This window comes from Megascapheus bottae, chromosome 8 (genome assembly GCF_031878675.1).
Source record: "Megascapheus bottae isolate mThoBot1 chromosome 8, mThoBot2.hap1, whole genome shotgun sequence".
Lineage (NCBI taxonomy): Eukaryota > Metazoa > Chordata > Mammalia > Rodentia > Geomyidae > Megascapheus > Megascapheus bottae.
This window is the reverse complement of record NC_143516.1, coordinates 10,206,916-10,482,012: the sequence shown is the minus strand read 5'-3', so window position 1 is coordinate 10,482,012 and position 275,097 is coordinate 10,206,916. Positions and strand designations below refer to the sequence as shown.

The 275,097-nt window shown below is 44.0% G+C and overlaps 5 protein-coding genes and 1 long non-coding RNA gene across 16 annotated transcripts; 3 read left to right on the top strand and 3 right to left on the bottom strand.

The window, feature by feature from the left end:
* Window positions 1-43,843: 43,843 nt before the first annotated feature.
* On the top strand, window positions 43,844-106,610 carry Akap12 (A-kinase anchoring protein 12). Of its 4 annotated transcripts, none has more exons than XM_090337960.1 (4): window positions 43,844-44,100; window positions 77,006-77,123; window positions 98,966-103,787; window positions 105,472-106,610. In XM_090337960.1, the coding sequence occupies exons 1-3, from the start codon at window positions 43,945-43,947 to the stop codon at window positions 103,777-103,779; spliced, it is 5,088 nt and encodes a 1,695-aa protein (XP_090194086.1). In that variant the 5' UTR covers window positions 43,844-43,944; the 3' UTR covers window positions 103,780-103,787; window positions 105,472-106,610. The 4 variants fall into 4 exon arrangements, with proteins under 4 accessions (XP_090194086.1, XP_090194088.1, XP_090194087.1 ...); XM_090337963.1 differs by lacking the exons at window positions 43,844-44,100; window positions 77,006-77,123 and adding exons at window positions 94,931-95,032; window positions 95,603-95,652; XM_090337962.1 differs by lacking the exons at window positions 43,844-44,100; window positions 77,006-77,123 and adding an exon at window positions 88,922-89,067.
* Window positions 106,611-110,934: 4,324 nt separating this feature from the next.
* Window positions 110,935-133,811, bottom strand: Zbtb2 (zinc finger and BTB domain containing 2). Of its 3 annotated transcripts, none has more exons than XM_090337957.1 (3): window positions 133,727-133,811; window positions 120,021-120,205; window positions 110,935-113,683 (listed from the first exon to the last, which is right to left on the bottom strand). In XM_090337957.1, exons 2-3 carry the CDS (start codon window positions 120,191-120,193, stop codon window positions 112,309-112,311), a joined length of 1,548 nt encoding a protein of 515 aa, XP_090194083.1. In that variant the 5' UTR covers window positions 120,194-120,205; window positions 133,727-133,811; the 3' UTR covers window positions 110,935-112,308. The 3 variants fall into 3 exon arrangements, with proteins under 3 accessions (XP_090194083.1, XP_090194084.1, XP_090194085.1); XM_090337958.1 differs by lacking the exon at window positions 133,727-133,811 and adding an exon at window positions 133,191-133,327; XM_090337959.1 differs by lacking the exon at window positions 133,727-133,811 and adding an exon at window positions 132,034-132,306.
* An 11,844-nt stretch (window positions 133,812-145,655) lies between these two features.
* Window positions 145,656-172,006, bottom strand: Rmnd1 (required for meiotic nuclear division 1 homolog). Of its 4 annotated transcripts, XM_090337949.1 has the most exons (12): window positions 171,939-172,006; window positions 169,119-169,636; window positions 164,082-164,190; window positions 161,522-161,597; window positions 159,106-159,145; window positions 156,441-156,541; window positions 155,235-155,341; window positions 154,186-154,250; window positions 152,491-152,567; window positions 149,883-150,003; window positions 146,173-146,289; window positions 145,656-145,832 (listed from the first exon to the last, which is right to left on the bottom strand). In XM_090337949.1, the coding sequence occupies exons 1-12, from the start codon at window positions 171,964-171,966 to the stop codon at window positions 145,800-145,802; spliced, it is 1,392 nt and encodes a 463-aa protein (XP_090194075.1). In that variant the 5' UTR covers window positions 171,967-172,006; the 3' UTR covers window positions 145,656-145,799. The 4 variants fall into 4 exon arrangements, with proteins under 4 accessions (XP_090194075.1, XP_090194076.1, XP_090194078.1 ...); XM_090337950.1 differs by lacking the exons at window positions 145,656-145,832; window positions 146,173-146,289; window positions 152,491-152,567 and having other exon boundaries at window positions 149,887-150,003; XM_090337952.1 differs by lacking the exons at window positions 145,656-145,832; window positions 146,173-146,289; window positions 149,883-150,003; ... (1 more) ...; window positions 154,186-154,250; window positions 155,235-155,341 and having other exon boundaries at window positions 156,437-156,541.
* A 61-nt stretch (window positions 172,007-172,067) lies between these two features.
* Window positions 172,068-184,382, top strand: Dcph1 (damage control phosphatase 1). Of its 3 annotated transcripts, XM_090337956.1 has the most exons (6): window positions 172,068-172,142; window positions 173,037-173,142; window positions 177,727-177,971; window positions 180,129-180,294; window positions 181,390-182,055; window positions 183,825-184,382. In XM_090337956.1, exons 1-6 carry the CDS (start codon window positions 172,102-172,104, stop codon window positions 183,828-183,830), a joined length of 1,230 nt encoding a protein of 409 aa, XP_090194082.1. In that variant the 5' UTR covers window positions 172,068-172,101; the 3' UTR covers window positions 183,831-184,382. The 3 variants fall into 3 exon arrangements, with proteins under 3 accessions (XP_090194082.1, XP_090194080.1, XP_090194081.1); XM_090337954.1 differs by lacking the exon at window positions 183,825-184,382 and having other exon boundaries at window positions 181,390-183,040; XM_090337955.1 differs by lacking the exons at window positions 172,068-172,142; window positions 183,825-184,382 and adding an exon at window positions 172,288-172,766 and having other exon boundaries at window positions 181,390-183,040.
* Window positions 184,383-188,059: 3,677 nt separating this feature from the next.
* On the top strand, window positions 188,060-254,830 carry Ccdc170 (coiled-coil domain containing 170). The gene is made up of 11 exons (XM_090337948.1): window positions 188,060-188,306; window positions 205,321-205,449; window positions 207,626-207,882; window positions 210,016-210,160; window positions 211,573-211,758; window positions 221,078-221,395; window positions 232,488-232,688; window positions 237,162-237,335; window positions 240,897-241,139; window positions 249,835-250,071; window positions 253,646-254,830. The coding sequence occupies exons 1-11, from the start codon at window positions 188,181-188,183 to the stop codon at window positions 253,844-253,846; spliced, it is 2,217 nt and encodes a 738-aa protein (XP_090194074.1). The 5' UTR covers window positions 188,060-188,180; the 3' UTR covers window positions 253,847-254,830.
* On the bottom strand, window positions 193,296-197,358 carry LOC150059526 (uncharacterized). Its single transcript, XR_016536385.1, has 3 exons — window positions 197,320-197,358; window positions 196,612-197,030; window positions 193,296-193,448 (listed from the first exon to the last, which is right to left on the bottom strand). It is a non-coding gene; the product is annotated as an uncharacterized LOC150059526 (long non-coding RNA).
* Window positions 254,831-275,097: the final 20,267 nt, after the last annotated feature.

The window sequence follows — 275,097 nt, the reverse complement described above, 5'->3', positions numbered from 1 at the left end:
CAGCAGACCTTGGCTTCTGGCTGCACCACTCCAATCTCAGCCTCTGTCTGCACATGGCTTCCTCTTCTCTCTTCGGAGGTTACTTATCCTCACTGGATTTAGGTCTCATCAGATAATCTAGAATGATTTTAGCTCAAGATCCTTAGCTAGATGTTAGTGGCTTAGTGCTATGAAGTTAGTTGGTTAGGAGGCTGAGATCTGAGGACTGAAGTTCAAAAGCCAACTCAGACAGAAAAGCCCATGAGACTCTTCAATTAACCACCAAGAAGCCAGAAGTAGTGATGAGAGTCAATGGTTAGAGCTCTAGCTTTGATTGGAAAGGGAAGGCATAAAGTCCTGAGTTCAAACCTCAGTTATAGCATAAAAAAACTAAAGATCTAACTCAATTACATTCTCAGGGCATGGGAGGTGAGATGAGAATGTAATTAAGAATGTTCCAGATTATAAGGAACAGTTTCCAAATAGGTACACACACACACACACACACACACACACACACACACACACACACACACACAGAGGCATTCAATTCTTACATCTTACAGCACTCTCCAAAGAAGCAGTTGAGACAAGGCATTTGGGTTTGTCTGGGTGCGAAAACACATCCTAGATCAAGGCCCCACATAGGAAATTCAGCACTCAGGCCTGGAGATAAAGAATGGATCTGAAGCTGGGCGTGGTGGCTCAGGTCTATAATCCTAACTCCTCAGGAGGCTGAGATCTGAGAATCACAGGCACCTGGGCACTAAGGATCTGAGACTCTTTTTTTTTTTGCCAGTCCTGGGCTTGAGCTCAGGGCCTGAGCACTGTCCTTGGACTTTCTCAAGGCTAGAGCTATATCACTTGAGCCACAGCACCACTTCTGGCTTTTTTTCTACGTATGTGGTACTGAGGAATCAAACCTGGGTCTTCGTGCATGCTGGGCAAGCACTTTATCCCCAGGTCAAACTCCTGGTCCCTCCAGTTATTCTCTAGAAAAGAGGAAGTAGGGCTGTGGCTCCAGAGGTGGGGAGCTCATGGACAATGCCCAGGCTCAGGGCTAGGGTGGTAATTGACCTGAAATCCTCAGGGATAGCTCCCAAGCCCAGAGTTCAAGCCCTATGGCCCACAAAAAAAAAGAAAAAAAAGAAGAGAGTGGATCTGTCTGTGGAAGCTAGTTTCAAGCCATTATTATCAGCTCTCAGCCTGCTGCGTAGCTGGGATTCTAGATCAGAGCCACCAATGCCTGGCTCCCTGAGGAGATCAGGGGGCCAAGAGGTATGTTGTGCTAGCTCTGAGCGCTGCATTCACTCACACAAGAACCACACTCACGTCATGATTTACATTCTCCTATCTCAGCTGAAGTCCTCACAAGACATTCCTGGGTTTCCATGGGAGGAAAAATGAGTTGCTTTATGAGCCCTTGCGGCCTGTGTCTGGCTGTTGAATGCCACAATCTGCTGAAATGTCACCAACTTATCTACAAACCTGGCCTGGGCAGCAAATCCAGGCCTATCCCCAAGTGCCCCGAAGATTCCACCGGCTCCACTGTGGCTCATCCATTTCTCTCAGACAGCCCTTCCTGTGTGTGCTGGGCAAGAGGGCCTGCCGAGCCGTGGGGTAAGGGAGAACCCACTCTCTCTGCTTCCTGGCTGGGGCCCCCAGGAGTCCTCCAACTCTGCACCCAGACAACTCAGGGCCTGAGGACTGGAAGAAAGAGGTGCCCCAGAGGACAGCCTTACTACTCAGGAGACTGGACACCGAGATAACAGGTCAGACTGGGTACAGGTCCTTGAGACGCTAATCTCCAATTAACTAGCACAAAACCTGAGCTACAGGTATGGCTCGAGGGGTACAGTGCCATGAATATAAATGCTGAGCAAAAGTATATCTTCAGCCAGGCATGGTGGCTCACGCCTGTAATCCTAGCAACTCAGGAGGCTGAGATCTGATGTTCAAGGTTCAAAGCCAACCTGGGCAAAAAAGGACCTGAGACTCTTGTCTCCAATTAACCTCTAGAAAATGGGATGTGGGGGCTGTGGCTCAGGGGTAGGGTGGTAGCCTTGAGCTAAAGAGCTCAGGAGCAGCTCCCAGGCCCAGAGTTCAAGCCCCACAACCGACTCCCCCCTAAAAAAGAAAAAAAAAAAAAAAAAAGAAAAAGTACATTTTCAGTTCAAGCACTTGACTGGCACACCACACACACACACACACACACACACACACACACACGGCCTCAGTCACACTGGCTTAATGTTATCTTAAGTTGATTGTATCTGCAAACCTATCTTACAAATCCAGCCAGATTTACAAGGTGCCAGGAGTTAGGACTTTAGCACATGTTTTGGGAGGCAATTCAACCCCAAATAGAGGGGGTTGTCGCTCCACACCCACACAACAGCATCTGCAGTGGTGCTCCTGTGGAACCTCAAAACTTTGGCCCTTTTGAGTTTTTCCTATTCCCTTTGGTCATTCTTGCCAAACTCTTCAAATAGGTGAAGCCTTTGTAGCCAGCCTTCAATATTTCCTCATGTGCAGTTTTCCAGATTTTACATGAAGATCTTAAGATCTGGCAATGATCAAATGGAGACCTATTCTCACAGGCAACCATAGCTGCAGATACCTAAGGTTGATGGGGTCAGACACAAGAATTAGACCACCGTGGAAACCTAACATTGAGTTGAAAGGTCAGTTTTGTATCAGAGTCTCTGTTGCTTGTTTGTCTTGCAAAGAGTCTGTGTGTGTGTGTGTGTGTGTGTGTGTGTGTGTGTGTGTGTGTGTGTGTGTGTATCCTGGGGCTTGGATTCAGGAATTGGGCTCTGTCCCTAAGTTTTCGCTCAAGGCTAGTCCACTGTCAGTGGAGCCACAGCTCGACTGCCAGGTTTTTAGTGATTAAGCAGAGATGAGAGTCTCGTGGACTCAGCCTCCTGAGTAGCTGGGATTACAGACATGAGCACCAGCGCCTGGCTGGGGTCACAGATTCGGAATAGTTCAGTTAGGTTGTTGATTCATTTGTTGCCAACTGAAATCTTAGAGCTGTTTCAAAATCATTCCTGCGAAAGTTCACCTCTCACATGACCTGCACCATTTCTCTCAGAATCCTTTCCATTTCTCTCAGAATCCTTTCCATTTCTCCCCGAATCCTTTCCATTTCTCCCCGAATCCTTTCCATTTCTCTCAGAATCCTTTCCATTTCTCCCCGAATCCTTTCCCACCGAGTCCTGTTATACTCCCCTTATTTCTCTCTGTACTTCTTGTCATACCTGCATCAGCCATACAACCCAATCCTGGTCATCTGACTTTCTAATAGAAAAAATGACAAGGCAGGGATCCAGTGCTATGGTATTATGAAGACCCCACTAAACTGGGCTAGACAATCATTTATCATCTTTATTAAATCAGCAACAACCCACAGAAAAGTGCACAAACAAGAAGAGATAGTTCAGTGAATTATCACAAGCACAAATGCCTGTGTATCCACCCATGTCGAGGAGAACTCTAGGCTGGGAGTGTTTTACCAAGCATATTTCTCTTGAAATCTTCAAGCCTGTTTAGTAATTATTATTAAACTTTGTCCACATATGATTGAGGCAAACTCAGAAAATAAAGTGATTTGTCTAGAGAAGGAAAAAAGAACAGAACACACCCAGAAGACAGTATGCAATTTCCCTCCCACTGTTTGGCTCTGGTCTTTAGAAAAGGAAGCTCAGTGACAGTGGCTTAAGTCTGTAATCCAAACTACACAGGAGGATGAGATCTGAGGACTGAAGTTCAAAGCCAGCTATGGCATGAAAGTCTACGAGATTCTTACCTTCAATTAACCACCACAAAACTAGCTCAAAGTGGTAGACCGCTAGCCTTGAGCTGAAGAGCTCAGGGACAGTGCCTATGCCAGAAATCAAGCCCCATGATGGGGGAAGAAGAAAAAGAAGGAGGAGGAGGAGGAGGAGGAAGAGAAAGAAGAATATTGCTTCTTGAGGAAATAAACTCATTTTTAATTTTTTTCCTTTACTGAGATTAACTAATTACATACATGACCATTTTTACATTTACACTGACAAAAATCATCAAAACAAACTCATTTTTTATTTTTTAACCAGTCCTGGGCTTGAACTCAGGGCCTGAGCACTGTCCATGGACTTTCTCAAGGCTAGAGCTCTACACTTGAGCCTCAGCACCACTTCCAGCTTTTTTCTATGTATGTGGTACCGAGGAATTGAACCCAGGTCTTTGTGCATGCTAGGCAAGCACTCTACCACTAGACCAAACTCCCGGCCCCTTGGCTTTTTTTAAATTTATTTATTTATTTATTAAAGGAAGTTGCTATTTTATTTATTTATTTTTGCCAGTCCTGGGCTTGAGCTCAGGGCCTGAGCACTGTCCTTGGACTTTCTCAAGGCTAGAGCTCTACCACTTGAGCCTCAGCACCACTTCTGGCTTTTTTCTATGTATGTGGTACCGAGGAATCGAACCCGGGTCTTCGTGCATGCTAGGCAAGCACTTTAACCACTGGGCCAAACTCCTGCCCCCCCCCCCCCCTTAGCTTTTTAAAATGCATGTGGTACTGACAAATCTAACCTGGGTCTTTGTTCTTGTTAGGCAAGCACTCTACCACTAGGCCAAACTAATTTTTACCTTATCCCTGGGCCTGGGTGTTGTCCCTGAGCTCTTCAGCTCAGGGCTACTGCCCTACCCTTGAGCCAAGCCCCACTTCCCATTTTCTAAGAGTTAACTGGAGATAAGAGTCTCAGGTTCATTTGTGCCCCAGCAGGCTTTGAACCTTGATCCTCAGGTCTCAGCCCCCTTAGTAGCTAGGATTACAGGCGTCAGCCACCATGGCTGGCAAATAAACTCATTTTTAAATAATAGAATCCTGAACCTTCCAGACCAGTCACATTGGCAGACTACTGGCTCATTGGAGTTTTCAGAAGTCTTAGAAAATTGAGATCTGGGAATCCAGAGGCCAAGATTTTTTATTTTTTGCCAGTCCTGGGGCTTGAACTCAAGGTCTGAGCACTGTCCTTGGGCTTTCTCAAGGCTAGAGCTCTACCCCTTGAGCCACAGCAGCACCACTCCCAGCTTTTTCTGTGTATGTGGTACGGAGGAATCAAATCTAGGACTTCCCGCATGCTAGGCAAGCACTCTACCTCTAGGCCAAACTCCCGGGCAAGGATAAGATTTTGTTTTTTGAACTCAGAGCCTGGGTGCTGTCTGTGAGCTCTTCAGCTCAAGGCTACTGCCCTCCGCTTGAGCCACAGTCCCACTTCCCATTTACTGGTAGTTAACTGGAGATAAGAGTCTCATGTTCTTCAGTACCAGGGCTGGCTTTGAACTGTGATCCTCAGATCTCAGCCTCCTGAGTAGCTAGAGTTACAGGTGTGAGCCACCATGCCCGGCAGGATAAGATTTTTGTAGGGTTAAAATGACAGTCAGGTGAGACCCAGGGAGGACTGCCACCTGCGGGAATGGTCTTGGAGAAGTGAGAATGTGGCTTTGGAGAAGAGCCAATAACTCACTATGGCCAGACTCAAGAGGAGAGGGTGCAGGGGATGGGGGTGGGGGTGGGGTCCACAGGTGACTGTGATGGAGAAAAGACTGCATCCCAAATGGCTGGATACCGAGGACACTGGAGAACACTAGCACTGGCTCTAAAGTGTGATTTAAAAACAAGTCTGAAACACTAATCTAGTCATATTCTTTCCCTGCTTAAATCTCTCTGGCATGTTCTCACTCTCTCTCTCTTATCTCCCTTTTTCCTGATAGAGTCCCTCCTCCATCTGATTTAGCATTCCCTCCTCTGGAAAGCTTCAGTAGACTTCCTAAGCTTGAGTTAGTTAGTTCCTCTTCGCAAACCTTAAGGGATTCCCTAACTCTTACAGTTAGTGCCTCTAGCGCCAGATTGGAATTCTGTTTCCTGGATGACCTCTGCCACGAAGGAATGATGTGGACAGAAAGAAGATGGTTTTTTCACTTCCTTGCATTTTCACTGCTCGGCGAAGTGCCTGGACAAACTGAGCACTGGTATGCTTATGTTCCAGGAGGGGTGAGGTAGACACACAGTGAGGGAGACTGCAGGGATGGAAGCTACTGGGAGCTTTTGGTCAGTGGTTCCTAAATCCTGGAGAGCCTCCAATCATTTTCAGGAGCCCTAAGGTATTTCACAATACAGATACACAGACAGCTTCCAAGAGCACTGACTCAGCATCTTTGGAAGAAGACTCTGAGTCTGAATTGATTTAAAAGTCCCTTGGGTGACTCTGATACTTGGCCTAGTTGGGCAACCACTGCCAAGAAGACACTTCTTAGAGAATTCCCAGAAGGCAGGGAGGAAGGGGAGGGAAAGAAACTCAGGCCCTAGACTTGATCCAGGTGATTAAAGGGAGGAAAGAGTGGAGAAGGCAGGGTCCCCTGGGGATCAGCTGGGGCTTGTGGAAGTCCTCCATCACTTATGACCTTGAGGTGACCTTGAGATGGCTGCCTGTAAAGGAAAAGGAGAGGCTCCTGTAATCACTCTGCTCACTGTAGTTCTGCAGAAGGAGGTAGAAATGGCTTTTGTTTTTGTTTTTTTGCCAGTCCTGGGGCTTGAACTCAGAGCCTGGGCACTGTCTCTGAGCTTCTTTTGCTCAAGGCTAACACTCTACCACTTGAGCCACAACACCACTTCCAGCTTTTTCTGTTTATGTAGTACTGAGGAATCAAACCCGGGCTTCACGCAGGCTAAGCAAGAGCTTTACCACTAAACCGCATTCCCAGCCCCAAGGAATTGATTTAGCCATCAGTAGCGATCATGTAGCCACAGGTATGTCTGTTTAGTGTGCTTCCTGCTGTCCTGGAGTTGAGGGAACGTGTGCAGAGCAGCCTGGACCTCAGATGAAGAGGCTCCAAAGAAAGGAAAGCTACCTCCCATAAGACCTACGCTTTACAAATGATCAGAATTTGACTCCAGAAAGTTTATTTTTACAACTTAATCCCAGGTTTATGAATTAACATTCGACACACTCCATTCCTAAAAGGCAAAACCATGTCAGCAAAATTACCAGTCTTCCAATTCATGTGAAGTTATCATCTGAATTCAGATTCAGAGAGTGTCAGAGGTCATGGCTGAGAGGCACAGGGAGGAGCCAGACCTACTAACTCAAAATAGAGAACAGAGAAATTTTTCCAATGAATATGCATAAGCATTAGAGCCTATCTGGATATTCTCTGTTAAAAATGGGTTTTTCTCCTAAAGTATTTAGAGTGAGCATCCTTAACATTGTTCAATCAGTTTTCTGCATGTCTTCATCCCGAGGCCACTGCAGGAATTCTCTCATTTCAACAAAGCTCTATCTGAGTTGTATAAAATGTATGTACATTTTTATAAGCCAGGTGCGGTGGCTCACGCCTGTAATCCTAGCTACTCATGAGGCTGAGATCTGAGGATCTCAGTTCAAAGACAGGCTTTGAGATGAAAGCCAGTGAGACTCTTTTTTTTGCATGTGTGGGCCTAGAGGCTGTCCCTGAGTTCTTCAGCTCAAGGCTACCACCTTACTCCTGGGCCTGGGCATTGTCCCTGAGCTCTTCAGCTCAAGGCTACTACCCTACCCTAGAGGCAAGCCCTTGAGCCAAGTCCCACTTCCCATTTTCTAGAGGTGAATTAGAGATAAGAGTCTCAGGTCCTTTTGTGCCCAGGCTGGCTTTGAACCTTGATCTTCAGATCTCAACCTCCTGAGTAGCTAGGATTACAGGCGTGAGCCACCTTGCTTGGCTTCAGTGAGATTCTTATCTCCACTTAACCACCAGAAAACCAGAAGTGGTGCTGTGGCTCAAGTGATAGAGCACTAGACTTGAGGAGAAAAGCTCAGTAGCAGTGCCCAAGACCAGAGTTCAAGCCCCATGACTGACAAAAAAAATGTATATGCATTTTTATAATGTATTTTTGTAAAAAAGTAGAGGGTTCAAAGACAATCCAAGACAGGAAAGTCTGTGAAAATTTTATCTCCAATTAACCACCACCACCCCCCCCCAAAAAAAGTAGAACTGCGGTTCAAGTGAGAGTACCAGTCTTGAGCACAAAAAAAATAAAATAAGGGCCAGTGCCCAGGCCCTGAGATTAAGCCCTAGTCCCAGCACACACACACAAAAAGCAACCACTAATGAACAAAACAAAACAAGAACCACAAAAGGACCGGGCAGTGAAAGGGAGGCTGTCCCTAGAGGGTGCTGTGCAGACTTCTGGAATACAGATATGCCCCCTGTACACATGGAGGTGAAGAGACCCTGTGCAGTTTTAATTTCCTCTCCCTTTCTTCCTCTAGAACAACAAAAAAAATGAGTCATAAAGTTTCTACGCACCTTGATATATATGTTTAAAACGGACCCTATAAAACGATAGGTGTAATGAATTCAAGATGCCCACCTCAGAGCAATTCTGCAGAGACACTTTTTTCATTTGGATCCAGCCTCTTTAGGATATTTTTCCCAATGAGAACAGACTTCAGACCCCCAGGAAATGAAAAGAAGGGAAATGTGCAGTTTCCCAACAGTAGGTCTCCAAAGGCTCTGATGGAGGTTGCCCCAGGGTAAAGGGCGGTAGGACAGAGGGATGAAACAACTAGAGTCTCCTGTGCTCTCCCCTGGCTGTAGACAGGCTCTGTGGACTGACGGGGCTTCTACACACCTCTGCATGGTGGGGGCAAAGCAGCTCCACAGGTGCCAGAGAAATACATACTTGCAGAGGCGATGGGGGCATTCTGGTATTAAAGATATCTGCAGAAGAGTCCTGCCTACAGGGCTGGGCTTCCAGCTTAGTGGGAGAGTGCTTGCCTAGCATACATGAAGCACTGGGTTATTTCTCAGTAACACACAGAAAAAGCCAGATGTGGCACTGTGGTTCAAGTGCTAGAGCCCTAGCTTTGAGCAATAGAAGCTCAGGGACAGTGCCAGCCACAGGACTGGCAAAAAAAAAAAAAAATCACAAGAGTTCAAGCCCCAAGTACCCCCGCCCCACGCACACACGTACATGCACACATTCACACACACACAAAGGATTGGGGGCAGGAAGCAGTATTAGCTGTGCAGACAATTGTACACCAACATGGCCAGGACCTGTGCCTCCCCCCGCCCCCACCCTAGAAATGCTCACATGAAAGCTGAGAAGCTCTTGTTCCTGTAACTCTGTAACTGAAGCCAAAGTTTTAAAACACAAAATCCACCCAGAAATGGCTGGCCAGCAGCGGCAGGAGGCAGGCTGGCCGCTGAGCAGATGGAACACAAGATTAGGTTCTGAGTTCCTACTGTAAGACGCAAGGGCAAATGTCAACCCGGGACCACCCAGAGAAAATTAAATACAGACCAGCTCTTGAAGGCTGTAGTTTGGGAGCATTGGGGTGGGGGGGATTCGGGAGTTTTGATCCTGGGCAAAAACAAATATCCCCTACTGTCCCCAGAATCCCTGCTCCTCACACCCTGCGCTAAGGGAGCTAGAACAGCCAAGTAGCCACAGAATCGAGCGCGTGGGACTGTGCTTCCGTGCCTCCTTCCTTCCCTCTCTCCTCCTGGCTTCAGACAGGGAGGCAAAGCCAAAAAGCCAAAATAAGAAAAGGAGCCTCAGGGCTTGCCAGTCATGAGCATGGAGAAACAGGTGCTGCAGGGGTCAGTGCCCCCTTCCCAACCCCAGATCTAAGATCAGAGGGCAGCTGGCTGGGCCATGATGAAGGGGCAGGGCCGCTGCCCACCCACCCAGCCACAGGGGCGGGAGAGAGCCCCAGGCTCTCACTCACCTGGCATTCACATAGAATCAAACTTCACTGTCAGCCAGATCTTTGATTCTTTTCGATCTGAAATGACACAGAGTTCCCAGGAACCAAGGTTCCCCCTTTCTTTGTCCATTCCACTTTTCCTCTTTCTTGGCAGGCATTTCTGGCCATGGTATCACTGTAGCTTTCTGCCCCTCCCCTGTCCCCGTAATTCAGGAAGAATCTCTAAAAACTACTGGCAGTCTGTGGGTGTGGGTGTGTATGTGGGTGTGCATGTGTGGGTTGCACACCTTATGTGCACTCCTAATTTTGTACTAAATCAAGGTCCTCTACACTCTTGTTTGGCCTCTCTTTGTTTTTTGGTTTTTTTTTTGTTGTTGGTGTTGTTTTTTCACTAGTCCTGGGGCTTGAACTCAAGGCCTGGGCATTATCCTTGAGCTTTCTCAAAACTAGCGCTCTACCACTTAAGCCACAGTACCACTTCCAGCTTTTTCTGTGTATGTGGTACCAAGGAATTGAACTTGGGGCTTTGTGTGTGCTAGGCAAGCACTCTACCACTCCACCAAATTCCCAGTCTTAACCTCTTTTCTTTTTTTTCTTTCTTTCTTTCTTTTTTTTTCTGAAGGCTGGTACTCTACTACCTAAGCCACAGCTCCACTACCACTTAATTGGAGGAAAGAATCTCAGGAACTTTCCTGTTCAGGCTGGCTTTGAACCATGATCCTCAGATGTCAATCTCCTGAGTATCTAGAATTACAGTTGGAAACCACCAGCACCCAGCTACGATGTTACTACATGCCTACAAACATACCACTAGTCTTTGATATCATCCAAACCACAGTTGATATCAGAATTTCCTTATTTCATAATATTGACTCTTTTCCCATTGGTTTCTTCCAGAAGCCAAAAATACAAAAGTTTCATTTTATTGCCATGCTTTTTTTTTTTTTTTTAATTTGCTTGTTTGTTTTGAGGTGGGGTCTCCCTATGTAGTCTGGAATACAGGATCCTTTTGCTTCAGCCTCCCAAATGCTGGGATTAACTTTTTTTTTTTAATCTTTTTTTTTTTTTTGAAACAGCGACTTTATTTTTATTTATTTTTTTATTTTTATTTTGCCAGTCCTGGGCTTGAGCTCAGGGCCTGAGCACTGTCCTTGGACTTTCTCAAGGCTAGAGCTCTACCACATGAGCCTCAGCACCACTTCTGGCTTTTTTCTATGTATGTGGTACTGAGGAATCGAACCTGGGTCTTCATACATGCTAGGCAAGCACTTTAACCACTAGGCCAAACTCCCGGCCCTGGGATTAACTTTAATGCCTGGTTTGTTATGCATATTGTTATACATGTTAAAGCCTTCTTATTTCACCACAGTCTCCTGACTTCCCTTCTTTTTTCAATGTCCTAAACCTGATGCAGAAGTTCAAAAAGTGGTCCTTAATCCATAACCCTTTAATCTATCCCTGTAAGGTGTGGATTGTAAATGTTTACTATATAGGTCTGTAGCCAATTTTTGGTTTATTCTGAATTGGAACAGAGCTCTTTCTCCTAATGTTGTACAGAAAATCCCGACTTTCAGGGATAACCAAGTAATCTGATGACAAGTCACAATAATGTGACCTTTGGACATTTTGAACATGCCATGCCTTTAAGTTATTATGTGCCTGTAATACCAGCATGAAGGAGGTAGAAACAGAAGAATCTTGAATTTGATGCTTCACTTAGCTACAGAGTGAAACCTTGTGTAAAAATAACAACAACAACAAAAACAGTAAGAGATCTTCACTAGCCATACAACAGACAAGGGCCTAATATGAAAAATAAACCTATAGCTCAAAAAAATTGAACCTCTCAAAAACAAGTCCTCAAAGAAACAATTACCCCATTAAAAGATGGGATAAAGACTTAAAGAGCGGGGACTGGGAGTATGGCCTAGTGGTAGAGTGCTTGCCTAGCATACATGAGGACTCAGGTTCAATTCCTCGGTATTAGATACACAGAAAAAGCCAGAAGTGGTGCTGTGGCTCAAGTGGTAGAACACTAGCACTGAGGAAAGCCCAAGGACAGTGCCCAGGCCCTGAGTCCAAGCCCCAAGACTGAACAACAACAACAAAAAAAGACTTGAAGAGAGACTTCTCTGAAGAGGAAATAAGGATGGGCAATAAACAGACACATGAAGAAATGCTCCACAACTCTGGCCATAAAAGAAACGCAAATCAAAATAACTCTGAGATTCTACCTCACTCCAGTTAGAATGGCCATTATCAAGAAATCTAATAACAACAGATGCTGGCAGTTAGAATGGCCATTATCAAGAAATTTAATAACAACAGATGCTGGTGGGGTTGTGGGCAAAAGGGAATGCTAATACACTGTTGGTGGGAGTGTTCAACAACTTTGGAAAGCAGTATGGCAGTTCCTCAAAAGCCTAAACATAGAACTCCCCTATGACCCAGCAATGTCATTCCTGGGCATTTATCCAAATATCCAGAAACAAGGACATACTAAACCTACCAGCACAACAATGTTCATTGCAGTATTATTTATCATAGCTAAGATATGGAACCAACCCAGATGCCCCTCAGTAGATGAGTGGATCAACAAGATGTGGTATATTTACCCCATGGGATTCTATGCTGCCATCAGAAAGAATGACATTGCTCCATTTATAAGGAAATGGACAGACTTGGAAAAAAAATCATATTAAGTGAAGTATGCTAAACCCAAAGAAACATAGGCTCTGTGGTTTCCTTCATTTGCAATAAGTAGTATGCATCCAGAATTCTCCTAGAAGAGGATCACAATAATTCAATAGCTATGTACATATAGCCATATAGGATGAGGATAAGCAAAATGAACTCCATGATAGGGAAACAGTAGTTTTATTTTTGTGTTTGTTGTTCTCAACCTACTGTGTGAGATTATTTCTTCTCTCTTTCTCTCTCTCTCCTTTTTTGTTTTGTTTTGTTTCTCTCCTTATGATTAATCTCATGTTATCACTATCTCAGACTTTGGTACCTGGTATATTGTATATACATTTGTTTATTTGAATTAGGGAAGGGAAGGGGAAAAATAAGATGACTGGAAGGAGGTAAGAGGAAAGTGGGAGAAAAGCATGGGAAGGGGTATCAATGTTCAAGATGTAATGTACCCACTACCTGATGAATGTAACTGTAATCCCTCTTTGCATCACTCCTACAATAAAATACAATTTTAAAAAAAAAGGTATCATGATAATAAAATGGGCTTGGAAAAAAATTTAAGTAAAAACTAGAATTCCAACAAAGTCTCAATAGCTACAATGTCTAGTTAACACTTTTAGTCACAGGATAGCCTCTTTTTTAAAGAAGATAATCTTGTGAGCTAAAAATAGCTGCACTCTGCATTGTTTCCCTAAACTTTTCCCTAAAATAGCATTGTAGTTTCCTTGTAAAATGTAGGGAGCTGCATAATTCTACAGAACTTAGTTCTATGTACAAAGCTCACCTCGGGAACAAAAAGCAATTTTAGTGACCCACGGGGCGGGGGATGAATATTAAGTTATCTGAGATTATTTCTGGCTCCTTCTGGGTTGTCACAAGCCAGGTGAGGGAGGGAAGAGACTAGAAACTGAAGTTCCCACTCTCTGGCATCCGGGCCTTCCAATACCAGTGAGCCATACCCCAGCTCTCCCGAAAGATAGTCAAATAGGCCTCTGTTTCTGGATGATGTTGATATCATATTTCCATCTTCAATTTTCTCTCCTCTAGAGGAACACTGGTGGGTATACACCCTTAGTAAATTTTATGTTTCATGCCTGGCTGCGTGCTTTTATGTGGATTGTCCTCCCTTGGTTTTATTTAGACTGCTTTTCTATAAATCAAAGTTATAGCAGCTTGTGTGGGGGATGGGGAGGGCTCAGGGCTGAGGGTTGAACCCGAGGCTCTGCCATGATAGGTCAGCACGCTACTGCTTGAGCCATCAACCCTGCGTTTTTACAAAAGCTCTTAGAATAATGTCTATCCAACTGTGAATAATTCTGTAAATATGTTCCTTTCCACTGAAATCTAAAATAAGATGAAAATAATCTTATCATATTGTTACCTAACCCTCTCCTGGAATACTGGCCAAAGACTCAGGAGCAGAGAAAGGACACCTAAGAACAGAAAGGAAGAGACAAAACAAGAGGATGGATGACCTTACAGATAATGGTATAGCTTGGGGGTAGAGCAGGTGCTTCAGAGACACAAGATCCTGGGTTTAACCTCCACTGTTATCCAATCCATCCGTGAGATACATTTGAGGGCCTAGATAATCGCACATTATCTTAATAAGTACGTTATCAATAAGGAGAGAGAGCCTAGCTACTCAGGAGGTTAAGATCTGAGGATCACAGTTCAAAGCCAGCCCAGATAGGAAAGTCTGTTGTGAGACGCTTATCTCCAATTAACCACAAGAAAACAGCCTTTGATCCAAAGTGGTAGAGCTCTAGCCTTGAACAGAAAAGCTCAGGGACAGAACCCAGGCCTTGAGTTCAAGCCCCCACAACAGACAAAAAAAGACAGACAGACAGACAAAGACAGAGACACACAGAGAGAGGACAGAGAGACAGAGCGAGATAAAAAGAGACAGAGAGGGGCCGGGAGTTTGGCCTAGTGGTAGAGTGCTTGCCTAGCATGCATGAAGACCCGGGTTCGATTCCTCAGTACCACATACATAGAAAAAGGCCAGAAGTGGTGCTGAGGCTCAAGTGGTAGAGCTCTAGCCTTGAGAAAGTCCAAGGACAGTGCTCAGGCCCTGAGCTCAAGCCCAGGACTGGCAAAAAAGAGACAGAGAGACAGAGAGGGAGACAGAGCGAGCTGGTGTGATGGAGCCTAGGCACTTGGGAGGCTAATTCAGGGGAACAGAAAGTTCTAGGCTACGTTGGGCTACAATAGCAATAAGTCTACCTCAATAAAACAAAAAGAAAGAAAGAAAGGAGGCAGAGTGAGGGAAGAAAGGGGAGGAAGGGAGGGAAGGAGGGAAGACAGAGCGACCTGGAAATGTTACTTAGTAGCACAAAATGAATCGGATCCCTAGCGTAACAGAGGAAAAAAGAAAACAAAGGAGGGGGGAAGGGAAGGGGGAAGGGGAGAAGGGAGGGGGGAGGGGGAGATATTTATAAAGGGAAGTTTCAAAACTGCAACTAAAACAAAGAAAAAAAATAAAAGAGGGGCGGGGAGTTTGGTTTAGTGGGAGAGCGCTTGCCTAGCATGTACAAAGACCCGGGTTCTATTCCTCGGTACCACACACATAGAAAAAGCCAGAAATGGTGTTGTGGCTCGAGTGACAGAGCTCTAGCCTTAAGAAAGCCCAAGAACAGTGCTCAGGCCCTGAACTCAAGCTCCGGGACTGGCAAAAGAAAAAACAAAGTAAAAAGAAAGGAAAGAAAAGAAAAGAACAAGAGTATCTGTACTCGAAGTAGAGAGATTCGTTTAAAATGAGTGTTCCTGCTATTATTTTGCACATGAGTGTGTCTGTGTCTGTGTGTGCACAGCATGCTTATTCCAAGTCTCCTGTGGCTTTCCTTTCATCTCACCTGTGGCCACTTAGGCAAAGGGCCCTCCTTAGGCATCTGTCCCTTTCCTCTTTGTCTTTTCTTTATTCTTTCCTTTTTTTCTCTTTCTTTCTTCCTTCCTTCTTTCTTCTTTCTCTCTTTCTTTCCTTCCTTTTTTTTTTTTTTTTTTTTTTTTTTTTTGCCAGTGCTGGGGCTTGAACTCAGGGCCTGGTCACTGTCCTCAAATGTCTGTTCTCAAGGCTAGCTCTTTACCACATAAGCCACAGTGCCATGTCTGGATTTTTCTGTTTATGTGGTATAGAGGAATTGAACCCAGGGCTTCATGTATGCTAGGCAAGTAGTCTACCACTAAGCCACATTCCCAGCCCTTTTCACTTCTCTTCTCTTTTCCTTTCTTTGCTTTCTTTCTTTCTTTCTTTTTTTCTTTTAATTCATCTTCCCCTTTGGCTTTGGAATTACCTTTCTGAACAGAGGTTTTGGAGAGAACAGAGGAAAGAGAACCTAAACACTGAATGTAAGTCTAAAGCCTAAATAAATCCACAACACACATTTTTTTTTTCTTGGTCCTGGGGCTTGAACTCAGGGCCTGGGCACTGTCCTTGAGCTTTCTCAAGGCTAGTGCTCTACTACTTGAGCCACAGCACCACCTCTAACCTTTGTGTGTATGTGGTACCGACGAATCAAACCTAGGGCTTTGTGCATGCTAGACAAGCACTCTACTACTAGGCCACACTCCAGGCCCCATACAAACATTCTTAAGACTCATTTGGTAGCAAACCCTGAGATAAAATAACTGGAGGCTCTTGCTCTCTACCCTGATTCAGATGAATATTCCTGTCCCAGGACAAGGCAGCAGGGGGTTGGAGAGGCCAGAGCTGAACCACATCCTCCCCCGGGGTGGGGGCTGCACTCTGTTAACTTCCTAAAGTCTCTCCAGGGCTGCATCCCCAGAGTTTGGGCTGAGGGCATGTATCTCTGCACTATCCCAAGTAGGTTCAAGGCTGACCACAAAGACCCATGTCCAGGACAGCTGAGTTCCCAGTACAACATTGCGATGGAAAGCCATTGCTCACAGGAAATAGTCTCAGAGAATATCCTCTCCCTGCTGGCTTGGCACTATGATCTTAGATCTCAGCCTCCTGAGTAGCTAAAATTACAGACTTGAGACATGGGTGACCAGATTTCAAATCATTTTTTAAAAATATCATTCCTTACAACAAGCATTGCATTGATTTGTATTGCAGTGGACTGACAGCCTTAATGAAGATGTAACAGGGAGGCAAGGGAAATGGTTCAGGATGGTGTGTGATGGATGAACCCTGGCCTGGTATACAGTAGAATCAATTATTTATCTTCGCCGTAGGCTTCCGGTTGTGAACATGGCCAATCTGATGAGACAGGAGACAAAAAGGACCAATTAGCTCCTGTTTACAGAAAGGCCAGGCTCAGATGAGCCACAACCCTTCCCAGTCCTGCTTTTTCTTCTCTGTTGGCTCCTTCCCAGGCCAGTGGGCCTTCAGGATTATTCAGTTTATGGTCCCTGGGGACTGGACTGCAGCGTCTCCCCTCCCCCGCCCCTGAAAGACAGAGATCACATTTCCTAGTCCATCCATCTCCACCTATAAAAGTGATGGCATTTGGCCCCGCTGGCATCTTACCGTAGCTCTGCTAATGGGTGGACCTCTGGAAGTGAGGAATGGTGCGCATGCTGTCTTGAGAGCAAAAGGATGCAGGGCAACAAGCCCCAAACCAAAGACGTTAGAGCAGATCCATTTTCAAATAATTTTTGCCAAGGGCTGAGTGGTTCATGCCTGCAATCCTAGCTACTCAGAAGACTAAGGTTTGAGGATCACAGTTTTAAGTCAGCAGGGTAGATAAATCTGAGCAATTCTGATTTTCTCCTGTTGATGACCAAAAAGCCAGAAGTAAAGGTGGATCTCACAAGGCAGAGCACCACCAGCCTTGAGCCAATGAGAACACAGGTCCTGAGTTCTAGCCCCAGTACTGGTACAAGATTATACATAAGGGGGAGGGAAATGGGGACCAAGACATGAGAAAGGGTATCAATGTATGTGAAGTAATGCACTTCTATCTGGCGAATATAATGTAACCCTTCTATTAATTACAATAAAAACATATGAAAAAATATTATACATAAATAAATATATTTTGATAAGTTTCATTGTTCTGTTTTCATAGATACAAATGAACTATGTAGACCATATCAATCCTCATTCACTCTTCCTGGCCACTCCCACTCGTATCCATCCCCGACAACCTGGAAGACACCACTCCTAATCCCTCTATATTAAACTACCCTGCTTGCCAGCATCAGAAACTTGACCTGACAAGACAACTATAGATATGTGTGTGTGTGTGTGTGTGTGTGTATATATATATTATATATATATATATATATATATTGCTTTCAGAGCAACTATGAAGGTGAAAAAATGTAGACTAAGGGTTAATTCTATTGGGACTCTAGTATATTGAAAGTACAATCACTCACATTCAAACTATAGTGACTTCCTAAATAACTTTGCCAAAAGTTTCTCAGAGAGTGATTTGTGATGTTCCATTAGAGGGAGGTACAAAGGCACAGGGATTGTTCTGGAATGTTCTTGAATAATTAAGTTATGCTTGTCCATTGCAAGTCACTACAAAGAAAAGCTTCTAATAACGCTGTGTGCTCAGTCAGGAGGGCAAAGCTGGGTACTCCTTACATTAACATTGCAATTGTGTTGGGGAATCAACCTTTGTTTTGCTCTTGAAGCACAAGGACTGAATCTCAATGCAATGTACAAGTCTAGGCAGGGGCAGGGCCATTTCTCATGCCCTAGAGTAACCCCATCTGCTGACTTGGCCACACCCCATGCCTGGAGCTCCTCAGTTACAGACCACTCCAATCTTGGTTCACACAAGATTCAAGAAAGGAATAAAGGACCTGGTGGCTCACACCTATATATAATCTCAGCTACTCCAGAGGCTGAGATCTGAGGTTCAAAGTTCAAAGCCAGCTAGGGGCAGATAAATCCAAGATATTCTGAACTCCAATTCACTGGCAAAGCTGGAAGTGGAGGAGATGTGGCTCAAGTAGTAGAATGATAGAATGGTGGGGGGGAGGGGCTGTATTCAAGTCCCAGTCCAGGCGCATGCGTGTGTGCGTGTGCGTGTGTGTGTGTGTGTGTGTGTGTGTGTGTGTGTGTGTGTACATAGAATAAATGAAACCTAAATAAAATGTGCTGGTCAAGTTTTATAGGAAGCATCTTTGGTGTTCTCACTATACTGCAAGACAGATATCATTATCTATGTAGATAAAGAAAACAAGGCCTAGAGAACTGTGACTCATTTCCACATGACTGTCAGCTTCCAAAAGGCAAAGCTAGGATTTTAGACCTCGCATTCTAATTTCAAAGCTTAAGCGAGCCCACTGGCCCTGTTTCCTGTGAGGATGCATAGAGGGGATCGGGTAGCTGCTTTATACCTATCTTTTGGCTTCCTTATCCTTCCTCTCCTTACCACTACAGATTATTATCATTATCATTATTATTATACAGTGAGCCAGCCAGGTGCTGCTAGCTCACACCCATAATTCTAGCATCTCAGGAGGCTGAGATCTGAGGATTGCAGGTCAAAGCCAGCCCAAGCAGGAAAAGTCCTTGAGACTCTTATAAACTACTCAGAAAAAGCGGAAAGTGGCAGTGTGGCTCAAGTGGTAGAGCAATAGCCTTGAACACAGCACCCAGGCCCTGAGTTCAAGCCCCAGGACTGGTCAGTGAGAGACAGAGAGAGAGAGAGAGAGAGAGAGAGAGAGAGAGAGAGAGAGAGAGAGAGAGAGAGAGAGAGAGAGAGAGAGTTTAAGCAGGGTGCAGTGGCTCACTACTGTAATCCTAGCTACTCAGGAGGCTGAGATCTGAGGATCACGGTTCAAAGCCATCCCAGGCACTAAAAGATATATAAGACTCATCTCCAATTAATCGCCAAAAAACAAGAAATGGCACTGTGGCTCAAGGGGTAGTGGTAGCCTTGAGCTGAAGCGCTCAGGGACAGTGCTCAGACCCAGAGTTCAAGTCTTATGACCGGGAAAAAAAAAAAGTTTATGCTTTTCTATAGTGAGACTTTGTCTCAATAGAATACATATAAAAAAGGAAAGGGGGGGCGGGAGTTTGGCCGAGCGGTAGAGTGCATGCCTAGCATGCACAAAGACCCAGGTTAGATTCCTCAGTCCCACATACATAGAAAAAAGCCAGAAGTGGTGCTGTGGCTCAAGTGGTAGAGGTCTGACTTTGAGAAAGTCCAAGGATAGTGCTCAGACCCTGAGCTGAAGCCCAGGACTGGCCAAAAAAAAAAAAAAAAAAAAAAAAAAAAAAGGAGAGGAGGGGGAGGAAAAGGGAAAGAAGAAGAGGTGAAGGAAGAGAAAGACAGGAGAGGAGAAGAAGGCAGAAAACAAAAGAAAAAGAAGGAAATAAAAGGAAAGGGAAGGGAAAGGAAGGAAAGGACACAAAGGAGAATGACATATAACAGCAGCTTGCCAAGAGCAGCCTGTCTGGGGAGACAGAAATCAAATAAGAAACAACTTAAGGGTTGGGCTGAGCTTAGCAACCAGTGCCAGCCACTCCTCTTGATTTCACAGTGCAGGACAAACATGAAGAGCATCTGCTAGATTCAGGTCATAGGTCTGGGGACCAAAGAAAGCTCATTTGTTAGAGGAAGAGTTGGAGGATTAACCTCAGGAAACTTAAGCAAGGAACAGGTTTATTAATGCAAAGCAATGCAAATGTAAAGCATCCAGACAGGGGACCAGGCAGGCACAAGGATTGCTGTGCTGGGGATGCCAAGACCTCAAGCTGTTATTGAGGTCCATAGACATGGGACTAGCCGTCTAGGAAAACTGGGTTAATGTGTCATTAGCTTCTGCAGAGCTGGTTGTGTGCAATCAACTCTTCCCACATATGAGGCAGGGGAGTTCTTGGCCTTGAATGCTTCACAAGTCCCACAAGAATAGTCAGCTTCATTCCAAAAGGCCTAGCAAATGTCTTTACATAATTACTGCATGTATCTGTCTTGGATCAAGAAAAATATTGTGCTGGGTTGCCGGTGGCGGCACATGCCCATAATTCTAGCAACTCGGGAGGCTGAGATCTGAGTATCAAGGTTTGAAGCCCAGGCAGAAAAATCTATGAGACTTTTATCTGCAATTAACCACCAGAAAACCAGAAGTGGTGCTAGGGCTCAAAGTGGTAAAGGGAAAAGGTTCAGTGACAGCTTCCAGGTCTGAGTTCAAGCCCCACGATTGAAAAAAAAAGAAAGAAAGAAAGAAAAGAAAAGAGAGAAGAAAGAAAGAAAACTATTGTGCTGGTAAATCTGGGCCTGGGACAAATAAGTTCTCTGGGATCACAGGAGCAGTCGACTTCTCAGGAAGTGTAAAGCTATAAGGAGAAAATATGGGCCCTGAGGATATATTGGTCGGTGAACAGGGGAAACACACAGCGAACACATAGTAATGTCCAATGTAGCAATATACGGCCATAGAAGTAGAAATGACAAAGGCTTAAAGGAATGGCTCAAGTTGTAGAATGACTGTTTAGCAAACAAGAGGCCAAGAGTTCAAATCACAGTAGCTCTGAAATAAAAGAAAAATGAAAAAGAAGTGTGAAAAACTAAAATAAATGAGGCCACGTGATTTTCTGTGTTAATATTGGCAGTGACTGAAGAAGAGAAGAAAAAAAAAAAAAACCTCAGAGTTGCTATAGATATCTTGTTTGCAAGTAAAATGTTCAGTCTCTGGTGACTTTTACTATAATTAGAGTCAGCTTCACCTGTTTGGAGACACCACTCTAATTTGGGGGTAGTTGTAGAAAGGAAAGGTCATTGTGCCAGGCGTTGGTAGCTTGGGTTTGTAATCTAAGCTACTTAGGAGACTAAGATCTGAGGATTGCAGTTCAAAGCCAGCCCAGGCACCAAGGTCTGTGAGACTTTTTTTTTTGTGAATCATGGGGCTTGAACTTGGTCTGGGCGCTGTCCCTGAGCTCTTCTGCCTTCTCCCTTGAGCCAAGCTTCACTTCCTATTTTCCAGAGGTTAATTGGAGATAAGAGTCTCAGGTTCTTTTGTGCCCGGGCTGGCTTTGAACCTTGATCCTCAGATCTCAGCCTCCTGAGTAGCTAGGGTTATAGGCATGAGCTACCGCACCAGCACCCGGCTAAATCTGTGAAACTCTCATCTCCAATTAACCAACAGAAAATCAGAAGTGGCACTGTGGCTCAAGTGGTAGAGCATTAACCTTGAGCTGAAAAGCTCAGGGACAGTGCCCATGCCCAGAGTTCAAGACCCTGACCAGCAAAATAAATAAATAAATAAATAAATAAATAAATGTCATTAAGTTTATAGTTTTCACTGGTATTTTACATTTGCCTGTTATTATCGTTGAAGGTTATAAACCTGATGGGAAAAGAGGTCATATACTTTTATAGCATACTAGTATTTAAAATGTCAAGAAGCAAATATATATGTGTATATATATATGGTATCATTTAGCCTGAGATTTTTTCTTTTTTAATATATTTTTATTGTAATTAATAGAAGGGTTACATTATATTCACCAGTACTTCACAAACATTGATACCCTTTCTCATGTTTTGGTCCCCATTTCCCTCCCCTTACCCCTGCCCCTGAGATTTTTTTTTAATACATAGTCATCACTCTTTTTCTTCAAGAATTGCTCTCCTTTCCCATGTATACATGGCTATTATTCCCTGGCCCCTAGATGGTTCATCCAGGACTCGTTATACCATCAGATGAGAAGCCTGGTTCTTAACTAAGACACCAGAGAAAGGAAGGGTAATTTAGCCGCTGTCTAGACTGGAAGGAAGGAAAACTATAGCCACATCTGTGATGTAGAAAGGTTATCTGTGATCTGCTTCTTGGAGGGGAAAAACAAAGTAAGCAAGCAAGCAAGAAAAAAAGAAAGAAAGGAAGGAAGAAAGGGAAGGAAGGAAGGCAGGGAAAGAAAGAAAGAAAGAAAAGAAAGAAAGAAAGAAAGAAAGAAAGAAAGAAAGAAAGAAAGAAAGAAAGAAAGAAGGAAAGAAAGGAACTCCTGCTTGATTCCTATCTTCTGTTTTCTACAACAATAGCGGTTTTACCTCCTCACCGCTCAGATGCATATGTAATCTCTGGGTTCTGGTAGATTTATGCTTTCTTCCTGATCCACAGAATGCCTTGCACTGCTCGTATCAAGAGATGGAGAGTTTATCAGATATTCTGCAGGCATGAATCATATTTATCACCCAATTCAAGATAACTGAGAGCACAGAAGAGAAATTAGCAAATTCACCAAGTACAATATGCTGATCAGTTTTAGCACCATTATTTGCAATGCATGTAGTTTGACTGGATTTTTGCATTTATTGGCGATAATAGATGCTACGGGAAAAGGGCTGGCAAGTAATATCTCATTTGTTCCTTTTAATAAAAGTTGAATGAGAAAATAGGTTGGAAAAGATGCTATAAATCCTACAACACTGTGGGTTATTCTTACTGATTTCCTTGTCTGGCAAATTTAAAGGAAGAAAAAAAAAAGGAGGCAAGGATATGAACTATATCAGTTAGCTCATTTTCTTTCTTTCAGCAGTATCCTAATGCATTAGCATTCTCTCTTTTTGTTTTCTGTGTGTTTTAACATGTTCACACAGAAAAAAAAATCTCACCCTGATGAATGTCTGCAGTCCAAAAACTATTCTGTTTTTAGTCACTTTTCAAAATTAGGCAAAAGACTTAAACAAGAAGATTACAAAAGGAAATTACACAATCAATAAGCACAAAAACTGCTCGTGATTAATTACCACTGTAATGCAAATTGAGCTTACATTTATTGAGTACTAAATGGCCAACATCTAGCTAACACTGAAAAAAAAATGCCAATATCGAGGACTGGCAAATTCACAAAGCTCCTAGATTCTCTTGTACTGTTTGTGGAAATAAACATTAGTGCATTGGTAGGGCTGTGCATACTTGAAATCTCAGCTACTCAAAACAAGGAAAGAAAGGAAGAAAAGAGGAAAGAAGGAAGAAAGAAAGAGAGAAAAAGACACATGAGGATTATGTGTTTGAGGGCAATCCTGCAAAAAAAATAGTGAGACCCTGTTTCAAAAACAAAATCAATAAACAGAAAAGCTAGAGGCATGGCTCAAGTGGTAGAGCACCTACCTGAAATGGGTGAGGCCCTGGGTTCATCCCTAGGACCTCAATAAAACAGCCCATGAGGTGGCTCACACCTGTAATCCTAGCTACCCAGGAGGCTGAGATCTGAGGATCAAGGTTCAAAACCAGTCCAGGGAACAAAAGACCCGAAACTCTTATTTCCAATTAACCTCTAGAAATGGGAAATGGGGCTTGGCTCAAGGGTAGGGCGGTAGCCTTGAGCTGAAGACTCAGGGACAGGGCCCAGACCTAGTTCAAACCCCATGACCCACAAAAAAAAAAAAAAAAAAAAAGCCAAGCCCAGTGCAGTGGCTCACATCTGTAATCATAGCTACTCAGGAGACTGAGATCTCAGGGTTGTGGTTCAAATGCAGCCCCAGCACTAAAGAACATGAAACTTGTATCTCCAATTAACTACTAGAAAATGGGAAGTGGGGTTGTGGCTCAAGGAGTAGGGTGGTAGCCTTGAGCTGAAGAGCTTGGGGACAGAGCCCAGGCTGAGTTCAAGCCCCATGACCACCATCACCACCAACCCCCCCCCCAAAAAAAAGAAAAACAGGCTGGGAGATGACAATACAGCTCAGTAGCAGAGCCCAGGCTTTGGCCCTGTATTGAATCTCCAGCATCACAACCCCAAAATAAGTAACAAATACATGCCAAGTGAGTTGTTCTGAGTCTTTTTTTTTTTTTGCCAGCCCTGGGGCTTGAACTCAGGGCCTGAGCTTGGGCTTTCCCAAGGCTAGCGCTCTACCACTTGGGCCACATCACTTCTGGCTTTTTCTATGTATGTGGATACCAAGGAATTGAACCCAGGTCTTCGTGTATGCTAGGCAAGCACTCTACCACTAGGCCAAACTCCCAGCCCCTTCTGAATCTGTTTTCTATGGTGCTTGTCTGTAGTGAAATATCTGGGGATGGATGTGTTATCCAGGGAGAAGTGGCTCAAGGACTGGCCCAGAACAAAGTGTTGTAATGGAGGCTGGGACAGGCTTGGGGTCTGTCACAGAGGGGATTAATCACACGTCATGCCACAAGAGCGCCATGCAAGCTGAACAGGGCCTGTGGACTGGGTAATTGGGAGGTTTCTGTTGACTCAGAGGGAGGAATGGGATGAGAGTAAGGTGATATTACCTGATGGAAAGAGCTCCATCTTCTGACTTAATAACACCTTAGAGGCTGGTGAGTCATGGTGCCAACCTCCTTTTCCTCACCCTTTTGTAGGAGTCTGGGTCTTCATTTAGCCTTTCCTTGTGGAAGGTATAACTTTCCAGATCTGTCTGATACACACAGGGCTAGGAGCTCTGCTACCAGAAGCCCTGTGGCCTCTGAGGTTCAGGTACAACTCATAGCTTAGCTTCCAGCTCAAATGTCACCTTGCCCCCAAATCTCCCATCCTCTCCCCTGGATTTCTACAAGAATTTCTCAGTTTCCACCTGTGCACACACATGTACTCTGATCCATTCATACCTTCTTCACTCTTCCTCATTCTAATTCCTTTTCCCCAACTTATTTTTTCCTTTGTTAGTTCTGGGGCTTGAACTCAAAGCCTGGGCACTGTCTCTGAGCATTTTTGCCCAGTGCTAGTGCTCTACTATTTTGATCCATAGCACTATTTCTGGTTTTCTGCTGGTTAACTGGACATAAGAGCCCCATGGCTGGGGATGTGGCTTAGTGGTAGAGTGCTTGCCTGGCATGCATGAAGCCCTGGGTTCAATTCCTCAGTACCATATAAACTGAAAAAGCTGGAAGTGGCACTGTGGCTCAAATGGTACTAGCCTTGAGCAACAGAAGCTAAGGAACAATGCCCAGATCCTGAGTTCAAGCCTCAGGACTCGTGAAAAAAAAGTCCCATGAAACTTTTCTGCCTAAGCTGGCAGTAAGCTGTAGTCTTCAATCTCTGCCTCCTGAGTACCTAGGATTATAGGCATGAGCTACTGGAGTCTGACTGAGTTGCTACACCTTAAATATGATATTCTTTGAACTGTGATTCTGAGTTCTCAGCGTCAAAAGTAAATGATATAATCATTCAGTTCAATTAGAAAAGGCACTTGAAAAAGGGTTCCCTAGGTAGAGACAGAATGTACTTGAACACAATAAACACAGGTGAGGCCATAACCAGTGGGAGAAAAAGGAAAACTTTTCCTTTAAGGTTTGATACAAAGTGAGAATGATGCCACTCTGTCACCACTTCTATTTAATGTACTGGAAGTCCTGGCCAGGGTTATTACACACACACACACACACACACACACACTCAAAGACCAAGGAGATTTCTGATATTTCTGGCTAGCTATCTGAAAAGGGAGAGAGAGAGAGAGAGAGACACACACAGAGACACAGAGAGACAACAGAGGGAGAGACAGAGCATCTTATCTCCATAGCAACAGCTCACCTTTGGCCAGCATCTCCCCACTACACTCCCTAATCCCTGCCATCCATTGTTCTACCTGCCTTCTATGAGTTCAACTACCCGACATACCAGTGAGGTCATCCGATATTTGGCTCCCTTGACACAATTTCTCCTGCATTTAAGCCAAAGGGGACAACCCCTCCACCCCTCCTCTGTGTGTGTGTGTGTGTGTGTGTGTGTGTGTGTGTGTGTGTGTGTACGTGCGCGCACACAGGATGGGTAAGTCCTGCAGCTCTGATGTCTAGCGTGATCATCGTAGCACCCGTGGCTGAAATCTGCTAAGAGCACATCTGCTCAGCACAGCACACACACAAAAGCCGCGATGAGAAATGATGGGTGTTACTGTGACTGTGATGATGACTTTACAGTGGATAGCAAGCATGAAGTTGAGCTCAGTGTGGTGCTTCATGCCTGTAATCCCCACTGTTCTGGAGGCAGAGGCCAGCCTCTACCTCAAAAATCAAACGAAACAAAAAGATGGACTCAGGTGATACAGGGCCCGCCTTGTATGCGCAGAGCAAATAAGCAAATTAAAAAGAAATAACTAGCCTAGCACCGGCCACTTGTGCCTGTCACATTAGCTACTCAGGAGGCTGAGATCTTCAAACTGATTTCAGATTGAAGCCAATCCTGGAAGAAAAGCCTGTGAGACTTTTAGTTCCAACTAACCATCAAAAAGTTGGGAGTCACTAGCTTTGGGCAAAACCCACTCAGGGCCACTCAAGACTGGCACAATAATAATTAATAATAATGATAGCATGAAGCTACACACTTTTACTACATTCGATGGGTATTTGTTCATTATGCCTCCATAAAGCTAGGGGAGGGGACAGAAGGAATGCAGTTGCTTAATGTTAAATCCATTAGGAGTCTTGTCCAAACATGGAATTTATTTGTTTGCAGACCCCAAGGAAGGGTTGAGCAATAAAGCCAGACAAGATCAAGAACCCAGCTGGCCCTGGAACTGGGACCAAGGGTTTCAACATCATGGAGCACTTTCCATTTCTAGATCTTTCTGTTGGTTTTTTTCCTATTCACTGCAGGCGGCTTCATCTGTAGGAAGGAAGCATGGGTTCCCAAACCACACTGCTCAGCCTTTTCCTCTGGAGAGGAAATTCATTGGGGGGTTTTGTTCATTTGTATGTATGTGTGTTTGTTTTGGTGCCAGTACTGGGGCTTGAATTCAAGCCCTTGTATTCTTACTTGGCATTTTCACACAACCTGGTACTCTACCACTTGAGCCACAACTCCACTTCCAGCTTGTTAGCTGTTTAATTAGGAAGAGTAACACAGACTTTTCTGCCCAGGCTGGCTCTGTATGGAGATCCTCAAACCTCAGCTTCCTGAGTAGCTAGGATTACAGATGTGAGCCAGCAGGGCTGGATATCGTCTATGTCACCTAATCACAGGAGATAATTTGATTGCCAAGATATCATCCATAGACGAGATGAGAAAAGAATAAAATGAAAAGGATGAACATGCTTTATTCCTTAAACTCTTAGGTTTCAACTGACTGCTAGATTTCTAGTTCCGCCTGAAGCAGCGACACCATTTAGACGTGATTGGTTTTCCTTCCTGAAACATTGCTGTCTTTTGTCCTTAGGTTTTCCTTCCTTTAGCAAATATTCCTTACACGTGGGGTTCAGTCCGGGTGCTATGGGGCCTGCAAACATACAGGTTCATGTCTCCTGCGATTGTGAGCTACTCTATCTCCCGCTCTGGTGTGGGTCGTGACCAGCAGCTGAAAGGACAGCCACCCCTGGCGAAGCCCAAATGGAGGTATTGGTTTTGAGCCACTGAGACTCTAAAGGGACTTGTTGCTTGAGTCATGCCTTCTAGAACTTTCCTGTGCCAGCATATGGTTGTCACACCTGAAGCCAGGTAAAGCCAGGGTGTTATCTAGGCACATAGAGGCCTGGAACCTTAGGGTCAACCCATACCTCCCTAGCTCATGGCTGGAGGGAGGAAGATAGAGCTGGGTGGGAGGATTACAGAGACATAGCAGCTCAGCCATGCAATAGGAAGGAAGGCTGGGAAGGCTTCCTGGGGGAGGCCACCCAAGGCAAGCGTGGAATAAGGAGTAGATAGTCCAGGATTGATTGACTCCCTACTCATTCCCTCCTGGCCTTCCTCTGCTGGCATCCTCTACTCTCCAGACAGGGGACAGCAGTCAGCAGTTAGAGGAGGAGAGGAAGGGAAGGGGGGAGGGGGTTCCTGCTCCTAGCATTATGCAGACTTTCACTCTGGCTCTAATAAAGGATATAATCCCCAGCTACTCTGGAGGCTGAGATCTGAGGAGGAAAGTTCAAGGGTAGCCCAAGCAGACCAAACCTAGAAACTCCTTATCTCTAGCTAAATGGCAGAAAGTTGGAAGTAGAGCTGTGGCTCAAGTAGTAGAATGCCAGACTTGAGAGAAAAAGCTAAGCAAGAATGTGAGGCCCTTAGTTCAAGTCCCAGTACCAGTACAAAAAGTACACAAACAACCATTTACACATTAAAGATACAAGAGCTGGGAGTCTGTGGCTCTCACCTGTAATCTCCAGGAGAAGGGCAGTGATGACAAGGATCATAATTCTGGGTCAGCTCTCTGGAATTTTTTTTGTGTGTGTGGGGGTCCTGGGGCTTGAACTCGGCCTGGGCACTGTCCCTGAGCTCTTCAGCTCAAGGCTACCGCCCTACCACTAGAGCCACAGCCCCACATCCATTTATCAGTGATTAATTAGAGATAACAATCTCTTGGTCTTTAGTTCCCTGGCTGGCTTTAAATTGATCCTCAGATCTCAGCCTCCTGAGTAGTTCAGATTATAGACATGAACCACCACGCCCAACCCAAAAAATTTTTAAATAAGATAATAAAATAATATATAGAAACTGAGTATTGTAAAAATATGCCCATGAATAACCACAAACACGAACCTTTCATACACAAAAACAAAAAAAACTATAAGTCAGAAAAATCCTGGCTAGAGTGCTTGCTTGCCTAGCATGCACGAAGACCCAGGTTCAAGTCCTCGGTACCACATACATAGAAAAAACCTGGAAGTGGTGCTGTGGCTCAAGTGGTAGAGTGCTAGCCTTGAGAAAGCCCAAGGACAGTGCACAGACCCTGAGTTCGAGCCCCAGAACTGGCAAAAAAGAAAATCCTGGGGCTGGGAATGTAGCTTACTGGTAGAATGCTTGCCTGGCATGTATGAAGCCCTGGGTTTGATTCCTCAGTACCACATACACAGAAAAAGCTGGAAGTAGCTCTGTGGCTCAAGTGACATTGCAAAAAAAGCTCAGGGACAATGGCCAGGCCCTAAGTCTAAGCCCCATGAATGGCAAAAAAGAAAAAGAAAATCCGGGGCCTCTTTAACTGTATTTTTACAAAATATTCCTGGAGAATTTTCAGTGTCTTTTGCTAAGATAGTTGTCCTTCATTCTATGCTTTCTTCCCTCTTTTATCTTTCTTTATCTTCTTTCCGTCCCCTGCCCAATTCATTGTGTATTTTATTCCATCCTTCTCTCTCTCACCACTCCCCAAGCTGTTGCTGGGCTAGCCACTCTTGTTTTTATTTCAGATTGTTCAAGGCCACTTGCTTGATATAATGGAAAGAAAGAAGTTCAGAATCTGACAGCTCAGCTCCAATCGCCTTGAGGAAATAACAATGGTCCACTTCACAATGGCTCCCAGCCCTGTCAGAACGAAGAGAAAGTTTTTTTATTATTATTATTGTTATTATCTCTCAAGTAGTGTACAAAGCGATTTCAAATCAACATTACCAGTGTATGAGTACAGTGTGTTTTGATCAGTGTCACTCCTTTCATTGTGTGTGTGTGTGTGTGTGTGTGTGTGTGTACTTGTAGAAAGGACTTTAAAAAAGTATAACTTTGCTTGTTTGTTTTTCTTTTAATAAAATTTGTACATTTAGGGCCAAGGATGGAGCTCAGTGTTAGAATATCCAACATGCAGAAGAGACCGCGTTCCGTCCCAGCACTGCAAAACAAACTAACAACAAACATATTTTGCTTTCTCATATTTGCTTTCTCAGTGATTGTAAGATACTTCAGCTATAAAAAACCAATTCTTTGCCGGGCACCAATGGCTCATGCCTATACTTCTAGCTACTCAAGAGACTGGGATCTGAAGATCCTCGTTCAAAGACTCTTAGATCCAATTAACCAACAAAAACCCAGCAGTGGAGCTGTGGTCAAGGGATAGAGAGCCAGTTTGAGTGAAAAAGCTCAGGGACAGTACTCAGGTCCCGAGTTCAAGCCCCAGTACCAACACCTCCCCCAATAAAAAGATGCGGGGGGGAGAGACCAAAAGACAAATGCAATTTGAATGAAATTTTGTCCTCCTCTACCCGTTGAATTTGAAGCCAAGCCTCTGGGACGTAATGGGCTTAGAGAAAGTCATCAAAGTGGGTCCCAGGAGACGTGTACCCTTAGAGGAAGAGCCACCAGAGTCTTCCTCTGTTCCATGTGAGCACAGGAGGACATGCCAGCAGACAGGGGACTCCACCAGGAGCTGATGGGCTGGCAATGCCCAACCTTAACAGCCTTACAGTTTTTGCTGATACAGGGTCTCACTTTATAACCCAGGCTGGCCTCAAATTCCTGCTCCTCCTGCCTCTGCCTCCCCAGGGCTTGGATTACAGGTATGCACCAAGATACCAGTCCTAACCTGAAGAACAGCAGGAATTAAATGCATGTCGTTCATGCAACCCAGTTATGTGTGGCCTGCACAATCGCTCTCCTTGACCTCTCTCCCCTGCTGTCTCTGCTTGTACATACTGCATTTCCCCCCGCCCAGCCCCTGGGTCCTCAAAGCAGCACGTGTCCCACCTCCTCTCCCACGGTCCTTACATCCTTCAGAGACTGGAAAACGAGGTGTGGCCCAAGTGCTAGAGAACCAACCTTGAATCAAAATGCCAAGCAAGAACACAAGACCTTGAGTTCAAGCCCCCGCACTGGTGCGTGCACACATGCATGTGCACAAACCACACACACACACACACACACACACACACACACAATCATTGCACCACCAGTGTTAATATGAGGCTCTAGAAACCATGGCTATTCCCAGAAGTGCAATCTGATGGGCCTTCTTCCTTCCTATACTGAGCCCATGAAGGGAGTAGGGACGTGAAGGAGCCACTGAGATTGACTGACAGCTGCCACGTCAAGCCCTGCACACATGACACACAACGTGGGGGCTGCTGACTTGCGCAGTCAGCAGCCCTCGGCTACAAACTTGACTCTGGTTCCCTTGCCCACCCCTCCTGAGGCTTGAGGAGGGGGCGACATGTCTCCCATCTGTGAGCAGCATGAAATCCGTTAACAATCCGGTGCAAATCAGTTTTGATGCTCTTCTTTTAGATGTGTGAAAACAGCAAATAAAACCTGGGAGGCGGGAAGCCCTTCACCCCAGGGAGCAGGGCAGGGCTGGCTTCCAGGATCACTGCCCACTCTCTGACAGGCATGCCATCGCTGAGGCTCAAGTGCCCCACCTGACCGTGGGGTTCCTTCCCCGCCCCCACGCCACCTGACGCAGGCCAGCCAGAAACACACTAAATCACACGGTGGCATTTTAACAACTTCACCCAGCCAGGATTGCTGATAAAGGGGAAAAAAATCCTTTCTACAAATGCAAACAGGCCCCTGAAAGTGGAGTCATTTTACAGAAGAATAAACGTTCGTGTGGCTCACAGAACATTTTTCCCTTAGAAAATTATTGTTATATACTTAAAGAGATGAACAACAAGGCAAGCCACTGCCTCAGTTGGAGAGCCAGGTATCAGCCGGAGGGGGAGAGCTTGCAGCTGGGTGGATGCGATCCAACCACTCCACGGGCATCTATGGGGACAGAACAATAGACAGAACATCTTCAAAACCTTTGAGAATGGTCCAGAAATAAGGAGGAAGGGGAATGAAGAACAATGGAGAGGGTAGGGTGGGTGAGGCACAGTGCACGCGTGTGTGGAAATTTCACGTTGGAACTCCTCTTAGACTGATAACACTATGCGAATAACACTCTTGTTGAAAAGCCGGGCACATGAGCCAGGTGGCTCATGCTTATAATCCTAGCTCCTCAGGAAGCTGGGATCTGAGGATTGTGGTTCAAAGCCAGCCCAGGCAGGAAAGCCTGTGAGACTCTTATCTCCAACTAACCACTAGAAGAACAGACGTGCCACAGTGGCTGAGTGCTAGGGTGTTAGAACGAAAGCTTTGGAGACACTGTCCAGGCTCTACATTCAAACCCAAGCACTGCTTGAAAAAGAGCTTTTTAAAAGATGTGTAGCCAAGAGAATTGGGTTTTGTTGCTGCTGCTGCTGCTGCTGCTCTATTTGGATTTTTTAAGAAAGGAGCTAGGATTTCCGACAACAAGGTGCACCTATTTCCATCCTGCTTTACCTTCCACTTGTCCTCTCTCTAATCACCATTATGCTTCTCGGAGATACAAGAGATTACTTAATTGGCCATCTGTTATTATGTGGAGAACACATAGTCACAGAAACCACAAAACAAAAGATAAAAATCCAGAAACAAAGGCAAAGCCACAAACCTATCAAGGCAGCACTAGAAAGGCAGATTTCTCCAGCCTTACAGGTGGATGAGATGGTTCTTCAAAAGTCCCCTGCAGAGCCTGAATCTGTCTGCATGATCCCTCAGGTCGAGACCACCTGGCACCCATCAGAAACGCCTTCAAGGAGGGCTGGGGATTTAACTCAGCGGAAGAGCACTTGCCTGGCAGGTACAAAGCCCTGAGTTGGTCCTCAGCTCTGGAAAACCAATAACAACAACAACAAAACTCCTTTAATGTCTTTTTATGCAGGGGCTGGGGAACAGCTCCCAAGTGATTGCCTAGCGCAGATGAGTTTGTAAGTTTGACACTTATACTAACCAATAAATCCTCTTCTATCACTTTACTCCATGGCTGAGTTGGAGAATTCAGAAGATCAGGGACAAGGAAAGGTAAGAGATTCTCTTTGGATTAAAAGGATCAGGATATGGCAAGTGGTTCTTTTCTAGGATTAAGAGTTCCCATGTGGGGAAATGCTACACACACACACACACTAAATGTGTTTGTTTAGGTTTGAATGTTTTCATGTCATATTTGTTTGTGTGTTTTTATATTTTCTCTTTTTTTGTCATTGTTCTTTGCTTTTTCCTGAGTCATGGGAGTTGAACTCTGGGCCTGGGCACTATCCCTGAGCTCTCCAGCTCAAGGGTACTGCCCTAACCCTGGGCCTGGGCATTGTCCCTGAGCTCTTCAGCTCAAGGCTACTGTCCTATCCCTTGAGCCACAGCCCCACTTCCCGTTTTCTAGTGATTAACTGGAGATGGGTCTCACTGTCTTTAGTGCCCGGGCTAGCTTTGAACCACAATCCTCAGATCTCAGCCTCCTGAATAGCTAGGATTATAGGAGTGAGCCAGGACACCCAGCTGGGCCGTCCCTTTTGGGGTTGGCATAGCTTTCCATGAGCGTCCTGGTGGAGAGGATGGGGAGGGAGAGACTGACCCTCTGTCATCCACAGCCTTAGCAGCAGGCCGGGCAGTGGACTCTGCAGCTTCTAGCAGGCCTTGCAGCTTCTAGCAGGCCTTGCAATAACAGCTTTCCTGCCCCACAGCTCATGTGCAATTCTAGGGAGAGCCTGGCCCAAGACCACACAGCGAAGCCAGTTCCAGATGCCTGATTCTCAGACACTGTGAAATACTACGTGTTTGTTATCTTAAAGTGTGTGTGTGTGTGTGTGTGTGTGTGTGTGTGTTTTAATATTATGCCTTTATGTTGGAAGGACAAATAATTAGATGAGAACTGGTCAGCCCAAGGATTCTCTGACATTTGCAAAGGAAGATGTCTGACCACTTCTTGCAATTCCACACCGCCGGGCATCACCGGGCTTTCTGGAATTTTGAGTGTCATGGTCTGGTAAAAGCACTCTCTGGGAGGATGCAGCACAACTTGATTTCTAAATCAAGCTTCCAGAGGAGGAAATGAGTTGCTCTGGGCCAGCTCCCCCTGAGCACTGTCACAAAGCCTGTGTCATAAAAAGAACCTTTGCCCCGGCCAGTGGCAGGATGGACTGGACTAAGATCATACTATGCACAAAGAGAAAGCACAGGGCTCCATTCCGGCCACCTATGCAGAATGCAGGTGCCACATCTTTAAAAATGACACCAAAATACTTCCTATTCGTTTTGTTGGTGGTGGTGGTGGTAGTGGTCGTGGGGTTTGAACTGTTGGCCTGGGAGCTGTTCCTGAGCTCTTCAGCTCAAGGCTACCTCCCTGTCTCTTGAGCCACAGCGCCATTTCCTGTTTTCTGGTGGTTTATTGGAGATAAGAGTCTCGTGGCCTTTAGTATCTGGGCTGGCTTTCAACCTCGATCCTCGGATCTTAGCCTCCTGAATAGCTAGGATTACAGGTGTAAGCCACCACGCCTGGCTAATACTTCCTATTCTGATACCTAATTGATGTTTTTTCTTTCCTGTGGGATAGAATTCAGTGTTGACAAACAGCCACAGCCCAGTCACATTCAGAATTTTTTTGTTTTGGCCTGTCCTGGGCCTTGAACTCAGGGCCTGGGCACAGTCCTTGGGCTTTCTGAAGGCTAAAGCTCTACCAGTTGAGCCACAGCATCATTTCTGGATTTTTTCTATGTATGTGGTACCAAGGAATCAAACCCAGGTCTTCATGCATGCTAGGTAAGCACTCTACCACTAGGCCAAACTTCCAGCCCTCAGAATTTAATTATTCTTTTTTTTTCTTAAATGTTTTCTTTTTTTTTGAAATATATTTTTATTGTAATTAATAGAAGGGTTACATTATATTCGCCAGATAAAAGGTGCATTACTTAACAAACATTGCTATGCCTTCTCATGTTTTTGTCCCCATTTCCCTCTCCCTACCCCCTCCCCTCATCTTGTTTTCCCCTCTTCCCTATCCTATTTCAAATAAACAAATTAACATATATATAATATATCAGATAACAAGGTAAAATACTGTAACAATATGAGATAACCAAGGGACAACAAAAGCGATGAGAGATAACATAGTACATTAAGGACAACAATCACTCATTATATGGCTTTTGTTTCTATATCCTGGAGCTCCTTTCATTTAGCCTCATCTTATATGGCCTATGTATCCAGGTTTTGTTCTATTGTAATCCTCTGCTAGCAGAGTCCAAGGTTTCTACTAATTATGACGAATGAGGGAAACCATTGAGCTGTGTTCCTTTGAGTCTGGCTTACTTCACTTAATTATGATTTTTTTTTCTGTCTTTCCATTTCCTTACAAATGAGGCGATGTCCAGAACTTAATTATTCTAAAAGAAAATTCTAAGTCTTCTCCAGGGAATGGCAAATATCTTTTTGGGGGGAAGGGGGTGGGTCATGGGGCTTGAACTTGGCCTGGGCACTATCCCTGAGCTCTTCATCTCAAGGCTACCACCCTACCCTTGAGCCAAGCCTCCCTTCGCATTTTCTAGAGGTTCATTGGAGATGAAGAGTCTCAGGTCCTTTTGTGCCCAGGCTGACTTTGAACCTTGATCCTCAGATCTCAGCCTCCTGAGCAGTTGGGATTACAGACATGAGCCAGCACGCCCAGTGCAAATATCATTTTCAATAGAGTTTTGATATGCGATTATCTCAGGGGTGCATGTGGCATTTGTTACAGAGGCAGGAACAAACAACCCGTTGCTGAAGGGTGATCTAGCCAGCAAGGCCAAGAAAGTCTATGCTTGATTCCACACAGATGGGCATAGTGTGCTATAGTGAAACCAGGCTAGTGGGCCACACCTGTGATCCCCGCAACTCAGGAGGCTGAGATCTGAGCAACACAGTGTGAAGCCAGCCCAGGCACGAAAGCCCATGAGACTCTTATCTCCAGTAAACTACTCAGAAAAGTGCCAGCAGTGGCACATGGTTCAAGTGGTAGAGCCACTAGCCTTGAGCAAAAGAAGCTCAGGGAAAGTGCCTAGGTCCTGAGTTCAGGCAAAAAAAAAAAAAGTGGAGGTGTGGCTCAAGTGGTGGGGCTCCAGGCTTGAGCAAATAAGTAGTAAGAGTATGAGGGCTGTAGTTCAAGGCCAGAAACACACACACACACACACACACACACAGCGACACAGGTCTTGAGGATATCAGTGTTGATGTTGAGAAATGTCCAGAGGTTACTGACGGGAAGCCTGAGGTTTGGCCTTTTCAAAGAAAGTGTTTTACCAACCCCCACCCACCGCCACCCCAGCCTTTCCTCCTATTTAGTTTTGCCTTGGGGTACTAGTTGGTGCTCTACCTTGCAGCCCAGGTCTGCTCCACCTCCAAGGTGACACTTCACAGCTCTCACTTAGCCAGGGTCTCTAGGCTGACTGGTGGGGAGGGCACACCCACTAGCGGCCTCGCCCACACCTGTGGGCCCCAGGGTCTGGGGTGGGCCCCACCCCGGCCCACGTCCACACTCCAGCTGTTTGTTGTCCTGCGATGTAAGTTGTCTCCCTTTGGTTTGCAGTTTAGGAGTTTTAATTTGCATTCCCCCCCCCCAGGTCTGTAGCTCTGTCCTGAAGGTCGAAGGTCACCTGCCTTACTTTGGGTGAGGGCTGGGCCTGTGACCCTCACCTCTCAAGCCCTCCCTCAGGGCACACTAGCCAGCTCTGCTCATTGTCCTCAGTAGTTCTGGATGCTGTGCCTCAGTTCTGATTTTGTGAAATGGCTCTTCTTCATTTTTTGGAAATGTTTTCATTTGTGGAGTCTGAGTTTCCTCTGCCATGTTGCTTTGCCCTCTTCCCCCAATTGAAAGATTAGAGCCTGGCACCACCACCAATGGCTCAGGCCTGTAATCCTTCTCAGGAGGCTGAGATCTGAGGATCATGGTTTGAAGCCAGCCCAGACAAATTTAAGAGGCTCTTACCTGAAATTAAACAGCAACAAGCAATAGAGGTGTGGCTCAACTGTTCCGAAGCCAGTTGTGAGTGAAAACTGAAGGAAAGTAAGAAGGAAGGAAGGAAGAGAGAGAGGGAGGGAAGGAGGGAAGGAAAGAAGTTTAGCCATGGTTTCCAAATATTCTTAGTGTCTTAGTGTCTTGTGTTCTTGAAAGAACATTCCCCACCACAGAACTATCTATAGCACTTTTGATGTCTCTCCAGCCTTTTAAAATTATGTCCCTTATTGTTTAAACATGTGAGCATTCAGATTTCATATTCATTTATTTGTGGAAACTATACCTATAAGACCGGGGGGGGGGTGTTTGAAAATATCAAGTGCAGGAAGATCTCAAGTTCAAAATTATCCTCAGCTATACATTTTAAAAAACCATGCCTATAATCCTAGCTACTCAGGAGTCTGAAATCTGAGGATCGTCTTTCAAAGCCAGCCCGGACACTAAAGTCAGTGAGATTCATATCTCCAAGTAACTACCAGAAAACCAGAAATGGTTCTGTGGCTCAAGGAGTAGGGCAATAAGCCTTGAACTGAAGAGCTCAGGGACAATGCCCAGGCCCCCCAGAGTTCAAGCCCCACAACTGATAAAAAAAACCAAACATACTTTAATTTCTGAAAAAGGAATAATGTATTTAAATTATATTGAATATAATAATATATTTCAAACTTTAGCAATTGAAATAGAATACGATGAGTTACCCATAGGTGGAAGTTACCTGGTTTGAACTAGAGTTGTCTACCAACCTGCTGATCCAGAGCATCCTTGTTCCAAGAACCTTTGAGAGTATTTAGAACTGTTCCCCATAGAAGCCCAGCACTGGGATACATTCCTGGAATCCCAACAGTCAGAAGGCTGAGGCAAGGGGATCTCAAGTTCAAGGCCCGCATAAGATACATGGTAGGGGGTCTGTGGCTCAAGTGGTAGAGTGCTAGTCTTGAGCAAAAGAAGCTCAGGGATAGTGCCCAGGTCCTGAGTTCAAGATCCAGGACTGGCAAAATAAATTTAGATGTATATGTTCATCATTATTATTATTATTATTATTATTATTTTCAATTATTTATTTAGCCAGTACTGCTAGTGAACTCAGGGCCTTGAACTTTCACTTGGCTTTTTTTGCTCGAGGATGGCCCTTTACCACTTGAGCCACAGCTCTGCTTCTGGCTTCTTGGTAGTTAATTGGAGATGAGAGTCTGGAGGATTTGTCTGCCCAAGCTGCCTTCCCTGTTGGCTGTGAACCCACTCACCCAGATATGAGGCCCAATCTACTCGATGACGGATTGCACCAAATGGCTCTGGAAAGCTATCTGCCAGTTATATGGCTGGTACAAGGCTTCAGTCTTCATTACCAATGAACCTTCCTTCCGGAGTAGTTCATTTTCTACAAGCTGATGTGTGGCAGAACTAACTTGGGCCTGAAGTCTGCAGCTGAGTTAACATGACTTTCTCTGCCCCACAGCTTCTTCAGAAGAATGGCCAGCTGTCTGCTGCCAATGGCTTATCTGACCAAGGAGACCCCAGCCTGCAAGAGGGAGTGTCAAATGGCCCAGAAGAGGACCAAGTGGTCATCACGGAAGGTAGGCTGTCCTTCCAGGCCTGAGGAAGGACACTGGGGTTGGGGCAGATTCAATATCAAATTTCTTCCGCACCCACTGTTGAAGCGGCTATCTTTTGTGTACTACTGAGTTGCTTTATGAGCTTGTCTAAAATCCTCTGGGAGCTTGGGTTTGGTGGGTTATGCTTGTAATCCCAGCCCAAGGCTAGAAAGTGAAAACCTATCTGAAAAATAAGCAAAGGTTTACCCAACAAATTTAAACCTTTACAAGAGTTTATTATTATTATGGTATTTTATATTTATTTTATAAGCATTTAGCAAGTCAACTTAAAGGAATCTGTAAGAAATGTTAGTTCAGTTTACTTGCTTTTCCTCAGTTTATTTCCAGTTAAAACTGTTTTAAGTTAGCTGGGCTAACTCTATCACTCGAGTCACAGCTCCACTTCTGGCTTTTTCTGTTTATGTGATACTGAGGAATTGAACCCCAGGACTTTATGCACGGCACGCTAGGCAAACACTCTACCATGAAGCCACATTCCCAGCACTACTTCCTCTTTGGTATACATGATATTAGCCATTTTCTAGAACATGTCTTGGGTCATTACACTGTTGTTGTTGTTGTTTGTTTGTTTTTTCAGTCATGGGCCTTGAACTCAGAGCTTACGCACTGTACCTCAAGGCTAGTACTCTACTACTTTGAGCCATACCTCTACTTCCATTTGTTTTTCGGTGGGTGGTTAATTGGAGATAAGTCTCATGGATTTTCCTTGGGCTGATTTTGAACTGTAATCTACAGATCTCAGCCTCCTAAGCTGTCAGGATTACAGGTAAGAGCCACCATTACCGGGCTCTGAAAACACTGAAGGTGTGTGCATGTGCGTGTGTGCGTGCATGCCCAGTGCCCACGGTTATTTGAACCCAGAGCCTAGCACCTTCTGGGCTCATTTTCTACCACTTGAGCCCTGCGCCCTGCTCTCTTCTATTCTGAGTTATATGAGGCATTGTTATTCCTCTCCTCTCCAGTGATTACCTGATCAACACCCCCTCCCCCCCACCCCACACTACAAATTCTTTCATTGTGTCTGAAAATGTCTGGTGCATGCAAGAGGTACTCAGTGATGATCAAATACTCTTGTATCTCCTGTGACCAGTTTTTCGGGAGCAGTAAGCTTCAGAAATACAAGTCCAGCCTGCTTCATGGGTAGTGTCTATTTGTTTTGGAGAAATCTCTTAACTGTTTTTATGAGAACATTAACCCTCAGAGGGAACCAAACAGGCCCTTGCCTGCCCCATGGGAGAGGATGGGCAAAGACACCTGCGCCTTGCAGTGTACAGGAACCGAAGTCAGGGTAACTGTCATCCAGGGCTGAGGAGCAGGAGACAAGCCAACAGCCTTCCCTCCACCCCTGAGGCCAGCCAGAGAAACTCTGTGGACGCGCAGGAAGGCCCAGAATAGAACAGCTTGGGGTCTTGAATTGCAGCCCTGAGCGGGAAGTGCTATGGTAACTCTGCTTGGCAAACAATGGGTACTCAATAAATATGTGTGGAAAAAATGAACTGGTTGGGTGCAGGTGGACCACGCATGTAATCCTAGCTACCAGGATCCTGAGATTTGAGAATCACATTTCGAAGTGGGCCTAGGCAGGTAAGTCTGTGAGACGCTTATCTCCAAATAACTCAAGTGATAGAGCACTAGCCTTGAGTGAAAAAGACTATTGAGTGCCAAGGCCTGGAGTTTAATCCCCAGGAGGCACGTGAAAGAAGGGAGGAAAGAAAGAAAGAGAGAGAGAAAGAGGGGAAGAGAAAAGGAGATAGGAAGGAAGGAAAAAGAAGGAAAGGAGGGAAAGAGGGAGGAAGTAAAGGAGGTAGGAAAGACAAATGGGCTTTAGAACACTGTTAGAGAGGCAGCAAATCCAAAAGGTTGGACTATCTTATTTCTATAGGAAATTAGCCTCTTTCCTTACCCCCTTTTTTTTTTTGGTGGGTCATGGGGCTTGAACTCTGAGCCTTGGTGCTATCCCTGAGCTCTTCAGCTCCAAGCTACTGCCCTACCCTTTGAGCCACAGCCCCTTCCTATTTTCTAGTGATTAATTGGTTCAGGTTCTTTAGGTTCTTTAGTGTTGGGGCTGGCTTTAACCACCATCTTCAGATCTCAGCTTCCTGAGTAGCTAGGATTACAGGTGTGAGCTACCACACCCAGCTCCTTTTTTTCCCCCCTCTTCTTCTCTTATTACAGGGGCTTAATCTCTGGGCCTGGGCTATGCTTTAGCTTTGTTTTTTGTTTTTTTTGTTTTTTTGCCAGTCATGGGGCTTGAACACAGGGCCTGAGCACTGTCCCTGGACTTTTCTCAAAGCTAGAGCTCTATCACTTGAGCCACAGCACCACTTCCAGATTTTTTCTATGTATGTGGTACTGAGGAATCCAACACTAGCCCTTGTGCATGCTAGGCAAGCACTCTACCACCAGGCCAAACTCCTGGCCCCATCCTTTAGCTTTTAATGCTTAAGACTGGTGCTCTACTACTTGACCCATATGTCTACTTCTGGCCTTCTGCTGGTTAACTGGAGATAAAAAGAGTCTTATGGACTTTTCTGCCCTGACTGGCTTTGACCCTCCACTCTCAGATCTCAGCCTCCTTAGTAGCTAAGATAACAGGTATGACCCACTGGCACCTGCCTTTAACCACTTTTCTCACCAATGCTGTCATAAGTGAGGCCCTTGGGTTGAATTCCAGCACTGAGAAACCAACACACAAAATGACACCCTCATCTGTAGATATTAATGGAAAGAATCCATTGGTTCTTTAGAATGCAATTTGTTTTTCCTGTAAATTTTTTTTCAAATAATCTGAACAAGAAGGAAAACCAAAACCAAGTAAGACCAAATAAGAATATGAGCTATGAGCGTTTTCCTAGCCTGGAAAATAGATCAATGCGAACAGGTGCAGCTGTGTGCAGACCCTGGGGAGCATGGGGGGGGCATGGTTGTGTACAGACGGGGGTGGAGGGAATGCACACAAGGTTGTGTACAGCCAGCTTGAAACCTTTGACCTTGGACTCCTTTCTTAACGTTGGGAGGCTGGTGGATGTGAAAGGCTTTGTTAAGAATTTCCCAAGAACCAAATAAATACAATCTCACAGAGAGAAACTTTTGTACTACTTAGTGATACATTTTCAAATGTGCTGACTTTAATCCTTATCACGTAGCACTTTTTTTTTTCTTTTGATGTGTGGGGATGGAACTGAAGGCGTCACACATCAGTGTGTGCTCTGCCACTGGGCTCTTTGGTGCCCAAGATCCAGATCAACTTTCAAGGCAATTCGAAGCTCTTACCATCCTAAAAGAGGCCCAGATACCTCTTGTCATTAATGCTATGGAAGAAAAAACCAGGAGACAGCATCTCTCAGAAGGAATGAGGCTTTTTTGTGCTGCAATTAAGCTTGGACTTTGATATGTCACGTGGTTCCTTCCTTCCTTCCTTCCTTCCTTCCTCCCTCCCTTCGTCCCTTTTTCCCTCCGTCCCCCCTTATTCTCTGCCCTGCCCCTCTATCTCTTTCTTTGGTACTAGGGCTTGAACTCAGGGCTGGGGCACTGTCCCTTATCTTTTTCATTCTATCCCTTGAGTCACAGCTCCACTTCCCAGCTTTTTTTTTTTTTTTTTGGCTCATTAATTGGAGATAAAAGGTTCATAGACTTTCTACCCAGGCTGGCTTTGAACTATAATCTTCAGATTTCAGCCTCTTGGGTAGCTGGGATTATAGACATGAGCTATGCTTACTTATTTATTTTTCTTGAGATAAGGTAGCATAGTGCAGGCTGGTTCCACACTCATGATCCTCCGAGTCGAGTTATCTGTTGCCTTGCCCAGCCCATATGATTTGATTTCTCTGGTCCTGCTCTCCTCCATATCTCTACTGATAAAAACAAAAGTGATCTTTTGCACACCACTGTCCCTGAACAGAACAGTACCTGGTATGGAATAAAATTCTAACGTTTCCTAAAAAGTACTTTAAAAAGTTGAAATGCGTGAAATGCTCATAGGTTAAGTTCCAACTGGGCATGGTGGCTCACGCCTGTAATCCTAGCTACTCAGAAGGTCTGAGATTCACAGATTGCTGTTCAAAGTCAGACTAACCCAAGAAACTCCTATCCCCAATCAACCAGCAAAAAACAAAACAAAACAAAAGCTCAGAGTAGGGATGAGCCTTTAGCTGTAGAGTGCTAGCCTCAAATGCAAAAGCTGAGAGAGATTGCAAGGTCCTAAATTCAAGCCCAATTAGCCAGCACAAACCAGAGGGTTACATTCCAGAGAAACTGCCTTTCCTGTACACCTCCAATTAAAAATGGCTAAGTTAAAAAAAAAAAAGATAAACTTTGTGCTGGATAACTAAGCTGTCCTTAAACTTCATGTGATGAATCCCGCAGAAAAATACACAACTGTGTATTAACTTGTACTCCATCTGGAGATGGGCTCTTGTCTCGAGTGTTAGCACCATGCTTTCTTCATTTTTCATGGCTCGGTGACCAGTTACAATTGGAATAATTTTATTTTATATTTTGCCTTTCAGCCGCAACACGATCACGCGCCTGGGTCCAACAATTCAGCTAGAAATTGAATTTAGTTCAAGTATGGGTTGACTGCGCGCTGCGTTCCTCTACGACATATTTTATTCAAGAGGATGAAGAACTGGATCCCTGTCAGCTGTTTGCATTCCACCTCGTTCTCTTTTGAGAATCCTGAGGATGAAGGTTCAATCCACACGGAGCTCTCCTGGCGCCATGTGAGCCGGTAACCTTGAAAGGCCAGGCCCGTTTCCAGTAAGAGCCTTTTTCCCCTGCTCTCCCTGGGGAAGCAGGGGGCCTCGCCGACGGCCTGGGCTGACTTCAGTGGCTCAGGATGAAGGGGAGCTTGGTCCCCCAAATGGTGGTGTGGGGGAGGCCACCTCGGTCCCCAGCTCCTGCCACGTGATCCCGCCTTTAGTGTGCTCTGGGCTGGAGCTCAGCCTTTCTCTTGGCTGGGAGGAGCAGGAACAAATGTTTGCAATCAAACCCAATCCAAAGGGAAGCAAATGGGGGGTCTGGGTTCCCTCCTGGGCCAGTGGCAAGTCAGCTGTGGCCAGAGCTCCAACCAGGGGTTATCAATCACGGAATGGACTCAGGTTTGGCTGGCCCCTACCCCACCCCCAGGCAGCTGTGGGCTCCAGGTCTCTCCGGTGGCGGCCTTCCTTCCTGCAGCCCGGGTTGGGGTCAGAGCCCTGGTCCCTGATGAAGAAGGGGAGGTGCCCGGGGGACCCCCCTCTCCCTTCCGCGGTCGCTTAGACCTGGGTGCTGCACCCCTGATCCACGCAGCCTGGGGGGGGGCGGTGCTGCGAGGCGTGTCCGCTGCGCCCATGTGATGAAGCTGGGAGAAACAGGGCGGGGGTGGCGGCTGGGAGGTGGTGGCTTTTTTTTTTTTTTTTTTTTTCTTTTAAGGAGTTTGCAGCGAGGGCCTGCGCTTCATTCTCAGGAGGAGCGCGGAGAGGCAGCCAGGCACCCGCCGGGCGCGCGTCGTCTTGTGGCTTCTGCCTGGGTCCCCGCGGTTGGATCGAGGTGTAGAACAAGAGCCGGGGAGCCATGGGCGCGGGGAGCTCCGCCGAGCAGCGCAGCCCGGAGCAGCCGCCGGCCGGGAACACCCCGCCGGCCGAGCTCGAGCCCTGCGCCCCTGCGGAGGAGGCGCCGGCCGCGGCCGGGGACCCCGCCATCGCCACCGCCGCCGACCCGGCCGCCAAGGTAGGGGCGCGCGGGGCCACCTGCCCGGGGAGGCTGTGGGAGGTGGGGGGGTCCCCCGTCCCCCGATGGCCACCGGCGAGAACTTCCTGAGCGGTCAGCCCATCTGCGAACTCGAGGGCGGGATCCCCTCTTTGCCGGCTTTTCGGGGTCCTTGGCGCCGGGGCGGGGCCGGAGCCGCTGCGAGCGCGCGCGGCGGGGACTGGCATCTTTGTCGGGGGTCTCTCGGGAGGGAGGCGACTGCGCCATCCGCAGCCATCAGATCCGCCCCCCCCCGCCCGCTCCTTCTCCTGCCGGGCTCCACGCTGTGCCGGCGGCGCCCTCCATCCGGGCAGAGGATGGGCTGTGCAGGGCATCCGTGCAGACCTGGCCGCCCGCCAGGCATCGGGACCACCCCCCCCCCCGCCCAATCCCTGGGGCTGAAAGGCAGCGGCGGACTCCGCGCCCTGTGCCTGGGTTCGGTACCCAGCGCCCGCGCCGCGCTGGCCGCATGGCTTCCCGGTGCAGAGCCGGGGCGCAGCCCGATTGCTGCCCCGGGAACGCTTTGCCCGAGCCTCGGGCAGCCAGCGCCCCGGCAGCCCAGCCCCTGTCTGGATCCACTGGATACACAAACAGAGGGGCCGTGGGAAGTTCTCCCGGGACGCGGCTGCGGGCGCACGGGCCGCACCTGGCCCGCTTCCTGCGGGAAGGCGGCGTGGAGACTCCGGCAACCCTGCATTTCAGCCTCTGGGCCATCTGCAGCCGCCACCACGGTGGCCCGTGCTCAGCTCTAGCAAGACTCTACCCTGCCAGGTTGGTGGCATCCTTCTAGAAAGGTGTGGATAGCCATGCTTCGTACTAGCCCGAGGTGGCGAGGGTCCGGAGAGATGACGACCTTTAGCAGGCTTTTCTACGTGAGACAAACACCGTGCGACCTGGTGGATTTCACAGAACTGTGACCTCATTCCTTTGACCTCTTTAGCTGCCCTAGTCTAATTTGGTCTGAGAAACAGCCCTTTTTAAGAAAAAAAAAAATATATATATATATGTACCATTTGGTTATTTATTTATTTCAGATAGGATCTCAGTGTATAGACCTCCCTGGCCTGGACTCAGGTCCTCTTGCCTCTAAATGCCACCATTACAGGGATTACAGGCATGCACCGCCACGCCCAGCTTGCCACTGCACCTGCAGCAGCTTTCTCCAGTTTTCCACTCATAACTACTCTTCAAAACCCATGGTCCCCTAGATCCTTACTACAGCTGCCTCCAACAGATACCTAAGCTTTTGGCTGATAGAATCTACATCCGTAATGAGGTCTAAGTCCAGAATATTTAATGGATTTAGATGCCAGTTACAGTTTAGTGACTCTGGTTTAGAGCTACTCTTTCAGGATATAGCTTTAAAGCATAATTGCTCAAAGTTTACCATTTGGGGCCATTTTTTCCTTTGCTTTTTTTATCCTTCAAGTTTTACTAATCATTTACCGTGAAATATGGAAGCCATGGCATGCCCTTCCCCCAAAAAACTCATTTGCTTACTGTAGAGTATTTCTTTCCCATCTCTCTCTTCTCTTTCCTTCCATCATGGCATCCCAGCCAGCCACCATCTTGGAGCAACGAACCAGATTTCCTTGAGAAGATTACTTAAATGCTAGGCACAATGCCGTTGAACTTGGCATACTTCCCAGTTATCAATTTGGAGATAAATCAATACACTTACATATCTCCTTAGATTATAGGTTGATTTTCACTTCAGCTAGCGGAACTTGGTAGTCAGGCTGGAAGATCTGTCTTTTCCCAAGGACTTCACTATGAATGACTCAGCAGCACACGTAAATTCTTGCCTCTTGCACTATTCCTGACTCTTAAGTGCTCCTGTTCACCATCCTGGTGGCTGATAGCATCTTGGACCCTTCCCAGCTGCTTGTGCATCTGGGGTTTTGTGGCATTGACTAATAGGTCTAAATAGATCGAAATGTTTCCAAGGCAAGGAATTTAACTGACTGTGCTCCAAAACTGTCCCCTAGGCACGACAACACCTGCCACATAGTAGGCTCTCTGTAAACATTTGTGCAAAGAAGTGCTGGCTGGTGGCTCTCTGCTTTTTGTTGGAGACTGTCAAGTTGGGAAATACTTTGGCATATCTCTACTTTTCTTTAACCTTGGAATGTCTTATTATTAGTTTGGGGTATCAGATCTTGACTACATGCAGTCTCATTGTCAGTAGAGGAAGGGAATGATTTGGAAACTTGATTGGGATGATTTGGGTGGCTATTTCTCTAAAATTGAGTGGCTTGCCGAAAGTCAAGCTGTGGCTCAAGTGGCTAGACTTGAATTTAAGCAGCTCAGGGACAGTACTTAGGCTGTAAGTTCAAGCTCCAGGGCAGGCACTCCGGGGTGAGGGTGGGTAGCTGTGGTTTGTGAGCATTGCAGTTTCCAAGTGCTTTTAGTCTCAGAGACAAATAAGATGGACAACAAAAGGAGCTGCTTCTGGTAGATGAGGACAGTGGGCGGAGATTTAGCCAACAAGATGTCTCTTTCCCCTCCTATGATAAACACCATCAGCTAAAGAGTGTTAGCAGACTCTTTGCTAATGTCTCAAACTGTGTGTGCTGCCTACCTAGCAAATCTAGTTTACTTTCTTTCTGTTTACTTTCAGTTGAGTTCCTAGGATCAAACCCAAGGCTGCACCTTCGAGCCCTAGTCCCTTTTCTGTTGATTGGTCTAACTCACCTCATTTCAATAGTTGACACAGGATTGGAATTCTCTGTCTCTGTCTCTCTGTCTCTGTCTCTCTGTCTCTGTCTCTCTCTGTCTCTCTCTGTCTCTCTCTCTCTGTTTCTCCTTTTCTCTTTGTGCAGGTCCTGGGGCTTGAACTCAGATCTTGGGTACTGCCTAAGTTTCTGGGCTTGAGGCTACCACCTGAGCAGCAGTTCCACTTTTAGCTTTTTGGTGGTTAATTGGAGGTAAGAGTCTTAGGGATTTTCCTTCCCGGGCTATCTTCAACCTGGGCTACCTTCTTGAGTAGGATTGATAACAGGCGTGAGTCACGGGCATGGAGTCTCCTTTTTAAGTCAATTAAACTTTTAATCACTCAAGTTTAACATTGAATTCATCGAGAAGAGATCTTTTTTTTTTTTTTTTTTTTTTTTTTTAATGGAGCTTGGGGCTTGAACTCAGCCTGGGCACTGTCCCTGAGCTCTTCAGCCCAAGGCTACCACCCCACTCTTGAGCCACCCCCCACTTCCCATTTTCTAGAGGTTAATAACCTTGATCTCAAATCTCAGCCTCCTAAATAGCTAGGATTACAGGCTTGAGCCACTGCACCCCACTGCGCCCTACTGCACCCGGCTAAATCCTGGTTTTATCTATGGTACATTTCAGTAAAATGTAATGAGTCAGGTCAGTAAATGCTATAAAATCTGATGATTGTGGTTTAGCCCAGCCAAGGTGGTGATGGCTGCAAAAATTTTTTTTCTTCTTCTTTTTGTGCCAGTCCTGGGTCTTGATTTTAGGGCCTGAGTGCTGTCTTCCGGCTTTCTCAAAGCTAGTGCTCTACCACTTGAGCCACAGCACCATTTCCAGCTTTTTCTGCGTATATGGTATCAAGAAATGGAACCCAGGTCTTCATGCATGCTAAGCAAACACTCTACCACTAGGGCAGACTCCTGGCCCATGGCTGTGAGATTCTTATCTCTCAGAAATCAGCAGCCAGAAATGGAAGTGTGGCTCAAGTGGTAGAGAGCTAGCTTTGAGCACAAGAAGCTCAGGGATAGTACCCAAACCCTGGGGTCAAGCCCCGGGACCGGCCAAAAAAGAAAAAAGAAAAAGAAAAGGGAAAGGAAAAAGAAATACGAAGAAACAAATGTATTATAGTCAATCTTTATATCTAAATGTACATTCTGTGGGTGAAGTAAAGGAGAATGACTTGATCTGTTTCATATTTTGGATTTAAGACCTCGTTTGGGGGAACAAAGATTAGCAGCACTTTTCTTCACTTGTCTGGTGTGTGTGTTGTTGTTGTTTGGCTGGTTTTTGAGGCAGGATTTCACTGTTCAACCCAGACTAAGCTTTCTTTCTTTCTTTCTTTTTTTTTTTTTTGCCAGTACTGGGCTTGAGTTCAGAGCCTGAGCCCTGTCCTTGGACTTTCTCAAGGCTAGAGCTCTACCACTTGAGACTCAGCACCACTTCTGGCTTTTTTTTTTTAATGCATGTGGTATCAAGGAATCGAACCCAGGTCTTTGTGCATGCTAGGCACGCACTCTACCACTAGGCCAAACTCCCGGCCCCCAGACTAAGCTTTCTATGTAGTCTAGACTGGCCTCAAACTCAATCCTCCTGCTCAGCCTCTTTCCCTCCTCCTCCTCCTAGGATTACAGTCACATGGTCACATAGCTATCTGTGTGTGTGTGCATATGCACGTGCACATGCACACACTCTAGCATTTGAACCCAGTCATCCACCTGGGAGTTGGAGTCAATGCATCTACCCAAGCTGGCTTTGAACCATAATCCTCAGATCTCAGCCTTCTTGGTTGCTAGGATTGAAAACATGAGTCAGCAGTACCTGGCCTGAATGATGCCTTCTTTATTTTCTGTGTGATCCAGATTTTCAAAGCTAAACCTGGAACACTGGTGTCAGTTGCTCCGATCGGGAGCAGGTAGAGAGACAGATTCTTGGTAGTTTTTTAAGCTGTGGTTAGAAGACATGATTGCCATGGACATGAATCACCAAAACATAAAGATGTCCACAAATAGAAGATGTGACATCAGCAGTCTTAGAGCAGACAATTGAGGGGGCCAGCTTTGGTTCACCGCCCTCTCCTCCAACCTGCTTACCAAAGGGACAGAGAGGGAGTCTGGCTTAGTGGCTGTCACCACATTACAGTAAAATTGGAGGTGCTAACAAATGATAAAGATAGGGTGTGTTTCCTTGTGTTCTATAGCTTTGTCCCATTTTTTATCTAACCAGATTGCTATTTGATTAGAAGAACAAAAGATGAGAGGACATTTAGGACTGTCAAAAGGCACCATTAGAAAGTTTCTGTATCCTTTCCTTTCCCTCTCCCTCCTCTCCTTTCTTCCTCTACTCTCCCCCTCCTTTCGTATGTGTGTCAGGATGAGGAGGGCTGGAGGTGAGAGCTCTTGCTCACTTGGCTTGTTCACTCAACACTGGTGCTCTACCCGTGAGCCACACTTTTACTTCTACTGTTTGTTGGTTAATTGGGGATAAGAGTCTGTCAGAGTTGTCTGCCCAGGCTGGCTTTGAACCACACTCCTCTGATCTCAGACTCCTTAGTAGCTAGGATACCAAGCATGAGCCACCAGATCATTTAAGATCTCAGTCAGCTGAAATGTTTTTTGGAGATGGGGGCATCTCAAAACTGGTCTCAACCTGGGAGCTCAAGTAACCCTTGTGTCTTGACTTTCCAGTAGAATGCATTCCAGGTAGGGAACTCAGCCTCAGTGAAAGCTTTCATTTGTGTTTCTAGAATTGAATGTCTCCCCCCTCCCTTTTTTTGAGTTTATTTTATTGTCAGAGTGATGCATAGAGGGGTTACATTCACAAGGTAGTGAGTGCATTACTTCTAGAACATTGTCGGCACCCCTTCCCATTTTCTGCCACCCTCCCACCCCAACCCTCTCCCAAGGACCAATGCCTCTTGTAAAATAGCATGGTGAGTGCTCGGAGAGCTGAAATGAGGGTGGTTTGATAGACAGGAAGAGATAGAAGGAACCAGAATAGAAGGTGCTAAATAACGGAGTAGAGGAGACAGAGAACAGAGAGGGAACTCAGCTACCACAGCAGGTTTATTGCTAACAGGCCCGAGAGGGACCCTGGGCTGTGAAGTAGCCAGGGGCCCCTTCCAGGCTGAGGGGTTTTGTAAAGATGTGTGGGGTGGGGGAGGGAATGAGGCTAAGTGCTACACAAATACAGGGATATGAGACTGAAATTTACTGCTTGGCTCTAAGGATCCGGATTCAGGCAGGAGGCATAATTGACCTAAAAGCCAAATACCATTTTTCTTTTAAGAAATGGCATTAGCCAAGTCCCGATTCCATCAGAACAAAAAGAATTTAGTTAGTTTAGTAAAGGTTAGTGAAAGAGGATTTCCTTTTCATGACAGCCAAAATTGTCCAATTTGAATTTTTTTTTCTGGTTGTGGGACTTGAACTCAGGATTTGGGCATTGTCCCCAGGCTTCTTTTGCTCAAGGGTAACACTCTACCTTTTGAACCACAGTGCCACTTCTGGCATTTTCTGTTTCTGTGGTACTGAGGAATCAAACTTAGGGCTTCATGTATGCTAGGCAAGCACTCTACCACTAAGCCACATTCTCTCAGCCCTGCTGTTATTCTTTCTAGAGCGTTGTGCATATGAAAGTTGGTAAAAATGACCTTATGTTTTCCTTTTTTATTTTCTTTTGGTGGTTGTGTTTTGATGGAGGATCTCCCAAACGTACAGATTACTGGTAATACCACCTGTCCAGCCCATCTTTTCCTTTTTACAAATAAGGTTTTGGATATCTTTTCAGAGTATAAAGATCTACCTTGTTCTTTGTGTGTGTGTGTGTGTGTGTGTGTGTGTGTGTGTGTGTGTGTGTGTGTGCGTGTGTGCGCGTGCACACATGTGCATGTATGCTTGGAATTGAACCCAGGACCTAGTGAGTAATAGGTAACAAGCTCTGACCACTAAGCCACATGGTCAGCCCCAACTAAATTTTGGTTATTTGGTAGTGACCTATTTCTTTATCTACAAATCTTTAATTTTTCCCCCTGAGAACAATCTGAAATCATCTAGTTTTCAGACATTTCTTCATGCTTCTGATCCATGAACTATTGGGAACAGAACTGGGGATGGTGGAATCCAGGTGTGGGTGGTGAGGGGGCTCCAGGCTGAGCCTCATCCCTGGGGGCCTCTGAGACAAGTGTCCTGGGCTTACACCCAGGAGGGAACATGTCCTCAGGTTCTGAGCCCCAAGCCCTGAGCTACTCTCGCTCCTCAGACACTCGTAGACTTCTCCCAATGCTGGCTTTTTTTTTAATCACAAGGTTTTGTCCTCCTTTCCTTTTTCCATTTATTTAGAGCTAAGACTAGGACTTGGATTGACATTTTTTGTCAATTGGCTGGTTCGCTACCAGCTGAGCACTGCCACCATTCCTGGTTTTGTCTTCCTTTAGGTCTCATTCTGCTGAACTTTTATCTCATTTATGTGTTTGTTTCTGTCCATTTGGCCTAGTGGTAGAGTGCTTGCCTAGCACGTATGAAGACCCGGGATCTGTTCCTTGGTACCACATACATAGAAAAAGCTGGAAATGGTGCTGTGGCTTAAGTGGTAAAGCACTAGCCCTGAGAAAGCCCAAGGACAGTGCTCAGACCCTGAGATCAAGCCCCAGGACTGACAAAAACAAAAACTACCTCTTGAGCCACAGCTCTACTTCTGGCTTTTTGTTGATTAATTGGAGATAGGACTCTTAGACTGTGACTGTCTTCAAACCGTGATCCTCAGATCTCAACCTCTGGACTAGCTAGGATTACAGGCATGAGCCATTGGCACCAGCTCTTGTGATCATTTTTATACTGAGTTATGAGAAACAATTTGAAGAATGTCTCCTTAGAAAGAAATGTGTGTTTGAAATTAATCTTTGCTTGGACACACACACACAAACCTCCCTTGCCACCTGCATGGCACAGATGGTTTAACCTTAGTCTACTATGACTTAAGAAAAACAACAAAAGGCCTGCATCACCAGCATTTATGTTTGACCTCTGACTCCTACATTACAACCCCAAGCATTTCCCTGGTGTTGTTTTGCTCTGTTTTATATGAAATACGCTCTTGAGAAGCAGTGGAGAATATTTTTTAAATTTTGTTAAGTTTGATTAACACTTTTTTTCCCTCTCTTTACACAAGCTAGTGTAGAAAATTTAAGCAAGCCATAATTGTGTTGAAAGAAAATTCCAACTACAATTGTGTGTGTGTGTGTGTGTGTGTGTGTGTGTGTGTGTATTCCTGGCAATTGAATTGGATTGAACTCAGGGATTGGAATAGTCTAAGTTTAGCCTTAACATGAGCCATGTGCCAACCACCAAATTGGCTCATTTGTAGTAGACTAATGTCTACTTTTTAAATTGAAAACTCTTTAGAATCCAAATTCTCCTCCCCCCCACTTTTTTTTCTTTTTCTTTTCAGTGACAGGATCTCACTCTGTATACCTGGCCAGTCTTGAACACGCTACCTTCCTGCTTTAGCCTCCAGAGTTCTGGGTTTACTTTGAAAGCAGGTTACCGTTGCCCAGTTTGGACAAGCCTTGTTTTGTTGATTAAGATGAAGATGGGTCAGGGTTTGGATACTGTTCTGGAAGGCCCCCTGTGGAAAGGCTGGTGACTGAAGACCCTGTGATTTTTATCTAGACTTGAAACAGCCACAGCTTGTAAAGTGACTTGTGTGGCTTGGGGCCTGGGAAAGCCTGCCTGACAGGCCGGAATGCCAAGAATGTGGAAATAGTGGGGAAGTGGGCCATGGTTTAAAGATCTATTCTGGACAGAGAAAGTTTCTCAAGCAGTCTTTCTGATTCTGGAACGTAGCCAGTTCCTTTCCCAGGGTGCTCTAGTTGTCTGAGAAATGAGAAGCGAGGGTCGGGCTCATCACAGACATGATTCATGGACATGCCTGTTCTTCCTTGCTCAAGAACTTGGAAGGGAGACTGAAGAACACTAGCCAGGACCTCCAGTAAACCGGGGTCCTGGCTGCTTCCGGTGCTCAGCTCTGCTAGGATCTCATTTGAGCCCTGTTACAATTACAGGTGACCGTAGGACCCATAGTTTGGTCGACTGAAGTTGGTAGAAACTGAATTTTGTTCTAAATTGTAGCTGACTGCTGGACTAAAAGGCCTCTCCATGTGACAGGGCCATGTATAAAAGTGGTCTGGGAAAAACGGGCTTTGTAATGGATTCTATAACTTGGTGGGATGGGAGGGAAAATAGAGTGAGGGAAGGGAGGGGGTGACATTGTTCAAAAAGAAATAAACTGTGAGCTTGGCTCTGGTGGCAAGAGGAGATCTGAGGATCATGGTTTGAAGCCAGCCAGGGCAAGAAAGTCTGTAAGAGTCTTATTTCCAAATTACCACCAGAAAATTGTAAATGATAGAGCACTAGCCTTGAGTAAAAAAGCTCAGAGACAGTGTTCAGACCCTGAGTTCAAGCCCTACAACGGACAAAAAGAAAAGGCAAAAAAAGTATTCTTTATCTGACTTATATAAGTCTAACCCTCTGGCATTATTTTTATAATAACAACAAATACATTTTGAACAGAAAAGAAAATAGATTTCATGGTAAGTGTGTGTGTGTGTGTGTGTGTGTGTGTTGGGGCTTGAACTCTGGTCACTGTCCCTGAGCTCTTCAGCTCAAGGCTACTGCCCTACTGTTGAGACAAGCCCCACTTCCCATTTTCTACAGGTTAATAGAAGATAAGAATCTCAGGTCCTTTAGTGCCCAGGCTGGCTTTGAACCTTGATCCTCAGATCTTGGCCTCCTGAGTAGCTAGGATTACAGGCGTGAGCCACTGCACCCACCTCTTCCCTTCTTTAGGATAAAGATATTAGGTAGCTAGGCTAACTAACCTCTGGGACATCCTCCTGGCTCAGCCTCCCAAGTGTGGATATTACACCCATGCAACCCCATGCCCAGCAATCTGTGAATGTGTGCCAATTCAGAAAGGTGAGATGAGAGAAGAAAGCACTGTTAGAGCATGAGGAGAGAAGCCTGGCGGGCTTGTCTTGATGGAGACCAGCAAGGTCATGCTAGTAATTACTGGTCACTAAGTACATGAGTATTAGGAATACAAACGCAGGTTTCAAACCTGAGTGTATATTTCTAACCTGTAGCTAAAAATAAATTTTCAAATGAAGCAGGGCCTGGTAGCTAATTCCTGTAATCCTAGCTACTCAGGAGGCTGAGATCTGAGGATCATGGATCAAAGCCAGCCCAGGCACTAAAATCCTAGAGACTCCAATTAACCATCAGAAAACTGGAAGTGGTACTGTGGCTCAAAGGGGTAGGGCAGTAGCCTTGAGCTGAAGAGCTCAAGGACAACACCCAGGCCCAGAGTTCAAGTACCATGACCAACAGGAAAAAAAAAAATTCAAATGATAGAGAAAATGTTTTCTTTTTCTCTGGGGCATAGATTTAAAAAAAATGATTTTTTTGGTGGGGGGTGCGGGTGGGGGGTGGGAGTTATGGTGGTGTTACAAAAGGTAATCTCATCACTGGGGAGGCTGAGACATATAGAGATACCTCCAAAAATAAGGAAGGCAGGAAGTGTGTGTGTGCATATGTGTGCGTGTGAGGGTTCGTGCATGTGTATGCCCACGCTGATAAGAGGGCTTGAGCCAGGGCTTGCTTGCTGTCCTGTAGCTTTTTCACTCAAGATTGGGGTTCCACCATTTGAACCACATTTTCACTTGTGGCTTTTTGCTGGTTAAAAAGTCTCACAAACTTTTCTGTCTGGACTGGCTTTGAACCACTATTCACAGGTCTCAGCTTCCTGAGTAGCTATTATTATTATAGGTGTGACACACTAACACCCAACGTACTAGATTTTTGTTTGTATGATGCTGGGGTTCAAACCCAGATCCTTGTGCATACCAGGCAAACACTCTCCTACTTATCTACACTTCTAGCCAGCCCCCCTATATCTAATTAAATGTTAATCAATTTTTTTTGGAGTGCTGATTTTAGGGCTTGAACTCAGGGCCTTGTACTATCATTTCGCTTTTTGGTACTCTACTACTTGAGCCATACTTCCAATTCCAGTTTTTGTTGGTTGCTTTGGAGATGGAATTTCTTGCACTTTTCTGCCCAGGCTGGCTTTGAACCACTGTCTTTCAGGTTTCAGCCTTCTGGGTAGGATTATAGGAATAAGCCACCAGCATCCTGCTGAAAGATTTTATTCTCTGGTTAAAAAGAATGTGAGATATATTTAACTTTAAATACACACTATTTGGAAAACCATTCAGGTTATCCTAAGTTGAAAATTATCATGCATTTTTTTTTTTTTTGGTGGGTCATTGGGCTTGAACTTGGCCTGGGCGCTGTCCCTGAGCTCTTCAGTCCACGGCTACCACTCTACCCTTGAGCCAAGCCCCACTTCCCTTTTCCAGAGGTTTTCCAAAGGTTAATTGGAGATAAGAGCCTCAGGTTCTTTTGTGCCCAGGTTAGCTTTGAACCTTGATCCTCGGATCTCAGCCTCCTTAGTAGCTAGGATTACAGGCGTGAGCCACCATGCCCAGCTTTCATACAACTTTTTTTTTTTTTGATGGTAATGATTTCTGGGGTTTGAATCCAGATACTCTTGGTTTTTAGGCAGGTATGATATTATCATTGCTTAGACTCTAATTTTTTTATTGTAATATATAGAGGGGTACAGTTACATTCACTGGCTAATAGATGCATTACTTCTCACACATTGATACCCTTTCTCATGTTTTTGTCCCCATTTCCCTCCCCACCCTCTCCCAATCATCTTGTTTTCCCCTTTCCCTTTCCTATTTCAAATAAACAAATAAAAATGTATATACAATATACCAGGTAACAAAGTCAGATACAGTAGCAATATGAGATTAACCAAAGGGCAGAAAAACAGAAGAGAAATAACATAGTACATTAAGAACAACAATCACACAAGATAAAGCTCTTGTTTCCGTATCTGGAGATCCTTTCATTTAGTCTCATCCTATATAACTTTGTGAGTCTAGGTTTTGCACTATTGTAATCCTCTGCTGGGAGAGTCCTAGATGTGTACTGATAACTACAAATGAGGGAAACCATTGAGCCTATGTTCCTTTGGGTCTGGCTTCTTCACTTACTATAATTTTTTCCAAGTCTTTCCATCTCCTTTCAAATGGGGTGGTATCATTCTTTCTGATGGTAGCATAGAATTTCATGGTGTAAATATACCACATCTTGATCCAATCATCTACTCAGGGGCATCTGGGTTGGTTCCAAATCTTTGCTATGGTAAATAGTGCTGCAATGAACATGGTTGTGCTAGTGGATTTAGTATGTTGGACTCTCATTTTTAAGATAGGATCTCACTTCTTCCTGGGTTCATGCCTGGGCCACTATCCTCCTAGTTTTTTCCATTTTCACAATAGTGGGCAGGTGCATGAACCACCACACCCATTCAACGTGTGTTGAATGGAGTCTTCAGGAGAAGATCTCTGCCTATGCTGGCCTGCAACTGCTGTCCTCTCAAATTCAGTCCGCTAAGTCGCTAGGGTTACAGGCATGAGTCACCGGCACCTGGCATTGTTTATTTGAAATAGTCTCACGCGGTGGCACAGGTGGGCTTGGAACTCTCAGTCCTCCTGACTGGGCCTCCTATGTGTTGTGGTTTCCACATGGCTTCCTAGCATATTATCTTTTGTAATTTCCTTATTAAATTACATGTAGATTTGGTAATGTTTAGCAGGTGGGTGGTGTTAGAGAAAAAAAAAAGTAGAAGACTGATTGAAATATAAGGAAAATAAAAAAAATTGTGGCTTAACTTCACACGTTCAATTAACTTCATTGTTGAAGTAATCCAAGTTAATTGCATCTGATTGCAGTAATAACTGTTTATAGATTCAACTTCTATGCACTTGATTTCGCTTTGTGCTTTTCCCTAACCACGTTTCCTAGGCCAGGAATATTGTGGAGTGAAAAGCTACAAATGATTGTGTTTCTGAAGCCTTGGGCTGTGCCTGCAGTGGATCCTGGAGACTTTGTGCCTGTGTGCCAGCTGGGGGAGGATCAGAGGCAGGTCAAGGAGCTTGAATGGAGTGGCAAATTCTTTCTCTGGCAAATTCAAGTTAAGGGAAATGTCATCCAGTTGTTGCTTTTTATGGTCATGGAGAAGGGGGGAAGAAAACCCTTTGCTGTGAGCTGACCAGCTGGTTTCTTTCAGCTTCAGATAAGAACTTGAGAAGGATTCTCTGTATTCTTTTCTTTGCCTCTGGTCGCTGAGAGCTTTGTGCTTTACTAGACAAGTGAATTCCAAAATTATAATAAAACTAAACTTTAAGAAAGTTGTTTCAGAATGGAACTTTTTTTTGGGGGGGGGCGGTCATGTTGAGTTTTGGTCCTCCTGACACTCCTGCTTCTCCTTAGCACTAAGACTTGTCTTAGAAATTGCTTTTGGAGCTGGGCGCTGATGGCTCACGCCTGTAATCCTAGCTACTTAGGAGGCTGAGATCTGAGGATCATGGTTCAAAGACAGCCCAGCCCAGGTTCAAAAGTCCTTAAGACTCTTATCTCCAATTAACCACCAGAAAACCAGAAGTGGCACTGTGTATTATGCTTAAGCTGAAGAGCTTAGGGACAATGCCCAGGCCCAGAGTTCAAGTCCTACAACCAACGAAAAGAAAATTACTTTTGGGTCATATATGTAGGAGTGCCTCATTCTACTAATTATACATCTTAATAAATATCTACTACATTGTGTTTATTTTTAGTAGAGTTGTGTGCATACATGTTTAATAAACCTACTTAGGGGTGCTTCAGTGTAGCTTTCTGTGCTGATTGTCCCATAATGCATTAGCTTGATGTAAGACATAAGGTAAAAGGAGTCTTCTGTGAATAAGGCATCCATGCAAATGAGGTGATGTGCCCACGCAAATGAGGTTTTCATGCAAATGAGACATGCATGCCAGTAAGGTACCCATAGAAATGAAGTGTCTGAATGATGGTGTTAGATCATTGTGCTTTTCAAAAGTCTCTTTGGGGCTGGGAGTGCAGCCTAGTGGTAGAATGTTTGACTAGCATGCACAAAGCCCTGTGTTCAATTCCTTGGTACCACATAAAAAGCCAGAAGTGGTGCTGTGCCTCAAATGGTAGAGCTCTAGCCTTGAGAAAGTCCAAGGGCAGTGTGCAAGCCCCAGGACTGGCAAAACAACAACAACAAAAAAGTAGAAAAAGAAAAAGAGAACAAGCCAATATTTTCCTCTTCAGCCAGGCGTGGTGGCTCACACTTGTAATCCTAGCTACTTAGAAGGCTGAGATCTGAAGATCAAGGTTCAAAGCCAGCCCTGGCACAAAAGGACCTGAGACTCATCTCCAATTAACCTCTAGAAAACAGGGAAGTGGGGCTTGGCTCAAGGGTAGGACGGTAGCCTTGGGCTGAAGAGCTCAAGAACAGCGCCCAGGCCAATTGCAAGCACCATGACTGACACACCAAAAAAAAAAAACCCAACCCCAAAACTTTTCTCTATGAAGCCAACATAGGGTGAAAGTGAAACTCTCCCAGATCTGAGAAGGAAGAGGCTGGGAGGCTTGACTCAGGCAGGGAGCAGAGGCCTCGCACAAACAAGGCCCGAAACTCAAACCCCTGTACTGCCCCGCCATCCTACAAAAGGTGGAATTAAATATTGAGTGCTTAGTTGATTTCATACTATAGAGCACATCACATGTATTCTTAAACTAAGTGCAAGCACCCCCTCAGCACCCCAGGATTACCCAGATCCTTTACGTCAAAGGCATTAGTAGTTGTTTAGGGCTGGGAGTGTGGCCTACTGGTAGCGTGCTTGCCTTGCACAAAGCCCTGGGATTGATTCCTTGGTACCACATTCACAGAAAAAAACAGAAGTGGTGCTGTGGCTCAAGTCATAGAGCGCTAACTTTGAGAAAGTTCAAGGACTGTGCCCAGGCCCTGAGTACAAGTCTCAGGACTGGCAAAAGAAAAAAAAGGTAGTAGTTTATTGCATTGCTTATGGAATAATGGCAAAGAATAGCAATTCATGCTTAGTACAGATGGCTTTAGTTTTCTTTTAAAATTCTTTGTGCCGGTGGTTCACACTGTAGACCCCAGTGGCTGGCAGCTTAGGGTTTGTTGGCTGACCAGCTTATTTATGCTCCCTAAAATTTTCTCATTTAGTGCAGTTTCTCTCAACACTATTTCAGAGTTGTTATCCTATTTGATCTTTGATGTTTAGTGAGAAGGAAGCTTCTAGAATAAAGCATGCCAAGCCAACTGAAAGGATATCATCATCATCACTGAGTATAGCTTTTATTATGTATGTGCCAGTACTGGGACTTGAACTCATAGCTTCCTGCTTTTTCTTAGCTTTTGCACTCAAGGTTTGAAGCTCTACATTTCTAGCCACGATTCCACTTTCAGATCTCCTCCTCCTCCTCCTCCTCTTCCTCTTCTTCCTCCTTCTTCTGAGGTGATAGTTTTAACCAATTTTTCTGCCCTGGCTAGCTTTGAACTGCAGACCTCAGATCTCAGGCTCCTGAGTAGCTAGGATAACAGGTGTGGGCCATCAGTGCCCACTTCTTTGGTTAACATTTTGAGGGACTCACAGATTGTTCTCCATAGAAGTGTGTTGATTTACAGTCTAACAGCTGTTTGTGAAGATTTCATTTTTCCTAGACCTTGATTTCACTTGTTATTCTGTCCTTGAGGTTTCCAACATCCTAGCCAGGTGATGTGCAGGTATCTCACTGCGGTGTTGATTTTAATTTCACTGATGCTAATCATGTCAGGGCATTCCCCCCCCCACACTACTTTTTAGTGTTGGGATTACAGTATGTATGTCCATATCTAGCTAAAACTAGAAGCCATATTAAATGTCATCCTGGCTGGAAAGAGGCACTGTTTTTTTTTTTTTTTTTTTTAGCATCCTTCCTGCCATCTGCTGTTAGTGAGACCACCTGCACACATCTATTTCTTTCCAGAAGACAATGTGACTCACCTTCCAAGTTGTACCTTTAAATTCTCCACTCCAGGGGAGGATGGCAGAAAGGCTGTTTTTATTCTTATTTTTTAAGTGACTTTGAATGGATTAATCAGTAGACTTTCTTGGTGATATGGAAAGTTATTTCTTATGACCTAGATGTCTGGACTAGTTTTAATTATTCATTGGTTTCTTGGCAGAATATTGACAGTAAATTTGCATGAAATTGAACATAACTATTAATCATTGACACCAGTATGCATTTGTTTCCATTTAAAAGTTTTTTGTTTTTACTGTAATAAACAAATAGTCAGACAGAAGTTCTGTCTATAAACATAATTTTGGTAGTGCTACCCCTAAGGAAACCCAGAGGTAAAAATTTCAGGGCAGAGCAACAAATGTTGTTTTGCAAAAATATTTCCATGTTCTTAGATACATATATATATATATACACATATACATACATATACATATGTGTATGTATATGGAAGTTAAAGATGTCAACTGAAACTGTAAAAGTAATTTTAATAGCACAATAGTCTAGTTATAGTCATTCTTGGTCATGTTTTACGAGAGCCAGGGCATTGCTTCCTGTCGGAAAGGAATTATGACACTTTCATAGGTGCCAGTGCACTACACGGCCTGCCTGTGTTCTTTGCTTTGGGTTTTGGTGGATATGAGCAAGGATGGCTGTTGCCCTGACTCCTGGGCCAGCTGGGCGCTGTGGAATGAGGCAGATGCAGGAGGATGGTGATGAAGATGTTAGTGTGGCAGGTTTCTGGGCATCTTCATCCCTGGCTGTGTGGTGTTCTAGTCACTGCAAGGGAAGTTCAGGTTGAACAAAGAGAATGGGTGTGGCTCCAGACAAACACAAGAAACTTCTTTTGGTTGGTTTGTTGAGGTTCCCCTTCCCTTTGTTTGCAGCTCTGATTGTGGAAATGCTCAACTGTATGCTTTCTACAAAAGAATTAGCCTATTTATGCCTTTGTATTTTTTTTTAAATTGAACTGTCTAGTAACATGACAACCTGTCTTTTCAAAAACATCCTGCGTGGAGTTTTTCCTGACTGGGTGGAATTCTTTGCCGTGCTTTCTGAGCAGCACACTTACAAAAGCAGTCTAAACCAAATCCTGTTCTACGTCATTAAAGAAAACAAACAAATCAAAAAAATGAGTGCAGCAACCTATATAATCTTGAAGACTTTGCCCTTAGGGACAATTACTTCTGTAGCTATTTAAAGGCAGCTGCTACAATGAGCTCACAGAGCAGAGTGGGTGGGGACAATTGATGGGGTGGCATCAAGGAAAGGTTTTCAGTTACAAATACAGCACCAGCTGAAATGCTTTAGTAAGCAATACACATACTGGACTTAAGACAAAGCCTGAATTTTATCTGGGGAGGGGGAGCATTCCCCTTAACAGACCCAGACAACCATACCCAGGTGGGTAATAAGGAAATGGCTCCTTTGATTTTGCTGTCTTTAGGAAGGATATTTTGGTTGGACATAGGTGGCTCACGCCTACAAGCCTACCCTGGAGCCAAGCCCCACTGCCCATTTTCTAGAGCTTAATTGGAGATAAGAGTCTCAGGTCCTTTTGTGCCCAGGCTTTCAACCTTGATCCTCAGATCTCAGCCTCCTAAGGATTACAGGTGTGAGCCACCCTGCTTGGAGGGGGGGGCACGGTGCGAGTAGTGGTGCTTTGCTAACTTTTTTCCCCCTGGACTGCCCTATTGATCTTCCCAGCTTGCTGCCTCCTAAGTAGCTGAGATGGTAGCTTGGGCTATCACCCAAGGCAAGATTTATTTTTCAGGTTTGTTAGGTGCTGATTGTGTGTGTGTGTGTGTGTGTGTGTGTGTGTGTGTGTGTGTGTATGTGTATTTGTAATCCAGGAGATCAGACCCAGGGCCTTGCAAGCACTGTGCCACTGATGAATTCCCTAATATTGAACATGGGACTTGTGAACCAGTCACTGAGGCATATCGGTGTATGGACTCCCCTTGCAGGTGCTCAGAGAAGAGCTAACAGGAGCATGCACATCTTTTCATCTAGCATGGAGGAGGCAGTTCTGTTTCATTGTTTTACTGCTGTGGAAGGCAACTACTTAGGATGTGCCCTCTTCCATTCTGGGTTTTATTTAGCAGACAGGAATGAGAATGTATCGCCTCATGGAGTTCTTGGTGCTTTAATGGATTAATTTTATAGCAATAAGGCTTTGTGGTGCTTAATCGGAGTAGCCAGGATTACAGGCGCCTGGTCTCCAGCCCTGTGTCTAGTCCTTGGACAGTAACACTTTCAGGGTGTGGGTTCCGGTTATGATTGGAAAGAGATTCCCATCAAATTCTCCTATGGTTCTTGGTGATTAATTATTTTGTGATTATAAAATGTAGATACAACTCTTCTTGATCGTAGGAAAAAATATAAGTATATATATGTGTGTGTGTGTGTGTGTGTGGAAATACATGCTAAAGGGGAAAAGGAAGGAAAGATCTGAGCTGGGGAAAGAAAAGTGTGGAATCCCCAAGTCAAAGTCAGTTGTTAAAACTTAACAGTTTAGTGCTGGTGGCTCACACCTGTAATCTTACTACTCAGGAGGCTGAGATCTGAGAATTAAGGTTCAAAGCCAGTCAGGCAAGTCCACGAGGTTCACGTCTAGTTAACCACCAAAATGCCACTCCAGTGGTAGACATAAACTTTGAGCAAAAAAGTTGTGACCACGCCCAAAGGAGGATCACAGTTCCAGGCCAGATGAGGCCACACAATGAGAGAATATCCCCAAAATCTAAAATTGAAAATTAAAAAATGCATATGGGATGGGCAGCTTGTTATGTCTGAACACTGCACAGGCCATCCCCCTCTGGTTTAGTAGCTTTAGAACTGCCGCAAAGCTTCACGGCTTTTGGACAGGTCATGTTTGCACGTCAGCGCTTTTGTTGATAGATGTTTAGTTTTTGTTGATAGATGTTTAGGCTGTGGCCACTCAAGGATGAACAAACTTTCATATATAATATAAATAGAGCTATTACATGCATATAATGTTCTATATCCTTATTAACTTGGATGTGTCTTTCAGTGGGCCTATTTCCTCCATGAAAGGAATACTGTATCCTTCTAGATTTTTCGACATACACAGCATGGATCAGACATTCTCTGGTTAGCGAAGGACTGATTTCAAGTCCCACAGATGTTGGGGTGGTAGTGGTAGAGGTAATTATATTTCATTAATGATTGGGAGCATACCCCATCAACCATTTCTAACAACAGATGATAAAAATGAGTGAAGTAATTGGTCGCTGTGCCTCACGCCTGTAAATCTATAGCTACTCAGGAGGCTGAGATCTGAGGATCACAGGTCAGAGCCATCCTGGGCACTAAAGACTGTGAGACTCTTCAATTACTACTAGAAAATGGGAAGTGGGGCTGTGGCTCAAGGGCAGAGAAGTAGCTGTGAGCTGAAGAGCTCAGGGATAGCACCCAAGCCCAGAGTTTAAGCCCATGACCTGCCCCCCTCCCTCCCCCTCAAAAGAGTGAACTATTGTTCTCAAGATGGTAGAATTAGAACTTAGAGACGCGCACCTGAAATGCTGGACTCATCTGTCGGACTCATATGTCTGGGGGACATCAGAGGGACCTCTCATTGGTCCCACCCCTAATGTATCCCCTAAAAACCTTATACACAGAGGGATGTCTTCTGCCTGGTAAATCCAGACATGAGTATTTGGATATGCTGTGGAGAGCAAAGCATAGTCTCTGCATTACTGAATTACTGAAGAAACTAAAAATTACAGTATTAATGACACCATTAGATTCTCTGTCATTGCAGGCAGCTTTAAAAGCTACTTTGACAGCTATAACTTATAATTTATAAATTAGATTAATGGACTCTTCTTTCTTTTTGCTGGAAAATGACTTGTATAAGATCAGTTCTATTTGAGCCATAATTAAATACCTGCTATGAATACTTGATTTCTTTTTTTTTCCTTTGTGGATCATGTGGCTTGAACTCGGCCTGGGTGCTGTCTCTGAGCATTTCAGCTCAAGGCTTCCATCCTACCACTGGACCTGGGCATTGTCCCTGAGCTCTTCAGCTCAAGGCTACTGCCCTACCCTTAAGCCAAGCCCCAAGTCCCATTTTCTAGAGGTTAATTGGAGATGAGTCTCAGGTCCTTTTGTGCCTGGGCTGGCTTTGGACCTTAATCCTCAGATCTCAGCCTCCTGAGTAGCCTGGACAAACTAAGAGACTCTTATCTCCAGTTAACCACAAGGCCAGAAAGGGAGCTGTGGCCCAAGTGGGAAAGCAGCAGCTTTGAGGGGGAGACGCTAAGGGACAATACTCAGGCTGAATAAAAGAAATGAAAACTTATGGTGAGACCCCCTCCAACTTCTGAGCCAGCAGCTGAAGCCAAGGCCTTCTTCCCCTCTGCCCAGAGGGACAAACCCAGTCCAAGCAGCTGCAGGCCGAGGCTGGGCTCAGGCCCTTTTTCCCTTGGAATGTTCCAGACCTTTGGACAGCACAAAGCTAAGCATGCATGTCAGAGAAACCCATCTCAATTCCTCATTTTAATTTTGCTATTAGCCATCCGCAAACCCTAAGTGGATTCTCCAAAAAAGCATCTTCGAGTCCATTATCAGAGCTAAATATTTCATGACTTGATTAAGTCATCTATGCCAGGGCGTATATGAAACTATTCCTTTTTATTTTAAAGGTTTTTGACATAAAAGGAGGCATTTCTGAAAGTCCCTGGGGATGTCATAACATAACTTGGCTGGCCAGCCGGGCTAGCCAGCTCCCACCCCCTCCCCTACTCCAGCTGTGTGGGATGGGTGGAGGCCTCAGTGGAGACCCTGTCTCCCAGGCTCCAGAAAGAGGAAGAATTGAGGTTCTCAGTGGGTTGTGCTAGAAATATTTGGAGGGAAACAGGAGAGGATGGTGAATGTTGATTCTTGGCTTAAATCACTTCACCTTAGATCAGCCACAATTGCAAACTACATGTAGTCACTGGACAATGAGACGAGATTGTGCTTGCTTCTTTGTTGATCCAAGCCAAGCAAGGACTTAGAAACTGAAAGGGCAAGCAGTAGATTCTACTGGAGGCTGGCATCTCATGCCTAGAATCCCAGCCAATGAAGGGGCAGGGAGCTGAGAATCTCAGTTTGAAGCTAGCAGAGGCAGACACAACCACAAGACTCTCATCTCCAGTGATCCAACAGAAAGCAATGAGTAGAGCTGTGGTTCAAGGGGTAGAGTATCAACCTTGAGTCAAAAAGCAAATGAGAGTACAAGGCCCTGAGTTCAAGTCCCACTACTGGCATGAATAAATGAATGCATTCTATTAAAAAAAATTCAGCACTCATTTTAAACAATGCAATTCAAAGGCATTTAGCACCATTACATTTGTGTACTAGCAGTGATTTCAACAAGGGCAGTTTGTGAGCACAGTGAATCTTGATCAGAAATTGTTTTCTTTTTCCCTCCCTCCTTCCTTCCGTCCCTTCCTTCCTTCTTTCCTTCCTTCCTTCCTTTCTTCTTTCCTTTCTTCCTCCTCCTCCTCTTCCTCCTCCTCCTCTTCCTCCTCCTCCTCTTCCTCCTCCTCCTCCTCCTCTTCTTCTCCTTCTCCTTCTTCTTCTTCCTTGTTATGAGACCAGGACCCAAACTCAAGACCTGAAACTTTGCTCATTGGGCTGGCTGAGTCACGCCTTCAATCCATCAGTCAGAATTTATTGAGCTGTATAGCATAAATCTCACTTGGATAATAGCAGTTTCCTTTGTTATTGGAGTTGTCAGACTATGGAGCTATTTAGACTTTCTGTGGCATGCCATGAATTCCAAAACTTATTGTATAATCACATTTCCTAAGCAAGGATGTGGTATAATTACCTTAGTAGGACTCGTAGGGTCCCTGGAGAGAAGCTAGCGGCTTGGTATGAGAGTAATTACTTGAATGTGCAGCGGTACAGGACTCATTGGAAATTGTGAGCCTGGCTTTGACGTCTGCTCTTATGTAAAACTTAGTGTGAATTTGCTGGTGTGAAGCTTCAGGTCCAGATTGTGTGATGTGTCTTAGAACACAAACTTGTGCTGTGCTTTGTAGCCACAGTATCAAACTCACCTTTGAAGTGCTGGGATTGCGCGTATGGAGTGTTATGCTCAGCCTCCTGTGTGCATGTTTTTGTTAAGTAGCTGGTCATAAATGAGAGGCTCTCGGGAGATCAGGGGTTCCCTGACCATGTCCTGTAGTTCCTGCACAGTGTCTGCACAGGGAGGAAAGCTGGGGGCACCAGCGTCGTGGCTATAGGCTTTCTCCCACTGGTGTTTGTAGGTTGTAGGTCTGCCCTAAGTGCAATGCAGATGTAAAGCTGGGGTTATGGCAGGAGGCCATGCAGTTCTTTTTATATCTCTGGTCTCAAGCAGCGATCTGATGAATTCCCTTTGTCTGAAATCACCAACCTTCATCTCCTACCTCACAGGATCCACCGCTTTCATGTTTTCTTTCCCATACTTTCCCAGAGACCCAGGAGTTGTAGTATTTGAAAACAGCTGTTCCATTTTCGGCAGGGACCCATGTCCCTGCCGGGTGTGCTTGAAAGGATTGTGTGGATCTGTGCTCTTAAAGCCCCAGCGGGCCCAAAAATGTGACTCAGGGTTCCTTGGACAAATCATTCTAGAAAATTCTGGAGAATTCCTCCATAGAGTGTGAGAAGGCTTACTCAAGAGCCTTTACGTTCTCAAGTAAATCAGAACTGGGACAAGAGCGGAGGGGCCCAAACTGATTTGAAAACTCAGAACAGGTCTGGACGAGTCTGTGTGTGGCGGCTGGGTGGTCAACTGGTGGCTGGGATGCCGCTGTCTGGACTGTGAGCCCGAGGAAGCATCCGCTGTGACTGGCCACTTTGGGGATTGCTATGAGCAAGATGAGGTGTGAGATTACCTTACATCATTATCATGAGTTTTGCTGAAAATAATAAAAACAGGAAAAGCAGAGATTTGTAAGATGGAGGGCTGAAGTCTCTCTCACTGGTTATACACCAAGTGGCACTTAACAGGTCAACAGGCTTGTTCCAGAACCTTCCCTAAAGGGTAAACAGCACAATTACTCTAAGTGTGTGTGTGGGGGGGGGTGGGGTTTGCACACACCCACACCAGGTTTTCAAGTCAGGACCCAGGTGCCATCAAGGCACCTACCACTTGAGCCATGCTTTCTCTCTGGCTTCTTTTTTTTTTGGTGGTTGAATTCTGGGCCTGGGCACTGTCCCTGAGCTCTTCAGCTCAAGGCTATCACTCTACCACTTGAGCAACCACACTACTTCTGGGTTTCTGGTGGTGAATTAGAGATAAGAGTCTCTCACAAACTTTCATGCCCCAGTTGGCTTTGAACCTTGATCCTCAGATCTCAGCCTCCTTAGTAGCTAGGATTACAGGCATGAGCTACCAGCACCTAGCAGATACATTTTTTTGAGGGGGTCAGTCGTGGGGCTTGATTCTGGTCCTAGGCACTGTCCCTGAGCTCTTCAGCTCAAGGCTAGCACTCTACCACTTGAGCCACAACACTTCCCCCTGTGGTTTCTTGCTAGTTAGTTGGAGATGAGAATCTTGTGGACTTTCTTCCTGCCTGAAGAATTCCACCTTGATCCTCAGATCCCAGCCTCCTTGGTAGCTATGATTTCAGGTGTGAACCACCTGCACCCAGCAAGATGAATCTTAACATTGTGAAAGTCCCGATTTTCACTCTAGAATTAACTTAAGTCACCTCAACTAATGAAAGCACAGCTCACTGCTGCAAGCCTTTCAGGTGTGAAAATTGGCACTTGTTTGTGTCTGAACCTAGTTGCACTCTGGCAATAGGCCCCGTGGCACTGAATGACCTCTGGGCTGCAGCACAAATCTCAGAAGTAAGGCAAGGGGGATGGGAGCCTGTGGCGGGAAGGGTCCAGGCCACCGGGCCACACTGCTCTCCTCCATGGGGTGCAGGGAGATGGATGGGCACAGCCATGGAGGGTACAGCCTGGTTTCTCAGTGGTCAAATGAACTCAGTCACGTTCAAGGGAATTTGTTTTCTCTTTTTACTGGTTTATTTTTGTGGAGTCTAAGACTGGATAGAACAGTAGGAAATGAAATCCAACAGAGGTTTATTGTTTTTGTTTTTTTCCTTTGCCAGTCCCAGGGCTTGAACTCAGGGCCCAAGCACTGCTCTTGGTCTTTTCCACAAGGAAAGAGCACTACCACTTGAGCCACAGCACCACTTCTAGCTTTTTCTATGTATGTGATACTGAACTTGGGTGGTAGAGGTAAGCACTCTACACTCTACCACCTGGCCACACTCCAGGCCCCAGCAGAGGTTTTATCTAAAGCCTGGAACTCTGGTATTGTATGGGGTGTGGTGGGATGGCCCTTGTTGGGAGGCTCTGAGGCCTTCTCATTGTGCGAGGTCACTGCCAGCCTCTCCTCCCTCACCCCATGGGTTCTTCTCTTTCCTGTGGTTGGGAAGAACTTTTGGCTCCAAGCTTCTGACAAGGCCTCTGAAACAGATAAGCAGTTCCTTTTCTCCCTGAAACCCCTTGCTTGTCAAAGACTTCTTTATATTTTTCTTTTAGGTTGCCTTAAATGCGGGTGGGTGGGTGCATGTGCCAATACTTGAACTTGAACTCAGAACCTGGGCACTGTTCCTTAGTTGTTTTTTTTTTTTGTTGTTGTTGTTTTTTAATATATTTTTATTGTAATGAATAGAAGGGTTACATTAGATTCACCAGATAGGAGGTGCATTACTTCACAAACATTGATACCGTTTCTCATATCTTGGTCCGCATTTCCCTCCCCCCACCCCCACCCATCATCTTGTTTTCCTCCCTTCCCTATCCGATTTCAAATAACCAAATATGCATATATACAATATATCAGATAACAAGATGAAATACTGTAACAATATAAGATAACCAAGGTACAGCAAAAGAGATGAGAGGTAACATAGTACATTAAGGACAACAATCACTCATTATATGGCTGGGTTTTTTTGTTTTTGGTTTTTTTTGTCGTGGGGCATAGACTCTGGGCCTGGTTGCTATCCCTGAGCTCTTCAGCTCAAGGCTACTGCTGTACTCCAGTGCCACTTCCTGTTTTCTAGTGGTTAATTGGAGATAAGAGTCTCTGCCTTTAGTGCCTGGCCTGGCTTTGAACTGCAGTCCTCAGATCTCAGCCTCCTGAATAGCTAGGATTACAGGCGTGAGCCACTGCACCTAACTATGTTCCTTGGATTTTTTTTTTTTTTTTTTGGTCATGGGGCTTGAACTCTTGGGCCTAGGCACTATCCCTGAGCTCTTCAGCTCAAGACTATTGCCCTACCCTGGGCCTGGGCATTGGTTCTGAGCTGCTCACTCAAGGCAACCACCCTACCCTTGAGCCACAGCCTCACTTCCCATTTTCTGCAGTTAATTGGAGATCAGAGTCTCTCAGTTTTTTGTGCCTGGGCTGGCTTTGAAGCATCCTGGGGTCTCAGCCTCCTGAGTAGATAGAATTACTGGCGAGAGCCACCATGCCTTGTTCCTTAGAGTTTTGTTTGAGATTCTGTCACTTGAGCCATAGCTCTACTTCCACATTTGTTGGTTAATTGGAGGTTAACATCTCACAGACTTTCCTGCCCAAGCTGGCTTTGAAATGTGAAAGATTAGTCTGTGGTCTTTAGCTCTCAGCCTCTTGGGTAGCTAAGATTGCAGGTATGAGCCACAAGCTCCTGGTTACTTGAAATTTATTTGTTTATTTTTTTGCCAATCCTGGGACTTGAACTCTGGTCTTGGGCACTGTTCCTGAGCTTCTTTTTTGCTCAAGGCTACCTATCTATCACTTGAGCCACTGTGCTAATTCTAGCCTTTTCTGTTTATATAGTACCGAGGAATCAAACCCAGAGCTTTGTGCATGCTAGGCAATACTCTACCACTAAGCCACATCCCTAGCCCCTGAGGTGTTTTTAAACCATGCAATAGAAATATATGCATTCTAGATTGTTTTAGCACTGCTTATGTGATAAACTTGAGCTAATTAGAAATTGTGACATCATCATAGTACTATTGGAAAAAAAATTCTGAAATTGTATGTATCAAGTATTGACTGAAAAACGATGTTTTCCCCCTCTGAGAAACCGGTGGTTGAACTGGTAATTTTCAGCTTCCCACGCCTAACAGTTACAAACAGTAAAGAAAACCTTTTTCCTTTTTTGTATTCCTGAAGTTTGAACTCAGGTAGGGTTTCAATCTCTTTTGTGCATGACTATTTGGGGACCACAATCCTTCTGCCTATGCCTTCCACATATTTGAAATTGAAGGCATCCAACCCCACTTCTAGCTCATTTGTTAAGTTGAGTGCGTTTTTGCCTAAATTGGCAAATTATGATTCTCCCAACTTCCGCTTCCTAAGTACCTGGTTATTATTATTTTTCTAAGCAGAAGAAAATAATTTAATGCGTATTCACATACTCATAACCTAGCTTCAAACTTAGTCAGCATTCTGCTGATGGTCTTTTTGTCTGATTTTTAAAATCTTGTTCTTTTTGTTTTTGGATGGTTATGGAGCTTGAACTCTGGGCCTAGAGGCTGTCCCTGAGCTCTTCAGCCCAAGGCTACCACCCTACCCCTGGGCCTTGGCATTGTCCCTGAGCTCTTCAGCTTAAGGCTACAACCCTACCCCTGGAGCCCCGTGCCACTTCCGTTTTCTAGAGGTTAATTAGAGATAACAGTCTCATGGACTTTAGTACCCCTGCTGGCTTTGAATGAGATCCTCAGATCTCATGCTCCTGAGTAGCTAGGATTATAGGCTTGAGCTACCTGGGTGGCCTAAAGCTTATGTTAAGTATCAATCCTAGCATCTCACATAAGGTAGACATTAGCTACATCCCCAGGGAGGTACACCACAGCCCACATCTAATTTAAATTTAAAAGTTTATTTTAAGACAGATAGGAGATATTTCATTTATAGATCTTTATGTCTTGAACATTTGAGGACCTTAAAAGTTATATAACTAAGCCAGTACCCAAGGCTCACACCTGTAATCTTAGAAGCTTAGGAGGCTGAGAGCTGGAGACCACAGTTCAAAGCCATCTGGAGCGGAAAAGTCTGGGAGACTCTCATCTCCAATAAACCACCAGAAAACTGGAAATGGTGCTATGGCTCCAAGTGGTAGAGTACTAACCTTGAGAAAAAGAGCTCAAGACTGGAGGGTGGGTTACACAACCACGTTGTTACTGAGCTGTTTTGAAAACTGCTATACATTTTTAGAATTTTTTTTCTTTTTTTTTTTTTTTTTTTGCCAGTCCTGGGCTTGAGCTCAGGGCCTGAGCACTGTCCTTGGACTTTCTCAAGGCTAGAGCTCTACCACTTGAGCCTCAGCACCACTTCCGGCTTTTTTCTATATATGTGGTACCGAGGAATCGAACCCGGGTCTTCATGCATGCTAGGCAAGCACTTTAACCACTAGGCCAAACTCCCGGCCCCTAGAATTTTTTTTCTTTTGGTGGTACTGAAGTTTGAACTCTGGGCTCGCTGGGCAGGCAGACAGGCACTAAAACCTTTTTCTTTTGGTGAAGCGCACCCCCCCCCCCACACACATACACACACATGCACACACACGCACGCACACACACACACACACACAGAAGAAAAAGAACAAAAATATTTGGCAGAATTCTCTTAAAGATTTTGTTACAGGTTTTAAAAAACTTCCCCTCAGGCTTGGCTTTTGCTGCAGTAGATGGAATGAATTAGAGTAGTTAGAACAACATCTGCCAGGTAACCAACCCAGATGCTGGTGCTTTCCCACCCAGCCCATCCATCCAATGAGGATGAGCCTGGACACTCAGTGAGGAAGTGGGCGGGGCATCCTGTGAGGAGGGGGTTGGGCATTGCTTCTGTAGCAGTGACAATTATTTTACATAGTCTCTCCTCTACTCTCAATGTCCTGATAGTTGTCTTTAGTGTTGCGAATTGTCCCAGAAATTCATTCAAGAGTTTGGTATTTTCACTGCTTACTGTGTGTGGAGGCACAGAGTGAGCTGTAGACAGTTCTGAGAGGAGGAAGAAGAGCAGGGAAATCTGGAACTTCTTCTCTGGGGTGTGGTGGCTACCATTTTGGATAGTCTGTTGATTTTCTCTTCCAGAAAGAAGAGACAAATACTGTTGGCGGAAGCATTAGAGATACTTCTTCATGCTTGCTTGGCTATAATATGGTAATACTTCATGGAATAAACTCTGGCTGACCTTTCAGAGGATATAAGCTTGAGAACATTTAGGGTTTTCATTTGTTCAAAGGAAGCGTTTAGTTTTTGAAGCACAAACCCAGTGGGAAGCTTGGCTTTCTGCTGTTCACCATCTTGAAGTGTGAGGTGTATGTTTTTCAAGTTTCATGCTTGTCCCAAAAGAAATCTACATGTCCATAAAACTAAGTCCAGGATAGGCAGATAAAGCTCTGGGAGGAAGCATCAGGGTGAAAAGGCACAAACAAATTTCCTTCTTTCTAGTTTGGAAATCATAAGTGACAACTGGATACCTCAAATCTTATCTGGCTCTGCCACACTGCCCTTCCTGTGAACGTTATGGCTCTCAGGCTCTGTAGAGGCCGAGTTGTGCATAAATTCTTTCTTTTCTGGTCACGTGACTCCTGATCCAAGAGGAGAGATGTGTTCATTAGTAAAAAAATGGAGGGACAAAAGACTGATGCAGCAGTAATACTCACTAGACACGCTTGAAAATGAGCTGCACAACTTGTGGGTGGGGATGAGGGGAAAACTGGGAGAAAGTGAGGGAAGGTTAAACACTGCCCCAAAAGAAATGGACTCTTTTTTCTGTAACTGTAACCCCTTTGTATATCACCTTTATAATAACAAACACAATTAAAAACAAAAAAAGTGTCCTCAAATCCTGGTATGGTCATGTGCCCCTGTAATCCCAGGACCCAGGAAGCTGACACAGGAGCATCATAAATCTTCCAGGTGGGACCCTATTTCAAAGCCAATAAAAACAAAAACAACAAAAAAGTATCCTTAACACCCAAAAAGGTGAGTTTATAAACTCACATGTGTTCCCCATTTTTGTGCTTTAAAAAAGGAGACTAGGGGCTGGGAGTTTGGCCTAGTGGTAGAGTGCTTGCCTAGCATACACGAGGGCCCGGGTTTGAGTCCTTGGTAAGACATACATAGAAAAAATAGACTGAGCTGGGCAAAGTCGCTCATGCCTGTAATCCTAACTACTCAGGAGGCTGAGATCTGAGGATCAAGGTTCAAAGCCAGCCCAGGCACAAAAGGACCTGAGACTCTTATCTCCAATTAACCTCTAGAAAATGGGAAGTGGGGCTTGGCTGAAGGGTAGGGTGGTAGCCTTGAGCTGAAGAGCTCAGGGACAGTGACCAGGCCGAGTTCAAACCCCATGACCCACCAAAAGAAGGAGGAGGAGGAGGAGGAGGAGAAAGAGGAGGAGGAGGAGGAGGAGGAGGAGGAAGAGGAAGAAGAAGAGAGGAGAAGGAGGAGAAGAGGAAGAGGACGACGACAAGGACTGGGCCAGGCACCAATGGCTCACACTTGTAATCCTTGCTACTCAGTAAACTGAGATCACGGTTCAAAGTCAGCGAGTGCTGGCCTTGAGCTGAAGAGCTCAAGGACAGAGCCCAAGCTCAGAGTTCAAGCCCAAGACTGACAGAGGGGATGGGGGGGGGGGGAAGAGAAGAACAACTAAAGAAGACTGAGAAGGGATACATTTATTTTACCTCTGAGGTGATTTTCACCTATTTATAAGACTCAGAAGTGCCCAAGTTAACAATAACAACAAAAATAACTGGGCACCAATGGCTCATGCCTTGAGCTGAAAAGCTCAGGGACAGCACCCAGGCTCAGAGTTCAAGCCCCATGACCACCACCACCAACAACAAGTATGAGCTGAGTGTTGATGGCTGCTAACTACTCAGAGTCTCGTGGTCCAAAGCCAGTTTGGACAGGAAAGTCCATAAGACTCTTATGTCCAATTAACCTCCCGAAAACCAGAAGTGGCACTGTGACTCAAAATGATAGGGTACTATTCTTGAGCAAAAGAGCTTAGGGACCATACCCAAGCTCTGAGTTCAAGCCCCACAACTGACCCCTCCCCCCAAAAAAATGTATGAACTATTTTGATGGTTGCAAATGGGAGAGAAGAAAATAAAATACTTTTTCATGGAATAAATAACCCATTCATTTACAAGAATACTTGAAACTTGGTGAAAGTGTCTCTAAGTAAAGACAGAATGGTGGAATGTCTGGATTTGACAGGAGGAATAGTTCCACTATTGCATGGAATGTGGGGACGTCATGGGTTCTGAATGTTGACCGAGATGTCACCCCTGGGGTCACAGTTTGGTACACTTGCTGGACTCAAGTTACGTACATGGTGAAGCTGTGACTCAAAATTCCTGCCAGTAGCATCAGTATCATAAATTGTCTGCTACTCAAGTTACCCATGCATTCTGAATGGGACACAGTTCCCTTCTGCTCACTGCCGTGAGCCAATCCATAACTTACTTCTCTATTGTCACAGACTCAAGGCAGTTCACCTCAAGGTGTATTTTTTGTTGTTGTTATTGGTAGTGGGACTTGAATTCTGGGTCTGAGCACTGTCCCTGAGCTCTTCAGCTTAAGGCTACCATCCTACCCCTGAGCCATAGAACCACTTCTGGTTTTCTAGTGGTTAATTGGAAATAAGAGGCTTAGTGTCTGGGCTGGCTTTGAACCATAATCCTCAGATCTCAGCCTCCTGAGTAGATAGGATTACAGGCATGAGCCATTGCCCGGCTTCAAGGTTTTTTGTTTGCTTTTTTTTGCTTGAACTGGGGCTTGAACCCAGAACCTTTGACTTTTACCTGGTTCTCTTCCACTTGAGCCATACCTCCACTTGGGCTTTTTGCTGGTTAAATGGAGTCCCTTGAATTTGTTCTCCTCATCCCCCTGTACTGGGCTGGCTTCTAGCTGTGATCCTCAGATCTCAGCCTCCTGAGTAGCTAAGATTACAGGCATGAGCTATTCATACATGGCTTCATCTTGGGTGGCTTTGTTGTTGTGCCAGTCCTGGGACTTGTCCCTGAGGGTGTTTTGTTTGTTTCAGTGTGTGTGTGCGCGCGAGCGTGTGCGTGCACACACACAAACACTCAAGGCTAATGCTCTACTACTAGAACTACTGAGTTTTTGGTGTTTAATTGGAGATGAGTGTGACCAACTTTCTTCCCCAGGCTGGCTTTGAACTATGAATCTCAGATGTCAGCCTCCTGAGTAGCTAAGATTACAGATGTGATCCGCTGCCTCCTCACCTTGATTTCATTTTTTTAAGGTTCCTTTCTACCATTGAATGTACTTTGTTATGCCTTTGTAACATTCTGTGTCCTACAGTTATAGAGACTCAGTTTAGTTCTGATTAAAGATGTCGTGGTTTTTTTTTTTTTTTTTTTTTTTTTTGTGGGCGATGGGGCTTGAACTTGGCCTGGGCACTGTCCCTGAGCTCTTCAGCTCAAGGCTACCACCCTAAACCCTGGGCCTGGGTGTTGTCCCTGAACTCTTCTTCTTCCCCTACCCTTGAGCTAAGCCCCACTTTTTTTTTTTCTAGTGATTAATTGGAGATAAACCATCTCAAGTCCTTTTGTGCCAGGCTGGCTTTGAACCTTGATCTTCAGATCTCAGCCTCTTGAGTAACTAGGATTGGATTACAGGCATGAGCCACCTCCCCTGGTAATGATGTCTTAATTAACAACTCTTATTAATGGACAGTGAGGTACCCCAAGTCTTCTCACAAAAATTATGTGATTCCTGTTTTTCCGCCTTAGCTCTTCACACAATGAATCAAATCTCTCTCCCGAGCCATCAGAAATGATATTTACTTAAAATATGCTGACATTTTTGCTGATGGTGCTTTGTAGAGATACCAGCCCCTTCTCCTTTGCTCTTTAGGTTTAATTTAAAATTCCCATCTTTCATATTTCTGGTAAGAGAAGACTTTAAGTGGAAATGTAATCTGAGTATTCCATTTAATAAATGAACTCAGCATGGGCATTTTGAAGTAAGCGTTCCAGTACGAGGGTGTGATTTCAGCAGGAAATGTGCGTGCGTGGGTGAAGGACAGTTTTGATGGGAGCTGGGGACAGCCAGGTGAAATCAATTTAGCACAACCCACAGCTTCTGTGTGGATTGTCTTGAGCTCACTGTGCCTTCCAGACTCTGACCTATGGTGTGGCCAGAGTTGTCTGTTGGCCTGTAAGAAGGATGAAAAGGACGAATGATGATAGATGTAGAGCAGAGCTTTGGTCCTTCCTTTCTTCCTCCCTTCTTTCCTCCTTTCCTCCCTTTCTTCCTCCCTCCCTCCCTCCCTTCCTTCCCCCCTCCTCCCCTCTTTCTCTTTCTGAACTAGAGATTGAACACAGACCTACTTTATGCTAAGCCCATGCTTCCATGCACGTCTTCTTTTGAGATTTTCTTTGTAGCTGGCATGTCTTGTGCTATGGAATATTCTTTAGATTATTTTACCATTGTATCGACTAATGATTCCTTTGAAATGTCTTTTATTTGTGTGTTCTTAAAAAATATCTTTTATGGACTGGGAATGTAGCTTAGTGGTTGCCTAGCATGCATGGAGCCCTGGGTTGGATTCTTCAGTACCATACAGAGAAAAAGCCAGAAGTGGTGTTGTGGCTCAAGTGGTAGAGTGTTAGCCTTGCACAAAAGAAGCTCAGGGACAATACCTAGGCCCTGAGTTCAAGATCCAGGACTGGCAAAATAAATTTAGATGTATATGTTTATTATTATTATTATTTTCAATTATTTATTTAGCCAGTACTGCTAGTGAACTCAGGGCCTTGAACTTTCACTTGGCTTTTTTTGCTCAAGGATGGCTGGCCCTTTACCACTTGAGCCACAGCTCTGCTTCTGGCTTCTTGGTAGTTAATTGGAGATGAGAGTCTGGAGGATTTGTCTGCCTAAGCTGCCTTCCCTGTTGGCTGTGAACCCACTCACCCAGATACAAGGCCCAATCTACTCGATGACGGATTGCACCAAATGGCTCTGGAAAGCTAGCTGCCCGTTATACGGCTGGTACAAGGCTTCAGTCTTCATTACCACTGAACTTTCCTTCCGGAGTAGTTCATTTTCTACAAGCTGATGTGTGGCAGAACTAACTTGGGCCTGAAGTCTGAAGCTGAGTTAACATGATTTTCTCTGCCCCACAGCTTCTTCAGAAGAATGGCCAGTTGTCTGCTGCCAATGGCTTAGCTGACCAAGGAGACCCCAGCCTGCAAGAAGGAGTGTCAAATGGCCCAGAAGAGGACCAAGTGGTCATCACGGAAGGTAGGCTGTCCTAGGGAAGGACACTGGGTTTGGGGCAGATCAAGTCTTGCCAGGAACCATGAGACCAACTGTCCAGAGATTATCTTCAGCAGAAAAGACAGGCACATGCTGTCAAGTTTAGTGTGATGTTGACAATAAAAACAATTGAGAGTTTCTGGAAGAAATGTGAAACTGGCCATCTGGACAGTACTTAGGTTTTGAGCAATGGCTCCTCTCTCTGAGACATCCTTACCTCTCAACTAAGTGTTTTAAAAACGATTGTTGTCTTTGTAAACAGCTTATCTGGTGTTGGATGTGAGATCTTTTGGGGAACATGGCTGAGAAAACCTAGAAGAGTCTAGGAGAACCTAGAAGAACCTAGAAAAGTCAAGCGAAGGGTGTGGCTCAGTGGTAGTGCTTAGCTCATGCTTGTGAAACGCTGGGTTCTGTTCCCCCCACTTTCCCAAGAACAACTGAGATCCTCTGAAAAGACACCTAGTAAACTTTTAGTTTTTTTCTGGAAGGAACATTGCAAGACATGTGTTTTCTTTATACTGTGATGTGCAGCTTTTCTACCTAAAGACCTTGGTGTGGCTATTGGACGGTGATATTTCTTTGTTTTTTAGCTCATGGGGTGAGCAGCCCTATCTTGGGGTCAGAGTCTTGTCTTGTGAAAAGCAAAAGCATCCACAATGGAGCTGACAGTAAGTTGATTCATACATGCGTCTAACACTGAAGAGCCAGACAGCCCTAAGGGGAGATGGCCTCTGCTGGTGACATTCTTCCCACACGTGGAACCCGTTTCTCTCCTCGAGGTCCCCCCATGGCGCTGCCTCCTGCTGGGGTCTGCTTTGATCTTGATGAGAAGACTGGTCTCCATACAGCACCACAGGCGCCGTATTAAAGTTAGAAATATACACAGCCTCACAGACAGACTATTTGCCTGACCTAGTGCAAGAGTTTCAAATAATATTCACTGGAATATTTGGAACAGACCCAACTCCAGTTGCCAAACCCACGCTTTCCTGCCCGCATTCACTTCCGAGTTCAACCATGCAATGAGCCCTTGTCCATTTTACCCCGGGCCATCAGTGTGCTGGGTGCTTCTAGAAAGCAGATGACAGAGGAGATGTGAAGATAGAAATGTGTGCCAGGTTCAGTGAGATAAAAGCGTAAGACAGATAAGGCTACTTGGTAATTCCCTAGTGAATTTTGCATGGTTGAGCAATCCCTTGAGATACATTGCTTGGCAATGTAAGTGCAGCTAATTATCATTTTTATTGTATTATTTTAAATTATTATTACTATTATTATTTATGGTACTGAGGCAGTGAACTGGAGATTGTAATCTCCTATGACAAACTTTCCTGTCCAGGCTAGATTTGAACCATAATCCTCGGATCTCAGTCTCTTCTGAGTCACTAGGATGATAGGCACAGCCACTAGCACTTTGGGATGTGGCGAGGCAGTCTGCCAGCTGGCCCAGCTTTCCCGGCATCACATCTCATTATCCTATAGAACATTGGTACTGGAGCTGAGGGTGATGTGTCCTCCTTTGTCTGAGTAGTGAGTGGGTCAGGTTAGAAGAAGAGCACCAAGAAGGAGTTGTTTTTCCTGCAAAATTCTGCTTTTTCTACTTAGAAGAACTGTTTGTGGGATTGGACTCTTTCTGCGTCTGTGTGACACAATTGGTATCTTGTGCATATTTCCAGGTGATCTACCTGTCACTTGTCCTTAGCCTCCATGGAGCCTTTACCTCTGCTGGCATTCAGTGTCTTTAAATCACCAGACAGTGACACTCAGGAGCTGAAGTCGTGCGGGGGTGTGGGGGGGTGCTTTTGCTTTGTCCTTTGACTGCTCTAGGATTGGAATAGTAGTATCTAGAACATACCACGTGGTCCACACATATTTGAAAAAATGAAAACAGTTTTGAGTTGGGTTCATATTATTAGGATCAGGAGCTAGACATTTTCCTTTAGCTTTCTGGCTTGAGGCTAGTGCTCTATCACTTGAGCCACAGCTTCACTTCCAGGTTTTTGCTAGTTAAATGGAAATCAGGGTTTCAGAGACTTTCCTGCCCAGTCTGGCTTCTAACCTTGATCCTCAGATCTCAGTCTCTTGAATAGCTGGGATTGCAGGTGTGAGCAACGGCATCCAGCAATATTCTCTATTTTCAATCTCTCTCTGTCTCGTCTGTCTCTCTCTGTGTCTCTGTGTCTCTGTCTCTGTGTCTCTGTCTCTGTGTCTCTGTCTCTGTCTCTTTCTCTCCCCCTCCCCTCTCTCTCTCTTCCTGGGGCTTGAACTTAGGGCCTGGGCACTGTCCTTGGATACTTTTGCTCAAGGTTAGTTTTCTGCCACTTGAGCCACAGCACTACTCTGGCTTTTTCTGAGTGATACCTAGGAATCAAACCTAGGGCTTCATGCAAGCTAGATGAGCACTCTACCGCTAGGCTATGCTCCCAACCCTAATCTCTTAACGTTCAGTTTCATGTCCAATCCATTTCTGGTAGTCACATACTATAGCCTGACAGGTCTTACTCAGAGCTCCATTTTCTGGTAAAGCCAGATCCTTTTATAGTGCCACAGCACAGTTGCTAACTGTTGGTATGGATGCCAGGGGTTGCCTGAAATCTCACCCTGACCTGTGGAGGTTAAATGAGAATTCTCAGTAATGCCATCAAGTAAGAGTGTACACATTGTTACAGCATGACTGCGTGCCATTTTCTTAGGCTGTCTCCTTTTGGCCATGTTTTGAAGTGTAGAGAAAACACGCACAGAGTAGACCTTGATCTTAGGTGACAGCTCTGTGGTGTGCAGTGTCTAGACCCAGGTTTTCATTCATTCCCTTGCTCCATGGCAAATAGTTCTCATGTTGGCGTTCTGATTTACTCACACCATTGGCAGAACTCGTAGTACCATGCTTTTGTGATTAAAAAAGTATGGATTCGGAGGGTGGGGGAAGGAAAGTGGGAGAAAAACATGGGAGTGGTAACAAGGTCCAACAAGAAATGTATTCACTACCTTGTGTATGTAACTGTAACCCCTGACAATAAAATGGATAATAAGAAGAAGTATGGATTTGACTGGGTGTCAGTGGCTCCCACCTGTAATCCTAGCTACTCAGAGGACTGAGATCTGAGGATCAAGGTTAGAAGTTAGCAAAGAGGAAAGTCCATGAGAGTCTACTCTCCCATTAGCTACCCAAAAGCTGGGAGTGGAACTGTGACTCGAACTGAGCTCAAGCCCTGGCACCCAACATTTTGGTTTTTCTTCTTCTTCTTCTTAATCTAGTCTTATAAGCCACTGAGAGACCTGAAGAATTATTTTATTTCAGCTTGCCAGTGTTTAACTAAACCCAGTGTTCAAGAAAGGAAAATGTATTCCACAACCTCTCCATACTAGATATGAAAGAATAAGACAAATGGCTTTGCAAAGAAAGTCGGTCATCGTAGTGTATTTGTAGCATGCTTGCGTTCTATGGAGCTCCTGAAAGCACAGGCCTGAAGAAGAGGGAGTGGGGGATTGACAGGTGTCAGTGAGTGCTGTACCCTGTCCTGAGGCTGTGTTGACCTTAGAGGCACTATGTGTGTATCACCACCATTGTGAGTGGTTCACCCACTGTCCAGGCAAGGTCGACGTTCTTGTGAGGACCAGGGTCCTTGAAGGGGAGCAGGGATAGGTACGGTACATTTCTTCTCTGTCATGAGAAGGTTGTTAACATAAAAAGAGGAAAGGTTGGCTTGGGATTGCTGTGTCAGAGCTTCCAGGCCAAGCTCAGGTGGATAACCTGTTGATGTGGGCTGATGATATGGCTGCAGAAAATGCCTTACTTCATGGCCAGGAAGCAATAGAGAGGCACGGGATGAAGCCGAAGGCCCACATTCGCCTGCAGGGCCATGCCAAGGTGATAACCTCACAATTTTCCTGCTGGGCTCTGACTACGGATGGCCCACAGCCTGGCCCAGTGGCACTGGCCTGAGGATCCAGGCCTTGGCCCCTGTGGGGGACAGTCAGCATGTACACAGTAGCTGTGAGTCAGCCTGTAGTCTCGTCAGTGTCTCACCAAGACTGAGGCCCCTGATGGATTTGTCTTCCCATTCCATTCTTCCACCACGGCCCTAGCTCCTTTGGGCTGAACAGCAAAACATCTTCTCCTGGGTAGTTGATAAACAATGGCCGAACTGTTTCTTCCACTTCTGGAGGGTGGAAGTGACCCTGTCTTATTCAGAAGGGCTCTGCCTTCATGATCCAGTCACCTCCAAATTCCCCACTTCCATGATGGGCGGGCTCCAACAGGAAACTGGAGAAGGCACCAACATTTAGATCATGGCAGTCATGTTGTTTGCTTAATAAATTTTGTTTTTCTTTGATGGCACTAGGGTTTGACTTCAGGGCTTTGTGCTTTCTAGGCAAGTGCTCTTACCACGTGAGCCATGCCCCTAGACCTTTTTGCTTTCATTATTTTTAGAATAGTGTCCTTTTTAATTTTTTTTTATAACTCAGATCACTTTGGACTATGATCCTATTTATGCTTCCCTGGTAACTGGGCTGACAGGGTATAATACCACGCTCAGTTTTTTATTGGTTAAAATGGGGTTTGTCAACTTTTTCCCAGGGCTGGCCTAGAACTCTGATCCTTCTGATCTCAGTCTCCCACATAGCTAGGATTTCAGGTGTTAGCCTCCATATCCAGCTGCTTAGTGAAAATCTTATGTGCTCTGTCAAGGACTGAGTTGTATTCAGAGTGAAACTGGTGGAATTTCACAAGAAATGTAACCTCCAAGTAGTTCTGATAATGTATATTCTAGAACATATCCTCCCTATGTTAGATAAGTAAATATTTGGAAAATCTAGATGTCAGTGGCTCATGCCTATAATTCTAGCTACATGGGAGTCGGAGGTTGTGAACTGAACCCAGGACTTTGTGCATGCTAGGCCAGCACTCTACCTTACTCCAGGCCAGTATGAAAAACAACCTGGAAAAAAATAGCATACTGTGATAAATTCTGACAGTATACTTTCTAGGGATAAAATTCAATTTTTCAGCCTACAAGTTAAGGCTTGTTCTTGAGTACTGTACATTGATTTTTTTTTTTTCAAATTGCTGAGTAACGTTCATTGATTTTTTTTTTTTTTTTTTTTTTTTTGCCAGTCCTGGGCTTGAGCTCAGGCACTGTTACTGAACTCCTTTTGCTAAAAGCTAGCAGTCTACCACTTAAGCCACACCGCTACTTCTGGCATTTCCTGTGATTTAATTAGAGATAAGAGTCTTAGATTTTCTTGCACAAGCCGTGATCCTCAGATCTCAGCCTTCTGAGTAGCTAGTGTGACGAGTGTGACCCACCAGCACTCAGCTCTCTCTGCATCCTGATGGCTTTGTGTTCTCAGAAGGACACCAGTCAGATTGCACTACAGGCTGCCCAAATTGGCCTCACTTTTTTTTTTTTTTGCCAGTCCTGGGCTTGAGCTCAGGGCCTGAGCACTATCCTTGGACTTTCTCAAGGCTAGAGCTCTACCACTTGAGCCTCAGCACCACTTCCAGCTTTTTTCTATGTATGTGGTACCGAGGAATCGAACCCAGGTCTTCGTGCATGCTAGGCAAGCACTCTACCATTAGGCCAAACTCCCGACCCCTGGCCTCACTTTTTTTTTTTCAAAGATTTTTATTAACACTGATTTTTACATCATATTTCAAATGTCATGTTTAACAAACAAGTATTCAGGAAGGGAATCACTATATATAATCACAGGCACATAGATTTTAGAACATAATTAAAATTAAGCTGAGAGTTTGTATGTCATAGATACATAGCAATCTATATAAAATAACATTGTAGAGTATATATACCATTATAGATTTTTATGTCTATGTAGTTATGTTTATATTTCTAAGACCATGTCCATAACCTTGGGTACCCAAATATTGAGTCATCGCTCTTATATTGTTTGGATGTAATATCCATATATCAAGGATACCATGTGCCTTTTGTTCCTTTGGTCTTGGCTTATCTCACTCAATATGATTTGCTCTAGTTTCATCCACTTCCCAGCAAATACCATTATTTTATCTTGTCTATTGGCTACGTAGAATTCCATTGTATATCTATCTATCTATCTATCTATCTATCTATCTATCTATCTATCTATCTATATCACATTTTTTGTATCAGTTCATCTGTATTGGGGCATCTGGGATGTTTTCATGGCTTGGCTAGTGTGAATAGTGCAGAGATGAACATGGCTGAGCAGGTGTCCTTATCAAATCCTGGGCTATGATGCTCAGGGTCGATGTGAATTGGCTTCATTTTAAACTTAATTTTTCTTTTGTTTTTGTGCCTGTATTTGGGCTTGAAATCAGGGTTTGGGTTCTGTTTCTTACCTTTTTTTGCTCAAGGATGGCACTCTACCACCTGCACAACTCCATTTTGTTTTATTGCTTCTTCAAAAGCCCAGCCTGTTGTGGTGCCAGTGGTCACATCTGTAATCCTAGCCACACAGGAGGCTGAGATCCAAGGATCATGATTCGAAACCAGCCTAGCCAGCAAAGTCTAAGTCTCTTATCTCCAGTGAACTACTGAAAAGCTGGAAGTAGAGCTGTGGCTCAAGTAGTAGCTAGCGTTGAGCAAAAAGCCCAGAGACAGCACCTAGCCTCTGAGTACACGCAGATGTATGCCAAGCCCTGTCTCTAACAGGGCATGCTGGCCACTGCCTATAATCCCACTGCCCAGGAAGCAGAGATAAGAGGGCTGCAATTGGAGGCTGGCCCTTAGCAAAAGCAAAAGACCTTTTGAAAAATAACTGAAGTAGGAATGGTGTGGGAGTATGGCTCAAGTGGTAGAGCACCTGCCTGGCAAACACAGATTCTGAGTTCACTCCCAGTACTAGTTCTTCCCCAAATAGCCCTCATCCCAGATGCAAGCAGGAGCTGAAGTACTGAAAGTCAGGATTTCACTTGGGAACCTGAAGGGGCCACACTGGAATCCATAATGCCACCTCCAGGATGGTTTCACTGAGAAACCACAAGCCTGGAGACTGACAAGCCTTGGAAGACAGTGGGAAAGGGGTGGCCTGGACCAGGCTTCTGCCCGTAGCTGACTCCTGTGCTGTCCTCCAAAACTTGGGGTGTTTTCTCCATAAAAGGAGGCCCACATTTCCACTGGAGAGCTAGTGTGCCCGTCCTCTGCTCATGCACTGCTTCTGTAACACAGAAACCTTGCACACTCACCTCCCGTCCACGTAGCCCTCTGTGCAGTTGAAAATGTCCATCACGTTTCCCCTTTTATCTCCTGTCCAGGCAGAACATTGCCAGAGAAAATGAACAGTCATACAGTAGAAGAAAAATGTCAGCATACACAAGCGCGCACACACGCATACACACACACACACACACACACACACACACACACACACACACTTCCAATTAAAATGTGCTGGGTAGAAGCTTGCCAAGCCCAGCTGGATTTCCTTCCTTCCTTCTTTCCTTTCTTCCTTTCTTCCTTTCTTCCTTCCTTCCTTCCTTCCTTCCTTCCTTCCTTCCTTCCTTCCTTGCTTGCTTGCTTGCTTGCTTGCTTTTGCCAGTCCTGGGGCTGTAATGCAGGGTCTGAGCACTGTCCTTGGGCTAGACAAGCATTCTACCACTAGGCCAAACCCCCAGCCCCAGTATTCCCCTATTTTTAAGAGGAATACCTTTCTCAATCTAGACACACAAGTGTTATTTTAGTTGGGTTTTATTTTCTGGTACTACTGGAGTGCTTGTTTGGCTGGTGCTGTACCATCTGGAAAAAAATTCTCAGGTTTGAGAGACAAAAAGCTCCATGTTTTCCTCGTGGTTGTATTGTGACCCTAAAAATGACCCTGGCTGAGAGAGCTTACATTGTTTGTGTGTGTTTTACATGCATTAGTGTTCTGTCAGGTCACCTGGACAGATGTGCTGCTATCCAACCTGCCGTGGGGAGACCCTGGGGACCTCTGTGTAGCTCCCCTAGTCCTCCAGGCTTCGAAAGCTTCTATAATCTTGAGTCTATCTCCAGGAGAAGTCACTCTCCTTGGCAGCTGCTTCTTGGATCTTGCAAGCTTGACTCCAATACTTTTCTTCCTTTTTTTCATTCTTTTCCTGAATCTGAAGGATTCAGAAGATTCAGATTCAGAATTTTTTTTTTTTTTTGCCAGTTGTGGCACTTGAACTCAGGGCCTGAGCACTGTCCTTGGACTTTTCTCAAGGCTAGAGCTCTACCACTTGAGCCACAGCACCACTTCCAGCTTTTTTTCTATGCATGTGGTACCAAGGAATCGAACCCAGGGCTTCATGCATGCTGGGAGAGTACTTTACCACCAGGCCACACTCCTGGTCCCCTTTTCCTTTTTTTTTTTTTTTTTGTTTGAGACAAAAATTCCTAATGTAGACAAGGCTAACTAGGAAGGTGTTTGTGAGCCTCCAGCCTTGGCCTCCTGAGTGCTGAGATTATAGGTCTGCACTACTGTGCTTGGCTTAAATTGAGCTTTTAATTTTTTTTTAATGCTCTTTGCTTTTTTTAAACTGTGCTTAAAGTTCTCCATTCTTCAGATTATTTATTTGAGGATTTAGAACGGAAATGACCATACCTATACAAACATGTTCAATGCATCTGGACCATAAAATTCAATTAGCTCTATTTGTGTTCATTGTACAGGGCAGAAAAGTGAAAATATGCAGAGCCCAGGGGAACCTGCTCTCCTGTGTCCAGCTTGCTAGAGGAGTTACTTGTGTGCAGTGCAGCCAGCCCCTGCATCCCAGACTCCACACCGGAGCATGGGAATTCACCTTTTTTTTTTTTTTTTGTCAGTTGTGGGCTTGAACTCTGGGCTTGGGCACTGTCCCTGAGCTCTTCAGCTCAAGACTAGTGCTCTACCACTTGAGCCATCACTTGGAGATAATAGTCTTATGGACTTTCATGCTCCGGCTGACTTTGAACTGTGATCCTCAGATCTCAGCCTCCTCAGTAGCTAGGATTACAGGCGTGAGCCAGGACATCTGGCTTCACCTTTTCTTTCTTGCCATTATTCCCTAAACAATGTAGCTCAACAGTTTGTATTTGCATAAGTATACTGGAAAAAGCCAAGACTTGGTGTTGGTGGTCCGTGCATGCAATCCCAGCACTCAGGAGGTAAGGCAGAAAGGTCAAGGGTTCAAAGTCAGTATGGGCTATGTAATAAAACCCCTATCTCAAAAAAGATGAGCTGAGAGCTAATGGTTTAGCCTGTAATCTTAGCTCCTCAGGAGACTGAAATCCAGTGGTTCACAGTTCAACACCAGTTGGGGCAGAAACTGAGAGACTCCCAAGTCCACGGCCGGGCTTGAGGTATGCTCTGACCTCGAACTCCTGAAAGCGCAGGATCACAGTCATGAGCACTGCTGCTCAGGCGATGTCTCCATTTCTTGGATATGAAGTGGTTTTCCATTTCCTGAAGGCTAGGCAGTGTTGAATCTTTCCATATCTTCGCTGACCATCTGTGTAGCTTCAGATAAATGCCTGTTGGACTCAGCTCTTGGCCCACTTTTAACTGAATTGTTTGTTTTTCAAGTGTCATTTGAATTCCCTTCAGTGTCATATTTCCAGTCTCATTTACAACTGCTGTGCCAGGCCCTGCCTCCCCTCTCTCGGCCTGGACATGGACTGGGCTTGTAGCTGTCTGGTGCGCTGTTCCTCTAGGGAGCTAACCTTTTCATGGTCTCCCACTCAGCCTGAATTCCCTGAGGCTGGGAGGTGACAGCCAAAGGTTAACCCAGGTTGTTTACCATAATCAATATGGGACAAGAACTTGGCAACTATTTGTTGAATATTTGCAAATTTGGGAAAACATTTTCCCTTCTCTCATTCCCCCACGAGTGATATGGTAAACATTTTGGTAAAAGTTTTGCTTTGGGTGATGATGTCTGCCTCTAAAACTTCTGTTTTAACCAAAATGAACAGAATGGAAGTCACAACAGGGAACCTGAGAGCATTGTGCACAGACTGTCTGGGCCCACCCTTCTTCCTGGCCTCTTCCCTGATGGATGGCTCGGCTTTGTAAGTCTTGACAGGAGCTTGCTGAGCTGAGCGGGCAGATTGCACACTGGCCTTGATTCCTCTCAGAGACAGACATCAAAGGAGGAGGGTGTTCTACATCCATCCTAAAGGAGTCCCCAGCGTGCTGGTAACCCATTGCTTGCCTGGGGTCTTTGGCACTCTTTTTGAAGATCTCAGGTCAGATGGGTTAGCATTGTCACCAGTGCCATAAAAAGCAGAAAAACAAGCCAATAGCTCAAACTGAACAGCAGTAGGTTTGCTGTGTGTGTGTGTGTGTGTGTGTGTGTGTGTGTGTGTGTGTGTGTGTGTGTGTGTGTGTGCGTGCTTGAACTCAGGGTCTAGGCATTATCCTGTAGCTTTTTCCACTCGAGGTTAGTGCTCTACCAGTTGAGCCACGGGTCCACAGGTAAGTATTGGTTAGCCACAGGTTAATTGGATATAGGAATCTTACAGACTTTCCTGCCCAGGCTGGCTTTGAACCAAGATCTTTAGATCTCCTGAGTAGCGAGGACCACTGGAACGAACCACTGGGTGGCAATACTTATTTAAGAGAAAAGAAAAATTTGCAGACTAAACTGTGTGACTAGGAAAGTTTTTATTCTTTATCCAACTCGGCAGCATGGCTCTTGCTTGTCTTTCCTAAGGCATTGAATCCTGGTGGTCACCGATGCCCACTTGGAAATGGCCTTGACTTTGGTCAGCCCAGGCTGAGCGTGGTAAGTCGCGCCCTCTGGTGGCCAAAAAGAGCAATGAGATGTTATTGTTACCCAACTCTGCCTGGCTTGGCTTCCGTGGTTCCTTCCCTTAACAGTTCTCATCTGGCTTGCTTTCTCTGCGCCCACTGTGGTCCCCACTTCAGAGCCTTCATAATAAACAAATCTTTAGGCCTGAAGAGAAGAGCAATAATTACCCCTCCCTCATCACCATTACACTTTTGTTGTTTGTTGGTTCAGGGGAAGAGCCAGGGCTGAGGGGATCGGATAGGCAAGGCTTGTGACATGATAAATAGGAGAAAGATGAGGAGACAGGAGGGACCAGGGGACAGGATGAATCCCTCTTTCCCCGCCCTGGAATCTTGGCTTTACAAAGCAGCAAGAGCACACTGGCTCATTTATCATTGTCTTTAAGGAGTCCCAAGCCCGGGCTCCAGGGAGGACCTGAATTCTGAAGCTGGCTGGATTTCTAAAATTTTAAGACAAGTTCTGATTGATTTCCATACTGCAGGCGTGATAGAGGCTATTAAAGAAAACAACCCAGACACAAAGCTTAAGTATTCCTGCTCTTGCAAAAAGGTAATCAAATGTCAAGAACCAAGTTTCTCCAAGAATTCAGGAAACAGGATTCCTGAGGTGTCAGACCCTCGTAGGAAACAGATGGTGTTAGACACAATACCATGGGTGTTAAGAAGGAAGCCACGGTCTGCACCCAGTCAGCCTGTAAGTCGAAAACAATCACCAAAGCGACTTGCTAATGTCTGTGTGATTATTTTCTTCGCCTAACTTTTTAAAATTGCATGCAGAAGTCTGGAAAGGGGAGTATTACAGAGGTGAAGTGGTGTGTGTGTGTGTGTGTGTGTGTGTGTGTGTGTTTCCTCTCTCAGTAACATTTCAGCCTCCCTGGAGAGGCTCAGGAGGGTTGTCGCCTGGAGTTGGAGCACGTGACCAGAAGAGGGAGGGAGGCGCAGGGGAGGGGTGGACGGGAAGGGGAGGGGGTCCTCTTATAATTAGCCGGGAAGTGGCCTCCCCACACTCTTTGCTGGACTTCCCAGGGCGGTGCACTGGCTCCCGGTCCTCCGATTCTTCACCCAGCTCCACCCATCTTTCCCATCGCCTGGGGCTGGCAGCAGGGTCAGCGGAGGGGAGGGCAGGGCGAGGACCCGAGCTGCTCAGAGACCATGCTGGGAAGCATCACCATCACTGGTAGGTGCCCGCTGGAGGCCTGGCTCTTCCACGGCCCTTTGATCTGTGCTGAAGCTGGACTCTTCTTGACAGCTTTCAGGGACAGCTTCGGGCGCAGTTGCTGGGGCAGGGTCCCCATATTTTGGGTATGGTGAGTGGGGTGGGGGAAGCCACCCCCCTGCCAGCTCAGGGGTTGGTGTGAATCCCTTCCCAACTTGCTTCTGAAAGCTTACTCTTTCTTCAATGCGATTTCCAGGCATTCTAAGTTCTTGACACTGTGGTTTGCTTTGGGGGAGGGGGGGCTTGAGGGATTCTTTGAGTATTTGGGCAGGTATTACCATCAGATAAAAGATTTAACCCTGGTAATTTAGGCTGTAATGGTGATGAGTTGCAGACAACACTATTTCAGGCATTAGTTGAAAAGAAGTTTAAAATGATTTTTCTGAAGCCGGCTTTCTAGGAATCTGGATGTGAGAATTGTATTGTTGAATGCTTGTTTCTAGAAAAGCGGTTACTTAAGTCAGACTTTAAAAAAATTATTTTTTAAAAATCAGGATGAGTTTATAGTCTCCCCAATTTGGGAAGTGACTATCTCAGCAGTTGTACCAAGAATTATAAGAACATCCTTTATTTAAATATTTAAGATCCTTGCTTCCAAATCTATGTTTTCTTAAAAGTGCAAAATGGAATTTCTAGGACCAAAACATTTTTCTCATCATGACTGCCTTAGAAAAGCCTTGTTTTCCTGGTAGAATTTTAAATGAATGCAAAAATTTGGCAACATCAAAACTATCCCTCACTTTATGGATTAGGTTGTATATTCTGAATTCTGTCAAGTTCTTTCCCCAAGCTGATTGGCCTGTCTGCAGCTTAAAATGAAATAAAGTGGAGGGGAGAGGGACCTCATAAAATTCTCCAGTTCTTCCAAGTCATTAGCTTGTTCTAAGAATGAAATATGCAAATCCAGGTCCCAGACCAGGGCCCCTGGCTCTGTAGATTTTCAGAGTCACTTCTAATTCTTGATTTTTTTTTCTTTTTCTTGAACCACAGCTCTACTTCTGGCTTTCTGCTGATTAATTGGAGGTAACAGTCTTGTGGGCATAGTTTCCCAGGGTCAGTTTTTAACTAAAATCCTCACATCTCAGTCTTCTGCGTAGCTATAATTTATAAGCATGAACCACTGGTTCCCAGGTAGAGTACTTGATTTCTTCTGGGCCTGTGTACAATTTGATGATTATATTCACCATTGATCATTTGCTATGTGCTAAATTTCTTGTGGGAAGGAAGGGGTCCTTGTTCAGTATGCTTCCATAACTATGGTTTGAATAATCACAGTGGAGTAAGGAGCAGAAGCATTTGAGGGACTACTTTTAAAGACAACCTCAAATGTTTGGACCTAAGCTGGGTGTGGTGGCTCACGCCTGTAATCCTATTTCAAGAGGTTGAGATCTGAGGATTGTGGTTCAAAGCCAGCCTGGGCATGAAAGTCCATGAGACCCTTTATCTCCAATTAACCACCAGAAAACCAGAAGTAGCACTGTGACTCAAGGGGTAGGGCTGTAGCCCTTGAGCTGAAGAGTTCAGAGATAGCACCCAGGCTCAGAGTTCAAGTCCCATAACTGACCTCCCCCCAAATAAAAAAAAGTCTGGCCCTGTGCTTTCTGCAGTTCACCTTTATTACAGTGTGAAAGTCAGATTTGGCATGCTTTCACTTTTTTTTTCTTTTGGCAAATCAGAAACTACACAAATGTTTAACAGCCAGAAAATATTTCCTACTGGAATACATAAATAGTTTTAGTGCTTCCCTCCCCTCTCTGTACATTATACTGATTGGGAAAACTTCAAAGTAGTAACAATTGCTCAGACTCTTATAGAGCAACAAGGGCTTTGGGAATGGGCCTCAAGTGTGAATCAAGTCTCCCGATGCATTTCTCGGGCCTTTGGGATGGGTCACTTATGTAAGAGGGAAGACAGTTTCAAGTCTGGAGTGGTGAAATTGCAGAGTGCTTCAGTGTCACAATCCACTACTGGGCCTGATAGCACAGACATCTAGAATGTAAGAAGCAGACCGGGCTGCTTCTGAGCTCCGCTCCTCTTAGCTTTCCCCTTAGCCATAATTGAGCCTAGAAACCAAGTGATGTGATGCATTGATTAAAGAGAACGGTGTAATGGCTCACGCCTGCAATCCTAGCTACTCAGTCTGAGGTGCGAGGATCACGGGTCAGGGCAGGAAAGTCCTTGAGACTCTTAGGTCCAATTAACGAATAAGCCAGAGGTGGAGCTGTGGCACAAAGTGGTAGAATGCCAGTCTTGAGCAAAAATAGCTAAGGGAGCTGGGCGTGGTGGCTCACGCCTGTAATCCTAGCTACTCAGGAGGCTGAGATCTGAGGATCATGGTTCAGAGCCAGCCTGGGCACTAAAGTCCTTGAGACTCTTATCTCCAATTAACCACTAGAAAACCAGAAGTAGGGCTGTGGCTCAAGGAGTAAGGTGGTGGCCTTAAGCTGAAGAGCTCAGGGACAGCACCCAGGCCCAGTGTTCAAGTCCCATGACTGACAAGAAACAAACAAAACAAAACAGCTAAGGGTCAGAGTTCAAGCAAGAGTCTAAAGAGAGTTCAGGACAGCATAATTCGATTCTTTATCTCTAAAGTAAACTGGGGTGAGGAAGAAGCCTCAATGCTCATTCTAGAAGATCTGTAATGTGCTTCTCTATGCAAATCATTTTACAAGAGGAAATAAAAAAACCACAGTACCCTGCATGAGACTGTTTACTATCTATGATGGAGGCATATCAGTTTTCTAGAAATTTCTGAGACATGAACTTGATACCTTGTCACTGCTCAATGGACAACTGTGACTCAGGGTCTATGCAGTGCTTTTCTCACATCCTAATTGCTTTTCCTCCATAATCCTGCAAAATGTGTCTAGTTAGACCTCTTTTTCTCATAGACGTGGTTTTCTCATGCCTGGAAATTTGCCCAAAATTTCATATCAAGTAAGAAACAAAACCATAGAAGACTGTGTTAAAGATCGCATTCTTCTAAGCTCAAAGTAGCTGGTGTTTGTTTAGTAATGTCTGCACCACCTCAGGGCCTGACTGCTGTCTCTTAGCTATTTTTGTTCAAGGCTCTACCACTTGAGCCACAGCTCCATGTTCAGCTTTTTGCTGGTTAAATAGACATGAATCTTAAGGACTTTTCTGCCTGGGCTAGCTTTGAACCACAATCCCCAGATTTTAGTCCTGAGTACTGAGGATTATAGGAGTGAGCAACTAGCACCCACATTTAATATATCCACCCAGATGTTTTCCCATATGCTTGTGAGAGCCCGGGCACTACGTACTGGCGCTTGCTTCTCTGAATTGGAATTCCAGTGGAACCACTCCGTCGGAGGCTTCCTACTTCTTGAGCTTCAAAACTTTGGGGAGTTGGGTGTGTTAGGATATAAAGGGTGGATTTAGAATGCGGAGAATTCCTGGAAAAATTCCAGGACAGTGCTGCAAATCGGGGTGGGGGTGGGGAGGGTTAACTGGCTCCAGATGTCTTCTCTGGGGATGGAGAGCTGTGATTGTTCTAAACCTGAAAAATATGAACTCTTGTAATGTTTGCCTGGTTGCACTTTTGTTTTTTTTTTACTGCTAAAAATTGATGTCACCAAAACTCAACAATAAAGTTTAGATGAAAATATTCATATTTTATAAAATATGGTGGGACACATTACTTCATTTCCTTCTTTTAAGCCCTTAAAGGGGAAAAAATCACATATTCTTCTTCTTTCTCTATCCTTTGTCTCTGTCTCCTCTTTCTTCTCTCCCCCCTCCCCCCACCTCCCTTTGGTGCATGTACTGAGGCTTGAACTCAGGGTCTTACGCTCTTGCTTGGCTTTTTTTTTACTCAAGGCTGGTACTCTACACTTAAGCCACACCTCCCCTTCCAACTGTTTGCTACTTAATTGGAGATAAGGGTCTCATGGACTTTCATGCACTGGCTGGCTTTGAACTGTGATCCTCAGACCTCATACTCCTCAGTAACTGAGATTATAGGTGGAGCCACCAGAGGTGTTTGTTAATGCAGTTTTCCACCTCCCAGAGTGCTTACTGAGCTAGGATTCTGTGTGTACCAGTATGTGAGAACCTTTTTCCTGCCACCAGCCAGATGTGAACAGTGGATGAGAATGGAGTGGAATGATTTGGGGGGGGGGGTACTTTGCACACTTTGATAGGTAGAAAGTAGAGGAAGTGTGGAAGACAGGATGAGCTCCATGGGGTCCACATGGGTTGAAAGCTGGCTGAAGAACCTTTGTGTTTATTATATGGTACAAATAAGGAGCAAGAAAGGGTAGAACTTGAGGCGTGGACTCCCCTTTTTTTCCCCTTGAAACGTTTCTGTTGGAAGCTGGAGGTAAAAGTAGACTCTCTGAGACAGCAGTTGAAGGGTGGTCAGTACTGCCCTCTGCTGCCTACATGCACCCAGGGAGTAGTCAAACAAGACTGAGTGTGGATGTGGCCATGGGGGTGAAATAATGTACACCAGGAAAGGAGGGGCATAAAAATAACTAATGCAGCCAATATGTCATTGCTTGGAAGACTATTGAGTAACTTGGAAAAGCCATTAAAGCCATCAAATACTGGTTATCTCTGGATATTATTTTTATAGAAATGTTCCTGTGTTTTAAAGTCTTGTGCGTGTCAGGTAGATGACTTTTGGAACTGATTTGAAAAACTTAACTGAAAGTAAGCTTTATCTTGAGAAAACACAGAAGCAGCCACACACTGGCAGCTCAGGCCTGTAATCCTACTACTCTGAAGTCTGAGACCTGAGGATCGAGGTTCAAACCAGCCAGGGCATGAAGTCCATGAGATTCTTACCTCCAGTGAACCACCAGAAAACTGGAAGTGGCACTGTGGCTTAAGTGGAGAGCACTAGTCTTGAGCTGAAGAGCACAGGGACAGCGCCCAGACCCAGAGTTCAAGCCCCACAACCAACCCTCTCCCCCACCCAAGAGAGAAAGAAAATAGAAAAAAAAAAAAAAAACCAAGAGAGAAAGAAAATAGAAAAAAAAAAAAAACCAAGAGAGAAAGAAAATAGAAAAAAAAACAAACCCTAACAAACCCTAAGACCATTTGCTTCTTTTCTTCTTGTAGGCAGGAGGTTAGCTTGCTGGGTGCCTGCAACAATAACCCCATGGCATGGCAAAAAAAAAAAATTCTGAGAGCTCAAGTTCTTGCCTAGCATCAGCCACACCCTAAGTTCACGGCTGAGCAGTCTCAGATTTTGGCAATTATGGAACAAGTATTGATCATAACCTTGTGCCTGTTTTCTTTTTCATTTGTTTGGATTTAAGTTTTCAACTCCCTTTGGATAAATAGGATTGTTGGAGTGTATGGTAAAAAAAATTGTATTATTAAAAACAAATAAAAAACAACTGGTAGGGGCGGGGTAGGAGGTCAGAGCGGGGCTTAACCTCCCCAGGTAGGGCTGAGATGGGATATTGGGGTGAAGGTGGGAGACTGGTGGGGAGGGAGCAAGGGAGAAGCAGGGCCTGGCCTCCCCAGGTGGGGGTGGGATGCGATATTGGGGTGAAGGTGGGGGACTGGTGGGGAGGAGGTTGGGGGGGAGAAGCCATGCCTGGCCTCCCCAGGTGGGGGTGGGATGGGATATTGGGGTGAAAGTGGGGACTGGTGGGGAGGAGGTGGGGGGGAGAAGCAGGGCCTGGCCTCTCCTGGTGGGGTGGGCTATTGGGGGTGGGGCCAGGGGTGGGGCTAGGGGCCCAGGTGGGGTGAGTGCCGTTTCCCTGGCAGGTTGCCCGGCGCAGATACCTGGCCTCTGTGACGTGGGCTGCGGCCCCCAGGGCTCCATCAAGCTGCCCTGCGGCCTCCTGTCCACAGCCAGTCCGCGCGTGGCGATGGGGCAGCGGGGAGAGGCGGGCGGCGCCGCCCCTCCGGGCCGGGACACATGCTATGCCCTGGTGGACTAACTTCTGCTGTGAGTCGGGCGCCTCCAGGCAGGCGCGCTCCACCCAGCGCCCTGGCCGCTGGCGCCCACTGCCTTGGCACCCGGGCTGGGGATGGGAGGGAGGGCGCAGGGGGGGCATGTAGGGGAGCGAGGGGGGGACATGTGGGTGCCCTGTCAGGCGGTGGTAGAGTACGATGAGGAAGGCCGGGAGTCGGGGACGAGGCCCCAGCCATGCACAAAGCGCCTGGGCACCTGTGTTTGGTTCAGGGCCTGCCAAGGCCGCCGCCCTTCGAGGTGCAGTGGGGTGCTCTGTGCCCTGGGCCAAGGCCGCCTCTCAAAGCCTCAATCCAACCTGGAGAGGGGAGGGAAACCAGCTTGGAACGGGAGTAGATGGCTGTGGGGAGGGGCAGAGCGGGACACAAACGAAACATCACCAAACCCTCCAGCAGGGAGGGAGGGCTCCCCAAGCCCTCGGAATGTGGGGCCCAGGCTTCACCCTGGCTGCCAGCCCAGTGCTTTACCACGTGTGGCACCGTTCTTTCTTTGCTGGGTTTGAACTGTAGGCCTTGTGCTCTCACCTGGCTTTTTGCTATTTTCTAGGCCCTACCTTTTGAGTCCTCCACATCCTGCGTTTTACTGGTTACCTGGAGGTAAGAGTCTCAGGGACTTGTCTGCCTAGACTGGCTTCCAATCACCATCCTCAGATCTCAGCGTCATGGGTAGTATGAATTAAGGGTATGACCCACTTATTTTCACCTGTTGGAATCCAATGGTGATGGCAAAGTCCACACCCCAGGCACATTAGAAGATTGCCCTCCAAGTCCTCACGCATTTGATAGCATGTGGTGTGTACAGTAGAAATTTTACGAAGCAGGGCTTACCTGCAAGTTCTGTTTTGATGAGACTGAGACTGGTGGATCTCTGGGTATGCCATCTGCAGAAATCACCAAGGCCCTGTTTGGGAGAGCTGAGCAAGGGTCCCTTCTGGAAGGTTCTGACAGCAGTAGTGTCTAGAATTCTATAGTCTAAGTCTTGTAGACTAATTGGTCAGGTATGATTTTTATATTCCCTAGGTCCCTTCTCTTGGGGCACAGTGGCTCACACCTGTAATTCTAGCTACTCAGGAGGCTCAGATTTGAGGATCGCAGTTCAAAGCCAGCCTGGGAACTAAAGTTCATGAGACTCTTATCTCCAATTAACCACTAAAAAATGGGAAGTGGGGCTGTGCCTCAAGGCATAGGGCAGTAGCCTTGAGTTGAAGAGCTCAGGGACAGTGCCCAGGCTGAGTTCAAGCCCCATGACCGACCCCCTCCCCCCCCCCCCCCCCCCCCGCAAAAAATTTTTTTTTTCTCTAGCCTGGGAGTTTTGGCCTAGTAGTAGAGTGCTTGCTTACCCTGCACGAATATCCAGGTTACATTCCTTAATACCACAAACATAGAAAAAGCTGGAATCTGTGCTGTGGCTCAAGTGGTAGAGCACTAGTCTTGAGAAAGCCCAAGGACAGTGCTCAGGCTCTTGAGTTCAAGCCTCATGACTGGCCAAAAAAACAAAAAAACAACAAAACAAAACTTTATACAGGATCAGGATGTTACTAACTGTACCAAACTGTCAGCAAACTGCCTTTTCTACTGTTTTGTTCCTCTCCTCCTGGCTACATTCTAATCCTCACAGAATAAAAAAGGCATTTCAAATGGAAATGCAGATTTTTGGGACAAGGAACAATGGAAAATGTGAACATCACTTGCTTTCTCTCATCTTGGGGCAAAATGCCTGCTTTCCTGGTTCCTGAGAGGGCTTGGGGCTCATTGATACTTGGATTCATTACTAGTAAAATTGTAGAGTTTGTTGATGGGAATTTGGCTTTCCCCTTAGTATATTCCCAAGACTTTCACCCTTCTTGTCAGGTCTCCTGTTGCATTAGAAGTGTTTGCAGATATTGTGTGTGTGTGCGTGTGTGTGTGAAAGAGAATGTCATAATTGTTTTTAGTAAGTACAAATGGAAGCTTAGCATTTGAAAATTGTATCTGAGTATATATTTCTCAGTGTTTCTTGAGGGTGGTAATATTTCTTTATTACATACAAAGTCTACAGTTGGTCACAGATGATGTTTGTCTGTTTGTGACAACATCTTACTATGTGGCCCAAGGTGGTTGTGCCATCCTCTTGCCTGAGGCTCCCAGGTGCTGAAATTTTAGGTCTGCACAATCAAGCCTGGAACAAATGTGGCAGGTGCTTTGGATTTTGTTTTCTTTTTTCTTTTTGCCAATCCTGGCTTGTACTCAGGGCCAGGGCACTGTCCTTGGGCTTTCTAGACACAGTCATTCACTTCCTGGATGATACACCAAATCCATTACCAGAAGGTTTAGGGCAGCTAAACAACCTTAGTCCTTGTATTTAGCAAGAGAATAATTGAGGCAAAATGTAAACATATGTTAAAGATGATAGAAATATTTGTTCAAAAAGAAACATGGCAGAGAAAGAGAGCATGTGGCAAAGATGCCACAGAAAGCCGTCTAATGAGCCAGCGGGGCCTTGGGTTAAATAGCGAAAACTGGACAGCTTTCTGATTGGTGGGTCTCCTTTCTGTTTCTGGTAAGACTTAGTGACACATCTGTATTTCCTCATGTAGATGTCCTCCTTCCTTGTTGTGTAGTTTCTTACCACCGGTATATAACAGTGTATTCTGCCCTCTGCCATCAGCAAACTGTACAGGCTGCAATTCTCGACCAACTTTTCTAAGAACCCTGCCTTTGCTACTAACCCTATAATCAACACTTGATTTAATGAGCATCTAATTTGGGATCCTGGCTTCTTTCTCTGTGTATGCTATGCTCTAAGTCTCCTAAATTAGCATAGTTAACCTCCCTCTTTCCGTGGCTTCATTTAAATCACATTTTCTTTTCTTTTTAATCCCACTCCCCCCACTGACAGGAAAGCGGAGCTTCCATCTATGTGCAGTGGACCTAATCCACCATATCCTCTCCTTCCTCTCCCTTTGAACTTTTGGAAGTTTCTTTAGATGATCCTCCTGTGGTTTTTTTGGGGGGGCCTGTGGTTTTTTTTGGGGGGGGCGGGGTCTTTCCTGATGACACAATCCTTCATTGTGGATTTGCTGATTGCCTCCTTAGGACTTAAGTGTGCCTCTCAAGAGGCATGATGACATGTGTCCTTGGATTGAGATGGTACATCAGACCTCTCCATTGTAAAGGTCCTTTTATTCTTTTGAAGTTAACTCACCTTAGTGGTGATATTCTGAAATTGTATGTGTTCTGACAATCTCTTACACTTGGAGATAGATAGATAGATAGATAGATAGATAGATAGATAGATAGATAGATAGATAGATATAGATTTGGGGGGTAGTCATGGGGCTTGAACTCTGAGTCTGGGCACTGTCCCTGAGCTCTTCAGCTCAAGGCTACCGCCCTACCACTTGAGCCACAGCACCACCTTCCATTTTCTAGTCAATTGGAGATAAGAATCTCACCACCTTTAGTTGCCCAGGTTGGCTTTGAACCTCAATCCTCAGATCTCAGCCTCCTGAGTAGCTAGGCATGAACCAGGCCATCAGTATTTTTTTTGCCAGTGTTGGGCTTGAACTCAGGGCACTGTCCTTGGACTTTCTCAAGGTTAGAGCTCTACCACTTGAGCCTCAGCACCACTTCCAGCTTTTTTCTTCTTATGTGGTACTGAAGAGTTGAACCTGGGTCTTTGTGCATGCTAGGCAAGCACTCTACCACTACGCCAAACTCCCGGCTCCCATCAGTATCTTTTATCTAAATTTCTAACTCATTTGAAAGAACTAGAAACTGCCCAACTTCCTAACGTTTACCAAGAGTCATGTATCCCCTACCTTATCCTATCATTGATACAAAGGAGCATGTCAATTGATCGCGTTTTAAAATATTTAATTTTCTTGAACTATAATCATGTTTTTCCTTTCTCCTTCTGCTCTTTTAATAGTTGGACAGAGAGATTCTGAAGATGTGAGAGAAAGAGACTCAGAAAAAGAAATGGCTACCAACTCTGAAGTTACAAACACCACCAAAGACGGGCAGGAGGAAATACCTGAAATAATCGAAGAGATCCCTTCCTCAGCTAGCAATTTAGATGAGATAGCACACTCCACCGAGTCCCAGACTAATGATGTTGGCTTTAAGAAGGTTTTTAAGTTTGTTGGCTTTAAATTCACTGTGAAAAAGGATAAGACCGAGAAACCTGATACTGTCCAGCTAGTCACTGTCCAAAAAGAGGAAGCGGAAGGAGCAGAAGAATCTCATGGGGCCGGTGACCACCAAGAGGCCAGCGTGGAGACAGAAGGGTCATCCTCCAAAGAGAGTGAGCTGAAACAATCCACTGAGAAGCTGAAGGACCCCCCGAAGCAGGAGCAAAACAACACTGAAATTTCCACACGCGCTGAATCTGACCGAGCAGTAGAGGAAGGCAATAAAGAAGAAGAAAAGCAAGAAAAAGAACCTACCAAGTCTCTAGAATCTCCCACCAGCCCCATCAACAATGAGACAGCATCGCCTTTGAAGAAATTCTTCACTCAAGGCTGGGCTGGCTGGCGTAAAAAGGCTAGTTTCAGAAAGCCAAAGGAAGACGAACTGGAAGCTTTTGAGAAGAAAAAGGAACAGGAACCAGGAAAGACGGACATAGAGGAAGGTGAAAATATGGAAGGAATCAATGAGCCACCCACAGCTCCTGAACAGTGTCCGGCCCAGGAGTCCACGGAAGGCGGTGACCAGACCAGATTATCCGCCGAATATGAGAAGGTAGAGCTTCCCTCTGAACATCAGGGACCTGCTGAAGAAAAACGCGCCCCACTGGCAACAGAAGTGTTTGCTGAGAATGTGGAAGGCCATCAAGAAGTCGTTGCAGAAATTCATACCAGCGACATGGAGAAGACAACAGAGGAGCAAGAAGCAGATGTGGAAGAAACCGTCCAGTCCTCGGCCCCTGAGAAACAGGGTGAAGTAAATGCTGAAGCTGCAGGAGCTGGCCCTACTGTGGATGTCCTGGAAGAAGGAGACCATCCCAGCCCGGGGGATCTAGCTCCCGAAGATAAAGTGCTATCTAAATATCCAGAAGGCATCGCAAGTGAGGCGGAGCTCCTGTCTTCCCAGGAGAGGATCAAGATGCAGGCAAGTCCCCTCAAGAAACTTTTCACCAGCTCTGGCTTAAAGAAGCTGTCTGGAAAGAAACAGAAAGGGAAACGAGGAGGAGGAGGAGACGAAGAGTTAGGGGACCATGCAATGCCCACCGAGTCCCCGGAGAGCGCCGACGAGCAGAAGGGGGACAGCTCTGCCTCCTCCCCAGAGGAGCACGAGGAGCCCATGGGTCTGGAGAAGGGGCTCGGGGACGGTCCCCAGGAAGGGGACGGGGAAGAAGGAGCCACCTCGGATGGAGAGAAGAAAAGAGAGGGCATTACTCCGTGGGCGTCTTTCAAAAAGATGGTGACGCCCAAGAAACGCGTCCGTAGGCCTTCAGAAAGCGATAAGGAGGACGAACTGGACAAGATCAAGAGCGCCACTCTGTCTTCCACCGAGAGCGCCGCCTCCGAAGTGCAAGAGGAGACCCGAGCGGCCGGGGAGGAGCCGAGGCGCAAGGTGGACACCTCGGTGTCCTGGGAGGCCTTGATTTGTGTGGGGTCGTCCAAGAAGAGGGCGCGGAAGGCGTCGTCCTCTGATGAGGAGGGGGACCCCAAGACCGCAGGGGACAAGGCCGAGGAGACGGCCAGCGACAAGGAGCCGGCCACCGACCCAGGCCTGGCCCACAGCCTGGAACAGGATCCGGGGCCAGGAAGTTCTTCCCCCGAGCCGGCCGGCAGCCCCTCGGAAGGAGAGGGGGTGTCCACCTGGGAGTCCTTCAAACGCCTGGTCACCCCGAGGAAGAAATCCAAGTGCAAGCTGGAGGAGAAGACTTCGGAAGAAGCGGGCGTGGAAGCGTCCACGTCCGACTTGGAACCCGGGAGGGAAGAGTCGTGGGTTTCCATCAAGAAGTTCATTCCTGGACGGCGCAAGAAAAGGCCAGATGGGAAACGCGAAGCGGGGCCGGGGGAGGCGGCGGGGCCGGCCGATGCCAACGAGGAGGACGGGGACGTCCCGGCCGTGGTGCCCCTGTCCGAGTACGAGGCGGTGGAGCGCGAGAAGCTGGAGGCGCAGCGGGCGCCGGAGCCGGGCGTGCAGGTGGCCCTGTACGTGTCGGAGGAGGTGAGCCGGAGCCTGGTCCACCCCGTGACGGCCGTCGTGGTGGACGGCGCCCGGGCCGTGGCCAGCCTGGAAGAGCGCGCTCCGTCCTGGATCTCCGCCTCGGTGGCTCAGCCCCCGGGGCACGTGGAGGACGAAGCCCGGCCGGTGCCGCCCAAGGAGGAGGAGGAGGAGGACAAGGAAGATGGGGAGGGGGTGGAGGAGGAGATGGAAGGCACTGTGGAGGCAGCCGAGACCCCCGGGGCCGCCCAGACCTGGCCCGAGAGCCGAGACCCCGGCCAGGACGCGGAATTCACTTCCCGAGACCCTGGCGAGGAAGACGTCGAATTCACCTCGGAAGCCGTGACCGCCGCCGAAACAACCGAGGCCCCGGAGCCGTCGGGCGCGGAGGAGACCGCCGACATGGTGTCGGCCGTGTCCCAGCTCACCGGCTCCCCGCACACCACCGAGGAAGCCACCCCGGTCCCCGAGGTGGAGGGCGCCGCGCCCGACCCGCGCGAGCAGGAGAAGCGCACGCAGGCCGTCCTCCAGGCCGTGGCTGAAAAGGTGCGCGAGGAATCGGAGCCCGCGGACACCCGAGGGCCCAAAGACCGGGCCCAGAGTGGGCAGGAAGCCGAGGAGGAGGAGGCGCACCGGGAGGGAAAGGTGTGCGCCCCGGCCGCTGTCCCCGCTGTCCCCACGCTGGCCTCCGAGGCCTCACCCCAAGAGGCTGAGAAGCCCCAGGAGGCCCCCGCTGGCTCAGCCGAGGCTGTGGCTCCAGCTGAGCTGGCCGAGGTCCTGGGGTCCCCTGCAGACACCGCCCCTGGCTCCTACACCCAGGCACAGGCCACCCAGGTCGAGACCATTCCTGCCCAGCAAGACGCCCCGCCAGCACCTGGCTGCCAAAGCCCGGAGGACCAGGAAAAACCAGCAGAGGCAGAGCTTGTTCCAGATCAGACCGAGCCAGAGCTGCTGGTGGGAGCGGGACCGGTTGTGTCGAAGACCCAGGTGGTTCCAGAGGTCGACCGGACTCCCGATGAAGAAGCCCAACAGGATGGACCTGGTGAAGGGCACGTAGTGTCCACACGCACGGAGGAGGGAGCGGAGAGCCCGGGAGAGGCGGCGGCAGAGGCGGGATGTCAGCTCCAGACGCCCAGCCTGGAGGAGAGAGAGGCCGCAGCGCAGAGGGGGGACGCGGAGAGCAGGGAGGCGCCGCCACCCCTGCAAGTGCCTGAAGAACTGGAGCCAGAAGCAGCTGCTCCCAAGAGCGAAGAACTGATTTCCACAGAGGACCTGCCCGAGACCAGCAGTCCTGATGGAAGCCCAGCTCCAAGCCAGACCCACAAGGAAGTGAGCCACGGAGAGGTTCAGGTTGAAGGCCCTGGGGCTTCCACAGCTCTAACGGCTGTAGCAGAGGAGGAGGAGGAAGAGGAGGAGGAGGAAAAGAAGGTGGAGGAGAACGAGGAAGAGAAGGTGGACGAAGAAGAGAAGGAGGAGGAAGAGAAGAAGGAGGAAGAGAAGAAGGAGGAAGAGAAGGAGGAGGAGGAAGTGGAGGTAGTGGAGGAGAAGGTGGAGCAGATGGAGGAAGAGAAGGTGGATGAGGAGGAGGTAGTAGAAGAAACTAAGATTTCAAAAGCAGGTGAAACTTCAGCGTCTTCAGATGCATCTTTAGTACCAGCAGAGAAGTCCTGTGAAAGAGACCAAGTCCAGGCCCCTCTGTTAGAAGGCAATGACATTTCTGCAGAGCCTGAGACACAGGCAGAGCCCACTCCAGTTCTATCCACCAGTCATGAGAAAGGCAGAGAGAGAGAGGGAAGCGTGTCCCAGACATTGCAGTTAGGTGCAGGTGATGAGCAGGAAGACAAAGCCAGTATGTCTCACCAGGAAGATCTTAAGGCCGCACTTGAGACTGAGAGCAGTAAGATCATCCGAAACGTAATTCAGACAGCGGTTGACCAGTTCACCCAGGAGGAGGAGGAGACATCTGTGGCTGATTCACAGACACAGGCCACGCCTGAGCAAGCCAACAACCAGGAAGCTGGAGAGAAACCTGGGGAAGCAGGAGGTAGAGAGCAGGCCCTGGTCCAGAATGAAACACAAACCCTTGCGGCCCATGACACACTTACAGTGGGACCAGCACTTTCCGAAGATGTGAGTGAAATGGCCCCAAAGATCTTGATCCCAGTGGAAAGTTCTGGTGTCGGTGGCCAGCCGCTTGAGGAAGGAATCCCTCCATCTGAGGCGGATGGAGATGGGAGCAGAGCAAAGGCCGGGCCTGACGAAGGTCTCCATGAGTTAAGAGAGAGAATAGAGAAACCACCATCGGAACCCAAAGAAAACAAGAAAGGAGATGCTCACCTAGAATCCCAGATCTCAGCTCCCGCAGGTGCTGAGCTGTCAGGAGGCTTAACCAAAGAGTCCCCTGATACCAATGGACCAAAAGTAACAGAGGAGGAGCCAGCCCAGGAAATAGGATTTCAGGAAGGAAAAGGGTGCAGTGAAGCCGATAAGGAGATCAGATCCCCCAAAGAAGAGGAGATGCAAAAACCAGAGAGAGAGTCAGCAAAATCTGAACTTACAGAATGCTAAGACAGTGGGTAAGTTCCTTTGTTTCCAAAGTCATGTTTTCCTCTTGCATGCCATTCCATGACATATTTGTTAGAAAACAATTGACTTAAATAATTAGGATTTTTCTTTTCAGTAATTATGATTTTTTCCAGGTGCTGGTGGCAAATGCCTATACTCATAGCTATTCAAGAGACTGAGATCTAAGGATTGAGGTTTGAAGCCAGCTCAGGCAGGAGACTATTATCTGTAATTAAGCACCAAAATGTTGGAAGTAGAGCTGTGGCTCAAGTGTTTGAGAGCTAGCCTTAGGCAAAAAAGCTTAGGGACAGGGCCCAGGTCCTGAGTTTAAGCCCCAGGAGACACATATACACACACACCATCCACCATCCTCCCCTCTTCCCCAAGAAGCTGCTTTCTCTCATGTCATAAAAATAATGGTTTCAGGGGTGGGAGTTTGGCCTAGTGATTAGAGTGCTTGCTTAGCATGCACAAGATCCAGGTTTGATTCCTCGGTACCACATACATAGAAAAAGCCAGAAGTGGTGCTGTGACTCAAGTGATAGAGTGTAGCCTTGAGCAAAAGAAGCTCAGAGAAGTGCCCAGGCTCTGAGTTCAAGCCCCTGGAATGGCAAAAAAAAGAAAAAAGAAAAAAAAAAAGGTTTCATTTTACCCCCTTGTATGACTGCTTTACAAAATAAAGGGTGGATGTGACTTAAGACTTAAGATTACTCATTAGTGGGCATGGTGGCTCATGCCTACAATCCTAGCTACTCAGGAGGCTGAGATCTGAGGATGTGGTTCAAAGCCAGCCCAGGCCAGGTATGGTAGCACATGCCTGTAATCCTAGATAACTCTGGAGGCTGAGATCTGAGGATCAAGGTTCAAAGCCAGTCCAGGCACAAAAGGACCTGAGACTCTTATCTCCAATTAACCACTAGAAAATGGGAAGTGGGTCTTGGCTCAAGGGTAGGGTGGTAGCCTTGAGCTGAAGAGCTCAGGGAACTTTCTTGTGCCCAGACTGGCTTTGAACCTTGATTTTCAGCCTCCTGAGTGGCTAGGATAACTGGCATGAAGTAGCTAAGATTACAGGCATGAGTAGCTAGGATTACAGATGTGAGCCAGCGGTTGGCCCTGAGCTTCTTTTAGGCTAGTGCTCTACTACTTGAGCCAACACTCCACTTCTTCTAGTTTGTCTTTGTTGTTATTATTTATTAGCTTACCGGAGATTGAGTCTCACAATTTTTCTGCTTGGGCTGGCTTCCATCCGTAGTCCTCAAATCTCAGCCTCCTGAGTAGCTAGGATTACAGATGAGAGCCACCAGTGCCTGGCTTGCTATGTTTTTTTGGCAAACTTGAACTATGGTTTCCTAAGGATACTTTCTCTCCCCTCCCCTATTTTTTCCCCCTGATCTTGGAGCTTGAAGTCAGGACCCTTGTGTTCTTGGTTGGTGTTTGTACTCAAGGATAGCTATTTACCACTTAAGCCATACTTCTACTTCCGGTTAATTGGAGATAAGAGACTTGACTGCCTGGGCTGGCTTTGAACTGAGGTCCTCAGCTCTCATCCTCCTGAGTTACTAGGATTGTAGGTATGAGCCACTGGCACCTGGCTACTCAGTGTTTCTGCCCTTCACTCACATGGCTGTTCTGCTATTAGTAAATGAGAAAGCAAGAGACAATTCTGCTCACTCTCTGTTGGACTTCCTTTTACAGTGAAACCCATTGTACATTTGCCAAGACCGGAATGTGAAGACAAGTTGTGGAAGAACATGCTGCTGAGACTCAAGACCGTTATTTCAGAACTTTGAGAACCAGAGAGCAGAGCCATCCTCCAGTGCCCCTGACAATCCTGAGGCTTCATCAGGAGCGTAGAGCCAGCGAACACCTTCTGCTTCCGAGACCATCTCTTCTTTCCCCTTGATAGCATTTCATAGTTCTCATGTAAGAGCCTCAATTCTTAACCTGGAACAAAACCTTGCTCTACTTCTCAAACTGGAGTATTGTGCTTTATGTATTTATGCGTATCTTTTAAGTCATCCTCTCATTATCTATTGTATAGTTTTTCATCCATGTTTCACACGTGACCTAGAGCACAGGCCTCTTGTATCGCATGCTATACAACAGGCGTGCAGCTATGGGGAAGCCTTGGGAAAGCTCCAGGCCTCCATTAACAGCCCACACAAACAGAGCTTCCAAGATTACATTCCTGACGACAAGGTACAGTTCTTATTTTTAAAATTCACTAATGCTTTGATCCACGCTAGTAAGCCTCTGAAATCGGTCACTTTCTTCTATGCAGTGAGCTGAAAAAATAAAATGCAATGGAAATGTTTAGTTACTTTGAATTTTTTTCCCCCTTTCTAGTCCAGTGAAAGCTGAGAAGTTTTATTTTCAATAGCAAGATAGATTTTTTCTCTAGATGGCGTTAGGGTGGCTTGAATAGATGAGTATGCGAATTCTTGCCTTAGCAGATGAGTGCAACACTTTTTTCATGTCATGCAGAAAGAACTGACTTTGTACATTTTTAATTCTGCTCTTGTAGGCTAGACTGAACTTACACGTGTCAGAATGAGTTCCTTCTTTATAGATGATATTTTAGTAGATGTGGCTGGTGTCTTGTGTACTTGTGTCCTTTCAGAATGATGTTGCACATTATGTTCCTTTGGATAAACTGTGATTCAACAATTGATTTAAATAAAATATTTGCTTCTCTTAGATTTTCTGGTTTTATTAGGCTATATATTCACCGGAAGAAGACTGGTACCAGGGAGATGGATAGATGAATTCTGAGTCAAATGTTTACATGGTAGAGATGTATTTGCTAAAATAAACAGTGGCTTTTCAGACTGACATTCTCTGCTGCAGTTCTGTCAACCCTCCCTAAAAAGGCCTTTCTGGAGACTTTTTAATATTTTTTATTTCAAACCATGACAAATGTTGTAAAAAGAAAATTTATAGAACTGCTGTGCCTAAAAGATGATGATGATGGAAACTTTCTTACAAAATGTTGACCTGATGAGCCATATTCATATAGAAAGGATTTTGTCTGACAAAAATCACACAAAGAACAAGTTTTTCACCTTACATTAACTTTTCCTTTTTTGCACATAGAAGTAGCCTGTAAGATGCACTTATATTTGACTCAATTGTAGTACTTCAGTTTGAGAAGTTATGTTTTAGCTGTCAGTTAATAATTCTTAGAAGCCCAACATTCCACATATCCCGCTTTTAGTATCAGGAAATTTTCTGTTAAAATTGAATGTAGTTTCTCTTAAGAATTTGACTATATAAATAATTGACCATGTTTAGCAAGGTACCTTGTAATGCTGTTTGGTCTTAAAGTTAGAAAATATATGCTTTCATGCAATTATTCTCAAATACACTCAGCCCACTATGCATAATTATCTTTTGAGGCTGGTGTTGGGGAGGAACCTTTGTATGTTGCCCAGGTTGGTCTTGAACTTCTGGATTCAAGTGAGCCTCCCACTTTAGCCTCCAAATGGCTGTGATCACAATACAGTTATATCTCCTTCTGCCCACCTGTGCATTACTATTAGACATGAACAGGTTTATGATCCTCTGTCCAAGAGCTGGTGCCATGCTTTTGGAAGATAATAAACGTTTTGGAGATGCCAAGTAGTTTGTAAGGAATTTCTGTGGGCCCACTTCCTGTCTGTGGCCGGAGAACACAGCTGTTCTGAATGGATCAGACACGTGCATGCCCTTTCCTTACCACATGGGGCCGAAGTGACTGGCTGTCACAATCAATTGTCCAGCAGTAACTGCTTGATGACACTTTATACTGCTACCTAATGTGCTCTGGACTGCTTGGCTACCTTCTATATCCAGGTCTGTGAGCAACATTTTTTTTTCCTTAATGAACAAGAGGGAGGCCAATGGTAGCCTGCAATACTGTTCTTTAATTCCAATGCTGCTGTTGAACATGATCACATGTAAAAGACAGAAGGTGGAGCAAGTGCCTCATTTTGCTATTTTTGGCAATGCAATTGGAGCCATGTACATTACAACCCAAACTTGTAAACTCTTGCCACTTGTAATTGCTTCAATGGTATCCATGAGTTGCCTCTGTGTATATAGATACTTTGTTCCAATATTTTCCTTTGATGTTTGGAACTACCAGATGAGGGCTGCCCATTTTTTTAGTCTTCAATGTAAGCTTCAAGTTTAGCAGTTACCTCTACTTCAAGATGATATTTGATTCTTAGTTGTTTGGGGGCCAATTTTCATGAAATAAAATACAATCTAATTAATTGTGATGGACCTTTTTCTTCCTGTGATTTCACCTTGATATGGGTTATGTCGCTTTTCACAGTTGCATTCCAAATTTAGCACACATTTTAGATGAACTTTCCTATGCCCGAGCATCATGGGAGTGTGGAATAAATGTGTGTGTGTATGTGTGTGTGTGTGTGCACGCGCACGCGTGTGCACACGCGCATGCAGGGAGGAAGGGTTGTGAACACACAAATGTTCCCAGCAGAGGTCTGTAACCTTTGACCTGGCTGTCTTAGAATTTCACCAGGCCTGGCTGGGAGCGGAGCCTAATGGTAGAGTGCTTGCCTAGCATGCATGAAGCCCGGGGTTCCATTTCCTCATTATCACATACATAGAAAAAGCCAGAAGTAGAGCTGTGGCTCAAGTGGTAAAGCTCTAGTCTTGAGAAAGCCCAAGGACAGTGCTCAGGCCCTGAGTTTGCCCCAGGACTGGCAAAGAAAGAAAGGAGGGGAGGAAGGAAGGGAAAATTTCACTAGGCCTTTTGCTTATATAAAGTTTTATATTTTTTTTTGGCTAGGCACTCAGTCTCCCCCTGAAATGGCACCATTAACTAGACCTGGCATTTAGAATGTCTTTTTAACTCTGCAAGAAATGACATGGTGTCCAAGTACGGTGGTGCACACCTCTAACCCAGCCCTTAGGCCACAGAGCTAGGGAGAGCTGAAGATCCTGGCCACTTTGGGCCACACAGATCAGTTAAAGGATACCATCCCCTCAGGAGGGTGAGTAGTGGATGGGTGGGGAATAAAAACCATGGCAGTACTCCGATTCCTGGATGGAAAGAGATGGAACACACAAAACCAATGTCCTTGGTGCTGAGAGTTTGTCCTAGTGGTAGAATTCTTGCCTAGCACGCACAAAGACCTAGGTTCGATTCCTCGGTACCACATACATAGAAAAAAGCTGGAAGTGGTGCTGTGGCTCAAGTGGTAGAGCTCTAGCCTTGAGGAAAGCCCAAGGACAGTGTTCAGGCCCTGAGTACAAAGCCCAGGACTGGCAAAAAACCCCAACGAGTGTCCTGTAAATCCTCATCCCTACTGGAATGTGGAGGAGACATACCTGGCACGGAACACACAGACGCAGCTGCCCTCTCCCTGCCAAATTCCTCACTGTGTCCAGCATGGGTCCTGGAATTAGGATAATCAACTTTCTGAGTCTGCTGAGACTTAGGTTTTGACTCAGGAAACAGCACTTGGGGGTTGACATCATGGGAGCGTGGGACAAATAGTCATGATTTGTTTAATGTTGTCAGAGTTGACCCTACCTCTCTGGCACCTAAACAAGATAATATTCCCTGGGACAGTCCACAGTGGTGGGTGAGGTGGTCTTGGCACATTAACTTCTCACGTTAAGGGCATGCACAGGACAGTGGGGACTGATGGCTTAATCCTGGCAGCTACTCAAAGGATCCAGACTCAAAGCCAGCCCAGGCAGACTAATCCCAGACTTTGAAGGCTGAAAGTGGAGGTGCGACTTAAGTAGTAGAATGCTAACCTAGAATAAAACAGCTAAGCAAGAATATGAGGCCTACTCATGGGTGGACAGGAGGGAGGGACTGGCAGAGTGGGAACAGAAGATGCTGTAGGAAGGGAAATGCACTTGTTACCTATGTAACTGTAACCCCTCGGTCTGTACATCACCTTTATAACAATGATTTTTTTAAAAAAAAGCACGAGGCCAAGTGCAAGCACCAGTATCAGCACACAAATACACCAACCCCAAAACATTATCCCCCCCCCCCCCAGAAAAAACAAAACAGTAGCAAAGTTGGGCTGGTGATGGGCTTAAGTTGGTAGAGTTCTAGCAAGGCCTAGGGTTCTGAGTTCAAACCCTGATACAATAACCACAAAAAAGAACAGCACAAGCTGGATTCACAAGATTGTTCTGCTTCTTGAGAGTCTCACTATACACTCAAGCTGGCCTTACGTTTGTGATCCTCCTACATCAGTCTCCAAAATGCTAGATTGCAAGCAGAAGCCAATGTACTCAGCTTGGATGCCCTACCCTTTTCCTCAAAAGCACCCATTGCTGAGTGGGGTAAGTTAGGCTCCATTCTGTTCATGCCCATCAGTTATCTTGAATAGCAATGGTTTCTTCCCGCAAAAGCATTACCTCCTGCAGTGAGACTCTCACAGTGCTCTGCAAATCCTATTTTATTTTTTTCAGTCATAGGGCTTGAACTCTGGGCCCAGGCATTGTCTCTGAACTCTTCACCTCAAGGCTACCACCCTACTGCTTGAGCCAAGGGGCCACTTCCGGTTTCCTCACAGTTGATTGGAGATAAGTCTCACGGACTTTAGTGCCCAGGCTGGCTTTGAACTGTGATCCTCAGATCTCAGCCTCCTCAGTAACTAGGATTATAGGCATGAGCCACCGCACCAGGCTCCATAACCTATTTTTTTAGCCCCTTCTTTTGAGAGTGAAGCCCCTTCTTTAACTGCTTTTCCTGTGAAGGAAAAGCAATCCTATTTGCAAAATTAGTAAGAGGTGGAACTAAGTTGACTGTTCTGATTGATTCTTCGGGCTTTATGGTCTTCAAGATGTCTTCTGGCTCCAACTGTCCTTCTCCCTCAGCACCCCACCGCCACCCCTTTAGGTACACAATCCCTTCCCAGACATCCAGAGATGCCATGCACCAGACTCTTGTACTTGGTGTCATCTTTAGAAAGTGCCTCCTTTTCCTCCTGGTAAGGTGCTGTTGACACTGTCCCCAGAACTCACTTCATTCCTACAACTTTGTGACCCAACATAGTCATCTTCAGTTTACAAGTGTGGAGAATGGCGCTCAGGTGAGGGGCCTCCCCACAAAGTCCAGCACATAGGAGATGGCCTAGCATCTCCCTTTGGGTAGGCAGGTCCACAGTAAAAAAGAATCACAAGCTCATTTAACGCAATGTTTATTTAATGAAAGTATGTATAAAAACTTACAAATCTGAGAACTCAACTATACAGATAGTGGGATGGCGGGCTATTCAGTTTTCAGCATACACATACAGTGTAAGTGTTTTTTCCCCTTTCCTCTTCCCCTGGGTCCTCACTTCTGGCTCCTGTTTTGTCCTACAACACCATTCTCTTTATTGGGCTAAGGGGAGATTAACGGACAACTTTTACTGCTTTTAGGTCAGTGGAGAAAACTTCAGGTGTTCAAAAAAAAAAAAAATGGGAGAGAAGAGAGCATGTTTGTTTTTCCCCCAAAACCGCGATTAAAATTTTTTGTTCTGATTTCCTTTTGTCATTTCTGATGCTTCAATGTACTTCGCTCGTGACCTGAAGTCACTGAAGTTGCATCTGCTCACAACTTCCCCTGGAAGACGCATGCTCTACATATACCCTTCTCCCTGTGGCGGGGGGCACGCGCGTGGATTTCAAAGCAGCTGCGTGTACTGACATGAACCCACCACAGGCATCTGCTAGAAAAATGGCATGTCACTTTCTGTTCAGAAAGACAATCTAGACTAGTCCTTTCAAGTATGATTTGTAAACCGAGCAATTTGTCAACAAACCAAAATACAGCATTTTGTTGTTCAGCTTGGAAAGAAGCCCGCAATTAGATAAGGCAAGTGTATTAATTCACCTGTTTATAGCAAGTATCCGCGTTCCCTCTTACAAACACACAGACTCACGGCTTGTCATGTTCCATCTAAAAATTTAAGATTGCCATCACATTATTACTTTTGTCTTGTTAACGTAGATTTTTTTTTTAAACTAGAGTTTTCTTAACTAGACATAATCTCAAAGGATACATTCTGAAGTAAGACAGCTAGAGGATAAATACTAAGAACATTTTCTTGGGTTTAAAGGTCCCCCATACGTTCTAAAATTTTGCATAGTACAGACAGAGCCCAGCTTTATCTCTAAGATGCATGCCGTATTTCCTGACACTTTTTCTGAGAAGGAAGACTTATTACCCAGGGAGTCATAATTTCAGCTTACCAAATATATTCTAGTTGGTTTGTGTTTGTTATATACCCTTAATTAGTTCCAAGTATGCTTTTAAATAATCGAAAACTTCTCAAAACCTATTACACTTATAAGTACTAAGGACCAGTATCTTCCCCACATCCCCTGGATTGAAGGAAATGAATTCCAGGCTTATAATGCACAGTCTTTTTCAAGAGTGGGGCTGAGGGGAAGAGAAGGGAACAGACCCTGCTGGAATCATGCCACGGACAACTATGGTTCTGAATTCTGGGAAGGGGAAAGAGAGTTTTTGTAAAAACGACATTTTGTTTTTCTTTAAAAGACCAGTAACATTCAGTCTAGTAACACAGTTTCCTGTTCCTTTTTGATGGAGGCTAACACTGGGTGGTCTGGTTCGGCCACTTCTGAGTCTCCGCCGCCCAGAAGGACAGACCGCCCCTCGTCTAGGGCAAAGACGTCTGAGCTCTGGTTTTGGCAGGCGTGTTTGACCACTTCGTTGGGAGTGGAGAAGGTTTTGTCACACAAGTTGCACTTGTAGGGTTTGTTGGTTTGCACCAGCATGTTGTCCATCTGACTCCCCTCCTCGAACGTGCAGAGCTCCAGAGTCTGCTTGTCCACCATGGTGTACGTGTCAATGCTCTGGTTGAGGCACACGTGGCGCGCCGCCTGGTTGGCCCTGCAGAAGCTCTTGTCGCACGTGCTGCACTTGAAGGGCTTCCCGGTGTGGATGTACATGTGCTCCCTCCAGTGGCTCTTCTGGATGAACTTGCGCCCGCAGATGGTGCACTCGTACTTGCGCCGCTTCACCTCCCTCTCCTGGTCGGCCTGCTCCAGGTTGTCAATGTCCGCGATGTCGGAGGGGGGCGGGGTCTCCGGCTGCTGCTGCCCGTCGATGATGGGGGAGTCGGAGATGTGCTGCAGCTCGCTGTCACTGATCATGCCCGCCTCGGGCACTTCCATGCTGTCTTTACCGAGGTCGGCCGCGTTGCTGCAGAGGGACAGGGGGACGCGGCTCTCCCCGGGCTGGCTGGAGGTGAAGGGGACCCCGGTGTGAATCTGCAGGTGCTCCCGCAGGCTGCTCCGCAGGGTGAAGCGCCGGCCACACAGGTGGCAGGCGTAGTACTTGGGGAAGCTTCCGTTCCTCTTCATGATGCTTGGCTTGACGTGGGTGATGGTCAGGGCTGCCGCAGGCTGCTCATCTGAGGAAGAGGCCTCCAGGTTGGTCTCTTCCCCGGGCGGAGGTGGGGGAACGGGAGTGGACACCAGCTCTGGAGAAAGCGAGGTCTGCAGGGGGTCAGCGGGGGTCATGTTTGTCCTAGTCACTTGGGCCAGATTGGAGGTCAGCTGGGACAGCTGGGAGGCCTCGGGCACCTGCTCCTGGCTCATCCTGGCTGGCGGAGGCCTGGTCTCCCGCCCAAGTTTTTCGGGTGCTGAGGCAATCTTGGTGGCCTGTCTCAACTGGTGATCGGCAATCTGAATGCCATATAATGAAGAAGCTAGTGGAAAGACTTGGTCAGGATGGGAGAAGGTGCCCTGGCTGGCGAGGCTGGCTTCCTGGATCAGCGGGTATGCGTGCAGAAATTTAATCCCCTGCTCCAAGCGGACAGGATCGATCAGCTGGGGCGCCATCTTGCCTGTGTACATCAGGTGCAGGAGATAGCTGAAAATGTCAGGCTGGATGTCGCTGGGCTTCAATCGGACACACTCACTGGAAGAGACGTGAAACAAAGCCTATAAGCAAATGTCATTCAGTGTCTGACATGATCGATCAGCGTCTGCAGAAGAAAAAAAAACAAACTACAAAACACTCTCACTTCTGACTGTTACATCCTCTGGCCTGGCTGAGCGTTCTAGGGCTCTGTATTATTTAATCCAGAGCTTGTCAGGAAAGTGGAACAGCTGATCTGGGAAGGAAGATGATGGGGAGGGGGGAGCTGGCGAGCATGAGCAGTGTAAAAGCATGGCATCAAAACTTGGAGCTGTTTGAGTCTCTAGCAAAGGCTGGAGCATGGTGAGGGATGAGAGCTGGCCAGGCCAGCCACATGCTAAGTGGCATGAAAAGTGGCTTAGGGACAACCTGTTCCTCATCCCCATCAGCATCAACCCTGCTGAGGGGCCATACAACCATGCTTCCATCTGACTGCCAACAATCCTTATTTTACAGGTACGGGAGAGGTCCAAGGAGGGATGCCTTGCTCAGTATCAGAGATGGTTAGTGGTAGGACTGAAAGTTAAATCTAGGCTAGTTTCCAAAAGCACACCTAGATCCATCAATAAACTCTCTCTATGGGTTGATGACAGACTGATAGATGGAAGCAAAGATCTAGTGTAGTGGATGGTACAGCTGTTTTTCTAACTTCTAAACTACTGCTTGCATCATTTTAGAAACAGCAGCATCCTGACTGTGAGCACCAACAGCACTGTTCTCAGACCATCAGTAAAGCGAGAAGTTCTAATACGACACTGAAAAACCACTGTGATGTGTTATCTCCATAAAGTGGATGTTATCATCCACTATGCAGCTGCAGACAGCTTCCTTGAATGACTTTACAGTCTATAACAATTTTTGATTGCACAACTTGTTACAACTTTTTTTTCTATGTATGTAGCACCAAAGAATTGAATCCAGGTCTTCATGCTACCACTAGGCCACACTCTAAGTCCCTGCTACAACTTTTTGATTGTTTTAACAGTCATGTTCATTTGTTAAACACTTTTTCATGATGCTATGCCCTACTCTTATAAGTTTAACATTTTAGTCTATTTTTAAAAAGTACCTGGGTACCAGTGGCTCACACCTGTAATCCTAGCTGCTCAGGAAACCAATATCTGAAGATCATGGTTCAAAGACAGCCCAGGCAGGCAAATCTGAGAGATTCTTATCTCTAATTAGCCAGGAAAAAGTCAGAAATGAAGGTATGGCTCAGTGGTAGAACAACAGCCTTGAGCAAAACTAAGGGAGAGTGTGAGGATCTGAGTTCAAGCCCTAGTACCATCACACACACAAAAAGACAAAGTGATTGTAATAGCAACCTGGCATAGGACAGATTTGAATAATTACTGTACAAATGTCAGCTGTATCTTAAGTGTACATACAAATAATCATGTGACATATGTTTGATCACAAAGTATGGAAACAAAAAACCTACCATAACCCTAATAGGACAAAGGGAGAGGGTATCAAAGTTCGTTTAAAAAAACACACACAGACTGTTCATATCTTTACTTGATATCTTATTTATTTATTTATTTATGTCAGTCCTGGGACTTGAACTCAGGGTCTGAGCACTGTCCTTGAGCTTTCTCAAGGCTAGAGCTCTACCACTTGAGCCATAGTACTACTTCCAGCTTTCCAGCTTTTTCTATACATGTGGTACTGAGGAATCAAACCTGGGTCTTTGTGCATGCTAGGCAAGCACTCTATTACTGGGCCAAACTTCCAGCCCCGGTGTCTTTTTTTTGCCAGTCCTGGGCTTGAGTTCAGGGTCTGAGCACTGTCTTTGGACTTTATTTTTGCTCAAGGCTAGAGCTCTACCACTTGAGCCTCAGCGCCACTTCTGGCTTTTCCTCTATGTATGTGGTACTGAGGAATGGAACCCAGGTCTTCGTGCATGCTAGGCAAGCACTCTACCACTAGGCCAAACTCCCAGCCCAAACCCTGGTGTCTTTTATTTTTATATTTATATTGCTTACACTCCTTGAAATAGGAAGGTAAATACAGGTGGTTTTTCAGCACAAGGTAAGTTCCAATAATAGCAGGTGTAGAGTCTAACATATGAAGCAGAGACCAAGGGCCTGGAAAGACTTTCAAGATTCCACAAATTACCCAGGATTAAAAGGCTCCATGTGGACCTGGTCCTCAAGGAATGAGAGCTACAAAGCCCACAGCCCACCCCTCCTCCTTGCTAGAGGGGAAGGGTGCCAAGGGGGAGCTGTGATTCTCAGCTTTCATGACAGGTACTAAGAGCAGAATCCCTGGCCAGACTGACTGGCTTTGCAATTTCTCACTCGAGGTTGGACAGGCTGTCTATTGCTTGTGAACAGCAACTGCAGTTCCCGATGGCAAAGACAGGAAGAGGTTGAGAAACCCACAGCCCACACTGCAGCCAGGCTGGAGGGAGAAGTCTTATTGGCCAGGTAGTTTTGGCTGCGCGCCAGGAAGAGCAATACAGAGAGGCTCTGAGGTCATAGCCAGGGCCTTAGGATCCAGGGAGATCCCCAGATACCAATTTATTCTATTGTACTTAAAAAAAATTTTTTTTGGGGGGGAGGCAGGTCGTGGGACTTGAACTCTGGGCCTGGGCACTGTCACTGAGCTCTTTAGCTCAAGGCTACCCTTCTACCCCTGGAGCACAGCACCACTTCTGGTTTTCCAGTGGTTAATTGTAGATAGGAATCTCATGGTCTTTGGTGCTTTGGCTGGCTTTGAACCACAATCCTCAGATCTCAGCCTCCTGAGTAGCTAGGATTACAGGCATGAGCCACTGTGCCAGGCAACATTTCTTTTCTTTTTCTTTTCTCTTCTCTTCCTTCCTTCCTTCTTCTCTTCTTCTTCTCCCTCCTCCTCCTCCTCCTCCTCCTCCTCCTCCTCCTCCTCCTTCTCCTCCTCCTTCTTCCTCTTCTTCTTCTTCTGCCAGTCCTAGGGCTTGAGCTTAGGATCTGAGCACTGTCCTTGGGCTTTCTCAAGGCTAGAGCTCTACCACTTTTAAGCCACAGCACCATTTCTGGCTTTTTTCTATGCATATGGTATTGAGGAATCAAACCCAGGTCTATGTGCATGCTAGGCAAGCACTCTCCCACTAGGCCAAAGTCCCGGCCCCTCTTTTTTTCTTTTTCTTTTTTTAAAGCATATACACACACATGCTTATAACAGAAGTGGAGCTTTGCAAACTTCCCTGTGTCATACTCCAGCCCCCACCACTCAACAACTTTCATCCCCCAACCTCAATCTTAGCCACTCAGCTCCACTGAGGGACAGACTTGAGTGGCTTCCGCTCCTCCAGTGTCTTCCCAGCAGAGAGCTGATCTGCAGATGTCTGCTTGAAGAATGTTTTATGCAGGCCAAAAGAAAAAAAAAAGTGAAGAGCATTTTCACACAGCTCTGAGTCCTCTGTCAAAACATCCATAGCAATTTCCTTGTTCAATTTTTCCTTCATTAAAAATTTAAAATAAAGATTTTTCAAATAATGCTGAGCGCTATATTTAACAGGGCTTTGCCCTCAGTACTTTTAATTTTGACAGCTCAAAGCCTGAAGACCAAAGGTAGAGACATCGAGTGATAACTACACGACATAAACACTGTCTAAAGACTGGAGGTGTGATTCAAATGGTACAGCTCCTACTGAGTTGAAATCTGGGTACCACTCTCCCCTACTCCCCTCCCCCTAAACTGACAAAACACTGCCTCAAGTAAACTCAAAGGTGCTAGTCCTGTCTTAGTCACTGGTCCCATCAAGCTAAGGGCATGTCCCCAAGGTCTCCCTATATTTGTTTTAGTGAACTTAAGTTCTGTACGGAGGTAAAAAGGCTGGCTACTGGGTGGCTCTCCAAATGCTTGTGTTACTTCTAGTGTAGTTACACAAACTACTGCTTAAACTGGGGTCTTCTAGGATGCAAAATCATGATCTTTCACTACTATGACATTTATTCACTGCCATTTACTTTAATAAAAGAATTGGGGAGGGGGGAGAGAGTGGCCTAGTGGTAGAGTGCTCACCTAATATACCCAAAGCCCTGGGTTCGATTCCTTGGTACCACATATATAGAAAAAGCAAGAAGTGGCACCATGGCTCAAGTGGCAGACTTGAGAAAAATTAAATAAATAAATCAAGTGTCCAAGGACAGTACCCAGGCCCTGAGTTCAAGCCCCAGGACTGGCAAAAAAGAAAAAAAAAAAAAAGAATCTTTTTGCCTTTAATAAAAGCCCAATACATTGTTTTCTTTTACTTCTAAAATTTAAAATCATTCCTTTTTGAGCAGGGCATGGTGACTCACGCCTGTAATCCTGGCTATTCAGGAGGCTGAGATCTGAGGATCAAGGTTCAAAGCCAGCCCGGGCACAAAAGAACCTGAGACTCTTATCCCCAATTAACCTCTAGAAAACGGGAAGTGGGGCTTGGCTCAATGGTAGGGCAGTAGCTTTGAGCTGAAGAACTCAGGGACTGCACCCAGGCCCAGGGGTAGGATGGTAGCCTTGAGCTGAAGAGCTCAAGGACAGAGTCCAGGCCAAGTTCAAGCCCCATGACCCACAAAAACAGCAACAACAACAACACAATTTTCTCTTTTAGAACCATTTATCTGTGTAGAATGTAAGTACAAAGGCCTCAGTTCTCTAACATATTGAGCTTAAAAGGTATAATTGTACTAGGTAGCCCAGATACTCTTTGAATTCCTTTCGTGGCTCTTCCTTATATACACAAGCTTAGTTACACTCTGTGGTGTCAGTCTCCACAAAGATGTGTAAACCCAGTCTCTGCCCTCAAAGCACTTACAAACAAGGTGTGTGCGCAGGGGGGAGGGCATGAGGGGGGCTATACCTATACGACTGAGACCAGTTTAGGGAAAATGAGGCACAAATGAAGTGCTATGACCGTGAGAGAAGAGGTCACTTTCGATTACTTGTCTACTTGGTGACAGAAGGGCAGGAAGAAGGATGTGTGGCATGGGAGCTGTGGAAGCTGGTCAGATAACCACCAGGATGGGTGGAGTGTTTCAGAGGCACCTGGCAGGGAGGCTGGAGGTTCCGGCTCTAGGCCTCCAGGGCTCCAAATGACAAGATAAGGAACCTGAACAGTAATTTGATGTATAATGGCATCTTCTTGGTTTCTGATCCAAGTAATCACACATTCAAGATGTTTCTTATCAAAGCAGACATTTACTTATTGTCCTATACTTAAAATGGTGTTTAGCAAAATTAATCTGACAGTAATGTATAGACAGAGTGGATGCCTAGAAAATGGAAGTGAGAAAGAGTGGAGAAAGGTGAAACGTGCTTTGAAGAAACCATGATCTGGGAATTGGTAAGATACCATCTGAAAGGGAATTTAAGCTAGAAGAAAAGAACATGAAGAGTCCTTAAGAGATATCATGCTGTTTTGCCATGCCCGATGAGATGGGTGGGGGGGACAGTCAGTTCTAAGTGATCAGAGGCAGCCCTGGAGACTCTGGAATAGGGTTCAGGAGACAGGAAGATGGAGGCTGGAGTGATAAGCTGCATGTTTCCAGTAGCAAGATAAGACCTATGGGAAAGACAGGCCCACACTAGAGTGTAAGGAGACTGGGGAAAGCCTGAGGCCAGAGCTCAGGAGGCCAGGGGCAGAGGGCAGAGCAAGGGCAGCTAGCACCACAGTACAAGTGACAGCAGCCACAGCTGTTGAGGGCAGACCAGGGCCTGGGCAGGGCAGTGGTTTTGGTGAGGTGACCTTGGAGACAGGACTGCAGTGGAGTGATGGGGAGGAAGCCATGGTGCAAATTGACAGGAAGAGTGTGGGATGAGCCAAGTGCAAAAAAGGACAGGGGACCCTTTTAAGGGCTTTTATAGTCCCCATCCCCCACGGGCTGATGGGATGCGGTGTGGAAAGGGATGAAAAATATAAAGAAAAGAAAAAACCCAGAGGGCTGTGAGGGAGAAGGATCAATCTTTCTTTTACCTCAAAAGATGCTTTTCTCTAAGAGTCTTAGGAAAGATGGACAGTAAGATAGAAAAAAGGGAAACTGGAGGAATTTATGATTGAATTTGGGGGGCTGGGGTGTGGTGGCTGGCTTTGGGGGAGAAGGCCTTGCAGATCATGCAGGTGAAACCCAGTGAGGTGATTGAGAGGGGAGGGGCTCACAAAGTGGGCAGGTTTGGTGAATCTCCAGAGCTACAGAAAGCACCGGTAACCAAGAGGGCAGAGGGCAGAGGTCACAAGGGAAGTGAATACCTAGGAACCTGGCACAGGCAGACAGACTTGCGGTCTGGACAAAGGCAAAGAGTGGGCTCAGTGGGAGGAGGGCACGGGAGTTTGAAGTCTACGCCATTAGATATTATCAACCACTTTAGTTACCTGGTCTGATGGACAAACAACATCTTAAAGTAATTGGAGAATGAAGCAAGAACTGATTTGTGTGCCTTGAAGTACACATCGCCGATTGCAACCGTGCAGTCACACAGGAAACCAAACTCTCGCTGAGCGTTTAACTGCTGCAGTAGAATAAGTCCATGGTTGGTCAAATCCATTTTTTAAAAAATCTGCAAAGTAAACAATTTTGTTTTTAAAAAAGGTGGTTCACAAACAAGAATGTGCCCTTTATAGTCACCAACAGTCATGATCAAGGCTAACATGGCAGCACAGCTCCTGTGTTGTCCGGCGTACAACTAACTAGTACACTGGTGAGCTCCGTCCTCAGATCACGCCTGTCAGAACTCCTATGGGGGTTATGCGCTCTGCCCAGGCCTACAGATGGTAAGTGGAAAGTCAGGCAAGAACCCAGGGCTCTCCCTTCAAGCATCAGTTCTTGACCCTGAACCCATTCAGGACCAGCTAGCCTTTAAAAAAGATCCGAAATGAAAATTTAAAGATATATCAGAGTTTGTCCAATCTTCTAGAGACAGACCAACTGAAGTGCTGGTTGGAATCACGGCGAGGCACGGGGAAATTCCACGCTCTCCACTCTTCCTGCTTGTACTTGCCATGGACAATGGCTCCTTAGGACTGGAGTCAGCGATTCCTTTAGGTTGAAGGAAGAACTAAGTTTTCTAATACACACATAATTTGCCCCAGGCTTTCCACCTGGAAAGTGGAGGAATCAATACATAAACATCACTGTACCAACTTCAAATTCTAAGGTTTTCATTCTCACACAATCCTTCAGCCAATTACTCAGGTCGGAATCTACTCATAGTAGGGAAGCTGCTAACAAGACTTGACTATCAAATTCTTTTTTTTTTTTTTTTTTTTGGGGTAGGTCATGGATGGGGCTTGAACTATGGGCCTGGGTGCTGTCCCTGAGTTCTTCAGCTCAAGGCTATTGCCTTACCCCTGGAGCCACAGACCTGCTTCCTTTTTCTAGTGATTAATTGGAGACAAGAGTCTCAGATCCTTTTGTGCCTGGGCTGGCTTTGAACTGCCATTCTCAGATCTCAGCCTCCTGCATAGCTAGGGGTCAAAAGGCTATCAAATTCTTAAACTGCTCCTTCTTACAGTCAGACAACATTTGTAAAAGCCCGCTATGCTATAGGACTCAGGGAACATTAGCCTAGCAAACTGAAGGTCTGAGTTCATGAAGGTCTGAGTTCAACTCTAGTACCATTGGCATACAGATAGCCCACCATATACAGATCAATGTTACATTTCATGGTAAGAATAAGGGAATGCTTTCTCTCCAAGATTAGGAACAAAGAAGTATATGCTCTCTCTTTCTTTAACATATAGCACTGGAAATATTTACTAGTAGAATAAAGGAAGACAGGAAATCAAGATCTCAAGGAATCTATCTGTCCATCTGTCTATTTAAAAAAATCTAGCTATCTATCTATCTATCTTAAAAAAAATCCCTCCTGGAACTAACATGGTCAGTAAGATAAACATACAAAAAAAAGTCACCTGGAATCAGCAGTGAATTTATGGACATTGAAATTAAAACTGCAATACCATTTATAATCACGCAGAAAAAGATACATAAGCATAAATCTAGCAAAGCATGTAGGACTTATACACGGATACTTAGAGGTTGCTGATGAATCAAAGAAGAGCTAAATTGATGGAGAGACACTATGTTTATGGATGGAGAGACTCGCCTTAGTTAAAAGATGTCAGTCTTTCAAGTTGAGAGTTTGACATAATATCTATCAAAATCCTAGTAAGATCTGTTATTTTAGATATAGGCAAGATTATTCTGAATGTACATGCTAAGGCAATGGAAAAAGAATACCAAATCAACATTTATAAAAGAATATAGCAGCTAGATGCTTCTTACATCTATAATCCTAGCTACTCAAGAGGCAGAGACAGAGCTTAAAGGCAGTCCATACAGAAAAATTCTCTAGACTTCATTAACTATTAAAAAGCCAGTACTGGAGGCACAGCTTACATGGTGAGAGTGTCAGCATTAGCAGGCAAGCCCAGTGAGCAGGAGGCCCTGAGTTTAGCCTTAGCACCAGAAAAATAAGCACATCGTCAAAGTAAAGAAAGAACAGTAAAGTAGGAAAAATCAGTTCACCCCTTTTAAGGTACATTATAGTGGTACAAAATTCAAAATTGCTATCCTAGCAGAGAGAAAGGCATGTAAATCAATGTAAGAGAATAGAAAACCCTGAGGTAAAGGCACACAAAGTCATACAATTGATGGTTGAAAAAGGCACCAAAGTAATAAAACGAAGGAAGCAGAATCTTCTTAACAAATGGTGCAAACAGAAAGGTACATAGGGAGGGAAGGAGGGAGGCAAAGAAGGAGACAAGAAGGGACTGAGATCTGTCACATACTTCATGTACAAATGAACTTAAAATGTATCATGAGCTTAAATGTAAAACAAAACACCACAAAAGGTTTGGAATGAGGGATCTAGGGCTAACCAGAGGTCCTACACTCGGCATCAAAAGCAGACTCCATAACCGTAAAGAGATAAACTAAACCAAATCAAACTTTAAAGTCTGTCCCAATGATGAAAAGACATGCTAAGAAGAGTAGGAGAAAATATCGTAGAACCTTTACAAGCTACCCGTCCAGAAATGGGCTAGTATCAAAACTAGCTCTCAAAACTAATAGTTAAAAACAAAACAAAAACACAACAATCAATTAGAAATATGCAATAGACTTGATAAGATATTTTATCAAAGCAGAGATATACATGGCAGAGAAACACAGGAAAGCATTCAACATCATTTACTTATAAACACAAATTAAAAATATCACCTGGGGCCAGGAGTTTTGGCCTAGTGGTAGAGTGCTTGCTTGGCATGCACAAAGACCCGGGTTGGATTCCTTGGTACCACATACATAGAAAAAGTCGGAAGTGGTGCTGTGGCTCAAGTGGTAGAACCCTAGTCTTGAGGAAAGCCCAGGGACAGTATTCAGGCCCTGAGTTCATGCCCCAGGACTGGAATGCGCGCGCAGGCATGCACGCGCACGCGTACACACACACACACACACACACACACACACACACACACACACACACCTGTTTAATATGCCTATTAGGATGGCTAAAATTAACAAAAATCACAACATTCAATGTTGGTGAGAACGTGGAGAAATTGGATCACTTACATATTGTTGATGGGAATGTATGGTAGATTCCTTCCTTTCTTCCCTCCCTTCTTTCTCTTTCTCCCTTTTTTCTCTCCCCACTCCTTCACTTCCTCACTTTCTCTCCCTTTCTTCCTCCTCCTCCACCTCCTCTTTTTTTTTTTTTTGCCAGTCCTGGAGCTTGAGCTCAGGGCCTGAACACTGTTCTTGGGCTTTCTCAAGGCTTGGGCTCTACCACTTGAGCCACAGCACCACTTCTGGCTTTTTCTATGTATGTGGTACTAAGGGATCGAACTCCAGTCTTTGTGCATGCTAGGCAAGCACTCTATCACTAGACCAAACTCCTAGCCTTCTTTCTTCTTTATATATCTGTCTTGCTAAGTATCCCAGGCTGGTCTTCAACCCTGACCCTCCTGCCCAGTGCTGGGAATCAGGTGATGCCATGCCCAGCTTAGTTTTAAATTAACCAAAAAAAATATTTTTGACTGTGCTTTTAAGTTTATGTACTTTCTATGAAGGATTCAAACATAAAGAGACATAAAGAGAGCTGTCTACCGTTAGTTTTTAAGAATGTTTATCAATATCACTTTTTTTCTTTCTAGGAACTTAATTATGTGGGTCATATTTTATATTAACTGACCACTTAAATTTCTTCTATCTATTCCTGAGCTTTGTCCATGTTTTCTTGGTTTGCTTTCCCATCTTCTACTCTGCTTATACTGAATGGTATCTTTGTATGATGGAGATGAAATTCTGAGTCTCACACATTTTAAGAGTTCGACCACTGATATATTTCCAGCACCAGGATTTTTGATATATGGTTGTTTTATTATCATCAAATTTATAAATACCTTACAAGAGGGCTGTGGTTTAAACATTGGAAGTTATATATAGTGCTGTCTTCTGTGACATAGCAACATACACGGCTGCCTCTCTTTCCATAAACAGACGAACAGTGTTCCGTTCAGATCATAAGAAGGAAGCATGATAAGAAATGCTGAACATTTCTTTTTTAAGGGGCTAATTTTAGGATCTCAATTTAGGCACATCTCATAGATCAGGAATGACACTGAACACAGGCATTCAAATATGGAGGGAAGAACACATGTGATGGCTCTCAGAGAGATGAAAAGGAGAGAAAGCACAGATGAGTTATGTTTAAAAATTAATGTGGGGGGACCATGACATGAGAAAGGGTACCAATGTATGTGAAGTAATGCACCTTCTATCTGGTGAATATAATGTAACCCTTCTATTAATTACAATAAAAATATATGAAAAAAATTAATGTGGGAGAAAATCATGGATCATTTTAGGAAAAATCTTTATATTAAAAATCTGTTTCTTAGAAATCAAAACGGAACTTCTAGTGAATTATTCTGAAAACATGGAAGTGAGAGGCAGAAGGCAGAAGGAACATACTAGGGCATAACTGTCTGAGACTTTTCTCTCCTTTTTCCTCTCCATGTTCCCCAAATCATTGCTCTGGGCTTAACCTGCATAAAGAGCATGCAGTTCAGGCCAACCAGGCTGACCTTTAGAGAAATGGCAGTTTAGATAAACCAGTTAGATAAACCTCCTGTGCCTGGTGTCCAGGTACTGGCACTCACTCTCGTGAGCATGGCTCTGCCTGCTCTCTTGCACACACAGTGCACAGAGCACTTCTTCCTTGGCAGCAGCCCCTTGGTGAGTACTCACGCAGTGATCCCACAGGAACCTGCAGCCTGGTCTAGGTGAATGAACTCAAACACAGGACCCGGGCATCACTTCTCCTGAGGACAGGGAGAAGCAGGTGTCCTCAAACTCAGTACAAGGCACCATCATCAGAGAAAACTCTCAATTCAAGTCCCAGTTCTCTGAAACCTCCACCTCACATCCACTGAAGCACTTCCCTGTCTGCCTTATCCTAGTGGTACCTCCCAATTCACCTCTCAATTTCTGATTCTCCACACTTCACCATCAGATCTTTCTGAAGGGCAAATCTGATGTTTCTTTGTCACCCTGCTATTGCCTTCACTGTGCTTCGGACTCCAGAGCTGATTCACGCTAATGCTTTTCAGACTTTCGGGTCCACTCTTACACAAAACAAACAAACTGCTACAGGGATGTGGGGGTGCTCCAACAGTGTTGTTCTCCATTCTGCAGGCAAAGACAAGCTGGTCGCAGACTCAGCCGAGATGGGGGCATTCCCCACAAGCGGGCAGAAAGGGTATAATTTAAGCACATCCTCCGAGAGCAAGAATAGTTGACACCATATTCAAATGTGAAGAATACTTTTTTTTCCAAATGTAAACAGACAACATGAAATCTTTTATGACATTAAATATCTATTCAATTATTCTTGGACTCAAGACCACCAGTTTGGGTCTCAAGTGTCCAGTTTACATAAGCATTATAAAAAAACAATTTGTTTTGTAATCTCTTCATTTCAGAGGAGGCTAAGGCAGACTGGGCTACATAACAAGACCGTGTCTCAAACAACAACAACAAATCATGTTGTTTCATGTTGATCAAGGGAAGACAAAATAACGTGTCATCTACTTTTCTCAGTGAGCTGAGCCAGGCAGTTTCTTTCCTAGAAGGCATTATTTGGCCTCTGAGATTCTGTAATATTCCCTGCTGTGGGCTTCTGTCTCCAAGCCTCACTCTCACTGCTTCATCTCCACTGGCCACAGTAGAAGGGGTCAAGGGACAGAGGTGTAGGACCTGATGGATCTCTACCATGAGACATTCAGGGTGTGGTGGCTCTAGTGGTAAAGAGCGTGTCTACCAAGTACAAAAGTTCAAGTCCAAGTAGAGCTGTATGTATATGGCTCACAGTGAAAAAAAAAATACTGACATTGTTCTCTGGACTCTAAGGCTGATCCAAACTATAGCTTTTCAGACTTTATATGTAATTATATATATATATATATTATATTTTTTGTGCTGATGTTAAGGCTTGAACTCAGGGCTTCCTGCTTTTTCTCAGCTTTTTCCACTTACAGCTTTTTGTTGGTTAACTGGAGATAAAAATCTATTTTCTTCCTCAAGATGTCTTTGAACTGTGACCCTCACATCTCAGCCTCCTGAATAGCCAGGATTATAGGAATGAGCTACCAGTGCCTGCCTTCAAATTTTTTTTGTTTTGATATACAACATGTTACTTTCCAAAGCCCAGAGTTGGCACACAGGGGCATACACTAACATAAGCATGTACATTCATGCACTTGCATATTTGCACACACACATGCACTCACACATTGGCCTTAGACTTTTGCGGCATCTGTGCATGTGCCAATTATGTAGTCCTCTAGATGCTTCTAAAAGCTCCTAACGGTTCTTTATTATTTACTACTTTACTTGTGTGCTTAGTAGGTCACCTAGTATAGTGAAACTAGTAACTAGATGTCCAGAGTTACAAGTTCCAGCTGTGGTTTGACACCTAAATAACTGGGTAATTAGGGATAAAAGCTCAGTTTCTTTTAATCCTAGATGGACCTAAAAAACTCTCATCAATTTAACATGCACAATTGATGGTGATGTGTAAGCCCAGGGATCTCCTCTCCAATAGCTTAGCTTGTAGCTTAGCATGCCCCTTTCCCAGGCCTGTCTGGGCTGCAAATAATCAGTGCTGGCCCAGGGCCCCTTCCCCCTCTCTCATAGTGCCCGGCACAAGCAACAGCAGACCCCTTGATTAAGGGTAGCTATCTCCCACCCCTCCAGCTGACCTTCAGGTCTGAGCCGCTGCAGACTCCCTTATCTACCATTTGGAGTATTCATACATCCTAGTCTGCCACGATGAAGCCCCTAGTCCTCACATCCACACCAAGGTCTCCACGTCCTCTCCACCCCCTCCACCTTGCAGGTTATATAGGTCACCCCGGACATAGCTGGGGCTTCTCAAGTGGGCCTATGTGAGAAGGGGTCTACCACCTCATTAAACTTCTTCCTTTGTTCCCTGTACCTGGACATTTGCGGGGTTCTTGGCAAAGTCTGCATCTTAGCTAACAACTATATTTTGGATGAATTCCTCAGTTTTTCATCTGGCATTTCTCCATGGTAATAATGAGTTTTGATTGGTGCTTTGGAGTTTGCCATGACCCGAAAGGGCAAAGAGCCTGAGAAGAATGAGACAAGCACTTGGACATCTGTTTAAAGGATCAGTTATTATCTTAAAACAATGACAGGCCTCTGAAGGGATTTCCCACCCACTACACAATGGGATGGCTCCCAAAGGAAGACTCCCTGATTTGTGCCATCACAGGGCTGTGTTCTGGGGGAGGGCAAAGTACACTGCAGCTAAAGGAAGGAGCAAGGCAGGTAAGATATTATATTTAGAAGACAACAGCACCAGTGACCTGGGACCGAAGCACCCTGGATGACTTCTAGACCTCTCACTTGTCAAGCTAGGTGGCGTTAGATTTGAGAGCCTGCTGAGGTCCCCGAGGCTCAGAAGTCCAGTGATTGATGCCAGAGTCTTCAGGGAAGCTAGGCCAGAACACCACAGCCCTGTCCTAAAATCTCTGCACAGTTGTGTGAAGGGGCTCTGCCTCAGAACGTGAGCTTCAGGTGTGGTGTCTGGCAGGACACGGTTCCCTGGAGCACTCTATAAATTCTTAGGGGTCCTAGTCACCAAGGGCCAGCAACGAGCTAAGGACACTGATGATCCATATAAGATCTCCAACCATGGCACAGTTCCATGGAAGTTAAAAGTTTCCTTGAGGTATACATGTAATTTTTTGCTTATGTAAACTCAAGAGAATAGAAGACATGCTCCTATCAAATAGGTAAAAAAAAAAAAAATCCCTTCCTAAGTCATGTAGAAATAATCATTTGGATCATGTAACACCACCTTTTAAAAAGTTTCAGCACTGTTTTCCACAGGTAACAGGGCACTGGCCCACTGGCTGTCATGAGCACGGAGCTTCCAGCTTCGTTCTCTGAGTGAGATGAGTGGGCATGCATGGTTTCTCATCTTGGGCGGTGCAGCTGAATGAGACACTTGTAATCACGCTGTATTCTCACAACCCAAGTTCTTCCTTCACTTTCCCAATAAAAACTAAAGACTACACAGCTTTTGGGAATTGGTGATTCACTTTCTAGAGATAATAGCTCTTTGAACACACTAAACACCACTTAGGCTACCCATTTCAAGGGCACTAAAAGGGTCCTCCGAAGCCCTTGATTTTATTTGAGTGAAGCATAAATGAACACTATGATGCACTGGGCACATCAGAGAGAGCATTACGTACAAGTAAGATGGATTCTTTCAAGAGGTTTAGATCACTTAGCAGGACAAGAACTGTCTTTTCAATTAGTATGATAAAAAATTAATGTTGAAAAAGAAGGAAAAAATAATGCTGGAAGGTCCATAAACTGAAGCTCAATGAGCCTGTTCATTTGAATTTTGATATATACTTAAAACAATTCAGAGTTAAGATATACATTGTATTTAGTTGTACTGACAGTTTGGAAAAAGCTTTTCCTAATATTTCCTACAATTCTTTCTTTTGTATAGGGGATTGGACTCTCTTCTTTCTCTTTCTCCCTTTCTCACACTCTTTCCCTCTATCCTCTTCTCCCCCAGGGTACTAGGGCTTGAACCCAGGGCCAAGGCATTCTTACTTAGGCTGGCACTCTACCACTTTTGATGATTAATGGGAGATTAGAATCTCACAGCCTAGGCTGGTTTCGAACTTAAATCTCAGCCTCCTGGGTAGCTAGGATTACAGGCTTGAGCCACCAGACCCCAGCTTCTACTGTTTCTTTAAGCAACAACTATCTTCTACTGTAATTAGAAAAAGGAGGGGCACTATTAGCAACAATTTTAATATTGGAAAATATTGCATTTATTGCATTTCTATAAAGATTTGCCTTTTCAATTGTATTTTGATTTAGTTTACAGTTACTTATTTTCCAGTCTGGGGTTTGAACTCCAGGCCTGGGCACTGTCTCTAAGCTTCTTTTGCACAAGGCTAGTGCTTTACCACTTCAGCCACCACACCACTTCTGGCTTTTTCTGTTTATGTGATACTGAAGGATCAAACCTAGGGCTTCATGCATGCTAGGCAAGCACTCTACCCCTAGGCCACATTCTCAGCTCTCTGATTACATTTAGTTTTTAATTCCCAATTAAGTTTTATTCACAATAATGCTGGGGCTGAATCAGGGGCATTTTAGATGTCAAGGTGAAGTAGGTCAGCGATTTATGGCTAATAAATACTAATTAAATGTAAAGAACAACCAACTTTAGGGCCTGGAGTTTGGCCTAGTGGTTAAAGTGCTTGCCTAGCATGCACGAAGACCCGGGTTCAATTCCTTGATACCACATATATAGAAAAAGCTGGAAGTGGTGCTGTGGCTCAAGTGGTAGAATTCTAGCCTTGAGAAAGTCCAAGGACAGTGCTCAGGCCCTGAGCTCAAGCCCAGGACTGGCAAAAAAAAAAAAAAAAAAGAACAACCAACTTTAAGAAAACCTACATTGGGTCATATCCAGCAAAATAAAAAGACCTAATATCCTGTCTTATTTTATATAACATGATTTGTAAAATTAATCTCAATATAATCACCTACAGATCTAGTTCTGATGGAGTTCCAAAGCTGTAAGGCAGTCTTAAATGAACCATATATTTTCTAAACCTTTTGGTGTTAACAGGGTGACAGTAAATACTAGCTACTCAGGAGGCTGAGATCTTAGGATCATGGTTTGAAGCTAGCAGAGGCAAAAAGCAAAAAATGGAGTGGCTCAAGGAGAAGAGCAAGTCCAAGTTCTGGCACAGGCATGCACACAGACTCACACATGTATCACATGGTCCTAAACAGGGGATTATAGTTTCAGCCTCAATACACAGCCTCTAACTTGGCCTTTCTACCATAAAATAATGGGTCTACATGTCCTAAATTCCTAACTCTTGGATAGGGTTCTGTAACTACTGATTCCCTATCTTTTTTTTTTTAATATAATTTTATTGCCGAGCATGGTGGCTCACACCTGTAATCCTAGCTACTCAGGGGGCTGAGATCTGAAGATCGTGGTTTAAAGTAACCGGGGGAACTAAAGACCTTGAGATCCTTATCTCCAATTAACTACTAGAAAACAGGAAGTGGGCCTGTGGCTCAAGGGGTATAGGGCAGTAGCCTGGAGCTGAAGAGCTCAGGGACAAGGCCCAGGCAGAGTTCAAGGCCCCCAACTGACAAAAATAAAATAATAATATATATATATATACACACACACACATATAATTTTATTGTTGTTATTAAGGCGCTGTACAGAGGGGTTAGAATTTCCTAAGTCAGGTAATGAAGACATTTCTTTTGGGACAGTCACCTTTCCTTTGCGTTTCCTCAATTGCCCCTCATCCCTTGCCCACAAATTTCATAGTTCATTTTCCACACTGTCTTTACTAGCAATTCAAAATAATTTTTTTTAAGTTTATGGCTTGCTAATAAAACTTATAACCTGAGCAGAGTCATGGTTTTAAAAGGTTCCCTGTCTAATGTTTACAATTGTAAAAAATTCCTAAGAGTTCCAGGGTCAAGTTCAGAGATTCAAAGAACAGATGGAACGAGGAAATGAGATAAAGGGACTTTTGCCTGGTGCATTTTGAAATTTATGGTTAAAATTTCCAGCAGAAGGGAGGTGGGTGGTGGCTAATATCTGTATTCCTAGCAGGGGGCTGAGATCTGAGGATGGTGGTTCAAAGCCAGCCTGGGCATGAAAGTCTGGGAGGCTCTTATCTCTAATTAACCACCAGAAAATCAGAAGTGGAGCTGTGGCTCAAGTGGTAGAGTGCACTAACCTTGACCTGAAGAGCTCAGGGACAGTGCTTAGGCCCAGAGTTCAAGTCCCATGACCAACCACCTCCCCCGCCCCCCCCCCCAAGAGTCCCAGCAGATTGGCAGTTCCCACGATCTTCCTTTCTTGTGACAGTCTGGTACCATACTACCTGCCCAGTGTTTCGAAGGTCTTACACAGAGAGGGGCATGGGTCTAGGAGAGACAGTTTAGATCTGGCAGGAACAGCCCTAGTTAGACAAAAACTGGTCCCAAACCGACATCACAGCAGTCTGGGAGTTTCCTTCTCTCAGTTTCAGTAATTCTCAAACACGGACAGAAAAAACTTGTCTTTCTCAGAGATACAGGAGGGACTTGAAATCACAGGGTAACAACAAGGTGCATCTCCTGAGATGGCAGCTGGGGTAAGTACATTTTTGTATTATTTTACCTTAAGTTGAAATTTCGGGCCTGGGGGTGTGGCTTAACTGGTACACTGCCTGCCTAACAGCCCTGAGTTCAAACCCAACTGTATAAAAAAACCAAAAACTGTAAAATGCAAAAGTCTGTTCAAAATTCATAGTAATCTCAATTTATTATTATTATTTTTTTTCCAGTCCTGGGCTTGAGCTCAGGGCCTGAGCACTGTCCTTGGGCTTTCCTCAAGGCTAGAGCTCTACCACTTGATCCTCAGCATCACTTCTGGTCTTCGTGCATGCTAGGCAAGCACTCTACCACTAGGCCAAACTCCCGGCCCTTCATTATTATTTTGTAAAGCTGTCGTTCGCTGCTTTGCTTCTTGATTTAAGTGGCCCAGTACGATTTCCTGTGGGGTACAACATTGTGGGAGAGTGTACACCAATGCCAGCGGGTGTGCAGTGGACGGGAAGGCCCTTTAAAGGCCACCTCGGCTCCACGGTTCAATGTGGTGACCCTTCTTCTATCTCTGGGTGGCAGGGTGGTTTCAGTAACATGCCGATTCTTTGCTCAGACTATAGACACGAACCTCCAAGTGGACTAAAGGAGAGAGGTCTCGTTTAAAAGTCATGCAATGGTGGCTTTCCTCCCACGGATTACCTTTCACTGCTCAGCGCGCGCGCCTCCCCCCATCTTCCCAGTACTTGGGTCTGTGGTAAGTGAGACATGAGGGCTGAAGAGCCCGCGTCCAACTGTCCCACTCTTCAGGCTTCTCGCACGCTAGCGTTGCTCGCCGCCCTCTGGGCTCACGTTAGCTGTTGGAGCGGCGGTCCCCGCGGGCCGCGGGGGGCCGGGGCGGCCGGGGGCCGGGGCCTCCCCGAGGCGGAGCTGGGTGGAAAACCTCGCCGTCCATGGTTCTCCCTCTCCGCCCCTCGGCCGAGAAGAGCCACCACCTCGCTCTCCAGGCGGCTTCTGGGCTGGGGGGGGAGGGACCCGTCCGGGCGAGACGGCCGCGAGGGCCGCGCGACGCCCGGCCGGGGCCCGCGGAGCGCAAGGCGGGGGCCGCCGGCGCCCCAGCACCGGAGCCAGGGCGGCGCCCAGACAGCGGTCTCGGTCGGCTTCGGAGCCGCCCAACGGCCGCCAGGCCACCCCGCCCCCGGGGAGGGGCCCGCGCGGGGCGGGGCGGCCGAGCCCCTCCGGTCCCTCCGGTCCCGCCTCCACCCCCCCCCAGGGCGCAGAGGGGCGAGGCGGGGCGGAGCGACGCACTCGGGGCCCCGCCGCCACGCTCCGTGCGGGGCCCCGGCCGGGCCAGCGTACGTGTGCGCGCGCGCTCCCGCCCGCCCAAGTCCCGCGGAGTTTCACACAAAGCCGACGCCCACGCCGTGCGCCACGCCCCGGCCGGCGCAAACACCCCGGCGGCGCCGGAGGGGTGTGGAGGGGGGGGGGAGGAGGGAGGGGGGCGGGGCGCGAGGGGGCGGGGCGGCCCAGCCAGCGAGCAGGGAGGAGCGCGCGCGAGAGCCGCAGACAGCGCGAGACCCGAGGAGGCCGGAAGCGCGCGTGCGCGCCCCCGCCCGCGAGCAGGGAGGCGGAGCCGCGGCAGTAGCGGCAGCAGCTGTAGGAGCCGCTGCCGCTGGGAGAAGCGCCAGAGAGGCCGGGCCTGCTCCGGTCGGACCGGATCCCTCCCCTCCCCCTTCCTCCCTCCCTCCCCTCCCCCCAACCCACTTCCGCAGCTCGCGGCCTGGCCGCCGAAGCAGCAGCAGCAGCGGCGGCGGCGGGAGGCGGCGGCGGCGGCGGCGCGTCCGGAGGAGTTAACGCACCTGAAGGGCCCGCCTCCCGGGGCTCCAGCGCGGGACGCTCACCGGTCGCCTCCGCCCGGGACGCGCTTTCGCCGAGGCGGCGGGAAGGGAGGGACCGGCGGCGGGGAACGGAACGCGAGCCGCCCCCCTCCCCTTCCTCCCTCCCTCCTCCGCTCCGCCGCCCGCCCTCTCGGCTTCCGTCCCCTCCCCCTCCCGCAAAGCCCCGGATGGAGCCGCCGCCGCCGACTCGTCGCCGCCTGGCTTTCGGGGATGGTTTTGTCAGGCGGCCAGAGCCCCGGCGCCAGGCGTCGCCGCCCCCGCCCCGCGGGGCGCCTCCGCCCGCGCTCCCCAGGGCCGGGTCCCGGGCGGCCCGGGGCCCTCCGCTTGCCTTCGCTCGGAGCCCCGGGACGCGGAGACCATTCGCCGCCTTTGTTGCCGCCGTCGCTTGCCAGAACCGTTTGCGAGCTCCGGGGCCCCCGCCCCCCTCCTCCGCCTTCCCGGAGCCCGGGCCGGGGGTGGCACGTGGGCACCGGCCCGGGGCGGCGGTGCGCGCTTACCTGTCGCCGGGGCGGCCGGACGGGGGGCGCGGAGGGGCGGCGCGGGGCGGCCTCGGCGGTGCGGGTCCTCCCCGCCGCCGCCTCTCCCTCGCGCTGCGCGCTGCTGCTGCTGCTGCTGCTGCCGCCGCGGCGGTCGGTCTCCGGCGCGGCGGCGGCGGCGGGGCTTTTCCTGTCCGGTTACGTTAAGGTCACATGACCGAGAGAGCGGAGCGACTAGTGCAAAGAGGCTGCGAGCGGCTCCCGCCGGGGGGGTGGGGGGAGAGGCGGCGAGAGCAGTGGCGGCAAGAGCCCCCTCCGCCCCCCGGCCGCTCCCCTCCCCCGCCCGCCTCCGCCTCCTGCTGCGCCGCCGCCGCCGCCGCCGCCGCCCGCAGCCTGGCCGCACCGTCGCTCCCGCCCCGCCTCGGCGCGCCGAGCCGTGCTCCAGCCGAACTTAGGCGGGCCATGTGCAGCCTGGCCCGGGCAAACTTCTGCCTCCCCGGCCGTCGGGGGCCCGAGGCGTGGGGCGCACACCGGCGGCGTTCAGGTGGGACTCCCCCGGGGTGCCGGTGGACCGAGGGCTGCTCGGACAGCGCCTGCCTGTCAGCGGATGCTTGACACCTCCTGCCCGACCCCGGTCCCCTCCTCGGTCGGTGAAAGGCTGCTGTTGTAAATTGCTGATAGCTCTCTGGCGGCCGGTAGGAACTGGCTGGGGGTACCCGTGTGACCCTGGTGTCGGGGAGAGAGTGCGGTGAAGGTGTCGGGGGAGCTGAGCGCGGTTGCCCTTTGGAGGACAGGATCTGAGTCTGCAGGGTCTGTTGGTTTGTCAGAGAGCTGTTGACTCTCCAGTGCAGCTTTTTCTTTTTTTGGCCTTGGAAGGGCGGGTACAGTGGACTCCAGAATTGCTGTTCTCTTACCTTGAGAGGTCCAGAAAATCTTTGAATTGGAAGATCGAGAAACACCGCTAACCTGGCAGTGTAGTTAGAATTCTTTGGTGGTGGTTCTTAATATTTTAAGGTTTACTTTGTTGTTGTTAACTTTGCTAGAATTCTCCCCATCTCCCTTCTCTTGAGGACTCGACCAGAGTTAATCATTTTCTTATTTTATATACTTAGAATTTTGAAGACAAAAGGTAAAGCTTATTCATAAGGGAATTGAAGTAGCAGTTTCCAGATTGCATGTATGCGTGCAGGTGTGTGCTGGTGTGTGCAGTGGGGGTGATGCTGGCTATTAGATTCAGGGCTTCTGGTCTGCTTGGCGGGCTCTGTACTGCTGAGCCACATCTCCAGCCTGAACTATAGTTTGAAAGCGTGTCTTCAGTTTGATTTACATAGCCAGACTCCAAGGCAGTGCCTGTTTATAATGTATTTTTTTGTTTATAATGTATTTAAGGTAAACTTTTAACTGTCTGAAGACATTGAATATACAGAGTACCCCTCCTGGATATCTTGAGTTTGATGTAGTAGTCCATTTGTGTTTATAGCTATGGATGACTTCTTGGGACATAAACAGTTTGGTTAACTGGGGGCCCCTAAGTGAATAATAGATTCAGCATACACCTTCCTTGAACTTTCTTGTTCTTTGATCTTGTAGATAAATGACTTGTCGAGTGTTTTAATGTCTGCTTCCAGAACGAAATTCCTGCCCTGATCTTAGTGTTCTCAGTGCACTATCACTAAAAACATCAAGGTTGGCCTTCAGTCTGGCATGCTAGGTTCCAAGTGGCTCCAAAGTTGATGTCTGTTTTCTCTTAGTAGGAAAGTAGGAAACTAAAGTGATTTTGAATTTTCTATAAAGAATCATAGAGGTCTTTGAATTCTTAATTTCTTTGGACTAGAGTCCAACTAGTGTTGACTATAGTCAAAACTTGTTTGGTTTTGTTTGCCAGTCCTGGGGCTTGAACTCAGGGCCTGAGCACTGTCCTTGGACTCCCCCCCCCCCCCCCCCCCAAGGCCAGTGATCTGCCACTTGAGCCACAGTACCACTTCCAGCTTTTTTCTGTGTATGTGGTACTGGGGAATCAAACCCAGGTCTTTGTACATACTAGGCAAGCACAGAGTCAAAACTCTTAACTGAAGCTTTAGATGAAAATGGTTGGACAGAGGCTTTACTGTGTCTGGAGTACTTGAATCTGAGTAACTGTTTAGGGAGATGTGATGTTTCCCAGTACTCTATAGAGGTTTGTAGGAAAGGAACCAAGGTAAAAGTTGTGAGGTTAGGAACGTACTACCAAGACCACCCATTCTCTTCCAGAGCTGCTGCCCTCAAATTTACAAGTGAGCTGCTTTGCTGCTAATTCTCAAGGCATAGATGGTTGTGCTTTTTCCAAGTATGTACATAAATTTTAGTCTCCATCACCAGGAAATAACAGTATAAAGAATTCTATAAGCTGTCTTGTTTCCCTCAACTGGTTGAAGTAGAAGCATTAGAAAGGTACATGTCTTTGCAAAGTCTGGGACAGAAACAGCAGCCTTGCAGAGAAGGACTGCTTAATAAGTCTGGCTTTGGAAGAGCCACCAATCCTTGAGTTGAGCAGTAAAAATTAGAAGTCACTTTTTAGTGTTTGGGTACTGATTTATTTGGCTGTTTTGGAAGTAAATCTGGCAGATCAGGAGTAGGAGTTCAAAATAGTTTAACACATTTATTTCAAAGAGTACCAGTCTTGAGCCACAAAAGCCAAGTGAGAGCAAATGGCCCTGAATTCAGCCCCAGTAACAAAACATAAAGTTGATTAGGGACTGCCTTCTGTTTATTTCATCAACCCCAGGTGGGTCAAGGCTCATAGTCTGAAGAATGATGGTGTATTAGTTCTTTTTTTTTTTTTTTTTGCCAGTCCTGGGCTTGGGCTTAGGGCCTGAGCACTATCCTTGGACTTTCTCAAGGCTAGAGCTCTACCACTTGAGCCTCTGCACCACTTCCAGCTTTTTTCTATGTATGTGGTACTGAGGAATCGAACCTGGGTCTTTGGGCATGCAAGGCAAGCACTCTACCACTAGGCCAAACTCTCAGTGCTGTATTAGTTCTTTTGTTAGAAATGAACCCTAAACACAGTGGCTTAAAAACAGTAATCTGTTTCTCTAACATAGTTTCTTACAGGAATCAGGAAGAACTGTAGTTGGGTAGTTGGGTCATAGTTTTGCCCAAAGTCACTGTCAAGATATTGACTGGGGCTCTATGATTTACTTTTGAATTGGTTAACTCAGTGAATCAGTTAACTGTTTGGTGGCAGGTTCAGTTTTTTCATGGGTTGCATGAGTGTTCTCACATGGTGACTGGCTTTCTCAAGGATTAGAGTGACCTAGGCAGAAGCATAGATGCACACATTATTTATACACTACATTCAGGATAGGCAAAGCACATTCTGAACCCAAGGATCATAACCTCCACTTCTTGAGAATGTCAGAGTCTACACACACACATACACACAAATACACATTCATGTACATTTTTGTGCTGGTCCTGGGGCTTGAACTCAGAGCCTGGGTGCAGTCCATGGGCTGTTTTTTGCTCAAGGCTAGCTCTTTACCACTTGAGCCACAGCTCAACTCCCAGCTTTTTTTCTCATTGACTTTCTAGCCTGGACTAGCTTCCAACTCATCCTCAGCTCTCAGCGGCTTCTCACTGGTGTGAGCCACTGGTACCCAGCTCAGTATAGACACATTTAAGTACTAATTCAGTTCTATGATTTTCCAGTTTATGGGTGGATTACAGTTGAACCAAAAACTGCTGTAGTCAGTCTGTAATTACCTTGTTTAAGCCATATTTTTTCTCTGAGGACATCTAGTCTCCCACAGCCTTTACAAACCCTAGATTTAAGGAAGCAGGCTCTAAGAAGTGAAGTAGTTAATTGGCCTGAGGCCATTCCGTCCGGGAGTACTTCTAACATTTTCTGTGACTTTTGTCATAACAATCTGTGTGCCTGATAATGAAGGGAAAATTGACATGTAAATAATACTTTTAAGCCTTCCTAAAGAAGAAATGTAGAACTGGTTTTTTTTTTTTTTTGGCCAGTCCTGGGCTTGAGCTCAGGGCCTGAGCACTGTCCTTGGACTTTCTCAAGGCTAGAGCTCTACCACTTGAGCCTCAGCACCATTTCTGGCTTTTTTCTATGTATATGGTACCGAGGAATTGAACCCGGGTCTTCGTGCATGCTAGGCAAGCACTCTACCACTAGGCCAAACTCCCGGCCCCAGAACTGTTGTTCTTTAGTCTCCTAATTTTCAGAGTTAACTTAGTAGTTAACACTTTAAATGAGCAATAATACTTGGTGTCTAGATTTTAAATTCTTCTCTCCCAGTTGAGTTTTAGAGAAACAGAAAATGTACTTAAGTGAATTCTAACTACTTTGAATAGTTAGCCCCAAGTATTGCCTCTGCTGACCACAGGAAGGTATGGTACACATTACGCCAGTTAGCAAGTCAAGGACCCAAGGGAGGATTTACATAGTCAAGATTTCAGGATAAAGAACAAACTACCACCTCATGCAGTGGAAGCTTTGGATTCTGGAAGGGTTTCTTTTCTTTTTTGGTTGTGGGGCTTCTACTCAGGACCTGGGCATTGTCCCTGAGCTTTACCTTTTTGAATCACAGTTCCACTTCCAGGTGTTTTTTTTTTTTTTTTTTTTTTTTTGTGCCAGTCTTGGGGTCTTGAATTCAGGGCCTGGGCTCTGTCTCTGAGCTTCTTTTGCTCAAGGTTAGCACTCTACCATTTGCCACAGCACCACTTCCAGCTTTTTCTGTTTATGTGGTACTGAGGAATTGAACCCAGGGCTTCATGCATGCTATGCAAGCACTCTACCACTAGGCCATATTCCCAGCCTATAAAACAAATTCTTTTGGTTACTGGGGATTGAACCAGGACCTTGTGCTTGCTAGTTAAGCACTTGGCCACTAAGTTATATCTCAGCCCTCCATTTTCAGTTTTTAGGTGGTTAATTGGTGTTAAGAGTTTCCTGGAAAAAAAAAAGTCTCCCAAACTTTCAGATCTGTCTCTTGAATAGCTAGTTTTACAGGTGTGAGCCACCAACTACTGGCTGCAATTTTTTTCTTAAAACACATTTCAGTTTTTTGTTGATGGCTCTCTTCGGACTCAAGCTCCCCATTCAAAGCTCCTGTGTCCTTCTAGTAATTAAATGTTTGGTTTAGTTGACTTTGTAGTTAGAAGACCTACATGATGGTATTTTTTTCTACTAGAAGTGAGAGAAAAAAAACCTATTATAGAAGGCCCTTGGGCATAGAGTAGGTACTGGTGGTGTGTATGCAAATAACAAGCATCTCTGCTTTTAAGGTGAGAGAGAAAACGATAATTAACATTCATGGTTCAGTTTTAGATGTAGAAAGTGCTCTGGCAGTGGGGTGGCAATATCAACTGAATCTTGAAGGCTGAACAGGTGTTCTAAAAGTATTCTTAGTTTGGTGACCTGTTTAGTTTAGAGATTATGCATTATGTTTAGTTTAGAGGCTACCATGTTGGACAGTACTGATGTTGTCAGAGCATTTCCATTGTTTCAGAAAGTTCTGTTGACAGTGCTGCTATAGAGTCATGTGCTTATCTGCGCATTCTCATGTTATAATGTATTGAGTTAGGAATAGAATAAAGGATCTGTCCCTTGAGAGATAGAATGATGGGTATTCATGATCAGAGGGAACCATGTAATATATTGTTCTAAGGCATGGCTCAAACGGTTAAGCACCTGTTGAGCACATTGGAGTATGCGCACACACTTGCTTTAGGTCTGATCTGGGCTGGGTTTGAATCATGCTGTCCTCCCTTAGCCTCTCTGACTCTCAGTTTTTCATTTTACTAAACTAGAGATAATAGTTACAGAGTTCTGTATAAAATAGAGCACTAGGAACCAGTGGTTCATGCTTGTATTCTTACCTGCTCATCAGGCTGAGAGTCTGTGAGGCTAATCTCCAGCTAACCAAAAAGATTGAAGGGAACTATGGGTTAAGTGGTAGACCACCAGCCTTGAGCACAAAAAGCTAAGGGACAGGGTTGGGAGTTTGGCCGAGTGGTAGAGTATTTGCCTAGACCTGGGTTCGATTCCTTGGTACCACAAACAGAAAAAAGCTGGAAGTGGTGCTGTGGCTCAAGTGGTAGAACACTAGCCTTGAGGAAAACCCAAGGGACAGTGCCAAATCCCTGAATTCTAGCTCCACTACTAGCAATGAAAAATATTATTTAAAAACGGAGCTTAGCACAGTTCCCCAGTAAATAATGGAATCATTAGTATAGTTTTGAAATAACACTGACTTAAAAGTAATTTATTTTTGTATGGTAATACTGTCCATTTGTTGTTCTGTTAATTTCAACATAGGGTATGTGCTTTTGTAGTCATTAACTATACGGGACTGTTTTGTACTTTAAAACTCCCTGGGGTTATGCTTTTAAATATTTGCTCTTCTATCCAGCACTGCCGTTTGTGGCTTTTTTTTTTTTTAATATTTTTTATTGTAATTAATAAAAGGGTTACATGATATTTGCCAGATAGAAGGTGCATTAATTCACATACATTGTGGCTTTTTTTTTTTTTTTAAACTAGTCCTGGGCTTGAACAGGGTTTGGGCACTGCCCTGAGCTGCTTTTGCTCAAGGCTAGTATTCTTTATCACTTGAACCACAGCATAGTGGTGCTTTTTCTGTTTATGTGGTACTTAGGAGTTGAACCTGGGGCTTCATGTGTACTGCGCAAGCAATCTACCACTAAGTCATATCCCAGCCATTGTGGCTCTTTTCACACTAGACTTTTTCATATCGTGTTCTACTACTGAACTACATCTCCACTACAGCACACTTTTTTTTTTTTTTGAGCTATTGGGATTTTTGCCTTATGTGGCTTTAAACAGTGCTCATCTTGATCCCTGCCTCCCTAGTAGCCAGTATTACATGTTTGAGCCACTAGCACCTGCCCCCCACAGTTGATTTTGAAACACCTAATTAATTTTGAAAAAATTTTCCTGATTATTTGAATGGTATTAAAGTTTGAACTTAGGACCTTATGCTTGCTAAGGATATATGAGATTGAGTGCCACATTATAAATCAAAGAGCATCCATTCTTCCCTAATTGTTTATGCCTATCAGCACAACCCCCTCCCCCCATATTAGGCATTGAACCTAGGGCCTTACGCACATGCTAGAATAAGTGCCCTACCACTTGATCGCATTTTCTTTTTCTTTTCTTGTTTTAAAGTTACAGATAGATCTTTATTTCAAAGTCTGATCTGCCAAACTAGCATTTTCTGCCAACTAGGGGAGCAGAAATCTTCACAGACTTTACAATTTTTTGCTTAGGTACAGCATTTGTGGGAGTCTTAGCAGCAGCCATTACTCTCTTCTTGGATACTTGCTTAGCCTTTTTTGCTTCCTTGGCAGTTTGGATAGCTTGGTCTTGCTGAGCCTTTCTAACTTCGGGTTTCTACTTCGGGTTTCTGATTCCTCTTGGCCATTAGATCATCAAACGATGCACCAGTGATAGCCCTTTGGAATCTGACTGCACGTTGGGTTTCTTCTGTAGAGGACAGTCCAGTTTTATTGGAAAGGAAGGCTGACTCACATTTTGTGTCGGTCCTGGCAGAGCAGCGCCTCCCATGCCCTGGGTAGATCTTGTACCCACTGAACCTGCAGAGCTAGACCTTCTTGGAGGGAGCGTGTGGCCCAGTGAGAGGGTTGAACACATTTTCTTTATGGAAATGGTTGTTTTTATGGGTGGAGGAGATTCCCTGTCCCTGTTTTTTGTTTTGTTGTGTTTTTTTGACAGTCCTGGGCCTGAGCACTGTCCTTGGATTTTCTCAAGGCTAGAGCTTTACCACTTGAACCTCAGCACCACTTCTGGCTTTTTTCTATGTATGTGGTACCGAGGAATGGAACCCAGGTTTTCATGCATGCTAGGCAAGCACTCTACCACTAGGCCAAAATCCTGGCCTGGTTTTGTTTTTTTAAGTAGTTGAACCATATTAAAGATCTAGCTTTCCAGCAAAATCCTGAGTTGAAAAAGGTGGCTGTTTAAGCATTGCTAGTGTTTATTTTTGCCAGTTCTGGGGCTTAAATTCAGGACCTGGGTACTGTCCCTAAGTTGTTTTTTTTCCCCCCTCAAAGCTAGTGTTCCGTTACTTGGAACCACAGCTTGGTGATTAATTGGAGATGAGTCTGTCTGGGACTTTCCCTATCTGGGCTGGCTTTGAATCCTGATCCTTAGATCTCAGCCTCCTAAGTGGCTAGGATTACTGGTGTAAGCCACAGGTACCTATCTAATTTACTGTTTAAAAAATACAGTGGTACTAGGCTTCGTTTACATAGGAATTAGCCAATTTTAGTATTGATAGTTTGACTGCTCCCTGGAAAGCTCAGGATGGTTTCAATACATAGCTGCGTGTGGTCGCTAACAGCTGTTATCCTAGTTACTCAGGAGGCTGAAATCTGAGGATAGCGGTTCAAAGCCAGCCCAGTCTGTGTGAGAGTCTTATCTCCAATTAACCGCCAGAAAACTGGAAGTGGCACTGTGGCTCAAGGGGTAGGGCAGTAGCCTTGAGCTGAAGAGCTCAGGGACAACGCCCAAGCCCAGAGTTGAAGTCCCATGACCTACCAAAAAATAAAGAACACGAGAGGTTGGGGCTGGGAATGTGGCTTAGTGGTAGAGTGCTTGCCTAGCACACATTAATCCTTGGGTTCAATGCCTCGGTACCATATACACAGAAAAAGCTAGAAGTGACACTGGCTCAAGTGGTAAAAATGCTAGCTTTGAGCAAAAGAAGCTCAGGGACAGTGCCAGGGCCTTGAGGTCAAGCCCCAGAACTGGCACAAGTAAAAGAGAAACTGCTCAAAATGGTAGAAAGTAAGGTGACTATGGTTGGTTTAATTTAAAAATATAACTGAAACTATATTGGTATTTTGTTTTATAAAAACTGGTTGTGACTACTGTAGTGATCTAAGAGGGTACTCAGATCTTTTGGCAGCTGTCTGGTATATGCAGAATGTGTAAAGTTCTAAAAGCCCTTTGGGATTTGTACTGAAGAGCCAGTTTTAATTTAAACAAACACTGGAAATAATGACCTAAATGATCCACTGTAATCCAATACAGGATTCACAGCATCTGTCCTTGAAGCCACAGTCTATAATACGTGCAAGGCCTTGGGGAGTGAGCCTGAGTACTATTAAATTACACATTTTTTTCCTTCAGTTTTCATTTTTTCTTCAGAATCATATATGAAGTTTTGCCCTAGTAGGTTACAATAATAGGTAATACTCTGAAAGCTTCACATAAATTCAACTAATCCTTACAGTAGCCCAGTGAGTGCTACTGAATCCATTCTATATATCCAGTGGAGGCCCAGGGTGGTCAGTGGCTCTCCCAAAGTGATGTGCAGCTGGTAAGGCACAAGTTCAAATCCAGGTTGGTTCTCATAACTCTCAAAACACTTCTTTTTTTTGTTTTTGTTTTTGCCAGTACTGGGCTTGAGCTCAGGGCCTGAGCACTGTCCTTGGACTTTTCTCAAGGCTAGAGCTCTACCACTTGAGCTTCAGCACCACTTCTGGCTTTTTTTTTTTTCTATGTATGTGGTACCGAGGAATCGAACCCAGGTCTTCATGCATGCTAGGCAAGCACTTTAACCACTAGGCCAAACTCCCGGCCCTCAAAACGCTTCTTAATGGGTGATAAATGTGTGATCCTTTGTGGTGAGGGCTTTCACACTTGACCGAAAACAATGTTGTGGTCATTTTCTTAGGAGAGGTGAAATGCATTTTCAACCAAATTTGATCTTTAAGCTCATAGGTAAGTTGAAGATTTTGTTAAACTTGAAATAAGTGTTCAGTGTGTCACACATATTGTGTCCTGTGGTAATGCTTTTTATGCTACTTTTCAGTTCTGTTTAGATCATAATATCAAAGGAATGTGTTTATCATGATCCATTTAAACATAGGTAAGCTGTTCATATTTAATGTTCTTGACACTGTAATATTTCCCCCAAAAGACTGTATCTCATTATAATAAATACTTATAAAAGCCTTTTGATTTGTTCTTTGTAATGTTTGTATTGAAGTGCTTGATGTTGGGAATTAAGCTCACTATAAGAGTGCTTGCCTAACAAGTGCAAGGCTCTGAATTAAATCCTCAGCACTGAAAAACAAAAACAGAACACCCTGAAATGTTGAGTTTTAATATGCAATAGCCGAAAGACATTAAATATTTCTTTTTTCCTTTGTCAGTCGTGGGCCTTTTGACTCTGGGTCTGGGCACTGTCTCTGAGCTCTTCAGCTCAAGGCTACTGCCCTACCCCTGGAGCCACAGCCCCACTTCCGTTTTTTTAGTAGTTAATTGGAGATAAGAATCTCATAGTCCTTAGTACCTGGGTTGGCTGTGAACTGCGATTCTCAGATCTCAGCCTCCTAAGTAGCTAGTATTATAGGCATGAGCCACCCTGCCCAACTTAAATGTTTCTTTTGGGTTATTAAAATTACTGTTACCTACATAGTATATTTCAATTACCCATTGGTATCTGGAGTTACCTTTGTTGAAAATGCATCTCTTGATAGATAGGGGATATAAATGGGCTTGATTAAAGAAGGCATCTACCTGCACTTACCATTCAAATTGTCCTCTGGTGTGGCTGACCCAAAGTAAAGGCTAGCACATGTACTGGACTATTCAGGAAGGCTGACAGGCCTCTAGTTCTAAAGTGTGAAAAAAGATGTCTAAAGTGTGAAAAAAGATGTAAAGAAGTCTTTGATATACTGATTGCAGATGTACTGTATCGTAGGTATGTGGATATTATGACAATTAGATGAAGCTTGATGTATTAGTACCCTTGGGGTGCAGGTACGTCAGATTGAAGATTGATATATGACACCTCTTGCGGGCACTGAAAATCATTTTCAGGTATTCCTTTTAGAACTGTTGGAGCAAATACAAGTCTAACCAGTTAAAAAATGTGTGTTCTCTTGGGTGGGATTCTGGGCAGCAGTAAGCAAGATGCAAACTGGGCATTATTTTAGAATGAAGTGTATGGATTCATGGGGGGGGTGGAGCTATGCATCCAAAAGACATGGTAGTGAAAGTAGGTGGGACTAGACACATGCACACTTTCATACCTTGCTTGACAAGCCTGTGTGTGCCCATGTGTCCTGCCACCTGAGAACCACACATCTGCTAAGGTTTTGCTCTTTAGAGATAAAGTCTCTGGATTTATCTATCATGTTGGCTTTGAGCTGAAATTCCCAGACCTCAGCCTCCTAAGTAGCTAGGGTTGTAGGCATGAGGCATTGGTGCCTGGCTTGTTAAGAAAAGCTAATTGCTGAGCCCAGGAATGGTACATGCCTATAACATCAGTATTGAAATGAAGCTGAGACAATAGGGTTGAGAGCGTGAAGAAGGCCTGAGTATGTAAAAACCATCCCCAAACAAATTTGCACACAAACCCCAAAAAACTAGTTCAGACATGATGGCACGTGCCATACTCTTGAGTAATTTAAGGCAGAGATGGTAAGGATTGTGTTTCAAGGCCACCCCAAGTAAAAAGACCTCTAAAGCCAGGCATGATGACGCAAAACGCCTGTTATTCTAGATACTGACTAGGTACTGCTACTGTAGGTAGCAGGATCACTGAGGCTGGCCCCTGGAAAAAAAGCAAGCTGCTAACCCCAAAAGGAACCAAAAGGTGGGTGAGGGGGCGTGCACAAGTGTCAGGTGATGGACAAAAGTATTGATGGATAAAAGCAGGTGGGGATAACATCATATTCACATTAAGCCACCTAAGATAGGTATAGAAAATCTATTTATGCCATCAAAAGCCTGTCTTGACATCTTGATTTCACTAGTAAGTCTTTAGCCAAGGGTATGACTGGTATTCTCAAGGAGAGGCTAAACAGTGGTACCCAAAATCTAAGCCTCTTGACTTTAATTCCTAAAATGTTACGAGCATTTTACTTAGAACTGTCAATGATGAAGACCAAGAACCAGTCTTTATAATTTTTATTCAAGCAGCAAAAGAAATGGCAATTCGATGTAAAAAAATTAAAACTTAAGAGGATCACCCAGTACTGAGCACTGATTTTTGATTGTAGACCTTGGATATCTCTTGCATGACACTGGTTCACATGATCAGGATAATACTCGTCCCAGCTCAAACATTACCTTAGGATGGAAAGAAGTAAGAATTACTAATCTTTGCACAGTACAAACTAAATGGACTTTTCTAATACGATGAATAAAGTGAACTGTTGCCCATTTTACATGGCATGCTGGAGATTTGAGGTAGAGGCACTTGATTTGATGTTTTACTACAAATTATAAACTTACAGTGAGAATGACTTCCAAATGCTGTCTTTACATTTAATGCCGTTAGAAGACAGTTGTGAAACTTCACTTCCAAATAGACTTCATCATCCTCCTATATTTTGCTTTTTGTTCTCAAATTGTCTTTACCCCAACCAACTCTGAGATGGGAGGTGACTGGTGCAGTGCTTCTACTCACCTCTATGGTGATAAGGATGACGATCATCCATTCTAGGCGGAGCGCTCTCTTCTCGGTCAGGTGATTCCGCATTAAATCTGTTAGTTGCGTGCAGTGCTGAAGTTTTTCATTCATGACCTGTATAAGAAAAACTACCATTACATACTAAAACAATTTTAAGAAGACAATAAGGCCGTATGCTTCAAAAATTCTACAGGTATTATACCGAGAAACCACTCAACTCTTGCTTCCCAGTCTTGTTTCTAGTAAGCCACCCACCCAGAAACACTTAACCAAAATGCTTAACATCTTATTTGTAAGTCCTGACTGAAGTCTAAAAGATTTCCTGGTTGGTAGACATCTTCGCTTTTTAAGCAGTTTAAAGGGAAATACGAACATTTAAAAAAAATGAAGTGCCAAATACTTGATCTGCTGCACAATTACCAGGAGATAGTACTGCAGACTTTATGGTCGTCACGTGGTCTTCCAATAAATTGCCAAGCCATGAATGATAATGTAGTGGGAAATGGAAAATAGTCTGACTCATTGGATATGAACAGAAGCAAAAAGACAACTTTCTGGTAGAATGGCAACTACATAAGTGAGGCTTAATTAAATCACCGAGTTCTATCAATTTTGAGTACATGTCCTATGTACTATGAGATATGTTAGTGTGGAGGACCTGTGAATGTAGCAAACATTTGGAAGGCAGGATTGGGGTCAGAAGCACACATCTGGAAATTAACAGGAAAAAGTAAGGAGAGAGGTCATGCAAGCAAGATTGCCAGTGTTAAGTGACAAAACCTTGAGGAACAACAATTTGAGGAGTGGTGCTGGGCACCTACTACAAACTTAGCTGTTCACAAGACTCTTGCTAATACCAGAATTTCTAATTACCAGATGAAATACCTGACCTGTCCCAACTCTTCTCATTGCTTCTCAGAATATTACGTCCCGTTAACCCAGAGTTCTCACAAGACTATCTTAGGAAAAAGTAGCACTATGACCACTCTACCATCATGAGACAAGAAGTTTACTAAGACATTGGGACTACTTCTTGCTCTTGAATTACCTGTGGTGTCAGCCCTATGTAGAACACAGTAGAGGAGGGAAGGATTCTTTCAGCTCTTACATAGCTTGGATATTGAATGATGTCCCCAGGCCCATGTATTAAAATGTGGGATCTCTAAAACTGAACCAAGATAAACCTTTTTTGTTTTATTTATTTATTTTTTGCCAGTCCTGGGAATGAGCTCAGGGCCTAAGCACTGTCCTTGGACTTGCTCAAGGCTAGAGCTCTACCACTTGAGCCTCAGTACCACTTCCAGCTTTTTTTCTATGAATGTGGTACTGAGGAATCGAACCCCCGTCTTTGTGCATGCTAGTCAAGCACTCTACCACTAGGCCGGCCCCGATAAACCTTTTTTTCTATAATTAATTATTTTGGACATTATGCTATAGTAATGGAAAGCTGATTAACAAAAGCTACTTCTAAATCTTTCATATATTTTGGGATGCTTATAAAGTACTCATTAGAGTATGTCTTTTTCCTGTAGCTTGAGGACTCTTAGGAATGTTCCATAACCTGTGGCAGACTCTATACTTCAATGAGATGGGGTAATGAACGTTAGCTGATTAGTGGTGAGGCATTCAAGACTGTCATAGCTCTGCTATGGAGGGTATCAGGTACTTCATGAACATCTAAATCATGGAATCCTTTATCTTCTTCCTTGGGTAAATGATTTTCAGATACTTTAATACAGAAAATTTGTTATGTACCCTAACATAATAGGGACCCAACACATGAAAGAATCAGGAAGTGATTCCTTCTCAGTCCTTAAGATCACTGCAACCTGACATATGAAGGTCCTGACATGTGAAACAATGTGGTAAATGTTGCTTTAAATCATTACATTTTGGGGAAACTTCTTATAGCAATAGCTAGCTAATGTAACTACTATATGTGTCTTACCTGTATGTCTCTAACATCTCTTCATTTACGTGATCTGGATCCTCAACTCGGGCACACATAGTCTATGCCATGATTTCCATGTCTGTCCTACAACTGTTATCAAGTCCACTTCTCATACATTTAATATCTAAAAACGTTGAAGGAGTCCCCTAAAATGTGATTTTTACAGCACCTGCAGTCAGACCGGACCATGGTGGCTACTTTCCTGTGTTATAAGACACCCACACGAGATAAATTACAGCAGATACCTTCTCTGTAGTTATATAAAGGTTTTGGCTTAGAGGAAATAATGTATGTACCAGAGCTATTGTAGCAATAGTCAGTGAACCATGGAGGGTTTTAGAAATTTAAGTCACTTTTGCTTGATACTGGAACTTATGGCCTGAACACTACCTTTAGCTTTTTCACTCAAGGGTGGCACTCTACCATTTGAGTCATAGCTCTACTTCTAGCTTTTTGTAGTTATTTGGAGACAAAAACATGTCAGGGACTTTCCTGCTGAGGCTGGCTTTGAACTGCAAACGTCAGATCTTAGTTTTCTGAGTAGCTAGGGTTACAGGTGTAAGCCACCAGCACCCAAGTTTTTGTGGGGGTTGTTTGTACTGGAAGTTGAACCCAAGGCTCAGCCTTTCCAATCATGGTTGGTGGCTCTATTACTTCAGCCACATTTCTTTTTTTCTTTTTTGCCAGTCCTGGGGCTTGGACTCAGTGCCTAGGCACTGTCCTTGGACTTTCTCAGGGTTAGCACTCTACCACTTGAGCCACAGCACCTCTTCTGGCTTTTTTTGTGTATGTGGTATCAAGGAATCAATCCCTGGTCTTGGTGCATGCTAGGCAAGCACTATTAGGCCATGCTCCTGGCCCCTTTAGCCACTTTTCTACTCTGGCAATTCTGCACTTTTTTTTTTTTTGGAGATGGATTCTTGAAGATTACTTTTTTGCCCTGATCCTCAGATCTCAGTCTCCTGAGTGGCTAAGTTCATAGGTGTGAACCACTGGTACCCAGCAAGTCATTTACTTCTGTCAGTGACTGTAAATGACACTGAAAAATGGCAAAGGACTGGGGAGCACCTTAAATATCAGACAAAAAGAACTGAATGTAACAGTTTACACAACAAAGGAAACGGATATTAAGACTGGAGAGAAACGAGGGATGATCAAAAACACTTACCTTTCAAGTGCTTATGGCTTAAAAACATAAGGAAAGGGACAGCTAACATTAAGATGGCATGCTGGCAGTTTTCTAATTTGAGCAAAAGAGAAAATACACTCACAAAAACACCTGGAACCTTCAAGCTCTGAGGGAGTGATAAAACATCTATCGGTCATGCTGTAGAGTAACTGCATTTCCTGTCAGAAACCATGGAATATACTACCACCTCTGTCTTGCTTTTGCTTCAATACTTCTAGATGTCTGTAAAATAACTCTTAATTTAATCTCAGCATATTTTAGGATTAGCTTATTACATCCCGCCCCCTGACTTCTTTGCTTTGCCAGCTTTTGTTCTTTCACCTGACTTTTTTCTAGAGTTTATTTCCATTTTCATTGTCACTACAAGGTTTAGGACCCCATGAACTTGTGTAAATTTGACAAGAACTTCCTACTAGAAAATATATCTCCAAACACACAACTTATCTGTAGAGATCCTTCAATAGAAGGATAGATTAGGATAGGAAAGGAAGAAATCTGAAGAGATTGGAATCAAAGTCATAGAAATTGAGGCAAATTGTGTCTTAAGCAAAAGTATAAAATGCATACCTTAACTCGGCGAGTAATGCTAAGAAACTGACAGGTTTTATCATAAAGTTCTTCTAGGTTTTCTCTGTCCCAGTAGAAATCAGGAGTGATCAAAAAGTCTGAACTTAAGTTTATACGGTGCCTTTAAAAAAATGGATATGATTACCCTTTAATTACATTGAATTAAAAAAAAAACATTGTTTCTGTGATATTTAACACATAGGGAGCATCTTTAAAGGCGGGCCTTTGCAAAACACGTAAATTAAAAATTTACAAAATAATTGGCTGGGTGTTTGGCTAAGTGGTAGAGTGCTTGCCCAGCATGCACGAAGACCAGGGTTTGATTCCAAGGCACCACATGCATAGAAAAATGTTGGAAGTGGTACAGCACTCTACCTTTTAATTTTTATTTATTTTTTCGCCAGTCCTGGGCCTTCAACTCAGGGCCTGGTCACTATCCTTGGGCTTTTCTCAAGGCTAGAGCTCTACAAATTGAGCCATACCACCATTTCTGGTTTTTTCTATGTATGTGGTACCGAGGACTCAAACCATGGTCTTTGTGCATGCTAGGAAAGCACTCTACCACTAGGCTAAACTCCCGGCCCCCTTCTACCTTTTTTTTTTTTTATTAAAGAATTTATTAACAGGCCGGGAGTTTGGCCTAGTGGTTAAAGTGCTTGCCTAGCATGCACGAAGACCCAGGTTCGATTCCTTGATACCACATACATAGAAAAAAGCCGGAAGTGGTGCTGAGGCTCAAGTGGTAGAGCTCTATCTAGCCTTGAGAAAGTCCAAGGATAGTGCTCAGATCTTGAGCTCAAGCCCAGGACTGGCAAAAAAAAAAAAAAAAAAAAAGAATTTATTAACATTGATTTTTACATCATATTTCAAATGACATGTTTAACAAACAAGTATTCAAGAAGGGAATCTTTATATACAATCACTGGCACTTAGATTTTAGAACATAATCAAAATTAGGCTAAAGGTTTGTATATCACAGATACATATTGATCTATGTAATAAAACATTATGTCTATAGAGTCATAGGTTTTTATGTCTATGTATTTGTGTTTATATTTCCAATACTATGTCCATAGCATTGGGTATGCAAATAGAGTCCTTGCTCCGCTCTACCTTTTTAGTAGAGATATGAGCTTTAGAATTGTTCATTAAATGAAAATTTAAGTTGTAAAGGTTAGTGTCTGTTCACTATAAAGACAACTTGTATAAGCATTCAGAAAAACAACAGTAGTAGACATTTTTTGTGTGTGTGTGTGTGTGGGGGGGTGGTCCATGGGTCTTGAACTCTAGGCCTGGGTGCTGTTCCTGAGCTCTTCAGCTCAAGGCTGCCACCTAACCCTTGAGCCACTGCCCCACTTTCCGTTTTCTAGTGATTAATTGGAGATAAGAGTCTCACGGTCTTTAGTGCTCAGGCTGGCTTTGAATGGTGATCCTCAGATCTCAGCCTCCTGGATCACAGGCGTGAGCCACTGCACCCACAGGACTCAAATCCTTTATTTTCCAATGACAGGCCTAGCACATACTTCGACATGGTCTTCAGTGTTTTTCACCATTCGTAAATACTTTTGAGTATGTGCATACACATATCAAATCAACAATTTTTTTTCGTCTGCTACACATCTGTATATATAAATTATCTCTTAATTTTCCTGTTTTTTTTCCACAGATCACTACATTTCCTTCAGTAACATATAAGTACTTACTGTAAATAAAGACAAATTAGAGGATAAGAGAAAGGCTTTATACGACTATTCACAAATCTTAAATATATGTAGTCCTAACTTCTGAGATTTTTTTTCCTGCTGATATTTCAAGTTTGAACTCAGAACCTCATGTTTGGTAGGGAAGTGTACTCTACTACTTAAGGAATGCTCCGAATCCCTTCTGCTTTAGTTTTTCAGACAGGGTCTCATTTTTTGTGTCAGGTCTGGCTTCAGACTGCAGTTCCCTCAACATTTGCCTATGAATAGCTGGGCTCATAGGTACATCTGACTCTTAATGCATGAATTCAAGCCCTCAGGATTGACACACACACAAATCTCTGAAGTTGGGAGGCATCTTACATGTGATAGATGTGACTTAGTTGTCATTATTTAATTTATGCTTTTCTTTTTATTTAACTTCAAGAAGAAAGACAAGATCAAAATAAAACTAAAAGGGTTGATTCAAAACAAAATTTAAGTTCTATGACAGCACACTGAAAGAGTGTCATAGTGTTTTTCCTTTGGATTGCATTTTGGTGTCTTAGATTTAATGAAGTTTGGTAAGTAACTTTTCTGTAGCAAGTAAGTCCACTGAGCATCTGTTTTGCTGTTAATTTGTATTAAACAAACCTTAGAACCTTCCTACTTGCAGAAAACATTTGTTTGCCTAAATATGGATTTAATATGGACTAGTTAGGACCTCTCCCGTACTTGCTGGATTTCCTCAGTTTGAGGTCTCATATACCCCTTTTCTTCTCACTGTAAGAGTCTTTCCTGCCTCTTATTAATGAAATGGAAGTAGCAAAACTCCTATAAAAGTATAAATGTTTCTTCTTTACCACAAAACTATAGGAATTTTTTTGAGATTATTAAATATATGACATACTTGGTTTACAAAACTTTACCTTAGGGCAAAGAGTTCACCCATTTTCTGCATAACTTCTTTATGAGATAGTTTCACTTTCTTCCCAGCTTTTAAAGCCTATTTAGAGGGAATAAAACCATATATACAGTTGGCTCTCTGTTTCTGTGGGTTCTATGTCTGTGTAATCAACTAACCAGACAGATGAAACTACAACACCCTGCAACTGTGTTGAACACACAGATAGATTTTCCTTGTTATTCTTTAAATGATGCAGCGCAAGAGCTATCTACATAACATTTGTATTGTATTCGTTAAAATTAGCAGTCTAGGATGATCTAAGTATACAAGAGGCTGTGCATGGGTTGTGTGCATACCATTTTGCATAAAGATCAGCACCCACAGACTTTAGCATCCTGTGGTGGTAGGAGGAGAGTCCTAGAACCATTGCACAGATACTGTGGGATGACTGTGAATCTTTTAGGTACTGGGTCCATCAAGCAAATTCTGCAGGGATGTAAGTTATGTACATAACTCTTAGATAAAACTCTTCCAGGTACATGTCCTAATTAACTTCAAGATTTTAAAATTTTGTTAGGCAGAAATTATATACATATATATACACACATGTGTGTGTATGTGTATCATTTCAGTTCTGTTTCCAGTTCTAGCTTTTTGCTGTTTAACTGCCACATAAGAGTTGATTTGTCTGCGCAGGCTGGCTTTGAACCATGATCCTCAGATTCTAAGTATCTAGGATTGTAAACACGAGCTATGGGTGCCTGGCCAATTTAGATCCTGAATGTTCCCCAAATGTTCATGTGGTGAGGTCTTGGCTCAGAGCCTGCAGCACTATGGGGATGTTGTAGAAATAGGACATAGTTTTCAGAAGTTGGGTAACCGGGAGCCTGCCCTTGAAGAAGACACTAAAATCCTAGTCTGTTTGTCTCTGTCTCTCCCCGTCTTCACTTCCTGCAGACAGGGGTAAGCAGCTTCCTCTGCCATGGGTTCCCATCATGATAAGCTGCCTTGTCACATACCCCCACACCCATAGGTCTACCAAACTAGGAACTGAAACTGAGCCAAAATAACCTTTCATCCTAATGGATCAATTAGATCAGGCATTTTATTATAGTAATGGAGAATTTCACTCTTTTTTTTCCCCTTTTCCAGTACAAGGCATCAAACCCAGAGCCTGGTTACATGCTATGTAAGTCCTTTAATACTAACTACATGTCCATAACACCCTTTTTCTTTAATTCAGTTACTATTAAACATGCTCTGCAGCGGGTTGCAGGTGGTTCGTGCCTATAATCCTAGCTACTCAGGAAGCTGAGATCTGAAGGTTGAGGTTCAAAGCCAGCCTGGCCAAGAAAGTTCGTGAGACTCTTATCTCCAATTAGCCACCGGAAAACTGGAAGTGGCACTGTGGCTCAAGTGGTAGAGTGACAGACTTGAGCTGAAGAGCTCAGAGACAGGGCCAGCCCAGAGTTCAGGCTCGACGACTGACAAAAAAAAAACTACTATGCAATCACAATAATTGGAAGTTTTAAAAAGTGAAAAACCAATATAATCATTTTACATATAATTGAAAGGTATTTTCATTATTTAAAAATCTATATGGCTTTCCTATTGTTTTTCTTTTTATATTATACTCATCTGTACATACTATTAAAAATTTAATTTTCCTGTAATATAAATGAATTCTTGAAAAAAAGTACAGAATTGATAAAATTACCTCTGGAATTGATTGAATAGATTCAATGAATTTATCCAGTGTTGCTTCCCAAATAGCCAGTTTCACTAGGGGAAAAAAAAGTAACAGGAAACTTTAATCATCATTATGTTTTTGTTTTGTTTTGTTTTTGTCCGTCATGGGGCTTGAACTTCGGGCCTGGGCACTGTCCCTGAACTTGTTAGATGAAGGCTAGGGCTCTACCCCCTTGAACCACAGTGCCACTTCCTCATTATGTTTATGCTGCTAGTTTGAAAACAGATTAAGAAACAAATGGTGGCCCACACCTATAATGCCACCATTCAAGAGGAATTATGAATTTGAGGCCAGCCTTGGGCCAACTTTTTTGAGGTTAGATGGAGATAAGAGGTTCATGGACTTTCCTGCCTAGACTGGCTTTGAACCATGATCTGCAAGTCTCAGCCTCTTGAGTAGCTAGGATTACAGGCATGAGGCCTTGGTAAAAAAGCCCAAACAAAACAAACACAATACATTCACAAGAATCAAGTAAAACCACAACCAAATACCTTCAAACACACAAAAAAGCAAATCTGAAACTGAAACTTAAGTGGTAAGTAGATCTGTAAGCATGGCAGGAACCCGAAAAGACAGAGGGAACTGAGACTCAGTATCCTGTGGGTAGCCTATAGCTCCACCTAGCAGAACTCCTGACTTTCTAGGAGCACATCTTAGAGAGCAGAGGGAAGAGACATCATGGCTTGAGCCATGAGACTCCTTCCTGTTCCTGTGACACACGACACATGGATGTGGCCTGGGCCATCAGACAGGACAGGGCTGTACTGTCTGTCTGGATTACAGGCTACCTAAATTGAATTATCAGATATCAGTGGACAGGAAAACAAAGGTAGTAACCTTAATACAGGACATGATGGGAAAGGGAAGCTTTAGAAGCTTTAGAACCAACAGCCCAGTTATTTCAGAGCGAAAAGCAGGAGTGAAATGTTCTGTGAAAAACAATAAAATCTCCACTAATTGCTTAAACTTCCTCCGAGGAAATAAAGACTAATGTCCCGAAAACAGAAGAAACTTACCTGAAAGGCAAAGAGCATTAGAGAAAGCAAATTTTTCTAGAATGGTGTCATCCATATCCAGCTCTGAATTTAACTTGATTTCCCCTCTATGAAGTTTGGACTGCCCCCTGTGAGAAAGAAAAATAATAATAAGGGGAGCAGAGGTGCCACTCACTGGTAGAATTCTAGGTCCTACGTATAAACCCCATCATTAAAAACAACCACAACAGGAAAAACTGGTGGACATTTAAGCTGGGTCATCAGTGACTCATTCCTATACTCCTAGTTACTCTGCAGGCTGAGATCAAATCCACAAGACATATCTCCAGTTACCAGCAAAAAATTAGAAACAGAGTTGTGGCTCAAGTGGGAGAGCATCAGCCTGGAGCAAAAAAGTTAGCAGTAGTACAAGATCCTGAGTTCAAAGCACGTTAGCACATTTGTCTCTTGGGTTCCCATGGTCACTTCACTGCAGCCTCTGCAGGCCTGGTCCTCCCTCACTGTGGGTCAGAGTGACACCACATGGCTCAGGGGAAGCACTTGGAAAATAGTGCTGGGCCAAGTTGGGCAATCGGTGATCCCCCACTGCTGCAATATCCTCCAAATTGTCCCAAAGCTCTGCCATCAGCTACTTTTCCTAAGAACCTTATTTCATATTCTAGTAGACAGGGACACCCTGCCTTCAATGGTGCCCTAACATCTCTCTTCTTTGCCCCTTGCTGAGGTAGAGGAATCCGCCAGGTTGCTCCCGTTTACCTGCTTTACCTGAGAGCCACGTCAGGCCCTACATCACATAGGCACATACGTTTCTTTCTTTTTAAACAATTTCTTAATAATAATGATGATGTGGTACTGAGGAATCAAATCCAGGGCATCATACATGCGAGGCAAGTATTCTACCAGTAAGCCACATCCCCACCCCCAGGCACCCACATTTCTACATCCGGTTCTCTGAGATCATTGCATCCCACACTCAAAACCAAATAAAAAATGGATTTACTTAATAAACAAGCTGTTTAATTGGGGGTTATACTCTCTTTGTTTTAATTTGTAGACAGTCTAAGAAGTCACACATACACACACATATCCCATGTCACGTTCCCTTCTATTTATTATTTGATTTAGGCTTTGTGTTTGTATTAAAAAATTAGTGTCCATTTTTGGAAATGGTTTCTCTCTACTGACTCATGTAGAGACCCTTTATGAAGTGGAAAGCAGGCTTCTTACTCTACTTTTATGTAATTGAGCTCCTCATTCTCCCAGTGTACTAGGGCAACTTCATACGGCTGGATCTCATGCTTCTCCAGAAGCTGCATCACATGCTTCATCTAAATGAAAAGGAAACATTAAAGTCAGTCAATCAGGGTACATAATTACGAGGCTGGCCTTTTACGACATCTTTCATTATGTTATACACAGGTTTCTGTTACTTAGTTTTTGTGCATGTATGGGTACGAGCTGGTTTGGGACCTGAACTCAGGGCTTGGGTATTGTCTCCGAGCATTTTTGCTGAAGGGTAGCACTCCCTCACTTGAGCCACAGCTCCACTTCCAGATTTTTGAGGATTAGCGAGCAATAAGCGGCTACTGAACTTTCCTGCATGGGCTGGCTTTCAATTGTGATCCTCAGATCTCAGTCTCCCGAGTCCCTAGTCCTGAGTACAGGCATGAGCCATGGATGCTGCTTCTGTTGCTTAGTTTTTAAGGAAAAGCTAGACACATTGTGATATTAATCTAACCAAAATGGCATATTCATAAACCTTTATGTTTAGAAAATACAGATAAGCATGAAAGAGAGAAAAATATAATTATCCCCCCAAATCACTAGTAATATTACAGTTTGTATTCACTAAATCTTAAAAAAAAAAAAGAAAGCAAGCAAGAAAGAAAAGGAACCTTAGCTATTCAAGAAGCTGAAATCTGAGGTTTGTGGCTCAAAGCCAGCCAGGGCAAAAAAGACCCCAAAAACTCTTATCTCCAATTAACCACTCAAAAATGAGAAGTGGCAATGTAGCTCAAGTGTTACAGCACTAGTCTTGAGCATAAAGAGGCTCAAGAACAACACCCAGGTCCTGAGTTGAAGCCTCAAAACTGCCAAAAAATAAAGAACTAAATGCTTGTATAGTTAGAACATGAGGTATAGGATTTGATTCTCTCACGTGCTTACCTAAAATCCTAATCTTAGAGATGCCTGTCCTATACATGCATCATATTTTTGTGAGCATTCATGTGGACATTCACTGTGTAAAATGGAAGTGTAGCATGCATGTGAATGTATTTTGTATTTTTCTCCTCAATGGAGAAGTACAGCCTATTTAACATCCATTAGGGCAGTGATTTCCACACTTGTATTACTGCATGTCAATGTATCATCCTTAAGCATGTTCTTTAAAGCCCTGTGGGCTATTTCTTTTTTTCTTTTTTTGCCAGTCCTGGGCTTGAGCTCAGGGCCTGAGTACTGTCCTTAGACTTTCTCCAGGCTAGAGCTCTACCACTTGAGCCTCAGCATCACTTATGACTTTTTTCTATGTATGTGGTACCGAGGAATCAAACCTGGGTCTACAGGCATGCTAGGCAAGTACTCTACCACTAGGCTAAACTTCCGGCCCATGGGACTATTTCTTTAGGAATGGCTATATCAAAAGACATGCAAAATCCAGGCACCAGTGGCTCACACCTGTAATATTAATTACTCAGAAGGTTGAGATCTGAGGATAACAGTTCCAAGTCAGCCTGGGCAGAAAGTCAATGAGACCCTTATTTCCAGCTAACCACTAAACAGCCATAAATGAGAGCTATGGCTCAAGTGGTAGAGCACCAGCCCTGAACTAACCAACTTTCACATTGTATTGGTTATATTTTGTAACTAGCTTTGCATGTTCATACTAGGGCTTGAGCTCTTGCACCTTTGCTCTCATTTGACTTTTCTGCTCACAGATGGTACTCTTAACACTAGAGCCACACCTCTAGTTGGTAACTAGAGGTAAGAATCTTCCAGTTTTGTCTACCTGGGCTGGTTCCAAATCAGGATCCTCAGATCTCAGCCTCCTGACTATCTAGAATTATAAGCATGTGCATTACTTGATACTTATTTATTATTTAATGTAACTATTTCATATACGTGGGCATTTTCTCGGGAATAATTGTTTTTACATGATTTATAAGAACTGTAGTTTTGATGGGTGTATTTAAGAATCTTTCTCTTATTTTGTATTTTATTTCTACTTTGCTGTTGTAGACAAATGAACATTTCTATACATAATTCATCATGCACGACTAGTTATTTCCTCTGCATCATTATCTAGATGTAAAATTGCTGTTGGCTCTAAAGAGGAGTGACCAAATTCAGCTTTGGCCACTAAAGAAATTATTTCAAATTACATCTTAGTTTAACCAGCTTTAACAAACTGTGTTTCTGTTATGCACTTAGAAGACATCACGTGCAGATCTGTCTCCATAGTGTTCTAGAATGGTTTGGACGCTTTAGATGAAGGTGTGCCCCAAGAATTTAAGAGAGGCCCGGGAGTTTGGCCTAGTGGTAGAGTGCTTGCCTAGCATGCACAAAGGCCTGGGTTTGATTCCTTGGTACCACATACATAGAAAAAAAGCTGGAAGGGGTGGCGCACTAGCCTTGAGAAAGTCCAAGGACAATGCTTGGGCCCTGAGTTCAAGCCCCACAACTGGCAAATAAATAAATACATAAATAAAATGAAACAGAGAGCTTAAAAGAAGATAGTTATCTGTACCTAATGTAGAACAAATAAGTTGCACATTACTGCTAATTACCTTCTAATACCTCAAATTATTGAGTGCCAATTAATCATTTATTCTCAGAAAACCAAATATATCTTTACACATATTTTCGTATTCATTATGTTTATACTTATACTTACTGTTTTGTCTTTGACATTCCAAAACACAGCAGCTCCTTCCCTGATTTAAAAGAATAAGAAAATTAACTAAGTTAAAGATATTCTATGTTCTTTAGGTTCACATATAAAGTCAATAAAGCCATGCCTGGGTAACATCTAGAATAAATCCAGGACATAATAGAAGGAAATATGACTTATTGATTCAAATATGGACTCCTATTATGACTCGTAGGACTGAAACTAAGTTTGATTGAAGCCTCTAACACCTGAGGTGTTCTGTGGCGTTCAGTTTGCCATTGCAGAGTGCTTAGAACAGCTGCAAGGAAGCCACAGGAGGCTTCCATAGCAGAACTGGAGGGCTAATTTTAGTTACTGCCTTACTATCATAGAGGGAGGAAAGATGGGAATGGCGGGAAGCTCAATGATTCTTTAGGCATCTCTGAAGTGCTTAGATGTGTATCTGTGTTTATTTTAGCACTTAGGACAAAGATGAGTACGATTTAGTTCCTATTTCCTAGAAATTTCTAATCTCAGAAAGACTGCTACCTAGACTGCTTATTGCCAGTGAATGACCAGTACCACTGAAGAGGTGGGCAGAGTGCACTCAAGGATAGCTAGTCAAGAGACACAACTTCTAAGGGACTCACAGAGCTAGTGAAAGCAAGAGGAGACAATTAAGCAGTGGGATCAGGGCATGCTCTGGGAAGAAAAGGGAGGAGCAGAGTGGTGTCCTGAAGTTGTATGGTCATCCAGATGTGTGGTCATGTGAACAATCAGGTTCATCAGGCCCAGTCAATCCCCAAAGTCCTGTGACAGAATTTGAAGCAGAAAAGTATCATTATGAGAGCTGTTTACTGAAGGGCTCACCTACTATAAACAAATAAATGGCTGTGGGTAAGTAGGCAGGCTTGGAGACCAGTTAGTATACTGGTACATCAGGGTTGAGTCTAAGGATGCATCTTTGACATCTGTTTAAAGCCACAGTCCCACATGAGTGCAGAGGATCATGTCTAGGCAGAAGGGAGTGCAGTGGACTATGCACCCCCAGCCACAGCCATGCTGTGGAATTGAATGGACATTCACAGGCATTCATGGAAATGCAGGATCTGGACCATGACTGGTGCCTGGTGAGACAAGGTGTCAGTGTCAAATATACAGCTTGTGTAAATGCAGGACCTCCACCATGCTTGGGGTCTGGCGAGTCAAGCTGTAGGTGTAAAATACAGCGGGGCGTTCAAAGCCAGCCCCAGGCACTAAAGTCTGTGAGACTCTTATCTCCAATTAATCACTAGAAAATTGGAAGTGGGGCTGTAACTCAAGAGGCAGAGCGGTAACCTAGAGCTGAAGACCTCAGGCCCAGAGTTCAAAACAGCATGCAAACAAGTATGGAAAGTCTGATCAGTTCTGGTTTTGAAATGACACTGTGGGGTGGGATAAAATATGCGACTAGTAGATTTAATTTCAGGTTATGTAGCATTACTTATGTTGTTCAAAATTCATCTTTTCCTTCCCTTTTAGAAATGTAATGATGAGAACGTGTGTGCTTGTCTGGCCTGCTGCCTCCACTGCGCAGCGGGCTCTTCACCACTGGGTGTCTCCCCACAGGGCTGGGGTGCTGCCTTTCTACGGGCATTCAGCAGAGAAATCTTGATTATCTCTAGTCAAAGGAATGTAGGCAAATAGGAACAAAGACAGATTTTCCTATTTTCATTATCTGGAAGGACAACATTTAAATTTGTTTTTGATTTTAAAAAACAACTCTTGGATGGGGCCGGGAATTTGGCCTAGTGGTAGAGTGCTTGCCTTGCATGCATGAAGACCCGGGTTCAATTCCTCAGTACCACATACATAGGAAAAAAAAACAAAAACAAAAACACAACTTTTGGGGGGCCAGGAGCACGGTTTAGTGGTAGAGTGCTTGCCTAGCACTCAGGTTCGATTCCTCGGTACCACATACATAGAAAAAAGCCGGAAGTGATGCTGAGGCTCAAGTGGTAGAGCTCTAGCCTTGAGAAAGTCCAAGGACAGTGCTCAGGCCCTGAGCTCAAGCCCAGAACTGGCAAAAAAAACAAAACAAAACAAAAACAAAAACAAAGAAAATTCTAGAAAGAAAAGTAAGAAAGGTCAGAACCATATAGATCTGGTGAGAAACATTGGATGAATAGGAAATAGGTGCTTTATGTCAGCACCTATGTAAATTCACACAGCCAAGCTAGGTAAGACATTTACTTGTTTTAAAATTTCATTCCCTAAAGATGATTTACCAAAAGATTTCTAGGCCTGAAATATCTCCTAGATTAAGTAAAAAAAAAAAATCAGCTGGTAAGTTCAGATCACAGATATACTTTGAACACAACTAATATCAGGAGAGGTACCTCTGCACACTCAAGACCACAGTTACTGATCAACTTCCCAATGCAATTTCTTTTCCCCTTACCTGAAGAAGAAAATTGTTCCTGGATCTCCTTCTTTTGCAGAATGTTCTACACCTATCACCAAAATATTTGCTGCATCTGAGATTTAAAATAATCAAAAAGCTGTATTATAGGGCAACATTAGGTGTCTGTCTTTATTTTGTGGGCCATAGGGCTTGAACTCTGGGCCTGGGCATTGTCCCTGAGCTCTTCAGCTCAGGTTCTTCAGGCTGAAGAGCTCAAGAGCTCTACCCCTTGAGCCACAGCCCCACTTCCCATTTTCTAGTGATTAATTGGAGATAAGAGTCTCACATTCTTTGGTGCCCGGGCTGGTTTTGAACCCCATCCTCAGATCTCAGTCTTCTGAGTAGCTAGGACTACAGGTGTGAGCCACTGCGCCCAGTTGTAGGTCATCTTTTAACAGAATCCTTTGATCAACTAATATACCACAAAAGGCTCTATATAGTCTCTTAATTTTCCTACTCAGACTTTGTAAGGATGTCATACTTGAAAATGGAAAGAAAAAAACGAACATATTGGCTTTCCTCATACATTTTTAGAACCAGTGGGATTATTTACAACTGCTCATTCACACCAATTTAGTCCAGTTAGTAAGAATTGAAGTGTTAGCTTCAATACAACTAATCTTCAAGAATTAAACCAGTGTCCACAAAAGCAAAATAAAATATGAAGAATCAATAATACAGCCTTTCCCTTTAAATATTACTTTATAATTTTAATATTCCCAAATTGCTCATTCCACTGAATTTTACTATGCAAAGACAAGTGAAAATACGTAGACAACTATGACTATCACAAAACCTCTGATTTAGGTTAATCATGATAAGCACCACTGCAATTACCTGCAATTATAAACTGTAATATTAGCCGTGTGCAACAGCTCATGTTTGTAATCCTAGCTACTCAGGAGGCTGAGATCTGAGAAGCGTGGTTCAAAAACAGCCCCGGCACTAAAAAGTCGATGAAACCCATCTCCAACTAACCACCATGGCAGTGGCACTGTGGCTCAGGGACAGCGCCCAGGCCAAGAGTTCAAGTCCCATGATTAGGGGGAAGGGGGAGAGGAAACCCAAACAAACAAACAAAAAAACTTTAATATTATATTCACTAAGAATTTACTTTATATACCATTATACTACTATTTCTTGCAAGTATAGGATTTCTTGCAAGTATATAGTATATACAATACAAATTACAAATAACGTTGATATGTCAATTAAGGTAACAATTTACAAAAATTTATTTCTCTTTTGCTCCCTCCTCCATATCCTTCCCTCCTTGCTATAGCCTAAGCTGGTGTCCAAACAGCAATCTTTCTGGAGTGCTGGGATTGGAAATATATAGCATTATTCATGGTTTGTAACATCATAACACTAGGATCTTTGAAAACCTCAGAATTTCTAGTAGAGATTGAAGGACAGATAATTTAGAACAAGATAAAATCCTAAACTTTTTTCCCCCCTAAGACTGTATCCGTGTCCTTCACAGGACTCAGTAACCCATGTAGCCAAAATTAACGTAAATGGGAAAGAGACAGGGAAACCCCCAAGTCTGCAATGTCAGGAACCCCATTTCTGGCAGCGCTCAGTGCCAGCCACAGCTGATCATGTTTTTGTCCTAGGGGCTCTGAACATAGGTTTTCCTATATCAACTTGTTTCGGTCATCACAGAAGTCTATGAATGACCAAGGATGAAAAAGTATAATGACTTTTTTTTTTTTTTGCTGGTCCTGGGGCTTGAACTCAAGAATGTTGGCACTTTCCCTGAACCTCTTTGTGCTCTAGGGCTAGCTCTCTGTTAGTTGAGCCACAAAACCACTTCCAGCTTATTCTGAGTAGTTTACTGGAGATAAGAATCTCATGGATTTTCCTGTCCAGGCTGTCTTTGAACCAAGATCCTCACATCTCAGCCTCCTTAATAACTAGGATTATAGGCATGACCTACTGGAACCTGGCTTAAATTAACTTCTTAATGTGCAGCACGGGACTATGATTTAGGTAAGGATCTCCTAACAACCCATGTCTTGAAGGTTTTATTTCCAGCTTGTGGAGCTTTGAGGAGGGCCTGCTGGGAGGGAGTTAGGTCATTGTAGGTGTGCTAGTCAAGTGCTTCCTGGTCATTATGATGGGATCAGTTGACCTCACTTATTATCAGCTCTCAATATGATGCACTGTCTTACTCACAGACCTAGAGCCAACAGGCAAATGGATGGAGTGATACTTCCAAAACTGTGAGCTAAAATAAACGTGTCCTCTTTAAATTGATTTCTCTCAGGTATTTGTTACAGCAGCAGGAAATTTAACACATGGAGTTTGATCTTCCTAAGTAATAGTAATGCTGCAAATAAAGATGAATAAATTGCTGATTTTAATCTAAGAACTAAGTTCTCTATAATTATACATAATTTTCATGTCATTTTTATAGACACTGGACACCACTTTTATGACACAATCTTTCAACAGAAAACGAAGTGCAAACAAAGGCAAACCTAAGACATTGTCATAGGAAAGATTTTCTCTAACACACTTTAACATACTTGGCCCCAGGTTCAAGCAGAAGTACCTCTAGGCAAACTTGTTACTTCGATATATCCATGGGAAGTCAGCTCCTGAGACAGGTTTCCCAGATGATACTCATCTGCTGTTGCAAAGGCTGTGCAGTGCATCAGGGTCTGTTTGGGGAAGGAGGACAGAACAGGTTACTTTGTCACAGGCTCAGAAGCACCTGGTGATGGCTGTTGGGTCTTGCCCTCTTAGGGACTCTGATGTCAAAACACAAATGAATTATGCGATATCCTGACAGGGTTGGAGAGTTCACCAATGCGGTGGCCTCCCAACACAGGGTCAAAGTACTGTGAATGCAAAGACTACTTGCTAAGAAAAAGACGTTTTTTTTTTTTTTTTTTTTTTTTTTTTTTGCTGCTGTTATTTGTTTTTCTGCCATGTGTTTAAGGAGATGGAAGTTATAAGCCAACTTTGGCACTCAAGTTTTCTTTAAGCATCCAAGGGATGTGATGAACAGGACAAGGGAATTATATGTTTCAGCTCAAGCTACAAAAGAGCTTGCTTCCACTAGTCAAAAAAAAAAAACAAAAAAAAAAACAAAGCGCTCGGTTATTCTGAAAGCAAAGCTATAGGCCAGAGTACAAGCAGAGTGAGTAAAGGCAGTATTTGGGGCCTAGACGAAACACTTATGGGGTCTCCAGTTGAGTTTCCTTGGTTCTTTCACAGTAATATATATGAGGTCATTTTATAATTTATCACTTGCCTGATATGGGCAGATTCTATAAAACCTCCAAATGAACTACAGTATTTTACTCTGAATAGTCATAAACAGAAGAGTCTGCAAATCTGACAATGTATCATTTAGTCAGTCGGCACTTTGCCAAATCTTGTCAGTATACACACATATCCTGTTGTGTCTATATAATAATATTTGTGTGGTAAGCAGTACCCCGTTTGCTCAAACTGTAGGTTCCAGGCCCTTAAGATCTAATACCAGTTTAGTTGGCCCAGACTATATTTTCTAGAAATAGATAATAGAATGAACAGATATAGCTCAGTGCTGAAGAGTAGAGCACATTGGAGGTCTAAGGTTTGATCCCCAGCACAGCAAAAGAAATATATTGTGAAGATCTATTTCAGAGTATTATTCATAGAAAAGTAAACGTGAAGTTTCTGTCATGTTCTGTCTATGTGTGCATACCAGTTTGCCAAGTATGTAAACTAAGTATATGTAAAGTAAGTATATTTTTCATTAGTGATGTGGTCAAAAGTTTGAAAGCTATTAGCATGTTAAGATTTCAGACACAAAAATCTGATTGAAGCCGGTGCAGTAGCTCACACCTGTAATCCTAGCAACTCAGGAGGCTGAGATCTGAGGATCAAGGTTCAAAGCCAGCCCAGGCACAAAAGGACCTGAGACGCTTATCTCCAATTAACCTCTAGAAAACAGGAAGTGGGGCTTGGCTCAAGGGTAGGGGGATATCCTTGAGCTGAAGAGCTCAGGGACAGCACCCAGGTCGAGTTTAAGCCCCATGACCCACAGGAAAAAAAAATCTGATGGAAAATTTTAGAGTATTAGAATAACAACAATGCCTACTTTATAGGGTTGCTGATAAATATAAGTATTCAGCACTTGTTTCCTCTGAGGAAGGGGCTGTGGAACTGCCCCAATTTACAGCTAGGTGATCAGAAGCCCAGGTGTCAACCTGGGTTCTGAAGAAGGTGGGGGTAGTTTGGTGGAGTTCAGCATACTGTGGGTTTGGCACTAACTCTGATGTCAAAACACAAATGAACTACGCAATACCCTGATAGTACCCAGAGGGTTGGAGAGTTCACCAATGGGGTGGCCTCCCAACAAGGGGTCAAAGTACTGTGAATGCAAGGACTGTACTTGCTAAGAAAAAGATATGTTTTTTTTTTCTTCCTGCCATGTGTTGAAGATGGAAGTCATAAATCAAGGACACATTTTACAGTACTAGTAAAATACTTTTGCTTATACCCTCTGCTACTCTGTTATAAGAAATCACTTTATCAACACAATACATGTAGATGGATACACCAATGTACATCAATAACTGTCACAAAGCTTTCCACAGACAATGTACTCTGGTATTTCCTCTTCTCTCATTTTAAAAAGTGATTAACAACCCATTAGGTGATTCTCAGCTGTAGCACCAGCCTTCCAGCATGCTCTCAAATGCCCATCCCCATGCAGCTCATACTAGTGGGTCCCACCCTTTGGCATTCTGCTCACAAATGACAGCACAGGCTCAAGACCACTGCTCTTCTCAAGGACAAGCAGTGGGACTGATGTGGGCAGAATATCTCAGCAGCCATGATCTCTGCAAATGAGATCAGGCAGAGTAAATTTAATTCTGTAATGGACGGTGACTGCAACTACACAGAGCCAACTCCATATGTCTGCTCAGGAGCAAGTATGGGGAGAGGACAAAGGGCACACGATTCCAGACACTGATCAGAGGCCTTCCCTCTTCATGAGTGAGTGGTGGAAAGGGCTGTCCTATTACAAAGGGGCCACCAGCTCTATGACTCTTCTATGAAAACCAATGGGTCTCAACCTGGGTCAGGTAAAAGTCACAATCAGTCAAGGGAAATGGTCTTAGGCACACTTACCACTGCTTTCTCTAAGTAAGGTACAATATCCAAGAGTTTTGTTCCACAATTGTACTATCTTAGATCACTTTAGAGATGTTATTTTCTATTGCTTACTGTGCATTTAGAGACAACAACAAACTACTTCTGTCTTTACCATACTCCAACAGATTTTACTTTATGTTACACAGTATTTTTTTATTGTTGTTATTGTTTTGTTTTTTGCCAGTCCTGGATCTGAACTCGGGGGTCTGGGCACTGTCTCTGAGCTTCCTTTTCCTCAAGGCAGTTTTCTACCACTTGAGGCACTTCTTTTTCTGTTTATGTGGTACTGAGGAATTGAATCCAGGGCTTTATGCATGCTAAGCAGTACTCTACTATGGCAAAGTTATTTTTCTTAAGAAATTTATATGGTCTCCTGCAATCTGACTTCATTTCCAGATTCCTTACTTTTTTTTCCCGTCAGTTGTGGGGCTTGAACTCTGGGCCTGGGTGCTGTCCCTGAGCTCTTCAGCTCAAGGTTAGCACTCTACCACTTGAGCCACAGCACCACTTTTTCCCTCTTTTCTTAATTGCTGGATTTCTAGGGTTAAATATTCAACTAGATTATTTACATTTAGCAATTATTTTTCCTTTTCTGCTAAAAGCTTACTCAGTCTTCACTGTGAACTTTATTATCTCACTTGAAACAGGTGAATTTGGAAAACCTATTTCAAATTCATTCCTGGAAGAAAATGGGGCAAAGATGATCTAAGGGGAAAACAACAACTTCCCTCGCCCCCCCCCCACAAAAAAAAAAAACCTCAGGAAAACTGTTTCCAAATCTATAAAGTCCAAAGAAATAAAGCCTCTTAGTTAATTCATGACCAACAACTACAAAAAAAAAGGTGACTTGTTTGATTCTATCAACTTCACAAGAGCTTGATATACTATGTGCTAGATGTAACAAGAGAAAAAAAAAGTTGATCCTCCTTTTGGATCTGCCATAATTTCCCTTTGTCCCTTCATGCCATCTCAAGGACTAGCATATGAATCATTTCCCAGAGCTCTTGGCTGCTCTTGGGAAGGCAGGCTACAGCAGTTTCCTTAGATACTTTCATCCTTTATATTCTGCAGAGAAACTTCACAGAAGTTAAACAAGGATGCAAAATAAACATCACTGGTTGGTCCTAATCTGAGGATGACTCAGGATTAGCTGGAAAGGAACTTGCCTTTTCAAAGGATGGCAGCAGCAGCAGCAGCACAGAAAGCAACATTAAGCACTCAGCAAGCTAAAGTTCAACACACTCTGGGCCCACCTGAGAATCAAGGGTTGAAGACAGACATTCTAACCTGTGCTGAGGTCTATTAAAAAAAAAAAAATAGTGACATTCCTAATTTATTTGTTTTAGTGCACTAAAAACAGGGTTTTGCTATGTTATTCAGGCTGTCGTCAAATTTTTTAGCTCAAGCGATCCTACCTCCTCAGGCAGAACTAAAAGTATGACATAGTGCCTAGATCAACATTTCAATTTTCAAAAATGATGAAATGCCAACATGAAAGAGCCCATTTCTTTTTCATCCTAATTTAGTACCCATAAAGTATAAGGTACAGTTCAGAGTACCATGCAAGATACAAAGGTTAACAAAGGGCTTGATCCTGACCTACCTCTCTCCTTTGCCAGTACTGGGGTTTAATTCAAAGCCTACCACTTTTACTAAGCTATCTTGTTCTATCTAGCAAGTGTTCTACCACTTGAGCCCCACCTTCAGTCCAGCATTTTGTTGGTTAATTGGAGTCTCAGAAACTTTTCTGTCTTGGCTTTAAACCATGATCCTCTGAGTCTTAGTCTCTCAAGTAGCCAGGATTAAAGGCATGAACTACTAGTACCCAGCTTGATCCTGAACTTATTACTCAGAAAGAGCACTGCAAAGTATAGCTAATAATTCCCCAAACCATCCTCTGAACGATCCAAGAGAAGAAGCTTTTTGTTTTTACCTTGACAGGTCATTTCATTATTCCATGCACAGTAACCACAGGATAGTGAGTACTTTGTTGTCAACTACATCTTTTTAAATTTGATGAGAAATTTCTGATTTGATCTTATTTTTTTGTTGTTGTTGGTTGTGGGACTTGAACTCTGAGCCTGGGTGTTGTCCCTGAGCTACTCAGCTCAAGGCTAGCGCTCTATCACTTCAATCACAGTGTCGCTTCCTTAATATTGGACTTAATACCCTTTCCTGAAGTTTTCCTAAATCAATAATTCATCTTTTTATAAACCATGTTTTTAAATTTCTTAATTGACTATATTTTGACTATGTGTACTTCATTTCTTAGAATGACAATTTTGAATCCCTTTTTGATATATTAGGTTTCAAAGGTCTTGAAAAGTATCCTGAGTTGGCAGCCACTTCTCTTATGTGGCAGCAAGACTGTGTAGAACATCCACTACTTTCAAGTAAGCAATGATGGAACACAAGGCCACAAGCACATGGACTTTACCTCATTCATAGACAGAAGGGGAAGGTTGGTTCGGGACGGTTGCCTGGTCCTAGATGCTTTCAATGGTCTCTTGATCTGTGGAAAGTCTTGTTTTGGAACAGTTTCGGTTGCAATCGATGAGTAAGTTCTCCTTAATGTTTTTATGAACCACTTAGAACCCAAGAGATTTGGTTTGTAGATCACTCTTCTGTGAGTACTACCTGATTTCATGGTTGAAGGGTGGTCTTTTTCATCCTGGCAATGTGCAGCATTTAGTGGAGAGAGTTTACTCATACCTGATATTATCCAGTTCATTTCCAGGACCCGAGGCTTATTCAAACCGTTAGCTGCTGTAACCGGAAAGAATAAATCCATGTTGTGATGTGTAGTCACGGTGTTGTGGCATGTTGTATTCTCAGATTTCTTAAGGAGTTTTAATGGTAGCTGAACAAGTCTTCCATGTTGATGTGCTTTTGATAATATACTGTGTGATCCAGCTAGGGCTCTGAGAAGTCTGGCTGTCATTACCACATAACAAGCTGCAAGAAAAAAAATTTCAAAATCCAAGTTATTTTTTAATGTTGCTAATACACGTATTTCTGTTAAATATGCAAAATACAAGCAACCTAATTCTAATAGAATAGGTTTAAAAAGTATTTTCAGAAGTTGGTACAGGATCCAAATGGTAGGGTGCCTGCCTAACAAAGATGAGAAGCACAAGTTCACAAGTTTCAACCCCAGTACAAGATAAGCAAAACAAGGAAATAGCTTGGGGATGTGGATCCGTGATAAGAGTATTTAGAAAGCACAGGGGCCAGATGTTATATGGCATAACATCAACCCTAATTAAATCTAGCACTCATAATTTGTGCCTGTGGCTGAATGTGACTTAAGTCAAGCAGCCAGTGAACCAAGATGCCCTGTCTCACTCTGTCATCAGGGCCACTCTCTTCAGGCGGGCATTTCATGCTGCTCAACAATCTTCCGTTCTCTCTACAAACCTTCAAGCTTCCTCCTTTCTCATCCTCAGTGACTTTGCTGCCTCCTTTACTGACAGCATAGCAACAGTCAGAAAAAAAGTTGCAGAAGATGAACCATCTACCATAATCAACCAGCTATCCATTACTTCGGTGCTCATGTATTTGGAGCAGTGAGGACAGAGGATCACCTTGGTCTCCAGAATACTTCACTAGTTCTTTTCCTCCTTAATGTAAACAGTATCACTTTTGCTGGTTTGCTCACGAACAGAATGTACCAGGGCCCAGCCTCTGTACCACATGGCTTCCCAACTAGCTCTCGGCTATCTTACCCAATTTTATGCATATACTGTTAAGGAACAAATACTTTAAAATCTTTCTGCAAAGCACCCAAAAGTAACATGCTCAGAATCTTCCTCCGGAACTATATTTCCCCCACAAGCTTTCCCATTCAAGTAGCAATTACAGACTTGTTTACTTCTGGTACTGGGGTTTGAACTCAAGGCTTTGCACTAGCTAGGCAGGCCATGCTGCCCGATGAGCCATGACCTCAGCCCTGCAAGTACAGCCTTAAAGCCTGGCCATCTACCTTGACTCTTGATTCACCAAACCCACCCATCAGTCCGTCCTACTGGATACATTCAGACCAGTTCTCACCATCCATACTGCTCACTCCCTGGTCCAAGTAGCTACCCAGATCATTCTAACAGCCACTTCTGTTCTAGGCCCTCTTAATAGTTTCCTCCCACCAATGAAAACGATCCTTCCTGAACTTAAGTAGAATCAAATTGTTTCTCTGCCGGGGCCTATCGGCAGCAAATTGGGGTTCCTGAAATAGGGGGCAGGGACTGGAAAAAACAGAATCGAGACAAACACATCGGGTCCGGGAGGTCTGCAGCCCAGGTAAAAACTGTAGCCTCGTTCATTCTCAACTCCAGGCTTATATTCCTTCTTGAAACCAGGGAACTTCCAGGTGTTACATTCGTATGGTAAATCTCAGGTCATTTAAACAGAGTAAGGCCAGAAAACAGTAAGACAATAAAGCCATTGTCTGATGCAAATCAAGGTACAGTTTGATTCCACTCTGGCTCCCAACATTTCTCAACAGCAAATCCTCCGCAGGGAGGATGACTCTCTAAATACTGCAGAGGACATTTGGGAGAAGGTGACCCTGGACAGGAAGGAAATATTCCTTAATTCCCAACGAACACAAAGACATCCATCAGGCTCTGATTCAAAGGGGAAGCCCCTTCCAAATCCTTACACTCAAGTATTGTATTCTTCTTTGCAGATACAAAGCGGGGAGGGAGGTGTTTGCTGACCGGGTGCCTCCGGCTCCCGCAGCGTCGACCAAAGATCTCCGCCATGGGCCGAGGGTCACGGCGGCGCTGACGACATCGGTGACCCGAGAAGGCCAGGGCGGCCCGGGGCCGGGAGGAGAACTCGGGGCCCGGCGGTGGGGAAAGGGAGTCACTGACCTCTCCGCGGGAGGAGAAGAAAGCGCCTGGATGGCAGGCTCCCGCCGCGGGGCCGAGCGGTGACGGTCTCGGCCGCAGACGCCCGCGTCCCGGACCAGAGCTCACCGTGAGGTACTCGGGGCCGGCGCCTGCGACTGCGCAAGCGCACGAACTCCGCGTGGGGCGGACCGTGAGCGCGGCCAGGGCCACGTGACCCGGGGATCACGTGACCGCATCTCCGTGACCTCTTCCGCTCTCCAGGTTCTGAGACCTCCGGTCCTCGACGACTTCCGCCTTCCGCCCCCCAGTCTTCTTCCGCTTCCCTGTTCGCCGCCCCGCGGCTTTCCTTCCTCCCGCCCCGCCCTCTGCGCCGCCCGCGTCGCCGGAAGGGGCTCCGCGCTCCTGACCTGGGCGTTGTGCGTCCGGACACCACATAAAGTTTCCTCATTCAAAAGCAGGTTTATTAAAGCCACACCGCTCCTTTTCTCGGCTCCTCCGCGGCGCGGCACCGCGGCGGCAGCGGCGGCGGCGTGTGCGGCCCGAGGGACCCAAACGTCCGCGCCCGACGCCATGGCGGAGCCTCCGGACTTCCTCTCGGCCCGGGACGTGGGGTTCGTCTCGCTTTTTTTTTTTTTTTCTCTCGGCCACTTTGGCGGGGGAGCCAGGCGCGGCTGGGAAGGTGGCGAGTTCAGGTCCCTCGGTGGGGCCCGGCGACGCCGGCCGCGGTCCCTCGGGGACATGCGCTCGGGGTGTGGAAGTCGGGGACGGCCGATCGGTGCGGGTCAGATGAGTTCATCATCTCCCGAGCGCTCGAGACCACGGCGAGTCGTTGTTGCGAGGCTCCCGGACGATGCCTGAAATTCGAACCCTGTAGGAACGTCGACTTCCCCCGTACAGGAGCAGAATTTACCCAGAGAGTAACCCAATAGGACAAGCGTCCGGTATTGCAATAAAAGTCATTTAAAACTCCATGCTGACCTGAGGAGTTTTCCATTGGACACCCCTGTGGACCGCCCCGCCTGCACCTTGGGGAAGAAGGGACCTGGATACAGGGGAAATGACTGGGATTCGTGGCTTTGAATGCCAAGTTCTGGCCACAGTAAATACTTATCTGTAACACCCATTTGCATAAAGTAAACAACCAGATTTATATTCGAATTCGGCCTTTAAAAAATATCGCAGAGGACATTTAAAATGACCCTCCCTGCAGAGGAAGGAAATTGAAGTCGAGAGAGGTGTGCATGTTTCCTAATTAAAGCTGATTCTGGGGAAGAATGGTAAGATTTACACAGGCTGGGGAGTTGTGACTGGGGGCACCCAACTACTTAGTTTGCAATGGCACATTAAGGAAGTTCTCACGTCTCAGGTCCTGTTGTAGTAGACGAAACTGACCTTTTCATTTCATGAAAGGAAATTTTAAGTTAGGCGTTCTGGAAACTGAAAACTGGCCAGCCTTCTTGTGTCAAAGCTACTAAGCAATATATTTTTGTGTGGTTCTTTTCTAGATCATTTGCATACATTACAATGAGAGACAGAACACCACAGATCTTAACCAAGGTTATTGATACATTGCACCGACATAAAAGTGAATTTTTTGAGAAACATGGAGAGGTAAGAGAGTTCACGTTTAATTTTGTTAATTCCCCAGAATAATAGGAAGATTTCGGCTTTCCTGTAAAATGTTAAAGTTGGTACACGAGCCAAATGTTTATGTGGCTTTAATGTAATATGTTCAATTATAGTCATCATTGCCAATGGCAGAACAGCCATCTCCAGTCCTGAAGAGAGTTGTGCTCTGATAATTTAATCTGTCAGGTACTTAGATCTCTAACAGACGAGGGACTAGACTTTCCTAGAAAAGCTTTTATGGTGTCAAATATAGTTGAATTACAAATTATTACTAATTTGGAGTCTGGTGGCCTGGCAGTTCAGACTGCTCTGCAGAGCTCAAAGTAAAGGGCAGCACGATTGACTGACGCTTTTGTGATTGGTGAAGTCAAGCATTCACTGGGGTTCAGAGCAGAGAAAGACTTGAAAAATCACTTCATTTAGGTACTGTTCTACTTGCCAATTTAATTAATGAAGGAAATTCAACATTACTATATGATTGAAGATAGAGGCCTTGAAATATGAAAGTCCAATAGTAATTTGCATGTCCGTAGAGGGGTATGCCAATGCACACGTGCGTGTGTGTACTGTGACAGTGCCAGTACTAGGGCTTGAACTCACAGCCTGGGTACTTTTGCATAGTTTCTTTCCTTCCTTCCTTCCTTCCTTCCTTCCTTCCTTCCTTCCTTCCTTCCTTCCTTCCTTTTCTTTCCTTCCTCCCTCCCTCCCTCCCTCCTCCTCCTCCTTCTTCTTCCCCTCTCTCTTCTCCCTCTCCCTCTCCCCCTCTCCCTCCCCCTCTCCCTCTCCCTCTCCCTCTCCCTCTCCCTCTCCCTCTCCCTCCCTCTCCCTCTCCCTCTCCCTCTCCCTCTCCCTCCCTCTCCCTCTCCCTCTCCCTCTCCCTCTCCCTCTCCCTCTCCCTCTCCCTCTCCCTCTCCCTCTCCCTCTCCCTCTCTCTCTCTCTCTCTCTCTCTCTCTCCCTCTCCCTCTCCCTCTCCCTCTCTCTCTTTCTTTCTTTGTCATGGAACTTGAATTCTGGGCCTGGGTGTTGTGTCTGAGCTCTTCAGCTCAAGACTAGTGCTCTACCACCTGAACCTCAGTGCCACTTCCAGTTTTCTGGTGATTAGTTGGAGATAAGAGTCTCATTGACTTTTTGTGCCTGGGCTGGCTTTGAACCATTATCCTCAGATCTCAGCCTCTTGATCAAGTAGCTAGGATTACAGGCCTGAGCCACCTGTACCTGGCTTCATTTAGCTTTGTTGCTCAACACTGGTGTTCTACTACTTGAGCAACGCCTTTTTTTTTTGCTAGTTAATTGAAGCCTCAAATTTGTATCCTCGTACCTCAGTCCTCCTCAGGTATCAGCCTTTTGAGTATCTAAGATTGCAGTCAGCTTCCCTTACCCTACTTTTTTGTTTGTTTGTTTTAGCAGTCCTGGGATTTGAACTTAGGGACTTGAACTGGGACAAGTTCTACCAGTTGACACTTAAGCCCTATTCTAAATTGCAATAGAAATCTTTGGATTGCCAGGTGCTGGTGGCTCATGCCTGTAATCAGGAGGCTAAGATTTGAGGTTCACGGTTCAAAGCCAGTCCAGGCAGGAAAGTCCATGAGATTCTTTTTTTTTGCCAGTCCTGGGCTTGAGCTCAGGGCTAAGCACTGTCCTTGGACTTTCTCAAGGCTAGCGCTCTACCACTTGAGCCTCAGCACCACTTCTGGCTTTTTTCTTTGTATGTGGTACCGAGGAATTGAACCTGGGTCTTCATGCATGCTAGGCAAGCACGTTAACCACTAGGCCAAACTCCTGCCCCTCCATGAGATTCTTATCTCCAATAAACTACTCAGAAAAAGTGGTTCAAGTGCTAGAGTGTGAGCCTTGGGCACAGAGAAGCTCAGAGACATAGACTAGGCCCTGAGTTTAAGCCCCAGGACTAGCACCAAAGGAAAAAACAAAAAAGCTTTGGTTATAAAATAGACTGAAAGATCATGTGTATATACCGTCTACTTGAAAAAATTCATAGTAAAGATTTAGAGAAATGTTTGGTGGTATTTTGTTGGCCAAATTGAAATGGAGCAAGGCAGGGCTCAGGCAATATAATGTTGCATTGCTTTCTCAGCTTATTCTGGCATAATATAGAGTCTCATTATTTTTATTATTATTGTTATTATTATTATTATTATTATTTTGCCAGTCCTGGGCCTTGAACTCAGGGCCTAACCACTGTCCTTAGGCTTTCTCAAGGCTGGAGCTCTACCACTTGAGCCACACAGCACTACTTCCAGCTTTTTTCTATATGTGATACGGAGGAATCAAACCTGGGTCTTCGTGCATGCTAGGCAAGCACTCTACCACTAGGCCAAACTCCTGGCTCCTCTTATTTTCTTTTTTTGACAGAGCATCTCACTCTGTAGCTCAGGCTGGCCTGGAACTTGAGATCTCCTGAGTCCTAGGATTACAGGTGTGCAGCACATACCTCTTCTGGCTTCTTTTATTCATTTATTCATTTTTGCCAGTCCTGGGTACTAAACTCAGGGCCTGAGCACTGTCCTTGGGCAAGGCTAGTTCTCTACCACTTGATCAACAGCACCACTTCTGGCTTTTCTATGTATGTGGTACTGAGGAATCGAACTTGTGCATGCTAGACAAGCATTCTACCACTTGGCCAAACTTCCAGACTTATTGTTCTCTATTGTTGAGATCTAGCTTGCCTTGGACACTGACCTTTCCATTGGTATGTGCTTCTGGTATAAAATATGGTTTTGTTTTGATAGATGCACATGTTAACACTCAAATATAATTCAGCCAAATGTGGGCTGGTTGTCTGAGGTTTTGGCTCAATATTACAATTGTTTGATAATTTTTTTTAACTGGAGTGACCTCAAATGGGTTAAGTCATTCTATTACTCAGTATATTACTACTTTGGCTATGTGCTCATAAATGTCAGATGACAGTGGTTACTTAGAGAAAGAAACCTATTGTCCCTTTAGCCCTATCTGTGTCACATTCTTCTGGGCATAGGACAGGTTCTAGAAAAACGGAAGCAAAGGTAAAGTGTGTTCTTAGTAGCCTGCTGTCTTCTTGTATAGACCTCTCTTTATCTGTAACCTCTTTCCTTAGGCCCATGTGCTTTTCAAGCTCCTTAAACCCCCAGCTATCTCAAGACCACTCTTGTTCTCAAACCTGCAGTGCCACAGTTTTCTTCCCTCTGATCTCAGTTGTCAAAGGCCCAGGTCCTTGTTTGGTCAGATATGAGACCTCTGGAGAAGGGCCTGGCTTCAGCCATCCAATTCGAGCCCTAGGCACAATGTCTGATGCACATGAGGTTCAGTTAATGTTTAAACTGAATTGAAGCAACAATAAACTGACATTGACACAAGTATTAGTTTTTAGGAACTCTGTAATTCAGGCTGGCCTTAAAGTTGCAATTCTTCTGCCTCAGCCTGCAAGTGATAGGATTGTATCCTCTTCATGAAAAGGGTGCTTACAACCCTATGAAAATCACAGTTGGAATTTATTGCTAAATGGAAGTTGAAGTTCAAGGATTTAGGGTAGAAATATGGAAGAGGGAAAATTCTTAAGTTTCTAAAACTTAATTTTTATAAATTCTTCTGTTTCTGAACTTCAGCCTTTCCTTCTAGTAGCAAAATAGATAATAGATTCTATTTGGGAAAACAAAACAGAATGGACTTTGAGGTGTGGCGATTGGAGAGAGGTTTCTATTGAAACATAGTAGGAGCTGAATTCCTTTACTATCAACATAGTTATGATGATTTTTATTAAAAAAATACCCAGGCTTGACCATTATTTTCTAGGTTTTGTTCGGTGTGTATCTTATTAGGCTTACGTATTGATTTTGTTTCTTAATACAGGGTCTTGCTGAAAAGCCCAGGCTAGCCTTGACCTCAGCTGGTAGCCCAGGTTGGCTTTGTCCCAGCCTCCTGAGTGCTGTGATTATAGGCTTGTATTTTGTGGAGTTTTGTGTGTGTGTGTGTGTGTGTGTGTGTGTGTGTGTGTGTGTGTGTGCGCGTGCGTGCACACAAGTGCTAGTACTGAGGCTTGAACTTGGAGCTTCTCACTCGATTTTATTTTTCTGCTCCTGGCTGATGATCATTTGAGTCAGAGCTTCAATTCCAGCTTACTGTTGGTTAATTGGAGAGAAAGTCTCACAGATTTGCCTACCTGGGCTAGCTCCAAACCATAATCCTCAAATATCAACCTCTGAGTAGCTAGGATTATAATGTGATCCATCTATGTTTTGCCTTGCCCTGACTGCCTCCCCTCCCTTCCTCTTCCCTTCCTTTTCTTTCCCCTCCCTCCTCCTGCCTCTTAATCCCTTCCCTCCCAAAATTATAAAGGCTAGCACCTAGTAAAAATGGAAGGCAGGGAAGATAGGGCACGAACATGTTAATAGGAGGTCTGTATGTTTTCATTGAAAGCAGTTATAAGAATTTATGGAAAACAAAAACATGTTTGTAATATGGTATTTTTAAAAATCTCTCCTAAATTTAGGTTAGGTCTATAAAAATGTGTTATCCTAGAGGAAATTGTATACAAACACAATCTTTTTCTTTATTTTTGACTTTCACAGGTTGGCATGAAAGCTGAAAAGAAAGCTATTTCTCTTCTTTCTAAGCTACGGAATGAATTGCAGACAGATAAGCCCATCATTCCCTTGGTTGACAAATGGGCCGATGCTGACATATGGAATCAGTACCTGGAATATCAGAAGGGCCTTTTGAATGAAAGTGATAGGAAACCAAGCTGGTTTCAGTCACCATGGCTGTTTGTAGAATGCTACATGTATCGCAGAATTCATGAAGCTGTTATCCAGAGGTAAGTGCTTTACCACCCGAGTGTGTGTGTGTGTGTGTGTGTGTGTGTGTGTGTGTGTGTGTGTATACGCGTGCATGCGCTCCTGCACCACTCCTGGGGCTTACACTCAGGGCCCAGATGCAGCTCCACTTCCAGCACTTGGATAGTGCATTGGAGGTAAGAGTTTCAGGGAATTTCCTGTCCAGGCTCAGTTTGAGCTGAGATCCTCAGATCTCGGCCTCCTGAGTAGTTAGGAGTAGGAGGTGTGTAGCCCTGTGCCCGGCTACTTACTACTGTTTTGAAGGTGTAAAAGGATAGGTTTGAATAGAAACAAGTGGAAGCTTGAAACCAGTTGAGTTCAGCAAATCCAACACTGTTGGGTATTTCCAGAAGTGCTGTCAATTTAATAGATTCTTGTTCATTGTGATCCACAGACCTACAGTACGTATGAGATGGCCTATCGAATGTGAATTTATCTAAGACTCTTAGAAAGGATTTATTTCAAGAGCACGACAAAGTCTATTGTTCTGAAATTATATGTTGACCCATCTGAGGCTGGAGTGAGGCCTATCATCAATCCTCAGGAATAGAGGACTATTCAAAAACCTCTCTCAGTGACATTCCATAAGCCTGATGCCTTGTTTTGCCTGGTATTTTACCTCTGCCTCAAAATCCACCACAGGATATGCAAATGGAAAAGTGTGGCTGTTTTTTTTCTGTAAAACTTCATTTATAGACAGAAAAGATTTGAATTTTATGTGTTACAAAACAATTTTTCTTTTGATTCTTTTGATTCATTCTTAGTCTGTGGTTCATAAAAACCAGTGGTGGGCCTGATTGAACCCAAGCTGTTTGCTGTACTTGACCCCTGGCTTCCAACTAGTTTTTGCCCTTTTTTTGTTTTTGAAGTACAAGACACTTCTTTTTTAGTTTTTGCCCTTTTAAGCCACCTTGAGAGACTGACTCATGTCAGCAATGCTGTCCTTGCTAAAAATACCTTGAGTCTCCTGGAATTTCTTTCAGAGCCAGTTTATAAGTATCTAAAAGAAACAAAATTAACAAAAATAAAAAACAACAACGGGTTTTGTTGTATTTGGGTCATTATTTGTTTTATACCCCCAAAACATTTCTATTCAACGTGATGACATATTTGATTGCATTGAAATTTCTCTGAGTGACTTTTGGCTGTTTTTGAAAGTAAACTATGAAGACATGTAGTGACAAGTCATTTTGATAATGTGCCACAGGTTCTGAAGAGAATTCCAAAAGGGAAATTGCAAAAGTGCTGTGGGCAATGGCAGCATCCTTGGAATAAAGGTGTAGCTTCCCCTGGTGACGTGCCCAGAGGAGGCACTGCCATGTGATGTGCATAGATGCTGGTATGTCGTGCTAAAAAAAAAAAAATCAGTCCTATCACATCAGCTACTGTTATTATCCAGACATATGTGGCTCATGAAAAAGGTAGCTAATTCAGAATGTCAGGTATCAGAATATCATAGTAATCAGTTTTACAAAGGCTGATTGAATAACATTTGCATCCTCTAAGGTATTTTTTCTCCTCGTGAAGATATGGTCGTAGCACAAACCTTATCTTCTTCTAAAAATTAGCCTGAGAATAGAATTTGACCAAAAAAAAATCAACACAAAGATGATGAAAAATTGTCATTCTGCTGAAGCTTACAAAGATATAAGTCTGATTTATATCACATATTCACTGTGTTTCTGTAATACTCTGGGTCTGTCTCCTTGGCAATTAATGTCTCGTTTTCAGATGTTCTGTGTACATCCACGTATTTGCTAGGAGCCCTGTCACATTGACTATTTGATGATATTTATTGAACTAAAGCAGTTATCTTAGTTTTTTTTTTTTTTTAAACTTGCCCCTTTTAGATTCTTCTGGAATCTCTGCTGGATAACTAAAGACATGGTCGTTAAAATTATTTACTACTTTTAATAGAATGTTTAACCTGGGAGCCTTTGACAATATATTAAAATGCATTTGGGGAGTTATTTTTGTGTAATTTAACTATTGAGACTAGATGGTGTTCTCTGTCCTCTTAAAGAGTTGTAGTAGTGCATGTGGCAGAAAGGGAAGGAGGAAGGGAGAGAAGGAGGGATGAAACAAATGACAGACAGGATTTTTATAAATGTTCCACCTATGCTTTTCTCTTACTGTAGCCCACCAATTGATGACTTTGATGTGTTTAAAGAATCCAAAGACCAAAATTTCCTGGAGTCCCAGCAGTCTGTCATGGTTTTATGTACTCACTTCCAACAGCTGACAAGCTGTATTGAAGACCTGGATGAAAATAAGCTGAAAAATGAATTTTTTAAACTCCTACAGGTAAAGATCAGATCATATAAATGTGTTTAAATGCTAGTAAATACTAGGGGTTTTTTTTTTTTGTTTGTTTTTTTGGTTCGTTGCAGGGTGCTATACTTGAGCTTTTCACCTCAAGGCTAGCACTCTACCACTTGAGCCACAGAGCCATTCCCGGTTTTCTGTTTTCTGGTGGTTAATTGAAGATAAGGGTCTCATTACTTTCATGTCCAGGCTGGCTTTGAACTGTGATCCTCAGATCTCAGCCTCCTGAGTAGGTAGGATTGCAGGTGTGAACCACCAGCACCCAGCCAAGCTTTTATTTCTTTCTACTGTTATTGTCTTTATTTTCCATTTTTAGTTGGCCTTTTCCTGACATCCTTTTTGCGACCTTTCTCACGAATTTGGGGTTTGTTCAGATACCTAGCTTTGAAAACAAACCTTCACTAATTATTTTACACAAAGAGGGTCAGTGTTGCTTTCCCTTGTTGCCCACTGAGAACTAAAGCTTCAGATCTCAAGAGAAGCGTGAAGGTGTATTTTGAAGGACTATCCTTTTCAAAACATACATTTGTAAACAAACTGTCAAACAGTTCTGTAGAGGCAAAAAAATTAGGTCAATCCCTGCTATTATGGAATTTTGAGGGAATACAGTCAAGTGATTGTATAATTGCAAACTAGGGGTGGTATGAAGGACATGAATGTGATGCTTCAGCAAACCTCAGGGAAGTGTGGCCTTGGACACTAGTTGTTATTAACACTGTGTGTGTGTGTGTGTGTGTGTGTGTGTGTGTGTGTGTGTGTGTGTGTGTGTGTGTGTGTGTGTGTGTGTGTGTGCGCGCACGCGCGTGCGCATGGTGGTCCTGGGGCTTGATCTGAAGGCCTGGGCATTGTCCCTGAGCTGTTTTTTGCTCACAGCCAGTGCTCTTCCACTCAGGCACAGCTTTACTTCTGGCTTTTTGGTGGTTACCTGGAGATAATATAGTGTCTCAAACTTTCCTGCTCAGGCTGGCAGATGTCAGCCTTCTGAGTAGCTAGGATATGGTGTGAGCCACCAGCACCCATCTAGTTTTTGTTGGATATAGAAAAGAAGAACAACTTTGTGTTTTTCTTTTTCAGATTTCGCTCTGGGGAAATAAATGTGACTTGTCTCTATCCGGGGGAGAAAGTAGCTCTCAGAAGACTGATATACTAAATTCCTTGGAAGACTTGAAACCTTTTATCTTAGTCAATGAGTTGGAGCATCTTTGGTCATTGCTTAGAAAATTTAGGGACACAAGAAAAAAAACAGCCATAGTTCGAGTAGATTTTGTTCTAGATAACTCTGGGTTTGAACTTATTACAGATTTAGTATTAGCCGACTTCTTACTGTCCTCTAGATTGGCTACTGAGATTCATTTTCATGGAAAAATGATTCCATGGTTTGTTTCCGATACTACCCTACGTGACTTTAACTGGGTGATAGAACACGTAAAACACGGTAACCATGAGCCCATGGCCAAGTGTGGGGCTGCCTGGGAAAAGTATGTGCAAGGGGGAAGATGGGTTTACCACGATCATGTGTTTTGGACTCTGCCTCATGCATTCTGTGCCATGCCCCAGATCGCCCCTGACTTATATGCTGAACTACAGAAGGCATGTTTGATTATATTCAAGGGTGATTTAAATTATAGGAAGCTGGCAGGTGACAGGAAATGGGAGTTTACTGTCCCATTTCACGAAGCTCTGAACGGCTTCCATCCCTCACCTCTGTGCAGCATAAGAACACTGAAGGCGGAGATTCAGGTAGGTCTACGGCCTGGGCTCGCTGAGCAGCTCACAGCTTCTGATCCTGGCTGGCTGACCACTGGGAAGTATGGCATATTCCAGTTTGATGGGCCAGTTTGACTGGGATCGGGAGCTCCGGCTGTGCAGGAAGGTGTTTGCCGCCTGGCAGGACAGTGGCTGTGGAAGCACACCTGCTGTCTGAGGTGGTGGAGGCTCACTGCACTGCTTTGGGAATGGAAGGTTTTAAGACAGTGCCTCATATTTACACTTGTAGTGGGATTTCAGAATGAATCTCAAGGTAAACATATCGTTTCCAGTGGCTTTAAGGAATTTATTTTTATTTGGGCAAAAAGCAATCGATAAGAAAATTTTCCTTTATAGGTTAGTTTACTTTGTTTTCGTAGCAGACTGCACAGTATTTAATATTCTAGGGATTATGGAATTTAATTTTGAGCTCCTAGAACAATGATTATTGAAAACATACATTTTAGTGGCTCTTTCTAAAAAGGGGCTTTTTTTTTGTTTGTTTTACAACTGTGATGCTTGAATACATATGACTGAAACTCACCTCATAAGTGAATCACAACACCTGTTATTCTTGAACCATCTCATTTCAATAGCTTGCTTTATTGCATGTGTTTGTATGTTGACTGGCCTGAAAAATGGATGCTAGGAAGCACAAAATTGAACAGTGTAACAAGTGGCATTTGAAGAATTGCTTCTTATCACCTGAAACAATCATTACCAGTAAGCATTTTAAATGAACAGACTTTTAGTTTTCAGCTTTAGAAAAATATTTTGGATAGACAAGACTCTTATACATTAAATTTATATGCTACCAACAAGGAATTCATTTTTGTATCATACATTTTATTGGTCATAACTACAGATATTAAAACTAAAGGTTCATGTCAGTTTGTTTTGAAGCTGAAATTGGAAATGTTTTCTTGCACTGGAATATTAAAATGAGTTGTATTGAAAAAAATCTCACTGGTTTCATTTTTCCCCACAGGGAAAATTCACTAGATCCCATTTTTAGTTTTTAGAAAAGGTCTCTCTCTCTCTCTCTCTCTCTCTCTCTCTCTCTCTCTCTCTCTCTCTCTCTCTCTCTCTCTCTCTCTCTCCCTCTCTCTCCCTCTCTCCCTCTCTCTCCCTCTCTCCCTCTCTCTCCCTCTCTCTCCCTCTCTCCCCCTCTCCCCCTCTCCCCCTCTCTCCCTCTCTCCCTCTCTCCCTCTCTCCCTCTCTCCCTCTCTCCCTCTCTCTCACACATACATACACAAAGCACATATTTAGAGGGAAAAAGCAAGATCACACATAATGGCAGGAATTTCTTTTTTTTTTTGGCAATCAGATTTTGAGGTCATAGATTAGTAGTTTTTGTGAATAGCAAATTAATCTCTTCCCACTTTGTGACTGGGTATGAAAACTGGAAAACATAAATCCGAGCCCTGTATTTGCTTTTCCCTTGAAGCTAGTCAGATGCTTTTGATGTGTATTTGTGATGGAGCCTCACATGGTTAAGCATCTATGTAGAGTGTTCTGTGCGGTGAGCACAAAATAGCTCCCAGAGGTTTTCCAGGCTAGGAGTAAGGAAATCTCTTTTCTTGTTCTTTCTTTCAGATGTTGTTAAAACTTGCTTCCCCAGTAAAATCTTTTCCAATTGGTCATCAAATACTTTTAAAATTCCAGCTATTACTGATAATACAAAAATGAAAATGGCAACAGTATGATAAAAAAGAGGCAAAAGTCCTTTTCTGAATCTTTGTGATTTTTTTTTTTTTAAATAGGGCTAAGTTGTCACACAGAAGTTTTGTTGGGAATTGAGTCCACAGAAGACAACCATTTTCTGGAACCTAACAATACCTTGAAAAGTTTGAAATATACCGGATTGGCCAGTTTGCCTCTTGACCTGTACATTCCAAAAGACTTACAAAATTTATGGCTGTCTTGTTTTGTGCCAAATGTGCCTCAATCTAATTTATCTCCCTTAAGGAATGTTAAGGCAGTACCTCCCCCATCTTTGGGCTGGGAAAACCCAAACTCCCCTTCTTTATAGGCTGTCTCTTTCTAGATGATCCTTGTGTCTGATTTGCATACAAATAAAACTGTCTGCTTCTATTTTAACCCATCTATGGTTCATTTGAAATATGTGGCAACTTCACAATATTGTTCTGTGACTTCATTTTGGGAGTTTTGTTTTTCTTCTGAAAGTCTAATTTTTTCATTCTTTTTTTGGGGGGAGTGGGGGCAGGCAATCCTGGGCCTTGAACTCAATGCCTGAGCGCTGTCTTTGGGCTTTCTCAAGGCTAGGGCTCTACCACTTGAGCCACAGCACCACTTCTGGCTTTTTGCTATGTATGTGGTACCGAGGAATCGAACCCAGGTCTTCGTACATGCTAGGCAGGCACTCTACCACTAGGCCAAATTCCCGGCCCCAGATGGCCTTAGTTTTATAAACAATGATTAAATCTTAGAAACGATTAAGAGACCACGGGAAGGCCATGACATTGACTTCTTTATAGAATGATTTGCTTGGGGAGAGAGTGAGGGAATGGGTGACATTGTACAAAAAGAATGGACTTTTTACCAGACTTCCATAACTATAACCCCTTGGTACATCACATTTGTAATAATAAAAAACAATTTGCTGAACTGGGTACTGGTGGTTTGTGCTTTCATACCCATAATCCTAGCTACTCGGGCTGAGATTTGAAGTCTCACTGATATCTGGCTTCAGGCTGAGATTTGAGGATTGGTGCAAAGTCATCCAGGGCAGCAGTCATTCAGGAAGACTCTATCTCCAGTAAAAAGCTGGATGTGGAGATGCAGCTCAAATGGTAGAGGGCCAGTCTTGAGCAAAAACAAAATATGTGAGAGCATCGGGCTTTTAGTTGGAGCCCCAGTGCCAACACAATACACATACAGAATGATTAACTGATTTGTGGCCAAGTTTCCATTTTCGTCTTTTGCTTTTACAAGAGAAAATTTTATAGGCTAAATTTACGGGCAGAAACATAAGCTTATAAATAGATTATAATTGAGATGAAATCTATGAATCAGTAAAAGATACAATCTCTTCCCCCAAACTGCATGAATGATTTGGATGTTTCTGAGGAGTAGGTGAGATCACTGTATGTATCTACAGGTTTGCCTAACACCTCAGTTGGTAATTAAATTGAGCCTGATCTGAATCAGAAAAATCATCAAAATTTTTTGGAGAACATTTGTGAAAACTTCAGTAGGAGCCTGAAATCAACATAGACAAACCAAAACAGTTCATATAAGGGGCAGTGTTCCCTCTCAATTTTCAAAAACAAGCCTTGCTTTCGGTTTTTGAAAGAAAGTTGGCACAATTTTAAAAGAAATCCAAACCATGTCTAAAATAAGGTCAGGAAAATCCCACACTTCCCTTGACCCCAAATTGTAAGCTTTCCCCAAATAAAACATTAGATTTTATTTTGCTAGTTCTGGGGCTTGAACTCAGGGCCTGGGCACTGTCCCTGAGCCTCTTTTACTCAAGGTTAGCACTCTACCACTTGAGCCACAATGCCACTTCAGGCTTTTTCTCCTTATGTGATACTGAGGAATGTAACCTGGTGCTTCATGCATGCTAGGCAAGCATTCTACCACTCAGCCACATGCCCGACCCCCAGCCAGAGTGCCAACTCTGTAATCAGTTCTGATTTTCCAGCAGCACATCTGTTGAGGATTTTTGTTCCTAGCTACCTTTCTCTCATCATTCTTGATAATATCAGCATCCAACTGTGTGACCTATTCAATATCTTGGCCATTCTTGTCTTGGATTACCTGATTTTGATCAATGAATGTTTTTACTTTCATTTTTTAATGAAGCTACCCATTCCCATGGTTACAGCCTAGCCTATCCTCCCCCCCACAATTCACTATCTGGTTTCCAGCATCCTTTCAAGCTTCCAAGGCCAACACCTATGGTCCTTCCAATCCCTTCTAGAGTAGCCCATCAAGATCCACCCTTTTATTGGTCCTATCCTTTTAAAATTTACATATTACTTTTCTCCATTTCCTTTTTCTAGCCAGCTTACATGCCACAGTACATCGTTAGGTCTAACTAGCCTGACATAATCCTGACATTGGTGGAAGTTAACCGTGTTCCATTTTCACAGTCAAAACCAAGCAATTCGGGCCGGGAGTTTGGCCTAGTGGTAGAGTACTTGCTTAGCATGCATAAAGACTGGGGTTCAATTCCTCGGTACACATACATAGAAAAAGCTGGAAGTGGTGCTATGGCTCAAGTGGCAGAGCTCTAGCCTTGAGAAAGCCCAAAGAAGAGCTGAGGCCCTGATTACAAGCCCCAAGACTGAGGGAAACCCCCTCCCCCCAAAATGAGATTCTGCTGATGCCCTATTCAGTGTTTTGCACACTTTACTCCTCCATGGTTCTGTTGTATATAGGGTTTCTTATATAATTTAGCTTATGTTGATTCTCATTGAATAAATCAAATGTACTCATTCAGGGCTTGGCTTCAGCAGGGGACATGCACACTGAGTGACATAAAATGGTGCTGCCAGTTTGCTGCATCATGCTTTCTTCTCTCCTTACTGTAGAAAACATTAACAATGTCCTTTTCATCATCCCTCAAAGTATTTCTGTGTGTGTGCGTGTGCGTGCGCTGGTACTGGAACTTGGGAAGCAAGATGATTAAAAATCACATAGACTGAAAGAACTGTGCTCAGCCTTTGGCATTTTATTGAGGCCATCATAGTCCATTTAGACTGCTGCGACAAAATACTGAGTAATAAGTATAAATATATTAAGTAATATATTTCTCACAGTTCTGTGGACTGGCGTGTCTGAGATGGATGTGTTCATCTTATGGGTGTCTGGTGGGGGCTGTCCTGGAATGTCTTTTATGACTTAGTCCCTTCCCAAAGTCCCTAACTCTTGACACTATCTTAGTAAGAATGAGGTTCCAACATAAATTTGAGGGGCACACCAACATGTTTTTTGTTTTTTGGGTTTTTTTTTATTTTTGCCAGTCCTGGGCTTGGGCTCAGGGTCTGACCACTTTCCTTAGACTTTCTCAAGGCTACAGCTCTACCACTTGAGCCTCAGCACCACTTCTGGCTTTTTTCTATGTATGTGGTACTGAGGAATCGAACCCGGGTCTTCATGCATGCTAGGCAAGCACTCTACCACTAGGCCAAAGTCCCGGCCCTACACCAACATTTTGATTGAGGCAAACTTGTTGAGGACATTTAAACCAATCACAGTCCTTTAAATGGTCTTTTTTGTTTATAATTTGTTATGTGCTTGTGGGTCAGAAGTGGGGCTTGAACTCAGGGCCTCACGCTCTCACTTAGCTTTTTTTTTTTTTCTCTCAAAACTGGTGCTGTACCACTTGAGCTAGGCTTTTACTTCCAGGTTTTTGCTGTTTGATTGAAGAGTATTTTGAATTAGACTTCCCACGCTAGCTTTAAACCTTGATCCTCAGATCTTAGCCTCCTAATTAGCTAGGCTTACAGGTGTGAGCCACTAGCACCCAGCTAAGGTTTATTATTATTATTATTATTATTATTATTATTATTAATTATGTGTTTTTGGTTGAGGTGATTATGGAGGAGTGCATAGCTGTTACTTAAGGAGCAAAATCATAGCCAGACTTGGCACTGGTGGCACATGTCTGTAACCCTAGCTACTCAAAAGATGCTGTGATCTGAAGACAGGGGTCAAAGCTAGCTTGGGCAAGAAAGTCTTCAATTAACCAGCAAAAAGCCGGAAGTAGAGTTGTGCCCCAAGTGGTAGAGTCCCAGCCTTGACAGCAAACCCCCCGAGGGACGGCTCAGGCCTGGAGTTCCAGCCCCAGTGTGCAGCACCACCTCTGCAAAGGCCCAGCCTGGGACGGGAGACCCTGGCGCGCGCGCAAGCGCGCATGCGTTCACGTACAGCAAGTGCAAAGCAAACGCTCCTGTTCACCCAGGCCCTCGAGGGCCAGGCCGGAGCCGCGTCCTCGCTATCCCCCGACCCCGTCCCGCCATGGGGGCACCGAGCTCCAGGCCCAGGCCGGCCCTGGAGGACCCGGGTACCAGCGGGGCGCCGGGAGCGGCTCCAGGCTCCGCCTTCGGCGCCGCCTCGCTGCCTCCGTTGTTTACCGGTTGCCCCGAGAGATGCAGCAGCCGGGCACAGGTCTCCAGGGTCCGCCAGGTCCCCACCCACCACGTCCTGGCCGGCTAGCTGCCAGCATGAGCTCCCCGAGCCAAGACTGCTCCTGCGACCCCGAGCCCGCGCCCGAGGTACGGTGCCAGACGGGTCTGGGGCTCGAGGCCCGGGCAGGACGACCCCCGGGGAGGGGAATCCCACGGGGGACTCAGCAGACCTCTACAGCGGGGCAGACAGCAGAAAGGACCGGCAGGGTGGGTTTTCCTGGCCTAGTTTCCCCTCCCACCGCCCACTGGACGGTGCAACAAGTCCCTCCCTCCCTCCCTCCCTCCCTCCCATCCCACTCCCCACTCATCACCAAGTACCCCTTGGGTCGCTGACCCCAGAAACAGAACCCGAGGCATCGCTGGATCTTTTTTTTTTTTTTTTTTTTTTGGTGGGTCCTGGGGCTTGGACTCTGCCTGGGCACTGTCCCTGAGCTCTTCAGCTCAAGGCTACCGCTCTACCCTTGGTCCAAGCCCCACTTCCCGTTTTCTGGAGGTTAATTGGAGATAAGAGTCTCAGGTCCTTTTGCGCCCAGCTGACTTTGAATCAGTCTCAGCCTTCTGAGTAGCTAGGATTACAGGCATGAGCCACCACGCCCGGCATTCGTTTGGACCCTTTTATTTGTGGGGTTACCTTGGCTTTGGGGACTTAACAGATGTCAGATGTGACACACACACACACACACACACACACAGATACACAATCAAAGACATACAGACACATGGAGACATAGACACAGACATACAGACTCACACAGACAAACAGAAACAGACATAGACACACAGAGACACACCTACAGAGACACACACACACACAGGAGCACACATAGCCGTACACACGTGCACACACACAGGAAATTATGGCTGTCTTCTGGGTTTCTTGGGTATGCAGCAGCTGGCAGGGAGGACAGGAGCCCTGAGAAGATGGGTGTCCTGGGGATTTAGCTTGTCCTTCTCCTCCAGCCCTTCAGGATTCCAGGGTTCAGCACCTTGGATGCTGTCTACACCCCCACTTGGAGATTTCTCTGAATCCTGTGAAAAGTTATGGTGGTGTTACAAATAAAACTAACTTTTCTACCTTCTGATGGTACAATATTTGATATTATTACATTTGATCCCATTACTGTGTGAATTCTGAGGTCTATCCATAAAGTGTGTAATTCTTCATGTCATTTCCACATTTTTTTTTCTGAGTGCTCAAGTAGATTATAGACATCCTAGATACCTTCTGGGGTGTGTCTTTTAAAGAATAATTCACTAACCAACAAAGTACACAGATCAAGTTCAGAATGTTTATCATAGTTATACTACTACTACTCAATATAAGCTACTCAAAATTTGACATATAACTCAATGATAAGATTTATTCCAGGTGTATGCATTGTATTTACTTATTCCATCTCTTTTAGTTTCTTTAAATCTGGGATAGTACCCCAGCTTTTTGGAGCTCATGATTCGATTTTTAGTAGGACACTATTTAAGAGATACGCACTTTAAAGCCAGGTGGCGCCAGTGGCTTAGATCTGTGATTCCAGATTCTCAGGAGGCTGAGATCTGAGGATCAAGATGAAAGCTTGTCCAAGCAGACATAATGTGTGTCTTCAGTTAAGCAGACAAAAGCTGGAGGTGGAGCTAAAATACTGACCTGGAGCCAAAAAGCTAAGGGACAATGCCCAGCTGGTAAGTTCAAGCCTCAGTACAAACACACACACACACACACACACACACACACACACACGATCAGTGGGAAAAAAATCAATCAGGATGAGCCATATTTAATGCTGAACTTGCTTCCAGCAGGATTTACCTGTAATCAGATCATCATCAGATCTTTCCTGTGCTGGAAAATTGATGAGGACTTTTTTTTTCTTGCCAGTCCTGGGCTTGAGCTCAGGATTGTCCTTGGACTTTCTCAAGGCTAGGGCTCTACCACTTGAGCCTCAGCACCACTTTGGCTTTTTTTTTTGTATCTATGTGGTACTGAGGATTCGAACCTGGGTCTTCATGCATGCTAGGCAAGCACTCTACCACTAGGCCAAACTCCCGGCCCAATTGATGAGGACTTTAAGCACTATTACAAAAATGGAAGTGGAAAGTGAAGAGGAAAGAGATGCTGTTTGGGGTGGGGAAATTTACAAACAGCAACCAGTGAACTTGTCTGGCATTTGGACAATGCTACTAAATGAGAAACGAGCCTGAAATACACAGGAGTATCATCAGTGGGCAAAAAGCCATTGGAGTAATTAAGTGAAAAGATTTGGTGTTAGGGCTACAGACAAATGATAGCTTACCCACTGATATGCTTACTGAATCAGAATCAAAATTTGGACTCCAGTATAAACTATAGTTGGGAAACAGCAAGTTTCTTTCCTCTCTGTAAAACAGGGACTGGGTCATTATGAGAAACTAAAGCAAATAGCAATGCGATCTCTTAAACATAACAACGAAGTCTCTTAACCAATCGTGTATCAATATAATGAAAGAAAAGTTTGTTTTCCCTTCCCTTTCTGCATTTCCATTTTCTAAAAGATATGATATGTAGGGGTGTGGGCATGGTGGTATGTCACCATGGCTGGTAGTCCCAGCTATGTGAGAGGCTGAGGAAGGAGGATCAGTCTCTGGAGCCCACAAGTCTGAGAGCTGGGAATTTGACCTAGTGGTAGAGTGCCTACTGAGCATGCATGAAGCCCGGGGTTTGATTCCTTGGTACACATCTACAGAAAAAAAATGAAAGCTGGAAATGGTGCTGTGGCTCAAGTGGCAGAGCACTTGCCTTGAGAAAGCCCAAGGACAGTGCCCAGGCCCTGAGTTCAAGCTCCAGGAGTGGCAAAAGGAAAGAAGAAAAAAGAAAAGAGTTAAGAACAGTTAACATAGAATGCCAGGCACTAGTGGCTCATGCCTGTAATCCTAGCTATTCAGGAGGCTGAGATCTACTCAGGAGGCGGAGATCTGAGGATCCCAGTCCAGAGTCAGCCTAGACAAGAATGTCCTTGAGATTTTTTTTTTTATCACCTATCAACTACCAAAAAAGCTGAAAGACTGTGGCTCAAGTGGTGGAATGCCAGCCTTTAGTGAAAAAAAATCTAAGGGACAGTACACAGGCCCTGATTTCAAGCCCCAGTACTGGCTCAAATAAAATGCATTTGTGAGTATGTAGTTCTGAGGCATCAAGTACACTTGTGTTATTGTGTATCCTCTTGTCATTATCCTCTATTTGTTCATCTTGCAAAACTGAAAGCCTGTGCTCCTCAAACAATGACTTCGCACTTCGCTTCTGTAGCCCTGGAGAATCAGTACTTCGCTCCCAGTTTCTATGGATGTGTCTCTAGGTACTTTTCACAAAGGGAATCAGATTGCACTTCTCCTGACTGGTTTGTTTCATCCGAAGTAATGTCTTCAAGGGTCATGTACATTGTGGCTATCTGTAAGGCAGTATGATAGTCACGCAAGTATGGGCATGAAAGTGATGCCTTTAATTCTTCTGTGTGTGTGTGTGTGTGTGTGTGTGTGTGTTTAATATATATATATATATACACATCCATATATCAATGGAATTGCTGTAGTTCTTTTTTTTTTGAGATTTTGCTATGTTGTTTTCTATGGTGTTTGTATGGTTTTATATTTCTACCAGCATTGTTATAACAAATGTTGAAATTAGAATAAGGTTTAGTTAATAATATGGTAAAAAATAGTACAGTAGTGTGGCTCCCTAGTTGGAATATGTTTTGGTAATGGCAGATGTCAGTGTTAGGGAGATGTTGGATAAGATAGAAATTTGTTCTAGTTTTTGCAATTTTTATATAACTAATTGTTTTCAGAGTAGAAAGTGTTAAAATGACTGGTTCACTCACGTACACATTTCACTTTTCACTATTACATTTAATTGGCATCTATTCCTTGACCACTTGGCTTTAGAAAGCAGACTAAGATAAACCTTCAAAGCGCAGGTAGGGAGAAGTTTTGGACAGCAACCAGAGAGTATTTTTTTTCTTTGCGTGTATTTAGTATTAATAGAATATGTAGAGCACTTTGAATAATAGTAAATACTTCTTACTTTGTACTTGACTTAAGTTGACTAATTATAATCTTACTTTTTTTCTAGGTTAATAACAGCCAGCATTTTTTTTTTAATTCAGAAAGGGAGTATCATGTGCTGCAGCAAGATTTATTCATGCTGTGTTCTTTAACTCAAGGTTTCTTTCTCTCTTTGTTTTGCTTCCAACTTTCTTCCTTTGAAACTGGTGCTTTGGTGGCTTTGATGTAAGGGCACAGAGGTTCAAATGCAGGGCTGAGGCAGACCACAGCCCCTCAGCTTTCCTCTTACTCACACACCAGCATCTGATAGAGCTTCTAATGATTACAGCTTCTAAGTCTACAGGTGCAAAGATTCCTTGGATAAATAAATATTGCTTCTCAAAATAAGAATACAAAATTGGAATAACTATTCAGATAAAGTCTCCTAAGTGTAGCTGAGAATGTGCCAGTCTTGTAAAAATAATTATCTGGATTAAATCTGCGTAATTGAGGTGAATTTTTTTTTCAGTCCTGGGCTTGAGCTCAGAGCCTGAGCACTGTCCTTGGACTTTCTTAAGGCTAGAGCTCTACCACTTGAGCTTCAGCACCACTTCTGGCCTTTTTCTATGTATATGGTACTGAGGAATCGAACTCAGGTCTTCATGCATGCTAGGCAAGCACTCAACTACTAGGCCAAACTCCTGGCCCATGAGGTGAATTCTTTAAAAATTGAATTTACCACTCTTTTTTAAAGAAAATATGTGGGAGATTTAATCCATATTAGAACTGAATTGTGACTTTATCATACATTTCAATTGAAACCGTTGTCTAAAATATACATTCCAATACATACATTGTCTGTCAGTGGAGGGTTATCTTAGAAACCTTTCATTTTTCTACCAGAAACCTGAAGTTATTTGCCCCATCTCCTTTCCTGCTTTTCTACAGACAGCACACACACACACACACACACACACACACACACACACACAGAGGCACATATATACACACAGGGACACACGTTTCTTCAGAATGTATTCACAAATATTTGCATATTAAGTTCAATATAGTCTAATCTCAATGTCCCTTCCGAAGAGAAGAGTTCTTGAGACTTGAGTATAAGGATGACATTTCCCTAAGTCTATCCTACTTGGGTAAAAGAAATGGGTAGTAGAATCTCCAAAAGGAAGTCTTGATGTTGATATCTTATGAAGATGCCTGAAATAAGAAAAAGATGAGAAGTTAGCATTGATCAAGATGTATTGCATTCCGAAACTGTTTTGTAAACTACTTAAAGATAATTTTTGAAAAGATAGGGGGAAAAAAGAGAAGTTAGGAGGAAATGTGAAGCACAACAATTCTGCCCAAGGAGTTGTCTGTTCTAGAACTGCCCTCCCCTGCACCTCCCCACCACCCCTTCCCAGCAAGTGGGCAGTGTATTAGGCACTCAGGGGATGGGGTTCTTCCTTTGGACTCCTTTCTTCCAGTGGTCATAGCCGAGTAAGATGAGGGGCTAAAGAACTTAGACAAGTAAAGTCATTTCAGGGAGTGATTCAGTGCTTTGACCAGAGAGTAAAGCAGGGCAGGGAGCTGGAGCTGGTGCAGGTGCAGGGCATTCGTCTGGGTGTGGAGAGCTGGCTCTTCCAGGTCATGGGTGGAGATTGTCTTGAGCCAGAAGAGTCGGAGATAGAGTGGTCTTACAAGCAGCAGGGACAAGTAGATACAAAATTGATGTATTTAAAAAGTGGTTTGTCAGCAAGGCAAGGGTATGAGGCTCAAAGTTCAAGTCCCAGTACTGGCACGAGGAAAAAAGAGAGCGGTTTGTCAAATGCTTCGACATTTATGAAAGTTCAGCACTGTCTCTTAATTAAGAGTCAGGCTCCTCGCTGTGACAATTCTATGTGGGTGCCATGTTCTTTCTTTCTTTTGGTGCTGGTACAGGGCTGGAACTCAGAGCTTGGGCACTGTCCTGAGGGTTTTTTTTCACTCTAGGCTAGTGTTCTACACAGCTCCATTGCTGGCTTTCTGGTGGTTAATTGGAGATAAAAGTCTTGTAGACTTTTTTTGCCTAGGCTGGTCTTGAACTGCAGTCTTCAGATCCCAGCCTTCTGAGTAGGTAGACTACAGGCACGAGCCACCAGCACCTGGGGCAAGGCCCTTTTTGTTGCCTGGAGGAGCACTATTTGGATAAATAGTAACGTGTATTGTGCAATCTCTTGAATTTGGTGATTGTGTGCAGGGAAAGGGCCTTGCTGTTGGAAGCATCATGCTGGAGTATTTAAGGGGAAAGGGCCATGGTGTGTGCAAATTGCTCACACATGACTCAGCAATCATAATTGCAATTTTTGCCCAGAAAAAGGAGGAAATCAAATGCAGTAAAATGTCCCCATAATTGTTGATGATAAGTGGAAAATATTCTTGAGTTCACGAGATTATCCTTGCAACTTTTCTACTGATGGGAGTAAAACTGTTTAAAAAGACTTTTATGCCAGACAACAAGTGGAGTTACAAAGCAGAAGATGCAGTTTTTTTTGTTTTTTTTTTGTTTTGTTTTGCTTTGTTTTTACCGTGGAGCCCACAGGCTCCTTCTGTTACTCGCCATTGGCAACCAGTGAAAGTTTACAAAAGGGAGGAAGCAAGTGTGGCCTTAGGAAATGGTAAAGTAGGGGGTGAAAGGAAGCCATCTTGAGCCTGCTGGGGCTCCAGTGCTGGTGGTTTGGGGGTGAGGTCAGCAGCACCTGCAGGTGAGCATGGACAGGTAGCTGGGAATGTAAATGGGTGGCTGGGGAAGCTTCAGGCAGTGGAAGCCATCAGAAGCCACACATCCCAGGCCCGAAGCCTCAGAGAAATCACGGAAGAGCTGTGAGTGGCCAGAGAGCCCAGCGGATTCCCAGTGGAGGAAGGTGGGCTGCAGGGGGATGGAAAAGGGAGAGCAGAGGTGCCCAGGGAGGTGAGAGTAAGCAGGGCTCTAAAGGAGTGCATGGTCTCCAGTGCCAAAGGAAGGCCACGGAGAGGCAGGGAGGACTGAGTATCCTTGGACTTGCTGGAGAGTGGAGGCCGCCTGGGCCAAGGACAGGGCTCTGGGCCTGGTGTCATGTGTGGAGACCACAGCTGGGCAGAAGCCCTACCCAGGGCAGCTGGAGGCCCTGGGAGGTGACAGGCCAGGGTCACCAGAGGCAGGGGTTCTCAGGAGCTTGGATTTCATCCTCGGGGCAAAGGAAATGACTGCAGAATGTCCTGCCAGGGCGTGCATGGCATAGCTGTGTGTTTAGGGGCCAGGTCGCTTTAACCACAGCCTGCACTGAGGCTCTGAGAGTGAGGGGGGGAGGAGACCCGACACTGGAGGCGACTGTGGGGTCTCTACTCCATGGAAGACAGGGAATTGGGGCGGCGAGAGCAAGGGACAAAGCGGGGGGCAGACATGGAGAGGCCCCGCGTTCTGCTCTGAGGCCCCACTCATGGAGATGGAGAAGGGGGTGGGGGAGCAGATGGAAATAGCTGGAATCCCCTGCAAGGTGACGGTGGGAGGGGGCCCATGCTGCATCTATCCAGGGATCCAGCAGGTGCTCAGATGGCCACGTCCCAGAACTGAGAACCGCTCTCTGAGTGAGGTCTCATCAAGGGCAAGCCGCTCACCTGAGGGGCTTTCCAGGGAGAGGTGAGAGGCTTTGTCTTATTCTTATTTATCTCCCAAGTGCTGGATCATAGGTGTGCATCACGCCTGCTCATAAGGGCGAATTTAAAAATGAGTATTGACTTTTACTATGTTAAGTGGGGTGAGAAGATAAGGTCATAGGAAGGATATGAGAAGTAAATTCTTCTGTTGTAAGTATCCAGTAAGAAAATCAACTATTAGTCTGGGAGTTTTTGCCCATTGGTAAGAATGCTTGCCTAGCATGCAGGAAGATCTGGGTTCGATTCCTTGGTACTACATACATACAAAAAGCCAGAAATGGTGCTGTGTCTCAAGTGGCAGAGCTCTAGACTTGAGAAAGCCCAAGGACAGTGCTCAGGCTCTGACCCTGAAACTGGCAAAAAAAAAAAAAAAAAAAAGGTGGGGTAGAATAAAAAATCAACCATTCATCAGTTTGCTGAGTACTTGTTGTCCTGACAATAAAGAGATTTAAATGGTGTTGATACTAAAATTGATTGATTTTGTTATCTAGATTATCTACATTAGTTATCTCCATTATATTTAGTTTCTCCTATGTCTGTTTTCTTTATGTTGAGTTCATTTTCATTTAAGTTTCTTAAGATTAAGAAACTAGTCATCACTTTGTAAAAAGATTTATAAGAGAAAGATATATTTAGCAGAGAGTGGGGGCATTTGGTGGAGAGTTAAATATGCCAGGAAAATTGCATAAATTGATGAAATTGTTACCCCAAATTGAATGTCGAGCTCTCTGACAGCTGTCAAGATGGAAGTTTCATAGGTTCATTTGGAGTGATAATTTTCCATTCTGGTTGAAGCTGTGACAGGACTTTCTGCCTCTGCATTTATGACATCTCAGTGAAAGCCCCAGGCTACAGAAGCAGGAGAAACTCCAGCCCCATCATGTGCTATATGGAAGAGAGAAGGCAGTTACTGAGCCTGTAGGCCTCAGTGGAAGCGTCAGCCTCTGATCTGGACTGTTGGCTTGAGTATAAATGTTCATGTTCTGTGCTTCTTTAAAGTGCATTAGAAGAGAGGAAAATCCAGGTATGGTGGCACACAACTGTAATCCCAGCACTAGGGAGATGGAGGATCACTGATGGAGCTCAGCCTGGGTTCCACCGTAACCTCCCTGCATCATCTTCTCTCTGTGAGAGAGAAAGAGAGAGGAGAGAAAGAGAGAGGAGAGAAAGCGAGAGAGAGGAGAGAGAGAGATAGAGAGAGAGAGCAGAGAGAGCGGAGAGAGAGGAGAGGAGAGGAGAGAAGAGAAGAGAGAGAGAGGAGAGAGAGAGAGAGAGAGGAGAGAGAGAGAGAGAGGAGAGAGAGAGAGAGAGAATATGGAGGACAGAATTAATTTATAAGACCAGATGTGGATACCATTCTAGAACACATATGAGGAATGGCTTTGTTATCCTAAATGGATGGGAGAAAGTCTACCTGTGTCAAGGTGGCAGTGGAGGTCAAGCTGTTCCTTGGTTCCAGAACACTGTGGAAGGTTCTATGTTTGGAATTTGCAGATAAGGAAGTAGGAAGAAATCAAGGTGATTTGTTGCCAAGTATTATGTGGGTCTCAATCCCCAGTGCCCCCAATTCCCCAAAGGGCTGTGGGATCCCTCCCCGCATAGCTCACCTGGCAGCCTGTTGTGGGTTCAGTGTTCAGATTCATATATTGAGGTTCTAATTCCCAGTGGGATGGTATTTGGATATTTTCAATCATCTCCCACCCCCATACTGGCTCTTGAACTCAGGGCCTCACACAATCACTGGGCTTTTTCAGTGATGAAAAAAAGAAGAGCTGCATCTTCACTTCCTCTCTTTTAATTTTTCTGATATTTGTTTCTTTTCCTTCTTCTTTCTTTCACTCTTCTTCCTACACTCCCTCCTCCTTCTCTTCTCCTTTTATTTGACATTGTATAAGGAACAGATTTGAATCTCTGACGGACGTTCAAATCATTCTCTAGAACTTGGGTCTTCTTTGCACAGTAAGATGACAGAACCTAGCGGGGCCTTTGGAGTAGGGTATGGGAAATGTGCCATTTTACTCAACTCAGAAAGAAGCCAGTCTTCCTCCTTCCAGAGCTTATGCTGGCATTATACTACCCTGCTTCTTGTTATTGGCTCTCAGAAGAGACAGGCCAGCACAGCGGTCAACAGGCTGTTCTTATCTTGGGAATCGGTGGGTCCTCTCCAACCTGCCCATCTCCGGGGTGGGGGGGCTTCCGTGGATATCAGCCACTCAGCCTGAGATTGTGGAGTGCATCAACTGTGGAGTAAGGCCTAGAATATCAACACCTATCCATCATCAGTCAGTCCATCAAGAAGAGTAGACCATTAGCTAAAGGAACATGCATCGATAGCCCATGTTGTACAGATAACTGATTTATATTTATATTTATATTGTAGGCACTAGCTATGACAGCAAGCATCATAGGCTTGTGTCTGTGTGTGTGTCTGTATGAGAGAGAGAGAGAGAGAGAGAGAGAGAGAGAGAGAGAGAGAGAGAGAGAGAGAGAGAGAGAAAGAGAGAGAGAGAGAGAGAGAGAGAGAGAGAGAGAGAGAGAGAGAGAGAGAGAGAGAGAGAGAGAGAGAGGGAGAGAGAGAGAGAGAGTGAGAGGCAAAGAATGTACTGGGGCAGATCCTAGTCCTGTTCCTTAGTGTTTTTTCTTTCAAAGCTAGTACTCTACCACTTGAGCCACACCCCCATTTCTGGCTGTTTGTTGGTTAGTTGGTGATAGGAGTTCACAGACTTTTCTGCCTTGTCCGGCTTTGAACCTTAATCCTTAGATCTCAGCCTCCTAAGCAGCTAGAATGACAGGTGTGAGGCGTCTGTGCCCAGCCACTCACGGTATTCTGAGGGAAGGGGACTGAGCACCTGCTCTCATAGATGGTTGAGTCACCCAAGCACGAGGAGGTCTCCAGAGAGGACAGCTGAGGTCTTGGGAGGTTTTGATCATTCAAGTTCTACAGAAAGCTGGGTAGAGGAAAATGGTTCAGAGAACCACTGTGAGAATAAGAATGATGTATCAGTGTGCACAGGCACTGGGCGTAGATTGACCGAGTGTTGCTTCCTCTGCAAGCCTCTATATCAGGGCATATGGGGAGGATAGGACACGGGCTCCAGGAAGAACTGTGATGATCAGGGAGACGATGGCCTCATCTTTTGAAACATTGGGGTCCCTAGATGGGTGCCTGCTCATCCGTTCCAGTGAGCACAGGGACACTTCTCCTTCTCCACTTCATGGAAAGTTTAAGATCTGCTTTCCATCCAACATGTCCCGGGATCACACTAGAGGAACGTTAATTCTAAATTCTCCCAGTTTGTGGATCTTTGTGTCTCTTTGTGTGACCTCTTACCGAGGGGTTCAAGAGCATTTGAATTCTTTCAAAAGTGAGTGAGCGACTTCCATTGTACCATGATTTTTTTTTCCATTGAAATGGTCTCTTGTGTTTTCCAAAACAGGAAGCTCTGGGCTTGGAGTTTGTATATAGTAGAGGCTATGGAATACTTCTGATGGAAAACATGGTGCCTAGACCTTGCAGCAGCGTTTTGATTGAGTTTTTTTTTTTTTTTTTTTTTTTTTTTTTTTTTGGACAGAGCTAATGGCCACCCAGGAAGAGAAAACCCTGATTTAGTCTACTAGAAATTATTTAGGAAGTATTTTTCTCTCTGGTTCGTTGGATACCTTTTTATAGTCAGTTAAAAAAAAACTAAATGATTGAATTCCTGTTTTAAACCTTGAGATACTTCATATTTTGGCTACAACATTATTTATATTTGATTTATTTTTTTTTTCAGTAAAGTTCCTATCCCCAATGTAGTCAAAACATTGTCATAATAAATGCACTCCAAGTTTTGCTGTACTAATCTTTCTTTCTGCTTTGTCTGTGTTCCGCTGGTGTTCAAGTTCCTGTTGCCTCTGCAGGCAGTAAGCATTCATACGCAAAAAAAAGTGTGCAGCTATATGTGTGAGCTCACAAACAGTGGTAACACTTGAACTCTAGGCCTTACACTCTCACTTGGCCTTTTTGCCCAGGACTGGTGCCCTACCACTTGAGCTACATCTCCACCCCCAGAATTTTTTTCTGGTTAACTGGAGATAAGAACCTCATGGATTTTTCTGCTTGGGCAGTCTTTGAATTGCCAACCTCAGATCTCAGCCTTATGAGTAGGTGGGATTACAAGCACGAGCCACTGGTGCCAGGCTGTGTGTGTCAGTTTCTTAAATCTTCCTATAGAATGATAAACAACCGAAAGCCAAGTAACTTGACTCTTACAAATATGTTCAGTCACGGATTCAATAGCCTACAGAATTAAGAAAGGGGAGGGAAGGAGTGGGTTGGGAAGGATGAGTAAGAATGTGGAAAGGTTGACATTGATCAAGATTATACTCATCAACTGCTTTGTTAGATGGCAACTTCTTTGTACAATTACTTAAAGATAATAAAAAAGAAAAGAAAATGTACAGAACCAGTTGTCAAAGCAAAAGCAAAAAACAAAACCAAAACAAAACCCATGCTTTCCATTATCACTAATTTAAGAAATGAAGTAAAAATTCGAGAGACTCCATCTGGACCAACAGCTGAGTATGCTAGTACATGTCTGCCATCCTGGAGAATCAGGGAAGCACAAACATAACAAAGTCCGTGCCAGCCTAGACATAAAGTAGGTCTTTCTTTCTTTTCCCCATCTCTTTCTTTCTTTCTCTTCCTCTTTCTTTCCCCCATCTCTTTCTTTCCCTCCCTCACTCTCTCTGCCTCACTGTGTCCCTGTCTCTATCTCTGTCTCTGTCTCTGTGTCTCTTTCTCTGTCTCTTTCTCTCTCTCTCTCCCTCTCTGTTCCCCCCTCCTCCACCCCCCACCTGTCCTGGGGCTTGCATTTAGGGCCTGGGGACTGTCCCTGAACCGATTTGTGCTCAAGGCTAGCACTCTACCACTTGAACCACAGCACTACTTCCAGCTTTTTCTGAGTAGTTTATTGGAGATAAAAGTCTCAAGGACTTTATATTTTTGCTCCAGCTGGCTTTGAGTTGTGATCCTCAGACCTAGCCTCCTGAGTAGCTAGGATGGACCACCAGCACCCCATTAAATCTTTAAAATAACCAACACAGAAAGAGGTTAGCAGAGTGACTCAAGTTACAGAGTTCCTACTTAGCAAGTATGAGGCCCTGAGTTCAAAACCCTAAGTACCAGGGGCCGGGAGTTTGGCCTAGTGGTTAAAGTGCTTGCCTAGCATGCATGAAGACCCGGGTTCCATTCCTCGGTACCACATACATAGAAAAAAGCCAGAAATGGTGCTGAGGCTCAAGTGGTAGAGCTCTAGCCTTGAGAAAGTCCAAGGACAGTGCTCAGGCCCTGAGCTCAAGCCCAGGACTGGCAAAAAAAAAAAAAAAAACCCTAAGTACCACCAAAAATAGGAAAATAATTTTAATGTAAGTCATTTTCAAATACTTCAATCTAGTTTTTGTCTGATTATGAAAACTATTAATGTACACATATTTATGGGCACTGTGTGATGAGAGATGATGGGAATATCTACAGTCATAGAGTTGTGCACCTATAAGGAATGATGCTGGAACAAAGAGGACATGAGTTAGGGGACAGGAAGGCAGAATGGAATGGCAGAGAAACTTTTGTGTGTCAGGGGCAGCCAGTGATTTTCTTCTACTTCTTTTTTGTCCATAGGACAATAAGACAACTAAACACCTTAGTAGCATGACTGGCCCAAGGCATTGTCTGCAGGTCAGATAATGGCACACATTGTGTACTAAATTATGAATAAACTTACCTTGCTTTATGCCACTGAGCTTTGAAACCATCTTTATGCTGCCAGGACTGTAAGCCACCCTGTGAGGCAATTTCCATCATTATCATAATCATATCAGTAGCAGAATCAAATCATCGGTAGTTGGCTCTGGGAAATTAATATAAAATTGCTTTATGGGTTAGCACAGAGGCACCAAGTCACTTAGATTGCACTCACGTGAGGGTGATCTTTAATAGGGTAAGAAAATCAATCTTTTTTTTGAAAGTAAAGATTGTTTAATACAGGAAAAGCTGAAGAATTTTCTCAAATTTTATGAGCTGCAGGAGGGCTTCATGAAGAACAACTCTCTGCGATGTCCTCTTCTCCTGGACTCTAGCCCGCGCCAGCTCTAGACATTTCTTCCTAGCTGCATCTCATGGCAGGCTGGCAATTTTTGTCCCTTTTCTTAAATTCTAGGGGAGGCTGTTATTTCTGATTATAAATTACATAGTCATTGTAAAAAGGTTTGGAAAATATGAAAAAATATGATGAAGGTCTATCCCTACAACCAAAAGGTAACCCCTGTTACCTATGTTTTCTCTATCTTACGTATAACTATACAAATGACCCATAAGTACATTTTTATTGAAAAATATGAAGTTATTGCGTGTCTTCCCTAGTTCTAATACTAGCGCTCCCATCTTGTAAGTACTCTGTCAGACCTTCTCTTTTCTGTTTCTGAATATATTTATAGGAAGTGTATGTAGTAAAATTCTTCCTCCTTTTTGAGTTTTATGAACTCAAGTATTAAACTGTGGATCTACTTTTTTTTTTAGTGTATGTGTATGTGTATGTGTGTGTGTGTGTGTGTGTGTGCGTGTGAATGCAAATGTGTACATTTGTGTGTGTGCTGGTACTGAGACTTTGTGCTTTTCTTGCTCAGCATTTCATTCAGATTGGCATTCTTCCACTTGAGCCACATCTCCAGTTTAGCGTTTTGCTGGTTGCTTGTAGATGAGAGTCTCATAGACTCTTCTGTCCTGACTGGCTTCAAACCTTGATCCTGAGATCTCAACCTTCTGGGTAGCTAGGGTTCTAGGTATGAGCCGCCAGCCATCTGCTACAATATTTTTCGTTAGAAGGAGATATAATGATATGGCCACATCTCTTCCTAGAGAAGGTTATTAGCCACAGAAAGAAATGATTGCAGTTGTGGGGAAGTTTATTTTCCTGATGACAGATGTGGACTGAATGCACTTCCTAGTGGCCTTGTGTGGCCGGGGCCTGTGGTGGTGATTCCTGGGAAGGTGGGCTGGCTACCACTCTGCAGGGACGCCTGGGTGGAGCGTGTTCTGCTGTCTGCCAGGGCCGGATGTCTCCTTGGATGCGTTGTGATTGGCAAGCGCTGGCGGTTCCTAAGTGCTCAGATTTAGTTTGGTGTTTTGTCGATTGCCACACATGAGTCATGGCAACCCTTGTTGTCAAGTTCTGGCCTGGTGAGGACTTTTTCATGAGTGGGTCAAGCAGCAGTTGGGCAGTGAGCCAGCTGTGTTCCTGGGGGCTGCTGAGGTAAACAGGGAATTCTCCTTGTGACCTCTTTCATGCTTTCCTTACAGCTCAATCTCACAGACAGAGCTGGAGACTGGGTAGAGGTGGGCAGAGGTATCTGTCCCAGTATTTTCTGAGGAAGGAAACAGGACTTGAGGCTGCAGGCCCAGCCCCTCAGCCCCCATGCCAAATCTTGCCCCACAGGTCTAGGTGGCTGGCTCATGTGTTTCTTTCGTTGTGATATTTTAGTCAACTGTCAAGCTGCAAAAATTGAAGCTTTACTTTCCAAAGTAAAATTTTGGCTGTTTCTCCCTAGACAAAGGGCTTACCTCTAAATATAGGAGTGATTTGTCCAGTATGGAGCTATGACTCTAATTAGTATTATAATTATCAGTTTAGCCTGGTACTTACAAGCCAGGGTTGTAACCACCAAGCTGCGCCTTCGGATGTTGTTTTGATGGCTGTTTTGGGGAGAGTGTCCCACTTTCTGCCTGGCTCTGATCCTGTGTGTAATCTGGATATGTTAGCCTTTCTCTTGTAACTACAGACATATGCCACTGTGTCCAGCTCGTTGTTGAAATGGGGTCTGTCCAATAATTCTGTCCTGGCTGGCCTCGAACTGTGATCCTTCTCATTCTCCAATAGGACACAAGCCAGGATATAAACCACTGGCATCCTTATTTTTGATCTGTTCCATCAGTGGGGCTGAGCATTCCCTTCTGGGCAGGCGGGGCTCTGCACTTCTCCGCTGAGTCTAACCTCATGCATTTATTCTGCTGACTCCAGGAGAGATGAGGAGATAGAGAGGAAAAAGCAGATGACATGGTTAGGAAGGAGATGACCTTTTCCATGTAAATTATGTGATCTTGTCACTAGACAAGTGGCCGAGGTGTTGGTTATCATCTTAGTCTGGGGATAGGAGAGCAGAACAATGAGACAGGATCTCACGAAGAGACAGGATGTAGCTTTCACTTCTTCCTTCCTCCAATAGTTCTTCGTTGCTGCTTTTGGTTTGGGGCAGCAGTCAGACAACATTTGGGATGGGCAAGGAAATGTAAGCAACCAAGGTCAATCCTGTGCTTTGGGGCTTCATGCAATGCGCTGGGGCCACCATATTCCTGTGTGTGATTCTTGCTACCATACCCAATGAAACTGCATCTAGTTAGTTTATCATAATTACAGGGTGAGGAGTGTGACCACTGATGTCTAAAATGAACTGATCTAGTTTCCCAATCATACCACTGAGTCTCACCCCACCCTCTTATTTTTGTCCTGAGTTAGGATGGCTAATTTATGTCAAATCCCACTACCATCCAGAGTGGGCATGCCACTGGTTTCTGGGCTGCCTTCTTTTGAACTTTTTTTTTTCCTGGTGCCTATCTTGGGGCTTAAATCCATGGCCTGGATACTACCCTGAGCTTTTGTGTTCAGGGTTAGTACTCTGCCACTTGAGCCACAACTCCACTTCTAGGTTTTGGTGATTCATTTGAAACAAGAATTTTATGGAAATTCCTGCTCAGGGTTGGCTTGGAACTGGGATCCTCAGATGTCAGCCTCTTGAGTCTCTAGGTGTGATCTACCCAGCTAGGATCTTTCACTTTTTTTTTTTTTGTCACTTGTGAGACTTTAACTCTAGGCCTGGGTGTTGTCCCTGAGTTTTTCAGCTCAAGGCTACCGCCCTAACCCTTGAGCCACAGCGCCTCTTCTGGTTTTCTGGTGGTTAATTGGAGATAAAGAGTCTCATAGACTTTCATGCCCTGACTGGCTTTGAACCTCAATCCTCAGATCTCAGCCTCCTGAGTAGCTAGGATTACAGGTGTGAGCCACCGGGCCTGGCTAGGATCTTTCTCTTTCGACGGGGCCAGCCTCAGTCACCAATCCTCCAGCCCATTCTGCCCATGAAACTAGGATTATTGTGTATACCACCACACCGAGCTTGTTGATCTTGCGACCTTTTAGCCTGGGCTGGCCTCAAAGTGTGATTCTTACAATATCTGGCTTCCAAGTAGCTAAGATTACAAGCATGAGCTATGTTTTTGGGTAGCACTTTTAACAGAATTGAAATGCAAAGAAAGCTGTCCAATCTTTCTTTGTGCTGCTGTCTAGAACACACTGTTTACTGTTCTCTTTAATGTTTTCTCCACCAGGAAATTTATGGGTGTCCTTTGGAAGTCCCAGTCTCTCGGGAGCAGTTCAACCGCTATCGGAATGTGGCTGAAAATCTTCAGAGTGAACTTGCAGCCTCTGTGGTCAAGTTTGAATGTGCTCAGTCTGAGGTAGGAATTTCCACGTCCGTCAGTCGGAAGGCGATGATGCAGAGCACAGAGTTGAGAATCAAAACAGTTGGATACAGATATAAACGTTTTTGATGTTCGTTTATCCTGTATCTCCATGCTGTAGAATGGGCCTGCATTCCAAGAGCTTAGAGAAGCCCCACCTCCTTGCAGGCTGGGGAGCCTGAGGTCTTGGGGCGGGGTAGGGGGGAAGCTGTCTGGAGAAAGTTTTAGCTTCTTCTACAATATCTGCCTTTTAATGTGGATTACTGAGTCTGGAGTTCTTACAAGGGAATCCTAAATTCCTTCTGTGAGGAAGTTCTATTGGGCTAGAAAAATTCTGGAAAGAGGTTGGGATCTATGTTGGGCTGCTCCAGGCTTCTGAGGAGTTTGGGCCATTGGCTAATTGCCCAGAGGGCTGAGAGTCTATGCTGGCCTGGGAGATGGCCAATACTGTTCCTGAGGCTGCTGGGACCTGCTGAAGATTAGCTGATACTGTGTGCATACATGTGTGCATGCATGCATGTGTGTGTGTGTGTGTGTGTGTGTGTGTGTGGATGCGGATGAACAAACATGTTACAAGCACTCACACATCTAGAGAAGTACTTACTTTCCTACTTTCCTACAGGGAGACCTGACATCTAAATAGACACCAAATACGTTCTTGGTGTGGTGTTTTGATGCTTCAGAGCTCAATAATAAAATATTTCCTTTATATAAATGCTGTCAAGATTTCTCCCCATTCCTCCCAGAAATCGGAATGAATGAATGATTTAATTTTTGTGTCAGTACTCAGGCTTAAACTCAGGGCCTCACAGTCTTACTTGATCTGATCCCTCAAGGCTAGTGCTCTGTCACTTGAGACACTGCTCCACTGCCATATTTTGGAGGTTAATTGGAGAAAAGAGTTTCATAGACTTTTCTGCCTAAACTGGCTTTGAACTGGGATTCTCAAATCTCAATCTCCTGAATAGCCAGGATTATAAGCATGATCCAACCATGCCACGCCAAAGTTTAGTTTTCTTGTCACCCACAGTGATGGCTCAGAAAGCAAGGGGGACAGTTTTATTGATTTGAGAAAGGCTGTGATCATCAAGTCACAAACCATGTGCTGTGTCGATTCCTGAACTACTGATTGTCAGCAGTAAAAGCAGCAACATGAGAATACAGAGAATGGGTTACCACTGGCAAAGCTTGTATTGTTTTGAGCAGTGTCCCCACAAATGTTTTCTGGAGTCAACCCAAGACATGGCTCATTTGGTTTAAGAAAGAGTATGAAGTCTGTTATTAAGATGCAATTTTCTGGGTTGGGTGATGGTGGCTCACTTCTGTAAACCTAGTTACTCCGGAGGCTGAAATCTGAGAATTGCAATTCAAGGCCAAGCAAGTTTGTGAGTCTCCTATCTCCAGTTAACCACCAGAAAACAAGAAGCAGAGCTATGACTCAAAGTGGTAGAGCTCTAGCCCTGAGCGGAAAAAGCTCAGGGACAGTGTCTGGACAATGTCTAGACCGTTAGTTCCAGCTCCACAACTGATACCCTCCAAAAAAAATGTGATTTTCTATTTGTTTATATAACACAAATGGAAGAAAAACAAAAGGAAGTTGGATTAAGTCATTAATAAAAAAGTGAGTGATTTTTTTTTTTCTTTTTGGCTAGTCCTGGGGCTTGAACTTAGTGCCCGGGCTCTATCCCTGAGCCTCTCTGTGCTGAAGGTCAGGGCTCTTATCATTTGAGCTACAATGCCACTTCTGGCTTTTGCTGTTTATGTGATACTGGGGAATCAAACCAAGGGCTTCGTGCAAGGTAGGCAAGCACTCTACCACTAAGTCCTATTCCCAGACCTACTTTTTGTTTGTGTGCCAGTACTGGGACTTGAATTTAGGGCCTGGGTGTTACTTCTAAGCTTTTTCATTCAAGGAATGGGCTCTACCATCTGAGTCACAGCTTCACTTCCAGCTTTTTGGTAGTTAATTAGAGATAAGCGTCCCATTTCCTGCCAAGTCTGGATTCAAACTGAGATCCTTATATCTCAGCCTCATGATTTAGTAGGGTTACCGATGGGAGCCATCACCACCGGGGATGGAAGGGAGCTGCTTTCACCTTTCTGTAGGTTCTTCAGATGGCGTACAGGTTCAATCCAGTTTCTTTCTTTCTCATTTTATTCCTTTTCATATAAGCTTCGAGACCTCCGCTCTAAGATGCTTGCTAAAGAAGTTTGCTGTCAGGAACTGAAGGCTGAAATGGAGAACTATAAAGAAAACAATGCCAGAAAGTCATCTCTTGTTACCTCACTGAGAAACAGAGTTCATGAGCTGGAGGAGGAGTTAGCAGCACTTTGCACTTCTAAAAGCAGGATAGAAAGCACAGCTCAGACTGCAATCAAGGAGAGCCAGAGACTAATGAAGAAAGTCACAGAGCTGGGTGAGCAGTTACAGTAAGTATGGCACGTCAGGCTTCGTAGTTTAGCCTAGAGGCCACATTCGTTTCTGACAGCCACTAATTGCTGTCCTCGAATGTGCTTTGAATATTGTGTATTATTTGGCCCTGAAACTCAATGGGAAAAAAGGTTATTGGCCTCAAATACCTTTGCAATCTTGAATACTTTTCCCAGCTTATTTCTAAACATCAAGTATGTTAACAAACAGAACGTTGTCATAAGCTTGGTTATGTCCTATCATGTGCTGATTATATGCATAACTGGATTGGAATCTACATTCTTCGAAATGGGGATTTTACCCTGAGGTGGCAGGCAGTGCACAGAGGAAAGCATTTATAAGAAGCCAGTTATATAAAAGTACCAGGAAGCCAGACCACCTCAGACATTCCACATTTGGTTTCGTTCCCAATTTTGGCAAAGATCTGAGGAAACCCAGGTTACCATGCTTGGTTCTGAAAAGAGATGACTACTGAGGTAAAAATTGGAAGCTGGCTGCCTCTAAAATATATTTAATGAATACATATGACTTTAATAGCTTGTGTGTGTACATATTAATGTGCAAGTGGTAAGGTTTGAAATAAGTACATATATTTACATATATGTAGTTCCGGGCATATTCCTGAAACTTTATTGGGTCAACTGACATATAAATGAATGTGGGCATAGTTTGAAATGGAAAGGTAAGCTTGCAGTCCCAGGGCTAATGTTTGAAATCATATAAATAAACCAACAAGAGCAACAACATTCAAAAAGCTGAGTAAATATTGCCTTCCATGTACTGAAAACAAGAACTCGGGGACACATTGATTCTTTTTTTTTCTTTTTTTTTTGGTTGTGGGTCTTGAACTCTGGACTTGGGTGTTGTCCTACTCTCTTCAGCTCAAGGCTACCACCCTAGCCCTTGAGCCACAGCACCACTTCTGGTTTTCTGGTGGTTAATTGGAGATAAGAGTCTCACAGACTTTAGTTCCCAGGCTGGCTTTGAACTACAATCCTCAGATCTCAGTCTGCTGACTAACTACTATGTTGGGGGCCAAGTAACACCATGTCTAATAACTTTCTGCTGAGGCTTGTAGTAGGGATAAAACACGTGGATCTCTTTGTCCTGTCCACCTTGTATACTGATAGGCTCCCTCACCCAATATAAGGAGGAGGGATTTAGGGAATAAAGAGAGAGAGAGAGATCTTCCTGCCTTGATGAAGCTGCATGGTGTCTCTGTTCGTGCTCCGGGGCAAGAAGGCTGGGTGCTGTATGTCTATTTTTTGATGATAGCTTAGCCTTGCACATTTTAAGCAATAGTAATAAGTGATGAGATTTCAGCAGACCTATTGGAAAATTAAATAAGATAGAACAGGACAGAAGTCTCCTGACTTTTTTTTTTTTTGCCAGTCCTGGGGCTTGGACTTAGGGCCTGAACACTGTCCTTGGGCTTTCCTCAAGGTTAGAGTTCTACCACTTGAGCCACAGCACCACTTCCAGCTTTTTCTGTATATGTAGTACCGAGGAATCGAACCTGGGTCTTTGTGCATGCTAGGCAAGTACTCTACCACTGGGCCAAACTCCCAGCCCCCCTGACGGTTTTTGATAGGCCATTGCAGTGTTCTTTCTGTATTCTTTAAGGATTCTGGTGTGGAGCTGCTCCTGATGATATTTGCCAGTCATTGAACATCTCTTCCAGATGTGGGACCACACGTCCTCTGTTCCTGATATATACGTCTATTTTATTGTAGTTAGGCTTGGCCATAAACCAGGACCTTTAGAAGTCCCTGTGTGGTATTTACAGATAAATGAATCTTGCTCCTCTGGCCCCAATGATATGCCCCTTTCCCCCTGAGCCCTGAGTAGAAACCCAGGGCTCTGTGGATTTTGACCTTAGACAAGTCTAGAAACCCTTCTCTTCCATGGGTCCTGCATCTCCCCTTCTGTTACAAAATCCATGATATCCATGATGCATGAAGGTTCCTCAAGACAGCAGAGGTGCCTAGAAATTGTACCTGCATTTCTCCTGTCCTAGCAGGGCTTGGCTCACACTGGGTTTGGGAGATGGTTATATTGAACATTCTGACTTGCTTCATAAATGTAACCTTCTGTGGTGTTAAACCATGAACTATTTGTTATTTGCTTGATAGAAAGTGTTCAAAGGAGAAGGAAGAGACTAAGAAAGAAGCCTCAGAGAACTGCAGGAGACACGAGGAATTTCTAACTCAACTTTGTGGTTGCTTAGATTCAGAGAGGAAGCATGAGGAGGCACCACAAGAAGATTTCATTTCAAAGGTGTCTGCGTGTGGATGAGACGAATGAGACAGATGGTCAATATGGGGTTCTGGTAGGAGAGGAAGTGCTATGCTAAGTCTGGGGGTGGCAGGAGGCTGGGATAGTACCCAAGAGTAGCACAAACTCCCCGTGTGGCTTATCCACACCCTCCCTGAACCTCACTTCCATCTTCCCTCTGAAGAGTTATTTGACATTAGTCTCCTGAAGGCATTACTTATTTGCCTAAGGCATATTTACATTTCCGTGTACATGTATTGATGGATTACTAATCTATGTTTTTGTCATGAGGCTTGAACTCAGGGCCACGCTGCTGCCCTTCAGCTTTTTTTGCTCAAGGCCAGCATTCTCCCATTTTGAATTCCACTTCCAGTTTTCTGATGTTAAATTGGAGAGAAGAATCTCACAGTGTTTCCTGCCCAGACTGACTCCGAATCGTGATCAGAGGATGTCAGCCTCCTGAGTAGCTAGGATTAGAGGCTTGCACCACCAGTGCTTTTCTCTTAGTTCTAAACACAAACACAAAATCAGATATGTGTTGTTTTAGGAATAAGTATTAATATAAGGCTAAGCTTAGGAGTCTGCTCTGCCCATATTTAGTTTTCTTCCTTGATAATCTTATAAATGTGCTTGGGTGATAGTCCGAATCCTAGCCCACATTGGAAGCATTATGATAGAGGAATTTTCTGTATTTGTTTTAGGCTATCTGTCTATCTATCTATCTATGTTTTAAATATTTTTTTGTGCCAGTACTGGGACTTTAAATCAGAGCCCAAGCACTGTTTCTTAGCATTTTAGCTCAAAGCTGGTATTCTACCATTTCAGCCACAGTTTTATTTCTAGCTTTTATCTGTTTTGTTGGAGATAAGAGTCTCAAAGACTTTCCTTGTGATGCTGGCTTCAAACCATGGTCCTCAGGTCTCAGCCTCCTGGGCAACGATAGGTCTGAGCCACTGGTGAACAGCTTGTTTCAGGCTACTTCTGATAAGCAGTCTTGTGTTCTCTGCATGTCACCATGCCAGTGGCTCTTTTTATGCTTTAGGGGCAGGCAGGATGGATGGGCCAAGTGAGGCTTCTACTCCATGGTGAGGCTTCCCACCTCCTTACATATACCCACCACCGCTGGCACTTGCTGGTGCTTTCTCTTTGTGCGTGCTTCAGCTTTCTTCTCATCATCCTTGTCCTGTGGCTACTTTGTGTATATTTTTGTTATTTGATCACTGAGTCTACCTTTAACAAACCCAGTTTTGAGGCTGCCTTTGAGAATGTGATTTTTCTTTTCTTGTATCTGTGGAGGGATACCTTTTTTTTTTTAATAGCATTTTTAGAATAGGCTCTACTACCAGGCTACAGACAGTGATGTAGACAGTCAGGGGAAAGTGTTAATGGTTTAGCTGTAACTACTTTCTCTTCAGGTTCGAAAGCTGTGCAAGGAAAATGCATCTCTGAGAGGACAAGTAGTTACTCTTGAAGAGACAGTAAATGCCCATGAGATGGAAGCAAAAGCTAACAGAGAGACAATCATGAGGCTGGCATCGGAAGTCAAGGAAGAGCAGAGAAAAGCTGCCTGCTGCATGGAAGGGAATGACAGGCTGAAGCAGGTACAACATGCAGTGTGTGTGTGTGTGTGTGTGTGTGTGTGTGTGTGTGTGTGTGTATACCATAATTTAAAAAAGCTGCTTTCTTTCATGTAATGGGTGAGCACAACACAGGCTTAAGTTATCAGAACAGGCTGACTGATCCTCTCCCCAATCCTCCCTACCCTCCTTCCCTCCTTCTCTCCCTCCTTCCCTCCTTCTCTCCCTCCTTCTCTCCTTCTCTCCCTCCTTCCCTGTTCCTAACTTCCCTCCTCCCCTCTCTTCACATACAGGTTTCTGACTTGGAATAAAAGACATGCAAACTACTTAAAAGTAGCGTTTGTAAAGGAGATGGCTTACTTTGGAAAGATTGACATTCTGAGGATTTTTTTTGTTTTTTGTTTTTTTTTTTGCCAGTCCTGGGCTTGAGCTCAGGGCCTGAGCACTGTCCTTGGACTTTCTCAAGGCTAGAGCTCTACCACTTGAGCCTCAGCATCACTTCTGGCTTTTTTCTTTTCTTTTCTTTTCTTTTTTTTAAAATGTATTTGGTACTGAGGAATCAAACCCAGGTCTTTGTTCATGCTAGGCAAGCACTCTACCACTAGGCCAAACTCCCAGTCCCTCTTAGGATTTTTTTAAAGTTAAAATTTTATAAGCAAATAAGTAATATGGTTACAAAACCTAAAATTCTAAATGCAGTTGGGTGCTTATGGTTCATGCCTGTAATCCTGGCTACTGAGGAGGCTGAAATCTGAGGGTCTCAGTTCAGAGTTAGCCCAGGCAAGAAAGTGAGTAAGACTTTTATCTCCAGTTAAAAAAAAAAAAAGCCAGAAGCAAAGCTTTGGCTCAAGTGGTAAAGTTTTATCCAATGGTATAAGAGCTTAGGGACAGTGCCCAGGCCCTAAATTTAAGCCCCAGGGCAAGGCACAAACAAAAAGCAAAACAAACCTTCTAAATGTAGAAAAGATAACAGTGAAGACTCCTCCCCATCTCCTCTCCCTAAGCACTCATTTCTCCTCTGAGGAAACTTGTTTCTTACAAATCCTTCTGGAACTATTCTGTGCACATGCATGCATATAATATATGAAAAAATGTTCCTCAGCTGGGTGCTTGTGGCTTACACCTGTCACCCTAGCTACTCAGGAGTATGAGATCTGAGGATCACAGTTCAAAACTAGCTTGGAGATGAAAGCCTGTGAGACGTGTATCTCCAGTTAACCATCAAAAATGCTGGAGGTTGAGCTGTGTTTCAAGTGGGAGAGTGCTAGCATTGAGCATAAAAGCTCAGGGACAGTACCCAGGCACCAAATTGAAGCCCTAGGACTACCACCAAAATAAAAAAAAAATACATCTCATATAATATATAACATATTCATTTTTATGTAGTACAAAGTGGTCTACTATATGTGGTATAAAATTATTAGTAAGGCTGGTATGAATAATTTTACATAATTTTTTATGTGTTATATAAAATCAAAACCTAGAAGACTTGATGGATCAAAGTAAATAGAAATTAAATTTTTTTTCTAGAACTGCTGGATTTTTAAACAGAAAACCATGTGCTTGTTAAGCAAATGTGCTGCTACTTGAATCTCTCCCAGCCCTTGTTACTCTAGGGTAGGGTTTTGAGTATTACCTGTGCTGATCTGAGCTATGACCTTTCTACCTCCACCTCCTGAGCAAGGGGCAGAACAGGTGTACCCCAACGTATCTGCCCCCCAGTATTGAGATTCTGAGAGGGGCTGACCAAAAGGAGTGAGTCTGATGCCTTAATTTAATTTTCACATACATTGCTTGACATTTTCCAATCAACTAGATCTGTTTGACCACGAGAATTAGTGCCACCTGGTTAATGCTGTCTAATCCTTTAATTATGTTCCTTAAACTTTTGTGGAAAAGAAACTAATTATCGGATTAGTAATAACAATCCACTTACAAAAGCCAGCTTGAACTGGAGCAATTTGTTAATAAACGTACACTGGAGGCAAGTGAAGGGCCTGGATAAAGAGATGGAGTTCAGATTAGAGAGAGGAAAGAAGGCCCCATGGGTCTCTAAGGCTGCGCAAGACGGTAGCTTTGGTGTGTGGGACAAGACCCTTCCTTGCCTCTGCTGTCTGCAGTGATGTGGGGTGTGGCGGTCACCCACAGTAATCACAGAGACTTCTATTTCTCGCCCAGTTCCCCATATCAACAAATTCTCTTCTGCTGCCTCTCTTCTGACACTTCAGCTTTGGGGAAAAGAGCTGAAGATTTTACCATCGTTATCAACAACATGTCTTAGGTAGCTTGTGTTACCATAACAAAAACCCACCATCTTTGGTCTAGCTCCATGAAAAAGCACCTATCTAGCATCCATGAGGCCCTGGGTGTGGCGCCCAGCACTGCAAAGAGTAAGACAAAACATGACCCCTCCAGTCCTCCTGGTTAAACAAGACTGGGGAAGTCCAAAATCAGAGTGCTGATGAGGTTGAGTTCAGATGAGGCTGTCTTTCCAGCTTGTAGATGCCAGTCTTCTGGTTGGGTTCTCACATGGGAAGGGGAGGGGTGAGTTAAGGAAGGAGGGGAAGGGAAGGAGATGGGAGGCAAGAAGTAGGAAACAGAAGGGAGTGGGGGAAGGAGGAGAGGGAGAGGAAGAGAATATAGAGGAGAAAGGAGACAGTCACTTTAAAATTTTTGTTTATGTTAAAGGTAAACAATTTGCAAGTGAAAGGGAGAGAGAGCTCCAAAGAGGAATCTGTGACTTGAGGTTCTCGCCAAAACAATAAAAATTGTAAAATAAAAACATGAGCAGTAAAAGCTTGAGGCCTTTATAATAAAGTACTCATTCATAGTACTGCACCTCCCAAGATTTACTACTGAGCAATCCCATCAAGTGTTCTTACGGACGAATTAATGGCCGCATGCAGAGTCTCATGATGGCTTTGTGGCTCTGTTTTTGTGGTAGGAAAATGGGTTTGTGAGGAAAGAAGAGAAATGTCTACTAGGCCAAGGGGTGTGTTTTTATAGGAAAGATGTTGGGTTTGCTTAATGAATCTACTTCAGTTACTTTATGAAATTTTCCTTAATAAAATCTAGCTTATCAGAAATGGTAAATACATGATGTGGAAAGCTTTAGTAGCTTTTTTTTTAATTGTCAGGGTAATGTATGGAGGGGTTACAGTTACATTCACCAGATAGTAATGCATTACTTCTCATACATTGATACCCCTTCTCATGGTTTTTGTCCCCATATCCCCCCAATCATCTCGTTTTCCCCCCTTCCCTTTCCTATTTCAAATAAAAATAATGTATATGCAATATATGTATATACATAAACATATATACAATATGCCAGGTAACAAAGTCAGATACAGTAACAACATGAGATTATCCAAAGGGTAAAAAAGGAGAAGCGAAATAGCATAGTATGTTAAGAACAACATTAAACATTTTTGGAACTGGGGATGGAATTTAGAACACTTAAGCATGTGCTCTACCGTTGGCCTGTACCCCACTGAAATATGGTTTGTTGTTGTTTTTCCTTTATTCCAGTACTAGGGCTTCAAAGGAGAATTTGGGCACTGTCCCCGAACATTTTCTTCTCAAGGCCACTTGAGCCATAGTTAAAACAACATTGAATATTAATAGTTCCAAAAAACTTTTAATTATAGATAGAATCTCAGCATGCCATGCAGAACCCATCCCATTTAGCCCATGCCCCTCATGAGAGTGCCAACGGGTAGTGTCATAGCCATCCAGGCCCAGCATGACCAGAGCAGAGTCTGGGCAGCTTTGCCCTGAAGCCCAGGCCCATACTGACCTCAGGGCAGCAAAAGCTATTGCCAGCCCAGTATGTTGTTGAACGATGGTGAGAATTTCAGCTTTTGCTGTGTTCTGACCTGCCAAGTTTTATGATCACGTGGGGACGGCTCAGATGTGGGCAAGGTCCGCTCCTTTATCATTAGTGTCGTCCGATAGCTCCCATTTCACCCGTCGTAGATTTAAGCAGAACAGAGCTAATCTTCCATTGATAGAGGAGCCTTTGAATCCTTGGGAGACTCGCACAGGACGAATGTTCTAGTTCCCACAGTATTTCCTCCTAGAACAGAACTCCAAACTCTCCACCAGCTTCCTGTGCTCAAGTCCAGCAGTTTCCAGACCATGAGTAGAGGAGCACAGCCCTTTCTTCATTTGCTCCTATTTATTTATTTAGTATGATAAAGAATAGAAACATTTTAATTATAAAACAAAAGTAGAACTTTCAGCATTAGAAACCATAGAAATAAATTTAAAAAAATTTGATGCTGGTACTGGAGCTTGAACTTAGAGCCCGGATGCTGACTTTGAGCTCTATTGCTCTAACACATGAGCCATAGCTCTACTTCTGACTTTTTGTGTATGTGTGTTTTATTATTTTTTTTCTCTTTGCTGGTTAATTGGAGATAAGTCTCCCAGATTTTCCTGCCCACTCTTGTTTTGAATCAAGATCCTCAGATCTCAGCCTTCTGAGTAGCTAGGATTACAAGGGCGAGTCACTGATGGCTGGCCAATAAACTTAAATTTTAATACACATAATGAGAATAAACATGGAAAAAGAAACAATGTCCTCTTCCTTCTCCCTTTTCTCCTCTTCTGCGTTTTCCTCTTCTCCTTCCTCCTCTTTTTCATCATCTTCTTCCTCTCCTCCTTTCATTTTTATACCTGTACTAGGGTTGAACTCAGAATATTATGCCCTTGCTTAACTTTTCTGCTCATGGCTCTACCACTTGAGCTCTGCCTCCTTCTCCAGCTTTTTGCTGGTTGTTTGTAGGTAGGAGTCCCATGGATTTTTTTTTTTGCCAGCACGGATGGTGAACTAGGATTTTCAAATCTCAGCCTCCTGCACAAGCAACTCCTTCTCCATTGAAACCAGGGGAAATTAATCTAGAAAAGCAGTTATTCACAGCTCTACTTTGCAATTATATCAAAATAAAAAGATGACTAACATCCCCATGTTAAAGATCTAAGCCCTCATTTTGAGGGGTCTTATTTACCTCAGTGTGCGAAGCTTGAGGTGACAGTAAGTTGTCTCTGGTTTGTTGACTAACATCACCTTGTTTACGTTGCTTGTAGGAGAGATACGTTTTGGGATTAGAGGCAGGGCTCAGTTGGTAGGGTGCTAGCTAATGAGTGAAAGCATCAGGCACTGAGTTCTAGTCTCCTTCAAAACCAGTCTTTCTGGCTTGTTGAGACTATAGATTTTTTTTTTGATACAAATTTTCTATGCAGCCTATACTGGCCTCCAAGCTGTGATCCTCCTGCTTCAGCCTCCTGGAATTTCTAGTCTAGAAGAGATTTTGAAGCAATGTCAACATGCTTGAGGTATCATTTGTACTCTGTATCTGATGTGAAACACATGTTGTGAAAAGAGTGATCCTTTTTTTTCCATTTGTGGACAGTTCTAGTTTATTTCATAAAAGTATTAGTGTCGCCTGGAAACCTGTGGCTCACACCTGTAATCCTAGTTACTTAGCAGGCTGAGATCTGAAGACTGCTGTTTGAAGCTAGCCTGTACAGAAAAGTCCCCATGAGATTCTTATCTCCAGTGAACCACTCAAAAAACCATAAGTGGGGGCTGGGAGTTTGGCCTAGTGGTAGAGTGCTTGCCTAGACCCGGCTTCGATTCTTTGGTACTACATACATAGACAAAAGCCAGAAGAGGTGCTGTGGCTCAAGTGGTAGAGTTCTAGCCTTGAGAAAGTCCAAGGATAGTGCTCAGGATCTGAGTTCAAGCCAAGACTGACTGGCAAAAAAACAAAACCAAAATAAAAAACCAAAACCAAAAAACCATAAATGGCACTGTGGCTCAAGGGTTGGAGTGCTAGCCTTGAGCACAAAGAGACTCTGGGACAGCGCCCAGGCCTGTAGTTTAAGCCCCACAACTGACAGAAATGAAGGTATAGATGAATTGAATTGAATAGCCCAGATTCCATTCTTCTAATCTTCTAATTCCAGTCCCCACAATATATCTATGAGTAGACTATTAAATATGGAAAATAACACACATGTAAAATTAGTCAATTATTCAGCTACTCAGAAGGTAGAGATTGGGAAAATTGGGGTTGAGGCCTGACAAAAAATTAGTGAAAACCTATCTCAACAAACCAACAGAATATGATGGTGTGTTCTGTGGTGTCCGCTACATGGGAGTAGTAGGTAAGAGGATAAGGATTCAAAGCTGACTGGCAAGACTCTGTTGGTAAGTAAATCCACTAGGGCTGGGAGTGTGGCATAAGTGGTGGCCTGCCTGCCTAGCAAATTTGAGGTCCCGAGTTCAAACCTCAGTCTTGCCAAATAGACATGTGCATAGTAAGTTTTGTTAGATATTCATACCAAAACATCTAATCACAGTTCCACCGGCAATGTATGAGTATATCTGTTTGGAGGAATTTTCTAGGTTTATTTGCTAATCATAACTGGTTGGAGGTATAATTAGCCAAATGACTTTTTGTTTAGGAGACCTGACTTCAGATTGGAGGAATTAAGGTCTAGTCATCACATTTCAAGAGGTAGTTTTTGGACAGATCTTTGTAATCATGCGCCACACTGGAACAGTAACTGATGGTGGTTTCAAAACACCAATCTTGAATGGCTTTATTATTTAATGCAGACTCACATTTAATTGGAAGCTAAAATGAAATGTAGTAACAAACATGTTTGTGAAAGTAATGGTGAGTACTGCCTTAGTTGGTGTGAATTTAAAGATTTCTAATTATACAAATGTCTTCTAAGGGCTGGGGCTTGCTGGCTGTCTGGGGCTGTCCTCAGTTGCAAGCACCATTTTGCCCTGTGGAGGTCAGCCTGAGTTTCTGGAGGAAGCTGCCAGTGTCTGTGTCAGTGTGGTCTGACAGCTGTCCTGGTTGGTCATGCCATGTCACCTTACCTTGCGCCCTGTGCTCAGTGCATCCTTGAGGTAGCCACACAACCAGTCTCCAGCCTGGTACCTCGCTCTTGATAGCTGGCCAGGTAATTGCAGGCAAAGGACATTTGTTTCCAGCAGATCTGAATCCCAAAGCGATTAATCAGAGTTCTAGGGAGTGGCTGTCCTCGAGGTCTGGCCCTGGCTCTGTTTTCTGCATTTTATACAGAAATAGCTTAGAGTTCAAGGTGGTGAAGTAAGACCTGCCTCACTCACAGGGGCTCTGGTCATGTGTCACTTATTTATTTTTTTTTAATTTAATAGACTCTAAGGATTTTGCTTTCAGAGGAAGAAAATGCTTTGGATTTGTTGAGCTTGGTTTGTTATGAACTGTGTTTCTCTTCTCCCTTTTCTGTGTGTGTGTGTGTGTGTGTGTGTGTGTGTGTGTGTGTATGTGTGTGTGTGTGTGATTTAAACTCAGGCCTGGGTACTTTCCCTTATCTTTTTCACTCAAGGCTGGTGCTCTACCACTTGAGCCATACCCCTACTTCTGGCTTTTTGCTGGGTAGTTAAAGATAAGAATCTCATAGACTTTCCTGCTTGGGCTCATTTTGGGATCTTTGCTTCTTGAGGATTACAGGCGTGAGCCATTGGTGCCAGGCTGAACCGTATCTCTAAAGTAGTGAATAATTTGGTACGCAGCTAGGAAAATTCCTTAAAGCCAAACTACTTCAGTTATGCTTTTTCTGGCATCAGTGGACACTTGATCATTTCCTTTTTACTCAATCATTATCAGTAAGTCCTTCCCACTCAATCATCTGATAGAGGCTTAATTAAGTTTTTGCCAGACCTGGGTCTTGACCTCAGGGCTTAGGCACTGTCCTTGGACAGTGTTCAAGGCTAGTGCTCTGCTACTTAAGCCACAGTGCTATTTACAGCCTTTTCTGTGTATGTGGTACCAAGGAATTGGACCCAGGGCTTCTGCATGCTAGGCGAGCACTCTATCACTAGGCTATACTTCCAGTCCTTTAAATTTTTTTTGAAGACCTTTTGCTAATGATTGATTACAAATATCTCCATAAATCCTTTTTGAATTAGGGGATTTCTTTCAATATAAAATAATATTAGGATGAATCATATCCTGTATGGGATTCGAGGTGTGAAGTGATGAGGGTTAATTTTCATCCATGCATCATTAAATTTGGGATTGTAGTTCATAAGTGAAGTATGCTGAGCTGGCTCCTGTGGCAGTGGTAGTCCCACCTGGACACATACCTGTCATAAAGCTGATATGTTCTTGGCATGTGTAAATACTGGAAGGCCGCCCGGGATCTTTCACTGTCACTTAGTTAGCTTGCTCTTCCACTTGAGCCAAATTTTTGTGTGTGCTGGTCCTGGCACTTGAACTTAGGGCTTGGGCATTGTCCCTGAGCTTCTTTTGCTCAAGGCTAATGCATTGTCACTTGAGGCACAGCTCTACTTCCAGATTGTCTTTTTGTGATTAATTAGAGATAAGAGTCTCACAGACTATCCTGTCTAGGATGGCATTGAACCACAATCCTTAGAGCTCGGCATCCGGAGCAGCTAGGATTATAGGTGTGAGCCACCAGCGCCTCGCTAACCCAGCTTTTTGCAGACTATTTTGGGGACGGAGTCTCATGGACTTTTCTGCCTTGACTGGCTTGGAACATTGATATTCCAGATTTCAGCCTCCTAAGTAGCTGAATCTATAAGCATGAGCTACAGGCACCTAAGTAAATAGTGTATTTTTGATTTGTTGTCCTTAGCTCTAAGGACTGTAGTTTGATATGAGAGCAGGAACAGGGCTTTCTCAGGGGAGGTGACCGGGTAGGAAAGGGACGGAGAAAGCATAATTAGTCATTCCATGTCTGAGGAGGCCAGGCTCTCTAACTCCATGGCTCCAGTGACTGCTTTCAACTGATGTTTGAGACCTTTTTTACTTTCTTTTCCTTCCTCCCTCCCTCCCTTCCTTTCTTCTTTCCTTCATATTTGTGCCACTACTGGGGTTTGAGCTTAGAGCCTGGACTACTCCTTAGGTTCTCAAGATTGGCACTCTATCATTTGAGCCACAGCTCCACTTGAAGCTTTTTGCTGTTAATTGTTAACTAGTGACAACAGCCATAGGCTTTCTTGTCCAGGCTATCTTTGAGCTGCCATTCTCAGATCTCAGCCTCTTAAACAGGTAGGATTATAGGTATGAGCCACTGACATCCAGCTAGCGAGTGTAGATTTTAGACTGGGATTAAAGAGCATTTGTAGTCAAGGAATTTTTAATGCCTGCCTAACTTTTGCAATTTAATGACTTTACAAAGAGACAACAGAAGACTTAGAGTCAAAATTGGAGTGAACATTGGCCCTGCAGTCCTTCATAAGTGAGGCAGGTGAACGGCTGTGCTTGATGCAGACGTAGCATGCTGCTGCTGTGACTACCTTTTCTTATTTCAGGACTTGCTTGGTGCTGTGGAGGCCAAAGAGGCACTTGGAGAGGAAGTAAAGATCCTCCAAGAAAGGCTGCTCACTGGCCAGCAGGCCTGGGCTGCTTCAAAGCAGGAACTGAACCTCCTGAAGGCCAGCACCCAGCAGCTGGAAACAAGCTTGCAAGCCAGCCGGGAGGCAGCGATGGCCTCACAAAGCCAGAATGGCTCCTTTAGGCAGAAGATCATAGGCCTTCTTCCCTGCATGCTGGAGATGAGGGGGTCCACTGACGATGCCATTTTGGAGAGGATTCGAAAACTGGGCGATCAGGAAGAGGGCAGGAAAAGGGTGAGTGTGTGATGGCTGTGGACGAGCTCCCTCTGAAAGCACTCAGCAAATGAGTGAACAGTATCATTTCAACGTGGGCATCTTACACTCACCTGTGCATAGAACTCAGGTAACAGGAGTCATTCAAGTGATAAACCGACTCTAAGGTGGGCCATACTTGGTTTTGGATCCTGGCTCTACCACATACTTGCTCAAAGCACTGTGAGCCTGGGAATCCAGAGATTATGGGATATGCTTGTCTGCCTGCCTATCTATCTATCTATCTATCTATCTATCTATCTATCTATCTATCTATCTATCTACCTAACTAATCTATTGCTTGTCCTGTGGATTGAACTCAGGACCTCACACTCTTGCTCTACTATTTTCATTCACGGCTGGCATACTACCACTTGAGCCAAACTTCTATACCAACATTTTGTTGGTTATTTTGGAGATGAGTCTCAGACTTTTCTGCCCAAATTGGCTTGGAATTTTGATCCTTAGATTTCAGCCTTCTGAGTAGCTAGGATTATGGGTGTGAGCTAAGGGCATGTGGTAATTTTTTAATATTTAGGTCATTTCACTTAGCATAATATACTTGAGGGCCATCCATGATGTAGTAAAGAGAGAGGGAAGTTGGGTAAATGAGAGACAATGGATATATTAGTTAGTTTCAACATAGGATCTGTTTTCCTATAGAAGAACATGATAATGCTACTATATATATTAAATATACACAACAAAACTTATTTAAAAATAGTGCAAAGGCACATTTTACAGTTTCTTTAATGCTAAAAAATTAATTTTCCCTTAAAAAAGTCTAGATTTTGTACTTGCTTAAAAGGGACCCATATTGCCTCTTTGGCCAATCGATGATAGGATTTTCTTTAATATAAAATGTTTATGTACAGAGGGCTGCTTGACCGAAATCCACCCTGTAATAAATATGGAGCTGTGAGATTAACTGTTTTCTTTGTGACTCAGTTTACCTACATGTACCTAACTGAAGAATTTGTTTACCAGACTAAGAAAACCTTGAATGGCAATCGATATTCTTCATTAGCTACTTTTTTTCTTGGCCATGTAGTTTATTGCTTCTTCATTTTTTCCCCAAGTTTTCTTAATTTTTCTCTAAAACTATTTTAATCCCAGCCTATGAAATCATGGCATTCAGTTGCCAGCATGATATATATGTTTATTTCCTACAACAAAATGGTGTAAATTGGTTAAGCTGAATTTGCCTCTCCCCAACTCCCCATAAAAATTAGAATGATTCACATTCTTTTTAGTGCTTTTGTCAGTTTTTCCTACCCTGTAATTTTCCCCAATAGCTGTTCTCCCTCTTTAAAAGCCTGAAATTAAGCAAATAGAGGGTGTCTTGTGTGACTCATCCTCAAGTCAAATCAGGAGAAAATGGATTTCATATATTGTCTTAGAAATGTTTTTGAAGAATGGGAGCTTTACAAGTTGATGAGTGTGTTTGTGGGGGAGGCCTCGTTCCCCTGCCAGCTGCCACAGCTACACTCCGCCTGCGGTTGAGTAATACTCACGCACAAGCCCAGAAGGCTTGGCCCAGTGCCGTCTCTGCTTTGTGTCCAATCCTACCTGCTGAACCTCTCTTCTCTTGGTGATCCTTGGCTACCCCCACTTTCTCTCTCCTGGGTCTGCAGTTCTTGGTAGAACTGAGGACATCGCCCACGCTTCTTCAGAAAGTCATTTCTACTTGTGCCGGGCATTTCTGCTTCTGGTAAAAGTTAATTTTCTTTAGTGAAGCTTTATTCTATCTTAGAGCAGCCTCTGAACGACTGACATTTGAGCCTAAAGAATCTTTCGTTGTGGACATTGTCCTGTGCTTTGGAACATACAAAGAGAAGGGACAGTGAGAAGGGAGAGAGGAAGAACTGGAGCCCAGGAAGTCCTGGTCACTGAAGCAAGATGACACAATTGTAGGGATTCATCGCACATGCTTAGAAGGAGCCATCCCTGACACCATCTTCATGTTAGAATTCTAACCCTAGCACCATAGGCCAGTTTTCTGCTCAAGGCCCTCAGTTAGTGGAGAATGGTTGGGAATGACTCGGGTTCTACCTCCTCACTCCCGGTAGCTTCTCTCATACTAACTTACAACAACCACAGGAGTCTCTAGATACTGTCAAATAAGACCCCAGGCTTTTGGGTCCCCTCCACTGCAGCTGAAAATCCCTACCTTACAGGACGCTACTGCTGCTGAGCCCCACACATTCTAAAGGACTCCCTAAATGTTATTGAGTCTTGACATTTCAGGACATCATAGCAGGTGTTTATGAAATAGTGGCTTCTTGCACAATGGCAGAAAATTGCAACATTTTTAGAAGTTTGGGGCAAACTGTTCCTTACTTTGAGGTGTTTCCCAACTGACTAATCATCTGGATGAGGATTGATGATGGATGCGCAGTGTTGTGTCATTTCCAGAATTAAAGTTAGAGCTGCTCACACATTCATCTCCACAGTCTGTGTGCCCTGCTTTAGACATTCTTATGGCTCTTTTTCCATCAGAAGAACATTTCTTAATCGGAGGGCTCTTAGGATATAGTGGGACCCAGTTTCTCATAAAGAGCCTGAGATGGGCTCCAGGCTTCCCCTAAACTTCCTGATCTTAGGTCCCACCATCAATCTCTTGCTCTGCTCTTAATCTTGACACCTCCAAAAGCAAACATTGCCATTGGTGCACCAGCAGGTTCCCCTGATGGGACACAGTCTGTGTTTCACAATCACCTCCGGGTCACCTGGGCTTGGTAAGAGATGGAGGATTTCACTGCCCTAGTCTTCCTGCTTGAGTTTCCTTTCTAGAGTTGGTGTAACAAAAGATCACTGACGGGGGTGGCGCGGGCAGCGTGTTCTAATTTACAGTCCTAGAGGAGGGTAGAATTCTAGTGTCAGGGGTTGGGCAGATGGGATCCTTCAGAGCATACCTATTCAGGTGTCTCTTCTGCACATGTCACTGAGCTTCTGGTGCCCTCAGGCCTTCCTTGGCTCCAGGGTGACATTCTTCTTGTGTCTTCACATAGTCTTTGTGTCCAAATGTCCCCTTTTTCTAGGATGCTGGTCTAATAGGGTTAAAGTCTACTCCAGCCCGAGTCATTGTGACTTGGTTATCTCTGTAAAGAGCTCATTTTCAAATAAGGCCATATTCCGAATTGCTGGGTGCTGCAGTGTGTATTTTTGGGAGTGTTCAACTCACTTAGCAGGATTAATGTGAGCAGAGGAGGTGTCCCTGGGTTTAGCTTGCCATTCTGTTGGCCATACATATTGACAAGGAGGAAAGGGAGTTTGGTTACTACTATATTCCTGGGACATAGTTTATTAACTACTAATTTTATTGTCATTGTGAAGGTATTGTATAGAAGATTTACTAGTTCATAGGTCAGCTAATGAGCACATTTCTTTTTACTGTCATCTCTACCTTTGCTTTCCTTCACTGGCAATTTATTTTATGCAATTCTTGTTATAGGAAAGTTATGGCTTGAACAATAGAAAAATGTTATTTATGTCCCAAAGTCCCTGGTCCTTAAATGACCTGAGAGGCTCTTTCTCAATGCAGAGCTCTTGTACTGTTGTTTGGTTTTATCTCAGAGCAAAATGCCTCCCTGGGGAAATCAACAAACCCTTGACCTTGGGAAGTGAATTAACTCAGCCTTCTGACTTTACTTTTAAAACTTCCATGCTTATTGTTGAACTAAGTGCATAGAAATCTCTTATGTCTTTTGCTTTACCAAATCGAGGCATGTGTTCTTTCAGCATTAGTTTTTGTTTTTAATAGATTTTAGTTATTTATTTTTTGGGCAGTCACACGTCCTTCCTGCACGAATACACACATATAGCCTTTCCCTATTGTCAGTCCTGTACTGTGCTTGTACCATGTCATTACCACCTGGAGTGAAGCACTGGTATGTTGTCATCACGCTTGGTGAGGCATCATGACTGTCCACGGTTCCCACTGGTGTCGCCTTCCTCCTGCCCTCAAACCAACTCCCCACATCTTCAGGGTGGAGTGCAGAGCCAAGTCTCATTTTATCCCACAAGCTGCCAGGTATATGTTTATACATAGAAGACAAAGAAAGAAAGAGAGGGGGCTGGGGGGCAGGGAGGGAGGGAGGGAGGGAGGAAGAAAAATCTATGTTGATTCTTTGGATTTCTTGGTGTGACCAACAGTTTGTTGGGGAATCAGGCTTAGAACCTATGAATTGAGGTTTCTCAAACATCTATATTCTGTGATGACACTCAAAAATCCCTTTAAAAGTGATCAGACTCAAGTGGCAAAGCACCAACCTTGAGTGGAAAAAAAAAACAAGTGAGAGAATGAGGCCCTGAGTTCAAGTTTTAGTACTTGTACACACACACACACACACACACACACACACGCACAGAGAAAACTTAAAAAGAGTTGCCGAGTGCTTGTGGACTATGCCTGTCATGGTTCTGACTTGCATGACAGAGTGCCATCCTTAAGCAAAAATGCTGAGGGACAGTGCCCAGATCCTGAGTTCAAGCCCTAGTACTGGCATACACACAAGTCTATTTTGGGAGGACTGGCGTGCAGTTCAAGTGGTAAGGCAGTTGTCCAACAAGGTCAAAGCTCATAAGTTCAATCAGAGTACCAAAAAAATAAAATATCCTTGGAGACATAATTCCTTGAATTCAGCTTTGAATAGCTAACTCTGAAGTATAGAACTAATTGAGCTACAGACCTGGAACTCTATCACTTGAATGACGTAAGAAGATGCTTAAAATATTACTAGGTCAAAATAAAGTTGCATACATAAAATAATGTTGACTAGGCTAGCTCTAAACCACAATCCTCAGATCTCAGCCTACTCAGTGGTTAGGATTACAGGTGTGAGCCAACGGTGCCTGACTTGACTATATCTTTTTTTTTTTTACTTACCATTTATTTATTTTTTTATATTTTTATTGTAATTAATAAAAGGGTTACATGATATTTGCCATATAGAAGGTGCATTAATTCACATACATTGATACCCTTTCACATGTCTTGGTACCCTTTACCCTCTCCCACACTCCCCACCCCCGTCTTGGTTTTCCTCCCTTCCCTATCAAATTACAAATAACCAAATACAAATAAATTAAATTTATCAGATAACAAAGTGAGGTACTGTAACAATATGAGATACCCAAGGGACAGCAAAGGAGATGAGAGATAACATAGTACATTAAGGACAACAATCATTCATTATATGGCTTTTGTTTCAATATCCTGGAGGTCCTTTCAATTAGCTTCATACTATATGGCCTTATGTATCAAGGTTTTGCTCTATTGCAGATCTCTGCTAGTAGAGCCCAAGGTTTCTACTGATTATGACAAATGAGGTAAATCATTGAGCCTAAGTTCCTTTGAGTCTGGCTTACTTCACTTAATATGATTTTTTCTAAGTCTTTCCATTTCCTAACAAATGGGGCAATGTCATTCTTTCTGACAGCAGCATAGAATTCCATTGTGTACAAATACCACAACTTGTTGATCCACTCATCAACTGAGTGACATCTAGGTTGGTTCCATATCTTTGCTATGGTGAATAATGCTGCAATGAACATGGTTGTGCTAGTGGATTTAGTATGCCCTAGATTCTGGATGGTTGGGTAAATGTCAAGTAGTGGAATTCCTGGGTCATAGGGGAGTTCTATGTTTAGCCTTTTGAGGCACTGCCATACTGCTTTCCATAGTGGTTGAATGAGTTTGCACTCCCACCAACAGTGTGGTAGTGATCCCTCTTGGCCACATCCCCTCCAGCATCTGTTGTTATTTGTTTTCCTGATCCTGGCCATTCTAACTGGAGTGAGATGGAATCTTAGAGTTGTTTTGATTTGCATTTCTTTTATGACCAGAGATGTTGAGCATTTCTTCATGTGTCTATAGGCCATTTTTGTTTCTTCTTCAGAGAAGACTCTCTTTAAGTCTTTGGCCCATTTTTTAATGGGATGGTTGTTACTTTGGAGATTAGTTTTGGAGTGATTCAATTTTTTGAGTTGGTGAAAATCTAGAGCCATTCCCTCTAAAATCAGGAACGAGACAAGGATGCCCACTCTCTCCACTCCTCTTTAACATAGTATTAGAATTCCTAGCCAGTGCAATAAGGCAAGAAGCAAGCATAAAGGGGATCCAAGTAGGGAAAGAGGAAGTAAAACTATCCCTCTTTGCAGATGATATGATTCTGTATTTAAAGAAGCCTATAGACTCTACTCCCAAGCTCCTTGAGCTGATTCAAAACTTTGGAAGAGTAGCAGGCTATAAAATTAACCCTCAAAAATCAACTGCCTTCCTTTACGCCAACAGTGAGAGGAACGAGGCAATAATCAGGAAAGAAACTCCTTTCACAATAGCCTCAAAGAAAATAAAGTACCTAGGAATTAGCTTAACTAAGAATGTAAAGGACCTTTTTGATGAAAACTTTAAAACCCTAAAAACGGAAATTAAAGCAGAACTAAGGAAATGGAAAAACTTCCCATGCTCCTGGATTGGAAGAATCAACATTGCGAAAATGACAATCTTGCCAAGGGCTATCTACAAATTCAACGCAATACCCATCAATATCCCAATGGCATTCTTTAAAGAAATAGAAGAGGCAATTCAAAATTTCATATGGAATAATAAAAGACCCCGTATAGCAAAAACACTTCTTAGCAGAAAGAACAGCGCAGGAGGAATTTCAATTCCAAATTTTAGACTCTATTATAGAGCTATAATTCTCAAAACAGCTTGGTACTGGCACAAGAACAGGCCTGAAGACCAATGGAATAGAACTGAGGACCCAGATATTAAACCACAGACCTATGGCCACCTAATCTTTGACAAGGGAGCCAAAAAAATAGAATGGAAGAAAGGCAGCCTCTTCAACAAGTTGTGCTGGCAGAACTGGTTAAGCACCTGCAGAAAACTAAAGTTGGATCCTTCTTTGTCACCATGCACTAGACTTAACTCCAAATGGATCAAAGACCTGGAGGTAAAAGCTGACACACTGAAAACTTTACAGGAAGGAATAGGAGATACACTAGGCCTCCTTGGCACAGGTCGAAACTTTCTTAATAAGGACCAAAAATCACAAGAAATCAGAGAAAGGCTGGATAAGTGGGACTGCATTAAACTGCTAAGCTTTTGTATGGCAAAGGACATAGCTAGTAAATTAATTAGGAAGCCTACAGAGTGGGAGAAGATCTTCACCAACCAAACAACGGACAAAGGCCTCATATCTAAAATATATTGACTATATCTTAACCAATACAATATTTAAAATATTAATATGTGAGACTACATTTTTGCATATAAATTCCTTCTTTCTTAATGAATAATGTATAAAGGACATGTATAATACTACATTGTATAATGGCTAAGGATACGATTTCCTTAAACAGATGTGGGGGTTTTCTTTTTTTTTTTTTGTGGGTCATGGGGCTTGCACTTGGCCTGGGCACTGTCCCTGAGCTCTTCAGCTCCAGGCTACCACCCTACCTTTGAGCCAAGCCCCACTTCCTGTTTTCTAGAGATTGATTGGAGATAAGAGTCTCATGTCCTTTTGTGCCTGGACTGGCTTTGAACCTTGATCCACAGATCTCAGCCTCCTGAGTAGCTAGGATTACTGGCGTGAGCCACCACGCCTGGCTGTAGGGGTTTTCTCTGATTTATACTTTATTGGTTCTCAATCTAAGTGCTGAGCACAATTGGAACAAATCTTACTACTCTTTCTGAAAAGTATAAGGCAGCTACAATATCTTTTTGTATGTTTGTTTATAGATATTTAGGTAGAAATTGGTTTCTTTTTAGAGACTATGAAATTTTTTTTTTTATGAACATTCCAGTTTACTCATTTAGTTAAATTCAGTTCCTGGCTCATGTAAGAGATCTGTAACACTAACATCAGAGTTTAGGGTGACAAATGCAGCATTTGTGGCAGGGAAATGAAGATTACAACACAAATACACCAGAGTTATCTAAAAGAAATAAATTTGTTCTTCCAAAAGCATGAGACTATGACTGGGATTAGATCAGGGAATGCATTAAAGTGCTTCATTAGGTAAGGATCTGTGTCTTATGGATTACAGCATGTGAAGTGTTATATTATGCCTATGCATTGAGGTGTCGGTCAATATTGCTCCACTGTGGTGATGATCATAATTATAATTCAGAGTTGATCAATATTTCAGTGAGCTAGAATTCTAACTTACTAGACAATGGTCTACTTCTTTTTTTCAAAAACAAGTAATTTCAAAAAGCTAGGTCTTCTTGAAAGTACTCAGTACTATCTTACTAAATCTTCAATAATAAATTTATAGAGTAGAAATGTTCTTTCTAAAATTTTTGATTGTAAGCAATAGGAAATAGGCTTCACAATGTAGACAAGAGGATTTTTTGTTTGTATGTGTTTTTTTTTTTATTTTAGGCTTTCTTTTTTGTTTTGTTTTTTCGAGTCCTGGGGCTTGAACTCAGGGCCTGTTCATTGTCCTTGGGCTTTCTCAAGGTTAGAGCTCTACCACTTGAGACACAGCACCACTTCCAGCTTTTTTCTATGTATGTGGTATCAAGGAATCAAACCCAGGTCTTTATTCATGCAAGGCAAGCACTCTACTTCTAGGCCAAACACACAGTCCAAATTTAGGCTTTCTTTCTTTCTTTCTTTCTTTCTTTCTTTCTTTCTTTCTTTCTTTTTTTTTAAATGGAAAGACTTAGAAAAAATCATATTAAGTGAAGTAAGCCATTCGTCATAATCAGTAGAAACCTTGGGCTCTACTAGCAGAGATCTGCAATAGAGCAAAATCTTGATACATAAGGCCATATAGTATGAAGCTAATTGAAAGGACCTCCAGGATATTGAAACAAAAGCCACATAACGAATGATTGTTGTCCTTAATGTACTATGTTGTCTCTCATCTCCTTTGCTGTCCCTTGGTTATCTCATATTGTTATAGTATCTCACTTTGTTATCTGATATATTGAATTTATATGTATTTGATTATTTGAAATTTGATAGGGAAGGAGGGAAAACCAAGACGGGTGGGGGATGTGGGGGGAGGGTAATGGGTACCAAGACATGTGAAAGGGTATCAATGTATGTGAATTAATGCACTTCTATCTGGCAAATATCATGTAACCCTTTTACTAATTACAATAGAAAAAGAAAACAAAAACAAAGAACAAAAAAATAATTTTTATTGTAATTAATAAAAGGGTTACATGATATTTGCCAGATAGAAGGTGCATTAATTCACATACATTGATACCCTTTCACATGTCTTGGTACCCATCACCCTCCTCCCCACCCACTCCCCACCCCCCGTCTTGGTTTTCCCCCCTTCCCTATCAAATTTCAAATAACCAAATACAAATAAATTCAATATATTAGATAACAAAGTGAGATACTGTAACAATATGAGATACTCAAGAGACAGCAAAGGAGATGAAAGATAACATAATACATTAAGGACAACAATCATTCATTATATGGCTTTTGTTTCAGTATTCTGGAGGTCCTTTCAATTAGCTGACTATGAAAATTTTTAAACAGTCAGGATGTTTAATACTTCAGAATGATAGTGTAAGGCTGTATAAATATCTACTACCCCTTTCTTCTCTTTTATCAGAAATAAAAGTTTACAAAAGCAAATTTGTCACTGCAGGCTTTGTTTTGTGTGTGCATGCTTGCACTTGCACGTTGCTTATCCATGCACAGACATACCTGTTCCCGGGCTTGGACTCAGGGCCTCTCACTGATTGGCTTTTTCATTCAAGGCTAGCCTTATACCACGTGAGCCACATATTTTCTTCTGGCTTTTTTTTTGATGGTTAATTGGAGGTAAGAGTCTAACAGATTTTTTTCTACCTAGGTTGGCTTTGAAACATGGTTCTTAATTCTCAGCTTCCTGAGTTGTAAGGATTATAGGAATGAGACACCAATGTCAAGCTTAGACTTAGTTTTAGCAAACTCAGCACTTTATGACACTGGATTTAATGTTCTGAAAGTTTTCTTTAGTTTTGATAGCCTTTTGCTTTTGGTGTAAGGAGTCAGGACTGTGCAGACCCAAAGTGGAACTCTGGGAAAATGTCAGCAGTGGGCAAGATCTGGGGGTTGTGGTAAGCCTCTGGTACCAGTAACAGAGGGCCATGGTTTTATGTTCGAGGAGGATTCAGTAATCAGGGCTGTATCTCGCCATTACCATGTCTGACCTCACCAGATTAAAGAGATTTTGACCTTTCAAATGCTGAAATGATAATATCACTCCATAACTGGGTCATGGGCAGACGGTAGCACTGGACTTCAGGACATGAATAACCAATACTCAATTGAGGACTATCTAAAATTTAAAAAATGTACTTCTGCATTTGAATTCCCAGTATGCTTTAGGGCTACTTATCAGGATGCACTCTTTGTATAATTTTTAATCAACTACATGTGCGGGGGGTGGAGAGAATGATTCTTGCAGTTTTTGAAAACAACTTTTATTCTAACCTCTCTCTAAATTTTGTAACTCCTAACTTAATGGCAGTTTTGGAAGTAAGTAAATATTGTCCTTACATATTTATTAATTAACCAACTGAGGGAATTAATTAATTAGTTAATTATATATGCTGGTACTGGAGCTCAAATTCAGGGCCTTACATTCTGACTTGGCTTTGCCACTCCAGGCTGGCATTCTACCACTTGAGTCACACCTCCACTTCCTGAAGGAATTATTGAAAAGATAAAACACTGGTTAGACTATTTTGTTAGATAATTAAAGTAGATTGATTTTAAGCAGAGGCAAATATAGCTACCAGTGACCTATTTTTAATTTTTTTTTGCCAGTTGTAAGTTTTGAACTCAGGGCCTGAGCACTGTCCTTGGACGTTTCTCAAAGCTAGAGTTCTACCCTTGAGCCACAGCACCATTTCCAGCTTTTTTTCTATGTATGTGATGCTGAGGAATTGAACCCTGGTCTTTGTGCATGCTAAGCAAGCACTCTCCGATGGGCAGTGGACTACTTTTTAAGTGATTTTTTGCCTGAATCTAAAAGTGGATATCATAAATGGCTGAACTAGAATTTAACCATTTGTTAAACCCTTGTTCTGTGTCTTCATTTCCAGATGGTCTCCCAGCTTGAAGCCCAAATAGCTGAGCTCACTGAACAGTTGGGAAAGGAGTCTGAGTTTCACCAGGAAGCTCTGCAGAGGGCTCATGTGGCAGAAAACAAGTTGGAGACTCTTCAGAGTCAGCTGACACACCTCGAGGGAGAGCTGGTTTCAGGAGATGTTTTGCGAGACAACTTGAATGTTGAGAAAGAAAAAGTAAGTTCCTTCCAACCATGCATACCCAGAGTGGAAGCATCTGTTGTCATCTGAGAATATTCTGAATTTTGTAGTAGCTGGACTGTTTGTGTCCTTGATTCAAAGGAACTCAATTAAATTCAATAGAATGGCCATTATATAATGAGGCCCTGAAAGTTTTGGGAGCAAAATATGAATAATATATAGTTCCTAATGTTAAAATGTTCATAATTCAACACAGGGACAGATGTACAGATAATGTGCTGCCTCATCGATTATATGCATTACAGTGGCTACATTGCTGTCCTTACTATAGTATGGCAGGAGTTTCTAGTTAACGAGAAGATTTTACAGGAAACAACTAAGTTTACCTTGAATGACAAGTAGGGCTACAGCCGAGGGAAGGAGCAGATACTGAAGAAGAAATCTGTTACAACGGATTTCTATGTTCAGAACATGGAGAATAGTAATCTCATGTAGTCGTAGTGAGCCACAGCCAGAGGGGAAGACTGGAATGGCTTGGGTTACGAAGTCTGAGCGTTATTTATTGTGTAGGCTATAAAGCGTAATACAGAATTGTGAGCAACAGTCATATGCTCAGTAATGATGTTTGGTCAGTCATGGCCTGCATCATATGACAGAGTTCCTATAGTATTATGGCTGGGCATGCAGCTCAGTGGTAGAGTACATGTTTAGCATGTGCAAGGTCCTGGTCCCATTCCCAGCAACGCCCCCCGCCCCCCCAAATAGAACAGGGATATGGCAGTCATCCTAGTTTGTGAAAGTAAGTTCTATAGCAGTTCATGCAACTGCTGTAGTTGTTCAGACATATCTCCATCAATAAACAATGCCAGTAGTTTAGAAGGATAATGTAATGGCTCTTTGGAACTGAGACTACAATATGGTAATTGCCTAGAGAGGAGAATGGGATGAGAGGAGAGAAGGGGTCCCTCAAGAAGATTCAAGTGTGGGGAGATCACTGGTGATGGGTGACACAGGTTTTCTTTTTTTTTTTTTAGCCAGTCCTGGGACTTGAACTCAGAGTTTAAGCCCTGTCCTTGGGCTTTCCCAAGGCTAGAGCTTTATCACTTGAGCCACAGCCCCACTTCTGGCTTTTTCTATGTATGTGGTACCAAGGAATTGAACCCAGGCCTTCAGCATGCTAGGCAAGCACTCTACCACTAGGCCAAACTCCTGTTCTTTTATGCCAGTACTGGGGCTTGAATTCAAGCCTTCAAGCTCTCACTTGTTCTATTTGCTCATGGCAGACTCTCTCCAACAATGTGAGTCACATGTTCACTTCTGGCTTTTTGCTGATTAATTAGAGATAGGAATCTTGTAGATTTGTCCACCTAGGCTTTTGCCAAAAGTTGGTCCTTAGATTTAATTGTAGGCATGAGCTACCAGCACTCAGCAAGTTATAGATTCTTTTTCTATGGTTTTTCCATTCTACGTCAGGCCAGTTCCTGCCACTGCTTCTCTCCCTGGAAATTCTCCCTGGCCATCTCTCCAGGCAATAGGGTAAACATAGAAGCCTTTGGGGATGAGTGGGACCCTGGCAGGGTATGTGGTGATTACTGAGCCCCAAAGCAGCTATATTCAAATTTGGAACAACACTCCATATGCCGCACTGCATGTCGGTTTGTGTGCACCTGTGCTCGCTGAGAAAACATCCTCACCTTTAGCTGGGACAGCCATTTCTTCAGGACTAGAGGGAAAATGGCTGTCTCTGGAAGCCTTTCCTAGAGACCTAGCTCTCAGTCCTGGCCCTGCCTCACTATTTAGCCTTACCTTCCTGAATATTGGTAACCCTTTTATCCTGTTTCTTCAGGGCCTACCATGAAAGTCAAATACCATCTGAATGATAGAAGGCAAAGGTCCTCTTCCTTTCTCTCTAAAAAAATGAGTCGTTAACTTACATTGGGATTATGCCAAAATAGCGCCTGTTTACAAAAGTATATTGTCTAAGTGAATCCTATCCATGGTGAGGTTTGTGAAGATCACTGCAAATAAAATTCATGTTCTGGGTCAGGCACGGTGGCTCACACCTGTAATCCTAATTTCTCAGGAGGCTGAGATCTGAGGATCACGGTTCAAAGCCAATCCTGGGCACTAAAGTCCATGAGACTCTCATCTCCAATTAACCACTAGAAAACTGGAAGTGGCGCTGTGGCTCAAGGGATAGGGCAGTAGCCTTGAGCTGAAGAGCTCAGGGACAATGCCCAGGCTCAGAATTCAAGCTCCACAATTGACAAAAAATAATGCATGTTCTGGTAAGGCTTGATAGCATATAATATTGGAAAGTGCAGCTGTACAGAGATGAAAGGCACAGGTAGTCGAGGCTAGCACCATTCCTTATTTATGCTAAACCATGACTCAAATATATAGAATGAGCAGTGCTTCTTTGCTTCTAACTAGTATCTTCTTTGGAGAAGTTAAGATCTTCAAAAAAGGCCATTCTGTGGGTCTTAGATTGGTCTCACCTTCACTTGAAGTGAATGAGTCCCCTGGAGACACAGAAAACAAAGATTTCCCCACCCGATTTTAGGGAAAGGATCAACTCTTAGGTAAATACAAGCAATGATGGGTAGGTTAATTTCCAAGAGAAAGGAAAACTGAAGGAAGCCAACAAGTAATGGCCTGGTGACACAGGGACAAGAATAACTTAGGGTGACATAGTATGCAACCTTCTTGGGCTAGGGATGTGTTCAGAGTGACAGAGCACCTGCCTAGCAATATACTAATATATTTCTAGCAACTTGTTAAAAAGAGATTAAGTTGCACTTGTATTATGCTATTTAACAAAATTGGGAAATATATACTTGAAGATAATTTCTTCCTGATGACTGAAATGTAGATAGTTCTAAGCTTTAAAGTGACATGTTGGGGCATCAGGAAATTATACTTACTTGAAATTTAATTGCCTAAAAATGCCAGATGGATGAGAAGTTATTCCAATCAGGAGGAAATTTCAAAGACAGAAACCCAAAATAGGAGATTAGGATACAGTGAATTCATTGACTGATTTACTTATCCAGCAAAGTAATTATTGAGTCTGGCCAGATAAGTTACACAGCAGTCAAGTGCAGGACGATCTTAGATCATTTTGTAACTGTATCATTAGACATGAACCTTGAAGCCAGGGTGATGGCTCCCGCCTACGATCTCAGTTGCTCCAGAGATAGAAATCAGGGTTGTACTTCAAGGTCAATTTGGGGAAAAGGTTAGTGAGATTTCCATCTCAACTGATAAAGAGCTGGGAGTGACGCTATGCACTAAGACTTAAAGCTCAGATAGGAGGATAACTAGCTGGGTGCCTGTGGCTTGCACCTGAACTTGCGATTTGAGGATCGCAATTCAAAGCCAGTCTGGGCATGGTGGTCTGATGGTCCCTGAGTCTGTTACCTCCAATTTACCAAAACAGGAAGTGGTGCTATGGCTCAAGTGGTAGAGCACTAGCCTTGAGCTCAGGGACAGGGCAAAGGCCCAGAGTTCAAGCCTCAGACAAACAAAACAACAACAACAACAACAACAACAACAACAAATCCAAGATAACTAAAGCAAAAAGGGCTGGAGTTAATCTACCTAGTAAGCTTAAGGACTTAAGCCTTGGCTACAAAACCCAGTGAAGTCTGTATATGTACGCATGTGTTCATGCTGGGACGTTCATATACACCCTTTGACTTATATATAGCTGTTTATTGGATGTTATTGCTTATTTAACTTTGTTACACTGAAAACAAAATAAAATATCTTTCCAAGGCATCTTTAAAAAAAAAAAAACACAAAGCAGGGCATGGCGGCTCACGCCTGTAATCCTAGTTACTCAGGAGGCTGAGATCTGGGGATCACGGTTCAAAGCCAGCCTGGGATTAAAGACCTAAAAACCATGAGACTCTTATCTCCAATTAATCACTAGAAAATGGGAAGTGGCACTGTGGCTCCAGGGGTGAGGTGGTGGCCTTGATCTGAAGCTCAGGGTTAGTGCCCAGGCACTACCCCCCACTTTACAAAGCCCCACAAGGTTTTCCCAATTCTGTGGAGCAATGCTTTCTGGAGAGCACCGATTCTGGAGTGATCTGTAGCACACAGGAGGACTTATGTGGTAACTGGTTAGGCTGTCCATTTCCAGCTTCAAGGCCATCCTCTGTGAGGCGTGGAGAGCCTCTGATAGCCCAGGGCTGGGTGGATCCCGGGGGCTGGGTGAGCCTAGGGTGGGCATAGTTGCACAGCCTAATGCTGAAGCAGCAAGATAAGGGGTATAGCCAAATCTGTCAGATGTGGGTTTCTGAAGGATGCTAAATGTTACACTAAGCGTTGATGTCACTGATGGGAATAAGAAGAGACAAGACCTGGCAGGGTGGACCAGGAATTCATCACCAAATATTTGACTAAAGAACCACAGATCAAACTTGAGAGAAAGAGAAGGGTGCCATGAGATCACACATTAACATTACTCTTCTGTCCCATTTTCATTTTTGTTCCTGGGTTTAGTATCTTAAATTTCTAGATCAGCTTTCACAGAAGATGAAATTGAGCCAGATGGTTGCTGAACTTGGCTTCGACATGCAACTGGATGTAGTCTTAGCTCGTGCAGAGCAGCTGGCCCGCCTTGAGAGCAGCGCTGTCATTGAAAACAAGACCATCGCCCACAATTTGCAGAGAAAGGTGGCGATATTGGAATGTAGTAGTATTGAAGAAAGGAATTTCTGAAAAACCTTAAGTATTGGAAAATGACTTATCCTTACCATATTTACCAAAGTGGCTAGGAAATATCTAGGCATGTGTTTAGAATCTGAGTTTTGATTTCAGGTATAAATAGTTGCTATGTGTGTCTCCAGTAGGGCTAACTCTAGTGTGGTCCTTTAGCTCATAGGTTAGATCATAGGTCAGACTGGTGTCTGGAGCCATTTCATCTGTGTTCATGCAGAAGGATGCACAAGAAGGGATTGAAGAAGAGGGATGCAAAAGCATATGTGATATCTAGGCACTGGTGGCTCACACCTGTAATCCTAGCCACTCAGAAGACTGAGATAGGAGGATTTGAGGGTCAAAGCCAGCCGGTCTGGGCAGGAAATTCTGTGAGACACTTATCTCCAATTAAGTACCAAAAAGTCAGAAACAGAGCTGTGGTTTAACTGGTAGAATGCCATTCTTGAGCATAAAAGCTCAGGGACGGTGTCTAGGCCCTGAGTTCAAGCCCTAGTACCAATACAAAAACCAAAAAGTTGATACAGATGCTACTTTTTTTTGACAGTCATGGGCTTGAGCTCAGGATCTGAGCACTGTTCTTGGACTTTCTCAAGGCTAGAGCTCTACCACTTGAGCCTCAGCATCATTTCTGGCTTTTTCTATGTATGTTCAAGGAATCGAACCGGGGTCTTCGTGCATGCTAGGCAAGCACTCTACCACTAGGCCAAACTCCCAGCCCCATGGAAGCTACTTTTTGATGAAGGTGTCCAGTGATTGCTTTGTGTCCTCGGTCTTCGTGATAGTCAAAGCTAGCTGCAAAGGAAGCTTGCAAGGTAGCTGCCACTACTTTGGTAGAAGAGGAGCAAGGTGGAGGGGTTGGGAGTGTCTAGCAATGTTCGTACTTATTAGTTCTATTAGAAAGCAGGAGAAAAATTCACTTTTCATTCATTCACCGGAAGGCAGTGTTAGAAACAGCTTAGACCAAATGAATGAATAAGCCGATGAGAGGGATAAAGTGTAATTATTAGTTATATAATTAATGGCATTTGAGAAGAAAAAGGGAAAACACAGATGTGTTCTTATAATAGTTCTTAGGAGAAAATTCTATGGCTGGATACTTGTGTAGGGGCTGTATAATGACTCACATCTGGGCTCCAAATTTGTCTTTCCCAAGCTATGTGACTTTGGACAAATTATTCACCAATCTATTCCTTCACATTAAAATAGAAGTGACATATATCTCAAGGGATGGTTAATTTTTAGTAAAAAGTGTTTTTTTTTTTTTTGGTTAATCCTGGGGCTTGAACTCAGGGCCTTCGCACTGTCTTTGGGCTTTCTCAAGGCTAGTGCTCTTCTACTTGAGCCACAACACCATTTCTGTTTTTTTCTATGTATGTGGTACCAAGGAATCAAACCTAGTGCTTTGTGCATGCTAGGCAAGCGTTCTACCACTAGGCCACAGTTCTAGCCCCGTAAAAAGGGGAGGATTTTATTGTTACATCTCTACACATGTGTAATACTATATTCTAATCCATTTTACCCCATCCACCACACTCCCTGTACCCTTCCCACTAAGAGATAGTGCCCTAAGAATGTTTCCTTGTTTTGTTTTCATAGTTGTAATAGTTAATTTTGACACCATTCAGTTGTCCATATCCTCCTGTTAGGCAAACCCATCCTGGAAAAATAACACCAGGGATATTAAATTGAGATATGATTATTTACATATTTCTCTTCTGATAACTGATTTTCTTAATATTCTTCTATCTTTAGCATCATATAAGTATTAAAATCATTCACATATATAGAACTTACTAGTGTAAATTTGTTGTGGATTGGAATTGACTTGGAGAAGTTCAAGTGTACTGTGTATGGGGTACCTCTAATCCTAACTGCATAGGGGATGGAGATAGGAGAATCACAGTCTGAGGCTAGCCCAGGCAAAAGTGTGCAACCTTACCTGAAAATTAGTCTAAAGTAGAAAGGGGATGGGGCCATGGTGCAGGTGATAGAGTACTTGCTAGAAAGCATGAGGCTGGATGCAAATTCAGGCACCCCTCCATCTCTCCTTCCATCCCTCCCTCAAACGAAAAGCTTGAGAAAGACAGTGATGGAGGGATATTAGAAAGGCTTGAGAAAGATGACGCCAGTGTGGGCATAGGTGTATTTTCGGGACAAGACACTCAAGGTAGCATTTCATGAATTCCCCTGGCCTTCTCACACTTCACACTACATAAACACAAAGTCGATAATGAGGGAGAAAGTGAGGTTCAGCATGAGCTCTATTCCTGTTCCCCCATTCATAACAGATGACAAACGTGCCTCTTGGATTAAATACCTGCATGACATCTCCATATTAGCTGCGATCACAGGCAGTTGGCAGTGTTTGAGAGCCTTTCTTTTGTAAAAAAGTAGGGATTGTGTTCCCTGTAAAGAGGGGAGAATTGGGATGGGATGTGGCCCTTGCCCGGAGATCAGCAGCTGCATATTGCATAGCAGGGCCCATGATGTCCTAGCCATTATAATTTCATGATATACTACATGATAACTTAAAGTAAGGGACCAGCTACTCTCCTACCACTGCCCCAAACTGTCAGGGCACATGTATTTACAACCAGTTCCCATGTGCACACACACACACACACATCTATAGTCTCTCTATATGAGTGTGTGTATACACTCACACACCTACATATATATTATATATATGTGTATGTATATGTATATATATATATATGATTCCATCAAGAGACTTTTTCTGTCATTCATTAGTGAGTGATAGGCATTGCTCAGGAGACTCTTTTCTCTCCTTTTATTCATTTTCTCAAACTCATTCATTTCCTGCATCAATTTGATTTGCCATGTAAGTGAGCTCGAGGTCTTGTTCCCTGTTTCCTTGGTATATCGTAGCAGTCAAGACTCCTAAGAAATAAAGCTGTCTCCAAGCCTGTTTCCCAGATCTCGATCTTAAATATGTAAACAAGGCTTCCTTAAAAGTCTCCTTGGTACATCTTACTGTAGAAATAGATCAGCTTTCATCCCCAGGACCACTCAGCTTGGTTCTGAGTGTTCATATTAGCCATTCCGGTTGACAGTACTTGTACTCTATCTTGTTTCAGAAAACATTAGTGCAGGAGTTGTGGCCATTGAATGACAGAGAGGACTTTTTCTCTGTCTTATTGAATTCTGCTCTTGATGAGCCTATTTTATTAGCCTTAAAAGATACCTTCCATTTTTATTATGCAGCACAAAATGTTGGTGAGAAGCAGCTGTGGAGAGCTAACTTCTTTGCATATTTCCTGGTCTTCTTTTTGTTCCATGCTTTGTAGCTCCAAAATTAATTCTTGGAAGAAATGTGAATTTATAAAAAAATGCAATCAGTGATAACCCACTGATCTTTTTTGAGGGTTTTCAAATTAGACTTATTGGAGTGTAGATGAAAATCAATATTATCTAGGTTAATTCATTTATATTTACTGACTGTTCTATTATTATTATTATTATTATTATTATTTAAAAACCTCTGTATCAAACCAGCTCAAGACTCAGAAAGAAAGAATGGCAAGCAAAGAATTGCATATGAGCCTCCTCCAGCGGAAAATAGCACAGCTGGAGGAGGAGAGACGCGTGCAAAAGGCCTTGGTCCTGGAGAGAGATGAGGCCCATCTGACCATCAGGAAGTTAGAGAAGAAGATGGAGAGGATGCAGAAGGAGCTGAGTACGAGTCGAGAGTCTAACACTGAGCTCAAGGCCAAACTAGCTGACACCAGTGAGCTTAAGGCAAGTGTGTGTTTCATGTGTTTTCTTTTCTTTCTCTTTTCTGGCAGATACTGGACCTTAAATTCAGATCCTCATGCTGTCACTTAGCTTTTTAGCTTTTTCACTCAAGCTGGTGAGCTACAGTTCCATTTACGGCTATTTGTTAATTAACTAGAAATAAGAATTTCATGGTCTTGACTGCCCGGGCTAGCTTTAAACCCAGATCTTTAGATCTTGACCTCCTATGTAACTAGTATTATAGAAATGAGCCACCTTAGCCTGGCTCCTTGCATTGCTTTTTGCCAGCTGATATTCAAGTTTATGCACAAGAGGGACAGCCTTAGGGAATGCCAGAAAAGCAAATGATGAAAGCTTCTGCTAATTTTCCAGAGTTTTTGGGGAAAATGCAAAACTTACATACATCAGACTATCTTATCAATGTAATATGTGTCCAGTTAAAAAGGGGCAGTATTTAAAAGACAGAAGATAAAAATGTTTCTTCAAGGTATAGATGATTGTATCAGATGGCCTGGTAGGGAATTTCTCAAATAGGAATTTTTAGGGAGAAAATAGATGAATGACACCATTTACTGAGAGGAATCTGAGTACTGTGCAGAGGGGTAGTAGATGGAGACAGTTTCTGGATTTGGTGTTTGACTTGTGACAATAAAGCAATGAAGATGTACAGTCACTAGGCAACCCCAAAACACAGTGCACAGAAGTACTCTGGCTCCCATCAGGGAGCCTCTGGCAGCGATGTTTGTAAGGCCTCCAAGTCTGGATACAGACCATCAGAGACAAAGCACCTAGAATAAAGCTGGCCTTGAACATGTAGAACACACCTAGTGACACACACCTGTGAGCTCAGCTTCTTGGAAGGTGGAAAAAGAAGACTGTGTTGTAAGGTCAGTCAAGGAAAAAAGTAAGAGACTGTACCTGAAAAAACAAACTGAAGCAAAAGAGCTGGTGGCACGGTTCAAATGGTAAAGCCCCTACCCAGCAAGGGAGAATTCCTGAACTCAATCCCCTGAAGGAAAAGTTATGAGAAATGGAAATCAGTGGAAAGACAGCTCATGGTAGGGGATGCCCAGGAACCAAAGAAGGAAAAGGCGCTTCTCTACAGAAGATGAAGATCTTGAATGATCTTCTAGAGTCTTGGGGCTGAGATTCTGAACAGGAGGGTAACGTTGACAGAAAAGACACAGAAATCCTGGAGAGATGGAGGGGTAAGTTTTCCATCATGAGGAGGTGATCTATAGTTCCGGATCCTGCAGTGGAAACAGAAGGAATGTCCACTGCCCTGGGCTCTGGAAAGCTACAGCAGAGACTGGATTTGACACAAAACTCACTCCTGAAACTCTACAGAAGGCTATGAAATATTCTTTCTGATGGAAAATAAGAGATTTCTAACTTCGGCACACACTAATTGGCAGCTTCATGCTTTTCATTTTTTTTCTTTTGAGACAGCCAGTGTTGGTGCCCAAGATAGATCAATGCCATCTATCGTTGTACAATTCCTGGGCTTATCCTTTTATTCAATTTACTATTCATCAAATAAACTTGTTTTTAAGACACCAGGAAAAAAAATGGCCTTATTGTGTTCATTTCTAGGTCTGCCCAATTACCTAAACTGGCTAGTTTAATCCAACCAGAATTCACTGGCTTGTATGTTGGAAGCTGGAAGCCTGAAATATGGGCTGGTTGCTACTGGAGGCATTGGGAGTCTGTTCTGTGCCGCCTCAGCGCTGACTTTGGCTGGCCCTCCTTAGCTTACAGCAGCTTCTTTTGATTGCTGTCTCCACATGACCTTTTCTCTTGTCTCTCTCGTCTCGTCATTTACAACATCAATCATGGCGTTCAAAGGCCCCTTAAACCCAATGATCTTAACGTGAGATCCTTCCCTTAATTCAATCTTTATAGGCTTTTATTCTTTTTTGATTGGTCATTGGACTTGAACTCTGGGCTTGCGCATTGTCCCTGAGCTCTTCAGCTCAAGGCTACCTACCTATTGAGTCATAGTGCCACTTCTGGTTTTCTGGTGATTAATTGAAGATAAGAGTCTCATGGACTTTTTAGTGCCTGGGCTGGCTTTGAACCATGACCCTCAGATTTCAGCCTCCTGAGTAGCTAGGATTACAGGTATGAGCCACCACACCCAGCTTTATAAGCTTTTATTCTAAATGAGTTCATGTTCTTACGTTTTAAGTGGATAACTTTTTGTGTGGGGGGACTCTTCAAGCCACAACTCATTAAATAGACAGTTTAATCATTTATGGAGGGCCAATAGGAGGAAATAATTTGATTAATTTCCATTGTTTTAAAACTTGAAAAATAATTTTCCTGCCATAATATTGACCTCCTGCCCTTTCCCTTCAGCTCCCCTGCCTTTTTTTTTTTTGGTGGGGGGGGGGTCAGTCATGGCGTTTGAACTCAGGGCCTGGGTGCTGTCCTTGAGCTTTGTTTCCCCCCTGCATCGACTAGCATTTTATTACTTTGAGTCACAGCTTCACTTCCAATTTTCTGGTGGTTAACTGGACATAAGAGTCTCATGGGTTTTCCTGCCCAGACTGTCTTCAAACTGCCATCCTCAGATCTCAGCCTCCTGAATAGGTAGGATTACAGGCTTAAGCTACTGGTACCTGGCTAAAATGGACCTTTTCAAAGTCTGTAGCTCCAGGGGTTTGGTATGTTGCTAGACTCTACAGCCATCATCAGAGTCTAATTCTAGATTATTTCACCTCCATCCTTCCCCCAAACTTGACCACAAGCAAGTAGCCATTTAGCACTGCTCATTGAGGACCATGCACTGCCCAGTATATTTAACAGTTCCTTGGTGCAGGAAGCAAATGGCCCATGCAGTATTTGCCATGGGTGAAGCTCCCCTGGAACGAGCTGTGCCCTTGTGGAAGCTGCTGCACTGGTACATCAGTTCTGACCCCTGGCTGGAGCTGATCTCCGGGCTGACTCAGCATTCCCTCCTAGGGATGAAGAAACCACGTTAGTCTCACTGCTCTCCCAGGAGCCCCTCATTGGATTGACTTTAGAAGGCTGAGCCTCTGTCACTGTCTGGTCCCAGCTCTGTCTTCTCGTTCCACTTCCTGAAGAGAAGTACACAGGCAGCCTAGCGCCATGAGGAACTCTCCTAGTTTTCAGAGTTTGAAGTGATGCAATTTTCTCATTAAGATTGCATCCCAGCGGCTTCTGGGTCTCCAGTCTATGTCTCATCCCCTTTGGGAGATAGCCCATAGAAAATGTTTCCTCAGTCTGAAGAGGAAGGCTAACGATGTCTCCCTGGCAAGTAGAAAGCTTTGAATTCTGTGTACCAATCCCGGTACCTTCCCACTTGGCCTTTGTATCAGTAAAGTCATTGGTCTCTAGAAGGTATCTGTGTAAATGGGAGACAACTTCATTTTAAAAATTGCTCTAAGTGCCAGTGGCTCATACCTGTAATTCTAGCTACTCAGGAGGCTGAGATCTGAGAATCAAGGTTTGAAGCCAGCCTAGGGAGGAAAGTCCATGAGATTCTTGCATAAACATAAGTGTATATTCAAAATTTTTTTACTGATAGGCTCTATGATCATCAATATGGTATTTGATAGATATTCTTTGCTTTCATATAGGTTATTGCCATATTATGCCTTGTGTATGTGTGTTAATATATTTAATTTTTGCTGAAGCATTTAAGAGTAAGTTGCAAATATGTTTGATGCTTGACCCCAACCAGGGATCCTGTGTGGATCCCTTTTTCTCTCTGTTGTCTTTAAGTAGTTGTGCAAAGGGATTTCAGCTCAGCATGTTAGCTTATGATATGCTGAATAAACCTTCATCAGGGTTTTTCCTTCCATCATTTTTCCTTATTTGTCCCAACCCCACCCATCCTCTCAAGTTTCTTGGTTCCATTTTCAAATACACACATTGACTATGATGAGTGTTTTTGCCTCTCCACCTCTCTCATTTCTTCTGCTCCTTTTCATCTTGTCCATGTTCCAACTTCCTGGCTTCATTTTTTTTTTTTTGCCAGTCCTGGGATTGAGCTCAGAGCCTGAGCACTGTGCTTGGGATTTCTCAAGGCCAGAGCTCTACCATTTGAGCCTCAGCACCACTTCCGGCTTTTTTCTATGTATGTGGCACCAAGGAATCGAACCTGGGTCTTCATGCATGCTAAGCAAGTACTCTACCACTAGGCCAAACTCCTGGCCCTTCCTGGTTTCATTTTTGTCAAACCATATGTTAGTTGTTCAAAGGAATTGCTCCATGGATCTCTTATGAACAATGATAATTGCTCTTTATCACAATGCAGTCAACACAGTCAGAACTCCCCACTGAGATAGTGTTTTGACACAATGGTATCTCGTACACAATCCATATCCAGATGTAGGTTTTCATAACTTAGCTCAGGCCCTGGAGACTTACAGTTTCGGGTGGCATTCCTCTGTCTCATGTGCTTTCTCATTTGGTATATTTCATAGGTATCATTTCTAGTCCCTTCCCTCCACATGGAGGCATTTTATTTTTTCTGCTTTTCCAGAGTTTCAGAATTTGTTCTACTTGTTAGCAAGTCCCAAAGCTGCTATCATCTTCCAAAGGGATTTTTGTCTCCATTGCATGATGCATAGTTCAGTAGCTATGCCTAGTTCATGTGTGTCTGCTATTGGTTTCTTCTAGCATCTGTCTTAGCTCTACCTAATGAACCAGTGTGACTTATAAAGACTAAAAATTTAGTTCCCACAGTTCTGGAGGTCAGTCCATGGCCAAAGTGCTGGCAGATTTAGTGTTGGTGAGGAGGTCCTGGTTTCTAGTGCAAGGTAATACTTTCTGCCAGTGTCTTCATGTGATGGAAGAGGCAAAGAAGTTCCTGGGGACCGCATTTATAAGGGAGACCCCCAATTCCTTTTTCTCTTACAGAGACCCCTCCCCTGGCATGCACTGGACAAGTGACCCACCCACTTCCCAAATGCCCCACTACTTAACAGTGAACACATTCAGACCATAGAAAAAGAAATTCCATTTCTTAGGAAAGTTGTGAATTACAGTGGCAGAAAACTGATTGCTTAGTATAAATTCCCTTTTCCCACTGGCCATCCATATCCCATGTAGTCATCTCCTGCACATCATATCCTAATTGCAGTCTTAGAATTGTAGCGAGCCTTCTAACTTGTGTGTAGAGTCCAGGAACCTTCTGCGTTTAGATCAGGTCCACTCAGGTCCTACGCTGGGTGTTCAGTCACTGCAAATATGCACTCTACACCCAGGAACACTGTCAGTATATGACAGTAGCCTCTGCCTGTGATCGATGACATCAAATCTCCCTGGTCAATAAATGACCAGCAGGTAAGCCACAAAAGGTAATTACTAGCTTTATCATTATCCAAACAAAAGAAAACAATACAACTCCAAGCCCCAAGACCCTCCTTCTTAAAAAGGCGGAGTTTCATTTTTCAGGAGCATCCATGACTTGAAAGTCTCTTTTCCCATCCCGTTTCCCTCTCATGGTATTGCTTCACAGCCCCCATGCCTCCCTATCTCTCTCCTACACCCTTCTGACTTTCTTCAAGCAACCTTTCCAGCAGCCTGGCTGGCATGGATTTGTGGCTTTCCTCCCACTTTCTGTCAACTGTAGATCAATTTAGTTTGCTTGGCTTGAGTTACTTTTTTCATTGCTGTGATGAAGTGCCTGACATAAGCAACTTTAAAGGAGGAAAGATTGACGGCTCATGGGTTTAGAGGGCGTAGTCCATGGTTGCTTGGATGCTGCATGCTGGGGTAGAGTGCCATGGTACAGGATTGCAGGTGAGGTAAGAGATTTTGTATCTCATGGTGGACAGGAAATGGAATGAAGCAGAACCTGAGAAGCAAGTGTAGCCTTTACAGGATTGTTCCAGTCACTTATTTCCTTCAGTTTGGTCCCACGTTAACAGAGTTCCCAAACACTGCTACCAGCTGGGGGCCACATTCCGAGAATAACCCCTTGATGGAGCAAATGTCCTTTCTTCTTAGGAAAGAAAGGTTTGCTTGGGGGGGAAGGGACAACAAGCACTCATTATTTGATATCTTTTGTTTCATCACTTCATACCTAACTTTTAAATGATTGAACGCAACTGTTCTTCTTTTTATTGTAATTAGTAAAAGGGTTACATGATATTTGCCAGATAGAAGGTGCATTAATTCACATACATTGATACCCTTTCACATGTCTTGGTACCCATTACCCTCCCCCCCATACCCCCCACCCATCTTGATTTTCCCCCCTTCCCTATCAAATTTCAAATAACCAAATACAAATAAATTCAATATATCAGATAACAAAGTGAGATACTATAACAATATGAGATAACCAAGGGACAGCAAAGGAGATGAGAGACAACATAGTACATTAAGGACAACAATCATTCGTTATATAGCTTTTGTTTCAATATCCTGGAGGTCGCAACTGTTCTTTTTAAAAGTACTTTTCCTTTGAGAGTATGCCTGGAGACCTCGGATTTCATAGAAAGTCTAGAATTTAATTTGGAGCTCTGTTCATCTGTGCTTTTGGTGTATTCAACTGTAGGAAGTAAATATTTGTTTATGTGTTTCCAATTCATTTATTTTGGTATTGTTTTTCCAATATTGAGGTGAATTTGTAGGCTCATATGATAATTCTATGTTTCACATTTTGAAAACTGGCAAACTATTTCCAACCAGCAGTATTTGAGAGTTTTAATTTTCTTATGTTTTTGTTAATACGTACTATATTACCTGCCATTTTTATTTTAGCCATTCATGTGGATGTTACCTGGTAACTCATTTATATTTATTTCAAATGGTTATTTAAAAATATTTTGTGGGGCTGGGGGCTTGGCCTAGTGGTAGAGTGCTTGCCTAGTATGTACAAAGTCCTGAGTTCAACTGATTGGTACCATATACACAGAAAAAGGCCAGAAATGGCACTGTGTTTCAGGTGGCAGGATGTAGCCTTGAGCAAAAAGTGTTCAAGGACAGTGCCCAGGCCCTGATTTCAAGCCCCAGGACTGGCAAAAATATTTTGTGTCAGCCTGGCATTGATGGTCCAATACTTGTAGTCCTAACTACTCGAGAGCCTGAGATCTGAGGGTGGAGGTTTAAAGCCAGCCTGGGCAGGAAACTCCATGAGACTCTTATCTCCAATGAACCAGAAAAAAAGTCAGAAATGGAAGTGTGGTTCAAGTAGTAGTATTTTCACCTTGAGCAGAAAGAAGTAAGCAAGCGTGTGAGGTTCTGGGTTCAAGCACTGGTACCAGTGCACATGCACACACACATACACAGACATACACAATCTGTGTCCATACAAAACTGCTTAAATTTTATTGTGATGAAATAAAAATAACATCAAATTTCTCATTTTAGCCATTATTGCATATACAATTCAGCTATCACACCATCTAGTTCCAAAACTTTCCCAATTGAAACTCTGGGTGCATGCCCAGCTTCTGGTGCCTTGTACTCTGTGTTCTGTGTCTCTCTGTGGGCTAGCTGCTCTAGGTATCTCGTATTGATGCCCATTACATAGCATCTTCCCTTATGTGTCTGGCTTATTTCACTCAATATAAGATTTGAAAGGTGTTTCCTCATTGTAGTATATGTCAGATTTTTTTTTTTTGCCAGTCCCGGGGCATTGAGCTCAAGGCCTGAGCACTGTCCTTGGGCTTTCTCAAGGCTAGAGCTCTACCACTTGAGCCACAGCACCATTTCTGGCTTTTTTCTATGTATGTGGTACCGAGGAATAGAACCCGGGTCTTTGTGCATGCTAGGCAGGCACTCTACTACTAAGCCAAACCCTTCTCCCTGAAGGGCAGAATTTCATTCCTTTTTCACTTGAGTTCTTTTGTGAGCAGCTCTGGTACAATCTTTAACAATAAGCTAATAAATAAAACATGCCTCAACTTCCGGGATCCTCCGTGGTTTGGTTCCAAGGCCATGGAATAACTCCAGAGGGGGAAGACAGTCCATCCCCTTTATCTGCAGTGGAATGTACCAGCAGCCACCTCCATCTCCTGTACCCACCCGTGGAGTCAGGGGATTTCTGAATAACTCCATGTCTAGCTTTTCTTCATAGCAACTAGGACTTCCTGGGAGGATGTTAGGTGGGACTTTCCAGGCTCCATCATTAGAAGATGAGACATTTTGCTCCTTCTACTACTTCTGTATAAAAGATGAGGACCCACAGGCAGTACAATTTTCTTGAAAATGTTAGGTTTATATTTTGTTTTTATTTTTGGTGGTGCTAGGACCATGCTGCTTAGTAAGCACTCTACCACTGGAGCCATGTTCTCAGACCTGCTTTTAGTTTGTTTTTCAGATAAGAGCTATGCTTTTACCTGGGTTCATCCTGGACCCCAGTTCTCCTATTTCTGCCCACCAAATAGCTGAGATTACAAGTGTATGCTACCTGACCTGATTACTTACACGCTTGATTTTAGTATCCTATCTAGAGACATAAAATTGCTCACAAAATTGCTCTCTGCAGTTTTATCTCCTTGATTTTTCAACTAAGGGTATTCTAATATGCTATTCATAAGCTAAAACTGTCTTCAGTTGTGTCCATTCAGCTTACAGTGTTTAGCCACATCTGTTTAGCTGGCTAGAATGAATTCAATTCTTTATTCATAAAAAATTGCATGACTCCTGATTTGTCTTGTTTATACAGCTTTCCTAAATCAATATAAGAGAAATGATTAGCTTTCTCTTGATTTCTTAGATTAAAACTTTGGAGCAGACCAAAGCCATTGAAGACTTAAATAAAAGCAGAGACAAGCTGGAGAAGGCGAAGGAGAAAGTAGAGAAGCAGTTGACATCTGTCAAGTCAGAACTGGATTCTCTGGAACACGAGGCCAGAGAGGAGAAGGACAGATCGAGAACCATGATAGAAGTGGTAACCAGTGAAGTGAAGATCCTCAAAAAATCCTTGGAAGAAGCAATGAAGAGAGAAAAGCAGGTGTGCACAAGTCTGGTGGGGAAATCTTGTTTGGGAAAAGACAGGACAATTTCAAAGCTTGATTATTGTTCATGTATTTACAAATATAGACTGATTCATGACTCCTTGTCAGAGCTATGCTAGTCTTCTCTGTGTCTCTCCCCATGCTAGTGTATGTTCTGCCAAAGAGCGTGTTGTTCATATATATATATATATATATATATATATATATATATATATATATATATTGGCAGTCCTGGGGCCTGACCTCAGGGACTGAATACTGTCCCTGGGCTTTTCTCAAGAGTAGTGCTCTACCACTTGAGGCACAGCACCACTTCCGGCTTTTCTGTACATGTGGTGCTGAGGACTTGAACACTGGTCTTCATACATGCTAAGCAAGCACTCTACTATTAGGGCAAACTCCTGGTCCTATTCATATATTTCTTCAAAAACAATTTGCAAAGCTCTCTATAGTAGTTCAACATATCTTCACACCAGTGAGCTGTTTTTTTTTTTGCATTCCAATGCCATTATAATTTGCTCTAAGTAAAGCAATTCACATTTGTATGACATGTGGTAAGAAAGCAAACAAGATTCTGTGTAAGCAGTGAAACACCAGTGAGAAACCAGATTCTGGTTGTGGTGGAGTTTTATTGTGTTTGGTGATGGCCTCTGTCGTTTGCATCATCTCAGATCTTCTAAGTTAACATTAAGCAGGAGTTGCATATCAGGGTGAAACTTTATTTCCCGTACAGGTCAGTTGCAGGAAACAGTCACTACTCTCAAACAGTGGCACCCAGACTTCATGGTCAACCAAACCCAGATGGAAGCCATAAAAAAAGAAAAGCCTCATTGGCTGGCTAGCTGCAAGGAGGAGAGTTTTATCTGGTGAGCACATCAGGTCAGACATAAAGAGATATGTCGCGGGCAGCCTGACCTGCCTTGCCTGGGCTTTCATGTCACTCTCTCAGAAGCACAGAGAGTGGACTCTGGTCCTAGGGTTTTCTTTTTCTTTTCTTTTCTTCTTTTTTCTCGCTCTTTGGGTACCTCTGCTTTGACTCATGTGTCAGGCAGAGTTGGAGAAAGCCAAACTATCGCAGCAAATGTTCTCAGAAAGGAAACATTTCAGGAATGATGAGTTTTGGGCTACATTTAAAAGGGTGGGAAAGTTTAGGGGGAATGTCTACATCTGGGAGATCTGGCTGGCCTCTTTGTCTGTTTTAATGCTGTAAAAGAATCCTAGAACTGGAGAGATGCTCAACTAGACAGTTAATTCTCATTGTTCTAGAGACTGAAAAGTTCTAGGTCAACCGTAATGGGCAGATGATGTTTTCTCATGAGGTCCTCACGTGAAAGGAACAGAGCAGCTCTCGGGGCCTTTTGTAAGGCTGCTAATGCCATTGGGGGACTAGCCATTAGGCTGTTGTGAAACCTAATTAACTCCCATCATGATGTCATTAAAACCTAATTAACTCCCAAAGCCCCATCTCCTGACACCCCTACTATGGGTAATTATATCACATGGGACAATCTATCTATCTATCTATCTATCTATCTATCTATCTATCTATCTATCTATCATCTATCTATCTATCATCTATCTATCTATCTATCATCTATCTATCTATCTATCTATCTATCTATCTATCTATCTATCTATCTCTATCTTCTATCTATTTTGGGGAGAGGACACTCACATTCCAGGGCCATCACGTGAAGAGAACATTGTATTTCTGAAAGCAGACTCTCCATGGCAAGATGGGTGGGAAGGCAGTGAGGAGTGGGGACTGGACATGCCTGAATGGTATTCTCCTGATTTTACTTGATCTCAGGTTGAATTCTACGTTTCCTAAAATGAGAGGTACATGTAGCAAGGTGCTGTCTAGATAGTGTGTGTGTGTGTGTGTGTGTGTGTGTGTGTGTGTGTACTTGTGTGTGTATGCTGTTACTGGGGGTGAACTCAGAGTCTGGTGTTTCTTAGCTCTTTCACTCAAGGCTGGTACTTTATTCTTGAACCATGCCTCTATTTTTAGTGTTTTGGTTGTCTGTCAGGGCTGGCTTTGAACCACTTCTGAGTAGGTAGGCTTACAAACAGATGTGATTACATGGGTGCTTAGCATCATCTGTCTTCTTGATGGGCAAAGGTCAGGGCAAGGTCACAATGTATGAGGAAGCAGGCTATGTGGCGTGACTTCCTGATAATCCAGGAAGCCTCCTGTTTTCATTGGCTTTCTTCCCATTTGTTCTTTTGCTAGTTTCAGAAGTTCAGTCCTCACTTACAATCCCAAAAAAGAAATGCTTGCAATTCACTGGCATCCCCACCAGTCTACATATCATACATGCTCTGTTGCATGGACAATACATACAGTCTTCTTTCACTTGTTCTCAGTTTCAGAACAGGTAAGTTCATGGAGAATTCCACCCTGGAAATGAAAAACAAATGAAATTTTAGTGAGGTCAGAATATCAGTTATAGCTGTTTTTAACATGTTTTGTTTCCTTTGTTTATTTTATATTTGACTGGGGCTTGAATTCAGCATCTCATGCACTTACTTGATTGATTTTTTTTAATCAAGTGTGAACCATTGGTGCCCTGTGGTGTTATTATTTAACTAGAGATCTTGACTCAATAGCAACCTCTCACACCATCAATTGGCTCATCAAAAAGCTAATTATGAAAGTACCAAAGCTGAAGGGACTTCATAGAAGATAAGTCCATGTATTATGTTTATTTATTATTTATTTATTTGGTGCCAATCTTGGGCTTGAACTCAGGGCCTGAATGTTGTCCTTGAGTTTTTTTTTGGCGGGGGGAGGAGGCAGTCCTGGGGCTTGAACTCAGGGCCTGGGCATTATCCTTGGGCTTTCTCAAGGCTAGAGCTCCACCACTTGAGCCACAGCACCACTTCCGGCTTTTTTCTATGAATGTAGTACCGAGGAATTGAACCCAGGTCTTTGTGCATGCTAGGCAAGCACTAGGCCAAACTCCCAGCTTTTTTTTCAAGGCTAGTGCTCTGTCACTTGAGCCACAGCATTTCTTGCTGTTTTTGGTAGAGTCTCGTAGGCTTTCCTGCTCTGGCTGGCTTCAAACTGTGATCCATAGATCTCAGCCTCATGAGTAACGAGGATTACAGGCATGAGCTATCAGCACCTGGCTCAAACCCATTTATTTTATAAGCCAGAGAACCAAGGTTACTTATATGCATAAGTTATTCCTTATCTCATGCAAATCTAGATATTTTTCTCTTCTTCCTTTTTTCTGGTTCTGGGACTTGAACTCAGGGCTTGGACACTGTGCTTGAGCTTCTTTTGCTCAAGACAAGACTCTACCACTTGAGCTACGGCTCCACTTCTAGCTGATTTTTCCTTTTTTTTTTTTTATAATTTATTGATGATAAGAATCCTTACACACTTTCCTTCCCAGGCTGGCTTTGAACTATGATTCTCATATCTCAGCCTCTTGAGTAGCTAGAATTACAGTCATGTGCCACCAGCGTCAGGCTTAGCTTTTTCTTTTTTGTGGCTGGATTTCACCCGGCAGTAACTGGCAGGTGTTTCTCTTCCCATTAACATGTTTCTGTTTGCTGTTGCAGCTGGTGGACTTCCGGGAAGTAGTTTCTCAGATGCTGGGCTTGAATGTGACCACTCTTGCTCTTCCTGATTATGAGATCATCGGATGTCTTGAGAGACTGATCCATTTGTACCAGCACCATTTTGTGACCTGTGCCTGCCTCTGCGACATCACAACAGCAGGGCAAGATAAGCAGCCTCGAGACCATTTAAAACTTCACTGAGCACTGGTTTCTCTGGAGGGAGGTGTGGAGCTAGGAGATGGATCAGAGAGCTCTACATCACAGATTCCTCAGAGAGTTGAAATCTGAGCAGTGTGATACCATTTTCTTTGGTGATTTAGTATGACTGAACCATGGGGAACTCTCAGAGTTTCCAGCCCTTTACGAATGTTCAGTCTGCAGAGCATCTGTTGTTTCACAAAGAATCCATCTAGATTTCATTCTTGGAGTGGGAAATGTGAGTGGATAGTTTAACAGGGATGACTTATCTTTCTTTTTCTTTTGAATTGAAGTTTTACAAGACAAATTAATTCTCATCACAACCTTGGGCAGAATCTTCTAAAAATGGTTTTTTTTGATATGTGCTTCATTTGACACATAGTAATTATGCCTGTTTCTGGGCTATAGCATGCCATTTTAATACAGGCATGCACTATGCAATCATCAGATCAGGATCAATGGGGGCATTTCAATGCATTTATTATATGGCCTCGCTAGAGCTCAGAGACAGTGTTACCTACCCACGGTGGTGGTCAGTTGTGCTGGACCCAGAATGCATCCACATCAAAGGTTGAACCTTTTCTGTCTCCTCCTGACCTTGATGGTACAAATTGCTAGCATTGGAGAAGGAGGGAATTGTACAAGTCAGGAATTTGAAGTCCCTGAATGATGAGGCCTCTCTGAAAAGCTTCTCATAGGTTTGGGGTCCAATAAGAAACTTACCTGTCTTTGTGGAGACCATTGTCTAGTGCCTGTAATCCTAGTTTCTCAGGAGGCTGAGACCCGAGGATCGTGGTGGGAAGCCAGGCTAGTTAGGAAAGTTCATGAGATTTTTTTAATCTCCAGTTAATCATTAAAAAGCCAAAAGTGGAGCTGTGTCTCAAGTGGCAGAGCCCTGAGATGAGAGAAAAAGCCAGATCTTAAGGTTAAGCCCCTGTACTGGTGTGCACTCATGCATGTGCGCATACATACACACACACACACACACACACACACACACACACACACACACAACGTACCTGTTTAAAATGTTGTTATTAGATCACATCTGGTGATAATTGTGAATAGAATCTTTCATGTAAACTCAACCCCATAGGATAAAGAAGTCCTGCTCAGTTTTGTTCACTAATGGATCAAATATACTTACAGCAAGGAGAATTTTTCATGATTCTGACGTTATTAAAAAAGAATCTGTACTAGTTACAGACTTCTTTTAAAATTTTTATTGGGCAAATATTTTTCAGAAAACCATTTCCTTGATTTTACTGAGAAAACTGTATTGTCTGTTTTAGATGATTTATCTTAATTTTTACCATACAAAATGTCCACTCTTTTGAAGGAGGTTGTGCAGATGGAAAGTGGATAAAATATTTATTCATTTTTTTAAATGGCTCTGGATTTAAACTCAGGACCTTGGGCTTGCTAGGCTGGCACACTACCACATAAGCTGTATCTCTAGCCTTAATTTCTGCTGATTATTTGGGATATGGAATCTTGTGGACTTTTCTGCCCAAGCTGATCTTGAGCTGAGACCTCCAGATGTCAAGCTTTTGAGCAGGATAAAAGGCATGATTCACCAGCTGGCTAAAATATATGTAAAGTTAAGCATGAGGTCTAGTACATCTAACATTAAGAAAAAAAGGAAGAGGATATGACATTGTGGCTCAAGTGGTAGAATGCTAGTCTTGAGCTGAAGAGCTCAGGGACAGCACCCAGTCCCAGAGGCCCCATGCCTGACAAAAAGAAAAATTTTTAAAAAGAAAAAAAGGAAGAAATGCACAGGTGTTTATAAAATTGTTTAAAAAGTTAAGTCAATGCCAATAAATAATGTCAATAACTAAAGTACAAGCTGCTAATAGATTGAGAAAAGATTAAAGAAAAATTATTCCAAAAGCTGAAATGAGATTAGATCATGGTTTAGATAAAAAGAGGATAGAAATATTTATTACAACTGGATAAACACGAATGTGGGCTCAATACTAGATTGTTGGGAGCCAGAGTGGAATCAAACTGTACCTTGATTTGCATCAGACAATGGCTTTATTGTCTTATTGTTTTCTGGCCTTATTCTGTTTAAATGACCTGAGATTTACCATATGAATGTAACACCTGGAGGTTCCCTGGGTCTCAAGGAGGGAAGAAGCTGGAGTGAAAAATAAACGGGGCAGTCTTTACCTGGACTGCGGACATCCCGGACCCGGTGTGTCTGTCTCTCTTCTATTTCTTCCTAGTCCTTGCCCCCTATTTCAGGAACCCCAATCTGCGAACCCTGGTTTGCTGCCGGCTGGCCCCGGCACTAGATGACGCTTTTTAATTTCAGTTTTGAAGCCAGATAAATGTGCTACTATTGATAAACTTGCAGTGATTAAAAAATCCATAGTGTTACATGAAATAAGTGATTAGATGGAGGGAAAAAGTAAAGCATTATTTCTAATAAAATTACCATCTAATAAGTGTAGCTCGATGGGGAAAAGGGTGAGAAAATGAAACATCTAAAATAAAGCCAATGAGAATCCCTTCACTGTTGGAGGACTGATTCAGAGAGAGTGACTGGGGTTCTATCTGGGCAGGCCATCTCTGCCTGGCTTTTTCCCTGGTGTGTGAGGCAGCAATGTGCCAGTGAGTGAACAGGTGTGACCTTGTCTGAGGTCACATCTGGATCCCCCAGAAGCCTGAGAGCAGCCTTACATTTTCTTGGGGCAAGGGAGGGTGGGGGGCACTGTAGTCCTTGGAAGCCCAACCATGGCTGATGTGGTGACAGGGCTGTTGTTTTGGGCAGTCTTTCCTCAAGTAGAGGAAATGCCTGCACTGGGTCTCTTAAGTATGTTCACATGAGTAGTATCACATGTGTGTTTTCTCCTGCACATTCTGTTTGCATTTTTCAAAGATTATATGTCTTTAATAAAGTTGATTTATTTTCTCGGTAGATTTATTTTCTTACTTGAGTCAGAGATGCTTTCAATAGTATCAGTGAACAGCATAATGGTATCTTATTATTCTACCAGTTTTGATTTGTCATTATGCTTCAGAATTCATGAGACTGAAAACAGTCTATACTAATTAGTACCCCCACCACACTTCATTCTATAAAATGATATTCCATTAATTCAAATAGATGTTTATATACTATTTCTACTTGAATCAAATGTACATTATACAGTATTGTTCAATATACACAGAGCATTAAAATGTATAATTTAGCTGCGAGCCAGTAGTTCACACCTATAATCCTAGCTATTTAGGAGGCTGAGATCTGAGAATTGTGATCTGAAGCCAACTCAAGCAGGAAAGTCTATGAGACTCTTCAATTATCCACCAAAAAATCTTGAAGTGGAGCTGGCCACTCTAGGTGCTAAACTTGAGCTGAAAACTCAGGGACAGTGCCCAGGCCCCGAGTTCAAGCCCCACGACTGGCACACACACACACACACACACACACACACACACACACACACACACACACACGCTGCGAAACAAGTTTTAATTTAAAGAAAGCCCTAGAGATTCACCATGGAAAAGACCCACGGGATAAGGAAAGTAAATTTTGGATGCACATATAGTTCATATGCACATAATTATCTGTCACTTGGAAAAATTGAAAATCTATTTGCACTGCCATTTCTCATTTTTCCCCCTGTTAAATGCCAGTCATTTGTTGGTTTTCTTCTGTGGCACTGATTCTGGAGCTGGCAGGCAAACTTCCTATTTTCACGCTAGATTTTGTTCTTTTGTTTATGTATATTTTTTAATATTTTTATTGTAATTAATAAGTGTTACATGATATTTGCCAGATAGAAAGTGCCTTAATTCACATACATTGATACCCTTTCACATGTCTTGGTACCCATTAGCCTCCCCCCCTGTTTATGTATATTTTATGTCGTCCAACAAAATACACTGGGGTGCTGTGATTTTAAAATGAGGTCTTCAAATATTTAATATGAACTCTCCTAACTCAGTACACTCGAGTGATATTCTGGTCACGGAGACATCTGAAAATATTCATGCAAAATATCTCCAGAAAAATGTAAGCCTGGTCTATGTAAATATCCAGTTTTACAGAGGCACAGAGGTGATTGAGATCTGGGGGTGTGGGCTGAAGAGTGCTTGGAGAAGTTTATAATATTGATCTGTATTGATGCCAAGCATTTAGAAGTCTGGTTGTCATGGTGACATAACCTTTGACCTGGAAGGCTTTTTTTCATTCATGTAATAGTTAGCCACATTAGTGCATGCCCCAATTACCTTCTCATCAGCAAGGGGTGTCTAGATGTTTCTCTTTCTACTGTATGGCTTCCAGACTGGCATGTGTGTGTGTGTGTGTGTGTGTGTGTGTGTGTGTGTGTGTGTACATGCACACCAGTACTAGGACTTGAACTGCTGGCACTTTACCATGTAAGCTATGCCTCTTGTCCAGTTTTTCTAATTTAATTAGAGAGTTGTCAAGCCTCCCAAGTAGTTAGGATGACAGGCGTGAGCCGCAGGAGTCCATGCGATGATTATGAAGCTCCTGGTAGTTGAACACTTTCCCTCTGATCTTCATTGTGGTTACTCACTAATACCCTGTTTGTTCTTTCTACTGCAGACTTTTGCAAATGGCTTGTGGATAGAAATCTCCCATCCCACAGAGAAGTTGTTGGCAATTTAGATGACTCTTAAGATGCATAGGCCAAACTGGATTATGGCCTATTTGCAGTTCCTGGGCCTTCTCAGGTTTAAGACTCTTACCCTCTTTGGCTTTAGCTACACATACCCTAGACTGCATTGCAGAGCAAAGCAATTAAGCTGAAAAGAGAATTTTGAGGTTCATTTGAAAGACTGAGGTGCAGAATAGATTCAGCATGGCTAGATCCTGGGACTCAGCATGGTTGTCTGGTTTCCTGTCTCTGCCATCCGCTTCTCATCTCTGTTTGATTTTCTAATCTTCGCATGTTGGCCTCTGTTCTTCCTTGGACAGATGGGCTCCTTCCTGCTAACTGGAAAGTGGTCTTTCCAGCATCCATGAAAAATTTCAGAGATGAGCCAGAACATCTTCTCTTGCCTGGTCCCTAGAACTCAAACCCTGAACTCTTCATTTTTCTTCTTATTAGTTGTGTGTGGTGATGCACACCTAGGATACCAGCCACTTGGGAGATGTGGATTGGGAGAATCATGGTTTGGGGCCATCTCAGCCAATAAGTTTGCAAGAATACCATCTCAGTAGACAGATGTAGCAATACATGCCTGTAATCCTAGCTAAGCAGGAGGCAAAGCCAGCAAGACTGAGATCTAAGGCTAGTCCTGGGCAAAAAGCAATAGATCCTGTTTGAAAATCAATGTGAAAGAGTAGGAAGCATGGTACAAGTGGTAGAGTGACTTCTTAGCAAGCAGTAGGCCCTGAGTTCCAAAACCCTAGAACTACCAAAATACACACACACACACACACACACACACACACACACATACACAAAGCTTGAACACAGGGCATGAATGCTGTTTCTGAGCTCTTTTGATCAAGGCTAACACTCTACCACTTGGGGCTCAATTTCTGTTTTTGTTTTTTTTTCTGATGGTAAATTAGAGATAAGAGTCTCATGAACTTTCCTACCTGGGCTGGCTTCAAACTACAATCCTGAGATCGCAACCTCCTGAGTAGTTAGGATTACAGTCATGAGACACCAGTGCTCAGCTTTTAAAAATATATATTTGTATGGATAAATATATATATATATTCATGTATATATATATTTAAATCTGAGCTTTGAACTCAGGATCTTATGCTTGCTAGGAAGTTTCCCTGCCACAAGCCCTCATCTGTAGCCCTGTTTTGCACTGGTTATTTTTTTTATTAAATAATTTATTAACATTGATTTTTACATTATATTTCAAATGACATGTTTAACAAACAAGTGTTCAAGAAGGGAATTGCTATATACAATCACTGGCACTTAGTTTTTAGAACATAATCAAAACTAGGCTAAGGGTTTGTATATCATAGATACATATTAATTTATGAAATAAAACATGTCTACAGAGTCATAGGTTTTTATGTCTATGTAGTTATGTTTATATTTCCAATACCATGTCCATAACATTGGGTATGCAAATACTGAGTCCTCGCTCTTGTACTGTTTGGATCTAATAGTCACATATTAAGGATACCATGAGCCTTTTGTTCCTTTGGTCTTGACTTGTCTCACTCAACATGATTTGCTCTAGATTCATCCACTTCCCTGCAAATGCCATTATTTTATCTTGTCTGTTGACTATGTAGAATTCCATTGTGTGTGTATATATATATATATACATACATACATATATATATATATGCACCACATTTTCTGTATCCATTCATCTGCAGTAGGGCATCTGGATTGTTTCCAACACCTGGTTATTGTGGGCACTGGTTATTTTTGAAATAGGGTCTCATTCTGCCCAGGTAGAAGAACAAGACAATGAGAAGTTTCTTTGAATAGCAATCTGCATATTTCAGGCTTTCCATGGTTAACGGGATGACAGTTGTGAGCCACTATTCCAAAATTCGACTGTGGATATGGAGTCTCCTGGATTTTTCTAGGATGTTGGGTTATGAAGGGATTTTGAGAACTTTTCTGCCTGGGTTGGCCTTGAACTCAGATCCTCCCAATTGTTGCCTCTTAAGTAGTGTGGACTACAGGTGTGAGCCGCCACTGTGTGGCTATTAACCAGTAAGAACTGTATGTATTAATGGGGATTGGTGTGATATATCTGTACTTGGATATGGGGCATAATAATTGAAATCTTAAAGTCTTCACAACCTTTATTCCTCTATACCTTCATCCTCCCTTACTTGCATTAGTGTTTTGTTTTTTTAATTCCCGAGTTTCCTTGAGGCTCACATATCTCCCTCCCCCTGCCAGTCTTCATTCTTACCAGAGCTAGCCTGAGTATTAAGGTTATTCTTCCCACACTCTCTCCTTAAGGCCGGTAACTTCTGTAGCTTTGCCCTTCTAGCTCCAACTTGAAATGAATCCCAACTATCCATGCTGCTGTTTCTTTTCCTGCCCCACTGAGAAAGGCTGGAGAAAATCACAAAATCACAGCTAAGTGACATCTCAGCTTTATAGCCCTTGGTGTTTGCTGGTAGTTCTGTACTGTTTTCCCGGTTAGGTCTCACTGCCATTTTCTGAAAAACGACTATTACAAGTACTCTCCCAGCCTTTAGGGCTCTTATCTTGTCTCTTCCTCTTCACTCCCAGTGGAAATCATGTCCGATTTCCTCAGCAAATAGAAGCCATTACAGGAAACCTCTTGGCTATTGAGTCCTAATATGGCTTTCTGTATTTCCCCACCCTCCTTTGCCCCATCCCTCCTCCTAGCGCTGGCTACTTGTGTCTTCCGGGACTGAGTCCCACCAGTGGTTTGCGTCTGTCTCCATCAATATTTAAACAGATACAAATCTCTGACATCTGGGGCCAGGGAGTCGTCCTGGGAAGATTTGGGGGTGAACAAGGTGGAGGGGAGTGTGGGAAAATGGAGCAGTGAAACTTGCTGATATTGATTTGGGAAGGGAGAGGGAGACAGGGAGAATGACAGAGGAGATGGGAGAGATTAAGTTATTTCGAGTGCATACCTGGACATGTGAGAACAAAACTTGGTGCTGGCGCTTGACTTCAGGGCCCGAGTGCTGTTCCTGAGCTTTCTTTTTGATTAAAGCTAGCACTCTACCACTTGGGCCACAGTGCCACTTCCAGTTTTTCCTGAGTAGTTTATTGGAGATAAGAGTCTCCTAGACTTTCCTGCCCGGGTTGGCTTTTAGCTGCAATCCTCAAATCTCAGCCTTCTGAGTAGGCTGAGTCACTGGTGCCCAGCTCACAATGAAATTCTTTTGTAACTTTTTTTCTTTCTTCTTTTGTTGCTGGTCCTGGGGCTTGAACTCAGGGCATCGGCACTGCTCATTTGTTTCTTTTGCTTAAGGCTGCTGCTCTACCACTTGAACCACAGCTCCACTTCAATTTTTTTTTTTTAGTGAAGAGTCTCCTGCCCCGGTTGGCATTGAACCATGGTCCTCAGATCTCAGGAACAGCTAGAATTACAGGTGTGAGCTACTTGCACTCTGCTTCTTGTACCACTTACAGATGCTAATAAAAAGGTGAGGCAAATTAAAAACAATCACTCCATTTCTCAGATCTCCCTAGAGTCTGTCTTTCCAAATCCCTCCTTGGGGCTTTCTGGGTTTCACCTTTGTCAACTGGCTTTGGCTCCACCCATCCAATACTCATTTGGGTTAGCAAATCTTTTTTTTTTCTTTTTACTTTCCAAGCACTTGTCTTCCTTGAGTCATCTGCAATGTGGCATTAGCAAGTTTTGAGATGTTCTCTTCCTTTGATTTCCACGATGAGAAATTTAACTTACTTTTTCTCTGCATTCATAAGTTAGAGGAACAGCAGCTTAGAAAAAAGCAAATGAGCCAGTCATGTGAAGAAGAGTGTGGGTGAGTGCAGTGAGGACTTTGATGTGCTGCTGATCAGAACTTGCTGAAGATCATGGAGTATTCTGGAAACCTGAAGGCAGGTGACGACCCAGGAATGAGGGGTGAGGGAGTTCTGTCTTCGCTCACTCAGGGGAGAAAGCCCAATAACTAAAACTAACAGGAGGAACATTGACAGGGAAGGCTGCATTTGTGCTCTCTGCCTACAGACTCAGGGTTCTAATTGGAACCTTGGAGTGTTGCCAAGTGGGGTTTGTGGTTGCTGTCACTCTGGGGGTCATTTACACACTCAACATATCCACTCTACTTCCCTACAGGGTGATGCTAGCAGTTAGGCCCTGGTCAAGACTGAAAGCGTCTCTGAACCTTGTAGCATGTACGGTGGTCTAGGGTGTACTACAGCCTCCCCTCAAAAGGACTGACACATATATATGTATATATGTGTGCAGATATATGTGTACACACACATACAAAATGACTGTATATAGTATAGATATATATTAAATGTACTATAAGCATATACATAGTATACATAGTATAAACTATATATATCTAGTATATATACATATATACTATATATATATATATATATATATTCATGCTGGGGATTAAGTCCAGGGCTTGGACTTGGTAGGCCAGTGTTCTACCACTGAGCTACCTTCCCAGCCCGAAATGCCTAGAGCTTTAGCTCTTGACACCGCCAGCGGATCCCTTGCAAGGACCCACCTTGAGCTGGTGGGGTGGCCTGATGCCTGGTCCCAGACCCTGACTGTGGGGCCCTCTCTTCAGGCGCTGGCAGGTGTGGCACAAAGCCCTGCACTGGCCTCACAGCGCAGGACATGCTGAGCAGCCTCCTCAGAGGACAAGGCCTCTGCTGCAACCACAGGGTGGTGTCCTACCCCTCCTGGCATCTCCACCTTCCTGCTTCATCACAGACCGAGGCCGGGTGTGAAGTCCTACCCATGTCCTGCCTCTGAGTCTCTGCATCTTCTCGGGAAATTTGACCTACGACAGGCCAAGTTTTTGGTCTAGTCTTGGAGTCTCCTTCCTGCAACCGTCATGAAAAGCCTAAGCCATCTTGGCACCCTTGTCAGTAAAAAACCCAGGACCTTGTAAGTTTAATGAGAGGCTAGACTGCATTCAGAACATGGTCTTCGTGGTGAATACGTGGCTAAGCCACTGTGGAGCTTCTGAGAATTACGCCCTGGCTTTAATCGAGTTCCTAGGCGTTACATGTTGGTGTAACCCCAGTAATTAATTCTAAGAACGTGGTGGTATGTGTGGAATGTGGGGCGCACCTTTGGTTGGCTCAGCTACCCCATGTGTGGAGGCAGTGGTTTATTTCACTATGAAGGTTTATAAAGATTAATCCCTTAATGTAGGGGTTTTAGGTAGAAGCTGATATTTACCAGTGATCAAGGCTTTCGATACTTTTTTTTTTCCTAATGTGGTCTAGATTTGAAGGTAACTTCTTTTTTTTTTGAAGAAAAGGAAGTCCTGTGAAGAAGGAAGAACAAACATGTAATAAGTGCCTGTTCTGCAAGAAGTGGTGCACTTAGCCTTTCCGTGTCTAGGCACTCATCTTCAGAATGTAATTTGTATTATTTCTATCATTTTTGGGTAACTTAAATTACTTCAATAATTTTAAATAATGATGATTCTTGTTCTTAGAGTTGAAGGCAGAGGGCTTGATGTGATTTAGAAGGACTTAGCCAAGATTATTAAGCTGGAAAGATGTAGAGGCAGAATCTATGCTCAGTTCTGGACAATCCATAGCTCATTCTTTGTAAATAGGAATGAAAAAGAAAACCATACTCAAAACAGACTTGATTAGCAAGACTATAATTTTTCATACCCTGGAGAAAGACCATCTAATGGGTACTCAAGTTGTTCATTTATCTAAAAGCTAACTAAGGTCCACTTTTTTCTTTAGAGGACCTTGGTTATCTTAAGTGTTACAGAGAATTGAAAAGAAAACTTGCCAGCATGATTTTACTTTCATCCTTCATGCTCTTCCTCTCCTTGTGAAGGTGTTTAAAGAAAGTGGGAGAATTTGTGAGTGTTACGAGCTGCATGTCAGGTCTTCTCAAAACTACATGTATTGTACCCAAACCCCTAGAAAGGATTTTGGAGGTGATGCCTGTAGGGGATGGTTAGATTTGGAAGAGGTCATGAATGGGGAGCCCCCTGTGATGGGCTTAGTGCCCTTATGCGAAGAAGAAACTTGGGTTTGCTGTGGGCCTGTCATGTCAAGACAGAGAAGAGAGCTAAGCTAAATCAGGAAAGAGCTCTCGCCAGAACCATGCCTCCTACTGCCTCAGACCTTGTACTCAGACTTCCAGCCTCCAGGACGGTGAGAGATGCTGCTGTTTATTTAGGCTACTTGCTCTACCGGTGTTTGATGGGGCAGTCATATAAAATACGTCCTTAAAGCCAGGTACCAGAAACTCATGCCCATAATTCTAGCTCCTCAAATGGCAAGATCTAAAGATCATAGTTCAAAGCCAAATTTGAGAGACTCATCTCCAATTAACCACTCAAAAGCTGAAAATGTAGGGGGAGCTCAAATGGTAGAGTTCTAGTCTTAAGCAAAAGTCTAAGGGAGAATGCCCAAGCCCTAAGTTCAAGCCCTAGTATGTATACACACACACACACACACACACACACACACACACACACACACACACACACACACACACACAGGAGACTCCAGGAAGCACTTACATTTTGCAAATAATACAATACCCTGCCATATCTATGATATGTTGGGTGAGAACAGGTGTTGGGAGAGAAGAGAGACCTCAGCAGACCAGATAAGGCTTTAATGGTGTCCCTGCAGGGGGGGCTCCAGGGAACATTGCGCAGAATTGGAGCCAGGAGTGGGGGGTTTAGGTTTTTTATATGTTTAAAAGTGAGATGTTCTTTGGCATTTCTTAGTCCTGTCCTGTTGGAGATTAGTTTATTGTGCACTCTGGCCTGTTTGGGGTTTTATGGTAGGGGTATCCTTCTAATGCGGACAGTCTTGCACTTTCAGATAAGGGCAGCGGTGAAGTTTTCCTGAGAAGCAGGAGGAGGTGCCCAGAGCTGGGGCGTCAGTGGGCCATGGAAGCAACATAGAATTACGAGAACGAAACAGAATCTCATCAGTGTATGAGAAGAACGGTGGGAAGAATTCTACCAAATGTTATGCCTCTCTAAACCCAGTATTTATTCTTTCCTTTTTCTTTACACAAAATACTCAATGAATCACCTATGTGACCCTTTGCATATATAACTGAGTTTTCACACCCTCAATACAGAGCTCGAGCTCCCAAAACACCAAGAAGGAATATCATTTATGTCCTTGGAGGACATGCTACCTAATTTTAGGAATGGAGTTTTGTTTTGGTTCTAGCCTAAGTAGCTTATTTAGAAATCTATCTTACAGATCTACTGCTCAGACACGGATAATGCCATCATCATAGGGAAGATAAAATTCCACGTGTCTCAGGGGATGCCTCCCTCAAAGTTGGTCATGATCAGCCAGGGAAAGGCGGAGCTTTCAAGGAAGTTCTGAAACCACGAAATCCTAATCTTAAGAATGAGAGTTACTATTTATGTGCCAGAGATGGGGCTGAATGCCTTGTGAGCTTTATCTACAAGAATCCTTCCCTGAAGACTGGGCAGTTGGCCCATGCTGTGATCAGCTTTGTTTTAAAGCCAAAGGAAGAATCTAAGATGGGAGAAATGGTGGATGCCAGATTCCACGCTGGGTGGTCTGGGGGTCTGACCCTAGAGGCTGCTCCTGTGGTATTATTGCTCTGTCTCTTTTGAGGAGTCCGTTCCAAGGCCCTGATTGGGGGAAGGGCCTAGCCAGTCTGTGCATAGGTGTGAGCCACTGACTTGCAAAAGGAAGAAAGATAGCAGCCTACCAGAGAGCACTGGGTTCCCGGGAACCTCCCCTCTGATGATTCCCTGGTTTGTGCATCAGGATGGTTGAATGCTGACCAGATTGCTGTTGGAAGCTGAAAGTTCATTTTTGAAAGCTGTGCTGTATTTATTTCGGCAGGAACCTCTATTCCATTCTGTTCAGAGGCAAGACCATGTGTGCATTAAAAGCACAGACTTTGAACTTGTACTCACCGGAGTTTAATCTGAAATCACCTCTGCTGTTGTCTAAAATCTCTGGTATTGTTTCCCTCATCTCTAAAATGAAGGCGAGTGATGGTATCTCCCAACAGTAGGTATGAGCAGCAAGTGGAAGGGTAGCTATGATATGTCTAGTAGTTCATTGCCCACATATATGCCCTATTATTAATATTAGGCAATTAATATTTCTAGTCATCATGGTTTTATATTTAATGTGTGTGTTGCTGGACTAGATCACTAATCAGACCCTGGTTTTATTTTTTCCTCTCTCTGGGGCAGACTATGCCTAGTCTTCAAGGACTTACCATCTGGTGCTGGTTCTTTGTGTAACCTTTTCCCCCTCCCTCCCTCCCTCCCTCCCTCCCTCCCTCCCTCCCTCCCTCCCTCCCTCCCTCTCTCTCTCTCTCTCTCTCTCTCTCTCTCTCTCTCTCTCTCTCTCTCTCTCTCTCTCTCTCTCTCTCTCTCTCTCTCAGGAGTCATGGGGCTTGAACTCTGTCTAAAGCTCTTCAGCTCCCGGCTACCGCCCTACCCCTGTGCCTGAGTGCTGTCCCTGAGCTCTTCAGCTCAAGGCTACCACCCTACCCCTTGATCCAGAGCCCCACTTCTAGTTTTCTAGTAGTTAATTGGAGATAAGAGTCTCACGGTCTTCAGTGCCTGGGCTGGCTTTGAACCATGATCCTCAGATCAGTCTCCTGAGTAGCAGGCGTGACCCATGGCACCTGGCTGTATAACCTTTTCTAACTCACACCAAATCTGGGTTTGACATGGGACTTGTGGCCACCAGTCAGTGGGCTGTGAACAGAGGTTTGGTTAAGTGCCGGAGCACTGGGGCCTGCCCTGTTGAACTCAGATGTTGAACAAGAAAAGCAAGATAAGCTTATGCATTCTGGAGAGAAACCATAAGAAACCACGGGCAGAGAGAGGTCAAGCCACACCAGGATTACGCTTCAGCCCGCTTTCCAACTGAATGCAAGCGCACATGGGATTGTGGTTCTGAGCAGGAGACTGGCCAAGTCAACCCACAGGAACACAAGAAGTGATGAATTCCTGTTGTTTGAAGCCATTTCTTTTTAGGGGTGGGTTGCTGAAGGGGAGATGACTGAACTAATTATTTTATGTTCCTCTCCCTGTAGTCATGGATGACATGTATTTTCCCATGAAGATTTATAATCCTCCCCCAATGTCCAAACTAACCAGTTTCTGTCATCTAACACAATGAACAAAAATTCCGGACCCAGGCTTGGTGCGCATGCCTGTAATCCCAGCACTGTGGCAAGGGGGTCGGTCAGTTGGATATAAAATAATAACGACTTTGTATTGTCTGCAGAATACAGTGCAACTTGGTTTTGTATGAAAATGGTGTTAGTAAAAATCACCCTTGTTTTCCTTCTAATGCAAGTGACAGCTGTAGAAGGAGCTTACAAAGATTCAGAGGAGCAGCTCTGCAACATGGCTGTGCTGGCTCACCAGACAGTCCACCAGAAGACTAGATTCCCGCCTAAAGCTCTTGTCCTGTCACACCAACTACCTCACTACACTACTGGGAACTCACATTGCCCTTGCCAGCTAAGCTAGTGTTTAGGGTTCAAAAGTAAGGCATTCTGTCTCCAGAAACAATGGTGCCAGTGCATCGTAATGGTGTTTTTCTAAAACATGTGCTTGTTAAGAGATCATCAGGGTAGGGGCTCAGAAGCTGGCTGAAGCCCACTGTATGCCACTGTGCATGAAGGGACGTGGGCCTGCCTACTTTGTGACCCACTCTTGTCCCATGAGTGAGTGAAGTACATGTACCAACAACTGCCACCTCCACTGCCTCAGTTTCCCTTTCTAGAATCACTTCTTTTTGCTTGATTTGCTTGATTTTACTGTGTGACCAGGCCTGGGTTCCAACTCACAATTCTCCTCACCTCAACCTTCCCAGCTCTGGGATTCCAGGTAAGTGAACCAGGCATTCAGGACCCAGGGGTCCTGAATTTTTGTTCATTATGTTTGTTTGTGGGTCAGAAATTATAAATCTTTGTAGGAAAACACATGTAATCCATGACTATGGGGAGAGGGACATAAAATTAAAAAATTAATTTTGATTGAAAGCTTTAAAAAATAGGTTGTTATCTTTGGAGGACTTTTAAGTTCATAGGAAAATGACTTGAAGGGTACAGTGGTTGACCACACAGCTCCCTCCCTCAGTTCAGAAGTGGCCTTCTGCACTCCCCATCCCTGGGCTGCACCGTCTGTCTGTCTATCTGTCTGTCTGGGATCACCCACACTGACACGTGATTGCTGGGAGCTTGTCACTTAAGGGAGAATTACCTGCCATTGGTATGGGACACAGTGGGGGTTCTGACAAATCTAGGATGATGCACAGCCGCCATCCTATTATCCAGAGTGCTTTCTCTGCTCTGCCAAATCATCTTGCCATCTCCATGGTCTCTACAGCTCTATCTTTTCTATATTGCCAATATTTGGAACTGCACGGTACATAGCTTTTCCAAATTAGTGTCGTCTAAGGCCCCCTTCTTTCTCTCTTCGGGTCTCGATAGGTCTTTTGTTTTCAGTGCTGCATGGTCTCTCGTTGTTTGGCGGGACCGCAGTATGTTTATCCATTCACCTACTGGAGGTTGTCATGGTGGCTTCTAAATTTTGGGAGTCATGAATCTTAAAGTGGTAACACATACCCGTGTGAAGGTTTTGGTGAGGACATAAACTTATAATACATTTGAGTGAATAGGTAGGAGTCTGCTGGCTAGATGCTATGGGAAGAACAGACTTAGTTTTGTAAGGTATTGCCAGGTTATCCCCCAAAGGGACATTCCCACCAGCAACAAAGGAAAGTTCCTGTTTCTTCACATTTCTTGACTATATCTGGTGGTATTTTGGATTTCAATGCCCCCTCCTGCCTCTCTTGTGAAGGTTCTGGGGCCTGAGCTCAGGGCCTGGGCGCTGTCCCTGAGTGTTTTTGCTTAAAGTTAGCACTCTTCCACTTGAGTCAGAGTTTCACTTCCAGCTTTTTGGGGGAGCATTCTAGTGGAGATAAGAGTCTTTAAGATTTTCCTTCCCCCGCTGGCTTCAAACTGTGATCCTTAGATCTCAGCCTCCTGAATAATAGTGATGATACTAGTGCCTGGGAAAGTTCAGCCATTCTAATTGGGTTTCTCCTTGTTCTAATGACACGATTCCCTGAAGCATATGATTCTGAGCATCTTTCCAAGTGTTTCTTTGATGTCTGTGTATCCTCGTTCCAATCTTTGACTTTTTTTTTAAATTGGACCTCTTAGTTTCTTCTCATTGACTTTTTAGAGGTTTGTTGGGGAGGGGAATAGATTGTGTATTCACCCATCATCAGATATGCTTTTTGCAAATATTTTCTACAAGAACAGTTTTTAACGGGTAATGATAGTTGAGAGATTTTTTTTTTTTGCCAATCCTGGGGCTTGCACTCAGGGCCTGGGCATTGTCCCTGAGCTTCTTTTGCCCAAGGCTAGCACTCTACCACTTGAGCCACAATGGCATTTCTGGCTTTTTTTTCTGTGCATATGGTACTGAGGAATCGAATGCTAGGCAAGCGCTCTACCACTAAGCCACACTCCCAGCCCCAGAGATTTTAATTCATTTTTAAAGAACAAAGAGAAGTGTATTTGTTATCGTGATCAGATTTGGGGACAGCATTGTGAAAATGTTTTCTTGCACAAACATAACAATCTAATACAAAGGAGAGACTATAAAGAAATTTCTTCCTGCATTGGAAATGTAGTTGTGAAAATTACCAAAAACAGACAAGCTAATAAAGGCTGAAAAGTAGGAGAAATTGACAGAGAAGAAAGCAACTTGTTAATATGTTTCTGTTTTCTTTTTCCTCATTTTATTGTGGTTATTTGTATGCCTGTCTTTCTAGCCAGACAGTGAGCTCTTGAGCGATCTTCATGATGTTCCCATCTTTTCTGCCTAGAGGATGTGACATATTAGACCTGTGGTAAGTTCCCCTCCCTCCCTCCCTTCTTTCTTTCCTTTCTTCTTTCTTTCACTAGGATTAGAATTCAGGACCTTGTACTTGCTTGTCTTGCTTGTTCAAAGGATGCTGAACCATTTAAGTCACACATTTGGCCTGGTTCTTTGCTTTTGTCACTTTGGACATGGAGTCTCGTGAACTTTCCTTCCTTTGGTCTTTCAGCTCTCAGCCTCCTGAGTAGGCTTACACATGTGACACTGCAGCCCTGATTAGTAAATGCTTTTTCCCCCTGTTTTGAAGAAATGCAGTCTTTCCTTGTTATTTGCAGAGGAATAGCTCCAGAAATTAATAGAACAAAAATCGGTTCTTCATCTAAAATACTAGCACATTAGCATATAAACCTTCACACAGCTCAAGGCTACCACTCTACCCCTAGAGCCACAGCACCACTTCAGTTTTCTGGCAATGAATCAGAGAAAGAGTCTCATGGACTTCAGTGCTTGGGATGGCATTGAACTTGGATCCTCAGATCTCATCCTCCTGAGTAGCTAGGATTACAGCCACGAGCCACTGTGCCTGGTTTATGTGTAGTTTTTTGAGGAATCGTCATACTGATTCCCATAGCGGCTGCATGAATTTAGATTCCCTTCAGGAGGGTTAACAACTAGGCACTCTTGCCAGCACTTGTTGTTCGCATTCTTGGCCATTCTGACAGAAGTAAGATGGGATTTAGTTTTTGAGCTTCTGTATATTCTGATGACTGGACCTCTGTCAGATGTGTAGCTGGCAACGGTCTTCCCCCATTCTGTAGGTTTTCATTTTAGCTTAGAAACCATAGCCTTCATTGTGCAGAAGCTTTGCAAGCTTCCTATCATTTTATCTGTCAATGTTCTCTCCTGTTTGCCTAGTTCTTGGAAATTCCTGCTTCTGTCAACATCCTCTAGGGTTTCTCTTACTCCTTCTAGCTGGAGTTTCAAAGTCTTAGGTGAAGACAGGAAAGAAAAGGAAAGCAGAAACATGAAAAGCAAAGCTGGTGAGCTCCATGGGAGGTAGAGCACTTGGGGTAGAGCTCAAACCCCAGTACCACCAAAACAAAACAAGAAAACCAAAACAAACAAACAACAAATAGACTAGCAGCAACAACAACAACCATGACAAAATGCAATAAAAAGCAAAACATAACTAAAAGGAATAGCAGGTCACACGAATATGTAGACAGCAGGATTCCAGTACCACATGTCCCCTCACTTCCCCCTGAACATGTGCTCTGGGTGGAAACAGCTGGAAGCTGGAGAGCAAGAAGGCCTCCAGAAGCAAGTCCAGCCTGAACTCTGCTGTGCCAGGGATCCTGCTTGACAGGCTGATTCCAATAGAAACACAGAATGCGTTTTCTAAAGTATCACAAATGCTTAGCTTGAACCCAGGTGTATAGGCTCTGATTTTAATGCTAAGATTACTGAATGCCTCAAAGTATTTTTCAAACACAAATATTCAAAGATGGTATGGGCCCAGATGGACACCAACTCATCTGGGATTCTGCTAGTGGTACAATGATCCCTCAGCATCCATCCAGCACATGGTCCGGGGCTGACACGTTATTCCTGGATGCAATCGAATGGGAGGAGGGGAGGGCTGGGGTAGCATGGAGGACTCTCCAGGGCTCAGGTTGGTGGCTCTTTAGTCACTGGGCAGGAGTTATTCTAGTGTCTGATCAAGCTGGCCTTAGAGTGCGTACAGGTTGATGGGAACTCTATCTGCCTCCTGGTGTGGAAGTACAAGTTCCATTATTTCTGTGTCCACTTCTTTCATTGTCAACATAAGGTTCATGGGCAACAATGCAAGTATACCTGCAGTTCTGGGAGATAAGGATTGTGGCCAATGCTTAGTGGGGACTATTTTATTTCAACTTCATGTCAATCCTTGGGCTCCCGCCTCCATTGTAAGGAGGAGGAAAAAGAGGTCAAGATGCTTGTGCCAGGGCCAGGTAGAAGAGCCAGCCTTTAATCCTATGATTGTCTAGCTTTTGATTGAAATCTATGACGCACTGCTAGGACTCAGGCTGCCATGTTCTCCTCCTCCTCATCCCTCAATCCGTATCAGCAAATCCATGAGTTCTGAGATGAAGAGCAGAGACGTGGGTAATGAGGAAATGCTGCAGCAAGAGGAGCTGGACCACAGGAAGTTGAGAGATGCTGGGCCCCTCCCCTTCAGAGAAGGCTTCCTCACCCCAGAACACAGGAGAAAGTCAGAAGTACATCCTTTCACACTTTCTGTTCAGACCAGTTACAAAGCGTAGTTTTAAAGGTCGCCAATATGTATTTGGAATGTGAGGGAATTCATTTAGAAGTGCAAACATGTGGATCATTTCCATGTATCTCTAAAAAATTCTTGTTAAATATTTGTGCAACTAATAAAGTAACTCACTATTTATTCTATCTAATGAAAAGCACGCCTGGATTGTGGCTTGAGAGACCCAGTTCTATTAATGGTTGGGCCTCAAGTAGCATTGCATAAGTCTCTCAAATCACCTAAGTGTCTGTTAGCTCATCTGTTCATTAGAAAATTTGGGATGGTCCATCTCTCACATGAGATGTGTCCAGGAGCTCCTGAATTTCCCACTTCCTGGAGGCAGCTTCTTTGCTAAGCAACTGTTGAATTACAAGTCATAATACCAGCAGAGACTTTTCAAAAAGTAGTAGAAAAGTACCATATATAACACATGGCTACGTTACATAATAAATACTATTATTATATATTATATATAATAATATAATTATGTATGTTATATAAGGTACTTCAAAGTATCCTTTTTTTCTTTATTGTAAAGGTGATAAACAGTGGGTTACAGTTACATAAGTAAGGTAATTAGTACATTTCTTTTTAAACACTGTTATTCCCTCCCTTATTTTCTCCTGCTTATCTCTCTCTACTCCTCTTCAAAGTATCTTATATATGTGTGGAAAAATAATAAACCTGTATGGAAATATCACAATGGAAACTTTGTGTGCAGCTATTTTATGTGCAGTTAAAGAGGTAGAACATTTTATGCAATGTATCTGAAATTGTCTCCATTTTAGAAAGGACATGATTTACAAATAAATAAATAGATTATTTAATTAATTAATGACCTATAGATTTTAATATGGGTTGGATACCTAAGAATTCATTCATGGGAAGAGAAGGTGTTTCATACCTGTAATCCAAACTATGTGGGAAGCTGAGCTATGTTGATCACAGTCAGAGGCCAGTGTGAGGCTATTTGAAAAATAAGAGAGAGAAAACAAAAAGGTCTGTGAAAGTGACGCAAGTGGGGGAGCACCTGTCTAACAAATGCAAAGGCCCTGAGTTCAAATCCCAGAAGAAAAAAAATCCCATGCCTATTTACTCCTCACTTTTTATTATTATCTTTATGTCAACAGCTGTTAGGTCCAGCTGGTAAACATACTTTTTTCTCTGAGCCTTCTTTGCTGGGTTTCTGTCTGAATGGTCTAGCCAAAGGTGACAATGATATGTTGAAGTCAGCAATAATCAATGTGTTGGGTCTTTATGTAATTATAGGTCTATGACTATTTGATGAAATTGGGAGCTCACGTATTTAGTGAATAGATGTTTAGAATTGTTATGTCCTCCTTCATTAATATGTAATATCCTTTGTCTCTTCTTACTATTTTAACTTGGAGCCTTTCATTTACTTGAAAGATGGATGGCCTTTCACCTTGAGTGGATACTCGTTTTTGTCAGTTAGATGTGTCTCTTGTAGGCAGCAGATAGATGGTCTTGCCTACTCTAGTCAGATACTCTGTGTCTTTTGATTGGCTGATTGTGCCCATTGATACTGAGTATTAGAACAGAGGAATGGGCATGCTCTTGTCATCTTATCTCCCTATCTAGGGGTTGTGTCTTTCTTGTTCTTACTATATGTATCTGCTCGCTTGGTAGGGTGTGTTTTCTTTGCCTATTTTATGTTTATGTAGATATTTCTATATTGAGGATATCTTTGAGTATCTTCTGTAGTTCTTCTTCGGTAGTGAAAATTAGTTTTTGCTTTTCATGGAATGCTTTTGTTTGCTCTTCAGTTATGAAAGAGTTCATCTGGATACAGTATTCTCAGTTGGTAGTTGTTTGCATTCAATGTTTGGCCTATATCATGCCAAGCCCTTCTTGGTTTTAGGGATTCAAATGAGGAATCTGCAGTTACTCTGACTGTTTTTCCTTTATTAGTTAATCTTTTCTCTTTGACAGCTTTAAGTATCCTCTCCTTGTTTTCTACTGAACCAGTTTTATCACAATGTGACAGTGGGAGGTTGTTTTCTTGTCTGGTCTGTTGGGTGATTGGGAGAGCTATTGATACAATTACATTGAACATGTTTTCTATGCCCTTGGATTGAAGCTCTCTCTTCCATGTCATCTATTCTGCTGGAGAAGCTTTCTGCTTTATTTTTTATTTCTCTGTCTTCTGTTTGATCACGTTTCTGGGATTCCATTTGTTGAGGTCTTTTAAATTTTTTGCATTGACTTCTTGATAACATAATGCCTTATTTCATCTGTCTTCTTCTATTTTTATCTCTGTGTTAATTCATCTCATCAACCCTGTGTTATTCATTGGACCCCTTTGCCTTTTATTTTTTTAATAGAATTTATGTGGTACTCATTTTTCCCTACCAATTCCCTTCTTCTGCAGAGAAGATTTCTGAACAATAATCTAATTTTCTCAGTAACTTTTGTAGAAAT

Coding starts and splice junctions, on each gene's coding strand:
- Dcph1 (XM_090337954.1), top strand. CDS start 172,102: ATGGCGGAGCCTCCGGACTTCCTCTCGGCCCGGGACGTGGG. Junction 177,972..180,128: donor CATGAAGCTGTTATCCAGAG/GTAAGTGCTTTA, acceptor CTCTTACTGTAG/CCCACCAATTGATGACTTTG. Junction 180,295..181,389: donor AATTTTTTAAACTCCTACAG/GTAAAGATCAGA, acceptor TTTCTTTTTCAG/ATTTCGCTCTGGGGAAATAA.
- Ccdc170 (XM_090337948.1), top strand. CDS start 188,181: ATGCAGCAGCCGGGCACAGGTCTCCAGGGTCCGCCAGGTCCCCACCCA. Junction 207,883..210,015: donor GAGCTGGGTGAGCAGTTACA/GTAAGTATGGCA, acceptor TTTGCTTGATAG/AAAGTGTTCAAAGGAGAAGG. Junction 210,161..211,572: donor AAGAAGATTTCATTTCAAAG/GTGTCTGCGTGT, acceptor CTTTCTCTTCAG/GTTCGAAAGCTGTGCAAGGA.
- Akap12 (XM_090337960.1), top strand. CDS start 43,945: ATGGGCGCGGGGAGCTCCGCCGAGCAGCGCAGCCCGGAGCAGCCGCCG. Junction 44,101..77,005: donor CCGCCGACCCGGCCGCCAAG/GTAGGGGCGCGC, acceptor TCTGCCCCACAG/CTTCTTCAGAAGAATGGCCA. Junction 77,124..98,965: donor CCAAGTGGTCATCACGGAAG/GTAGGCTGTCCT, acceptor CTCTTTTAATAG/TTGGACAGAGAGATTCTGAA.
- Rmnd1 (XM_090337949.1), bottom strand. CDS start 171,966: ATGTGGTGTCCGGACGCACAACGCCCAG. Junction 164,191..169,118: donor CCCTTCTGTCTATGAATGAG/GTAAAGTCCATG, acceptor TTCCCCAAACAG/ACCCTGATGCACTGCACAGC. Junction 154,251..155,234: donor TAATGCTCTTTGCCTTTCAG/GTAAGTTTCTTC, acceptor TTTTTCCCCTAG/TGAAACTGGCTATTTGGGAA.
- Zbtb2 (XM_090337957.1), bottom strand. CDS start 120,193: ATGGATTTGACCAACCATGGACTTATTCTACTGCAGCAGTTAAACGCT. Junction 113,684..120,020: donor TTGTTTGTCCATCAGACCAG/GTAACTAAAGTG, acceptor CGTCTCTTCCAG/TGAGTGTGTCCGATTGAAGC.